Source organism: Ranitomeya imitator, chromosome 10 (assembly GCF_032444005.1).
Source record: "Ranitomeya imitator isolate aRanImi1 chromosome 10, aRanImi1.pri, whole genome shotgun sequence".
NCBI classification, from domain to species: domain Eukaryota; kingdom Metazoa; phylum Chordata; class Amphibia; order Anura; family Dendrobatidae; genus Ranitomeya; species Ranitomeya imitator.
In genome coordinates this window covers 6,365,081-6,589,432 of record NC_091291.1, presented here as the reverse complement: position 1 = coordinate 6,589,432, position 224,352 = coordinate 6,365,081, and the positions used below count along the sequence as shown (strand labels likewise).

Below are 224,352 nucleotides of genomic sequence, written 5' to 3'. Positions count from 1 at the left end.
TGTCAGGAGGTGGAGGAGCGATGCTCTGCAGAGAGGTCAGTGGTGTAATAATCTGCAGGATATATCACTATGTATCTGTCAGGAGGTGGAGGAGCAATGGTCTGCAGAGAGGTCAGTGGTGTAATAATCTGCAGGATATATCACTATGTATCTATCAGGAGGTGGAGGAGTGATGCTCTGCAGAGGTCAGTGGTGTAATAATCTGCAGGATGTCGCTATGTATCTGTCAGGAGGTGGAGGAGCGATGCTCTGCAGAGAGGTCAGCGGTGTAACAATCTGCAGGATATATCACTGTGTATCTGTCAGGAGGTGGAGGAGCGATGCTCTGCAGGGAGGTCAGCGGTGTAATAATCTGCAGGATATATCACTAATTCACTATGTATCCGTCAGGAGGTGGAGGAGCGATGCTCTGCAGAGGTCAGTGGTGTAATAATCTGCAGGATATATCACTATGTATCTGTCAGGAGGTGGAGGAACGATGCTCTGCAGAGAGGTCAGTGGTGTAATAATCTGCAGAATATATCACTGTGTATCTGTCAGGAGGTGGAAGAGCGATGCTCTGCAGAGAGGTCAGTGGTGTAATAATCTGCAGGATATATCACTATGTATCTGTCAGTAGGTGGAGGAGCGATGCTCTGCAGAGAGGTCAGTGGTGTAATAATCTGCAGGATATATCGCTGTGTATCTGTCAGGAGGTGGAGGAGTGATGCTCTGCAGAGAGGTCAGTGGTGTAATAATCTGCAGGATATATCACTGTATCTGTCAGGAGGTGGAGGAGCGATGCTCTGCAGAGAGGTCAGTGGAGTAATAATCTGCAGGATATATCACTGTATCTGTCAGGAGGTGGAGGAGCGATGCTCTGCAGAGAGGTCAGTGGTGTAATAATCTGCAGGATATATCACTGTATCTGTCAGGAGGTGGAGGAGCGATGCTCTGCAGAGAGGTCAGTGGAGTAATAATCTGCAGGATATATCACTGTATCTGTCAGGAGGTGGAGGAGTGATGCTCTGCAGAGAGGTCAGTGGTGTAATAATCTGCAGGATATATCACTGTGTACCTGTCAGGAGGTGGAGGAGCGATGCTCTGCAGAGGTCAGTGGTGTAATAATCTGCAGGATATATCACTATGTATCTGTCAGGAGGTGGAGGAGCGACGCTCTGCAGAGGTCAGTGGTGTAATAATCTGCAGGATATATCACTATGTATCTGTCAGGAGGTGGAGGAGTGATGCTCTGCAGAGAGGTCGGTGGTGTAATAATCTGCAGGATATATCACTATGTATCTGTCAGGTGGAGGAGCGATGCTCCGCAAAGAGGTCAGTGGTGTAATAATCTGCAGGATATATCACTGTGTATCTGTCAGGAGGTGGAAGAGTGATGCTCTGCAGAGAGGTCAGTGGTGTAATAATCTGCAGGATATATCACTGTGTATCTGTCAGGAGGTGGAGGAGTGATGCTCTGCAGAGAGGTCGGTGGTGTAATAATCTGCAGGATATATCACTATGTATCTGTCAGGAGGTGGAGGAGCGATGCTCCGCAAAGAGGTCAGTGGTGTAATAATCTGCAGGATATATCACTGTGTATCTGTCAGGAGGTGGAGGAGCGATGCTCTGCAGAGAGGTCAGTGGAGTAATAATCTGCAGGAATTATCACTGTATCTGTCAGGAGGTGGAGGAGCGATGCTCTGCAGAGAGGTCAGTGGTGTAATAATCTGCAGGAATTATCACTATGTATCTGTCAGGAGGTGGAGGAGCGATGCTCTGCAGAGAGGTCAGTGGTGTAATAATCTGCAGGAATTATCACTATGTATCTGTCAGGAGGTGGAGGAGCGATGCTCTGCAGAGAGGTCAGTGGAGTAATAATCTGCAGGAATTATCACTATGTATCTGTCAGGAAGTGGAGGAGCGATACTCTGCAGAGAGGTCAGTGGTGTAATAATCTGCAGGATATCTCACTATGTATCTGTCAGGAGGTGGAAGAGCGATGCTCTGCAGAGAGGTCAGTGGTGTAATAATCTGCAGGATATATCACTGTATCTGTCAGGAGGTGGAGGAGCGATGCTCTGCAGAGAGGTCAGCGGTGTAATAATCTGCAGGATATATCACTATGTATCTATCAGGAGGTGGTGGAGCGATGCTCTGCAGAGGTCAGTGGTGTAATAATCTGCAGGATGTCGCTATGTATCTGTCAGGAGGTGGAGGAGCGATGCTCTGCAGAGAGGTCAGCGGTGTAATAATCTGCAGGATATATCACTGTGTATCTGTCAGGAGGTGGAGGAGCGATGCTCTGCAGAGAGGTCAGCAGTGTAATAATCTGCAGGATATATCACTAATTCACTATGTATCCGTCAGGAGGTGGAGGAGCGATGCTCTGCAGAGAGGTCAGTGGTGTAATAATCTGCAGGATATATTACTATGTACCTGTCAGGAGGTGGAAGAGCGATGCTCTGCAGAGAGGGCAGTGGTGTAATAATCTGCAGGATATGTCACTATGTACCTGTCAGGAGGTGGAGGAGCGATGCTCTGCAGAGAGGTCAATGGTGTAATAATCTGCAGGATATATCACTATGTATCTGTCAGGAGGTGGAGGAGCGATGCTCTGCAGAGAGGGCAGTGGTGTAATAATCTGCAGGATATATCACTATGTACCTGTCAGGAGGTGGAGGAGCGATGCTCTGCAGAGAGGGCAGTGGTGTAATAATCTGCAGGATATGTCACTATGTACCTGTCAGGAGGTGGAGGAGCGATGCTCTGCAGAGAGGTCAGTGGTGTAATAATCTGCAGGATATATCACTATGTATGTCAGGAGGTGGAGGAGCGATGCTCTGCAGAGAGGGCAGTGGTGTAATAATCTGCAGGATATGTCACTATGTACGTGTCAGGAGGTGGAGGAGCGATGCTCTGCAGAGAGGTCAGTGGTGTAATAATCTGCAGGATATATCACTATGTACCTGTCAGGAGGTGGAAGAGCGATGCTCTGCAGAGGTCAGTGGTGTAATAATCTGCAGGATATATCACTATGTATCTGTCAGGAGGTGGAGGAGCGATGCTCTGCAGAGAGGTCAGTGGTGTAATAATCTGCAGGATATATCACTATGTACCTGTCAGGAGGTGGAAGAGCGATGCTCTGCAGAGGTCAGTGGTGTAATAATCTGCAGGATATATCACTATGTATCTGTCAGGAGGTGGAGGAGCGATGCTCTGCAGAGAAGTCAGTGGTGTAATAATCTGCAGGATGTATCACTATGTATCTGTCAGGAGGTGGAGGAGCAATGCTCTGCAGAGAGGTCAGTGGTGTAATAATCTGCAGGATATATCACTGTGTATCTGTCAGGAGGTGGAGGAGCGATGTTCTGCAAAGAGGTCAGTGGTGTAATAATCTGCAGGAATTATCACTATGTATCTATCAGGAGGTGGAGGAGTGATGCTCTGCAGAGGTCAGTGGTGTAATAATCTGCAGGATATATCACTGTATCTGTCAGGAGGTGGAGGAGCGATGCTCTGCAGAGAGGTCAGTGGTGTAATAATCTGCAGGATATATCACTATGTATCTATCAGGAGGTGGAGGAGTGATGCTCTGCAGAGGTCAGTGGTGTAATAATCTGCAGGATGTCGCTATGTATCTGTCAGGAGGTGGAGGAGCGATGCTCTGCAGGGAGGTCAGCGGTGTAATCTGCAGGATATATCACTAATTCACTATGTATCCGTCAGGAGGTGGAGGAGCGATGCTCTGCAGAGAGGTCAGTGGTGTAATAATCTGCAGGATATATCACTATGTATCTGTCAGGAGGTGGAGGAGCGATGCTCTGCAGAGAGGGCAGTGGTGTAATAATCTGCAGGATGTCACTATGTACCTGTCAGGAGGTGGAGGAGCGATGCTCTGCAGAGAGGTCAGTGGTGTAATAATCTGCAGAATATGTCGCTATGTATGTCAGGAGGTGGAGGAGCGATGCTCTGCAGAGAGGTCAGTGGTGTAATAATCTGCAGGATATATCACTGTATATGTCAGGAGGTGGAGGAGCAACGCTCTGCAGAGGTCAGTGGTGTAATAATCTGCAGGATGTCGCTATGTATCTGTCAGGAGATGGAGGAGCGATGCTCTGCAGAGAGGTCAGTGGTGTAATAATCTGCAGGATATATCACTATGTATCTGTCAGGAGGTGGAGGAGCGATGCTCTGCAGAGGTCAGTGGTGTAATAATCTGCAGGATATATCACTATGTATCTGTCAGGAGGTGGAGGAGCGACGCTCTGCAGAGGTCAGTGGTGTAATAATCTGCAGGATATATCACTATGTATCTGTCAGGAGGTGGAGGAGTGATGCTCTGCAGAGGTCGGTGGTGTAATAATCTGCAGGATATATCACTATGTATCTGTCAGGAGGTGGAGGAGCGATGCTCCGCAAAGAGGTCAGTGGTGTAATAATCTGCAGGATATATCACTATGTATCTGTCAGGAGGTGGAGGAGTGATGCTCTGCAGAGAGGTCAGTGGTGTAATAATCTGCAGGATATATCACTATGTATCTGTCAGGAGGTGGTGGAGCGATGCTCTGCAGAGAGGTCAGTGGAGTAATAATCTGCAGGAATTATCACTATGTATCTGTCAGGAGGTGGAGGAGCGATGCTCTGCAGAGGTCAGTGGTGTAATAATCTGCAGGAATTATCACTATGTATCTGTCAGGAAGTGGAGGAGCGATGCTCTGCAGAGAGGTCAGTGGTGTAATAATCTGCAGGATATATCACTGTATATGTCAGGAGGTGGAGGAGCGACGCTCTGCAGAGGTCAGTGGTGTAATAATCTGCAGGATATGTCGCTATGTATCTGTCAGGAGGTGGAGGAGCGATGCTCTGCAGAGAGGTCAGTGGTGTAATAATCTGCAGGATATATCACTGTATCTGTCAGGAGGTGGAGGAGCGATGCTCTGCAGAGAGGTCAGCGGTGTAATAATCTGCAGGATATATCACTAATTCACTATGTATCCGTCAGGAGGTGGAGGAGCGATGCTCTGCAGAGAGGGCAGTGGTGTAATAATCTGCAGGATATATCACTATGTACCTGTCAGGAGGTGGAGGAGCGATGCTCTGCAGAGAGGGCAGTGGTGTAATAATCTGCAGGATATGTCACTATGTACCTGTCAGGAGGTGGAGGAGCGATGCTCTGCAGAGAGGTCAGTGGTGTAATAATCTGCAGGATATATCACTATGTATCTGTCAGGAGGTGGAGGAGCGACGCTCTGCAGAGGTCAGTGGTGTAATAATCTGCAGGATATATCACTATGTATCTGTCAGGAGGTGGAGGAGCGATGCTCCGCAAAGAGGTCAGTGGTGTAATAATCTGCAGAATATGTCGCTATGTATGTCAGGAGGTGGAGGAGCGATGCTCTGCAGAGAGGGCAGTGGTGTAATAATCTGCAGGATATATCACTATGTACCTGTCAGGAGGTGGAGGAGCGATGCTCTGCAGAGAGGGCAGTGGTGTAATAATCTGCAGGATATATCACTATGTATCTGTCAGGAGGTGGAGGAGCGATGCTCTGCAGAGAGGTCAGTGGTGTAATAATCTGCAGGAATTATCACTATGTATCTGTCAGGAGGTGGAGGAGCGATGCTCTGCAGAGAGGTCAGTGGTGTAATAATCTGCAGGATATATCACTGTGTATCTGTCAGGAGGTGGAGGAGCGATGCTCCGCAAAGAGGTCAGTGGTGTAATAATCTGCAGAATATGTCGCTATGTATGTCAGGAGGTGGAGGAGCGATGCTCTGCAGGGAGGGCAGTGGTGTAATAATCTGCAGGATATGTCACTATGTACCTGTCAGGAGGTGGAGGAGCGATGCTCTGCAGAGAGGTCAGTGGTGTAATAATCTGCAGGAATTATCACTATGTATCTGTCAGGAGGTGGAGGAGCGATGCTCTGCAGAGAGGTCAGTGGAATAATAATCTGCAGGAATTATCACTATGTATCTGTCAGGAGGTGGAAGAGCGATGCTCTGCAGAGAGGTCAGTGGTGTAATAATCTGCAGGATATATCACTGTATATGTCAGGAGGTGGAGGAGCGATGCTCTGCAGAGAGGTCAGTGGTGTAATAATCTGCAGGGTATGTCGCTATGTATCTGTCAGGAGGTGGAGGAGCGATGCTCTGCAGAGAGGTCAGTGGTGTAATCTGCAGGATATGTCGCTATGTATCTGTCAGGAGGTGGAGGAGCGATGCTCTGCAGAGAGGTCAGTGGAATAATAATCTGCAGGAATTATCACTATGTATCTGTCAGGAGGTGGAAGAGCGATGCTCTGCAGAGAGGTCAGTGGTGTAATAATCTGCAGGATATATCACTGTATATGTCAGGAGGTGGAGGAGCGACGCTCTGCAGAGGTCAGTGGTGTAATAATCTGCAGGGTATGTCGCTATGTATCTGTCAGGAGGTGGAGGAGCGATGCTCTGCAGAGAGGTCAGTGGTGTAATAATCTGCAGAATATATCACTATGTATCCGTCAGGAGGAGCGATGCTCTGCAGAGAGGTCAGTGGTGTAATAATCTGCAGGATATATCACTATGTACCTGTCAGGAGGTGGAAGAGCGATGCTCTGCAGAGGTCAGTGGTGTAATAATCTGCAGGATATATCACTATGTATCTGTCAGGAGGTGGAGGAGCGATGCTCTGCAGAGAGGACAGTGGTGTAATAATCTGCAGGATATATCACTATGTATCCGTCAGGAGGAGCGATGCTCTGCAGTTGCCCCTCTCCCCTTGGCTGGACTTTTCCTTTAAGGAATCAGTGATCTCAGACTCGGCGACATTTCAGATTAAATCTTTATTTCTCCAAATTGTGGAGACAGAAAATATAAAACAAATGAGAACAGCGAAGTCCGGTGCGGGGTCCGTAGGCTCGAGTGCGGGGTCCGGAGGCTCGAGTGCGGGGTCCGGACGTCCGACTGGCAGCGCGGGGTCACTGATCCTGCAACGAGAGCACTAGTGGGGTCAGCAGCAGTCGGAGGGGCCAGCGCCATGGGAGGGCCGCCTAGGACACGGGACAATCCACACAGTGAGGATTCTGCGGGGGTCTCAGAGGGCCCCTTTAAGCGTCCCGGGTGGGTCGGGGGTCCCGATTCCCAGGCTCCTCTGCTCTAATAGTTTCCACACTGTTCCCCGGCAGCGATTAGATAATTAGGCCGTTAGCGGAGCTCGCGCCATTAACCACCACCACACATTTGGAGGTAATTAGGGAGTTAACTGTTCCGGGACCCCGCGTGTTCGGATGGGGGTCTCGCTCCCAAGTGTTCCAGTGCTCAGAAATCTGCAATAAGCCCCCAAACCCAGCGCTCAATGCGAACAGTCAGGTTGTAGAACAAAAAACATCTTTCTTTTGCCGTTTTTGGCACTTCTGGTTTCTGATGCCCTGTATTATGTGTGAGTGAAGCCCCCCGGGGTCAGAGGTCAGACGGGGAGCTCTCCCCCCCCCACACTCACTTTGACGAACTTGCCGTGGAGAAGGTACGGAGACTGGAAGTCGTTCTGGCAGTTGGAGTACGCCATTCCCAAGCCGATCCCGGAGGAGAACACGATGGGCCACGTCTTTCCTGGAAGCAGAGGGGTCTGCGGGTTACTTGGGTGGTCACGTGCAGACAATTAACCCCCGAGGTACAGCGCGTTAATGAGAACTTTTATGGAAAGCTACGATCATAAAACACAACGACGGCGATGGAGGCGAAACGCGCTTTAGAGCTCATTATACGACGGCGATTCGGTGGTCTGCGGCCAGAAGGCCCCTCATTGCAGAGAATCAGAGCGCGTCCCCCCACACCCCGCCCCCGATAAATCTGACCGAGTCATGATCGGACAAATAAAATAAGAATTTCTGGGTATAAAAATGTTAAAAAAATAAATAAATAAAATAACCCACAACCTAAAAACTTCTCTGTACGCTGCCCTGTGGAATTCCTCTGTGCTCCCTCACTGCCGCCATGATGGCGGGGTGATGACGGCTATGTGTACACGCCATCAGCTTGTGAGCAGCGGGGATCCAACCTTTGGGACCCCTAACTATCCTGGGAATGAAGGGGCCACAGCAGGACGCTATTTAAGGGAAAGGCTCTGGATATGCAATGTGGGGGTCCCGTGCTGCATCCCTCAAAGTGGCAGCCATGACTGAACCCATCACCCTGATTGGTCTGTGCTGCAAGTCCCAGAGAAATGATAATATTGTGCCACCACCAGGGGGAGCTCCGGAGCGGCCTGTATACAGGACACTGCACAGTGTGCAGCTGCTCCTCAGCTCCCCCGGTGGTGACTGTAGACAGGACGCACAGAGTGCAGAGCCGAATACCAACATGTTCTCTACTGGATCAGGACTAGAGCTGGGACTTACTCTTAAAGAAGACGACGGAAAATACAATCCCCAGTCCCAGGCCGGCACCTGAGGAAGACAAAATGGGAGATTTTAGAATAATAATTAAAAAAAAAAAAAATATAACATCCATGTACAGACAGAAGAATGACCCATCCAGGTCCACACAGCGGGCAGGAGGCGGCTGCGGGCAGGAGGCGGCTGCGGGCAGGAGGCGGCTGCGGGCAGGAGGCGGCTGCGGGCAGGAGGCGGCTGCGGGCAGGAGGCGGCTGCGGGCAGGAGGCGGCTGCGGGCAGGAGGCGGCTGCGGGCAGGAGGCGGCTGCGGGCAGGAGGCGGCTGCGGGCAGGAGGCGGCTGCGGGCAGGAGGCGGCACCGTCCACCCACAATCAGGGGGATCCCAGTTCCGGCCGAGGACGATGCGTCTTAGAACACAGATACAGGACGATCCTAATATGCTCCAGTCACATCCAGAGCTGCACACCTGCGGATTCCAGGTTAACAGCCCTGCACGCCAGCTGTGGGGAAACTACAACTTCCAGCATTCCCTGATAGACACAGGCTAAGAAGGCATGTTGGGAGTTGTAGTTTCACAATAGGTGAAGTTTTGCAGGTCTAGAGGCGACTAGATATAGTAGAAACGAGCACAAGGTAAGTATTTAGATAATGGACGGCAGAATTGTGACTACAGCTCTGGAGTAGGCGACTAGATATAGTAGAAATGAGCACAAGGTGAGCGATTTATAGTTATAGTGTACAGAAGAATGGTGATTGCAGCTCTAGAGGCGAAGATATAGTAGAAATGAGCACAAGGTAAGTATTTAGATAATGGACGGCAGAATTGTGACTACAGCTCTGGAGTAGGCGACTAGATATAGTAGAAATGAGCACAAGGTGAGCGATTTATAGTTATAGTGTACAGAAGAATGGTGATTGCAGCTCTGGAGGCAACTAGATATAGTAGAAACAAGCACAAGGTAAGTATTTACTGTAGATCCTGGACAGCAGAATTGTGAATTCAGCTCTGGAGGTGACTAGATATAGTAGAAATAAGCACAAGGTAAGTATATAGATACAGGACAGCAGAATTGTGAATTCAGCTCTGGAGGCGACTAGATATAGTAGAAATAAGCACAAGGTAAGTATATAGATACAGGACAGCAGAATTGTGAATTCAGCTCTGGAGGCGACTAGATATAGTAGAAATAAGCACAAGGTAAGTATTTAGATACTGGACAGCAGAATTGTGACTACAGCTCTGGAGGTGAGTAGATATAGTCGAAATAAGCACAAGGTAAGTATATAGATACAGGACAGCAGAATTGTGAATTCAGCTCTGGAGGCGACTAGATATAGTAGAAATAAGCACAAGGTAAGTATTTAGATACTGGACAGCAGAATTGTGACTACAGCTCTGGAGGTGAGTAGATATAGTAGAAATAAGCACAAGGTAAGTATTTAGATACAGGACAGCAGAATTGTGAATTCAGCTCTGGAGGCGACTAGATATAGTAGAAATAAGCACAAGGTAAGTATATAGATACTGGACAGCAGAATAGTGCACGCAGCTCTGGAGGGGAGTGGAGTACAATGCTAGCTATAGGACAGTGAACCAAGCAGCAGATATTCGGGGAGAGGGGCGCCTCTGGTGGCACAAGGGTTAAGCAGCAGCCATGGTGCGGGGCCGCTGGCACCTGATCCCACCGCAGCTGTTTCCACTAGAAGTGGCACCTCCAGGACCGCCGCACTCATAACAATAAAACATGAAAGGCTTATCTTCTAATAAAAGTGGAGCGAGAGGCCTAACAGGAGAGACTTTCCAGAGAGGCCCACGGGCGCAGGGGCGGGGGGCACCACAACTGCGCCATTTACACCTTCTCTGTGACCGCTTCAAACGCTTAATTGAAAAAACAGGCTGGCGCTGCCTCATTTACTTCTCGCCATTAACCAGCCACATGCCAGGCGCCCCCTTGCCAATGAGATTAATGCTGGACCTGATGGGGCAGGATGGAATTTCCGCGCTCGCATGTGGTGGACGCGGGCGGGTGGGAGAGGGGGCGACGCCTCATTTCAGGCTGTTAAAGTCTAAACCCCTCGCACGAGAAGTCCGCCAGATCAATCCCGCAGCCCATCAATCTCCACGACTGATGAGCGCAAGAAGCGGCGGCCACTGGTAACTGACGTGGCAGCCGCTGACATCTACCACCGCAGCGCCCGCAGGGGTTGTCCGCCAGATGTCACTCTGAACGGTGAAGTGGGGACAGGGACACGGGCGGCAAAAACCTCAAACAAGTGTGGGGACAAGGGTGTCGAAAAATCGTAAACTAGTATGGGGACAAGCGTGGTGAAAAGTCAGACGAGTGTGGGGACAGGGACACGGGCGGCAAAAACTCAAACAAGTGTGGGGACAAGGACACGGGCGGCGAAAAATCATAAACGAGTGTGGGGACAAGGGTGGCGAAAAATCAGAATCAAATGAGTGTGGGGGCAGGGAGAACGGCAGCGAAAAATCAAATGAGTGTGGGGACAAGGGCGGCGAAAAATCATAAACGAGTGTGGGGACAAGGGCGGTGAAAAGTCATAGATGAGAGTGGGGACAAGGACACCGGTAGCAAAAAGTCATAGATGAGAGTGGGGACAAGGACACGGACGGCAAAAAGTCAGATAAGAGGGAGGACAAGGACACGGGCGGCAAAAAGTCAGATGAGAGGGAGGACAAGGACACGGGCGGCAAAAAGTCAGATGAGAGGGAGGACAAGGACACGGGCGGCAAAAAGTCAGATGAGAGGGAGGACAAGGACACGGGCGGCGAAAAGTCATAGATGAGAGTGGGGACAAGGGCAGTGAAAAGTCATAGATGAGAGTGGGGACAAGGGCAGTGAAAAGTCATAGATGAGAGTGGGGACAAGGGCAGTGAAAAGTCAGATGAGAGTGGGGACAAGGGCAGTGAAAAGTCATAGATGAGAGTGGGGACAAGGACACCGGTAGCAAAAAGTCATAGATGAGAGTGGGGACAAGGACACGGACGGCAAAAAGTCAGATAAGAGGGAGGACAAGGACACGGGCGGCAAAAAGTCAGATGAGAGGGAGGACAAGGACACGGGCGGCGAAAAGTCATAGATGAGAGTGGGGACAAGGACACCGGTAGCAAAAAGTCATAGATGAGAGTGGGGACAAGGACACGGGCAGCAAAAAGTCATAGATGAGAGTGGGGACAAGGACACGGGCAGCAAAAAGTCTAGATGAGATTGGGGACAAGAACACAGGCGGCGAAAAGTCATAGATGAGAATGGGGACAAGGGCAGTGAAAAGTCAGATGAGAGTGGGGACAAGGGCAGTGAAAAGTCATAGATGAGAGTGGGGACAAGGACACGGGCGGCGAAAAGTCATAGATGAGAGTGGGGACAAGGACACCGGTAGCAAAAAGTCATAGATGAGAGTGGGGACAAGGACACGGGCAGCAAAAAGTCATAGATGAGAGTGGGGACAAGGACACGGGCAGCAAAAAGTCATAGATGAGAGTGGGGACAAGGACACGGGCAGCAAAAAGTCATAGATGAGATTGGGGACAAGAACACAGGCGGCGAAAAGTCATAGATGAGAGTGGGGACAAGGACACGGGCAGCAAAAAGTCATAGATGAGAGTGGGGACAAGGACACGGGCAGCAAAAAATTAGATGTGTGTGGGGACAAAGACGGCGAAAAATCAGATGTGTGTGGGGACAGGGACACGGGCGGCGAAAAACAGACATGTGGGGAGAAACCGTACCTGTCTGGTCCGATGCCACAGAGGAGCGAATGTGCTCCCAAATTACTGATAACGTTATTGGCGACTCAGGGGAACGTTGTTAAAACTTGTCGCACATTCAAGACCGTCAGGGGCCACGATGACCCCCGTCCACCCTGGAAAGTGCCTACAATGGGCATGAGAGCATCGGAACTGGACCACGGGGCGATGGAAGATGGCGGCCTGGTCGGGCATGACGTCATCTACCTGCGGTAGAGATGGCAGCAGGGAGCACGAGGACGAGACAACCTACGAGAGAACACCCATGGGATGAAGACGCTTTGGGCCACCTCCCCTCACTCCATAAGAGCAGGGCGACTCCATGTCCTGGGGGGGGGGGAGGGGGGGACACATACTGCACCGATCACATGGACCCCAGAGATAAAACCTATTTCTATAGGAGTCCTGCTCCGCGCAGCGAATGATCTGTCCTCCGCCGTGGCCCCATTTGCCAAATAAAGAGCAATAGTGTCTCATATTTTCCGGTTTCTAGGGTGTTGCTGCTATCTGCCCGTCCTATCATGTCCTCGCTAATGTGCAACTCGACACGAGCTCCACAAATATCGCCGCTCGGCTTCTAGCAACAAGCACAGTCCCATCCGAGAAATGAGAAGCGCAGCCCCCCCGGGACGTCCTAACAGCCGGCGGTGCGTTCCACGCTGCAGGCAGGTCTATGGGGGTCTTGGGATGCAGAAATCCAAGTCCCGTGTATGTGGGATGGAGAGCAGGGTCCGGATAGACCACAGGGCATAAGCAACAGGAGTGGAGGAACCACAAGTCTCAGCCTGCACATGGAGCTCAGCTGCATGCCGTGCTGTGGATTACGGCTGCAGCTCACTGCAATGTCCGTCCGTGTCCGCAGCACATTTGCAAACAGTCATGGTGCTTTTCGGAGACGTTGCGGCGCCGCCTGGTGCCTCTTCTGAGTTGCGCTGGCACGTTGTGGGTAAGACGTCTCGCTGTCCGTGTGTTATAATCCACCACCCGATTTACGAAAAAGCAAGCGAGGCGGCAGGGTCACATTAGCCGAGTGTCCACAACACGCAGCAAGAACAGAGCGAGCCAGCCGACGTTCCGCGCAGAACGTTCTGCTCCGCCGGACCTGCCAGGATCACCAGGGATGTTTATTTGCCTTAGCGGCGAACACTTCAGAAATCATCGTGCGGTTCCAAGAGCGAGACGGTCTGCCAGCTCGCCGGGGCTCACGACTACAGGACGGCTTCAGCAGGGGCTGCGGCGAAACACCAGAGCCGATGCGAAGCTGGGGAAATAGGTCAGGCCACTCAGGGAGAAAAAGGGTCAATATCCCAAATAACGGGGCCAGTAACCAAACATGGCCAACATCCAGCTTTACCAGAGTCCAGACTGGCAAAACGTCTCACAAATCTCTCTTAGGAAACGGTTTATATGGCAATCGCCTGAACATTGGGGAATTGCACATTTAGGCATTTCCCTCACATAGAAGGATATAGAGGGCCTCCTATAGGTGACGGAGCCCCTTCCATTCCTCTCTGACCAGGATTTTGGGGTCTTGCAGAGGTTAATAGAAAGAAATGTGGAGCCGTGATGTCCGTGGTCAGGGTCTCCATCACCCCCTGCCTGCGGAGGATTAAACACGCGGCCTTGTCCCCATCAGTCTTTCGCCAAACTTCAAACGCCGATCCTGCAGAGAATTAGATAAACTATGTGAACAGCTTGCTCCATCCTGTCCGCGCCGCCGCACCTTTACACAACGCAGGGGGAAATATTGTGAAACCCACAAAAATGAGAACACGGCAGCAAAGAATCTGCGCGGCGGCGCTGCGCAGACCGGTCAGAGACGAGATGAGCGGTCGCCAGGACAGCACGTCGCGGCAACGGTTGGGGGACAACTTTTGGGATCTCCGCGATCCGGGGCTGCAGTACTGATTCAGAGCTGCGCTCCCTGCACCGCCGCAGGAAGATGGCGCAAAACCTCACTAACGTGAGGTAGGAGGTAGAAAAAGTGACAACCCAATGGGCGCTATTGGGTCACTCCCAAAATTTATTGATAGTCCCCATCCACTTTTCTCATTAGTGAGGGTCCGACTGCAGAGCCCCCACTGATTCCAACAGTTTATTATCCATGTGGACATTGCCAAGCGCTGTCCTTCGCCATCTCCGGCTCGCACGACCGTCGCTGATATCACAGGGCCCCCCCTTCTTGGGAACAGAGGGGATCTCAGTAGTCGGACCCCCCATCATTCAGAAACGTATTCCCTGTTCTGTGGGGGGTGCCATCCTTCAATGCTATGAATAACCCTTGGGCATAAGCTGCCAAACAAAGGTCTCCATGTCATGAACAAGGTGGATCTGGATGATCAACTCAGTCCGGCCTCTCCCATCTGTACATGTAATCTCTGAATCCTTCCGGAAGAGATTAACAGCCACCGTAATAATCAATTATGAGGGGGAAATTGTAAAAAAAAGCGCATTCAAGAAATATGTGGGGCTGTGAAAGCTCAAAAAGTGCCACGCCGCCCATAAAGCATGGTGGTGGAGGCGGCGAAGTACCAGAGGAGGTGGAGGGGAAAGGAAATGCAGCAAAGAAAACCTGCTGCAGTCCACAAGAGCACGGATATGTCGCCGAGGAACGTCCAGGTCCGGAGCTGCAGCCGACCGCAGGGAGCCGGACCTGTTGCAGGGCTCCGTTATTGTCACCACTTGTCGGGGGGGGGGGGGGGGGGGTTGATCAGTTTTGCAAATCCGACATAGACCTCTCTACAGACAAGGGGTGTGAATAGTTAACTACATGGAGCCTTTCTACGCTCGATGACCCAATACAGGACTCTTCTGTCCGCATTCCCTGACCATGAATCCGAGCCGCTGGCGATCCAGCGAGCGATTAAGTCTCGGCGCAGAGATTTAATAATGATTAGCAGGATCCGCTAATCCCATTTTCGCTCTCGTGTACACAGATCTGGAGCCGGTCCCGGAAAACAATGGTAAACAGAGGCCGGGCCGGCTGCAGCTGCCGCACTCCGTGACAATGGCGCCGTGTTCTGGGCCAAACACATGGAGGTCACCGGGCTGAACCTGCTGAGAAAGTGCAGACCCCACTGACGGGACGTACGTGGTCGTCCGCGGCCTCCGGCTGCAGCATCTGGGTTTTATGGGATGAGAGGAGAATTCAAAGCATGGCGGCCACATGTGGTGTGCGAACCTGGTACACGAGGGAACAGCAGACATCGCCGTGTACCCTGCGGCCCCCCGGGACAGCCGAGCAGCACTAAATGGGTTAAAGTCCCATCGCTCGTCTGCTGCAGCACCTCTCTGGAATAACGTGCATGAACGCAGCAATGAAGACCGTAAAGGTTACTGGAGGCTATCGGCCCCGTACAAACGACACGACCAAACTCAACGCGGACCGATTTATTCCGACGGAAACGGTCAGCTACAAACGTCGCCACTTCTCATTCAGCTCAGAGAATGTGGAAAATTCCTCTAATCTGGCATCAATGGGAACGGAAGGCGCCAAATCACTATCAGCATCGCGGCCATGAAAAGCTTTGCTTGGTTTAGTTGTATGTGCCAGATTATCAGACGTGCCAGATTACAGGAATCCCACAGCATCATCATCAGAATAAGCCATCACATACGAGTGGTCCCGGCACAGGCAGCATAGTGCAGACCTGAAGTGCCGGCTGTACGCGGGCAGGGGGAGCCGCCGGCCGTACGCGGGGAGAGGAGCCGCCGGCCGTACGCGGGGAGAGGAGCCGCCGGCCGTACGCGGGGAGAGGAGCCGCCGGCCGTACGCGGGGAGAGGAGCCGCCGGCCGTACGCGGGGAGAGGAGCCGCCGGCCGTACGCGGGGAGAGGAGCCGCCGGCCGTACGCGGGGAGAGGAGCCGCCGGCCGTACGCGGGGAGAGGAGCCGCCGGCCGTACGCGGGGAGAGGAGCCGCCGGCCGTACGCGGGGAGAGGAGCCGCCGGCCGTACGCGGGGAGAGGAGCCGCCGGCCGTACGCGGGGAGAGGAGCCGCCGGCCGTACGCGGGGAGAGGAGCCGCCGGCCGTACGCAGGGAGAGGAGCCGCCGGCAGTACGCAGGGAGAGGAGCCGCCGGCAGTAAACAGGTAGAGGAGCCGCCGGCCGTACGCAGGGAGTGGAGCCGCCGGCCGTACGCAGGGAGAGGAGCCGCCGGCCGTACGCAGGGAGAGGAGCCGCCGGCCGTACGCAGCTAGAGGAGCCGCCGGCCGTACGCGGGGAGAGGAGCCGCCGGCCGTACGCAGGGAGAGGAGCCGCCGGCCGTACGCGGGGAGAGGAGCCGCCGGCAGTAAACAGGTAGAGGAGCCGCCGGCCGTACGCGGGCAGAGGAGCCGCCGGTCGTACGCAGGCAGAGGAGCCACCAGCAGTAAACAGGTAGAGGAGCCGCCGGCCGTACGCAGGGAGAGGAGCCGCCGGCCGTACGCGGGCAGAGGAGCCGCCGGTCGTACGCGGGTAGAGGAGCCGCCGGCCGTACGCAGGGAGAGGAGCCGCCGGCCGTACGCAGGGAGAGGAGCCGCCGGCCGTACGCAGGGAGAGGAGCCGCCGGCCGTACGCAGGGAGAGGAGCCGCCGGCCGTACGCAGGGAGAGGAGCCGCCGGCCGTACGCAGGGAGAGGAGCCGCCGGCCGTACGCAGGGAGAGGAGCCGCCGGCCGTACGCAGGGAGAGGAGCCGCCGGCCGTACGCAGGGAGAGGAGCCGCCGGCCGTACGCAGAGAGAGGAGCCGCCGGCCGTACGCAGGGAGAGGAGCCGCCGGCCGTACGCAGGGAGAGGAGCCGCCGGCCGTACGCAGGGAGAGGAGCCGCCGGCCGTACGCAGGGAGAGGAGCCGCCGGCCGTACGCAGGGAGAGGAGCCGCCGGCCGTACGCAGGCAGAGGAGCCGCCGGCCGTACGCAGGGAGAGGAGCCGCCGGCCGTACGCAGGGAGAGGAGCCAGCGGCAGTAAACAGGTAGAGGAGCCGCCGGCCGTACGCAGGGAGAGGAGCCGCCGGACGTACGCGGGCAGAGGAGCCGCCGGTCGTACGCAGGCAGAGGAGCCACCGGCAGTAAACAGGCAGAGGAGCCGCCGGCCGTACGCAGGGAGAGGAGCCGCCGGCCGTACGCAGGGAGAGGAGCCGCCGGCCGTACGCAGGGAGAGGAGCCGCCGGCCGTACGCAGGGAGAGGAGCCGCCGGCCGTACGCAGGGAGAGGAGCCGCCGGCCGTACGCAGGGAGAGGAGCCGCCGGCCGTACGCAGGGAGAGGAGCCGCCGGCCGTACGCAGGGAGAGGAGCCGCCGGCCGTACGCAGGGAGAGGAGCCGCCGGCCGTACGCAGGGAGAGGAGCCGCCGGCCGTACGCAGGGAGAGGAGCCGCCGGCCGTACGCAGGGAGAGGAGCTGCCGGCCGTACGCAGGGAGAGGAGCCGCCGGTCGTACGCAGGTAGAGGTCATCTGCACAAATAGTAAAAATAAAAAAATATATTTTATGGGTGCAAGGCGAGTGAAGGAAACCAGCGGCGGTGCCAATCCCCCACAGCCCCACACCGGAGACGCCCAGCGCTTGTCGGGAAAAGGGTTTAATCTGAGTCAAGAAACTATTACACAGCACGAAGGCTGCGAACACTTTGTTCATTGCCCCGGGAGAGTGACAGCAGCGGCTGCGACCGCCAGGTGACAGCGCTCCCCGCTACACCCCTTCACTGCCAGGGAAGACACTGAGTGCACCGCCCCTTTAAGAGAACATGACTGCCCCGGGCTCTTCTCAGGCGTTGTGTTACAGAGCGGAGCAGACAACTTGGCAGAACACAAAGTAACGACGATATCGAAGAATAAAAAAGTAAGAAAACTGTCCGGATTCTGAGCCAGGAAAGCTTAAGGGGCTGCACAGATTAGAGGGGGCACAACCACTGGGGACCCCCACAAGTCCAGGAAATGCCCCCTCAGAACAGTGCTGATACCAGTGACTGGAGTGTGGGGCACAATCCATTCTTAAGATCACTGGGGGTCTGACAGCGGGGGCCCGGGGTTACATCTGGTAATGTTGGGAATATCCCTTTAAGTTCATCCTTTTTCTTTCCCATTCCTGACTTTGGTTCAAAAACCGGCACCAAAAGCTACAGTGGAGTTTTTCCAAAAAGCACAGAGCGTGTGAAGCCGCCCTAACGGGATTTCTGGCCCGTCCAGAGCACCGGAGACTGTTGTTTCGTGGTCGGAGGAGTCACCCGCAGCCGGGCGTGGAGAGCGGCAGGGAATGTGCACGTATCAGGCTCAGATTAACACCTATCAGCGAGCGCAGCCTGCCAGGAAAAGGCCGGGGCGAGGCGACGAGCGATTTATCCCACAGTATTCCACATTATCAGCGAAAGATAGTCTTGGAAACCGTCCACGGATCTGCCCAGACATGATAGTTATGAGAAGTATTCTATGAGGAATATTGAGATGAAAACCCATTATACTGAGGGGTCCTGACAATCCCCACCGAGGAGCAGCCCGAACACAGGGGAAAATACCTTATACCCTTATATATCTCTGTATACAGGGAGCTCCCCCTAGTGGTGACTGCAGACAGGATCTGATCATGTATCTCTGTATACAGGGAGCTCCCCCTAGTGGTGGCTGCAGACAGGATCTTATCATGTATCTCTATATACAGGGAGCTCCCCCTAGTGGTGTCTGCAGACAGGATCTTATCATGTATCTCTGTATACAGTGAGCTCCCCCTAGTGGTGACTGCAGACAGGATCTTATCATGTATCTCTATATACAGGAAGCTCCCCCTAGTGGTGGCTGCAGACAGGATCTTATCATATATCTCTGTATACAGGGAGCTCCCCCTAGTGGTGGCTGCAGACAGGATCTTATGTATCTCTGTATACAGGGAGCTCCCCCTAGTGGTGGCTGCAGACAGGATCTTATCATGTATCTCTGTATACAGGGAGCTCCCCCTAGTGGTGGCTGCAGACAGGATCTTATCATGTATCTCTGTATACAGGGAGCTCCCCCTAGTGGTGACTGCAGACAGGATCTTATCATATATCTCTGTATACAGGGAGCTCCCCCTAGTGGTGGCTGCAGACAGGATCTTATGTATCTCCGTATACAGGGAGCTCCCCCTAGTGGTGACTGCAGACAGGATCTTATCATGTATCTCTGTATACAGGAAGCTCCCCCTAGTGGTGACTGCAGACAGGATCTTATCATGTATCTCTGTATACAGGGAGCTCCCCCTAGTGGGGTCTGCAGACAGGATCTTATGTATCTCCGTATACAGGGAGCTCCCCCTAGTGGTGACTGCAGACAGGATCTTATGTATCTGTATACAGGGAGCTCCCCCTAGTGGTGGTTGCAGACAGGATCTTGTCATGTATCTCTGTATACAGGGAGGTCCCCCTAGTGGTGGCTGCAGACAGGATCTTATGTATCTCTGTATACAGGGAGCTCCCCCTAGTGGTGACTGCAGACAGGATCTTATTATGTATCTCTATACAGGGAGCTCCCCCTAGTGGTGGCTGCAGACAGGATCTTGTCATGTATCTCTGTATACAGGGAACTCCCCCTAGTGGTGGCTGCAGACAGGATCTTATCATGTATCTTTGTATACAGGGAGCTCCCCCTAGTGGTGGCTGCAGACAGGATCTTATCATGTATCTCTGTATACAGGGAGCTCCCCCTAGTGGTGGCTGCAGACAGGATCTTATCATGTATCTCTGTATACAGGGAGCTCCCCCTAGTGGTGGCTGCAGACAGGATCTCATCATGTATCTCTGTATACAGGGAGCTCCCCCTAGTGGTGGCTGCAGACAGGATCTTATCATGTATCTCTATATATAGGGAGCTCCCCCTAGTGGTGACTGCAGACAGGATCTCATCATGTATCTCTGTATACAGGGAGCTCCCCCTAGTGGTGGCTGCAGACAGGATCTTATCATGTATCTCTGTATACAGGGAGCTCCCCCTAGTGGTGACTGCAGACAGGATCTTATCATGTATCTCTGTATACAGGGAGCTCCCCCTAGTGGTGACTGCAGACAGGATCTTATCATATATCTCTGTATACAGGGAGCTCCCCCTAGTGGTGACTGCAGACAGGATCTTATCATGTATCTCTGTATACAGGGAGCTCCCCCTAGTGGTGGCTGCAGACAGGATCTTATCATGTATCTCTGTATACAGGGAGCTCCCCCTAGTGGTGGCTGCAGACAGGCTCTTATCATGTATCTCTGTATACAGGGAGCTCCCCCTAGTGGCGGCTGCAGACAGGATCTTATCATGTATCTCTGTATACAGGGAGCTCCCCCTAGTGGTGGCTGCAGACAGGATCTTATCATGTATCTCTGTATATAGGGAGCTACCTCTAGTGGTGACTGCAGACAGGATCTGATCATGTATCTCTGTATACAGGGAGCTCCCCCTAGTGGAGGCTGCAGACAGGATCTTATCATGTATCTCTGTATACAGGGAGCTCCCCCTAGTGGTGGCTGCAGACAGGATCTTATCATGTATCTCTGTATACAGGGAGCTCCCCCTAGTGGTGGCTGCAGACAGGATCTTATCATGTATATCTGTATACAGGGAGCTCCCCCTAGTGGTGACTGCAGACAGGATCTTATCATGTATCTCTATATACAGGGAGCTCCCCCTAGTGGTGTCTGCAGACAGGATCTTATCATGTATCTCTGTATACAGGGAGCTCCCCCTAGTGGTGACTGCAGACAGGATCTTATCATGTATCTCTGTATACAGGAAGCTCCCCCTAGTGGTGACTGCAGACAGGATCTTATCATGTATCTCTGTATATAGGGAGCTCCCCCTAGTGGTGGCTGCAGACAGGCAGAATCTGGAAAGGACCAGCAGAACAGAGTTGGAGGTGGTTGGTGGGAACTCAAGAGCATGTTCTCTTCTCTTGGATATCCCTGTAAACCACCTTGATTTATTTGGACTGATCCATAGTAATGTCTCTAGTCGTATCAAGAGCTGCATACACAATTCTGCTGCTTGCTGCACGGGAGTCATCGGTCCAGAATACACTTAACTCCCGATGTGCCATCTGTTTGTGCAAAACCAGACTCCATACAGATAGAGTGACGCAGTGGCAGTTTTGACTGCTGCTTTGGAGGTGACTGGAGTAAGAGGCCCGCAGCCAGCTGCTCTCGTGTCAGCTTACTCCAAGATAATTCAGAGGATTGGAATAAAATAAAAAAAAAAAAAAAAAAAAAGAAGAGAAAGGCTTTTAATGTTCTGGGAAATGGAAAAAATACTACAATACTCCAGCACATTGGCACGCCGGCACAAAACTGCCCACTCTGTGCCAAGCTCTATTTTTCCATTTAATAAGTTTCATCTCACCTCCGAGGGCTTCCTGTGCCGGGCCGGCTGGCGGGGGTCTGTTCACTGTTCTGTAACGCACGGGCACGGATTTGCGCCATATGGGGAGGGAGGCCCTTAGGGCTTTGGGTCTGTGTGTGGGCGCCATGTGCGGGGCACACAACCCCTGGCATACTATATAGTGTAGATCCTCCCCAGCTCATGTGCGCCCCCTAGTGCTGGTGCAAAAGATGCACTACAGGTGAAAGATCAGCAAAAAAGTCAGCAAATTATATAGAAAGATGACAGCGAGGAGTAAACGTGACTCCAATATTAGGAAGCTGCACGGAATCGGGACCCCCAGAGTCACAACCAAGGACTGCGAGGGCTCGAAGGTGGCGAACGAGCGGCAGCTGCACTGCTGGAAAATGGAGGGGGAAATAATGGTGACTCACGAGAAGTAATAAAAGGGAGGATGTCACGAATAGACAGCGATAGATCACAGTAAACAGGACGTCTCCTTGTGGTTTGTGGGAATCCGCGATCTGCAAACAGTCACAATTATGTTGTTCATGCGGTGGGTGGGGGGGTCGGCCGGGGCGAAGCGAGGAGCCCTGAGAACAGCATGGAGGGGGAGGATTGAGCTTATCACACGGAGCAATGATGCTGGAGATTTAACCCTGTGCATTACATTCAGAAAGCGACAGCCGTGGCCGAGTGTGCGAAACTCTGCAGTCAGTAATGTGGCTGCTCCGTTACCTGCAGAGTCGCAGCGCTGCGATATCTGGAAAGTCCTGCGCACACAAGACGACCTAGATTAGTATTGATTCCTGGAGAAGGAACCTGCATCAATCGGACATTTATGGGAATAACCCTGTGAGAAGGGATTTTATTATATCATTCCAGTAAATAGGGAGGAGCGGGAAAGTGACCGACCGACAGAGGAGCACAAGAAAGGTCCACTGCGCCAGGAAGTTCATTTCTTGCCTTTTATACGGTGTCAGAAGTAGAGACCTTTGAAAGCCGCGGGTCCACAGGTCGAAAAGTTTTCGGAGTTATTAAGCTGCCAATTCTGTCAAATTCCATGCAGCTGTTTTTCCGGAATCAACGCACAAAGAAAGGTCTTAATTCTGGCAAAACTGTCCGCTCTTCATGACCGTTTATTTCCAAAAATAGGGAAACAGATTTAATGAAACTTTGGAAAATAAATTAGACCTGGAAACACTACAAAGTCTCCCGGAGTCATCCGGATCTGAGCTCTTCCCTGTCACAAGTTACAGAACACAGAAAGAAAAAGGAAAAATAAAGCAGATCGCTTCCAGAAATCACACATAATAAGAAAACGGCACAAAGTCATCAGCGCGAGGAAAAGCGAAGACCTCAGAATACTGCTCCTATTTACAAGAATATAACTACTATAATACTGCCCCTATGTACAAGAATATAACTGCTATAATACTGCCCCTATGTACAAGAATATAACTACTATAATACTGCCCCTATGTACAAGAATATAACTACTATAATACTGCCCCCTATGTACAAGAATATAACTACTATAATACTGCCCCTATGTACAAGAATATAACTACTATAATACTGCTCCTATGTACAAGAATATAACTACTATAATACTGCTCCTATGTACAAGAATATAACTACTATAATACTGCCCCTATGTACAAGAATATAACTACTATAATACTGCTCCTATGTACAAGAATATAACTACTATAATACTGCTCCTATGTACAAGAATATAACTACTATAATACTGCCCCTATGTACAAGAATATAACTACTATAATACTGCTCCTATGTACAAGAATATAACTACTATAATACTGCTCCTATGTACAAGAACATAACTACTATAATACTGCTCCTATGTACAAGAATATAACTACTATAATACTGCTCCTATGTACAAGAATATAACTACTATAATACTGCCCCTATGTACAAGAATATAACTACTATAATACTGCCCCTATGTACAAGAATATAACTACTATAATACTGCCCCTATGTACAAGAATATAACTACTATAATACTGCTCCTATGTACAAGAATATAACTACTATAATACTGCCCCTATGTACAAGAATATAACTACTATAATACTGCTCCTATGTACAAGAATATAACTACTATAATATTGCTCCTATGTACAAGAATATAACTGCTATAATACTGCTCCTATGTACAAGAATATAACTACTATAATACTGCTCCTATGTACAAGAATATAACTGCTATAATACTGCCCCTACGTACAAGAATATAACTACTATAATACTGCTCCTATGTACAAGAATATAACTACTATAATACTGCTCCTATGTACAAGAATATAACTACTATAATACTGCTCCTATGTACAAGAATATAACTACTATAATACTGCTCCTATGTACAAGAATATAACTACTATAATACTGCTCCTATGTGCAAGAATATAACTACTATAATACTGCCCCTATGTACAGGAAAATAACTGCTATAATACTGCTCCTATGTACAAGAATATAACTACTATAATACCGCATGATTTCTGACTTTCACACTACATGTAGGATGGACAGAGCCATTATCGCCCTCTGCTCACATCTTTGCCAGGTGACAGGGGCGCACATGGTGGCCTCAATCCTTCCCAAAACTAAATCATCTTATGGAAGGTGTTTCATTCTTTCCGGACCAATAAAGAGGACAGGTCGGAGCTCGGCTGGATTCCTCCCATGGAGCAGGATGTGTCCTGAGCATCTGGGGTAATAAGAGGATCTGGGCGCTCGGGTTTGTATTAAAGACATAAAATCTGATCTATCCGTCTTGTGTTTTGTCACATGTATGAGGACACCACATGTATGAGGTCACCACACCGTACCGGACACCACATGTATGAGGACACCACACCGTACCGGACACCACATGTATGAGGGCACCACACCGTACCGGACACCACATGTATGAGGTCACCACACCGTACCGGACACCACATGTATGAGGTCACCACACCGTACCGGACACCACATGTATGAGGTCACCACACCGTACCGGACACCACATGTATGAGGTCACCACACCGTACCGGACGCCACATGTATGAGGTCACCACACCGTACCGGACGCCACATGTATGAGGGCACCACACCGTACCGGACGCCACATGTATGAGGACACCACACCACACCGGACGCCACATGTATGAGGTCACCACACCGTACCGGACGCCACATGTATGAGGGCACCACACCGTACCGGACACCACATGTATGAGGTCACCACACCGTACCGGACACCACATGTATGAGGTCACCACACCGTACCGGACACCACATGTATGAGGTCACCACACCGTACCGGACACCACATGTATGAGGTCACCACACCGTACCGGACACCACATGTATGAGGTCACCACACCGTACCGGACACCACATGTATGAGGTCACCACAACGTACCGGACACCACATGTATGAGGTCACCACACCGTACCGGACGCCACATGTATGAGGTCACCACACCGTACCGGACGCCACATGTATGAGGTCACCACACCGTACCGGACGCCACATGTATGAGGTCACCACACCGTACCGGACGCCACATGTATGAGGTCACCACACCGTACCGGACGCCACATGTATGAGGTCACCACACCGTACCGGACGCCACATGTATGAGGACACCACACCGTACCGGACGCCACATGTATGAGGTCACCACACCGTACCGGACGCCACATGTATGAGGTCACCACACCGTACCGGACGCCACATGTATGAGGTCACCACACCGTACCGGACGCCACATGTATGAGGTCACCACACCGTACCGGACGCCACATGTATGAGGGCACCACACCGTACCGGACGCCACATGTATGAGGGCACCACACCGTACCGGACGCCACATGTATGAGGTCACCACACCGTACCGGACGCCACATGTATGAGGACACCACACCGTACCGGACACCACATGTATGAGGGCACCACACCGTACCGGACACCACATGTATGAGGTCACCACACCGTACCGGATGCCACATGTATGAGGTCACCACACCGTACCGGACGCCACATGTATGAGGTCACCACACCGTACCGGACGCCACATGTATGAGGGCACCACACCGTACCGGACCCCACATGTATGAGGTCACCACACCGTACCGGACGCCACATGTATGAGGGCACCACACCGTACCGGACCCCACATGTATGAGGTCACCACACCGTACTGGACGTCACATGTTTAAGGACAACTCAATGCTGTGTACACAGAGCAGGTTGTGCCTCATCTAGTGCTCCAGTCACTTCCAGAGCTGCACTCACAGTGCTGCTTTTGCCCTAGAAAGGATCTCTAAGACACACCACAGTGGAAGCATGGAATGGACGGATGCTGAGGAATCTGGGATAAACTGGGAAAGAAGAACGAATAAACCAAGGAGAATTGTGAATGCAGCTCTGGAATATAATTCTACAAAGCCAAGACTGCGCCTTGTGTAAATGGCTCCAGTGGGGGCTTGCTCCAACAAGCGGTGACCCCAATCCGGACGCACCACAATCCGTTGTCATCGGGCCGCTGTGTATTAGACGCAGCCATTAATCCATATGGAGATCGTGAGGCCGGCGCTCGCTATGGCCTCTACTAGCAGCAGTGAGTGGACAGTCGGGTGACCTCACTCCCTCCTCTGCATTTACAGGGGCGGTGAACATTTTAGGTATATGCCCAAATCATCCGGACGTGAGTCACTCCATTTATTACAGGGCCGGCTCCAGAACGCGACTTTGTACTCCGTCCAGTACCTGCGGACATCCACCAACCCCGCTGACATTTATTTTAAAGCCTGGCTCCAATAAAAAAACAGATCGCCTTCACATAAAATGCTGAATTCACCTGCAGAGCTGTCATTCACTCCAATAGTATCCAGAGCTGCATTCACAATTCTGCTGGCTGCCGCTAACAATCACTCCCCTTACCAACCAGAATGTCTGGGATCGTACCTTGGTTGGCCGCCATAATCACATTTACCAACCACCTAAATATCTAATGTCCACGGGGAAGGGGCTTTATACAGAGTAGGGGGTCGGCCCGCGACCAAGCGCAACCTAGAATCGCTTCCCATCCTGTGTTCACAGAAAACCTTGATCACTAATAACCCTGCAGTGACTCATCCCACAGAAAAGGCTCAGATCTCTCTGCAATCAGCGAGGAAGGGGACGGCTTGGCCACTTCTCCAACATTAATTCAATTTGCCCTCACATGGTAAATGTTCTTTCTGCAGCAGATACTCCTCAGCGAGAACAAAGCAAGGACGAGAGGCGGAGGGTTAGATTAAAACCAAACTTTTCTAGTTTCCCTCAGTGATTCATCCAAACAAATGCAAAAAATATCAAAAATCTTGTATAATCCACATCAGTCCGAGGAGGAAGAAAGCCGAAATCCAGGACCTCCGCGACAGAAAACACAGAACGTGGCTGGGAAAATGCTGAAAATATATTCTAAGAATATAACTACTATAATACCGCCCCTATGTACAAGAATATAACTACTATAATACTGCTCCTATGTACAAGAATATAACTACTATAATACTGCTCCTATGTACAAGAATATAACTACTATAATACCGCCCCTATGTACAAGAATATAACTACTATAATACCGCCCCTATATACAAGAATATAACTACTATAATACTGCCCCTATGTACAAGAATATAACTACTATAATACTGCCCCTATGTAGAAGAATATAACTACTATAATACTGCCCCTATGTACAAGAATATAACTACTATAATACTGCTCCTATGTACAAGAATATAACTACTATAATACTGCCCCTATGTACAAGAATATAACTACTATAATACTGTCCCTATGTACAAGAATATAACTACTATAATACTGCCCCTATGTAGAAGAATATAACTACTATAATACTGCCCCTATGTACAAGAATATAACTACTATAATACTGCTCCTATGTACAAGAATATAACTACTATAATACTGCCCCTATGTACAAGAATATAACTACTATAATACTGTCCCTATGTACAAGAATATAACTACTATAATACTGCCCCTATGTACAAGAATATAACTACTATAATACCGCCCCTATGTACAAGAATATAACTACTATAATACCGCCCCTATGTACAAGAATATAACTACTATAATACCGCTCCTATGTACAAGAATATAACTACTATAATACTGCTCCTATGTAGAAGAATATAACTACTATAATACTGCCCCTATGTACAAGAATATAACTACTATAATACTGTCCCTATGTACAAGAATATAACTACTATAATACTGCCCCTATGTAGAAGAATATAACTACTATAATACTGTCCCTATGTACAAGTATATAACTACTATAATACTGCTCCTATGTACAAGAATATAACTACTATAATACTGCTCCTATGTACAAGAATATAACTACTATAATACTGCTCCTATGTGCAAGAATATAACTACTATAATACTGCTCCTATGTACAAGTATATAACTACTATAATACTGCTCCTATGTACAAGAATATAACTACTATAATACTGCCCCTATGTACAAGAATATAACTACTATAATACTGCCCCTATGTACAAGAATATAACTACTATAATACTGCCCCTATGTACAAGAATATAACTACTATAATACTGCCCCTATGTACAAGAATATAACTACTATAATACTGCCCCTATGTACAAGTATATAACTACTATAATACTGCTCCTATGTACAAGAATATAACTACTATAATACTGCTCCTATGTACAAGAATATAACTACTATAATACTGCCCCTATGTACAAGAATATAACTACTATAATACTGCCCCTATGTACAAGAATATAACTACTATAATACTGCCCCTATGTACAAGAATATAACTACTATAATACTGCCCCTATGTACAAGTATATAACTACTATAATACTGCTCCTATGTACAAGAATATAACTACTATAATACTGCTCCTATGTGCAAGAATATAACTACTATAATACTGCTCCTATGTACAAGTATATAACTACTATAATACTGCTCCTATGTACAAGAATATAACTACTATAATACTGCTCCTATGTGCAAGAATATAACTACTATAATACTGCTCCTATGTACAAGTATATAACTACTATAATACTGCTCCTATGTGCAAGAATATAACTACTATAATACTGCCCCTATGTACAAGTATATAACTACTATAATACTGCCCCCTATGTACAGGAATATAACTGCTATAATACTGCCCCCTATGTACAGGAATATAACTGCTATAATACTGCCCCCTATGTACAGGAATATAACTGCTATAATACTGCCTCCTTAGCTTTGACCTTGAAGTCATTGGCCAGGATGTCGCCTCTCGTTAGGATGAGGACAGCGGACACCCCGGCGACGGTCGGTACAATCACGCAGGATCCGCTGTTCTTGGTCTCTGCAGTAATCAGGGTTATAATGAAGCAGTAATTGTTATTCACTTGTCAGCGAGGTGCAGCTGTTTGGCAGTGCACAGAGGAGCAGTTATATTTGGATTATTCTACACAAAAATAGCTGAGGAATGAGAGTGCTCATTTACCCCTTCATGACCTGGATGGAGAAAACCATTTACCGGTAAACCAGCTGCACAGCGCAGACCAGGTCGAAAGGGTTAAGAAACACAAAGCTGTGGAGGAAAAAAAAAGCAAAAACATCTGGAGAAGCACAAACAAGTGGAGGCGCAAGAAGTATGGCTGCCCATAGAGGGGCAACAAGAGAAATGAGTCCCCTGCGGAGAAAGAGGCCGCTGACCGGTCAGGACAGTAGTTGGGAGCGCACGGTGACCGTCCTCTGCGCTTCTTTTTATAAAATTGGAAAAATCTGAGTAAGTCAGATAACGTTGCATCCCTGCTTCCTCCAGGTGGAGATGAGGATTGTGACACGTTTCTGTCACTGTGAGAAACTAATGTAGAGACCGAATACTTATCACAGCTGAGTGTTTGCTACCATTGTGTCACGTCCGCACAGGACAGATTTGTGCTCACGGAGGACTGACATCCGCAGCACCCGGCAGCCCGCAAGCGCTCAGCAAGCACCCGGCAGTCAGCAAGCGCCCGGCAGCCCGCAAGCACTCAGGAAGCGCCCGGCAGCCCGCACGCACCCGGCAGCCCGCAGAGCCCGGCAGTCAGCAAGCGCCCGGCAGTCAGCAAGCGCCCGGCAGTCAGCAAGCGCCCGGCAGCCCGCAAGCGCCCGGCAGCCCGCAAGCACTCAGCAAGCGCCCGGCAGCCCGCAAGCACTCAGGAAGCGCCCGGCAGCCCGCACGCACCCGGCAGCCCGCAGAGCCCGGCAGTCAGCAAGCGCCCGGCAGTCAGCAAGCGCCCGGCAGCCCGTAAGCACTCAGCAAGCGCCCGGCAGCCCGCAAGCACTCAGCAAGCGCCCGGCAGCCCGCACGCACCCGGCAGCCCGCACGCACCCGGCAGCCCGCACGCACGCACCCGGCAGCCCGCACGCACGCACCCGGCAGCCCGCACGCATGCACCCGGCAGCCCGCAGAGCCCGGCAGTCAGCAAGCGCCCGGCAGCCCGCACGCACCCGGCAGCCCGCACGCACGCACCCGGCAGCCCGCACGCACGCACCCGGCAGCCCGCACGCACGCACCCGGCAGCCCGCAGAGCCCGGCAGCCCGCACGCACCCGGCAGCCCGCACGCACCAGGCAGCCCGCACGCATCAGACAGCCCGCACGCACCAGGCAGCCCGCACGCACCAGGCAGCCCGCACGCACCAGGCAGCCCGCACGCACCAGGCAGCCCGCACGCACCAGTCAGCAAGCGCCCGGCAGTCAGCAAGCGCCCGGCAGCCCGTAAGCACTCAGCAAGCGCCCGGCAGCCCGCAAGCACTCAGCAAGCGCCCGGCAGCCCGCAAGCACTCAGCAAGCGCCCGGCAGCCCGCACGCACCCGGCAGCCCGCACGCACCCGGCAGCCCGCACGCACGCACCCGGCAGCCCGCACGCACGCACCCGGCAGCCCGCACGCACGCACCCGGCAGCCCGCAGAGCCCGGCAGCCCGCACGCACCCGGCAGCCCGCACGCACCAGGCAGGCCGCACGCACCAGGCAGCCCGCACGCACCAGGCAGCCCGCACGCACCCGGCAGCCCGCACGCACCAGGCAGCCCGCACGCACCCGGCAGCCCGCACGCACCCGGCAGCCCGCACGCACCCGGCAGCCCGCAGAGCCCGGCAGTCAGCAAGCGCCCGGCAGCCCGCACGCACCCGGCAGCCCGCACGCACCAGGCAGGCCGCACGCACCAGGCAGCCCGCACGCACCAGGCAGCCCGCACGCACCAGGCAGCCCGCACGCACCAGGCAGCCCGCACGCACCCGGCAGCCCGCACGCACCAGGCAGCCCGCACGCACCAGGCAGCCCGCACGCACCAGGCAGCCCGCACGCACCAGGCAGCCCGCACGCACCCGGCAGCCCGCACGCACCCGGCAGCCCGCACGCACCCGGCAGCCCGCACGCACCAGGCAGCCCGCACGCACCAGGCAGCCCGCACGCACCAGGCAGCCCGCACGCACCCGGCAGCCCGCATGCACCCGGCAGCCCGCACGCACCCGGCAGCCCGCACGCACCAGGCAGCCCGCACGCACCAGGCAGCCCGCACGCACCAGGCAGCCCGCACGCACCCGGCAGCCCGCACGCACCAGGCAGCCCGCACGCACCAGGCAGCCCGCACGCACCCGGCAGCCCGCACGCACCCGGCAGCCCGCAGAGCCCGGCAGTCAGCAAGCGCCCGGCAGCCCGCACGCACCAGGCAGCCCGCACGCACCCGGCAGCCCGCACGCACCCGGCAGCCCGCACGCACCCGGCAGCCCGCAGAGCCCGGCAGTCAGCAAGCGCCCGGCAGCCCGCACGCACCAGGCAGCCCGCACGCACCAGGCAGCCCGCACGCACCAGGCAGCCCGCATGCACTCGGCAGTCCGCAAGCACCCCGCAGTCCGCAAGCACCCCGCAGTCCGCAAGCACTCGGCAGTCTGAGGCATCCGGCAGTCCGCAAGCACTCAGAAGTCCGCAGCGCCCAGCAGTCAGCAAGCACCCAGCAGCCCGCAAGCACCCGGCAAAGTTTTCTTGGGATCTCCCCCCAGGAATGGTGTCCTCTGCTCCACTCTATTAAGAACATGGGACTAAAACTTTCTAACAATCAGAAATCTGCAACAAAACTCGCATTGTGCAAAACTGACGGCAGAAATAGGTATCTCTGAAATGTGCCCTGAAAACAAGGCTTGTACTGCGCTCCTGTATACAGGTCAGCCGCCCTCTCTGGTTAGCTCTCACTAGTCAGAATCCTGTGCAGATCCCCTCCAGTCACGTACATTGGAGGCCAGGAAATTGGACGTATGGAAAAGCTGACGACGTCTATCAGTAAGAATGTGACGGGATCAGGAGACATCAGTGCAGAGCAATGTGCTCCAGCAATTACAGCCGGCACGCAATCACCTACAGGGTTTACAGTCCGGGGGTTTCACAACTTCTGTTCCCTCACCTACATCATCCACGCCCGATGCTTCCCATACAAGGATGTAGTACTAAGGGTACGTTCACACTAGCGTTGCGCCGCCCTGCGTCGGCGACGCGACGCATCGAAAAACGCGCGCAAACGCGCGCAAAAACGCGCGCGTTTTGCGACGCGTGCGTCGTTTTTGACCAAAATCGGACGCACAGAAAATGCAACTTGTAGCGTTTTCGTGCGTCCGACGCCAGCGTCGGAAACGACGCACACGGCGAAAAACGCAAACAAAAAGACGCACGCGTCCCCTATGTTAAACATAGAGGCGCGTCGCCGCTGCGTCGCCGACGCAACAGCGGCGCAACGCTAATGTGAACTTAGCCTTAAAGGGAAAGAGCATTATTATAAGACCTGATCAGCTAATAAGAGATGCATTAGTTTTATATTAAGCGGATCAACAAATAGATTTAAGGATGACAAGAAAAATGGGGGGACCACCTTTAGTATTACACTACTGATCATGAGTTACCCCCAGAGCTGCGCTCACTATTCTGCTGGTGCAGTCACTGTGTACATACATTACACTACTGATCCCGAGTTACATCCTGTATTATACCCCAGAGCTGCACTCACTATTCTGCTGGTGCAGTCACTGTGTACATACATTACATTACTGATCCTGAGTTACCTCCTGTATTATACTCCAGAGCTGCACTCACTATTCTGCTGGTGCAGTCACTGTGTACATACATTACATTACCGATCCTGAGTTACCTCCTGTATTATACCCCAGAGCTGCACTCACTATTCTGCTGGTGCAGTCACTGTGTACATACATTACATTACTGATCCTGAGTTACCTCCTGTATTATACTCCAGAGCTGCACTCACTATTCTGCTGGTGCAGTCACTGTGTACATACATTACATTACTGATCCTGAGTTACATCCTGTATTATAACCCAGAGCTGCACTCGCTATTCTGCTGCTGCAGTCACTGTGTACAAACATTACATTACTGATCCTGAGTTACATCCTGTATTATACCCCAGAGCTGCACTCACTATTCTGCTGGTGCAGTCACTGTGTACATACATTACATTACTGATCCTGAGTTACATCCTGTATTATACTCCAGAGCTGCACTCACTATTCTGCTGGTGCGGTCACTGTGTACATACATTACTGATCCTGAGTTACCTCCTGTATTATACCCCAGAGCTGCACTCACTATTCTGCTGGTGCAGTCACTGTGTACATACATTACATTACTGATCCTGAGTTACATCCTGTATTATACTCCAGAGCTGCACTCACTATTCTGCTGGTGCAGTCACTGTGTACATACATTACTGATCCTGAGTTACATCCTGTATTATACCCCAGAGCTGCACTCATTATTGTGCTGGAGCAGTCACTGTGTACATACATTACATTACTGATCCTGAGTTACGTCCTGTATTATACTCCAGAGCTGCACTCACTATTCTGCTGGTGCAGTCACTATGTACATACATTACATTACTGATCCTGAGTTACATCCTGTATTATACCCCAGAGCTGCACTCACTATTCTGCTGGTGCAGTCACTGTGTACATACATTACATTACTGATCCTGAGTTATATCCTGTATTATACCCCAGAGCTGCACTCATTATTCTGCTGGTGCAGTCACTGTGTACATACATTACATTACTGATCCTGAGTTATATCCTGTATTATACCCCAGAGCTGCACTCACTATTCTGCTGGTGCAGTCGCTGTGTACATACATTACATTACTGATCCTGAGTTATATCCTGTATTATACTCCAGAGCTGCACTCACTATTCTGCTGGTGCAGTCACTGTGTACATACATTACATTACTGATCCTGAGTTACATCCTGTATTATACCCCAGAGCTGCACTCACTATTCTGCTGGTGCAGTCACTGTGTACATACATTACATTACTGATCCTGAGTTATATCCTGTATTATACTCCAGAGCTGCACTCACTATTCTGCTGGTGCAGTCACTGTGTACATACATTACATTACTGATCCTGAGTTACATCCTGTATTATACTCCAGAGGTGCACTCACTATTCTGCTGGTGCAGTCACTGTGTACATACATTACATTACTGATCCTGAGTTACATCCTGTATTATACTCCAGAGCTGCACTCACTATTCTGCTGGTGCAGTCACTGTGTACATACATTACATTACTGATCCTGAGTTACATCCTGTATTATACTCCAGAGCTGCACTCACTATTCTGCTGGTGCAGTCACTGTGTACATACATTACATTACTGATCCTGAGTTACATCCTGTATTATACTCCAGAGCTGCACTCACTATTCTGCTGGTGCAGTCACTGTGTACATACATTACATTACTGATCCTGAGTTATATCCTGTATTATACTCCAGAGCTGCACTCACTATTCTGCTGGTGCAGTCGCTGTGTACATACATTACATTACTGATCCTGAGTTACCTCCTGTATTATACCACAGAGCTGCACTCACTATTCTGCTGGTGCAGTCACTGTGTACATACATTACATTACTGATCCTGAGTTACATCCTGTATTATACTCCAGAGCTGCACTCACTATTCTGCTGGTGCAGTCACTGTGTACATACATTACTGATCCTGAGTTACATCCTGTATTATACTCCAGAGCTGCACTCACTATTCTGCTGGTGCAGTCACTGTGTACATACATTACATTACTGATCCTGAGTTACATCCTGTATTATACTCCAGAGCTGCACTCACTATTCTGCTGGTGCAGTCACTGTGTACATACATTACTGATCCGGAGTTACATCCTGTATTGTACTCCAGAGCTGCACTCACTATTCTGCTGGTGCAGTCACTGTGTACATACATTACTTATGCTGAGTTACATTCTGTATTATACCCCAGAGCTGCACTCACTATTCTGCTGGTGCAGTCACTGTGCACATACATTACATTACTGATCCTGAGTTACCTCCTGTATTATACCCCAGAGCTGCACTCACTATTCTGCTGGTGCAGTCACTGTGTACATACATTACATTACTGATCCTGAGTTACCTCCTGTATTATACTCCAGAGCTGCACTCACTATTCTGCTGGTGCAGTCACTGTGTACATACATTACATTACTGATCCTGAGTTACATCCTGTATTATACTCCAGAGCTGCACTCACTATTCTGCTGGTGCAGTCACTGTGTACATACATTACATTACTGATCCTGAGTTACATCCTGTATTATACTCCAGAGCTGCACTCACTATTCTGCTGGTGCAGTCACTGTGTACACACCGCCCTGTGTAGTGTATATACCGGAGCAGACATGACAGGCCGGGCAGTGCTCGCACACAGGTCACAGTCGGTGTGGGCCTCTGGCCGCCATGTCCGCCCTCCTCCAAGCTGTACGTTACCGAATTTGACAGCCGCGTCCGCCAGACACCGGTCCCACTTCCTCCCGAGCTCTGACTCCGACATCGTGACCTAGCGTACAGGGCAGACAGCAGGAAGGCAACAAGTCTCGCGAGAACTCACGTGTGGCGCCCTAGTGAAAGACGGGGGATATCGCGAGATAAGACCTCGGCCGGTCGCTTCTTCCCGTAGTCAGGGTTACCCAGTGTCAGAGATACCACGTGCTCCTGACCTTGAACGTTGAAATGAATAACTTTATTGCTAGTCTCTCTGTGTGACACTGGGGTCTGTGGTCACGTGCTGCTCTTGGCGGTGTGGGACGGGGCACGGCCGTTTTCCCGGTATTTTCCTGCTCCCGGGCGCTTCCTTGTTTTTTGCTGGACGAGTTGTATTTTAGAACATCAGTCATTCTCCCACACAAAGTGTTTAAAAAAGGGAGGAAAATCAAACCGGGGTAAAATGTTGAAAATAAGGAAGTGACCTGCAGGAGCGTGTGACGTGTGGGGGTCATGACCTACGGGGTCTCGTGATGTGCGGGGTCATGACCTGAGGGAGCGCTTTACATGAGGGGACACATTACACAAGGGAGCACTTTACATGAGGGGACACATTACACGAGAGAGCGCTTTACATGAGGGGACACATTACACGAGAGAGCGCTTTACATGAGGGGACACATTACACGAGGGAGCGCTTTACATGAGGGGACTCATTACATGAGGGAGCGCTTTACATGAGGGGACTCATTACACGAGGGAGCGCTTTACATGAGGGGACACATTACACGAGGGAGCGCTTTACATGAGGGGACACATTACACGAGAGAGCGCTTTACATGAGGGGACACATTACACGAGAGAGCGCTTTACATGAGGGGACACATTACACGAGAGAGCGCTTTACATGAGGGGACACATTACACGGGGAGCGCTTTACATGAGGGGACACATTACACGAGGGAGCGCTTTACATGAGGGGACTCATTACACGAGGGAGCCCTTTACATGAGGGGACTCATTACACGAGGGAGCGCTTTACATGAGGGGACACATTACACGAGGGAGCGCTTTACATGAGGGGACGCATTACACGAGGGAGCGCTTTACATGAGGGGACGCATTACACGAGGGAGCGCTTTACATGAGGGGACGCATTACACGAGGGAGCGCTTTACATGAGGGGACTCATTACACGAGGGAGCCCTTTACATGAGGGGACACATTACACGAGGGAGCGCTTTACATGAGGGGACACATTACACGAGGGAGCGCTTTACATGAGGGGACACATTACACGAGGGAGCGCTTTACATGAGGGGACACATTACACGAGGGAGCGCTTTACATGAGGGGACACATTACACGAGGGAGCGCTTTACATGAGGGGACACATTACACGAGGGAGCGCTTTACATGAGGGGACACATTACACGAGGGAGCGCTTTACATGAGGGGACACATTACACGAGGGAGCGCTTTACATGAGGGGACACATTACACGAGAGAGCGCTTTACATGAGGGGACTCATTACACGAGGGAGCGCTTTACATGAGGGGACACATTACACGAGGGAGCGCTTTACATGAGGGGACTCATTACACGAGGGAGCGCTTTACATGAGGGGACTCATTACACGAGGGAGCCCTTTACATGAGGGGACTCATTACACGAGGGAGCGCTTTACATGAGGGGACACATTACACGAGGGAGCGCTTTACATGAGGGGACGCATTACACGAGGGAGCGCTTTACATGAGGGGACGCATTACACGAGGGAGCGCTTTACATGAGGGGACGCATTACACGAGGGAGCGCTTTACATGAGGGGACTCATTACACGAGGGAGCCCTTTACATGAGGGGACACATTACACGAGGGAGCGCTTTACATGAGGGGACACATTACACGAGGGAGCGCTTTACATGAGGGGACACATTACACGAGGGAGCGCTTTACATGAGGGGACACATTACACGAGGGAGCGCTTTACATGAGGGGACACATTACACGAGGGAGCGCTTTACATGAGGGGACACATTACACGAGGGAGCGCTTTACATGAGGGGACACATTACACGAGGGAGCGCTTTACATGAGGGGACACATTACACGAGGGAGCGCTTTACATGAGGGGACACATTACACGAGAGAGCGCTTTACATGAGGGGACTCATTACACGAGGGAGCGCTTTACATGAGGGGACACATTACACGAGGGAGCGCTTTACATGAGGGGACTCATTACACGAGGGAGCGCTTTACATGAGGGGACACATTACACGAGGGAGCGCTTTACATGAGGGGACACATTACACGAGGGAGCGCTTTACATGAGGGGACTCATTACACGAGGGAGCCCTTTACATGAGGGGACACATTACACGAGGGAGCGCTTTACATGAGGGGACACATTACACGAGGGAGCGCTTTACATGAGGGGACACATTACACGAGGGAGCGCTTTACATGAGGGGACACATTACACGAGGGAGCGCTTTACATGAGGGGACACATTACACGAGGGAGCGCTTTACATGAGGGGACACATTACACGAGGGAGCGCTTTACATGAGGGGACACATTACACGAGGGAGCGCTTTACATGAGGGGACACATTACACGAGGGAGCGCTTTACATGAGGGGACACATTACACGAGAGAGCGCTTTACATGAGGGGACTCATTACACGAGGGAGCGCTTTACATGAGGGGACACATTACACGAGGGAGCGCTTTACATGAGGGGACTCATTACACGAGGGAGCCCTTTACATGAGGGGACACATTACACGAGGGAGCGCTTTACATGAGGGGACACATTACACGAGGGAGCGCTTTACATGAGGGGACACATTACACGAGGGAGCGCTTTACATGAGGGGACACATTACACGAGGGAGCGCTTTACATGAGGGGACACATTACACGAGGGAGCGCTTTACATGAGGGGACTCATTACACGAGGGAGCGCTTTACATGAGGGGACACATTACACGAGGGAGCGCTTTACATGAGGGGACACATTACACGAGGGAGCGCTTTACATGAGGGGACACATTACACGAGGGAGCGCTTTACATGAGGGGACACATTACACGAGGGAGCGCTTTACATGAGGGGACACATTACACGAGGGAGCGCTTTACATGAGGGGACACATTACACGAGGGAGCGCTTTACATGAGGGGACTCATTACACGAGGGAGCCCTTTACATGAGGGGACACATTACACGAGGGAGCGCTTTACATGAGGGGACACATTACACGAGGGAGCGCTTTACATGAGGGGACACATTACACGAGGGAGCGCTTTACATGAGGGGACACATTACACGAGGGAGCGCTTTACATGAGGGGACACATTACACGAGGGAGCGCTTTACATGAGGGGACACATTACACGAGGGAGCGCTTTACATGAGGGGACACATTACACGAGGGAGCGCTTTACATGAGGGGACACATTACACGAGGGAGCGCTTTACATAAGGGGACACATTACACGAGGGAGCGCTTTACATGAGGGGACTCATTACACGAGGGAGCGCTTTACATGAGGGGACACATTACACGAGGGAGCGCTTTACATGAGGGGACTCATTACACGAGGGAGCCCTTTACATGAGGGGACACATTACACGAGGGAGCGCTTTACATGAGGGGACACATTACACGAGGGAGCGCTTTACATGAGGGGACACATTACACGAGGGAGCGCTTTACATGAGGGGACACATTACACGAGGGAGCGCTTTACATGAGGGGACTCATTACACGAGGGAGCGCTTTACATGAGGGGACACATTACACGAGGGAGCGCTTTACATGAGGGGACACATTACACGAGGGAGCGCTTTACATGAGGGGACACATTACACGAGGGAGCGCTTTACATGAGGGGACACATTACACGAGGGAGCGCTTTACATGAGGGGACACATTACACGAGGGAGCGCTTTACATGAGGGGACACATTACACGAGGGAGCGCTTTACATGAGGGGACACATTACACGAGGGAGCGCTTTACATGAGGGGACACATTACACGAGGGAGCGCTTTACATGAGGGGACACATTACACGAGGGAGCGCTTTACATGAGGGGACTCATTACACGAGGGAGCGCTTTACATGAGGGGACACATTACACGAGGGAGCGCTTTACCTGAGGGGACACATTACACGAGGGAGCGCTTTACATGAGGGGACTCATTACACGAGGGAGCGCTTTCCATGAGGGGACTCATTACACGAGAGAGCGCTTTACATGAGGGGACTCATTACACGAGAGAGCGCTTTACATGAGGGGACTCATTACACGAGAGAGCGCTTTACATGAGGGGACTCATTACACGAGAGAGCGCTTTACATGAGGGGACTCATTACACGAGAGAGCGCTTTACATGAGGGGACTCATTACACGAGGGAGCGCTTTACATGAGGGGACTCATTACACGAGGGAGCGCTTTACATGAGGGGACTCATTACACGAGGGAGCGCTTTACATGAGGGGACTCATTACACGAGGGAGCGCTTTACATGAGGGGACTCATTACACGAGGGAGCGCTTTACATGAGGGGACTCATTACACGAGGGAGCGCTTTACATGAGGGGACTCATTACATGATGGAGCGATTTACATGAGGGGACTCATTACACGAGGGAGAGCTTTACATGAGGGGACTCATTACACGAGGGAGCGCTTTACATGAGGGGACACATTACACGAGGGAGCGCTTTACATGAGGGGACTCATTACACGGGGGAGCGCTTTACATGAGGGGACTCATTACATGATGGAGCGATTTACATGAGGGGACTCATTACATGAGGGAGTGCTTTACATGAGGGGACACATTACACGAGGGAGCGCTTTACATGAGGGGACACATTACACGAGGGAGCGCTTTACATGAGGGGACTCATTACACAGGGGAGCGCTTTACATGAGGGGACTCATTACATGATGGAGCGATTTACATGAGGGGACTCATTACATGAGGGAGTGCTTTACATGAGGGGACACATTACACGAGGGAGCGCTTTACATGAGGGGACTCATTACATGATGGAGCGATTTACATGAGGGGACTCATTACATGAGGGAGCGCTTTACATGAGGGGACTCATTACCTGAGGGAGCGCTTTACATGAGGGGACTCATTAACTGAGGGAGCGCTTTACATGAGGGGACTCATTACATGAGTGAGCGCTTTACCTGAGGGGACTCATTACATGAGGGAGCGCTTTACATGAGGGGACTCATTACATGAGGGAGCGCTTTACATGAGGGGACTCATTACATGAGGGAGCGCTTTACATGAGGGGACTCATTACATGAGGGAGCGCTTTACATGAGGGGACGCATTACATGAGGGAGCGCTTTACATGAGGGGACTCATTACATGAGAGAGCGCTTTACATGAGGGGACTCATTACACGAGGGAGCGCTTTACATGAGGGGACTCATTACATGAGAGAGCGCTTTACATGAGGGGACTCATTACATGAGGGAGCGATTTACATGAGGGGACTCATTACATGAGGGGACTCATTACATGAGAGAGCGCTTTACATGAGGGGACTCATTGCATGAGGGAGCGATTTACATGAGGGGACTCATTACATGAGGGAGCGCTTTACATGAGGGGACGCATTACATGAGGGAGCGCTTTACATGAGGGGACTCATTACATGAGGGAGCGCTTTACATGAGGGGACTCATTACATGAGGGAGCGCTTTACATGAGGGGACGCATTACATGAGGGAGCGCTTTACATGAGGGGACTCATTACATGAGGGAGCGCTTTACATGAGGGGACTCATTACATGAGGGAGCGCTTTACATGAGGGGACTCATTACATCAGAGAGCGCTTTACATGAGGGGACTCATTACATGAGGGGACTCATTACATGAGGGAGCGCTTTACATGAGGGGACGCATTACATGAGGGAGCGCTTTACATGAGGGGACTCATTACATGAGGGAGCGCTTTACATGAGGGGACTCATTACATGAGGGAGCGCTTTACATGAGGGGACTCATTACATGAGAGAGCGCTTTACATGAGGGGACGCATTACATGAGGGAGCGCTTTACATCAGGGGACTCATTACATGAGGGAGCGCTTTACATGAGGGAGCGCTTTACATGAGGGGACGCATTACATGAGAGAGCGCTTTACATAAGGGGACTCATTACATGAGGGAGCGCTTTACATGAGGGGACGCATTACATGAGGGAGCGCTTTACATCAGGGGACTCATTACAAGAGGGAGCGCTTTACATGAGGGAGCGCTTTACATGAGGGAGCGCTTTACATGAGGGGACGCATTACATGAGAGAGCGCTTTACATGAGGGGACTCATTACATGAGGGAGCGCTTTACATGAGGGGACGCATTACATGAGGGAGCGCTTTACATGAGGGGACTCATTACATGAGGGAGCGCTTTACATGAGGGGACGCATTACATGAGAGAGCGCTTTACATGAGGGGACTAATTACATGAGGGAGCGCTTTACATGAGGGGACGCATTACATGAGGGAGCGCTTTACATGAGGGGACTCATTACATGAGGGAGCGCTTTACATGAGGGGACTCATTACATGAGGGAGCGCTTTACATGAGGGGACGCATTACATGAGAGAGCGCTTTACATGAGGGGACTCATTACATGAGGGAGCGCTTTACAAGAGGGGACGCATTACATGAGGGAGAGCTTTACATGAGGGGACACATTACATGAGGAAGCGCTTTACATGAGGGGACGCATTACATGAGGGAGCGCTTTACATGAGAGAGCGCTTTACATGAGGGAGCGCTTTACATGAGGGAGCGCTTTACATGAGGGGACGCATTACATGAGAGAGCGCTTTACATGAGGGGACTCATTACATGAGGGAGCGCTTTACATGAGGGGACGCATTACATGAGGGAGCGCTTTACATGAGGGGACTCATTACATAAGGGAGCGCTTTACATGAGGGGACGCATTTCATGAGGGAGCGCTTTACATGAGGGGACTCATTACATGAGGGAGCGCTTTACATGAGGGGACTCATTACATGAGGGAGCGCTTTACCTGAGGGGACTCATTACATGAGAGAGCTCTTTACATGAGGGGACGCATTACATGAGGGAGCGCTTTACATGAGGGGACTCATTACATGAGGGAGCGCTTTACATGAGGGGACGCATTACATGAGGGAGCGCTTTACATCAGGGGACTCATTACATGAGGGAGCGCTTTACATGAGGGAGCGCTTTACATGAGGGGACGCATTACATGAGAGAGCGCTTTACATGAGGGGACTCATTACATGAGGGAGCGCTTTACATAAGGGGACGCATTACATGAGGGAGCGCTTTACATCAGGGGACTCATTACATGAGGGAGCGCATTACATGAGGGAGCGCTTTACATGAGGGGACGCATTACATGAGAGAGCGCTTTACATGAGGGGACTCATTACATGAGGGAGCGCTTTACATGAGGGGACGCATTACATGAGGGAGCGCTTTACATGAGGGGACTCATTACACGAGGGAGCGCTTTACATGAGGGGACGCATTACATGAGGGAGCGCTTTACATGAGGGGACGCATTACATGAGAGAGCGCTTTACATGAGGGGACTCATTACACGAGGGAGCGCTTTACATGAGGGGACGCATTACATAAGAGAGCGCTTTACATGAGGGGACTCATTACATGAGGGAGCGCTTTACATGAGGGGACGCATTACATGAGGGAGCGCTTTACATGAGGGGACTCATTACATGAGGGAGCGCTTTACATGAGGGGACGCATTACATGAGAGAGCGCTTTACATGAGGGGACTCATTACATGAGGGAGCGCTTTACATGAGGGGACTCATTACATGAGGGAGCGCTTTACATGAGGGGACTCATTACATGATGGAGCGCTTTACATGAGGGGACTCATTACACGAGGGAGCGCTTTACATGAGGGGACTCATTACATGAGGGAGCGCTTTACATGAGGGGACTCATTACATGATGGAGCGCTTTACATGAGGGGACTCATTACACGAGGGAGCGCTTTACATGAGGGGACTCATTACACGAGGGAGCGCTTTACCTGAGGGGACTCATTACACAAGGGAGCGCTTTACCTGAGGGGACTCATTACACGAGGGAGCGCTTTACCTGAGGGGACTCATTACACGAGGGAGCGCTTTACCAGAGGGGACTCATTACACGGGGGAGCGCTTTACCTGAGGGGACTCATTACACGGGGGAGCGCTTTACCTGAGGGGACTCATTACACGAGGGAGCGCTTTACCTGAGGGGACTCATTACATGAGGGAGCGCTTTACCTGAGGGGACTCATTACATGAGGGAGCGCTTTACCTGAGGGGACTCATTACACGGGGAGCGCTTTACATGAGGGGACTCATTACACGAGGGAGCGCTTTACCTGAGGGGACTCATTACATGGGGGAGCGCTTTACCTGAGGGGACTCATTACACGAGAGAGCGCTTTACATGAGGGGACTCATTACACAAGGGAGCGCTTTACCTGAGGGGACACATTACACGAGGGAGCGCTTTACATGAGGGGACTCATTACACGAGGGAGAGCTTTACCTGAGGGGACTCAATACACGAGGGAGCGCTTTACATGAGGGGACTCATTACACGAGGGAGCGCTTTACATGAGGGGACTCATTACATATGGGAGCACTTTACATGAGGGGACACATTACATGAGGGAGCGCTTTACATGAGGGGACTCATTACAAGAGGGAGCGCTTTACATGAGGGGACTCATTAGATATGGGAGCACTTTACATGAGGGGACTCATTACACGAGGGAGCGCTTTACATGAGGGGACTCATTACATGAGGGAGCGCTTTACCTGAGGGGACTCATTACACGGGGGAGTGCTTTACATGAGGGGACTCATTACATATGGGAGCACTTTACATGAGGGGACACATTACATGAGGGAGCGCTTTACATGAGGGGAATCATTACATATGGGAGCGCTTTACCTGAGGGGACTCATTACACGAGGGAGCGCTTTACATGAGGGACTCATTACATGAGGGAGCGCTTTACATGAGGGACTCATTACATATGGGAGCGCTTTACCTGAGGGGACTCGTTACATGAGGGAGCGCTTTACATGAGGGGACTCATTACACGAGGGAGCGCTTTACATGAGGGGCCTCATTACATATGGGAGCACTTTACCTGAGGGGACTCATTACATTAGAGAGCGCTTTACATGAGGGGACTCATTACACGAGGGAGCGCTTTACATGAGGGGACTCATTACATGAGAGAGCGCTTTACCTGAGGGGACTCATTACACGAGGGAGCGCTTTACATGAGGGGACTCGTTACATGAGGGAGCGCTTTACATGAGGGGACGCATTACACGAGGGAGCGCTTTACCTGAGGGGACTCATTACACGGGGGAGTGCTTTACATGAGGGGACTCGTTACATGAGGGAGCGCTTTACATGAGGGAGCGCTTTACCTGAGGGGACTCATTACACGGGGGAGTGCTTTACATGAGGGGACTCATTACATATGGGAGCACTTTACATGAGGGGACTCATTACACGAGGGAGCGCTTTACATGAGGGGACTCATTACACGAGGGAGCGCTTTACATGAGGGGACTCATTACACGAGGGAGCGCTTTACATGAGGGGACTCATTACACGAGGGAGCGCTTTACATGAGGGGACTCATTACACGAGGGAGTGCTTTACATGAGGGGACTCATTACATGAGAGAGCGCTTTACATGAGGGGACTCATTACATGAGGGAGCGCTTTACATAAGGGGACTCATTACATGAGGGAGCGCTTTACATGAGGGGACTCATTACATGAGGGAGCGCTTTACATAAGGGGACTCATTACATGAGAGAGCGCTTTACATGAGGGGACTCATTACACGAGGGAGCGCTTTACATGAGGGGACTCATTACATGAGGGAGCGCTTTACATGAGGGGACTCATTACATGAGGGAGCGCTTTACATGAGGGGACACATTACATGAGGGAGCGCTTTACATAAGGGGACTCATTACATGAGGGAGCGCTTTACATAAGGGGACTCATTACATGAGGGAGCGCTTTACATGAGGGGACTCATTACATGAGGGAGCGCTTTACATGAGGGGACTCATTACACGAGGGAGCGCTTTACATGAGGGGACACATTACACGAGGGAGCGCTTTACATGAGGGGACTCATTACATGAGAGAGCGCTTTACATGAGGGGACTCATTACATGAGGGAGCGCTTTACATGAGGGGACTCATTACACGGGGGAGCGCTTTACATGAGGGGACACATTACACGAGGGAGCGCTTTACATGAGGGGACTCATTACATGAGGGAGAGCTTTACATGAGGGGACTCATTACATGAGGGAGTGCTTTACATAAGGGGACTCATTACATGAGGGAGAGCTTTACATGAGGGGACTCATTACACGAGGGAGCGCTTTACATGAGGGGACTCATTACACGAGGGAGCCCTTTACATGAGGGAGCGCTTTACATGAGGGAGCGCTTTACATGAGGGGACGCATTACATGAGAGAGCGCTTTACATGAGGGGACTCATTACACGGGGGAGTGCTTTACATGAGGGGACTCATTACATGAGGGAGAGCTTTACATGAGGGAGCGCTTTACATGAGGGAGTGCTTTACATGAGGGGACTCATTACATGAGGGAGCGCTTTACATGAGGGGACTCATTACATGAGGGAGTGCTTTACATGAGGGGACTCATTACATGAGGGAGCGCTTTACATGAGGGGACTCATTACATGAGGGAGTGCTTTACATGAGGGGACTCATTACATGAGGGAGCGCTTTACATGAGGGGACACATTACACGAGGGAACGCTTTACATGAGGGGACTCATTACATGAGGGAGCGCTTTACATGAGGGGACACATTACACGAGAGAGCGCTTTACATGAGGGGACTCATTACATGAGGGAGCGCTTTACATGAGGGGACTCATTACATGAGGGAGTGCTTTACATGAGGGGACTCATTACATGAGGGAGCGCTTTACATGAGGGGACGCATTACACGAGGGAGCGCTTTACATGAGGGGACGCATTACACGAGGGAGCGCTTTACATGAGGGGACTCATTACCTGAGGGAGCGCTTTACATGAGGGGACTCATTACATGAGAGAGCGCTTTACATGAGGGGACTCATTACATGAGGGAGTGCTTTACATGAGGGAGCGCTTTACATGAGGGGACTTATTACATGAGAGAGCGCTTTACATGAGGGGACTCATTACATGAGGGAGTGCTTTACATGAGGGGACTCATTACATGAGGGAGCGCTTTACATGAGGGGACTCATTACATGAGGGAGCGCTTTACATGAGGGGACTCATTACACGAGGGAGCGCTTTACATGAGGGGACACATTACACGAGGGAGCGCTTTACATGAGGGGACTCGTTACACGAGGGAGCGCTTTACATGAGGGGACTCATTACACGAGGGAGCGCTTTACATGAGGGGACTCATTACATGAGGGAGCGCTTTACATGAGGGGACTCATTACATGAGAGAGCGCTTTACATGAGGGGACTCGTTACACGAGGGAGCGCTTTACATGAGGGGACTCATTACACGAGGGAGCGCTTTACATGAGGGGACTCATTACATGAGGGAGCGCTTTACATGAGGGGACTCATTACATGAGAGAGCGCTTTACATGAGGGGACTCATTACATGAGAGAGCGCTTTACATGAGGGGACTCATTACACGAGGGAGCGCTTTACATGAGGGGACACATTACACGAGGGAGCGCTTTACATGAGGGGACTCATTACACGAGGGAGCGCTTTACATGAGGGGACGCATTACACGAGGGAGCGCTTTACATGAGGGGACTCATTACATGAGGGAGCGCTTTACATGAGGGGACTCATTACAAGAGGGAGCGCTTTACATGAGGGGACTCATTACACGAGGGAGCGCTTTACATGAGGGGACACATTACATGAGGGAGCGCTTTACATGAGGGGACTCATTACACGAGGGAGCGCTTTACCTGAGGGGACACATTACATGAGGGAGAGCTTTACATGAGGGGACTCATTACATGAGGGAGCACTTTACATGAGGGGACACATTACACGAGGGAGCGCTTTACATGAGGGGACTCATTACACGAGGGAGCGCTTTACATGAGGGGACTCATTACACGAGGGAGCGCTTTACCTGAGGGGACACATTACATGAGGGAGAGCTTTACATGAGGGGACTCATTACATGAGGGAGCACTTTACATGAGGGGACACATTACACGAGGGAGCGCTTTACATGAGGGGACTCATTACATGAGGGAGCGCTTTACATGAGGGGACTCATTACACGAGGGAGCGCTTTACATGAGGGGACTCATTACATGAGGGAGCGCTTTACATGAGGGGACTCATTACACGAGGGAGCGCTTTACATGAGGGGACTCATTACACGAGGGAGCGCTTTACATGAGGGGACTCATTACACGAGGGAGCGCTTTACATGAGGGGACTCATTACATGAGGGAGCGCTTTACATGAGGGGACGCATTACATGAGGGAGCGCTTTACATGAGGGGACTCATGACATGAGGGAGCGCTTTACATGAGGGGACTCATTACACGAGGGAGTGCTTTACATGAGGGGACGCATTACATGAGGGAGCGCTTTACATGAGGGGACTCATTACATGAGGGAGCGCTTTACATGAGGGGACTCATTACACGAGGGAGCGCTTTACCTGAGGGGACTCATTACACGAGGGAGCGCTTTACATGAGGGGACGCATTACACGAGGGAGCGCTTTACATGAGGGGACTCATTACACGAGGGAGCGCTTTACATGAGGGGACTCATTACACGAGGGAGCGCTTTACATGAGGGGACTCATTACATGAGAGAGCGCTTTACATGAGGGGACGCATTACATGAGGGAGCGCTTTACATGAGATTATCATAACGTTGCTATGGTGATTATTACTTACTATAGAGATTATCATTCCGTTGTTATGGTGATTATTATCTTTCTTCATTTCTCCTCCCAGGCTCCTCCTCCCTTATTATCATTAAAACATCTTGCCCCCCCCCCTCCCGCTAAGCCACAGGCTCCGCCTCACTGTCAGTGACGTCACGCTCTCCATACTTGGTGATTGCTGGGAGGAGAGGTTCTCATTGGCTGAAGGGTATTGGCAGTAGGCGTGTCCGGAGCTCGGTTGCTGCTGACCCGGATGTTCACTCCTAGGTCCTGAGGAAGTGGAGGCGCCGCCGGGCCTACGGTGCAGCGATACCGAACCGACACAGTACCGAAGAGCCCGGCCTCACCCACCGCAGCCATGGTAACGGCAGGAGACGCCCCCAGTGGGTGGCGGGTGGGGGTGACGCCCGCGGGTGGTAGTCGGGACCTGTCACAATGCGCCTGTGGCGTCACTCTGCGGGCACCATGACGACACGGGGAGACTGGAGCTGTATAGGCCCTGGGGCCTCCGGGTTACACCTCTGTATAACGCCCTGTCCTACATGGAGACTCCCCCAGTATAACACCCTGTACTCCGGCCTGTCCTGTATCGAGATCCCCCCTGTATAACACCCTGTACTCCGGCCTGTCCTATATAGAGATCCCCCCTGTATAACACCCTGTACTCCGGCCTGTCCTATATAGAGATCCCCCTGTATAACACCCTGTACTCCGGCCTGTCCTACATGGAGACTCCCCCAGTATAACACCCTGTACTCCGGCCTGTCCTATATAGAGACCCCCCCCCCTGTATAACACCCTGTACTCCGGCCTGTCCTATATAGAGATCCCCCCCCTCTGTATAACACCCTGTACTCCGGCCTGTCCTATATAGAGATCCCCCCTGTATAACACCCTGTACTCCGGCCTGTCCTATATAGAGATCCCCCTGTATAACACCCTGTACTCCGGCCTGTCCTATATAGAGATCCCCCTGTATAACACCCTGTACTCCGGCCTGTCCTATATAGAGATCCCCCTGTATAACACCCTGTACTCCGGCCTGTCCTATATATAGAGATCCCCCCCTGTATAACACCCTGTACTCCGTCCTGTCCTACATAGAGATCCCCCTGTATAACACCCTGTACTCCGGCCTGTCCTGTATCGAGATCCCCCCTGTATAACACCCTGTACTCCGGCCTGTCCTATATAGAGATCCCCCTGTATAACACCCTGTACTCCGGCCTGTCCTACATAGAGATCCCCCCTGTATAACACCCTGTACTCCGGCCTGTCCTATATAGAGATCCCCCCCTGTATAACACCCTGTACTCCGGCCTGTCCTACATAGAGATCCCCCTGTATAACACCCTGTACTCCGGCCTGTCCTATATAGAGATCCCCCCCTGTATAACACCCTGTACTCCGGCCTGTCCTACATGGAGACTCCCCCAGTATAACACCCTGTACTCCGGCCTGTCCTATATAGAGATCCCCCAGTATAACACCCTGTACTCCGGCCTGTCCTATATAGAGATCCCCCCTGTATAACACCCTGTACTCCGGCCTGTCCTATATAGAGATCCCCCTGTATAACACCCTGTACTCCGGCCTGTCCTATATAGAGATCCCCCTGTATAACACCCTGTACTGCGGCCTGTCCTATATAGAGACCCCCCCCCCTCTGTATAACACCCTGTACTCCGGCCTGTCCTATATAGAGATCCCCCCTGTATAACACCCTGTACTCCGGTCTGTCCTATATAGAGATCCCCCTGTATAACACCCTGTACTCCGGCCTGTCCTACATAGAGATCCCCCTGTATAACACCCTGTACTCCGGCCTGTCCTGTATCGAGATCCCCCCTGTATAACACCCTGTACTCCGGCCTGTCCTATATAGAGATCCCCCTGTATAACACCCTGTACTCCGGCCTGTCCTACATAGAGATCCCCCCTGTATAACACCCTGTACTCCGGCCTGTCCTATATAGAGATCCCCCCCTGTATAACACCCTGTACTCCGGCCTGTCCTACATAGAGATCCCCCTGTATAACACCCTGTACTCCGGCCTGTCCTATATAGAGATCCCCCCCTGTATAACACCCTGTACTCCGGCCTGTCCTACATGGAGACTCCCCCAGTATAACACCCTGTACTCCGGCCTGTCCTATATAGAGATCCCCCACTATAACACCCTGTACTCCGGCCTGTCCTATATAGAGATCCCCCCTGTATAACACCCTGTACTCCGGCCTGTCCTATATAGAGATCCCCCTGTATAACACCCTGTACTCCGGTCTGTCCTATATAGAGATCCCCCTGTATAACACCCTGTACTCCGTCCTGTCCTATATAGAGACTCCCCCTGTATAACACCCTGTACTCCGGTCTGCCCTATATAGAGATCCCCCTGTATAACACCCTGTACTCCGGTCTGTCCTATATAGAGATCCCCCTGTATAACACCCTGTACTCCGGTCTGTCCTATATAGAGATCCCCCTGTATAACACCCTGTACTCCGGCCTGTCCTATATAGAGATCCCCCTGTATAACACCCTGTACTCCGGTCTGTCCTATATAGAGATCCCCCTGTATAACACCCTGTACTCCGGCCTGTCCTATATAGAGATCCCCCTGTATAACACCCTGTACTCCGGTCTGTCCTGTATAGAGATTCCCCTGTATAACACCCTGTACTCCGGTCTGTCCTATATAGAGATCCCCCTGTATAACACCCTGTACTCCGGTCTGTCCTATATAGAGATCCCCCTGTATAACACCCTGTACTCCGGTCTGTCCTATATAGAGACTCCCCCTGTATAACACCCTGTACTCCGGCCTGTCCTATATAGAGATCCCCCTGTATAACACCCTGTACTCCGGCCTGTCCTATATAGAGATCCCCCTGTATAACACCCTGTACTCCGGCCTGTCCTATATAGAGATCCCCCTGTATAACACCCTGTACTCCGGCCTGTCCTATATAGAGATCCCCTCTGTATAACACCCTGTACTCCGTCCTGTCCTATATAGAGACCCCCTCTGTATAACACCCTGTACTCCGGCCTGTCCTATATAGAGATCCCCTTGTATAACACCCTGTACTCCGGTCTGTCCTATATAGAGACCCCCCCCCCCCCTCTGTATAACACCCTTTACTCCGGCCTGTCCTATATAGAGACCCCCCCCCCCCTCTGTATAACACCCTGTACTCCGGCCTGTCCTATATAGAGACCCCCCCCCTGTATAACACCCTGTACTCCGTCCTGTCCTATATAGAGATCCCCCTGTATAACACCCTGTACTCCGGACTGTCCTATATAGAGATCCCCTCTGTATAACACCCTGTACTCCGGCCTGTCCTATATAGAGATCCCCCCTGTATAACACCCTGTACTCCGGTCTGTCCTATATAGAGATCCCCTCTGTATAACACCCTGTACTCCGGCCTGTCCTATATAGAGATCCCCCCTGTATAACACCCTGTACTCCGGCCTGTCCTATATAGAGATCCCCCTGTATAACACCCTGTACTCCGGCCTGTCCTATATAGAGATCCCCCTGTATAACACCCTGTACTCCGGCCTGTCCTATATAGAGACCCCCCCCCCTGTATAACACCCTGTACTCCGGCCTGTCCTATATAGAGATCCCCCCCCCCCCCCCCCCGTATAACACCCTGTACTCCTGTCTGTCCTATATAGAGATCCCCCCTGTATAACATCCTGTACTCTGTCCTGTCCTATATAGAGATCCCCCCCCCCTCTGTATAACACCCTGTACTCCGGCCTGTCCTATATAGAGACCCCCCCCCCCCCCCTGTATAACACCCTGTACTCCGGTCTGTCCTATATAGAGATCCCCCCTGTATAACACCCTGTACTCCGGCCTGTCCTATATAGAGATCCCCCCTGTATAACACCCTGTACTCCGGCCTGTCCTATATAGAGATCCCCCCCCCCCCCCCCCTGTATAACACCCTGTACTCCGGCCTGTCCTATATAGAGATCCCCCCTGTATAACACCCTGTACTCCGGTCTGTCCTATATAGAGATCCCCCCTGTATAACACCCTGTACTCCGGCCTGTCCTATATAGAGATCCCCCTGTATAACACCCTGTACTCCGGCCTGTCCTATATAGAGATCCCCCCTGTATAACACCCTGTACTCTGGCCTGTCCTATATAGAGATCCCCCTGTATAACACCCTGTACTCCGGTCTGTCCTATATAGAGATCCCCCCTGTATAACACCCTGTACTCCGGCCTGTCCTATATAGAGATCCCCCCTGTATAACACCCTGTACTCCGGCCTGTCCTATATAGAGATCCCCCCTGTATAACACCCTGTACTCCGGTCTGTCCTATATATGGAGATCCCCCCTGTATAACACCCTGTACTCCGGCCTGTCCTATATAGAGATCCCCCTGTATAACACCCTGTACTCCGGCCTGTCCTATATAGAGATCCCCCTGTATAACACCCTGTACTCCGGCCTGTCCTATATAGAGATCCCCCCTGTATAACACCCTGTACTCCGGCCTGTCCTATATAGAGATCCCCCCTGTATAACACCCTGTACTCCGGCCTGTCCTATATAGAGATCCCCCTGTATAGCACCCTGTACTCTGTCCTGTCCTATATAGAGACCCCCCCCCCCCCCTGTATAACACCCTGTACTCCGGCCTGTCCTATATAGAGATCCCCCTGTATAACACCCTGTACTCTGTCCTGTCCTATATAGAGATCCCCCCCCTGTATAACACCCTGTACTCCGGCCTGTCCTATATAGAGATCCCCCTGTATAACACCCTGTACTCTGTCCTGTCCTATATAGAGACCCCCCCCCCCCCCTGTATAACACCCTGTACTCCGGCCTGTCCTATATAGAGATCTCTCTGTATAACCGCAGCTTTTGGCTGATGTCACCTTGGAGACTGCTGCGGTCACCGTGGTGACAGATTACAGTGTGATGTATGTAACGTGTGCGCTCTGTGTGTAGCGGTGTCATTGCTGGAATCCTCCCTTGTGCTCTGATACATTGTAACACTCCCTTCTCTTTGGTCTCTGTTCTCACTGGCAGTTTCTCAGTTTGCTCCGGATTTCCCGCCTGCTGTTGCTTTTTGCCTTTCTCTTCCACTTTGTGTCTTTCTGTGACGTCTCCACCAGTTCATGTTTGGTTTCTGTGACGTTCCCGATCTGCTCTGTGTCGCGTCTCCTTGGTTTTATATGTCTGGAACGTTTAGTAACTTTGTGATCCGCTCTGTGTTCCCTTTGTCAGAGCAGTTTTGAGCTTTGCGGTTAGTAAATGGAAACATTTTGTTACTGTCAGAAAGCTATTCGGACCAGTTACTTCTCACAGCTGAAGGTTTGTTACAGTTCAGGACATACATGGCGTTTGGCTCGCTTCTCGCCATGGTCTGCCCTCCTTGGCACTTCTGTACCCGTCTTCCTGCTGCAGCAAACATGGCGCTCGTCTTTACCTAAGTTTCCTGCCTAATTGTCATTTCTTCCAATGGCTGCATTATAATCCGTGCACATTGTAGCAGGAGGAGCCACGCCAGGCGCTGCAGCTAGTGTCCTGACCGCTGCTGACAGTCTGGGAATATCGCCCTCCTCTTTATTATATACTGTGTCCTGTCCGTTATATTACAGCTCCACATTCCAGCGCATTAGCGCTTTCACATCTGCTGTAACCATATACCCATCCGTCTCCGGGCAGCCACTTTCCATTCTGCCCGGCCAAAAATAGATCCGGCTCCGGAGCCGCAGCTCGGACGTGTGGGCACGGCGAAGTGCTGGGATCGTCACGTGCCACCCCCGGGCAGAAGACGAGCTGTATAACATGGCAGCTTGAGCTTTTCCCCTGGTTGGTGACAGCGTGGTCCTGGACGCTGGTCTGGTTGCTAGGTAACTGAACGATTTGTGGTTGCTACAACGTTTCCCTAGTAATCCCACAAGTCCGCCAGCTCTGTGCCGCTTCGGATGATCAGAATTTCCAGATTACCGGATGACGTCTTATTCTTAACCCTGTTGTGGTTTTCTACTCCATTCACCTCCAGAGCTGCGTTCACAGTCTCTGTCAGGAGTCCAAACTGTGAGCGAAAAAAAAAAGAAAAGAAAGACAAATTGGACATAACTTCACACAGAACCTAAAAAAAAGTGGGCAAAATTATTGGCACCTTTCCAAAATTGTTAGTAAACAACTTGGTTTTCAGGTTGTTCCAATACACGCAAAAAAAAAAAAAAAAAATAAACGCGTATAACAAAACTTGTGATGGCCGTAGTTTTCTGGAAGAAATACTTCATTTTCTGAAACAATTTCAAGGGTGAAAACAATTTCACCGTGACTGTATATCAGTACTGGAGCTGATGTCAGACACACATACAGTGGCATGTAAAAGTCTGGGCACCCCTGCTCAAAACTCCTGTTATTGGGAACAGTTGAAGATGAAATTATCTATAAAAGGCCTAAAGTTACAGATGACAAATTTCCTTAGTGATTTTGGCAGACCCTGCTTGACTGCAATAGACCTTCAGAAAGATTAATCAGGCTCTGGAGTTATGGTACATTATTCTACTGTTCAGAGACACCTGCACAAATATGGCATTCATGGAAGAGTCATCAGAAGAAAACCTCTCCTGCATCCTCACCATAAAATTCAGCATCAGAAGTAAAAGAAACAAGCCTGATGCATTTTGGAAACAAATCCTGTGGACCGATGAGGATAGAAAAGAACTCTGACCACAATGATCACACGTATGTGTGGAGTATAAAGACACAGAATTTCAGGAAAAGAACATCTCGCCCACCATTAAGCATGGGGGAGGATCAATCATGCTTTGCGGTTATATTGCTGTCAATGGCACGGGGAACATTTCACGGGTAGAGGGAAGGATGGATTCAATGAGATTTGAACAAATTCTTGATGCAAACATAAAACCATCTGTAATAAGCTGAAGGTGAAGAGAGGAAGAGGATCTCTGCTACAAATGGAGACTGACCCTAAACACACGTCACAATCCACAATAGACGACCTCAAAAGCCGCAAGCTGAAGGTTTTACAATGGCCCTCACAGTCCCCTGATCTGAACATCATTGACAATCTATGGCGAGACCTAAAAATAGCAGAGGATGGAAGACGGTCCAGGAATCTCATAGAACGGGAGGAATTCTCCAAGGAAGAACGGAGGAAAATCCCTCAAAGGGGGGCGCTACTGGGTACTAACCATGCAGGGTGCACAGACTTTTACATGCCAGTGTAATGTAATGTCTGGGGGTTATATCAGTACTCTGCATCGCAGGGTGGGTAAGGTTGATTATGTTGCAATCTGACAGGTGGCCGATGGGGGGCAGGTGGCCGGGGCTTGTGGGGGTGCAGGCGCACATGGCTTGTTGGACCAGTGGTCACAGCAGCATTTAGTTTTTTCTTAGCTCGTATGTCTGTGAATCTCGCCTGGTGGGCACCGTGCAGGGGACAACACTGAGCTTTGACACCTATGTGGGTGTGGAGATGCCTCTGTCCAGCGCTGACCATGATGGGCTCCATCGCTTCTCCGTCCACAGACCCCCCGGGGTGCTGAGATCCCAGGACCTCACATACCAGGAGCGGCCCCCTCTCCGCTTTCACCGCTGAGCGGTGGAGACAACCTTATACCTGAGCAGCTCGGCTATTCCGCCTGTCGGCACATTCCGCGGCCGGGAGGAGGCTGCCAGCCAGCTACATACATGATGGGCATGACTGAGCGCTGTCTGTGCAGCATTTATGGGGGCAGAGGTCTAAACTGGGACCCCCACGATCCAGAATGGGAGCGTTCTGTATATCAGGGCGTTCTGGGGACCCCTCTAAGTCGCCTCCTCGGGTTTACATGGGGAAGAGGTTTTGTTTGATGATGGAGACGATCTGACGCAGTCCCCTCTGGGGTTTTATAGGGATTCTCCACCGCACCATGTCCAGCTTAATGTGAGCTAGTGTTCTCTGCTATCAGCCAATCCAGAGCAGTTATAGCATGACAGTTATTTCCTTAAGCTGTGGCTTCCTGTCCTTAAACTGCGGCTTCCTGTCCTTAAGCTGTGGCTTCCGGTCCTTAAGCTGTGGCTTCCTGTCCTTTAAGCTGTGGCTTCCTGTCCTTAAGCTGTGGCTTCCTGTCCTTAAGCTGTGGCTTCCGGTCCTTAAGCTGTGGCTTCCGGTCCTTAAGCTGTGGCTTCCGGTCCTTAAGCTGTGGCTTCCGGTCCTTAAGCTGTGGCTTCCGGTCCTTAAGCTGTGGCTTCCGGTCCTTAAGCTGTGGCTTCCGGTCCTTAAACTGTGGCTTCCGGTCCTTAAGCTGTGGCTTCCGGTCCTTAAGCTGTGGCTTCCGGTCCTTAAGCTGTGGCTTCCGGTCCTTAAGCTGTGGCTTCCGGTCCTTAAGCTGTGGCTTCCGGTCCTTAAGCTGTGGCTTCCGGTCCTTAAGCTGTGGCTTCCGGTCCTTAAGCTGTGGCTTCCGGTCCTTAAGCTGTGGCTTCCGGTCCTTAAGCTGTGGCTTCCGGTCCTTAAGCTGTGGCTTCCGGTCCTTAAGCTGTGGCTTCCGGTCCTTAAGCTGTGGCTTCCGGTACAACTTCTTGTTAATGGTTTTAGCCACCAGTCTGCAACTTTCCAAAACCGGAAAGTACTCCAGTCACATCCAGAGCTGCATTTGCAACCCAGTGAGCAGTGCATTGTGGGAGCCTAGTTGTCAGTTGTCACCTGACATGAGCGACCTGGAAAAGTTTTTGAAGCAGCTTTGGATGTAACTGGAGAAAACGGCACACAATCACTCAAAATAAGGGAAAAAAGGCTTTTACAAATGGTCTTTTTTTTTTTTGTAGATTTTGTGTTGTTGATTGCAGCTCGTTACCGCAGGGCAGTCAGCGGGGGGCGCTGTATCTGTGCGTGACTATAGGTTGGCGTCAGTGCGGAATGGTTCCCATCTGCTGCCAGAGGAGAGCGCGTCCAGCCGCCATGCAGCAACCGCATTGCTCGCAGTGAGGCGTCCTGCCGACCTCAGCACGGATGGGAGCCTTGGCAGCGGATGAAAGGGAAGTCAGATTTCCTCGCTGCCTTTAACAAGGGGAGAAAAATGAAGCTTTAGACACATAAACATCCCATCAGCAGGATAAACACTGGCGCTGCAATCACTGCTGCACGTGGCCGAGGCTGGAGGGTCCGCAAAGCTCCCCCCGACGCTGCGACATAACCTGAGGCCGCGTGTGGGCATGGTGTCCGAGCCCAGAGGTCTGAAGATCTGCCCCCTGTGTGCGGCTGGGCCCCGCGTACCTGCCCCCTGTGTGCGGCTGGGCCCCGCGTACCTGCCCCCTGTGTGCGGCTGGGCCCGCGTACCTGCCCCCTGTGTGCGGCTGGGCCCCGCGTACCTGCCCCCTGTGTGCGGCTGGGCCCCGCGTACCTGCCCCCTGTGTGCGGCTGGGCCCCGCGTACCTGCCCCCTGTGTGCGGCTGGGCCCCGCGTACCTGCCCCCTGTGTGCGGCTGGGCCCCGCGTACCTGCCCCCTGTGTGCGGCTGGGCCCCGCGTACCTGCCCCCTGTGTGCGGCTGGGCCCCGCGTACCTGCCCCCTGTGTGCGGCTGGGCCCCGCGTACCTGCCCCCTGTGTGCGGCTGGGCCCCGCGTACCTGCCCCCTGTGTGCGGCTGGGCCCCGCGTACCTGCCCCCTGTGTGCGGCTGGGCCCCGCTTACCTGCCCCCTGTGTGCGGCTGGGCCCCGCGTACCTGCCCCCTGTGTGCGGCTGGGCCCCGCGTACCTGCCCCCTGTGTGCGGCTGGGCCCCGCGTACCTGCCCCCTGTGTGCGGCTGGGCCCCGCGTACCTGCCCCGTGTGTGCGGCTGGGCCCCGCGTACCTGCCCCGTGTGTGCGGCTGGGCCCCGCGTACCTGCCCCGTGTGTGCGGCTGGGCCCCGCGTACCTGCCCCGTGTGTGCGGCTGGGCCCCGCGTACCTGCCCCGTGTGTGCGGCTGGGCCCCGCGTACCTGCCCCGTGTGTGCGGCTGGGCCCCGCGTACCTGCCCCCTGTGTGCGGCTGGGCCCCGCGTACCTGCCCCCTGTGTGCGGCTGGGCCCCGCGTACCTGCCCCCTGTGTGCGGCTGGGCCCCGCGTACCTGCCCCCTGTGTGCGGCTGGGCCCCGCGTACCTGCCCCCTGTGTGCGGCTGGGCCCGCGTACCTGCCCCGTGTGTGCGGCTGGGCCCCGCGTACCTGCCCCGTGTGTGCGGCTGGGCCCCGCGTACCTGCCCCGTGTGTGCGGCTGGGCCCCGCGTACCTGCCCCCTGTGTGCGGCTGGGCCCCGCGTACCTGCCCCCTGTGTGCGGCTGGGCCCCGCGTACCTGCCCCCTGTGTGCGGCTGGGCCCCGCGTACCTGCCCCCTGTGTGCGGCTGGGCCCCGCGTACCTGCCCCCTGTGTGCGGCTGGGCCCCGCGTACCTGCCCCCTGTGTGCGGCTGGGCCCCGCGTACCTGCCCCCTGTGTGCGGCTGGGCCCCGCGTACCTGCCCCCTGTGTGCATGCATCCTGTCCTGTATATATAATTATACATTAGTGCCTCTTTTCTGATCTGTGCAGAGATTTTCGGTTCGTGTCGCTCCTGATATCCTCAGGGTGTGATATGTGCAGGTGTCGGGGGTCCCGGGTGTGACATGTGCAGGTGTCGGGGGTCCCGGGTGTGACATGTGCAGGTGTCGGGGGTCCCGGGTGTGACATGTGCAGGTGTCGGGGGTCCCGGGTGTGACATGTGCAGGTGTCGGGGGTCCCGGGTGTGACATGTGCAGGTGTCGGGGGTCCCGGGTGTGACATGTGCAGGTGTCGGGGGTCCCGGGTGTGACATGTGCAGGTGTCGGGGGTCCCGGGTGTGACATGTGCAGGTGTCGGGGGTCCCGGGTGTGACATGTGCAGGTGTCGGGGGTCCCGGGTGTGACATGTGCAGGTGTCGGGGGTCCCGGGTGTGACATGTGCAGGTGTCGGGGGTCCCGGGTGTGACATGTGCAGGTGTCGGGGGTCCCGGGTGTGACATGTGCAGGTGTCGGGGGTCCCGGGTGTGACATGTGCAGGTGTCGGGGGTCCCGGGTGTGACATGTGCAGGTGTCGGGGGTCCCGGGTGTGACATGTGCAGGTGTCGGGGGGTCCCGGGTGTGACATGTGCAGGTGTCGGGGGGGTCCCGGGTGTGACATGTGCAGGTTCTTCTCCGTTGAAGCGACAGTGTTGTGGGGTCACTGGCTGATAACTGCGAGGCTTCCCTGCCGGTCTTCTCTTTTCTCTGCAGTCGTTTCCTCTTTTTGTATCTTCTTACATTGATCTCTTGACTTTTCTTCCTGCTTCTTTTGACCTTTAGACTTTCTCTTCCTCTTTAGTGAAGTGCTGACTAATGTGACGTCCTATGCTCCACTCACATCCAGAGCTGCTGCACGTTTTTGCCGATTTCCACCACCTGTCAGGGAAAGCCCTGTTAGTAATTGTGGCTGCCCTGGTTCCGGGGAACCCTGCATTATAATCCATGGTGTGTGGGGCGCGAGGATGGTGGGCTCAGTACGTAGTGGGGGCTTTGTGCTCTGATTAGATCTGGGACCAGTTTCTTCGCCCCTCTAGTCCCTGAGGTTTATCTCCATTAGATTATAGAGGATGCTGGGCAGTGTTGTGTGCAGGTACCCCGGGAGCGCCCCCTGCAGGGCTGTGGGCGAACGTTGCCAGCGCCGGGCGTATCCACACACAGTGCTGACCCCAGACTCATCTGTGCTGCACCAAGGAGCCTGGCAGGAACCCAGCGCCACCTGCTGGAAGCCAATGCTACTAGCGCCCCCACCTGAGCTCCTACTGGACTGAGCTCCGAAACTCCAGTGTAAAACTGTCAGGAAGGGACAAGCGTCAGGAAACTGGTGCCAAGCCAGGACCTTAGGGATCACTGCCGCTCATGGTGCTGTCTGTTCTGTACTGGAGCATTCGCTGGGATTTATGTTAAGCGTCGGGCGTCTCATAATATAACTTATATTTCTGTACATTTTATCTTTCAGAGTGACCAGCAGTTGGACTGTGCCTTGGACTTGATGAGGCGTCTCCCTCCCCAACAGATTGAGAAGAACCTCAGTGACCTCATTGACTTGGTAAGAACCCGAACGTCTGACTTCTAACCCTCCTACTTCTGTTAGGTGCCCTCAGTTGCCTCCTATTCTAGGTCTGGTACGGGCCCTCTGTTTCCCCCATCCTAATTTGGTACTGGCCCTCTGCTTTTTAAACCCCTTCCTCGGTCTGGTACAGCCGGCCCTCTGCTCCCTTCCCCCTGTCCTAGGTCTGGTACGGGCCCTCTGCTCCCCCATCCTAGGTCAGATACGGGCCCTCTGCTCCGCCTTCCCTTCCCTAGGTCTGGTACCGGCCCTCTGCTCCCCCTCTCCCCCCGTCCTAGGTCTGGCACTGGCCCTCTGCTCCCCCTTCCCTGTCCTAGGTCTGGTACTGGCCCTCTGCTCCCCCATCCTAGGTCTGATACGGGCCCTCTGCTCCCCCCACCCTATCCTAGGTCTGGTACCGGCCCTCTGCTCCCCCCTCCCCCCGTCCTAGGTCTGGTGCCGGCCCTCTGCTCCCCCTTCCCTGCCCTAGGTCTGGTACTGGCCCTCTGCTTCCCCATCCTGTGGGTTTTCTAACGCTCTACATGTGGCAGGCTTCCCTCCTGTTCTTGGATCTTGCTCTCACATTGACTGTGCCTGCTGGGAGTGATGCTCCAGTTCCCGGCTCTTACATGATGAGGGTGCTCTCTCCCTGTTGGGCTGAGCCTTGTAGTGAGAGTACAGTGACCCGTGACTAGCTGCCTCCCCAGACTGTTTACCACCATTAGTGGAGCCTCCTGGCGCGTCACGTTCCCGGAGCTGATAATTAGATCACATTAGCCGCCCTGTCATTCAAACGTCTTGTGATCCAGATAAGCCGGGGTGAGAGCGCGAGGAGAGGAGCGAGACAGGCGGGACCTGGTCCAGAGCGCTCATCTATGTCTGATTAATGGAGCAGGGTCTGCGGCCTTTATGGGGGGAGTAAATAACCTCCAGGTAGAAGCAAGACCCTCAACCCAACAGCTCGGAGTCTGAAGCGCGAACCTGTCGTCCCGCCACCTGCCGGTCGTCCCGCCACCTGCCGGTCGTCCCGCCACCTGCCGGTCGTCCCGCCACCTGCCGGTCGTCCCGCCACCTGCCGGTCGTCCCGCCACCTGCCGGTCGTCCCGCCACCTGCCGGTCGTCCCGCCACCTGCCGGTCGTCCCGCCACCTGCCGGTCGTCCCGCCACCTGCCGGTCGTCCCGCCACCTGCCGGTCGTCCCGCCACCTGCCGGTCGTCCCGCCACCTGCCGGTCGTCCCGCCACCTGCCGGTCGTCCCGCCACCTGCCGGTCGTCCCGCCACCTGCCGGTCGTCCCGCCACCTGCCGGTCGTCCCGCCACCTGCCGGTCGTCCCGCCACCTGCCGGTCGTCCCGCCACCTGCCGGTCGTCCCGCCACCTGCCGGTCGTCCCGCCACCTGCCGGTCGTCCCGCCACCTGCCGGTCGTCCCGCCACCTGCCGGTCGTCCCGCCACCTGCCGGTCGTCCCGCCACCTGCCGGTCGTCCCGCCACCTGCCGGTCGTCCCGCCACCTGCCGGTCGTCCCGCCACCTGCCGGTCGTCCCGCCACCTGCCGGTCGTCCCGCCACCTGCCGGTCGTCCCGCCACCTGCCGGTCGTCCCGCCACCTGCCGGTCGTCCCGCCACCTGCCGGTCGTCCCGCCACCTGCCGGTCGTCCCGCCACCTGCCGGTCGTCCCGCCACCTGCCGGTCGTCCCGCCACCGCTCTTCCTTCTCTTGGAGGTCGCGGTTGTTCCCGGCTCCTGCATTCATCGTTGCGGCACATAAATGTTGTAGGAGGAGAGCGATTGTCGGAAACGTCCAGGCCCCATTGTGCGCAGATCTATGAAGCCGTGTCTGAGCCCCCCCCCCCCCCCCGTCCACTTCCCACCTGTCAGCCGGTCCCGCCTGGACGCTCACATTTCCCTCTTGGTCCATATCCCAGCTCGCCATCTCTGCAGAGATCTGGTTTCTGGCCAGGACAATGGCCGCAGTCTTGCACGATCAGTTTACAAGTGGTTAAGTTTAATTAAGTTTGTTCAGGTACCTGGCTGAGTGATTGGCGGAGGGGCCGCGGCCCCGGGGACGACAAGAGGAACCTTGTTCCACGCACGGTACAAGAATCTCATTAACATCTCTCAATTTGTCGTCTTTGTTTTCCTCCTCTTTGAATGTCCCCTGAAGACTTTCTGAAGTTTCATTCTTACCTCCACCCCCCGCGACATCCGGAGATTTCTGTACGCCGTACCACCCATCCTCTCACCGCTGATAGCCGATCTGTCCACACCGCACTCATACATGACCTGCGCGTGATCTCGGCCCACCCAAGTCTGCCACCTTCCCCCTCATCACAGAGCCAGGTGCATTACATCCAGTCCGTAGTGATAGCTGCCATTGTGCATGGTTCACTGACGTCATGTATAGCAGGTGAAATAAGGGTTAAAATACAAAGGTGCTGTTGACATGAAATTCTTATCAGATGTCGGTAACAATCCATCCAGTCCAGAGAGGAAAGAAATCCTCATAGATGTCCATAAACTGTAATAATGAGAAATGACACAGGCAAAAGTATTGAACACATGAAGAAAGAGTGGAGCGACAAGCCCTGGAAACTCATATAAGTCCTGATATCGGCTGAGATCTATCAGTAGTTAGAAAGCAATCCTGCCACTTAGTGACAAATATCAGCTGGTTCACCTGATGGCCTATAAGAAGGTGTCTCATAACTTAGGTGACACTCAAGAAATGTTTCACGATGGGTGAAACCAGTGAGCTGTCTCGAGACCTTCACAACCTTATTGTTGTAAAACATACTGATGACATTGGTGACAGGAGAATTTCTAAACTACTGAAGGTTCCATTGAGCGCTGCTGGGGCTATAATCCGGATGTGGAAAGAACATAATTTCACCATAAACTGGTCACGACCAGGTGCTCCTCACAAGATTTCACCATAAACCGGCCACGACCTGGTGCTACCCACAAGATTTCACCATAAACCGGCCACGACCAGGTGCTCCTCACAAGATTTCACCATAAACCGGCCACGACCTGGTGCTACCCACAGGATTTCATCATAAATCGGCCATGACAGGTGCTCCCCGCAAGATTTCACCATAAACCGGCCATGACAGGTGCTCCCCGCAAGATTTCACCATAAACCGGCCATGACAGGTGCTCCCCGCAAGATTTCACCATAAACCGGCCATGACAGGTGCTCCCCGCAAGATTTCACCATAAACCGGCCATGACAGGTGCTCCCCGCAAGATTTCACCATAAACCGGCCATGACAGGTGCTCCCCGGAAGATTTCAATCAGAGGAGTGAAAATAAGTAGCAGGAGAGTTGTCCTAGGACACCTGTGGAGACCTGCAGAAAGACCTGGAGTCGTCAGGCTCAATTATTTCAAAGAAAACTTTATGTAATGCACTCAACCTCCATGGGTGGCCTGTATAATAATAATAATAATAATAATCTTTATTTTTATATAGCGCTAACATATTCCGCAGCGCTTTACAGTTTGCACACATTATCGTCACTGTCCCCGTTGAAGCTCACAATCTAAATTCCCTATCCGTATGTCTTTGGAATGTGGGAGGAAACCGGAGAACCCGGAGGAAACCCACGCAAACACGGAGAGAACATGCAAACTCTTTGCAGATGTTGTCCTGGGTGGGATTAGAACCCAGGACTCCAGCGCTGCAAGGCTGCAGTGCTAACCACTGCGCCACCGTGCTGCCCTTGTATGCACGCTCCCCACGCAGCGTCTATGGCCTGTATGCACGCTCCCCACGCTGCCTCTATGGCCTGTATGCACGCTCCCCACGCTGCCTCTATGGCCTGTATGCACGCTGCCTCTATGGCCTGTATGCACGATCCCCACGCTGCCTACATGGCCTGTATGCAAGCTCCCCACGCTGCCTCTATGGCCTGCATGCACGCTCCCCACGCTGCCTCTATGGCCTGTATGCAAGCTCCCTACGCTGCCTCTATGGCCTGTATGCAAGCTCCCTACGCTGCCTCTATGGCCTGTATGCACGCTCCCCACGCTGCCTCTATGGCCTGTATGCACGCTCCCCACGCTGCCTCCATGACCTGTATGCACGATCCCCACGCTGCCTCTATGGCCTGTATGCACGCTCCCCACGCTGCCTCTATGGCCTGTATGCACGATCCCCACGCTGCCTCTATGGCCTGTATGCAAGCTCCCCACGCAGCCTCCATGGCCTGTATGCACGCTCCCCACGCAGCCTCCATGGCCTGTATGCACGCTCCCCACGCTGCCTCTATGGCCTGTATGCACGCTCCCCACGCTGCCTCTATGGCCTGTATGCAAGCTCCCCACGCTGCCTCCATGGCCTGTATGCACGATCCCCACGCTGCCTACATGGCCTGTATGCAAGCTCCCCACGCAGCCTCCATGGCCTGTAGGCACACTCACCATGCAACTTCCATGGCAAGACAAAGATCCCAAAACACACAGCCAAGGAAACTCGATGGTTTCAGAGAGAGAAAATAAAGCTCCTAGAATGTCCGTGCCGATCAACGGACCTGAATCCTATAGAAAATGTATGGAAGGGACTAAAGCTCAGAGTCCATAGAAGGAGCTCACAGAGGATTCAGGATGTAAAGTGTGTTTGTGTGGAAGAATGGGAGAAAATCACACCTGAGCAATGCCTGCTACTAGTTTCTCCATAACTAGATTCTTCATAACTTAAATTTATGGACATCTATGGTTTGATTTCTTTGCCTATGGGGATTGGATGGGTTGTTACAGACATCTGGTGAGAATTTCATGTCAATAACACCTTTACAAATGTATTTACTTGAAAAACTGGTGACAGGTTCAATAGTTATTTCACCTGCTGTTTGTATTCAACATGGCAGAGTCACTGTGTGCATACAAAGCTTATCCTTTTTTTATACTCCAGAGCTGCACTCACTATTCTGCTGGTGTAGTCACTGTGTACATACATTACATTACTGATCCTGAGCTACATCCTGTATTATACCCCAGAGCTGCACTCACTATTCTGCTGGTGCAGTCACTGTGTACATATATTACATTACTGATCCTGAGTTACCTCCTGTATTATACTCCAGAGCTGCACTCACTATTCTGCTGGTACAGGCACTGTGTACATACATTACATTACTGATCCTGAGTTACCTCCTGTATTATCCTCCAGAGCTGCACTCACTATTCTGCTGGTGCAGTCACTGTGTACATACATTACATTACTGATCCTGAGTTACATCCTGTATTATACCCCAGAGCTGCACTCACTATTCTGCTGGTGCAGTCACTGTGTACATACATTACATTACTGATCCTGAGTTACCTCCTGTATTATACTCCAGAGCTGCACTCACTATTCTGCTGGTGCAGTCACTGTGTACATACATTACATTACTGATCCTGAGTTACCTCCTGTATTATACTCCAGAGCTGCACTCACTATTCTGCTGGTGCAGTCACTGTGTACATACATTACTGATCCTGAGTTACATCCTGAATTATACTCCCGAGCTGCACTCACTATTCTGCTGGTGCAGTCACTGTGTACATACATTACTGATCCTGAGTTACATCCTGTATTATACTCCAGAGCTGCACCCACTATTCTGCTGGTGCAGTCACTGTGTACATACATTACATTACTGATCCTGAGTTACATCCTGTATTATTCTCCAGAGCTGCACTCACTATTCTGCTGGTGCAGTCACTGTGTACATACATTACTGATCCTGAGTTACATCCTGTATTATACTCCAGAGCTGCACTCACTATTCTGCTGGTGCAGTCACTGTGTACATACATTACATTACTGATCCTGAGTTACATCCTGTATTATACCCCAGAGCTGCACTCACGATTCTGCTGGTGACGCCTCATTGGTTGTCCCTCAGATTTCCTAGAGCCGTTTACCCTATAGAACTATAGATTATATTTTTTAGTATGTCATGGATTTCGTTTCTGAAATTTGTGGTTTTTGAAGAGTTAACTGCCCCCCCTCCCCGTTCCCGCCTTTCTCATCTTTTCTTCTAGACTAAGCTCATTAGGCCTCTGCCAGGACTGTACAAGGTGCAGGAATGTGACCGCTGCTCTGGGCGCACTAATCGCAGAGCATTCCTCTTTTATTGGGAGCTGGAGGCAGTCTGCAGGCAGAGGGTGGCCACAGCCTTTGATGTGTCTGCTCTGTTCATGTCTTTCTTCTCTTTTGCTGGTGTAATAGAATAAGCAGCGTTCATTTTAATGGAGTCCTCCTCCTTTTTCTGCTTTTCCTCATTCTCCTGTTTCTATTTTCCCTCTTTTCTTCCTCCTCTTCCTTTTCCCTGTCCTTTCCCCTTCTGTCTCCTCCTCTTCGCCCCTTCTGTCTCCTCCTCTTCGCCCCTTCTGTCTCCTCCTCTTCGCCCCTTCTGTCTCCTCCTCTTCGCCCCTTCTGTCTCCTCCTCTTCGCCCCTTCTGTCTCCTCCTCTTCGCCCCTTCTGTCTCCTCCTCTTCGCCCCTTCTGTCTCCTCCTCTTCGCCCCTTCTGTCTCCTCCTCTTCGCCCCTTCTGTCTCCTCCTCTTCGCCCCTTCTGTCTCCTCCTCTTCGCCCCTTCTGTCTCCTCCTCTTCGCCCCTTCTGTCTCCTCCTCTTCGCCCCTTCTGTCTCCTCCTCTTCGCCCCTTCTGTCTCCTCCTCTTCGCCCCTTCTGTCTCCTCCTCTTCGCCCCTTCTGTCTCCTCCTCTTCGCCCCTTCTGTCTCCTCCTCTTCGCCCCTTCTGTCTCCTCCTCTTCGCCCCTTCTGTCTCCTCCTCTTCGCCCCTTCTGTCTCCTCCTCTTCGCCCCTTCTGTCTCCTCCTCTTCGCCCCTTCTGTCTCCTCCTCTTCGCCCCTTCTGTCTCCTCCTCTTCGCCCCTTCTGTCTCCTCCTCTTCGCCCCTTCTGTCTCCTCCTCTTCGCCCCTTCTGTCTCCTCCTCTTCGCCCCTTCTGTCTCCTCCTCTTCGCCCCTTCTGTCTCCTCCTCTTCGCCCCTTCTGTCTCCTCCTCTTCGCCCCTTCTGTCTCCTCCTCTTCGCCCCCTCTGTCTCCTCCTCATCATCCTTTTCCTTCTCGCTGCTCCTCATCCTCCTCCTTGCTGCTGCTGCTGCTTCTCCTAGCTGCTGCTCCTCCTCGCTGCTGCTGCTCCTCCTCCTCCTCGCTGCAGCTCCTCTTCGTTGCTGCTCCTCCTCCTCCTCGTTGCTTCTCGTCCTCCTCCTTCTCGCTGCTGCTGCTCCTCCTCGCTGCTCCTCATCATCCTCCTCCTCCTCCTTGCTGCTCCTCATCATCCTCCTCGTTGCCCCTCCTCGCTGCTGCCCCTCCTCCTGGCTGCTGCCCCTCCTCCTGGCTGCTGCCCCTCCTCCTGGCTGCTGCCCCTCCTCCTGGCTGCTGCCCCTCCTCCTGGCTGCTGCCCCTCCTCCTGGCTGCTGCCCCTCCTCCTGGCTGCTGCCCCTCCTCCTGGCTGCTGCCCCTCGTCCTCCTCCTCGCTGCTCCTCGTCCTCCTCCTCGCTGCTCCTCGTCCTCCTCCTCGCTGCTCCTCGTCGTCCTCCTCGCTGCTCCTCGTCCTCCTCCTCGCTGCTCCTCGTCCTCCTCCTCGCTGCTCCTCGTCCTCCTCCTCGCTGCTCCTCGTCCTCCTCCTCGCTGCTCCTCGTCCTCCTCCTCGCTGCTCCTCGTCCTCCTCCTCGCTGCTCCTCGTCCTCCTCCTCGCTGCTCCTCGTCCTCCTCCTCGCTGCTCCTCGTCCTCCTCCTCGCTGCTCCTCGTCCTCCTCCTCGCTGCTCCTCGTCCTCCTCCTCGCTGCTCCTCGTCCTCCTCCTCGCTGCTCCTCGTCCTCCTCCTCGCTGCTCCTCGTCCTCCTCCTCGCTGCTCCTCGTCCTCCTCCTCGCTGCTCCTCGTCCTCCTCCTCGCTGCTCCTCGTCCTCCTCCTCGCTGCTCCTCGTCCTCCTCCTCGCTGCTCCTCGTCCTCCTCCTCGCTGCTCCTCGTCCTCCTCCTCGCTGCTCCTCGTCCTCCTCCTCCTCCTGGCTGCTGCCCCTCCTCCTGGCTGCTGCCCCTCCTCCTCCTCCTCGCTGCTCCTCGTCCTCCTCCTCGCTGCTCCTCGTCCTCCTCCTCGCTGCTCCTCGTCCTCCTCCTCGCTGCTTGTCGTCCTCCTCCTCGCTGCTCGTCGTCCTCCTCCTCGCTGCTCCTCGTCCTCCTCCTCGCTGCTCCTCGTCCTCCTCCTCGCTGCTCCTCGTCCTCCTCCTCCTCCTGGCTGCTGCCCCTCCTCCTGGCTGCTGCCCCTCCTCCTCCTCCTCGCTGCTCCTCGTCCTCCTCCTCGCTGCTCCTCGTCCTCCTCCTCGCTGCTCGTCGTCCTCCTCCTCGCTGCTCCTCGTCCTCCTCCTCCTCCTTGCTGCTGGTCCTCTGACTTGTCCAGAAGATCTAATTTGCATTCCGGTAACCTGGTGAGTTGGTCACCTGTCTTTCTCACTTTACTGCTTGCTGTAAAGTGTGGGGTTGTGTTGCAGGTCCCCAGTCTCTGTGAAGATCTCCTGTCCTCGGTGGATCAGCCCCTGAAGATCGCTCGGGACAAGGTGGTGGGCAAAGACTATCTGCTGTGCGACTACAACAGAGATGGCGACTCCTACAGGTAACCCCCGGTGCCGCAGGCTGCTCCGTGTGATCTGAGCCACCCCCGTGGAGCCCGCCCCTTTAATTCCCCCTCTCCTCTTCCTTACACGCAGGTCACCGTGGAGCAATAAGTACGACCCTCCCCTGGAAGATGGAGCCATGCCGTCCGCCCGTCTGCGCAAGCTGGAGGTGGAAGCCAACAACGCCTTCGACCAGTACCGCGACCTGTAGGTCATCTCTTGCCGGGGATGTGGGGGAAGGGCGCCGCTGCGTGGGACGATGATTGCATCCAGATTCATTTGTTTGGTAGTCGAGCACCAGGGCAACGCAGGAGCGGTGTCAGCGGCCCAGCGCAGGCGGCGTGATGTCATTATGAGGTCACCGTCGAGTGCGGTCTGCGCATCACAGCCGACAAGCGTTTCTCCAGCTGCCTGGCAGAGCGCGCGGCTGAGTGTCGGGGCCCGGGGGACCCGCAGCGCTGTGTATTCTACTATTCCTATGGAGATCTCAATACAAATCGGCCCCCGACTCCGGGAAATGCCCGGACCCCAAACATAGCAGTAAAATACACGCGATTCACACTGCCCGTACCTGCACCAGGCGGCATCGTATGGCTGACAACCCGGGGTACAACCCACTGCGACAAATCCTCACCGCTGACAGTACTGCAGCACCCACTATTCTGCAGGAAACAGTCAGCAAGCCTGTATAAAGACATCTCCTATACAGCGAGTGCAGCTCTGGAGTATAATACAGGATGTAACTCAGGATCAGTAATGTAATGTTTGTACACAGTGACTGCACCAGCAGAATAGTGAGTGCAGCTCTGGGGTATAATACAGGATGTAACTCAGGATCAGTAATGTATGTACACAGTGATTGCACCAGCAGAATAGTGAGTGCAGCTCTGGGGTATAATACAGGAGGTAACTCAGGATCAGTAATGTATGTACACAGTGACTGCACCAGCAGAATAGTGAGTGCAGCTCTGGAGTATAATACAGGATGTAACTCAGGATCAGTAATGTAATGTATGTACACAGTGACTGCACCAGCAGAATAGTGAGTGCAGCTCTGGAGTATAATACAGGATGTAACTCAGGATCAGTAATGTAATGTATGTACACAGTGACTGCACCAGCAGAATAGTAAGTGCAGCTCTGGGGTATAATACAGGATGTAACTCAGGATCAGTAATGTAATGTATGTACACAGTGACTGCACCAGCAGAATAGTGAGTGCGGCTCTGGGGTATAATACAGGATGTAACTCAGGATCAGTAATGTAATGTATGTACACAGTGACTGCACCAGCAGAATAGTGAGTGCAGCTCTGGGGTATAATACAGGATGTAACTCAGGATCAGTAATGTAATGTATGTACACAGTGATTGCACCAGCAGAATAGTGAGTGCAGCTCTGGGGTATAATACAGGATGTAACTCAGGATCAGTAATGTAATGTATGTACACAGTGACTGCACCAGCAGAATAGTGAGTGCAGCTCTGGGGTATAATACAGGATGTAACTCAGGATCAGTAATGTATGTACACAGTGATTGCACCAGCAGAATAGTGAGTGCAGCTCTGGGGTATAATACAGGAGGTAACTCAGGATCAGTAATGTGATGTATGTACACAGTGATTGCACCAGCAGAATAGTGAGTGCAGCTCTGGAGTATAATACAGGAGGTAACTCAGGATCAGTAATGTAATGTATGTACACAGTGACTGCACCAGCAGAATACTGAGTGCAGCTCTGGGGTATAATACAGGATGTAACTCAAGATCAGTAATGTATGTACACAGTGACTGCACCAGCAGAATAGTGAGCGCAGCTCTGGGGTGTAATACAGGATGTAACTCAGGATCAGTAATGTAATGTATGTACACAGTGACTGCACCAGCAGAATACTGAGTGCAGCTCTGGGGTATAATACAGGATGTAACTCAGGATCAGTAATGTGATGTATGTACACAGTGACTGCACCAGCAGAATACTGAGTGCAGCTCTGGGGTATAATACAGGAGGTAACTCAGGATCAGTAATGTAATGTATGTACACAGTGACTGCACCAGCAGAATAGTGAGTGCAGCTCTGGGGTATAATACAGGAGGTAACTCAGGATCAGTAATGTAATGTATGTACACAGTGACTGTACCAGCAGAATAGTGAGTGCAGCTCTGGAGTATAATACAGGAGGTAACTCAGGATCAGTAATGTAATGTATGTACACAGTGACTGCACCAGCAGAATAGTGAGCGCAGCTCTGGGGTATAATACAGGATGTAACTCAGGATCAGTAATGTAATGTATGTACACAGTGACTGCACCAGCAGAATAGTGAGTGCAGCTCTGGGGTATAATACAGGATGTAACTCAGGATCAGTAATGTATGTACACAGTGATTGCACCAGCAGAATAGTGAGTGCAGCTCTGGGGTATAATACAGGAGGTAACTCAGGATCAGTAATGTGATGTATGTACACAGTGATTGCACCAGCAGAATAGTGAGTGCAGCTCTGGAGTATAATACAGGAGGTAACTCAGGATCAGTAATGTATGTACACAGTGACTGCACCAGCAGAATACTGAGTGCAGCTCTGGGGTATAATACAGGATGTAACTCAAGATCAGTAATGTATGTACACAGTGACTGCACCAGCAGAATAGTGAGCGCAGCTCTGGGGTGTAATACAGGATGTAACTCAGGATCAGTAATGTAATGTATGTACACAGTGACTGCACCAGCAGAATACTGAGTGCAGCTCTGGGGTATAATACAGGATGTAACTCAGGATCAGTAATGTGATGTATGTACACAGTGACTGCACCAGCAGAATACTGAGTGCAGCTCTGGGATATAATACAGGATGTAACTCAGGATCAGTAATGTGATGTATGTACACAGTGACTGCACCAGCAGAATACTGAGTGCAGCTCTGGGGTATAATACAGGATGTAACTCAGGATCAGTAATGTAATGTATGTACACAGTGACTGCACCAGCAGAATAGTGAGTGCAGCTCTGGGGTATAATACAGGAGGTAACTCAGGATCAGTAATGTAATGTATGTACACAGTGACTGTACCAGCAGAATAGTGAGTGCAGCTCTGGAGTATAATACAGGATGTAACTCAGGATCAGTAATGTAATGTATGTACACAGTGACTGCACCAGCAGAATAGTGAGTGCAGCTCTGGGGTATAATACAGGATGTAACTCAGGATCAGTAATGTAATGTATGTACACAGTGACTGCACCAGCAGAATAGTGAGCGCAGCTCTGGAGTAGAATAGAATACAGGAGGAAACTCTGGAACTGCTTGGTGTATGGAGATGTCTCCCGGTGTGGACGTCAGCCGAGCATGCTGGGAATTGTAGTTTAATCTTAGCTGATGACCATCTGATTGACCCTCAGTCTTATGTTGATCCTGCAGTGTGATTTTGATATGTTGGTGTGGGGCCCACAAGACCAGTGCCCTCCTCATACTGGTCTGTACTGGTGAGCGCTCGGCTGGTGTGAGTCGGGGACACGGCCTCCTGCTCCGGTTTCAGCTCAGATGTGTAGATGTTCGTTGGCTCTGACTCCAGGGTCTTGGCATGTTGGCCGGGGGGCTGCACCTGTGCCTCCCTGATAGAATTTCACTGCTTATACCTGATCGGGTCGGCTGCCGTCATTTTGGGACGCGACAATCATTCTGCGGTCAGTAACAGATGCTGCTATTAGATGAGGACGAAGCAGAGATACAGCAGAATGCCAAGTGTTCAGCGGCATGGTGGAACGCCGACACTCGGGGTACGGGGTGATGACGCCGACACTCGGGGTACGGGGTGATGACGCCGACACTCGGGGTACGGGGTGATGACGCCGACACTCGGGGTACGGGGTGATGACGCCGACACTCGGGGTACGGGGTGATGACGCCGACACTCGGGGTACGGGGTGATGACGCCGACACTCGGGGTACGGGGTGATGACGCCGACACTCGGGGTACGGGGTGATGACGCCGACACTCGGGGTACGGGGTGATGACGCCGACACTCGGGGTACGGGGTGATGACGCCGACACTCGGGGTACGGGGTGATGACGCCGACACTCGGGGTACGGGGTGATGACGCCGACACTCGGGGTACGGGGTGATGACGCCGACACTCGGGGTACGGGGTGATGACGCCGACACTCGGGGTACGGGGTGATGACGCCGACACTCGGGGTACGGGGTGATGACGCCGACACTCGGGGTACGGGGTGATGACGCCGACACTCGGGGTACGGGGTGATGACGCCGACACTCGGGGTACGGGGTGATGACGCCGACACTCGGGGTACGGGGTGATGACGCCGACACTCGGGGTACGGGGTGATGACGCCGACACTCGGGGTACGGGGTGATGACGCCGACACTCGGGGTACGGGGTGATGACGCCGACACTCGGGGTACGGGGTGATGACGCCGACACTCGGGGTACGGGGTGATGACGCCGACACTCGGGGTACGGGGTGATGACGCCGACACTCGGGGTACGGGGTGATGACGCCGACACTCGGGGTACGGGGTGATGACGCCGACACTCGGGGTACGGGGTGATGACGCCGACACTCGGGGTAATGACGCTGAGTCTCTGAACAGGATTCTGACGCTGATTGTCAGGTTTCAGGATTACCGGGGACGATGTCGCCGACGCTCTGGGCATCGGGACGATGATCTGGGTATTGGGGGACCATGTGTTGGATCTTTACTTATTGGGGGTTTTCTCTTCCGTTGCTTGTGATGAGTTATTCTTTGTGTTAATGGGGCAGTTTTGCTCCTTTAACCCTTCGTTGGGCGCCCATGTGCCGCATGCCAGCAGTGTGGGTTGAGGCCGCGCAGGCTCGGCTCTACCATGTGGTTGCTGTTATGTCGGCTCGCTCGTCTCCGGGGGGATTTGTGCGGTTTCCAGACATCGCTTTAGCACATTCCTCAAATACCCACAAAAGCCGTTATGTAAAATCTCATCAGTGGCAACCACATCAAACCCCGCCGCCGGCATCGCCCCCATCCCCTGCTGCCTCGCCACCGCTGCTCCTTACGTGTTGTTACGAAGGGCTGAAGCGCTGTGACCGTGGGACGGCGTCCGCCTCATCTCCCGCTGAGATCTACGGGGCGCCGTCATCCCATTACTACGCGCTCAGGTCCGTCCGGCAGCTAAGGGCATTCAGGTGCTATGTAGTGATGGGTCCTGCGGATGTTGGGGGTTGTCTTCCACCTCGTCACATTGGCCCCATGTGATGATCCTTTTTCGGAGCCACTTATGATCCGGTATCTTGCTCCCACAGGTATTTTGAAGGTGGCGTCTCCTCCGTGTATCTCTGGGATCTGGACCACGGATTTGCCGGAGTGATCCTTATCAAGAAAGCTGGGGATGGTTCAAAGAAGATCAAAGGATGCTGGGACTCCATCCACGTAGTGGAAGTGCAGGTAACGGCGCCCCCTGTGGCCACCCGGGGCACGTCTGGGCACGAGGCTGATCCCGGCTCACGTCTCGTCCTTGTCTTGGCAGGAGAAGTCGAGCGGCCGCACCGCTCATTACAAGCTGACCTCCACTGTGATGCTCTGGCTGCAGACAAACAAGAGCGGCTCCGGGACCATGAACCTGGGCGGCAGCCTGACCCGGCAGGTAAGTGACCGCCCGCAGCGCCAGCCACGGGGCGCTCCAGCCACGGGTCACGCCACCGCAGGGTTAAAATAGCCAGATTGTTTGCTTCTGTTTTTCATCAGAAACTTCTTTCTTTTAGATGGAAAAGGATGAGACCGTGAGCGACTCCTCCCCGCACATAGCAAATATCGGGCGGCTGGTGGAGGTGAGAAGGGGGCAGCTTGTTACCCACCGCAGAAATACTGCACCACAAAGGGAGACTGGGGGTCCCGGCACATGGAGAGATGAGGGGAGGCGCGGTCCCCGTACATGGAGAGACGAGGGGCGTCGCGGTCCCCGTACATGGAGAGATGAGGGGAGGCGCGGTCCCCGTACATGGAGAGACGAGGGGTGGCGCGGTCCCCGTACATGGAGAGACGAGGGGCGTCGCGGTCCCCATACATGGAGAGACGAGGGGCGTCGCGGTCCCCATACCTGGAGAGACGAGGGGCGTCGCGGTCCCCGTACATGGAGAGACGAGGGGCGTCGCGGTCCCCGTACCTGAAGCAACGAGGGGCGTCGCGGTCCCCGTACATGGAGAGACGAGGGGCGTCGCGGTCCCCGTACATGGAGAGACGAGGGGCGTCACGGTCCCCGTAAATGGAGAGACGAGGGGTGTCGCGGTCCCCGTAAATGGAGAGACCAGGGGCCATCGCGGTCCCCGTACAGAGAGACTGGGAGAGTTTCCCACCCTGAAGTCATGATTGTGTATCTTGATATATTCGGCCCTGGCAGCTCCTGTCAGTTTCGGACCCTCGCGCCTGCAGACGTCTTTCTTTTGGGTTTTGTCTCCTTTTCTTCTTTTGTTCAATAATCTTTGGGTTTTTTTCCTCTCAGGATATGGAGAACAAAATCAGGAGCACCCTCAACGAGATTTATTTCGGGAAAACCAAGGACATAGTCAACGGGCTCAGGTACCTTACCGCACCCCATGTGGTCACTTACTCCCCGGCCGCAGGATGATCCTCGCAACCATTAACTGTGTCCTGCAGTCACTGCCATCATTGTGGCTGTTCCCTCCGCAGTCATATCCATGCTTCTTCCGTCTTCTTTGTGTCCGTTCCCTCTTCTCCTCCACCTGTGTTTTCCTGCAGCTCTGTCCTCCTCCTCCCTGTTTTTCTCGCAGTCTCATGCCGCTTCTTCTCTCTCCTCCTCTTCCTCGCGTCCCTCGTCCTCTGCTCCCCTCTTTCCCTCGTGTTTGCTTGCAGTCTCATGCTGCTTCTTCTCTTTCCTTCTCTTCCTCGCGTCCCTCGTCCTCTGCTCCCCTCTCTCCCTTATGTTTGCTTGCAGTCTCATGCCGCTTCTTCTCTTCTCTTCCTCGCGTCCCTCGTCCTCTGCTCCCCTCTCTCCCTCGTGTTTGCTCGCAGTCTCATGCCGCTTCTTCTCTCCTCTTCCTTGCGTCCCTCGTCCTCTGCTTCCCTCTCTCCCTCGTGTTTGCTCGCAGTCTCTTGCCGCTTCTTCTCTCTCCTCCTCTTCCTTGCGTCCCTCGTCCTCTTCTCCCCTCTCTCCCTCGTGTTTGCTCGCAGTCTCATGCCGCTTCTTCTCTCCTCTTCCTCGCGTCCCTCGTCCTCTTCTCCCCTCTCTCCCTCGTGTTTGCTCGCAGTCTCATGCCGCTTCTTCTCTCCTCTTCCTTGCGTCCCTCGTCCTCTGCTTCCCTCTCTCCCTCGTGTTTGCTCGCAGTCTCATGCCGCTTCTTCTCTCCTCTTCCTTGCGTCCCTCGTCCTCTGCTTCCCTCTCTCCCTCGTATTTGCTCGCAGTCTCTTGCCGCTTCTTCTCTCTCCTCCTCTTCCTTGCGTCCCTCGTCCTCTGCTCCCCTCTCTCCCTCGTGTTTGCTCGCAGTCTCATGCCGCTTCTTCTCTCCTCTTCCTCGCGTCCCTCGTCCTCTGCTCCCCTCTCTCCCTCGTGTTTGCTCGCAGTCTCATGCCGCTTCTTCTCTCCTCTTCCTTGCGTCCCTCGTCCTCTGCTCCCCTCTCTCCCTCGTGTTTGCTCGCAGTCTCATGCCGTTTCTTCTCTCCTCTTCCTCCAGTCCCTCGTCCTCTGCTCCCCTCTCTCCCTCGTGTTTGCTCGCAGTCTCATGCCGCTTCTTCTCTCTCCTCCGCCGAACGCTGTAGATCTATAGACGCAATCCCCGACAACGTTAAGTTTAGGCAACTCCAGCGGGAGCTGTCTCAGGTGCTGACACAACGCCAGATCCTCCTGCAGCCCGATAACTAGTCCAGGTACCCGCTGCCCGTTGTCTGCCGACACCGCTCCCCTGACGCAGACCGGCGGTGTCCGCATGGTGTGCCCTGGGGGTGACATCACATTCTGCATGGCCGTGGGCGGCTCGCGTATCACCAGTGTTGTGCATGGCAGGATCGGACGAGCGCAGCGCGGACCCACCTGCGCTTGGGCACAGGCTTCTTAAAGGGATAGCGCTAGTATTCTCAGCTTCTCGCGCCCGCTGTGCATAGATGTGGGGGCACTTCTGGGGACGGCGTCTGCACGGAGTGACTAATCCCAGTGTGGCGTTTACGCATGAAATCTAACGCCATGTAGTGTGGGGAATGGGCTGCGGATATCACCGGGGGAGGGGATTGTTCCTATTCTAGGTACATTGATATGTCGAGGGATGGCGTATGATACAGAGAGCCCCTCGTAGTACAGTAGACGCTGATGGGGCCCGGCCCCCTATTAGTCAGAGCAGTGATTGGTTTCAGTGGCTGTCAGGTGACGCTTTACGTCACTGCTGCGAGAGAGCCGAGCTCCGCACTGATTACGGGGCATTTTCTGCTGCCGGCCTTGTACATTAGGCCTTTCTGGACCTTTCCGGTGTTTCCGTCCCGCGCTGTTTTCAAGATCTCAGCTCGCTCTTGGCAAATGGAAATGCTAAGTGTTCACGTCCCGAAGCCAAACACGCGTTCAGAACTAGTCCTTCCCGCAGCTGAGGGTTTGTTACCGTTGTATCTGTGAGCGAAGGGCTGAATCAGACGATTGTCCTGTCTGGGTGGAATTGTAACAAACCTGCAGCCGAGAGAATATAAATAAATATACAAGGGATCATTCCCTTCCCTGACGGTAAGCATTAGAAGGTGGGAAAGTGATCATATAATGACAGATGTCCTGACAGTGGGACGGACCGGATTTACCCCCAAATATGCCGCCAGTCACACACTGCCCCTGCCGGCCGCCATTAGAGGACAGATGAGTCCTTGCTCCTGTATGAATGATGAGTGGCCTCTTCTCTCTGGGGTGCGGTGACTGGTGGGTAACTCACAGCGCCCCCCGGAGGATGAGGCAGACCACAGAGGACTGTGATAACCAAAGAACCTGTATGAGAGAGGTCCGTCTGTGAGCACAGCGTCCGGCAGGTGAAGCCAGCGGAATAATGATTTCATAAAGGAAAATGACGTAAATGCTGCGAGTTCTGGAGGTGAATTGTCGTCACATTTCTATACTTTCCCTGATTGACCTTGGACACAAACAATTTAGTCTGTGACTCGTCAGGTGAGGTGGGGACGTGGTGGCGTGACCTAATGGGGGAGAAGAGGCAGCGTGACCCGACAGTGGAGGGGAGGAGATGACGTGACCCATCGGGCGAGGGAAGGAGGCGGTGTGACCCGACAGTGGAAGGGAGGAGATGGCGTGACCCATCGGGCGAGGGAAGGAAGCGGCGTGACCCGACAGTGGAGGGGATGAGATGGCGTGACCCATCGGGCGAGGGGAGGAGGCGGCGTGACCCAATGGGGGAGGGAAGGAGGTGGCGTGACTGTCAGAGGAGGAGGCGGCGTGAGTTGTCGGGCGAGGGAAGGAGGCGGTGTGACCCGACAGTGGAGGGGAGGAGATGGCGTGACCCATCGGGCGAGGGGAGGAGGTGGCTTGACCTGATGGGGGGAGAAGAGGAGGCAGCGTGACCCGTCGGGCGAGGGAAGGAGGCGGTGTGACCCGACAGTGGAGGGGAGGAGATGGCATGACCCATCGGGCGAGGGGAGGAGGCGGCGTGACTGTCAGGGGAGGAGGTGGCGTGAGTTGTCGGGCGAGGTGAGGAGGCGGTGTGACCCGACAGTGGAGGGGAGGAGATGGCGTGACCCATCGGGCGAGGGGAGGAGGTGGCTTGACCTGATGGGGGGAGAAGAGGAGGCAGCGTGACCCGTCGGGCGAGGGAAGGAGGCGGTGTGACCCGACAGTGGAGGGGAGGAGATGGCATGACCCATCGGGCGAGGGGAGGAGGCGGCGTGACCCAATGGGGGAGGGAAGGAGGTGGCGTGACTGTCAGGGGAGGAGGTGGCGTGAGTTGTCGGGCGAGGTGAGGAGGCGGCGTGACCCAATGGGGGAGGGAAGGAGGTGGCGTGACTGTCAGGGGAGGAGGCGGCGTGAGTTGTCGGGCGAGGGGAGGAGGCGGCGTGACCCAATGGGGGAGGGAAGGAGGTGGCGTGACTGTCAGAGGAGGAGGCGGCGTGAGTTGTCGGGCGAGGGAAGGAGGCGGTGTGACCCGACAGTGGAGGGGAGGAGATGGCGTGACCCATCGGGCGAGGGGAGGAGGCGGCGTGACCCAATGGGGGAGGGAAGGAGGTGGCGTGACTGTCAGGGGAGGAGGCGGCGTGAGTTGTCGGGCGAGGGGAGGAGGCGGCGTGACCCAATGGGGGAGGGAAGGAGGTGGCGTGACTGTCAGGGGAGGAGGCGGCGTGAGTTGTCGGGCGAGGGGAGGAGGCGGCGTGAGTTGTCGGGCGAGGGGAGGAGGCGGCGTGAGTTGTCGGGCGAGGGGAGGAGGCGGCGTGAGTTGTCAGGCGAGGGGAGGAGGCGGCGTGAGTTGTCGGGCGAGGGGAGGAGGCGGCGTGAGTTGTCGGGCGAGGGGAGGAGGCGGCGCGAGTTGTCGGGCGAGGGGAGGAGGCGGCGCGAGTTGTCGGGCGAGGGGAGGAGGCGGCGCGAGTTGTCGGGCGAGGGGAGGAGGCGGCGTGAGTTGTCGGGCGAGGGGAGGAGGCGGCGTGAGTTATCGGGCGAGGGGAGGAGGCGGCGTGAGTTGTCGGGCGAGGGGAGGAGGCGGCGTGAGTTGTCGGGCGAGGGGAGGAGGCGGCGTGAGTTGTCGGGCGAGGGGAGGAGGCCGTGTGTTGTCGGGCGAGGGGAGGAGGCGGTGTGTGTTGTTGGGCGAGGGGAGGAGGCGGTGTGTTGTCGGGCGAGGGGAGGAGGCGGCGTGAGTTGTCGGGCGAGGGGAGGAGGCGGTGTGCTGTCGGGCGAGGGGAGGAGGCGGCGTGAGTTGTCGGGCGAGGGGAGGAGGCGGTGTGTTGTCGGGCGAGGGGAGGAGGCGGCGTGAGTTGTCGGGGGAGGAGGCGGTGTGTGTTGTCGGGCGAGGGGAGGAGGCGAGTGACCTCCTTGATACATGCGATAGGACGAATGTACAGCCTGGTACCAGCGATGCCCTCTGGGGGCCCAGTGGAGCAGCGGTTTGAGAGGCGGCGGCTCCGCCCGTTTTTCGCCGTCTTCCCTCATGCTGTGCCTCTCTCTCGCCCCCTGCAGGTCTGTCCAGACGTTAGCTGACAAATCTAAACAGGAGGCTTTGAAGAGCGACTTAGTGGAGGCTCTGAAGAGGAAGCAGCAATGTTAAATGTCCTCCCCTCATACCCCCCTTTCATTTCTTATGGTCCCCATCAGTCCCCTTCTTTCTGGTTATTTTTGCCCCCTCCTCGCCCGTCTGTCGCCCCGTCTGCATCACGTACATAGCCATTCAGCACCGTCTGCCCCTTTGAATAACGCTGTATGAACCCACCACCGTCTGAGGCTCGCCCCCCGCGTTACCCCGTTATATACTGCACACCCCTCTCCGCCCTCCGCAGCAATGGCTACCTCCTATCGGAGAATGGATGGATCTGTCCGGAGGGTGGAAGAAGAGACTTGATGTTTTCATCATGGGATCCGCGGCCCCGACTTCTGCTCCCGATACTCAGTTTTCCTGGTGACTGTCTGGGGAATGCGTAGGGTTTATTTTCCCCCATTTTTTTGTTTTTTTTTGTTATATATATATTTTTTGTAAAGCTTTAAGTCTTCTATGAGCCTTCCTGTACTAACAATAAAATGATTCTAAATATCCGTCTGACTCCGGAATATCAGTCACTGACAGGTGAAATCTACAGGAGCTGCAGTCGCCTCCTCCGGAGCTGCGCTCACAAGTCTGCTGCTTTCCTGTTGGCCACATCTCGCTGCTGCCACCTGCTGGTTACAAGGCTGCGGTGCGGAGCCTGGTGTCAACACCACTACTCCCATCACGATGCATCCACCAATTACAGGATCTCTGCTTGCTTTCAGCAAATAGAAACCTCCGGATATTAAATACTGGTTCCTCTGCACAAGTCGCAGCTATAGAAGAGACGATTAGTGACCATTATGGATGGCGTGCCACTGTCCTGTGGACCAAGGGGAGCAAAGTCTAAAGTCGCTTTGTATTTGGGGTCTTCTGTTCCAACAGCCAGAAATACGAGACCACCAGTCGGGTTGGGGCAGAATTAGAGAACGTCGGAGGAGGTTCTGCCCCCTGGTGGTCACTGGGAGCTACAGCTGCCAGATTACATCTAATACTGGACCCCAAAAATCTCTCATACCCCACAAGGTCTGGGACCAGATTGCACACTAATATATAATTTTATGTAGCACCTACATACTCGGCAGCACTTTACATTTATAAATATATTTACATCCACACACTTTTTGTTTTAATCACTTTTATTCCAAGGTGGAAAGAACAAAAAATATATATTTTTGGCATTGGCCCTTTTTTTTTTTTTCAATGGCTCAATACCGACGATTATCAAATCTGCCCGTTTATATCTTTCCAATATTACATAGATGTATCTTATTTTTCTTTTATAAATAGTTATTAAATTAACTTTTTTTTTTTTTTTTTTTTTGGTCCTTGCAGGGGACTGACCACCCAATTCGCTGACCACCCCTAGGCGGCCGGTCAGCGCCTCCGGCCTAATGACTGAGATGGACGTAAGTGCCGTCATCAGGCCTCCGGCTACCACTGCAGGCCATAAATACCCCAGTATGATGGCTGCTAATTGTGACCCCCCACCTCTAACCACATGGATGTGTGAGGGGGTCGCTGAATGTGACACAAGGGGTTAATCCTGCAACATTAAGATTTGCTGCTAAGTGCCAGACTATCAGATCTGCTGGTTTTCTGCTCCAGTTTTGTTCATGCAAATTCTGCCATTTTCAGATTATTGGATGCCGGATCACAGGAAATACAAAATAAATAGAACTGTTAACCCAACAGAAACCGAACGTAGCAGAGAGATTGTTTTCCTTTTAAAATAAGATTAAATCCCTTTTAACTGTATCACTTTCTGGTGCGGGGGTCCGGGAATCATTGTCCTGGTGCGAGGGTCCGGGAATCATTGTCCTGGTGCGGAGCAGCACAGAGCGGGGGTCCGGGAATCATTGTCCTGGTGCGGGGGTTCGGGAATCATTGTCCTGGTGCGGGGGTCCAGGAATCATTGTCCTGGTGCGGAGCAGCACAGAGCGGGGGTCCGGGAATCATTGTTCTGGTGCGGGGGTCCGGGAATCATTGTCCTGGTGCGGAGCAGCACAGAGCGGGGGTCCGGGAATCATTGTCCTGGTGCGGGGGTCCGGGAATCATTGTCCTGGTGCGGAGCAGCACAGAGCGGGGGTCCGGGAATCATTGTCCTGGTGCGGGGGTTCGGGAATCATTGTCCTGGTGCGGGGGTCCAGGAATCATTGTCCTGGTGCGGAGCAGCACCGGGAATCATTGTCCTGGTGCGGAGCAGCACAGAGCGGGGGTCCGGGAATCATTGTCCTGGTACAGAGCGGGGGTCCGGGAATTATTGTCCTAATGCGGCGCAGCACAGAGCGGAGTCCGGGAGTCATTGTCCTGGTGCGGAGCAGCACCGGGAATCATTGTCCTGGTGCGGAGCAGCACAGAGCGGGGGTCCGGGAATCATTGTTCTGGTGCGGGGGTCCGGGAATCATTGTCCTGGTGCGGAGCAGCACAGAGCGGGGGTCCGGGAATCATTGTCCTGGTGCGGGGGTTCGGGAATCATTGTCCTGGTGCGGGGGTCCAGGAGTCATTGTCCTGGTGCGGAGCAGCACCGGGAATCATTGTCCTGGTGCGGAGCAGCACAGAGCGGGGGTCCGGGAATCATTGTCCTGGTACAGAGCGGGGGTCCGGGAATCATTGTCCTGGTACAGAGCGGGGGTCCGGGAATTATTGTCCTAATGCGGCGCAGCACAGAGCGGGGTCCGGGAGTCATTGTCCTGGTGCGGAGCAGCACCGGGAATCATTGTCCTGGTGCGGAGCAGCACAGAGCGGGGGTCCGGGAATCATTGTCCTGGTACAGAGCGGGGGTCCGGGAATTATTGTCCTAATGCGGCGCAGCACAGAGCGGGGTCCGGGAGTCATTGTCCTGGTGCGGAGCAGCACCGGGAATCATTGTCCTGGTGCGGAGCAGCACAGAGCGGGGGTCCGGGAATCATTGCGTTTGGTCGTTTTATCCCTTCTGTATCTTCCCGAGCGAACGGCCGTAAAGCAGTTGTCGTCTAATCATGTCGAAATCTTAAATATTCCCTTGTGCGAAATTATAAAAAAAATATATATTTGTTACTAAATTTGTTAAGAAATGGTCCATAATAAAGTAAAAAAAAAAAAAAAAAAATCCCCCAAATGTTCCACTGGAGGATCCGATGCAAGTGACTGAAAGGATTAAATAATTTTAAAATGTCTATTAAAAAAAATAAAGTGGTAATGAAATCAGTGAGGAAGCCGGGGGCTGTAAACTCGTCCTCAGGTGGAGGAGCCCCGCTTGTCTGCCTGCAGGAGTGGTTCTCGTTCCCGTGTCGTTGATCCGTAAGAATTTTTCACCCCAAACACAAAGAATTGTGTAATTATCTGCTCAGAAGTCAAGAAAAACTTACCGTATATGTATATATATTTTTTTACAGTCATTTCTTAAGTTTATGAACTTATTTTGTTATATTATTTAACAGTTTGTTATTGCCACTAGAGGGCGCACTATTGGCTTCTGCTATATAAGGTCTCTGCATTCTGTCCCTGATCCTCGGGCAGGCGCCCGCCTCTGCATTCTGTCCCCGGCCCTCGGGCAGGCGCCCACCTCTGCATTCTGTCCCTGATCCTCGGGCAGGCGCCCACCTCTGCATTCTGTCCCTGATCCTCGGGCAGGCGCCCGCCTCTGCATTCTGTCCCTGATCCCCGGGCAGGCACCCACCTCTGCATTCTGTCCTCGGCCCTCGGGCAGGCGCCCACCTCTGCATTCTGTCCCTGATCCTCGGGCAGGCGCCCACCTCTGCATTCTGTCCCTGATCCTCGGGCAGGCGCCCGCCTCTGCATTCTGTCCCTGATCCCCGGGCATGCACCCACCTCTGCATTCTGTCCTCGGCCCTCGGGCATGCACCCACCTCTGCATTCTGTCCTCGGCCCTCGGGCAGGAGCCCGCCTCTGCATTCTGACCCCGGCCCTCGGGCAGGAGCCCGCCTCTGCATTCTGTCCCTGATCCTCGGGCAGGCGCCCGCCTCTGCATTCTGTCCCCGACCCTCGGGCAGGCGCCCGCCTCTGCATTCTGTCCCTGATCCCCGGGCAGGCACCCACCTCTGCATTCTGTCCCTGATCCTCGGGCAGGAGCCCGCCTCTGCATTCTGTCCCTGATCCTCGGGCAGGCGCCCGCCTCTGCATTCTGTCCCTGATCCCCGGGCAGGCACCCACCTCTGCATTCTGTCCTCGGCCCTCGGGCAGGAGCCCGCCTCTGCATTCTGACCCCGGCCCTCGGGCAGGAGCCCGCCTCTGCATTCTGTCCCTGATCCTCGGGCAGGCGCCCGCCTCTGCATTCTGTCCCTGATCCTCGGGCAGGCACCCGCCTCTGCATTCTGTCCCTGATCCTCGGGCAGGAGCCCGCCTCTGCATTCTGTCCCTGATCCTCGGGCAGGCGCCCGCCTCTGCATTCTGTCCCTGATCCTCGGGCAGGCACCCACCTCTGCATTCTGTCCTCGGCCCTCGGGCAGGCGCCCGCCTCTGCATTCTGTCCCTGATCCTCGGGCAGGAGCCCGCCTCTGCATTCTACCTCCCACTCAGCTGTACTCCGCACACACAGTAAAGGATACGATGACGTCCAGGCACATGACGCCCAGGCTCCCGATCAGCCACGACACGTGGTGCAGGATGTAGTTGGCCTCGGACTGGCCGTGGTCGGGGTTCTTCAGCAGGATGCTCAGGCCGTACGTCAGGTTGCCCACAATCACCATACAGAAGAGGGACAGCGCCAGCCCTTCAGTCGATCGTCTCCGGAACTACAAACACCAGAAAGACCAGGCTAACGCGCTGCTCTGCGTCTCCATAATAAACTTAAGTTTCACTTCTTTTCTGCTTCCAATATCCCTGCTTGCTGTCAGCGCACAGAACAGACTGAGGGCCAATCCTTGTAATTTTTGATACAGCTGAGGATTTGTTACATTGTATCAGTCTCGGCACAAACCTCAATCCTGTCCTAATTGTTACAATATATCAGCCTGGACGCAACTGTAGCAAACCTTCTGCTGTGAGGAGTATTCTATCAAAGATTTTGGGGACCTCTTGATGTAAAAGGGGGGGGGGGGGGAAATCATAGAAAAACCTATAAAATCCAACATTTATTTAAAAAAAAATATGCGAAGGTGGTAAAAGGTATATAAAAGAATGATTCAGCCATTCCTCCACTAGAGGGCGTCCCAGGTCTCTGCCTCACCACGTTTCGCCCTGCTGCTTCATCAGGGGCCCGATGTTCTGAGATCTTCATATCTGATGTTCCTCGGTGTCAGCTCATGTCTGTGTTGCTCCTACCCCGTCATTCCTTTATAAGCCCAAACCAGAGGTGTAGAGCGGCGATGTCAGTACCAGAAGCAGGGTCGGGTCAGTGCCAGAAGCAGGGTCGGGTCAGTGCCAGAAGCAGGATGGGGGCAGTGCCAGAAGCAGGGTCGGGGCAGTGCCAGAAGCAGGGTCGGGGCAGTGCCAGAAGCAGGGTCGGGGCAGTGCCAGAAGCAGGGTCGGGGCAGTGCCAGAAGCAGGGTCGGGGCAGTGCCAGAAGCAGGATCGTTGCAGTACCAGAAGCAGGGTCGGGGCAGTGCCAGAAGCAGGGTCGTTGCAGTACCAGAAGCAGGATCGGGTCAGTGCCAGAAGCAGGATCGTTGCAGTACCAGAAGCAGGGTCGGGGCAGTGCCAGAAGCAGGGTCGTTGCAGTACCAGAAGCAGGGTCGGGTCAGTGCCAGAAGCAGGATCGTTGCAGTACCAGAAGCAAGATCGGGGCAGTGCCAGAAGCAGGGTCGTTGCAGTACCAGAAGCAGGATCGGGTCAGTGCCAGAAGCAGGATCGGGTCAGTACCAGAAGCAGGGTCGGGGCAGTGCCAGAAGCAGGGTCGTTGCAGTACCAGAAGCAGGGTCGGGTCAATGCCAGAAGCAGGGTCGGGTCAATGCCAGAAGCAGGGTTGTTGCAGTACCAGAAGCAGGGTCGGGGCAGTGCCAGAAGCAGGGTCGGGGCAGTGCCAGAAGCAGGGTCGGGGCAGTGCCAGAAGCAGGGTCGGGGCAGTGCCAGAAGCAGGGTCGGGTCAGTGCCAGAAGCAGGGTCGGGTCAATGCCAGAAGCAGGGTCGTTGCAGTACCAGAAGCAGGGTCGGGTCAATGCCAGAAGCAGGGTCGGGTCAGTGCCAGAAGCAGGGTCGGGTCAGTGCCAGAAGCAGGGTCGGGTCAATGCCAGAAGCAGGGTCGTTGCAGTACCAGAAGCAGGGTCGGGTCAATGCCAGAAGCAGGGTCGGGTCAATGCCAGAAGCAGGGTCGGGGCAGTGCCAGAAGCAGGGTCGGGTCAATGCCAGAAGCAGGGTCGTTGCAGTACCAGAAGCAGGGTCGGGTCAATGCCAGAAGCAGGGTCTGGTCAATGCCAGAAGCAGGGTCGGGGCAGTGCCAGAAGCAGGGTCTGGTCAGTGCCAGAAGCAGGGTCTGGTCAGTGCCAGAAGCAGGGTCGGGTCAATGCCAGAAGCAGGGTCGGGTCAATGCCAGAAGCAGGGTCGGGGCAGTGCCAGAAGCAGGGTCGGGGCAGTGCCAGAAGCAGGGTCTGGTCAGTGCCAGAAGCAGGGTCGGGGCAGTGCCAGAAGCAGGGTCGGGGCAGTGCGTCCGGCAGGGTACAGCACCGATTAGAGGGTCCAGATATTGGGGTACATTGCTTCTGCACTGGTTTTTCTAGGATTCCCCACTGATTTAGACCTTACAAGTTGATTATTTTTCCACAATTTGCCTCTGAATATCCAGATCCGCTGACAACAAGCAGAGATCTTACAAATGTACAAAAGACTGTGTGCGAGCGGTGAGTTTCCCAGCATGCATCTGTAGCCCCCCGGCCACGAGCCCCTCACAGGACGGCCGGCTTACGTTGGTGACGATCTGCGGGACCCGGGAGCTGAGGTAAAACATGGAGGAGATGGATCCGATCACACATCCCACGATCTCCTGGGTGCTGAACGACTGAAATATAGAAATGGCGCCGGCGTTGAGCGAGGACAGCGGAGGAAGTCGCAAAGCTTTACAGAACGCCGTCCCTTTAAGGGAAACGTCCACCACTCACCTCTTCTCCCGCGTGGTCGGTGGACAGCAGGCGCCTGGCGCTCACTATGGCGGAGCCGTCCGCTGCAGCCGGAGGAGAGCCGCGCATCAGAGGCATCAGAGGCAGCAGAGCGGCAGAGCCGAGCAGAGCAAATCCGCAGACGGCATTTATCCGGAGCGACGCTGTGAAGGAGAGCGGGCAGCGTAATCAGGGGCCGCAGGGGCGGAGCTTAGCAATTACACAGAGACCCCCGACCCACTCACCGCTCGGCCCCCGGTTCCGGAGCTTGTAGTACACGTACAGAGAGAGCATGACGAGGTCGGCCATCACGTAATACACCGCCGTGTACGTCTGCGGAGGAGAGGAGAGGTGACGCCGGGGTCCGCTCACCGGGGGGTCCGCTCACCGGGGGGGCACACTCACCTGGATGGGCAGCTGATGGGACAGGAACGCCCCCACAAAGTTACAGCAGTCTCCGGCCAGCCACCCCAACAGGAACCAGATGGACAGCGCCTGGTCCATGTTCCCCGTCTTACAGGACTTGAAGTATTGTCTGGAAGAGAGAAGACACTGAGCGACTGGCGGCCATTACTGGGCGCACCGTGGAGTGGGGGTGGGTCACCCAACTTTCCAGAGACCCTGAATGTGCAGCGAAGCAAGCTGAAACACAACACTCTCTACCACACAGCAGGTATTCTAGTATTCTACTCAGGAACCAGGAGGCTCTGGATGAGCAGCAGTAGAAGCCGTGACATGACACGTTCTCCCTACTACTCGGGAACCAGGAGGCTCTGGATGAGCAGCAGTAGAAGCTGTGGCACTACCTCCCTACTACTCAGGAAACAGCAGGCGCTGGATGAGCAGCAGTAGAAGCCGTGACATGACGCGTTCTCCCTACCACTCGGGAACCAGGAGGCCCTGGATGAGCAGCCGTAGAAGCTGTGGCACGACCTCCCTACTACTCAGGAAACAGCAGGCTCTGGATGAGCAGCAGTAGAAGCTGTGGCATGACCTCCCTACTACTCAGGAAACAGCAGGCCCTGGATGAGCAGCAGTAGAAGCCGTGACACGACGCGTTCTCCCTATTACTCAGGAACCAGGAGGCACTGGATGAGCAGCAGTAGAAGTCGTGGCATGACACGTTCTCCCTACTACTCAGGAAACAGGAGGCCCTGGATGAGCAGCAGTAGAAGCCGTGACACGATACGTCCTCCCTATTACTCAGGAAACAGGCGGTCCTGGATGAGCAGCAGTAGAAGCCGTCACACGATACGTCCTCCCTATTTCTCAGGAAACAGGAGGCACTGGATGAGCAGCAGTAGAAGCCGTGACACGATACGTCCTCCCTATTACTCAGGAACCAGGAGGCCCTGGATGATCAGCAGTAGAAGCCATGACACGATACGTCCTCCCTATTACTCAGGAACCAGGAGGCTCTGGATGAGCCTCCGCTGCAGGGCAGGATATTGTGGTCAGACAGAGACATTGCTGGGTCAGCGTGCACGCGACACCCGTGGTCAGAGAAGCTCGGCGTCAGCTCCTGAGTCATCCATGTCGTCAGCACAAACCCAACATCCTGACTAATGGATATATATATATATATACTCACGGGAAGGAAGCCGCCATGAAGCACAAGATGGAGAAGAGGCCGAGGTAGATGCTGGCGAAGTCCCGGCCATCCGCCGCGCACTCGTGGAACACGCTCCACACCCACGCCGTGCCGTTCACACAGTCCGAGAAGTTCTGGGGTGGAGACGGATTCCCCAGCGCCCACATGCTGCACCCCTGTAAGAGAGCGGGGAGACGGGCCTCATACAAAGCTGCAGCTGCTCTACTCACACCCAGAGCTGCAAGCACAATCCTGCCGGTTCCCATCCAGCAGAATTCTGAGCGCAGCTCTGGAGGCAACTGCAGAATAAAGGCTGGAGCGTGCAGAGACGTCGTCCATGAGATGGCAGAGTGCAGCCCCCCGGTCCTGGACGGCAGCCACAGCTTTATAGTAAATGTCTCCACGGCGAACACGACAGCAGAATTATTGATGCAGCTTTGGATGTGACTGGAGTAAAAGTCTGCAGCAAAATGTGTGTAATATATGCGGAATATCGGCGCCGTATACGACAGATTCCAGGAGGGTCCACGGAGCTCATCCGTCCTGCACCCTACCCTACCCTACCCTACATGTGCTCCTCTGCGGCCCCCGATACTGCTCCTCTGTGGCCCCCGATACTGCTCCTCTGTGGCCCCCGATACTGCTCCTCTGTGGCCCCCGATACTGCTCCTCTGTGGCCCCCGATTCTGCTCCTCTGTGACCCCCGATTCTGCTCCTCTGTGGCCCCCGATACTGCTCCTCTGTGGCCCCCGATACTGCTCCTCTGTGGCCCCCGATACTGCTCCTCTGTGGCCCCCGATACTGCTCCTCTGTGACCCCCGATACTGCTCCTCTGTGGCCCCCGATACTGCTCCTCTGTGGCCCCCGATACTGCTCCTCTGTGACCCCCGATTCTGCTCCTCTGTGGCCCCCGATACTGCTCCTCTGTGGCCCCCGATACTGCTCCTCTGTGGCCCCCGATACTGCTCCTCTGTGGCCCCCGATACTGCTCCTCTGTGGCCCCCGATACTGCTCCTCTGTGGCCCCCGATACTGCTCCTCTGTGGCCCCCGATACTGCTCCTCTGTGGCCCCTGTATCTTTTCGCTGACATGATAATTATGATTCCAGTATCAGCCATCGGGGGGCGCTGGGATTCTATTGTGGAGCTAGAAAGTTTGTGAACCCTTCATAATTTTTCATTTCTTCATAAATTTGACCTAAAACTTCACACAAGTCCTAAAAGCTGATAAAGTCCGGTGAGTGCAACCAATGGGGCGACGCTCAGCGGTGAGCGGGCGACAGGTTATTTATAAAGAACAGAAATGATCGACATCTGAGCACAAACACATAAAGAGTCTGGACTCCGACAATCCAGATTCCTCCTGTGCAGAAATGGAGGAAACTGAAGAGCAGCTGGTCAAGAACACAGAACTCACAAAGGAACCCAAGGTCACGTCTCCGCAACTAAAGGCCTCGCTCACATCAGCTCATGTTACTGTTCACGCGTCCGCCGTCAGAGGAGCGTGGCAGGATCGCGGGAAGAAAGCCACTGCCACTACTAATGACCTTATAACGGACACTGAGTGCACAGTGGGGGGCACGCCGGACACCGAGCGCACGGGGGTAGGGGGACACCGGACACTGAGCCTCTGCGCTGTATATGGGGGGGTCTCTGTACCTCTGCGCTGTATATCGGGGTCTCTGTACCTCTGCGCTGTATATCGGGGTCTCTGTAGGTTCAAAGATTCAAAGAAGCTTTATTGGCAGGACCAAATACACATCAGTTTTGCCAAAGCAAGTGTATAGAGGCAATAGGGATAGGGACTGTGGGGATGTTGGGTAGGAGCTGTGGGGGAGGTGGATGGGGCAGATCCAGGTTGGGGGCTATAGTCCATGGCATCATAGTTCTCTTTCTCGCAGTCTATGACATTCGCTCACGTACCTCTGCGCTGTATATCGGGGGTCTCTGTACCTCTGCGCTGTATATCGGGGGTCTCTGTACCTCTGCGCTGTATATCGGGGGTCTCTGTACCTCTGCGCTGTATATCGGGGGTCTCTGTACCTCTGCGCTGTATATCGGGGGTCTCTGCACCTCTGCGCTGTATATCGGGGGTCTCTGCACCTCTGCGCTGTATATCGGGGGTCTCTGTACCTCTGCGCTGTATATCGGGGGTCTCTGTACCTCTGCGCTGTATATCGGGGGTCTCTGTACCTCTGCGCTGTATATCGGGGGTCTCTGTACCTCTGCGCTGTATATCGGGGGTCTCTGTACCTCTGCGCTGTATATCGGGGGTCTCTGTACCTCTGCGCTGTATATCGGGGGTCTCTGTACCTCTGCGCTGTATATCGGGGGGTCTCTGTACCTCTGCGCTGTATATCGGGGGTCTCTGTACCTCTGCGCTGTATATCGGGGGTCTCTGCACCTCTGCGCTGTATATCGGGGGTCTCTGCACCTCTGCGCTGTATATCGGGGGGTCTCTGTACCTCTGCGCTGTATATCGGGGGTCTCTGTACCTCTGCGCTGTATATCGGGGGTCTTGGTACCTCTGCGCTGTATATCGGGGGTCTCTGTACCTCTGCGCTGTATATCGGGGGTCTCTGTACCTCTGCGCTGTATATCGGGGGGTCTCTGTACCTCTGCGCTGTATATCGGGGGTCTCTGTACCTCTGCGCTGTATATCGGGGGTCTCTGCACCTCTGCGCTGTATATCGGGGGTCTCTGCACCTCTGCGCTGTATATCGGGGGGTCTCTGTACCTCTGCGCTGTATATCGGGGGTCTCTGTACCTCTGCGCTGTATATCGGGGGTCTCTGTACCTCTGCGCTGTATATTGGAGGGTCTCTGTACCTCTGCGCTGTATATCGGGGGGTCTCTGTACCTCTGCGCTGTATATCGGAGGGGGTCTCTGTACCTCTGCGCTGTATATCGGGGGTCTCTGTACCTCTGCGCTGTATATCGGAGGGTCTCTGTACCTCTGCGCTGTATATCGGGGGGTCTCTGTACCTCTGTGCTGTATATCAGGGGTCTCTGTACCTCTGCGCTGTATATCGGGGGTCTCTGCGCTGTATATCGGGGGGTCTCTGTACCTCTGCGCTGTATATCGGAGGGTCTCTGTACCTCTGCGCTGTATATCGGGGGGTCTCTGTACCTCTGCGCTGTATATCGGGGGTCTCTGTACCTCTGCGCTGTATATCGGGGGTCTCTGCGCTGTATATCGGGGGATCTCTGTACCTCTGCGCTGTATATCGGGGGTCTCTGTACCTCTGCGCTGTATATCGGGGGGTCTCTGTACCTCTGCGCTATATATCGGGGGTCTCTGTACCTCTGCGCTGTATATCGGGGGTCTCTGCGCTGTATATCGGGGGGTCTCTGTACCTCTGCGCTGTATATCGGGGGGGTCTCTGTACCTCTGCGCTGTATATCGGGGGTCTCTGTACCTCTGCGCTGTATATCGGGGGTCTCTGCACCTCTGCGCTGTATATCGGGGGTCTCTGTACCTCTGCGCTGTATATCGGGGGTCTCTGCGCTGTATATCGGGGGTGTCTGTACCTCTGCGCTGTATATTGGGGGTCTCTGCACCTTTGCACTGTATATCGGGGGTCTCTGCACCTCTGCGCTGTATATCGGGGGGGTCTCTGTACCTCTGCGCTTTATATCGGGGGGGTCTCTGTACCTCTGCGCTGTATATCGGGTGGTCTCTGTACCTCTGGCTGTATATCGGGGGTCTCTGTACCTCTGCGCTGTATATCGGGGGTCTCTGCGCTGTATATCGGGGGTCTCTGTACCTCTGCGCTGTATATCGGGGGTCTCTGCGCTGTATATCGGGGGTCTCTGTACCTCTGCGCTGTATATCGGGGGTCTCTGTACCTCTGCGCTGTATATCAGAGGGCTCTGTACCTCTGCGCTGTATATCGGGGGGGTCTCTGTGCTGTATATCGGGGGTCTCTGTACCTCTGCGCTGTATATCGGGGGTCTCTGTACCTCTGCGCTGTATATCGGGGGTCTCTGTACCTCTGCGCTGTATATCGGGGGTCTCTGTACCTCTGCGCTGTATATCGGGGGTCTCTGCACCTCTGCGCTGTATATCGGGGGTCTCTGCACCTCTGCGCTGTATATCGGGGGTCTCTGCACCTCTGCGCTGTATATCGGGGGTCTCTGCACCTCTGCGCTGTATATCGGGGGTCTCTGCACCTCTGCGCTGTATATCGGGGGTCTCTGCACCTCTGCGCTGTATATCGGGGGTCTCTGTACCTCTGCGCTGTATATCGGGGGGGTCTCTGTACCTCTACGCTGTATATCGGGGGTCTCTGTACCTCTGCGCTGTATATCGGGGGGGTCTCTGCACCTCTGCGCTGTATATCGGGGGTCTCTGCACCTCTGCGCTGTATATCGGGGGTCTCTGCACCTCTGCGCTGTATATCGGGGGTCTCTGTACCTCTGCGCTGTATATCGGGGGTCTCTGTACCTCTGCGCTGTATATCGGGGGGGTCTCTGTACCTCTGCGCTGTATATCGGGGGTCTCTGTACCTCTGCGCTGTATATCGGGGGTCTCTGTACCTCTGCGCTGTATATCGGGGGTCTCTGTACCTCTGCACTGTATATCAGAGGTCTCTGTACCTCTGCGCTGTATATCGGGGGGTCTCTGTACCTCTGCGCTGTATATCAGAGGTCTCTGCACCTCTGCGCTGTATATCGGGGGTCTCTGCACCTCTGCGCTGTATATCGGGGGTCTCTGCACCTCTGCGCTGTATATCGGGGGTCTCTGTACCTCTGCGCTGTATATCGGGGGTCTCTGTACCTCTGCGCTGTATATCGGGGGGGTCTCTGTACCTCTGCGCTGTATATCGGGGGGTCTCTGTACCTCTGCGCTGTATATCGGGGGTCTCTGTACCTCTGCGCTGTATATCGGGGGTCTCTGTACCTCTGCGCTGTATATCAGAGGTCTCTGTACCTCTGCGCTGTATATCGGGGGGTCTCTGTACCTCTGCGCTGTATATCAGAGGTCTCTGCACCTCTGCGCTGTATATCGGGGGGTCTCTGCACCTCTGCGCTGTATATCGGGGGTCTCTGCACCTCTGCGCTGTATATCGGGGGTCTCTGTACCTCTGCGCTGTATATCGGGGGTCTCTGCACCTCTGCGCTGTATATCGGGGGTCTCTGCACCTCTGCGCTGTATATCGGGGGTCTCTGCACCTCTGCGCTGTATATCGGGGGTCTCTGCACCTCTGCGCTGTATATCGGGGGTCTCTGCACCTCTGCGCTGTATATCGGGGGTCTCTGCACCTCTGCGCTGTATATCGGGGGTCTCTGCACCTCTGCGCTGTATATCGGGGGTCTCTGTACCTCTGCGCTGTATATCGGGGGTCTCTGTACCTCTGCGCTGTATATCGGGGGTCTCTGCACCTCTGCGCTGTATATCGGGGGTCTCTGCACCTCTGCGCTGTATATCGGGGGTCTCTGCACCTCTGCGCTGTATATCGGGGGTCTCTGCACCTCTGCGCTGTATATCGGGGGTCTCTGCACCTCTGCGCTGTATATCGGGGGTCTCTGCACCTCTGCGCTGTATATCGGGGGTCTCTGTACCTCTGCGCTGTATATCGGGGGTCTCTGCACCTCTGCGCTGTATATCGGGGGTCTCTGCACCTCTGCGCTGTATATCGGGGGTCTCTGTACCTCTGCGCTGTATATCGGGGGTCTCTGCACCTCTGCGCTGTATATCGGGGGTCTCTGCACCTCTGCGCTGTATATCGGGGGTCTCTGCACCTCTGCGCTGTATATCGGGGGTCTCTGTACCTCTGCGCTGTATATCGGGGGTCTCTGCACCTCTGCGCTGTATATCGGGGGTCTCTGCACCTCTGCGCTGTATATCGGGGGTCTCTGCACCTCTGCGCTGTATATCGGGGGTCTCTGCACCTCTGCGCTGTATATCGGGGGTCTCTGTACCTCTGCGCTGTTCCTCTCCTGCTCTGTCACTCGCCGGCTGTCTTTCTTCTTCTCTTTTGTTTTCCTCTTCACACGGTCACATGACCGCGGACGTCACATGACTCCAGCGCTAGCCCCGCCCCTCCAGCGGTGACCTCATCACTCGGGAATGCAGGGGGTGGTTAGCATTGTTTCCCTTTTCCTGTCACAGTCACATCAGCACTGCCCTCCCCGTTTTCTCACTTGGTTTCCCCCCCAACTCCTATAGAAGCTTCTGCCGTTGGGCTGATACCATAGACAGCAGAGGGGGGATGGTTACACACATTCGCCCCCTCCCCTCTACACATGGTCTCCTAGGTTACACACTTTAACTCTTTCCCTGTGGCCAAAAATCAGAAATATATATATTTTTAAAATGACTTTGTGACACTGTTTAATTTTTTTTTACTTTGCTGGCGACATAATTGAGGCTTTTTCCCTTGGTGGGGTGTAAGGGGGCGGCAGGGTTTCTATTTTCATTTTTTGCAGTTTTCTGTAGAATATTGTCATTGAGAACACCGGGGGGGTCACACAGATCCCACCGCTGCCGCTAATCATCAGGACAATTATGTAATTGAGTGATGGATGAGGCCGCGGCTTCCTCTGCTAGGCCGGATATTGGGGACAGTGAGCGTACGGTATATACACCTATAATGATATATATATATACTCCGGTACGGTCACTGCCAGCTCCATAATAACGAGGGAAGTACTAAACCTCACAGAAATGAGGGGAACTGAACACAGCACTAGGGAAGGGGAGACCCCTAGACAGATCTAACGTCACCTTTCTGCCCTATCATCCCTATATAGGCTCCGCACCTATCGCCGAGCAGGAACCTAACCTCTGCCTGACCCTGGCGATAAGCCCTACTTAGGGAATGACGAGGTGACACTAGTCGATCCTCACTACCACTAAAGACAGCTGGGATAGACGAACAAGGGGAACACTTAGCTTGAGGAGACTCAGGTAACACAGACGTCCTCCAGCAGCACCAAGGAGGAAGATAGCCGACTGCTATAGATCCAACCCTCAACACTGGGAATGGAAATCACCGGTGATTGCCAGCAGCAGGCAGGGAGATATATACACCCCGATCCTGGTGTGTCAAATAGAGCCGGGGGGGGAGGTTGCCACTCCTCGAGTCAAAAGGACACGGAAGACGCCTCCAAAGCCAATTGCAGAGATCTTCTGCATCCAGATGTGGTGTGACTGACTGCAGCCTCTGACACACCCGTGACAAGAACAATATGTCTTCCAGAACTGACAAAAGCCCAAACTCTGATTTAGCTCAATGCTACGCCCTCAAATCCCCCCTCGGTCAGCTTCTATGGGGAGAAGGTTCGGGTTATGGCCAGGGATGGGGTGAAGGTTCGGGTTATGGCCAGGGATGGGGAGAAGGTTCGGGTTATGGCCAGGGATGGGGTGAAGGTTTGGGTTATGGCCAGGGATGGGGGAGAAGGTTCGGATTATGGCCAGGGATGGGGAGAAGGTTCGGGTTATGGCCAGGGATGGGGAGAAGGTTCGGGTTATGGCCAGGGATGGGGAGAAGATTCGGGTTATGGCCAGGGATGGGGGGGGAAGGATCGGGTTATGGCCAGGGATGGGGTGGAGCTTCAGGTTATGGCCAGGGATGGGGTGGTTTGGGTTATGGCCAGGGATGGGGTGAAGGTTCGGGTTATGGCCAGGGATGGGGAGGTTTGGGTTATGGCCAGGGATGGGGAGAAGGTTCGGGTTATGGCCAGGGATGGGGAGAAGGTTCGGGTTATGGCCAGGGATGGGGGGAAGGTTCGGGTTATGGCCAGGGATGGGGAGAAGGTTCGGGTTATGGCCAGGGATGGGGAGAAGGTTCGGGTTATGGCCAGGGATAGGGGAGAAGGATCGGGTTATGGCCAGGGATGGGGTGGAGCTTCAGGTTATGGCCAGGGATGGGGTGGTTTGGGTTATGGCCAGGGATGGGGAGGTTTGGGTTATGGCCAGGGATGGGGGAGGTTTGGGTTATGGACAGGGATGGGGTGAAGGTTCGGGTTATGGCCAGGGATAGGGAGGTTTGGGTTATGGCCAGGGATGGGGGAGGTTTGGGTTATGGACAGGGATGGGGTGAAGGTTTGCGTTAGGGCCAGGGATGGGGTAAAGGTTCTGGTTATAACCAGGGATAAGGGAGGTTCGGGTTATGGCCAGGGATGGGGGGAAGGTTCACGTTATGGCCAGGGAAGAGGGAGAAGGTTCGGGTTATGACCAGGGATGGGGGGAGAAGGTTCGGGTTATGGCCAGAGATGGGGGGCAAGGTTCACGTTATGGCCAGGGATGGGGGGAAGGTTCAGGTTAGAGAGGGGGGAGCAGGAAAGAAAATAAAAAAGCCTCACATTATAATCAAGAATAACTTTTAGAACTTTTTAATTTTAAGCTTCCGGTGGGACTTTGGGGGGATCCTGGGCATGGACTGGCCTGACTGTAGGTTACGGACACTCCGCCACCGATCTTGTGCGCACGTCTTGCAGTTTATTGGCAGGGTCCTTGCTGCAGCTTTGGCTGTGACTGGAGCAGAGGTCGCAGCTCACTAATTATTAATCCACATCACTATTAATGAGCAGCCAGGGGTCATGTGATGGGACTGCCGCCGCGCATGCGCCTCCCTGCCATGCTGTCAGTGGCCCTCAGGTCGGCTCGGCGGTTGGTCTCGGTCGCTGTGCTCCGCTCTGCAGCCATGTCTCGGTCTCCACCCACCGCGCCTCCGCTCCCCAGCACCGTCCTGGGCACCATGGAGTTCGGGCGCCGCATGGACACCGCGGAGAGCGGGGCGGCGGTGCAGGAGTTCCTGAGCCGCGGCCACAACGAGCTGGACACCGCCTTCATGTACGCGGACGGGGAGACGGAGCGGGTGCTAGGGCAGCTCGGCCTCGGTGCGGGAGGTAAGAACAGACACTTCCGGGACTGCTGCGGGTCAAGCCTCAGCCTCATGCTAAAGGCAACCAATCAGTAACTGGAATGGGCGGGACTTGGCGTCAAAAAGAGGCTTGAGACGCACGTGGCTTGTGATTGACAGCTGGGGTTTAAAGTCCAGGCCCCATGTTTAGCTCATGTGATGGCGTATCAGGGGCCCTGAGCATTTGGTTACTGGACGTGACGTCACCAGCAATGTGTACAATACACGGATGTCACTGGTCACCGTTACCGGAAAAAATAAACTGCCGATGGTTTGCATGTAATTTACCACCGACTCCGATAATGCAGATGTGAACTGTAAAGACTGCAAGGTTACAACTGTCACAGACCCTCAGCTGTGGGAATGGTGGGATCCGTATCTAAGAATAAAGCGGTTTCCATTCAACGACAGCAAGCGGCGATGGTGACCCCGACCCTTGTGCTGCCTCCGACCCGTGCGCCGCCCCTCGAACCGTGTGCTGCCCTCCGACCCGTGTGCTGCCCCGACCCGAGCGCTGCCCCTCCGACCCGTGTGCTGACGCCCCCCAACCCGTGTGCTGCCCCTCGATCCGTGTGCTGCCCCCCCCGACCCGTGCGCTGCCCCTCGAACCGTGTACTGCCCTCCGACCCGTGCGCTGCCCCCCCAACCCATGTGCTGACCCTCGATCTGTGCGCTGCCCCCCAAACCGTGCCCTGACCCTCGATCTGTGCGCTGCCCCCGACCCGTTTGCTGCCCCCCGACCCGTGCGCTGCCCCCCCAACCCATGTGCTGACCCTCGATCTGTGCGCTGCCCCCCAAACCGTGCCCTGACCCTCGATCTGTGCGCTGCCCCCCGACCCGTGTGCTTTTCCCCAACCCGTTTGCTGCTCCCGACCCGTGCGCTGCCCCCCCGACCCGTGTGCTGCCCCTCGACCTGTGTGCTGCCCCCGACCCGTGTGCTGACCCCCACAACCCGTGTGCTGCCCCTCGATCTGTGCGCTGTCCCCCCGACCCGTGTGCTGACCTCCACAACCCGTGTGCTGCCCCTCGATCTGTGCGCTGTCCCCCCGACCCGTGTGCTGACCCCCACAACCCGTGTGCTGCCCCTCGATCTGTGCGCTGTCCCCCCAACCTGTGTGCTGACCCCCACAACCCGTGTGCTGCCCCCCCAACCCATGTGCTGACCCTCGATCTGTGCGCTGTCCCCCTGACCCGTGTGCTGACCCTCGATCTGTGCGCTGTCCCCCTGACCCATGTGCTGACCCTCGATCTGTGCGCTGCCCCACAACCCGTGTGCTGACCCCCACAACCCGTGTGCTGACCCCCACAACCCGTGTGCTGACCCTCGATCTGTGCGCTGCCCCACAACCCGTGTGCTGACCCCCACAACCCGTGTGCTGACCCTCGATCTGTGCGCTGTCCCCCTGACCCGTGTGCTGACCCTCGATCTGTGCGCTGCCCCACAACCCGTGTGCTGACCCCCACAACCCGTGTGCTGACCCCTGACCCGTGTCCTGACCCTCGATCTGTGCGCTGTCCCCCTGACCCATGTGCTGACCCTCGATCTGTGCGCTCCCCCACAACCCGTGTGCTGACCCCCACAACCCGTGTGCTGACCCTCGATCTGTGCGCTGCCCCACAACCCGTGTGCTGACCCCCACAACCCGTGTGCTGCCCCCCCAACCCATGTGCTGACCCTCGATCTGTGCGCTGTCCCCCCGACCCGTGTGCTGCCCCCCAACCCGTTTGCTGACCCCCGACCCGTGTGCTGACCCTCGATCTGTGCGCTATGCCTTTATACGGAGGCTCCCGCTGATGATGCCACTTTTCCTTCTGCAGTGAAGATGGCGACTAAGGCGAACCCCTGGGGAGAGAACACGCTGAGGGCGGAGAGCCTGCGGCGGCAGCTGGAGACCTCCCTGGAGCGGATGCACCTGCCCAGCGTCCAGCTCTTCTACCTCCATGCCCCCGACCACCAGACCCCGGTGGAGGAGACGCTGGCCGCCTGCCACCAGCTGCACCAGGAGGTAAGAGGGCCAGTGCCAGGAGAGGCTGCTGCCGTCCCCCATGCTTTATACTGTTACTTGTTATTCCTGACCCGGCAGGCGGAGTACAGAGGTGATAAGTGCGGTCAGGTCACATTGTGGGCAAACTGAGCAATATAAGACGCAGAATTACTCTCCGCAACATATTTATGATTACTACAATGTTTGCGCCACATTGAATCCATGATTGGGGCACAATGGGTTTTTTTTGTTTGTTTTTTATAGGGGAAGTTCAAGGAGCTGGGACTGTCCAACTACTCATCCTGGGAAGTGATGGAGATTTACTGCATCTGCAAACAGAGGAACTGGGTGCTGCCAACAGTGTACCAGGTGCTCGAGGGGTTAAATGTAAAAAGTCCGTGCAGATCCCTGATGGGAAGGTTAAAGCGATAGATATATAGCAAGAAAATATATTCACACAATGCAGAAAATTCTCCATAACTTAACATTCATCAGCATTATTATACCCCAGAGCTGCACTCACTATTCTGCTGGTGCAGTCACTGTGTAGATACATTACATTACTGATCCTGAGTTACATCCTGTATTATACTCCAGAGCTGCACTCACTATTCTGCTGGTGCAGTCACTGTGTAGATACATTACATTACTGATCCTGAGTTACAGGATGTAACTCAGGATCAGTAATGTAATGTATCTACACAGTGACTGCACCAGCAGAATAGTGAGTGCAGCTCTGGAGTATAATACAGGATGTATTATACTCCAGAGCTGCACTCACTATTCTGCTGGTGCAGTCTCTGTGTACATACATTACATTACTGATCCTGAGTTACATCCTGTATTATACCCCAGAGCTGCACTCACTATTCTGCTGGTGCAGTCACTGTGTAGATACATTACTGATCCTGAGTTACATCCTGTATTATACTCCAGAGCTGCACTCACTATTCTGCTGGTGCAGTCACTGTGTAGATACATTACATTACTGATCCTGAGTTACATCCTGTATTATACTCCAGAGCTGCACTCACTATTCTGCTGGTGCAGTCTCTGTGTACATACATTACATTACTGATCCTGAGTTACATCCTGTATTATACTCCAGAGCTGCACTCACTATTCTGCTGGTGCAGTCACTGTGTAGATACATTACATTACTGATCCCGAGTTTCATCCTGTATTATACTCCAGAGCTGCACTCACTATTCTGCTGGTGCAGTCACTGTGTACATACATTACATTACTGATCCTGAGTTACATCCTGTATTATACCCCAGAGCTGCACTCACTATTCTGCTGGTGCAGTCACTGTGTGCATACATTACATTACTGATCCTGAGTTACATCCTGTATTATACTCCAGAGCTGCACTCACTATTCTGCTAGTGCAGTCACTGTGTACATACATTACATTACTGATCCTGAGTTACATCCTGTATTATACCCCAGAGCTGCACTCACTATTCTGCTGGTGCAGTCACTGTGTACATACATTACTGATCCTGAGTTACATCCTGTATTATACTCCAGAGCTGCACTCACTATTCTGCTGGTGCAGTCACTGTGTACATACATTACATTACTGCTCCTGAGTTACCTCCTGTATTATACTCCAGAGCTGCACTCACTATTCTGCTGGTGCAGTCACTGTGTACATACATTACTGATCCTGAGTTACATCCTGTATTATACTCCAGAGCTGCACTCACTATTCTGCTGGTGCAGTCACTGTGTACATACATTACATTACTGATCCTCAGTTACATCCTGTATTATACTCCAGAGCTGCACTCACTATTCTGCTGGTGCAGTCACTGTGTACATACATTACTGATCCTGAGTTACATCCTGTATTATACCCCAGAGCTGCACTCACTATTCTGCTGGTGCAGTCACTGTGTACATACATTACATTACTGATCCTGAGTTACATCCTGTATTATACCCCAGAGCTGCACTCACTATTCTGCTGGTGCAGTCACTGTGTACATACATTACTGATCCTGAGTTACATCCTGTATTATACCCCAGAGCTGCACTCACTATTCTGCTGGTGCAGTCACTGTGTACATACATTACATTACTGATCCTGAGTTACATCCTGTATTATACTCCAGAGCTGCACTCACTATTCTGCTGGTGCAGTCACTGTGTACATACATTACTGATCCTGAGTTACATCCTGTATTATACCAGAGCTGCACTCATTGTTTGGCTATGCAGAATAGTGAGTGCAGCTCTAGAGTAAAGCCCAGGATGTAACTGTATAATGACCATTTCTCCCTCCAGGGAATGTATAACGCGACCACACGACAGGTAGAGACGGAGCTGCTTCCCTGCCTGCGACAGCTCGGTATCCGGTTCTACGCCTATAACCCGCTGGCGGGTGAGTGCCGGTCTCCGGTTTCGGCCGCTGTAGATATTCGGTGCCCAGATGTTTGACAGGCGCCTTGTCGGTGATGGGGGAGGCGGCTGATACTTGATGCGAGTTCTGCAGGACTGGGGTTGTTCTCTCTTACAGGGGGGCTTCTGACCGGCAAGTACAAGTATGAGGACAAGGACAATGAGCAGACGCCCTCCAGGTTTTTTGGGAACAATTGGGCTGAGATCTACAGGAACAGGTCAGTGCTGTACATATGGGGGGACGGGGCCGTTATTGCTGGACTGTCACTATTGGGGTCTCATCAGATACTGGAAGAAGCATCACTTTGAGGCTATAGACGTGGTGCAGACGGCGCTGCAGGAGGCGTACGGTGCGGAGAGACCCAGCCTGACGGCGGCTGCGCTCCGCTGGATGTACCACCACTCTAAACTACAGGTACGTGCACCTTTTGCAAGACAGGTTACTGCAGCACAGAGTGTTTAAGTGGCATACATAGGGCAGTCAAAATGAATGCAGATGGGACTTCAAGCAAAGTGTTACAGAGGAGTGTGATTTTTTTTTTCACAGCACAGAGTATTTTTTTTTTCTTCTCAGGGGAGTCGGGGTGATGCTGTGATCTTGGGGATGTCGAGCACGGCGCAGCTTGTGCAGAACTTGGACGGGGCCTCGGGCGGACCCCTGCTCCCACCTGTGGTCACCGCCTTTGATGAAGCCTGGAACCTGGTCGCCCACGACTGCCCAAACTATTTCCGCTAAACCACTTCAAAAGGACAAATCTTTTATACTGTGATTTCTACCTAATTGTTGCCTCATCTCCAGCTGCACCGCGGGCACCAACAGCCTGTAAATGATTTCGCAAATAAAGTCTGATCTTTGATTATTCACTAGTAGGGAAACCGCGCCACTTCTGTTCTGTAGGGATGTTAGATAACAGCGCGCTCCTGTAATGTACCCGATTTCCCCGGGACAGAATATTTTATTCATCCAAGTGGGAATTCTCTCCTTCCTTTACCCCACAATGGTTCATGTGTAAAACTGCACTGAAAGATCCCCGCGGCTCAGATCCTGAAAGGAGCGGAGGTGCACATGGATCGGCCTCCGCTCCATTGTCTATGGTTGAGTTCCTGAATTCCAGGCCTCCACCGACAAACCATGATTCCAGAAATTTCATATGGAATTATCAATAATGTGCAATACAAAGGAAACCATGATTTCGTGGTGGGGAGCATTGCCACAGAGCGGAGGCCATACATGCGCACCTGCATTCAGGACGGGGCGGGAGACCCCTGCAATCACTAGGCGATTCCCCAACTAGAACGTACAATCTTGGGAATAGCCCTTAAATTAAACCTGCACACAAAGTGTTAAATCCATGTAACCCAGTTTATTACAGTCCATGATTCAGAATGAAGTCTGTGCGGTGACTTCATACAGAGAGGAGCGTTTATCTGGTGGCATTCACTCTGTATATTTATCATGGCAGGAAATATTCGCAGAGAGTGAATATGGCGGAATCCGTAGACACCGGACTACCGATCACACAAGGCCAATGGTGTATGGAAGGTACAATGTCCGCTGGTAATCACTGCACATGGAGCGGTCCTACCTCCAGCATGGGGTCTGCTAAAACACAGTAACGCCTCCGTTCCCCTGGAACATTAAGTCTTTGCATTGGCGATTCATCTCTTCTTATACTGTAACTCGCCAGCACCGCGTACACAAGGCAACCATTACTCTGCTGCTTCTTGCTCGTCGTCGTCGTCGTCGTCATCTTCCTCCTCCATCTCGTCTCCCTCTGCAAATTGCTGGAATTCTCCGGTCTCTGACACCCACATGGATTTTATGGACACGTTAAATTCTGCCATTTGATACCCAAAGAGTTTCTACAAACAAAAAAGCAAAGTAAAGTACGGGGCCAATATGACCAACACTGATCACAATGTACGCTGCGTCGTGCACTCACCAGGATCCGCGCCTGCTCCGGTGTCAGGGTGTCGCCCTCCTTGCACACCTCGTAATCGGACAGAAGGGTCACCACTCCTAAAGGGGAAACGGACAAGCACAGATATAGGTCAGGTCAGCTCTTTCTGGTTGTTCCGGGGATTTCCAGGAACACCTGTGATCGGTACATGGTGAAGATCCCCTCTTTATGATCGATAAGGGGCCCCCCAGATACCTGCATGTGACCCGACAGGCAGACACTATGAACAGCCCGTATACAGCAGTATGGAGGGACGAGCACCGACCTTTCTTCAGCGCGGTGGGCAGGCCCAGCTGTCGTAACTGTGGCTCCATCGAATGGGTGAACTGTTCCAGGGGCCCCTCATCCAGGACCACTCCGTATGTGGCCTTGTTCCCGGCCCGAGCAAAATCCGTTTCTTTAAACTGATTAAACCATCTGTAAAAATGCATCTGTAGGTTAATAAACGCCTGCAAAGCAATACTTCCATCAATGCAGATAATCCACACATGTTCTGTATTTCACTGATTAGAGCTGCAGTTTGTGCTCAAGAGCTGCGCTCCGCACTGTACGGACTGCGCTATTCTCATCTCTCACACAGTTGTGACCCCGGAGCCTCCTAACAAACATCCACTTAACAGCCCACATATATCCAGGAACTAGTAACTACGCTGCATCCCTCAGGCACCTCTGGGGGGGGACATAATCATCCCTCTGACCCCAAAAGAATCCAAACTGAGCTTTATCTATGCTAATAACCTATTTTTCTCCCCTCATGGCGCTTCCAAAAGAGTGATCAGAGCTTAGCACTAGATGGCGCCATACACTGTGCAAAAAGGTGTACAGACAATAAAATCTATGTCCTGGCCGGCAGGGACTTCATTATCACAGGACAGTGACGGACAAGTCTGCAGAAATAACAGCGACAGACAAGACACCGGCTTACTCTCTGACTTCTTTCTCCGTGCGATTGGTGAACAGGATCCCGACTTCTCCTTTAAGAGATTTTCCCAACTGCAGAATGAGAGAATAATACAAGTATAATATTCCAGGTATCGAGCGGTAGATGGAGCAGATCTGTGCAGAAGCCTCCTACCTTGTGCAGATTGTCCTTGTACTCGTCACACGGATCCTTTCCCAGAGCCACAGTCATCACCTTGTTCTTACCAAAGAATAACCTGGAAGGTAGAAGAGGCGGAGGAGAGGCATCACTACTGTGCAGAGGAGAAGAGGAAGGACCACTGTGCAGAGAGGAGAAGGAGAAGAGGAAGGACCACTGTGCAGAGAGGAGGAGAAGAGGAAGGACTACTGTGCAGAGAGGAGGAGAAGAGGAAGGACTACTGTGCAGAGAGGAGGAGAAGAGGAAGGACTACTGTGCAGAGAGAAGAAGGAGTGGAAGGACTACTGTGCAGAGAAGAGGAAGGCCTACTGTGCAGAGAGGAGGAGAAGAGGAAGGCCTACTGTGCAGAGAGGAGGAGAAGAGGAAGGACTACTGTGCAGAGAGAAGAAGAAGGAGTGGAAGGACTACTGTGCAGAGAAGAGGAAGGCCTACTGTGCAGAGAGGAGGAGAAGAGGAAGGCCTACTGTCAGAGAGGAGGAGGAGAAGAGAAAGGCCTACTGTGCAGAGAGGAGAAGGAGAAGAGGAAGGACTACTGTGCAGAGAGGAGAAGGAGAAGAGGAAGGACTACTGTGCAGAGAAGAGGAGGAGGAGAGGAAGGACTACTGTGCAGAGAGGAGGAGGAGAAGAGAAAGGCCTACTGTGCAGAGAGGAGAAGGAGAAGAGGAAGGACTACTGTGCAGAGAGGAGGAGAAGAGGAAGGACTACTGTGCAGAGAGGAGGAGAAGAGGAAGGCCTACTGTGCAGAGAGGAGGAGAAGAGGAAGGACTACTGTGCAGAGAGAAGAAGGAGTGGAAGGACTACTGTGCAGAGAGAAGGAGAAGAGGAAGGACTACTGTGCAGAGAGGAGAAGAGGAAGGCCTACTGTGCAGAGAAGAGGAGGAGAGGAAGGCCTACTGTGCAGAGAGGAGGAGGAGAAGAGGAAGGACTACTGTGCAGAGAGGAGGAGAAGAGGAAGGCCTACTGTGCAGAGAGGAGGAGAAGAGGAAGGCCTACTGTGCAGAGAAGAGGAGGAGGAGAGGAAGGCCTACTGTGCAGAGAAGAGGAGGAGGAGAGGAAGGCCTACTGTGCAGAGAGGAGGAGGAGGAGAGGAAGGCCTACTGTGCAGAGAAGAGGAAGGACTACTGTGCAGAGAAGAGGAAGGACTACTGTGCAGAGAAGAGGAAGGACTACTGTGCAGAGAGGAGGAGAGGAGGAAGGACTACTGTGCAGAGAGGAGGAGAGGAGGAAGGACTACTGTGCAGAGAAGAGGAAGGACTACTGTGCAGAGAAGAGGAAGGACTACTGTGCAGAGAAGAGGAAGGACTACTGTGCAGAGAAGAGGAAGGACTACTGTGCAGAGAAGAGGAAGGACTACTGTGCAGAGAAGAGGAAGGACTACTGTGCAGAGAAGAGGAAGGACTACTGTGCAGAGAAGAGGAAGGACTACTGTGCAGAGAAGAGGAAGGACTACTGTGCAGAGAAGAGGAGAAGAGGAAGGACTACTGTGCAGAGAAGAGGAGAAGAGGAAGGACTACTGTGCAGAGAAGAGGAGAAGGAGAGGAAGGCCTACTGTGCAGAGAGGAGGAGGAGGAGAAGAGGAAGGACTACTGTGCAGAGAAGAGGAAGGACTACTGTGCAGAGAAGAGGAAGGACTACTGTGCAGAGAAGAGGAGAAGAGGAAGGACTACTGTGCAGAGAAGAGGAGAAGGAGAGGAAGGCCTACTGTGCAGAGAGGAGGAGGAGGAGAAGAGGAAGGACTACTGTGCAGAGAAGAGGAAGGACTACTGTGCAGAGAAGAGGAAGGACTACTGTGCAGAGAAGAGGAAGGACTACTGTGCAGAGAAGAGGAAGGACTACTGTGCAGAGAGGAGGAGAGGAGGAAGGACTACTGTGCAGAGAGGAGGAGAGGAGGAAGGACTACTGTGCAGAGAGGAGGAGAAGAGGAAGGCCTACTGTGCAGAGAGGAGGAGGAGGAGGAGAGGAAGGCCTACTGTGCAGAGAGGAGGAGGAGGAGAAGAGGAAGGACTACTGTGCAGAGAAGAGGAAGGACTACTGTGCAGAGAAGAGGAAGGACTACTGTGCAGAGAAGAGGAAGGACTACTGTGCAGAGAGGAGGAGAAGAGGAAGGCCTACTGTGCATAGAGGAGGAGGAGAAGAGGAAGGCCTACTGTGCATAGAGGAGAAGAGGAAGGCCTACTGTGCATAGAGGAGAAGAAGAGGAAGGACTACTGTGCATAGAGGAGAAGAAGAGGAAGGCCTACTGTGCATAGAGAAGAAGAGGAAGGCCTACTGTGCAGAGAGGAGGATGAGAAGAGGAAGGCCTACTGTGCATAGAGGAGAAGAGGAAGGCCTACTGTGCATAGAGGAGAAGAAGAGGAAGGACTACTGTGCATAGAGGAGAAGAAGAGGAAGGCCTACTGTGCATAGAGAAGAAGAGGAAGGCCTACTGTGCAGAGAGGAGGATGAGCAGAGGAAGGCCTACTGTGCAGAGAAGGAGGAGAGGAAGGATTACTGTGCAGAGAAGAGAAGAGGAATGCCTACTGTGCAGAGAGGAGGAGGAGAAGAGGAAGGCCTACTGTGCATAGAGGAGGAGGAGAAGAGGAAGGCCTACTGTGCATAGAGGAGGAGAAGAGGAAGGCCTACTGTGCAGAGAGGAGAAGAGGAAGGCCTACTGTGCAGAGAGAAGAAGGAGGAGAGGAAGGACTGCTGTGCAGTGAGAAGGAGAGGAAGGACTACTGTGCAGAGAGGAGGATGATGAGAAGAGGCATCATATGGAGGAAATGTGTGTCCTCTCCAATTCCGGGACTTCTCTGTCCTCCATACACATTAATACGGGGTCCTTTCCCGGCAGAGATGACGGTTCTGCTCTTCTGGGAAGGATTTCTACAAGATTTCAGAGGCGTCTGTGGGGATTTTTGCCCCATCTTCCAGAAGAATATTTGTGAGGTCAGACCCTGATGTTGGGGGTGGCTGGGGTCACTATCTCCATTCTGTGTGCGGACGCCCATGTTCTTCCCCCCATATCTGTATAGTGTCTTATGATAAATCATAGGGTGAGGACTGTGGTTTGGTCCCTTTAAGGGGTTATTCCCATCTTCAGATATGGATTTTTAGACGGTAAAAAAAGCAACTTGTTGTTTCTTAAACTTTACAGCCGCTCTCGTGATCGACACTTGTTTACAGCTCGTTGCCTAGGAGACCGACCACCGCCGCTGTCCTGCTTGTAAGCGTGCGCTCAATGTGGTTGGGATAAGGAGGTAACAATGTGCTCCAGCGATCCTGGCAGCCTCAGAGCAGAGCTTGAAAGTTCTACACAAAACCCATCTACAAGCACTGCACACAGGCTGGGCATCAGCGGCGGTCGGTCTCCAAGGCGACGATCTATAAACATAAGTGATATTATCTCCGAAGAACGGCTGAACGGTTTAATAGGAAATTGAGAAATGTCTTCCAGTTACAGCAGCCGCTGACAATATCCGTCTGTGAAGATGGGAATCGGCCTTTCCTATGGATTAACCCGTTGTGCCCTGGACGGTGTGAGAGCGGGGTACCGGCTGTGCTTCCAGGCGTTTCGCACGTCCTTCAGCTTGTTGTTCCTCATGTTCTCCACGGACAAAACAAACAGATACTTGTAGGTGTCCACACATTTCCGGAGCTGGGGAAAGAAAAAAATCCCAAAAATAAACATAAAGTGACCACAGCAGGAGCAGACGTATAACGCTCCAATCCTCATGTGATGGAAGAAGATCAGACCTAACACTTCTCACAGCTGAGGGTTTGTTACAATTGTATCCAGTCTGGAAGGTTCACCGATAACATTGTGACATGGGGGGAGATTGGGCTGGAGACAACTGTAACAAACCCTCAGCTCAACTATGGGTGGGCACCACCGCCGACCTGCAGTGTCTACACACTCACCTCCTGGATCAGGCCCTGCTTCACCTCCAGCCCTTTCCTGCTGGTCTTGGTCAGGGACACTGGGAATAAACAGCAGAGATCAGTCAGGAGGCCGCTCGGGCCCGGAGTCGCACAGCTGTGGCCCCCGGGGTCAGGCAGCTGTGGCCCCCGGAGTCAGGAGGCCGCTCGGGCCCGGAGTCAGGCAGCTGTGGCCCCCGGAGTCAGGCAGCTGTGGCCCCCGGAGTCAGGAGGCCGCTCGGGCCCGGAGTCGCGCAGCTGTGGCCCCCGGAGTCAGGAGGCCGCTCGGGCCCGGAGTCAGGCAGCTGTGGCCCCCGGAGTCAGGCAGCTGTGGCCCCCGGAGTCAGGCAGCTGTGGCCCCCGGAGTCAGGCAGCTGTGGCCCCCGGAGTCAGGCAGCTGTGGCCCCCGGAGTCAGGCAGCTGTGGCCCCCGGAGTCAGGCAGCTGTGGCCCCCGGAGTCAGGCAGCTGTGGCCCCCGGAGTCAGGCAGCTGTGGCCCCCGGAGTCAGGCAGCTGTGGCCCCCGGAGTCAGGCAGCTGTGGCCCCCGGAGTCAGGCAGCTGTGGCCCCCGGAGTCAGGCAGCTGTGGCCCCCGGAGTCAGGCAGCTGTGGCCCCCGGAGTCAGGCAGCTGTGGCCCCCGGAGTCAGGCAGCTGTGGCCCCCGGAGTCAGGCAGCTGTGGCCCCCGGAGTCAGGCAGCTGTGGCCCCCGGAGTCAGGCAGCTGTGGCCCCCGGAGTCAGGCAGCTGTGGCCCCCGGAGTCAGGCAGCTGTGGCCCCCGGAGTCAGGCAGCTGTGGCCCCCGGAGTCAGGCAGCTGTGGCCCCCGGAGTCAGGCAGCTGTGGCCCCCGGAGTCAGGCAGCTGTGGCCCCCGGAGTCAGGCAGCTGTGGCCCCCGGAGTCAGGCAGCTGTGGCCCCCGGAGTCAGGCAGCTGTGGCCCCCGGAGTCAGGCAGCTGTGGCCCCCGGAGTCAGGCAGCTGTGGCCCCCGGAGTCAGGCAGCTGTGGCCCCCGGAGTCAGGCAGCTGTGGCCCCCGGAGTCAGGCAGCTGTGGCCCCCGGAGTCAGGCAGCTGTGGCCCCCGGAGTCAGGCAGCTGTGGCCCCCGGAGTCAGGCAGCTGTGGCCCCCGGAGTCAGGCAGCTGTGGCCCCCGGAGTCAGGCAGCTGTGGCCCCCGGAGTCAGGCAGCTGTGGCCCCCGGAGTCAGGCAGCTGTGGCCCCCGGAGTCAGGCAGCTGTGGCCCCCGGAGTCAGGCAGCTGTGGCCCCCGGAGTCAGGCAGCTGTGGCCCCCGGAGTCAGGCAGCTGTGGCCCCCGGAGTCAGGCAGCTGTGGCCCCCGGAGTCAGGCAGCTGTGGCCCCCGGAGTCAGGCAGCTGTGGCCCCCGGAGTCAGGAGGCCGCTCGGCCCCCGGAGTCAGGCAGCTGTGGCCCCCGGAGTCAGGCAGCTGTGGCCCCCGGAGTCAGGCAGCTGTGGCCCCCGGAGTCAGGCAGCTGTGGCCCCCGGAGTCAGGCAGCTGTGGCCCCCGGAGTCAGGCAGCTGTGGCCCCCGGAGTCAGGCAGCTGTGGCCCCCGGAGTCAGGCAGCTGTGGCCCCCGGAGTCAGGCAGCTGTGGCCCCCGGAGTCAGGCAGCTGTGGCCCCTGGAGTCAGGAGGCCGCTCGGCCCCCGGAGTCAGGCAGCTGTGGCCCCCGGAGTCAGGCAGCTGTGGCCCCCGGAATCGCGCAGCTGTGGCCCCCGGAGTCAGGCAGTTGTGGCCCCCGGAGTCAGGAGGCCGCTCGGGCCCGGAGTCGCACAGCTGTGGCCCCCGGAGTCAGGCAGCTGTGGCCCCCGGAGTCAGGCAGCTGTGGCCCCCGGAGTCAGGCAGCTGTGGCCCCCGGAGTCAGGCAGCTGTGGCCCCCGGAGTCAGGCAGCTGTGGCCCCCGGAGTCAGGCAGCTGTGGCCCCCGGAGTCAGGCAGCTGTGGCCCCCGGAGTCAGGCAGCTGTGGCCCCCGGAGTCAGGCAGCTGTGGCCCCCGGAGTCAGGAGGCCGCTCGGGCCCGGAGTCGCACAGCTGTGGCCCCCGGGGCCTCTCACCTTTCTTGTCACGCTTGGACTTGGGCATCTTGCTGCTCTCAGTCACGTGGCGCTCTGCAGTCTGGCTGTGTGAGGCCCCCGGCGGCGCGCTGCATTCTGGGAAACAGGGCTGTCTTCTCACTGCCTGCTGACACTGACTGCCGCCGCTGCCGCGCTTTGTGCGGTCCCGGCCTCGTACACATAACAGTCACACACGGTTTCCAGGGAGAGTCGTTCTGTAACGGAGCAGAGATTTGTAGGCAGACAGGCGGCGGCAGGGAAACTCTATCCGGGCGGTGAGTGGAGCTTCCGGTCAGTCTCTATGGTGCTGCGCGGGCGCTCTGCTCACTGCCCACCGGGCTCTGTGGTAAATTGGAGGACTGGCCGGCTCTGCGCTGTCATGGCGGCCGTGGTGCGGCTCGGGCTGCTGCTGCTCTGCGCGAACGTTAGCGCCGCCGTGTACGAGGATCAAGTGGGCAAGTTTGACTGGTGAGTGCGAGAAGAGGGACGAGGAAAGCGGGGAAGGGAGACGGCAGCCACCGGGGGGAACCGACCACCGTGCGGAGCTGCTCAGGAGAGGTCCGCGGACATGTCCTTCCCCCGACATGTGAGCGAGCGCCCCCCAGAGGTGACAGAGCGGCCCCCCAGAGGTGACGGGAGGAGAGAGCGGCCCCCCAGAGGTGACAGGAGAGCGGCCCCCCAGAGGTGACGGGAGGAGAGAGCGGCCCCCCAGAGGTGACAGGAGAGCGGCCCCCCAGAGGTGACAGGAGGAGAGAGCGGCCCCCCAGAGGTGACGGGAGGAGAGAGCGGCCCCCCAGAGGTGACGGGAGGAGAGAGCGGCCCCCCAGAGGTGACGGGAGGAGAGAGCGGCCCCCCAGAGGTGACAGGAGGAGAGAGCGGCCCCCCAGAGGTGACAGGAGGAGAGAGCGGCCCCCCAGAGGTGACAGGAGGAGAGAGCGGCCCCCCCAGAGGTGACAGGAGAGCGGCCCCCCCAGAGGTGACGGGAGGAGAGAGCGGCCCCCCCAGAGGTGACAGGAGAGCGGCCCCCCCCAGAGGTGACGGGAGGAGAGAGCGGCCCCCCAGAGGTGACGGGAGGAGAGAGCGGCCCCCCCAGAGGTGACAGGAGAGCGGCCCCCCAGAGGTGACGGGAGGAGAGAGCGGCCCCCCAGAGGTGACAGGAGAGCGGCCCCCCAGAGGTGACAGGAGGAGAGAGCGGCCCCCCCAGAGGTGACAGGAGAGCGGCCCCCCAGAGGTGACGGGAGGAGAGAGCGGCCCCCCCAGAGGTGACAGGAGAGCGGCCCCCCAGAGGTGACAGGAGGAGAGAGCGGCCCCCCCAGAGGTGACAGGAGAGCGGCCCCCCAGAGGTGATATGAGGAGAGAGCGGCCCCCCAGAGGTGATATGAGGAGAGAGCGGCCCCCCAGAGGTGATATGAGGAGAGAGCGGCCCCCCAGAGGTGACAGGAGAGCGGCCCCCCAGAGGTGACAGGAGAGCGGCCCCCCAGAGGTGACAGGAGAGCGGCCCCCCGAGAGGTGATATGAGGAGAGAGCGGCCCCCCAGAGGTGACGGGAGGAGAGAGCGGCCCCCCAGAGGTGACGGGAGGAGAGAGCGGCCCCCCAGAGGTGACGGGAGGAGAGAGCGGCCCCCCCAGAGGTGACGGGAGGAGAGAACGGCCCCCCAGAGGTGTCAGGAGAAGAGAGCGGCCCCCCCAGAGGTGACAGGAGAGCGCCCCCCCCCCCCCCCCAGAGGTGTCAGGAGAAGAGAGCGCCCCCCCCCCCCCCAGAGGTGTCAGGAGGAGAGAACGGCCCCCCAGAGGTGACAGGAGAGCGCCCCCCACCCCCCCCCCAGAGGTGACAGGAGGAGAGAGCGCCCCCCCCAGAGGTGTCAGGAGGAGAGAGCGGCCCCCCCCCCCAGAGGTGTCAGGAGAAGAGAGCGGCCCCCCCAGAGGTGACGGGAGGAGAGAGCGGCCCCCCCCAGAGGTGACGGGAGGAGAGAGCGCCCCCCCCCCAGAGGTGTCAGGAGAAGAGAGCGGCCCCCCCAGAGGTGACGGGAGGAGAGAGCTGCCCCCCCAGAGGTGACGGGAGGAGAGAGCGGCCCCCCCAGAGGTGTCAGGAGGAGAGAGCGGCCCCCCCAGAGGTGTCGGGAGGAGAGAGCGGCCCCCCGAGAGGTGTCAGGAGGAGAGAGCGGCCCCCCGAGAGGTGTCAGGAGGAGAGAGCTGCCCCCGAGAGGTGTCAGGAGGAGAGAGCGGCCCCCGAGAGGTGTCGGGAGGAGAGAGCGGCCCCCCAGAGGTGACGGGAGGAGAGAGCGGCCCCCCCAGAGGTGACGGGAGGAGAGAGCGGCCCCCATTGTGACAGGTGTACGGTTTCCTCCTTGGTCCATTGTGGCAGGTGTACAGTTTCCTCCTTAGTCTGTGATAGGTGTACGGTTTCCTCTTTGGTCCATTGTTGCAGGTGTACGGATTCCTCCTTGGTCCATTGTGGCAGGTGTACAGTTTCCTCCTTAGTCTGTGATAGGTGTACGGTTTCCTCTTTGGTCCATTGTTGCAGGTGTACGGATTCTTCCGTGGTCCATTGTGGCAGGTGTATGGTTTCCTCCTTGGTCTGTGGTAGGTGTATGGATTCCTCCTTGGTCCATTGTGGCAGGTGTACGGTTTCCTCCTAGGTCCATTGTGGCAGGTGTACGGTTTCCTCCTTGGTCCATTGTGGCAGGTGTACGGTTTCCTCCTTGGTCCATTGTGGCAGGTGTACGGTTTCCTCTTTGGTCTGTGGTAGGTGTACGGATTCCTCCTTGGTCTGTGGTAGGTGTACGGATTCCTCCTTGGTCCATTGTGGCAGGTGTACGGTTTCCTCCTTGGTCTGTGGTAGGTGTACGGTTTCCTCCTTGGTCCATTGTGGTAGGTATACGGTTTCCTCCTTGGTCCATTGTGGCAGGTGTGCGGATTCCTCCTTGGTCCATTGTGACAGGTGTACGGATTCCTCCTTGGTCGATTGTGGCAGGTGTACGGTTTCCTCCTTGGTCCATTGTGGCAGGTGTACGGTTTCCTCCTTGGTCCATTGTGGCAGGTGTACGGTTTCCTCCTTGGTCCATTGTGGCAGGTGTACGGTTTCCTCCTTGGTCCATTGTGGCAGGTGTACGGTTTCCTCCTTGGTCCATTGTGGCAGGTGTACGGTTTCCTCCTTGGTCCATTGTGGCAGGTGTACGGTTTCCTCCTTGGTCCATTGTGGCAGGTGTACGGTTTCCTCCTTGGTCCATTGTGGCAGGTGTACGGTTTCCTCCTTGGTCCATTGTGGCAGGTGTACGGTTTCCGCCTTGGTCAATTGTGGCAGGTGTACGGTTTCCTTCTTGGTCCATTATGGCAGGTGTACGGTTTTCTCCTTGGTCCGTTGTGGCAGGTGTACGGTTTCCTCCTTGGTCCATTGTGGCAGGTGTACGGTTTCCTCCTTGGTCCATTGTGGCAGGTGTACGGTTTCCTCCTTGGTCCATTGTGGCAGGTGTACGGTTTCCTCCTTGGTCCATTGTGGCAGGTGTACGGTTTCCTCCTTGGTCCATTGTGGCAGGTGTACGGTTTCCTCCTTGGTCCATTGTGGCAGGTGTACGGTTTCCTCCTTGGTCCATTGTGGCAGGTGTACGGTTTCCTCCTTGGTCCATTGTGGCAGGTGTACGGTTTCCTCCTTGGTCCATTGTGGCAGGTGTACGGTTTCCTCCTTGGTCCATTGTGGCAGGTGTACGGTTTCCGCCTTGGTCAATTGTGGCAGGTGTACGGTTTCCTTCTTGGTCCATTATGGCAGGTGTACGGTTTTCTCCTTGGTCCGTTGTGGCAGGTGTACGGTTTCCTCCTTGGTCCATTGTGGCAGGTGTACGGTTTCCTCCTTGGTCCATTGTGGCAGGTGTACGGTTTCCTCCTTGGTCCATTGTGGCAGGTGTACGGTGCCCCCTGTGTGTAGGTATCTCCCTGTGATGGGGCGGTGTGCGCGGCTGATGATGGGATCCTTCCCTCCGTGTTGCAGGCGGCAGCAGTATGTCGGGCGGATGAAGTTTGCTGCAGTTGAGTCTGGACAAGGAGCCAAGAAACTGATCGCCGCCACCGAGAAGAACGTGATCGTGGCCTTGAACTCTCGCACGGGCGACATCTGTGAGTGTCTCTTCATTGTCTCGCTCTTCTGATCTCGCTGATCGGCCGCTGTCTCGGGTCACTGATCGCCGCTCTCTCTTGCAGTGTGGCGTCACATAGACAAGGACTCCGCGGAGGGCGCCGTGGATGCGCTGCTGATGTACGGGCAGGGTAAGTCTGTCTGAGCCAGTCAGGAATTCTCCGGATTAGTACTCTAAATTTTCCCTGCTTTACACTGCAGCTCTTCTTTGGAATTGCTGTTCTGCAGAGTGATGAATTTATTACGTTCCCAGCTGCAATAACTTCATGTTCCTTTATTACCGTACTTGACCCTGGTTAGAACGGCTCATATGCTGCTGACGGGTTCCCCTTATAATGACGCTTCCTTTGCTGCAGTACCGCTTCTCACCACCTCAATCATGACATTTTTCTCATAAACAACAATGCAACAGCGCCCCCATAGGTGATATAGCTGACACTATCAAATGCTTTTTTTTTTTTTTTTCAGATGCCATCACTATTTCGGGTGGTCGTGTTTTGCGCTCTTGGGAGGTTAACATTGGGGGTCTCAATTGGGAAGCTCTTCTAGAGCCCGGCAGGTAAGAGATTATGACACAAACAGAATGTTTTACTACACTATTAAACAGGACTGACCCTGTATAAATTGTGATGACCGACCTAACATGATCCGGTCACCTCCCAGCTCCCCTGCTGTGAGCTGGCCACGCTGCCCCCTGCTGGCTTTCTGCACGTGGTGATATTTTGTATTTCCTCAGTTTTCAGGCGGCCGGTTTTGCTGGAACTCAGGATTCGGCACGATACATTGCGGTGCTGAAGAACGCTGCTTTATCGCTTCACTATCTGTCCAATGGGCACATGAAGTGGTCCGAACCTCTGCCGGACAGGTACAGCCATAAGTGTTTGCCGGGCAGTTGTCCGCACTGTGTCTTCATTGCGATCTGTAGGTTTCATCGCTCTGAACCCAGGCTTGTTTATGAACAAAGTTGTTTCTGGAAAGAAAAAAAAAATTTTTTTCTTCTATTCCCAGTGGTGCCGTCCAATACCAACTGCTGCATTCATCCTACAAGGGGGTCGTTCATGTGGTGGGAATCGTCCCCGACGATCACATCCGGATCCTGACATTTAGTGTGGATGATGGATCGATCAGTCAGCAGGTTGGTGACCGTCTGCAGCCGCCAGTCGTACCGGTGGTCGCCTTGTGTCCTGACCACTGATCATTGGGTCTTTACAGGTTGAGGTGCCCACTCACTGGCTCCATACTCTACAAGGGACGTGTGGGATCGTCACGGAGGGCGTCCTGGTCTGTGCTGACACCGTCACTGCCTCCCTCCATACCTTGTCCTTGGTGACCGGGGAGGAGACCACCCAGCATCACCTGCAGGTCAGTTACATCCCCATCACCCCCCCACATCATCACACAGCAGGACCCTCATTGAAGAACTCTACAGTAAGATTTTTCTGAGGCTGAAGTGGCTGACAACAGAGAACAACAGAAAACTGTGCACAATGCAGAGTATGATGGGTGATTGTTTACATAGGATCATATGTATGATGTGTGGTGACTGCCGTGTTCTTATTTTAGGCCCTTGGTGTGGAAGCGATTGATGACATCACTGATCTCGGTGTTGTGACCGCACCACGCACAACCACGGGACCGGCACTGGCGCAGTTCTTCCTCCAGATATCTCCACATCGCTTCTTGCTGATGCAGTATCGAGATGGAATCCTCTCCCCTCTGCGAGACTTCTCTCACGTGAGTGTTTTCCTTTTAATTGGATTCCATTAAAGGGGTATTGATAAGTTTGGGAGTTATCCCTTATCCAAGTAAGGGGGAATGACTTCCCGATTGATCTCCAAGAAAGGGAGCAATGGTCGATCATGTGCTGAACCTGTCCCATCAAGAATGAGTGAAACTACTTACACGGGGCTTTTCAGAGTCACGGTTCTCACAACGGGTGGTGTTGGACCCACAGCGATCAGGACGTTATCCCCTATTCCATTCATAACTTCCAAACTAGAGAATACCAACTGTAATCTGACATTTTGTAACTGGTGCTTGATTCCTGTCATCTGCAGTACCGCTTTATACCAGCAGTACTGCATAGGCGCCAATGCAACAGCGCCCCCACTTGCAAAGTTGGAACTATCCCCAGTTTATTTCATTAGCAGATTCCTGTGCGATATTTGCATTCCAGGACTTCAATTTCCAGACACGTTTTGTAACTTTTTGCTTTATTTTAGACATATTCGGTCACTTTTGCTTCCACGGGTGACAAGACGGTGGCTGCAGTTCTGCAGTGCAAGACGGACGTGGTGAGTGCCCCATGTCTTATTAGCATTATTAATGTGGCTATATACCTCTGAGACCAGTAACTTGTTACAGACCGATTACTTCTTACACTGTATGCAAAGCGCTGCTAGTTCATGTTCGCTGCTTCTAGGTAAATCCGCATGTTTTCTGTGAACGGTGCAGATTTACCGCATCCAATACATTAAGTTGGTGAAATGTCAGTCTCCGCGTGTGATCCGCAGGCGACTATGCTGGCGTTCTGTACATGGGATTTCTAGCAATCCCATCCACTATGCTGCCATAGCTGGCCGGTGCGGATTTAACCCAGCAGTTCCTGATCATGGGCGAATTACCTTACAGCTGAAGGTTTGCTACAGTTGTAGAATCTGATGCTTCTTATGTATAATTTACATGTGGATCCGGTGTTTTTTATATATTTTTCCTTTTATAAAGCAGAAAATCCCAGAAGTGGAGATCCCGGCCGGACTGAGCTGCTCGCAGGTAACGCTGTCGTTATAACTCTCGGAGGATTGAGCCTCCATGTTTGATCCCGTCCTGTAACATCTCGTCTGTTCTGTGCAGGAGGCTTGGTCGTGTCCTGGACAGACCTATACGATCAGCCTGTACATGGCGGACAGCGGCCGTAGGCTCCTGGACACCACCATGACCTTCACGCTGGAGCAGAGCTGCGTGAAGCCTGACGATGTGAGTGTCGCCATTACTCCTCCGACTCTTAATCATTGTCACGCTTTCATCTTTCCTGACTTTCTTTGTGTTTTCCCAGTTGTACCTTCAGCTTTTCCTGAAGAAGGACGACTCTGTGGGTTATCGAGCGTTGGTGCAGACCGAGGACAACCAGCTCTTGTTCCTGCACCAGCCAGGTGACCCCCTGCTCCCCTTATGTCCTGTGAATCGCACGCTTGTGTAGGATTATGGCTGAAGATTGCAGATTATTGGCGCTCGGTTTTCCATTAGTAACTTTTTCTTGTGTATTATCGACAGGGAAGACCTTGTGGCTGCGAGAGGAGTCGCTGGCCGATGTCATCACTATGGAAATGGTCGATCTGCCGCTTACCGGGGCCCAGGCTGAGCTGGAAGGAGAATTTGGCAAGAAAGCAGGTACAGGGTTTGTCGGACACAAAGATGGAGTTATGGGGTTGTCGGAAGCCTCTCTGGGAGTGTTTTGCTTTCTGACCTTTCTTACTGTTTCTATTATAAGACATTTTCTTATTTTTTTTTATGCTGCCCTGGATCCAGCTCTTCAAGGTAACGCTGACCTGTATAAGCCCTTATTTATGTCATTGGTTGCTGTAAGCGGCGTCAGTGTTTGTCTGTGCAATGGCGTCCAGATTAGTATTATTATCCTGGAAAATCCAGTTGTGCAAAAATCTGAATAGGAAAAAAAAAAATATTAAAAATCATCTTTACTCTTCCGCGCCATTTGATCTTGCAGTAATATCAGGTGCATTATTCACTGCACGTGCCTGTCTGAATGATGCACGAGACGCCATCAATGCAGGACGGGCACAGACAACTGAAGCTGAGAAGTGTTTAATCTGCTGTTCCTCTCGCCCCTTGCAGACGGTCTCCTGGGGATGGTATTCAAGCGTCTCTCCTCCCAGTTGATTTTGCTGCAGTCGTGGAGCGCTCACTTATGGAAGATGTTCTGCGACGCACGGAAACCGCGCAGCCAGATCCGCAACGAGATCAACGTTGACACGCTGGCCAGAGACGACTTCAACCTGCAGAAGATGATGGTGATGGTGACGTCCTCCGGGAAGGTGAGCCATCCCGCTCCGCGCCATACATTACACCTTGCCACTGGTGTATAAGTGGCAATGTTATTTATCTGCCACCGATCGGTTTATTTCTGGGTGTCTGAGGTTGTTTTGGGTGTTTTATTTTCTATACATGCAGCTTTTTGGGATAGAGAGCAGCTCCGGCAGCATCCTGTGGAAGTTTTACCTGCCGGGAGTTAAGCCCGCCGCCTCCTTCAAGCTCATGGTGCAGAGGACGACGGCTCACTTCCCTCACCCTCCGCAGTGTACCCTGCTGGTGAAGGACAAGGTGAGAACATCTGTCTTTCATGGTCCAGAACATCATATGTAGCAGAGCTGAGACGATTCACAATCTGTATTATCAGTAAACCTGCTGCAGTGAAGAGGCGTTTCAGCAATTTCTGGAGCTTGTGTACACAACCACCTCTCCATTCCTGAGTCCGTGCTGGGACCCCTGAGCTTGAGATAGTGGAGACCCACATCTATCAGATATCTATGGTGTATCCTGAGTGGGGCATTACTTTTAATTTCTCAGAATCGAAGGGTTAATGTCGATCTCGGCTCTGCTACATCTGTGCAGACTCTCAGTGAGGATCGCATTTCTCTTCTCTTACCACTTTGACAATATCCGGGTTTCTTTTTCCAGGAGACGGCCGTCACTTCTATCTACGTTTTTAACCCCATCTTTGGAAAGCTGAGTCAGATGAGCCCTCCTCTCCTGCAGCGACCCATCCTCCAGTCCCTGCTGCTCCCTATAATGGACCACGACTACGCCAAAGTGCTGCTCCTGATGGACGATCAGCACAAGGTGAGAGCAGAACCATGTCGCCCCCCCCCCCCCTCCGTCGAGCCGCAAACCAATGGCCGCAGCTAACGTGGGAGTCAGCAGGTCTGCCTCGCTCTGTAGCTTTATGAGATACTGTTTTATCAGAACCCGAAGTAAACTGATTGACCACCATAATGGCCGCCGGTGAAGCTCTGAGTGCCGGACTGTGAGAATAACCAAGTGATATATTCCCCGATCCTTCCAGGTCATCCCCTTCCCATCCACAAAGTATGTTCTGCAGCAGTTGCAGGAATTGTCGTCGGCCGTCTTCTTCTACCTGGTGGACGCTGAGCGGGGAATACTCACCGGACTTCGTCTACACAAGGTATCCTGCTCTGTGGAGACACATTTGGGGGTTCGTCTCTGTCCTCCTAATTCTTCTAATTTTTTTCACTGTCTTCTTCTACCAGGATCTTTCCACAGAGGAGATTTGGGAAATCCTGCTCCCACCAGAGCTGCAGAAGATTACGGTGGTGAAGGGGAAGCGTTCCAATGAGCATGTTCACTCCCAGGGGCGCGTTATGGGCGACCGCAGTGTCCTGTACAAGGTAAGGAGAGCGGCTGTTGTTGCAGCTGAGCGTGCATCCCCACCAAACCATGAGAGCGCCCCCTATAGGACTTAATGCCCATCTCTGTGTTCCTATTTTGCAGTACTTGAACCCCAACTTGTTGTCGTTGATTACTGAGAGCACAGACACGCACCCCGACCGCTGCTTCATAGGAATCTACCTGATTGATGGTGTGACAGGACGTATTATCCACTCATCTGTGCAGAGGAAAGCCAAAGGTCCCGTCCACCTGGTGCACTCCGAGAACTGGATGGTGGTAAGATCCAGCTTCTGATGACTGTAAATCCCCTCTGTCTGCCCGGTCCAGTGCACATCTTCATGTCTCCCCATCCAGTACCAGTATTGGAACAGCAAAGCTCGCCGCAATGAGCTGAGTGTCCTGGAGCTGTACGAGGGGACTGAGCAGTATAACAGCACCAGCTTCAGCTCTCTGGACCGACCTCACCTCCCACATGTCCTGCAGCAATCCTACATCTTCCCCTCATCCATCCGTGCCATGCAAGCCACCATCACCGAACGTGGCATCACCAGCCGACACGTCCTCAGTAAGTACGGACAAACCCCCTACCCTCCCTGCCGACACGTCCTCTGTAAACACGGACCTCCCAGCCGACACGTCCTCGGTAAGTACGGACAACCACCCCCTCCCCCCCCCCCCCCACCCTCCCTGCCGACACGTCCTCAGTAAACACGGACCCCCCACCCTCCCAGCCTACACGTCCTCGGTAAGTACGGACAACCCACCCTCCCTGCCGACACGTCCTCAGTAAACACTGACCTCCCAGCCGACACGTCCTCGGTAAGTACGGACAACCACCCCCTCCCCCCCCCCCCCACCCTCCCTGCCGACACGTCCTCAGTAAGTACGGACCCCCCACCCTCCCAGCCTACACGTCCTCGGTAAGTACGGACAACCCCCCCCCCCACCCTCCCTGCCGACACGTCCTCAGTAAGTACGGACAACCCTCCCTGCCGACACGTCCTCAGTAAGTACGGACAACCCCCCCACCCTCCCAGCCGACACGTCCTCAGTAAGTAAGGACAACCCCTCAACATCCCAGCCGACACGTCCTCAGTAAGTATGGACAACCCTCCCAGCCGACACGTCCTCAGTAAGTATGGACAACCCTCCCAGCCGACACGTCCTCAGTAAGTATGGACAACCCTCCCAGCCGACACGTCCTCAGTAAGTACGGACAACCCTCCCAGCAGACACGTCCTCAGTAAGTACAGACAGCCCCCCCAGCCGACACATCTTCAGTAAGTACGGACAGCGCCCACCCTCCCAGCCGACACGTCCTCAGTAAGTACGGACAACCCTCCCAGCAGACACGTCCTCAGTAAGTACGGACAACCCTCCCAGCAGACACGTCCTCAGTAAGTACGGACAACCCTCCCAGCAGACACGTCCTCAGTAAGTACGGACAACCCTCCCAGCAGACACGTCCTCAGTAAGTACGGACAACCCTCCCAGCCGACACGTCCTCAGTACGGACAACCCTCCCAGCAGACACGTCCTCAGTAAGTATGGACAACCCTCCCAGCAGACACGTCCTCAGTAAGTATGGACAACCCTCCCAGCTGACACGTCCTCAGTAAGTACGGACAACCCTCCCAGCCGACACGTCCTCAGTAAGTACGGACAACCCTCCCAGCCGACACGTCCTCAGTAAGTACGGACAACCCTCCCAGCCGACACGTCCTCAGTAAGTACGGACAACCCTCCCAGCAGACACGTCCTCAGTAAGTACGGACAACCCTCCCAGCAGACACGTCCTCAGTAAGTACGGACAACCCTCCCAGCAGACACGTCCTCAGTAAGTACGGACAACCCTCCCAGCAGACACGTCCTCAGTAAGTACGGACAACCCTCCCAGCCGACACGTCCTCAGTACGGACAACCCTCCCAGCAGACACGTCCTCAGTAAGTATGGACAACCCTCCCAGCAGACACGTCCTCAGTAAGTATGGACAACCCTCCCAGCTGACACGTCCTCAGTAAGTACGGACAACCCTCCCAGCCGACACGTCCTCAGTAAGTACGGACAACCCTCCCAGCCGACACGTCCTCAGTAAGTACGGACAACCCTCCCAGCCGACACGTCCTCAGTAAGTACGGACAACCCTCCCAGCAGACACGTCCTCAGTAAGTACGGACAACCCTCCCAGCAGACACGTCCTCAGTAAGTACGGACAACCCTCCCAGCCGACACGTCCTCAGTAAGTACGGACAACCCTCCCAGCCGACACGTCCTCAGTAAGTACGGACAACCCTCCCAGCCGACACGTCCTCAGTAAGTACGGACAACCCTCCCAGCCGACACGTCCTCAGTAAGTACGGACAACCCTCCCAGCCGACACGTCCTCAGTAAGTACGGACAACCCTCCCAGCCGACACGTCCTCAGTAAGTACGGACAACCCTCCCAGCCGACACGTCCTCAGTAAGTACGGACAACCCTCCCAGCAGACACGTCCTCAGTAAGTACGGACAACCCTCCCAGCAGACACGTCCTCAGTAAGTATGGACAACCCTCCCAGCCGACACGTCCTCAGTAAGTATGGACAACCCTCCCAGCCGACACGTCCTCAGTAAGTACGGACAACCCTCCCAGCCGACACGTCCTCAGTAAGTACGGACAACCCTCCCAGCCGACACGTCCTCAGTAAGTACGGACAACCCTCCCAGCCGACACGTCCTCAGTAAGTACGGACAACCCTCCCAGCCGACACGTCCTCAGTAAGTACGGACAACCCTCCCAGCAGACACGTCCTCAGTAAGTACGGACAACCCTCCCAGCCGACACGTCCTCAGTAAGTACGGACAACCCTCCCAGCCGACACGTCCTCAGTAAGTACGGACAACCCTCCCAGCAGACACGTCCTCAGTAAGTACGGACAACCCTCCCAGCAGACACGTCCTCAGTAAGTACGGACAACCCTCCCAGCAGACACGTCCTCAGTAAGTACGGACAACCCTCCCAGCCGACACGTCCTCAGTAAGTACGGACAACCCTCCCAGCCGACACGTCCTCAGTAAGTATGGACAACCCTCCCAGCAGACACGTCCTCAGTAAGTACGGACAACCCTCCCAGCCGACACGTCCTCAGTAAGTATGGACAACCCTCCCAGCAGACACGTCCTCAGTAAGTACGGACAACCCTCCCAGCAGACACGTCCTCAGTAAGTATGGACAACCCTCCCAGCCGACACGTCCTCAGTAAGTACGGACAACCCTCCCAGCCGACACGTCCTCAGTAAGTACGGACAACCCTCCCAGCCGACACGTCCTCAGTAAGTACGGACAACCCTCCCAGCCGACATGTTCTCAGTAAGTACGGACCCCACCACCCTCCCAGCAGACACGTCCTCAGTAAGTACGGACCCCACCACCCTCCCAGCAGACACATCCTCAGTAAGTACGGTCAACCCTCCCAGCAGACACATCCTCAGTAAGTACGGACAACCCTCCCAGCAGACACATCCTCAGTAAGTACGGACAACCCTCCCAGCCGACACGTCCTCAGTAAGTACGAACAACCCTCCCAGCCGACATGTCCTCAGTAAGTACGGACCCCACCACCCTCCCAGCAGACATGTCCTCAGTAAGTACGGACCCCACCACCCTCCCAGCAGACACGTCCTCAGTAAGTACGGACAACCCTCCCAGCCGACATGTCCTCAGTAAGTACGGACCCCACCACCCTCCCAGCAGACATGTCCTCAGTAAGTACGGACCCCACCACCCTCCCAGCAGACACGTCCTCAGTAAGTATGGACAACCCTCCCAGCCGACATGTCCTCAGTAAGTACGGACCCCACCACCCTCCCAGCAGACATGTCCTCAGTAAGTACGGACAACCCTCCCAGCAGACACGTCCTCAGTAAGTTGTTTCCTCTCCTACATCCTCTCCCTTTGGCCCAGAACGCCCTTGTATATCCCGCCACAGCAGGAGCTGATGACAGCCGATCATGGGGGTGCCGGGAGTTGGACGACCACATAGGTCATCGATACATAAGCCCTGAATATCCCTCTTAAAGCTGCGATGCCCCGCCCCATAATGTCACCATGTGTCCTTCATAAAGTCATCCCCAAGTTCTTCCAAAAGTACTAATTCCCCTAGTAGAGCGCCCAAATTGTGTGCACATAATAAACCCTGTATTCACGGGCAGCAAGCAAAGATCTTGAAACGTATAAGGATTTGTATATTCCACTTTACAACGAGTGGACTGTCATCTGGGACAGGATCGCGATCAGTCTGGAGAAACTGAGGCCATTTTTGAGTCTGCACCTCTAAGTTTTGATGATGGGTGACACTTATCGCTCATCTCTTTGATCTCTGCAGTCGGACTCCCATCGGGGGCGATTCTCTCCCTTCCTAAGGCTTTACTGGACCCTCGACGACCAGAAATTCCCACAGAGTATACGAGGTGAGGCAGCGCCACGCGTCTCTAGTGATGGCCCCCTTATTGTCAGATGGGTGGGGGGGGTGCACCCCTGTACTCGGGGTCAGCGGGGTCTTGGTTGCCTCTTTCTGGTGGAGGTGTGGACTGTATAATCTATGGGAGATCTTTAGAAGTGCTCAATGGGGGTTGAATACTTTTCCCTGAAGCCCATGATAACACTTCCTGCCACTGATGAACTTTCTGCTTTCTTTGCAGAGAAGAGAACCTGATTCCCTACACACCGGACATTCAGATCCATGCCGAGCGCTTCATAAACTACAACCAGACCGTGTCCAGAATGAGGGGGATTTACACGGCGCCATCCGGCCTGGAGTCCACCTGTCTTGTAGGTTGGGGGCCGGGAATGGAGGGGTCTTTGTTTTTTTCCTGTGCAGAATCTGACGCTGTTTTCTTTCCTCCTGCAGGTTGTGGCTTACGGACTGGACATCTACCAGACCCGCGTCTACCCCTCCAAGCAGTTTGACGTGTTGAAGGACGACTACGACTACATCCTGATCAGCAGCGTGCTCATCGGCCTGGTGTTCGCCACTATGATCACCAAGAGACTGGCGCAAGTAAAACTCCTGAACCGTGCCTGGCGCTAAGCTGGGAGGACGGAGCGACCATCAGAATACCACCGGCGCCAGAGACTTACCTCCCCCCATCTCTGATGACTGAGGAGAGGAGATTGGGAAATGACTTGAATCTGTGACACCCCGGCCCGCCATCACGTCGCTGCCGCCCGGTGGCCGGGCCTGCACTGGAGTGAGTGATTGAATGAATGAGCGACATGAATGTTACCCAGGCGAATTCTGGGCTGGTGGGTAACCATAGTTCTGCCACACAAACCATTTTCAGGATCTCTGCTTGCTGATAATACTTATTAACAGTGACCGATCACCGCTGCAGTTTATCAGAGGTAGCCGGTCTCCTAGAGAAAGGATCACAGCACTTACAAGCTCTTTGCTCTACAGCCAGATCTCAGCTTTCAGCATTGGAAAGCGCACAGTTCGGACCAACGGTGCAAACTGCCCATCCTTATTGTGTGCTTTCAGGAGCATTTTCCCAATGAAAGCTTTTCCTTAAAGGGATTGTCCTGGATCAGAGAAAAGTGGCTGCTTTCCTGCAAAAAAAAAAAAAAAAAAAAGTGCATGCATATGCGATAGTGCAGCTCGGCTCCATAGACGTCAACGAGTCTCCACCTGCACTGATACATTGTAGCAAACTAGCAGTGAATGGTAACTAGTTTTTTTTACAGAAAGCAGAGATTTTGAAAATGCTCAAAAAAAAAATAAATCCAGAAACTTTTTGTAATGCAGAAATGAAAGTTTGGTTCCATCAAAGTGAAAAGCCCCTCGAAATGGCAGATGCTTTGTCTGCTGCGCTGCTAAGAGACCCTCCATGGGCGCGCTGGGAATAGCTGACCTGAGTGTGCAGCCGCCTCTCCGTCCCCGGGGGGCATAAGACGAGACCTGGTTCTCACAATGGGTTTGCACCATGTGCAGAATCTTAGTATACAGCATTTATAAAGGGACGGTCGTGACCAGGCTGTCACTTTAATTACCACTATTAAAGGGGCTGTTCAGCGCCACTCCCTTCTGCATCGCCAGTGGTATCAGGTGATCGGCTATCTGCCACCTTGTGTTTGTAAATGACCGGTATCTTGCTCATGTACATTGCCTGCTGCTCGCCTACCTGAGCCGGAAGCCCCCTTTATTGTGTTGTATAATACATCTATACTTCAGGCGGTGCCAGATTATCAGACATTCTGAACCACTGGATGTTACCCCCAGAATCACAGGGTGAGGCTGAGTTTAGGATTCCCGCCTGTACTCGTCAGCTCGCCCCCGGCGCTGTGTGCACGTGAAGTGTCAGGAGTCAGATTATCCGTGTCCTTAATTTATATCATTCTTGTTTCACCCCAGAATCTGATCTTTGAAAAGTTTTATGCAAAATTTCCAATTTTTTTTTTTATGTTGGGGAAAAGAATAAAATCTGATAACTCTGGAGCCGCTTCTGTCTGTGAAGTGGTCACTTTTGCACTGTGTCATTGCTCTCACCCCTAGATGTACTGTACAGTAGCATGAGGCGGTGTCTACAACCCACACACGTGCCGCAGGTAGTGCAGCTCATCCAGGATGGCACATCAATGCGAGCTGTGGCAAGAAGGTTTGCTGTGTCTCAGTGTAGAGGCTGGAGGCGCTACCAGGAGCCATGGAGGGGGCCGTAGGAGGGCAACAACCCAGCAGCAAGACCGCTACCTTAGCCTTTGTGCAAGGAGGAGCACTGCCAGAGCCCTGCAAAATGACCTCCAGCAGGCCACAAATGTGCATGTCTGTGCAAACGGTTAGAAACCGACTCCATGAGGATGGTCTGAGTGCCCGACATCCACAGATGGGGGTTGTGCTCACAGCCCAACACCGTGCAGGATGCTTGGCATTTGACATAGAACTCCAAGCTTGCCACAATCAACATTGGTGCCCTGTGCTCTTCACAGATGAAAGCAGGTTCACAGTGAACACTTGTGACAGACGTGACAGAGTCTGGAGACGCCGTGGAGAGTGATCAGTAATGGTGTGGGGTGGCATTTCTTTGGGGGGCCGCACAGCCCTCCATGTGCTCGCCAGAGATAGCCTGACTGCCATTAGGTACCGAGATGAGACCCTCAGACCCCTTGTGAGGCCATATGCTGGTGCGGTTGGCCCTGGGTTCCTCCTAATGCAGGACAATGCCAGACCTCATGTGGCTGGAGTGTGTCAGCAGTTCCTGCAAGATGAAGGCATTGAAGCTATGGACTGGCCGCCCGTTCCCCACACCCGAATCCGATTGAGCACATCTGGGACATCATGTCTCGCTCCATCGACCAACATCACGTTACACCACAGACTGTCCAGGAGTTGAAGGATGCTTTATTCCAGGTCTGGGAGGAGATCCCTCAGGAGACCATCCGCCGCCTCATCAGGAGCATGCCCAGGCGTTGTAGGGAGATCATACAGGCACGTGGAGGCCACACACACTACTGAGCATCATTTCTTTGTCTTGAGGCATTTCCACTGAAGTTGGATCAGTCTGTAACTTCATTTTCCACTTTGATTTTGAGCATCATTCCAACTCCAGACCTCCGTGGGATATTAGTTGTGATTTATGTTGGTCATTTTTAGGTTTTATTGTTCTCACCACATTCCACTATGTAATGAATAAAGATTTACACCTGGAATATTTCATTCGGTGATATCTAGGATGTGGGATTTTAGTGTTCCCTTTATTTTTTGGGCAGTGCAGTATTGTCATCATTGTGCATTGACACCTTCAGCAGTCTGTGTGTGGTGACCTGCAGTGGTCTGGATGTGCAATGATGGTCTGCAGTGGTCTGGGTATGGAATGATGGTCTGCAGTGGTCTGGGTGTACAGTGATGGTCTGCAGTGGTCTGGATGTGCTGTGATGGTCTGCAGTAGTCTGGGTATGTAGTGATGGTCTGCAGTGGTCTGATTGTGCAGTGATGATCTGCAGCAGTCTGTGCTGTGATGGTCCACAGCGGTCTGGGTGTACAGTGATGGTCCGCAGCAATCTGAATGTGCAGTGATGGTCCACAGCGGTCTGGGTGTACAGTGATGCTCCACAGCAATCTGGGTGTGCAGTGATGGTCCACAGCGGTCTGGGTAGGATGTTGGTCTGCAGCGGTCTGGGTGTACAGTAATGGTCCGCAGCAATCTGGGTGTGCAGTGATGGTCCACAGCAGTCTGGGTGGGATGTTGGTCTGCAGCGGTCTGGGTGTGCAGTGATGGTCCGCAGCGGTCTGGATGTGCAGTGATGGTCCACAATGGTCTGGGTGTTCAGCGATGATCCGCTGTGGTCTGTGTGTGCGGTTATGGTCAACAGCGGTCTTGGTGTACAGTGATGATCTGCAGGGTCTGGGTGTGCAGTGATGGTCTGGTGTGCTGTGATGGTCTGCAGCGATCTGGGTGTGCAGCGGTCTGTGCTGTGATGGTCTGCATTGGTCTGGGTGTGCAGTGATGGTCCGGTGTGGTCTGGGTGTGCAGTGATGGTGCGGTTGGTCCTGGGTGTGCAGTGATGGTCCGGGTGGTCTGGGTCTGCAGTGATAGTCCGCAGCGGTCTGGGTGTGCTGTGATGCTCCACAGCGATCTGGGTGTACAGTGATGGTCTGCAGCGGTCTGGGTGTGCTGTGATGCTCCACAGCGATCTGGGTGTACAGTGATGGTCTGCAGCGGTCTGGGTGTGCTGCATTCGTCCACTGTGATCTGGGTGTACAGTAATGGTCTGCAGCGGTCTGGGTGTGCTGCATTCGTCCACTGCGATCTGGGTGTACAGTGATGGTCTGCAGCGGTCTGGGTGTGCAGTGATAGTCTGCAGCAGTCTGGGTGTGCTGTGATGTTCCGCAGCGGTCTGGGTGTACAGTGATGGTCCACAGCAAACTCGGTGTGCTGTGTTTGTCCGCAGCGGTCTAGGTGTGCAGTGATGGTCCGGTGTGGTCTGGGTGTGCAGTGAAAGTCCGCAGCGGTCTGGGTGTGCTGAGATATTCTGCAGCGATCTGGATGTACAGTGATGGTCTGCAGCAGTCTGGGGGTGCTGTGATGGTCCGCTGTGATCTGGGTGTACAGTGATGGTCTGCAGCGGTCTGGATGTGCTGTGATGTTCTGCAGCAATCTGGATGTACAGTGATGGTCTGCAGCGGTCTGGGTGTGCAGTGATGGTCCGCAGCGATCTGGGTGTGCAGTGATGGTCCGCAGCGGTCTGGGTGTACTGTGTTCGTCTGCTGCGATCTGGGTGTACAGTGATGGTCTGCAGCGGTCTGTGTGTGCTGTGATGTTCCACAGCGATCTGGGTGTACAGTGATGATCCGGTGTGGTCTGGGTGTACAGTGATGGTCTGCAGCAGTCTGGTGTGCAGTGATAGTCCACAGCGGTCTGGGTGTGCTGTGATGTTCCGCAGCGATCTGGGTGTACAGTGATGGTCTGCAGCGGTCTGGGTGTGCATTGATGGTCCGCTGCAATCTGGGTGTACAGTGATGGTCTACAGCGGTTGGGTGTACAGTGATGGTCCGCAGCGGCCTGGGTGTGCAGTGATGGTCTGCAGCGGTCTGGGTGTGCAGTTATGGTCCGCAGTGATCTGGGTGTACAGTGATGGTTGGTAGCCATCTCGGTGTGCTGTGTTGGTCCGCAGCGGTCTGGGTGTGCAGTGACGGTCCGCAGCGATCTGGGTGTATAATGATGGTCTGCGTGTGCAGTGATGGTCTGCAGCGGTCTGGATGTGCTATGATGTTCCGCAGCGATCTGCGTGTGCTGTGTTCGTTCGCAGCCGTCTGGGTGTGCTATGATGTTCTGCAGCGGTCTGGGTGTGCAGTGATGGTTTGCAGCAGTCTGGGTGTGCAGTGATGGTCCGCAGCCGTCTGGGTGTGCAGTGATGGTCCGCAGCCGTCTGGGTGTGCAGTGATGGTCTGCAGCCGTCTGGGTGTGCAGCGATGGTCCGCAGCCGTCTGGGTGTGCAGCGATGGTCGGCAGCAGTCTGGGTGTGCAGTGATGGTCTGCAGCGGTCTGGGTGTGCTGTGTTCATCCGCAGCCATCTGGGTGTGCAGTGATGGTCTGCAGCGGTCTGGGTGTGCAGTGATGGTCCACAGCCGTCTGGGTGTGCAGTGATGGTCTGCAGCCGTATGGGTGTGCAGTGATGGTCTGCAGCGGTCTGGATGTGCTGTGTTCGTCCGCAGCGGTCTGGGTGTGCAGTGATGGTCGGCAGCGGTCTGGGTGTGCAGTGATGGTCGGTAGCGGTCTGGGTGTGCTGTGTTCGTCTGCAGCGGTCTGGGTGTGCAGTGATGGTTTGCAGAGGTCTGGGTGTGCAGTGATGGTCTGCAGCGGTCTGGGTGTGCAGTGATGGTCCGCGGCGGTCTGGGTGTGCAGTGATGGTCGGTAGCGGTCTGGGTGTGCTGTGTTCGTCTGCAGCGGTCTGGGTGTGCAGTGATGGTTTGCAGAGGTCTGGGTGTGCAGTGATGGTCCGCGGCGGTCTGGGTGTGCAGTGATGGTCAGCGGCGGTCTGGGTGTGCAGTGATGGTCCGCAGCGGTCTGGGTGTAAAGTGATGGTCCGCAGCGGTCTGGGTGTGCTGTGATGTTCCGCAGCGATCTGGGTGTATAATGATGGTCTGCAGCGGTCTGGGTGTGCAGTGATGGTCCGCAGCGGTCTGGGTGTGCAGTGATGGTCTGGGTGTGCTGTGTTCGTCTGCAGCGGTCTGGGTGTGCTGTGTTCGTCTGCAGCGGTCTGGGTGTGCTGTGATGTTCCGCAGCGATCTGGGTGTACAGTGATGGTCTGCAGCGGTCTTGTTGGGTGTGAAATTTCCCAATCCCAGGGCCCCCACCATTGTGTTGCACCAGCGTCTGCCCCACACACGATGGCGGTCGGAGCCGGATGTCACATGACCTCGCCTTGTGCGTAAAATCACGTCACTTCCGGTTGGTGCTCAGTCTCTGTCCGGGGGAAGATGGCGTCTGTCGGGGGCTGCTCGGGCCCCGGCTGGGAGGTGGCGGTGCGGCCGCTGCTCTCCGCTTCATACTCGGCTTTTGACATGAAGGAGCTGCCGCAGCTGCTGGCCTCCGTGATAGAGAGGTGAGGCGGCCGGGACCGGGGCGGCGGGGCCGGGACCAAGGGAGCTGTGTCACTGCGGCCATGACAGCTGGGGGGAGGCGGCCCTGACAACAGCCACTGAGGGGGAGGCGGCCCTGACAACAGCCGCTGAGGGGGAGGCGGCCCTGACAACAGCCACTGAGGGGGAGGCGGCCCTGACAACAGCCACTGAGGGGGAGGCGGCCCTGACAACAGCCACTGAGGGGGAGGCGGCCCTGACAACAGCCACTGAGGGGGAGGCGGCCCTGACAACCGCCACTGAGGGGGAGGCGGCCCTGACAACAGCCACTGAGGGGGAGGCGGCCCTGACAACCGCCACTGAGGGGGAGGCGGCCCTGACAACAGCCACTGAGGGGGAGGCGGCCCTGACAACAGCCACTGAGGGGGAGGCGGCCCTGACAACAGCCACTGAGGGGGAGGCGGCCCTGACAACAGCCACTGAGGGGGAGGCGGCCCTGACAACAGCCACTGAGGGGGAGGCGGCCCTGACAACAGCCACTGAGGGGGAGGCGGCCCTGACAACAGCCACTGAGGGGGAGGCGGCCCTGACAACAGCCACTGAGGGGGAGGCGGCCCTGACAACAGCCACTGAGGGGGAGGCGGCCCTGACAACAGCCACTGAGGGGGAGGCGGCCCTGACAACAGCCACTGAGGGGGAGGCGGCCCTGACAACAGCCACTGAGGGGGAGGCGGCCCTGACAACAGCCACTGAGGGGGAGGCGGCCCTGACAACAGCCACTGAGGGGGAGGCGGCCCTGACAACAGCCACTGAGGGGGAGGCGGCCCTGACAACAGCCACTGAGGGGGAGGCGGCCCTGACAACAGCCACTGAGGGGGAGGCGGCCCTGACAACAGCCACTGAGGGGGAGGCGGCCCTGACAACAGCCACTGAGGGGGAGGCGGCCCTGACAACAGCCACTGAGGGGGAGGCGGCCCTGACAACAGCTGACACCGGGGGCTGCAGCAGCCCTGACGCCCTCCTCATGGACAAACCGGGGCTGACAACCCGCTCCTCATAACTGACAATGTCACCCCAGTGCTGCCCGGACTACACGACACCCCCAGCACATCTGTGGCCGAGCCCAGGTATTACACCCTGACACCCCGAGTACTGTGTGTGTCCTGCTGGTCCCAGTGCTGCCCGGACTACACGGCGCCCCCAGCACATCTGTGGCCGAGCCCAGGTATTACACCCTGACACCCCGAGTACTGTGTGTGTCCTGCTGGTCCCAGTGCTGCCCGGACTACACGGCGCCCCCAGCACATCTGTGGCCGAGCCCAGGTATTACACCCTGACACCCCGAGTACTGTGTCCTGCTGGTCCCAGTGCTGCCCGGACTACACGGCGCCCCCAGCACATCTGTGGCCGAGCCCAGGTATTACACCTTGACAACCCGAGTACTGTGTCCTGCTGGTCCCAGTGCTGCCCGGACTACACGGCGCCCCCAGCACATCTGTGGCCGAGCCCAGGTATTACACCCTGACACCCCGAGTACTGTGTCCTGCTGGTCCCAGTGCTGCCCGGACTACACGGCGCCCCCAGCACATCTGTGGCCGAGCCCAGGTATTACACCCTGACACCCCGAGTACTGTGTCCTGCTGGTCCCAGTGCTGCCCGGACTACACGGCGCCCCCAGCACATCTGTGGCCGAGCCCAGGTATTACACCCTGACACCCCGAGTACTGTGTGTCCTGCTGGTCCTAGTGCTGCCCGGACTACACGGCGCCCCCAGCACATCTGTGGCCGAGCCCAGGTATTACACCTTGACAACCCGAGTACTGTGTCCTGCTGGTCCCAGTGCTGCCCGGACTACACGGCGCCCCCAGCACATCTGTGGCCGAGCCCAGGTATTACACCTTGACAACCCGAGTACTGTGTCCTGCTGGTCCCAGTGCTGCCCGGACTACACGGCGCCCCCAGCACATCTGTGGCCGAGCCCAGGTATTACACCCTGACACCCCGAGTACTGTGTCCTGCTGGTCCCAGTGCTGCCCGGACTACACGGCGCCCCCAGCACATCTGTGGCCGAGCCCAGGTATTACACCCTGACACCCCGAGTACTGTGTGTGTCCTGCTGGTCCCAGTGCTGCCCGGACTACACGGCGCCCCCAGCACATCTGTGGCCGAGCCCAGGTATTACACCCTGACACCCCGAGTACTGTGTGTCCTGCTGGTCCTAGTGCTGCCCGGACTACACGGCGCCCCCAGCACATCTGTGGCCGAGCCCAGGTATTACACCTTGACAACCCGAGTACTGTGTCCTGCTGGTCCCAGTGCTGCCCGGACTACACGGCGCCCCCAGCACATCTGTGGCCGAGCCCAGGTATTACACCCTGACAACCCGAGTACTGTGTGTGTCCTGCTGGTCCCAGTGCTGCCCGGACTACACGGCGCCCCCAGCACATCTGTGGCCGAGCCCAGGTATTACACCCTGACACCCCGAGTACTGTGTCCTGCTGGTCCCAGTGCTGCCCGGACTACACGGCGCCCCCAGCACATCTGTGGCCGAGCCCAGGTATTACACCCTGACACCCCGAGTACTGTGTGTGTCCTGCTGGTCCCAGTGCTGCCCGGACTACACGGCGCCCCCAGCACATCTGTGGCCGAGCCCAGGTATTACACCCTGACACCCCGAGTACTGTGTGTCCTGCTGGTCCTAGTGCTGCCCGGACTACACGGCGCCCCCAGCACATCTGTGGCCGAGCCCAGGTATTACACCTTGACAACCCGAGTACTGTGTCCTGCTGGTCCCAGTGCTGCCCGGACTACACGGCGCCCCCAGCACATCTGTGGCCGAGCCCAGGTATTACACCCTGACACCCCGAGTACTGTGTCCTGCTGGTCCCAGTGCTGCCCGGACTACACGGCGCCCCCAGCACATCTGTGGCCGAGCCCAGGTATTACACCCTGACACCCCGAGTACTGTGTGTGTCCTGCTGGTCCCAGTGCTGCCCGGACTACACGGCGCCCCCAGCACATCTGTGGCCGAGCCCAGGTATTACACCCTGACACCCCGAGTACTGTGTGTGTCCTGCTGGTCCCAGTGCTGCCCGGACTACACGGCGCCCCCAGCACATCTGTGGCCGAGCCCAGGTATTACACCCTGACACCCCGAGTACTGTGTCCTGCTGGTCCCAGTGCTGCCCGGACTACACGGCGCCCCCAGCACATCTGTGGCCGAGCCCAGGTATTACACCCTGACACCCCGAGTACTGTGTGTGTCCTGCTGGTCCCAGTGCTGCCCGGACTACACGGCGCCCCCAGCACATCTGTGGCCGAGCCCAGGTATTACACCCTGACACCCCGAGTACTGTGTGTGTCCTGCTGGTCCCAGTGCTGCCCGGACTACACGGCGCCCCCAGCACATCTGTGGCCGAGCCCAGGTATTACACCCTGACACCCCGAGTACTGTGTGTCCTGCTGGTCCTAGTGCTGCCCGGACTACACGGCGCCCCCAGCACATCTGTGGCCGAGCCCAGGTATTACACCTTGACAACCCGAGTACTGTGTCCTGCTGGTCCCAGTGCTGCCCGGACTACACGGCGCCCCCAGCACATCTGTGGCCGAGCCCAGGTATTACACCCTGACAACCCGAGTACTGTGTGTGTCCTGCTGGTCCCAGTGCTGCCCGGACTACACGGCGCCCCCAGCACATCTGTGGCCGAGCCCAGGTATTACACCCTGACACCCCGAGTACTGTGTCCTGCTGGTCCCAGTGCTGCCCGGACTACACGGCGCCCCCAGCACATCTGTGGCCGAGCCCAGGTATTACACCCTGACACCCCGAGTACTGTGTGTGTCCTGCTGGTCCCAGTGCTGCCCGGACTACACGGCGCCCCCAGCACATCTGTGGCCGAGCCCAGGTATTACACCCTGACACCCCGAGTACTGTGTGTCCTGCTGGTCCTAGTGCTGCCCGGACTACACGGCGCCCCCAGCACATCTGTGGCCGAGCCCAGGTATTACACCTTGACAACCCGAGTACTGTGTCCTGCTGGTCCCAGTGCTGCCCGGACTACACGGCGCCCCCAGCACATCTGTGGCCGAGCCCAGGTATTACACCCTGACACCCCGAGTACTGTGTCCTGCTGGTCCCAGTGCTGCCCGGACTACACGGCGCCCCCAGCACATCTGTGGCCGAGCCCAGGTATTACACCCTGACACCCCGAGTACTGTGTGTGTCCTGCTGGTCCCAGTGCTGCCCGGACTACACGGCGCCCCCAGCACATCTGTGGCCGAGCCCAGGTATTACACCCTGACACCCCGAGTACTGTGTCCTGCTGGTCCCAGTGCTGCCCGGACTACACGGCGCCCCCAGCACATCTGTGGCCGAGCCCAGGTATTACACCCTGACACCCCGAGTACTGTGTGTGTCCTGCTGGTCCCAGTGCTGCCCGGACTACACGGCGCCCCCAGCACATCTGTGGCCGAGCCCAGGTATTACACCCTGACACCCCGAGTACTGTGTCCTGCTGGTCCCAGTGCTGCCCGGACTACACGGCGCCCCCAGCACATCTGTGGCCGAGCCCAGGTATTACACCCTGACACCCCGAGTACTGTGTGTGTCCTGCTGGTCCCAGTGCTGCCCGGACTACACGGCGCCCCCAGCACATCTGTGGCCGAGCCCAGGTATTACACCCTGACACCCCGAGTACTGTGTGTCCTGCTGGTCCTAGTGCTGCCCGGACTACACGGCGCCCCCAGCACATCTGTGGCCGAGCCCAGGTATTACACCTTGACAACCCGAGTACTGTGTCCTGCTGGTCCCAGTGCTGCCCGGACTACACGGCGCCCCCAGCACATCTGTGGCCGAGCCCAGGTATTACACCCTGACAACCCGAGTACTGTGTGTGTCCTGCTGGTCCCAGTGCTGCCCGGACTACACGGCGCCCCCAGCACATCTGTGGCCGAGCCCAGGTATTACACCCTGACAACCCGAGTACTGTGTCCTGCTGGTCCTAGTGCTGCCCGGACTACACGGCGCCCCCAGCACATCTGTGGCCGAGCCCAGGTATTACACCCTGACAACCCGAGCACTGTGTCCTGCTGGTCCTAGTGCTGCCCGGACTACACGGCGCCCCCAGCACATCTGTGGCCGAGCCCAGGTATTACACCCTGACAACCCGAGTACTGTGTCCTGCTGGTCCCAGTGCTGCCCGGACTACACGGCGCCCCCAGCACATCTGTGGCCGAGCCCAGGTATTACACCCTGACAACCCGAGCACTGTGTCCTGCTGGTCCTAGTGCTGCCCGGACTACACGGCGCCCCCAGCACATCTGTGGCCGAGCCCAGGTATTACACCCTGACAACCCGAGTACTGTGTGTCCTGCTGGTCCCAGTGCTGCCCGGACTACACGGCGCCCCCAGCACATCTGTGGCTGAGCCCAGGTATTACACCCTGACAACCCGAGTACTGTGTGTCCTGCTGGTCCTAGTGCTGCCCGGACTACACGGCGCCCCCAGCACATCTGTGGCCGAGCCCAGGTATTACACCCTGACAACCCGAGCACTGTGTCCTGCTGGTCCTAGTGCTGCCCGGACTACACGGCGCCCCCAGCACATCTGTGGCTGAGCCCAGGTATTACACCCTGACAACCCGAGCACTGTGTCCTGCTGGTCCCAGTGCTGCCCGGACTACACGGCGCCCCCACCACATCTGTGGCCGAGCCCAGGTATTACACCCTGACACCCCGAGTACTGTGTCCTGCTGGTCCCAGTGCTGCCCGGACTACACGGCGCCCCCAGCACATCTGTGGCCGAGCCCAGGTATTACACCCTGACAACCCGAGTACTGTGTGTGTCCTGCTGGTCCTAGTGCTGCCCGGACTACACGGCGCCCCCACCACATCTGTGGCTGAGCCCAGGTATTACACCCTGACACCCCGAGTACTGTGTCCTGCTGGTCCCAGTGCTGCCCGGACTACACGGCGCCCCCAGCACATCTGTGGCCGAGCCCAGGTATTACACCCTGACAACCCGAGTACTGTGTGTGTCCTGCTGGTCCCAGTGCTGCCCGGACTACACGGCGCCCCCACCACATCTGTGGCCGAGCCCAGGTATTACACCCTGACAACCCGAGTACTGTGTGCTGGTCCTAGTGCTGCCCGGACTACACGGCGCCCCCAGCACATCTGTGGCCGAGCCCAGGTATTACACCCTGACACCCCGAGTACTGTGTCCTGCTGGTCCCAGTGCTGCCCGGACTACACGGCGCCCCCAGCACATCTGTGGCCGAGGCCAGGTATTACACCCTGACACCCCGAGTACTGTGTGTCCTGCTGGTCCCAGTGCTGCCCGGACTACACGGCGCCCGCAGCACATCTGTGGCCGAGCCCAGGTATTACACCCTGACAACCCGAGTACTGTGTCCTGCTGGTCCTAGTGCTGCCCGGTCTACACGGTGCCCCCAGCACATCTGTGGCTGAGCCCAGGTATTACACTCTGACAACCCGAGTAATGTGTGTCCTGCTGGTCCTAGTGCTGCCTGACACTGCCGTGCCCCCCGATCCATGTGACAGACCACATACCGCAGGATCCCCGACACCCCCACTACAATCCCTCCCCGGCTGTGGCATCACCTGTCAGGAATCCCACACACCGATTTGTCATGACCCGGGGTTGTTTGCCCCTGGATCTTTCTGAAGGGGATTTATCTAGATCCCACTTCCCAGTACCAGCTTGGAACTTGCAGCTCTCTGGCGCCCCCTTACCCTCTGGTCAGTCAGGGTACTGCACCTAGGATGCAGCCAGAAAGGCTGCCTGCTATGTACTGGCTATTGGGCACGCTGCAGCGAGGACGATATAACTACTCCCACTCAGGCGAGAACAATAATTATCAACACCGCCGTCGCTACAAAGCCTCCCAAACGCACAGGACAAATCCGCTGCCACCAGCTCCGATTTCTGAATTAACGGGTCCGGAGCCAACCCAGATTAGTAGCGTAATTCACTTCAGAGGACATGACCGTACGTTATAGAGCAAGGAGAGACAAGCTAGTAATTTTATATTTTACTCCAAAAAAATGTAGGCAGTGTTTACACAGGTATAAAAGATATTATAAAGAAGACAATTATCGTATGTACAATTACAAATAAAAGCATTAAAGTTGAAAAGAACACTTACATTTCATTGTCATCTTATCTCATGGCTGACCGTGTGCTGTGGGGGATGGTCGAGCATATATCCAGATGCACCACCCCTGTATAGCAGCTAGACCCCGAACAGACACATGCAGACTGCTGCTTCACTATTATTTCCTAACCTAAAACCAAAGCACTCCGCCTGTGGTGACCTCACTTAGAGGCTGAAGCCTCCCCTTTTATTTGGTGTTATGACAACCATTTTTCTACCTAGCTCGCTGCATGAACCTTGTATATGAAAGACACAATGATCTGGCCGATTCTTTTAAGTGTAAACACTGCGTAGTTACATGACCCGCTTACAGAGAAACCCGCACTTGTTGGATTTAGCTTCTAGCGATTTCAGGGAGTTATAGATCCCTCGATGGACATCCGGAATATATAATTCTTATATCTTTAGCCCTGATCGGTGCCAATATATGTAACCTTGAAAGAACAATAGAAGCTCAGGCTTTCTATATCAGTTTTAACTAGTACCAGGTGGGAGGGGGGAATGAGTAGGGTAGGGAGACCTGCTTGCAGCTCAAGCCATAAAAATTCTCGAGGGAAGAGGGAAATGAGGGGTTTTGGATTACACAGGCAGTGTCTGAAAGCCATGGAACTTTTAGGTAGATGCTCAAACATGGCATATTCCAATTATCGTGACATCACCTCTGACAGATCAGATTGTGTCCGCAATCCCAACTTCTCAGACTTCCCAAATGTTAACATCTCCCCCCATCTACACTTACTCCTGCTCCCCTGAAGGCTGCTGTACCCCCCACAAGATCCCTGGAGACCTCCTCTATCCTGACCTCTGCACACGCCAGTTATGTACCTGTAGCGGTAAACTGTTGTCACCTGGCGAACCCTCTTGGCTGGGGGGGGCCTGGCGCCACGGACCCTCTTGGCTGGGGGGGGCCTGGCGCTGCGGACCCTCTTGGCTGGGGGGGGGGGGCCTGGCGCCGCGGACCCTCTTGGCTTGGGGGGGGGGGCCTAGCGCCGCCGACCCTCTTGGCTGGGGGGGGCCTGGCGCTGCTGACCCTCTTGGCTGGGGGGGGGGCCTGGCACCGCGGACCCTCTTGGCTGGGGGGGGGCCTGGCGCTGCTGACCCTCTTGGCTGGGGGGGGGCCTGGCACCGCGGACTCTCTTGGCTGGGGGGGGGGCCTGGCACCGCGGACTCTCTTGGCTGGGCTGGGGGGGCCTGGCGTCGCAGACCCTCTTGGCTGGGGGGGCCTGGCGTCGCAGACCCTCTTGGCTGGGGGGGCCTGGCGTCGCAGACCCTCTTTGTTGGGGGCGGCCTGGCGCCGCGGACCCTCCTCAGTAATCCACTGAATTATGTGCAGTCTTGCCTGTGTCCCTATATCACCTGGCAGGTGAGCAGCCGCTTGCCTATATTTATTTTTAACCCTTCGGCCGTCTAGGCTCCGCTCCGCCTGATAATTACTACTTTGTTGGGTAGACTGGTTCCTGGCGCAGAACCGGGCAGTGAAGAAGCCGATATATCAGCGCCGGTCTGACTTGTGCTGCACCATGGAGGGGACTGTAAGGAGCCACAGTCAGCGCTGCAGATACATTGTACCAATCTATTAGATACTTGTTGCTGGGCTCAGATTGTCTAGAACAGTGATGGAGAACCTTTTAGAGACCAAGTGCCAAAACTCAAAACCCACTTATTTATCAGAAAGTGTCAATACGGCAACTTAACATCACAGAAGACTTGCAAACTACTCCCCCTTATAGAGACACAGACACACAGCCCCTCTGCACAGTATACATTCAAATACACTGGAACATCGGATGGGAGCGGAGTGTGTGCGGCGGCGGCGGCGGGCCTGCGTGCCCCAGGATCTCCATCACCGGTCTAGACTAAGTATAATTGTAGCAAACCCTCAGCAGTGAGATGGTGACGTCACAGCTGGCATGCAGATCAGGCTGTGCCAAAAACTGTTAGTGCGAGATTGGCGCGGCCCCCATGGTGCAGCCACAGACCCCCGACCTGACGGCTGGACCAGGGTTCTCCAGATCGTTTCACTCTTTAGTAAATCCGGTTTCCTTCTACTGACAGCAAGCAGAGGTCTTAACATGGGGAGGGAATGAAACGCGTTGGCCCCAATTCATTCTTGTTTCTGTCTAATTGTTTGTCGCCATTAGACTTAGCATGAAACACTTTAGTGGCTGTTTGACCTTTTACGCTAAAAAGTCGCAAAATCTGTTATAGACGGTGATCATGTTCACTGATTGCCTGCAGCGCTCTCTCCGTGACGTCAGAGGTGGAGACTCTGCGTTGGACCCGGGGAGGGGAGTACAGCACAGGCTGTCTTCATAAAAGAAACTGCAGCTGAGCGATGGATTTTTTGAAGCCCCTTAAATCCTGGTATTATGTCAGGATCCCACTTTGTCAATAGCTGAACATCTTTTCGTGTGCGTTCACACCACGGTCCATGTCCGGGCTCAGACCATCTGTCCTCGTGGCCGTTACCCGTGGGGTCTCGTCAGTCCTGTGATCAGGACCAGTTCAGGATGAGTCTTTTTGTCTTTGCAGTGAATCCGAGATTCTTCACCACGACAAACAGTACGAACCTTTCTACTCGTCTTTTGTGGCGCTGTCCACACATTACATCACCACCGTGTGCAACCAGAGTAAGTATCTCCGCACAAAGGAGGGCATGCTGGTGCTTGTAGTTCTTCCCTTGTCATGTGACTTGACCTGGACTTTTGATTGTCTTTGCCCGCAGTTCCCAGGAACCAGTTACAATCTGTGGCTGCTGCTTGTAAAGTTCTGCTGGAGTTCTCGCTGCTGCGGCTGGAGAGTCCGGATGAGGCATGCGCTGTGTCCCAGGTGGGTGCAGGATCCCTACAGCGGAGCACGGACCGTGCGATATGGGTGGGCTGTAATTCTGATTATGTCTCCTATATATCCTGCAGAAGCATCTGATCCTGCTGATCAAGGGTCTGTGCACCGGCACCAGCCGCCTGGATCGCACCGAGATAATCACCTTTACTGCAATGATGAAATCTTCTAAATTGCCACAAACTGTACAGACTCTCTCTGATGGTGAGCGGGAAGATTTACTGTCCGAGCCTCCTATGCATGAAAAGCATGCAATTTACCTACTGATCCTGAGTCACCTCCTGTGTTATATCCCAGAGCTGCGCTCACTATTCTGCTGGTGGAATTTTCTTACATCATCTTTTTTTTTTCTTCTGCCCACAGTGGAGGATCAGAAGGAGACCACCGTTCTCCTCAGTCCTGAATTGCGCCAGAAAGAGGTCAAAATGAACTTTCTTAACCAACTGACGTCAGTGTTTAACCCCCGAGGCTCTGCAACATCCTCTTCATCACACATGCAGGTCAGTAATGTTCTAGAAGCCTCCACATTGGCTTTCTTTTTTTTTTCTTTTATGTCCTTCCGACCCTGCAACTATTCTGGAAGAAAAAAAATGAAATCACTAAATCAGAAATTAGGGGGGGAGGGGGGGACAAGAGCGATTCATCGGTGACTAGTATATCTCCTGTACAGCTGAACATGTCGCCCATTTCCTCCAGTGGATAGAATCGCTGTCCAGTTTTCGTTCCTCTGTTCCCATATTTCCTTCTCCTAAAATTGTAATTATTTTTTTGTTAATTTTTGTTTTATGTTACTAGGTGGAAACCGAAGTGGACGACACAACATCAGATCCGGCGTCAGCAGCGAAAACGAAGACCATCTTCATAGCGCAGAACGTGGCCAGTCTCCAGGAGCTGGGTAAGCCCGCGTCCTCTGTGGCCCCCCGCGTCCTCTGTGGCCCCCCCGCGTCCTCTGTGGCCCCCCCGCGTCCTCTGTGGCCCCCCCGCGTCCTCTGTGGCCCCCCCGCGTCCTCTGTGGCCCCCCCGCGTCCTCTGTGGCCCCCCCGCGTCCTCTGTGGCCCCCCCGCGTCCTCTGTGGCCCCCCCGCGTCCTCTGTGGCCCCCCGCGTCCTCTGTGGCCCCCGCTGTGCCCAGTGATTCCTCCTTTCGTTCTCCACATGCAGAGGGGTCACCGCCTTCTTAATTCACTGACCCCCGATATCTTTGGACGTGTAGCGCAAGCCTTCGCCTTCTTGTAACCGCTCCTCGTATCTTAGCTTTGCTTTTTGTTCTCTGCAGGTGGGTCGGAGAAGCTGCTCAGAGTCTGCTTGAACCTGCCGTACTTCTTGAGATACATTAACCGCTTCCAGGATGCAGTTTCCGCCAATTCCTTCTTCATTATGCCGGCGACGGTTGGAGATGCCACAGCTGTCCGCAACGGGTAAGAACGCTGCTGTTATTGGGGTCATCTGGTGCCGCTCACTTCCACATCAGCAGTAAGTGGCGTTAATGACATTGCTCGTACCTGCCGCAATCGCGCACGCATCCTAACAAACGTGATGTCCTCACCGCCACTCACCCGGAAGCGATGCCACACATCCCCTTTAAGTTTCACATACTTTTCTCAGCTGCTCTATATACTGGTGGTGATCCATCCAGTGTGTACTGCACAGCTCGCTCCTTGGGGCACCAGGTTCTGCATTCAGGAAGGTTTAACCCTTTGTCCTGACACTTTACAGGTTTCACTCGCTTGTCATTGATGTGACCATGGCCCTGGACACGCTCTCTCTGCCCGTCATGGAGCCATTGACCCCTCCTCGACTGAAGGACGTCACCCTCCTGGCCCTGAGCTGTTTGTATGCGGGTAAATGTCGCTTCTGTTCCCTTATTTCCTCTTTCTCCGTGTTCCTTACACAGCCATGACCTCTTCTCTTCCCCTATGTGAAGGTGTAAGCGTGGCTACATGCATGGCGATCCTCCATGTCGGGGGCACCCAGCAGGTGCGGACTGGGTCTACAAGCTGCAAAGAGGAGGACTATGAAAACGACGCAGCCACCATCGTGCAGAAATGTGTACGTTTGTTTTTCTGCTGCCGGCATCTGCGCCTGTCACATGATTAAATCGCACTAATTAACTTGTGTTTTTGATAGCTGGAAATCTACGAGATGATTGGACAAGCGATAAGCAGCTCCAGGAGAGCGGGCGGAGAGGTAGGAGGACTGGATTCTTCATTGCTGGTCATCTGTGCTGGATTCCAGCCCTCTGTATCATGGCGTCGTCACTTCTGGCGTGTTCAGGGTCTGTGGGTTTTGTTTTGTAGCATTATCAGAACTTCCAGCTCCTTGGGGCCTGGTGTCTGGTGAACAGTCTGTACCTGATCCTCAATCTCAGCTCCACTGCCCTGGCAGACAAGGGCAAGGAGAAAGATCCGCTGGCAGCGCTCCGAGTCAAAGACATTGCCCGGACAAAGGAAGGAGTGGGCTCCCCAAAACTGGGCCCGGGCAAAGGGTACGTTGGCACATGGCAGAGATGCGCGCTCATCAAAGGAAACGTTAAGGTTCTATCATGTGATAAAGCTCTATCTCTCATAAGACTGCAATGATCTGTTTCTCCTACAGGCACCAAGGATTTGGAGTCCTGTCTGTTGTCCTCGCTAACCACGCGATCAAGCTGCTCACGTCCCTCTTCCAAGATCTGCAAGTTGAGACTTTGCACAAGGTGATGAATGTCTGCCACTTCATTATACTGGAGCCCGGCGCAGTCATCGCCGTTTTATATATTCGTTCTTTTCTGTACTGTTCTTCCCTTCCTATTCTTTCCTCCCTATCTACAGTGGGTAATTTCTGCCCTCCCTGACAACACAGATGCATACTGCCCTCTCTCCATACTGCCCTCTCTCCATACTGCCCTCTCTCCATACTGCCCTCTCTCCATACTTTAATCAGTTGTCACCTGGTCTCAATAACTCCGATGAAGTAAATAATCAATTAAAAAAAAATTTGTACAAAGGTGTAAAAGCTTGTAAGTTTTGCAGCCAAGGACTCATCAAGACAATTTGTGACCTCTGGATCAGTAAAACTTTCTTTTGAGTTGCTGACTTCAATGATAGTAACTGAAGAACCTGCAAAAACCCTAAATCTCATTTACAACTCAACTTTGCATTTCTTTAATTTTGCTTTTTAATGTTCTTTCTATACAGCAAATCTGGGACACAGACGGCCCCCTGGCTGAGCTCAGCATCGCGGCCCAGAGCACGTCCATCCAGAGAATACAGAGACTCATCGATTCTGTTCCTCTGACAAATCTGCTTTTCACGGTTTTATCTACATCTTACCGAAAGGTGACGGGGTTTCTGAGTTCATTGAGTTTTTTATTTTTTTATTTCTGTGAAGTCACATTTTGGTGTTACATAGTTGTAGACCGTGAGGTTTGTTTTTGGCACAGACTCTTTAATTACATATTAACATTTTTTTTCCTCTTGTGCTCACAGGCCTGTGTGTTACAACGACAGAGGAAAGGCTCCATGAGCAGCGACGCCAGTGCATCCACAGATTCCAACACTTACTATGAAGACGACTTCAGCAGCACAGAGGAAGACAGCAGCCAAGGTAGCGTGCACAACTGTGCTGCTTATTACCGGCATAGGATAGGGGAAGACTCCAAGTCTTGGTGCAAACTCATCAGTGAGACTTTTTAGGCAATAGAGGCAAGTGGATATAGTCGTAGGACCTGGTCCGGCAACCTGGATGGGAGCCATGAGAACCACCTCCTGCCAGGTGGCATTTCCCGCTGTTAAGAGGACAGCGGTTAATCAGAAGAGGAGCCAGGGATGCCGGCTTATAGAAGGTGGTTCTCAGGGCTCCTGTCCTCCGGTTACGGGATTGTGACCAGGCTTCTGCCCCATGGTTATACCAATTTATTTGCTCAGCTCTACTAAAATATATATTTATTTTGGTTCACACCCTGAACTGCTTGCAAAAGTTCTCCCATCAAGTTTGTAAGCCGGTCTGTCAGTCACGTGACTTATTCTGATACTTGATGCGTTCATACAGATGACGACAGCGAGCCCATCCTAGGCCAGTGGTTTGAAGAGACAATCTCTCCAAGTAAAGAAAAGGTGCCACCGCCGCCCCCACCGCCGCCGCCTCTCGAGAGCTCCCCCAGAGCCAAAAGTCCAAGCAAGCAGAACCCTGCAGGAAATGGCAACATCCTGGCCAGCCGCAAGGATCCAGAGCTGGTATGAATCGCGACCTGGCAGTGTTTATAACCTTCCCTTGGAGCCTCTTATTCGATAACGTGACCTCCGTCTTCCTCCAGTTCCTCAGCCTCGCCTCCAACACCCTGAACTTCATCACCAGCTGCATGCTGAACTCCCGCAGCAACTTCATCCGCAACTACCTGAGCGTGTCGCTGACCGAGCAGCACATGTCCACCCTGGCTTGTATCATCAAGGACGTGGACAAGGATGGACTGAAAGGTGCCGAGTCTTTGGATAAGGATGCTGTTACTTTGCTGGGAAGAAGTAGTACTTCACAATTTTTTATTTTTTTCCCATTTTCTAGGCTCATCTGATGAGGATTTTGCTGTGGCTTTGTACCAGTTTAATCATTGCTTGGTGACGTCTGACCTCCAGTCTCCAACACTGCAGGTAGTTGCACTTTTTTTATTTTTTTAAAGGGAACCTGTCAAGTCCCCCATGCCCTCCAACCAGCAGCACTCACTTATTTATAAATTCCCTGCCTAGCCAGCTCTGTATAATATTTTTCTGTAAAAATTATGTTTATATTGTCCCCTTTTCGTATGCTAGTTATGGCTTTGACTAGTTGATGGGGTGTTTCTTGACCCAGACTAGTCAGCCGTCTTTCCATGTTATCACGCCCTGTGGGTGTGATAACATTTGCTGTCGGCATCTCTAGCCCCTGCAAATCTCGCACGCCGAACATTTTGGCAGCGTCCCTGCACCTCTGCGGCTGGGTGTACGCTTCCCGGCTTCAGAGGCGCACTGCGCATGACCGGATGTTCAGAAGATGGCTTCCGGTCATGGCCAGTGCCTGTGAAGCGTATTCCTGGCTGCAATGATGATGCCCAAATGTAGGTGAGATTTGCAGGATCTGGTGAGAACGACCACTCATGCAAATTAGCACGCCCACAGGAGTGTGATAACATGGAACGAGGGCTGACTAGTCTGGGGCAACTAACGCCCCATTAACTAGTTAAAGCCGTAATTGGTGTAGAAAACAGGGACAATATAAAAGCTTTGTTAAAAAAAAGTTATGCAGGGAATTTACTCTTTAGTGAATGCTGCTGGGTTGGAGGGCCTGGGGGACCTGACAAGTTCCCTTTAAATGTTGGTTCGGTTTGTCTAAATTTCTTTAAGAGTGTTATTTTTGTAATTTTATTTTTTCTCCTGCCTTTTTCTTTTAACCCTTTTATTGGCAGAGCGCTCTTCTCCAGCACCTTGGCATTGCTCCACTCAGCGAGGGTCCTTGGCCCCTGTACATCCATCCCCAGAGTCTGTCTGTCCTGTCGCGTCTCCTGCTGCTGTGGCAGCACAAGGCGAGCGTGCAGGGAGAACCAGACGTACCTGAATGCCTCCGTGTGTGGGAGAGGTGAGCTCAGGATATGCTTCAGTTTATACGCTCAGGGCCATACACTATACCAGACTGGCTTCTGTAGTGTTAGAGGGGCTGGTCACTACTGGACCCCGGCTCTTAAATGCCTCAGGAGACTGGCGGTCGGGCCAGACACGAATATGTTCTCCATCTTACTTAATCTTCTTTTTTTATTTCAGGTTCGTTGGGACCCTGAAGCAGAGCGCCCTCCAGGGAGTGGTCCCGGGCGACATAGAAGATGTCAACGTGGATCATCTCCAGCTGCTGCTTCTCATCTTTCACAATTTATCAGACGGGGGACGGCAGGGTATCCTGTTGCTCTGTATACAGACGCTGCAGGACTTGGCCAGTAACCTGGATTCCCAGTTGCCGGCGGTTCCCCTCCTCCTTGCGAGATTGCTCCTAGTATTTGACTATCTCTTACACCAGTACTCCAAGCCGCCGCTCTACCTCTTCGAGCAGGTGAAGTTTGGGATGATTTCTTACGGCTGGTGTGTGCCTTGGGTTCTTTGCTTTTGCTCTTTATGTGGATTGTTTTGCAATGTTTCTTTCTGTGCCGTAGGTGCAGTACAATCTGCTAACCCCTCCGCTTGGTTCTGGGGCGTCACATGAGGGGTCCGGCCGCTCTTCAGCTTTGTATTACGGATTTAAAGAAGTGGAAGAAAATTGGACAAAACACTGCACAACAGGTGAGACTATGGGTACCTGTGTCCTTAATACTAAATCGCCCATCTCGGAGGTAACGATAGGGGTAGCCTCATAATTCGGAGGACATGCTTTTTGACATGTAATATTGGGTCACAGATGCCGCTCCTCAGCCCCGATTCTACAGCATCCTCACCCAGGAAGCCTCCGAGGACGACCTGCACCGTCTTGATGCTGAGGTAGGTCCTTATCTCCGGTGTCCACGGAAGTGCCTGTGATCTACCCAGTGTGACCCATTTTTTATCTTTCTGCAGGTGTGTGAAGTCCTCTTCTCTCGAGTGCTGAAATATGACGACTTGTACACCTCCCTGATTTCCTTACTGGCCGCTGGATCCCAGCTCGACACCGTCCGGAGGAATGAGAACAAAAGCATCAGCGCCCTGGTGAGCGCGTCATCTGCCGTGGGGGGCGCAGAGCAGCGGGCTCGTCATTTTCGGTCTCGTGACGTGTTTTTGTCCTCATCAGGAGGCTTGTGCCCTGCAGTATCATTTCCTGATCCTGTGGAAGATCCTGGGAATTTTACCACCCTCCGTGCACTACATGAAGCAGCTGTCGCAGAGCGTCTCTGGACCGAGTGAATGTGAGATTCTTCACACCTTGCGCTGGGCGTCTCGACTCCGAGTGCCGTCATATCAGCTCTGGATAAAGGTACTGAGCAAAAATGCCCTGCAAATCTTAATTATTGGAAGTAGACATGAGGGTGAACGTTTATAGGATCATCGTCTTGTGTTTAGGATCACATGGTGACGCAAGGATTGAAACCAGAACAAGCCGCGTCAATGACGGAGCAAACGTCAGCCAAGTGCAACTTGATTAAATATGACGTAGAAGTCGCCGAAGAGTATATCACCCGGCAGGTGCGCTCAATTGCTGCGTCTTTTCATTTACTGCTTTGTGCCGTGAAATTGGTGCCAAATTATTGGCTTTTCCATTTTTTTTATATCCTAGATCTCGACATATTGCAGCTCTAATGGATACACATTCGAACAGCTCCGTAAAGGGCCTAACCTGCAGTGTATCTACACGCTGGATGCGATGATCTGCAAGGTGCAAGTGTCTCTGGATGAACATTTCTCTAAATTATCAGCTGAGACCGACCCTCACAAGTCCTCACAAGTGGCGAAGAACCTCCTGCCGGCTGCGTTACAGCTCCTAGACATGTACGCCTCTCTCACCCGCTGTTACTTGCTGCGGAGCCTTCCAGAGGAGGGGATAGAGGAGAAGAAGCTGCAGGGTTATGCAGCCGTGCTTGCAATTGGGTCTTCTCGATGCAAAGCCAACACCCTTGGTAAGTAGCTTTCTAAAAAAAAAAAAAAAAAAAGCTTAAATGGTTAATCCCCCCCCTCCATAGACTAATACAATTTAGCATTTTCCTATTTCTTAAAATCTGCCATTCTTACGATATTAACACGTTTGTTGCCATGGAGTTCGACCACCGTCCTTGCACGCGGTCTAGCAGCAGTGGCCGGTCTCCATGAGCTGCAAACAAATGTCAGTTTGTAAAGAAAGGCTGAGCGCTGTGATGAGCAGTAAATTGCACCGTTGCTTGTATTTACCAGCACCGTCCCTTCATGAAGATGGGACTATCCCTTTAGATACTTAATTTACTTATTAATCTCTCCCCAGGCCCCGTCTTGATCCAGAACCTCCCTACTTCTGTGCAGACCCTATGTGAGTCATGGAACAACATTCACACCAATGAGTTCCCCAGTATCGGTTCCTGGGTAAGTGACTTGTATACTGTGTGTGTGATTGGTGCACGTTTTGCGGTGCGATGCATTAACCCTGTCCTGGCTTATGTTGTAGCGCAATGCCTTCGCCAATGATACCATTCCTTCAGAAAGCTACATCGGGGCCGTGCAGGCCGCCCACCTGGGCACCTTGTGCAGCCCCAGCCTGTCCCTGGCCGCATCTCTGAAGCACGTTCTCCTGTCGCTGGTCCGGCTGACGGGCGACCTCATCGTGTAAGTTCTTCAGTTCTCAAGGTGCATTTGTTTCATCCTGTTGCTGGATTTTTACCCTGGATCGTTGCCATTTAGATGGTGCCCGGAAGATCTGAATTCTCAGCAGCTAATCCAGTCGCTGCTTCCTCTTCTGCTGGAGAGCAGCACGGAGAGCGTGGCCGAGCTGTGCAGCACGTCGCTGGAACGAGTGCTCGGACCGGCCGAGTCTGACGAGTTCTTGTCCCGGATGTATGAGAAGCTGATCACCGGTTGTTACAACATCCTTGCTCACCACTCCGATCCCACCAGGTAAGTGTCCTTATAAGAGAACGAGGTCTTATAATAACCCTGGTCCTCATTCACCATGCCGTCTTCCCTAGTGGCCTGGACGAGTCCATCCTCGAGGAGTGTCTACAGTTCCTGGAGAAACAGCTGGAGAGTAGCCTGGCTCGGAAAGCCATGGAAGAGTTCTTTACTGAGAAGTAAGAGCCGAGATACCGCAGATGTATACGGAGAGTGGAGCCGGGGTGTATACAGCTGACTGTGCTTCTCTTACAGAGGAGAGCTGGTGCAGATAATGATGGCGACTGCAAACGAGGCGCTCTCCGCCAAGTTCTGCAACAGAGTCCTGAAGTTGTTCACAAAACTATTCCAGCTCAGTAAGTAATGTCCTCTCTGGTAAGGAATGCGCAAATGCAGATATTGGTGGTCTCCGGTGATGGCCGGAGCGGGGAAAGGGAAATATTGATGGTTTCCGGTGGTGGCCGGGTTGGTGGGAGGCAAGTAAATAATAATCTTAATAATAATCTTTATTTTTATATAGCGCTAACATATTCCGCAGCGCTTTACAGGTTGCACACATTATCATGACTGTCCCCGTTGGGGCTCACAATCTAAATATTAATTTTCTCCGGCGATGGGTGGGGAGAGGCAAATATTGATGGTCTCTGATGATGATTGGAGAGAGGCAATTATTATTCGTCTCTGGTGATGGCAGGGGTGGGCAGAGGCAAATATTGATGGTCTATGGTGATGGCCGGGGGGGGGGGGTATAGGCAAATATTATTCATCTCTGGTGATGGCTGGGGGAGACATTACTGCGGGATCTATAAGCCTCCGGGCACGTCAATGAGCCTTTCAGGGCTTCTCTAAAAGGATTTCTTGGTGTGCACCTTCAAACTTGCCCTGATCTATGCCATTGGGTAGACACGGGGATGTACGTCCTCCATCTGACTATGTTTGTAAGCCATAGTATATCAGATGACCTCTATGCAGGAGTTTACGGTCAGTAGCTCTCCAGACAGTTAAGAAAAAAAAGTTACGGCAGTGTCTGCAATCCACCGGTGCTGTGCAGGTCATAAGACGCTCTTTTGTAGCCCTATACATGCAGTCTGGGACGTTTAAATTGCTCTCAGGACCGTGGATCAATATACGCAAAACAGAACTGTAAAAGCTTTAATTTTCATCAGTACGACTTTATCCCCCAGAATTACACCCTGCCTGCTCCATGGATCAACAAGTGTGAGACCTAGTAGACGAGCAAACATTTGTCGATCCGGATCAGCTTGTCGCTAATTTATTGCTTTCACTTCACAGCCGAGAAGAATCCCAGCCCCAGTCTGCTGCGCCTCTGCGGCACCTTGGCACAACTCGCCTGCGTGGAGCCATTGCAGCTGCAATCTTGGCTTGTCCGTATGACAACGCCGCCTCCCAAGGACTCCGACCAGACGGAGATAGTCCAGGAAAACCGTCAGCTGCTGCAGCTGCTCACGGCGTACATTGTCCGGGAGAACAGGTGCGTCTCATTCCTCGCAGCGTCCAACCGGTGTTATTTCCGATCATTGAGTTTTTCTTGTGTCTTGCAGCCAAGTTGGGGAAGGTGTGTGCACCGTGCTGCTCAGCACCCTCATCCCGATGGCTACTGATCTCTTGGCTAACGGGGACGGCTCTGGGTTTCCTGAACTCATGGTGGTGATGGCCACTCTGGCCAGCTCCGGACAGGGCGCTGGTCATCTCCAGCTGCACCGCGCGGCAATGGACTGGCTGGCAAGATGGTGAGTAAAATTCTTTGTTCTGCAAGACTGGCACAAATGCCAAGCAAGTAATGAACCGTCCGTCTCTTCCAGTAAGAAATATCTATCCCAGAAAAATGTTGTGGAAAAGCTGAACAACAATGTGATGCAAGGGAAGGTGAGCGCCGCTGCAGCGTCTGTCGGCGTGCACAGCTAGTGTCTTATTATGCAGAATGCACCGTTACTCTTCATCCTTTCTGGTTCTTAAGCATGTGACTATCCTGGAGTGCACGTGCCATATAGTGTCGTACCTGGCGGATGTCACCAACGCATTGAGTCTCGGCGTAGGGCAAGGTCACTGCCACCTTCCCATGGACGGAGAAGAGCGAGCCATAGAGGTGGACTCGGACTGGGTGGAAGAGCTGGGTGTGGAAGAGGACGATTCTCAGGCCGAAGATTCGGTAAGACCCCGGTGAATAGGTGATGACTGGAGGTCTGACTGATCCATAGAAGGGGGAACATTATCCCCTTAAAATGAAGTGGCCGTACATGTCCCGACCATTCTTTATTGGCCCTTTCTGGCAGCCCTTAGAGAATGAATGGAGCTGTGGGGTTTTTTTGCAACTTAATCCAATATTTGATACAACAAAAAACTTAAATACTATAAAAATGGTTCAAAATGTTCCTGGAGGAAGCCATGGGGTTCAAACAATAAGACTCTGCAGCACAGTCCCGCACTCCGCTCCAGTGCTGCCGAGGCGCGTACAATAACGCCAGTGACATGACCGCTGCAGGGTTCATAGTGATGATTCTAATCAGCAGTCTGGTCACTGGTGGTCTGTCGTCACCCATCCCATCTCTGCAGAGACCAACTGGGTGGCAGCGGTGGAGCAGAGGCGAGGGTGCCATATTTTACGGTGTCAACTTTATAGCTGCCCCCAGAAATATGCGCCTATTGATGGGAGAAGCCCTGTAGTGAGGTCCATCGTTCTGTGTGATGCCTCTGACACATGGATGCATATCTTCATTCTAGGATGAAGATTCGCTCTGTAACAAGCTCTGTACATTCACAATCACCCAGAAAGAATTCATGAATCAGCACTGGTGAGTCTGACGTTACCGACGCGCTTTTATCCGTGAAATGTACGGTGACCGTGAGACGCACGCACATTACGTCTGTCGTCAGCCGCTGTATTAATGCAGGTTACACACTTCACAGGTATCACTGTCACACCTGTAAGATGGTGGATGGGGTCGGGGTGTGCACAGTCTGCGCCAAGGTCTGCCACAAAGACCACGAAATTTCCTACGCAAAGTACGGTTCGTTTTTCTGTGACTGTGGAGCCAAGGAAGATGGCAGCTGCATGGTGGGTCGTCGTCTCTACCATCCACCGCTCGATCAAGGTGCCGTTCACATAAAACTAAGCACGACTTCTTCCCTTAGGCTTTAGTTAAAAGAACCCCGAGCAGCGGTATGGGATCCACTATGAAAGAATCTGCCTTCCAGAGCGAACCTCGTCTTCCAGAAAGCGCCATCCGGCACCCCGGCTCTGCCCTCACAGACAAGGGAAAAGTGACCATCAGCGACGGCAAAGGAGACGACGAGAAGCCAAAGAGGAGCAGCTTGTGCCGTAACATCGAGGGCTGCCGCGAGGAGCTGCTGTGCCAGGTGTGTGCCGCATGGCGTGACGGGTGCTGTCTGGTGCAATGTTGCCGTTAAGATCCCTCATTCAAATTCATGTCTTGGTCTTCCATGAAATTCTCTTTCTTGCAGACCAATGTTTCTTTTGCACCGTTGATTTTGGATATGTTGAACTTCCTGATGAGCCCCGTACGGAGTAACTTCCAGCAGGCTTCTGCGGTTGGGAGTAGTAGTCGTGCTCAGCAAGCTCTGGACCAGCTGCACACTCTGGAGAAAAGCGTGGAAATGACGGACCAGCTGATGGTGAGGAACACAGAATTGGATGACCAGCACCCCATAGAGAGGTGGACAGACCTGTAATATTAGTGACTTTCAGGTCCCGACTTTGGGCTCGCAGGAAGGAGCATTCGAGAACGTGAGGATGAATTACAGCGGCGATCAGGGCCAGACCATCCGACAGCTGATCAGCGCTCATGTATTGCGCAGAGTCGCCATGTGCGTCCTGTCGTCTCCCCACGGCAGGAGGCAACACTTAGCCGTCAGTCACGAGAAGGGAAAGGTGAGCGTGGAACTAATGTTATGTAACACACATTCTGGCAGTCACTTATAAGCAGCCATCGTTGACTCTGAGGCTGGGGAGAGTGACTCTCGTGTGTGGTTATTGTGCGTATTTGCTATAATTGTGAAGCCGTTCATTGCCTTGTGATCGGATCCTCCTTCAGAGACTTTCATAGACTTATTACTATTTCTTTCCTCAGATTACAGTATTGCAGCTTTCAGCGCTGCTGAAACAGGCCGATTCCAGCAAGAGGAAGCTCACCCTGACGCGTCTGGCCTCGGCTCCGGTCCCGTTCACTGTCCTCAGCCTCACTGGCAACCCATGCAAAGAGGATTACCTGGCTGTGTGCGGGCTGAAGGTTCGCTTTCTTGAGCTGATTTATTCTTTTCACAGTAATTCCACACTAGGTTTTGGTCCTGATCGATCGTTTTGTTTCTCTCAACCTCCTAGGACTGTCATGTGCTGACGTTCAGCGGCTCAGGGTCAGTTTCCGATCACTTGGTCCTTCATCCCCAACTTGCCACTGGCAACTTCATCATTAAAGCAGTCTGGCTGCCCGGCTCCCAGACCGAGCTGGCCATCGTCACTGCTGACTTTGTTAAGGTTGGTAAAACCATTCGGAGAGCGTATAAAATGTGTCCGTGCGGAGGATCTAGTAATGAACGTTGTGACGGTGCGGCCATTTATCTTCCAGGTCTACGATCTGTCGTCCGACGCTCTAAGCCCGACCTTCTACTTCTTGCTGCCGAGCTCCAAGATCCGAGACGTCACCTTCCTGTTCAATGAAGAAGGGAAGAACATCATCGTGATCATGTCTTCTGCCGGCTACGTGTACACTCAGCTGATGGAGGAGTCCAGCAGTGCTGTGCACGGCCCGTTTTATGTCACCAACGTTCTGGAAGTCTCTCACGAAGATCTGAAGGTTTGTGAATCGCGGTGTTCAGTATTCAATCCTAAGCGTTTCTTACAAAGCTTCCGTTTCTGACTGTTCTGCTTTTCCATCTGTTACAGGACAGTAACGGTCAGGTCGCAGGCGGCGGCGTGTCTGTGTATTATTCACACGTTCTCCAGATGCTTTTCTTCAGTTATTGCCAAGGGAAATCCTTTGCTGCCACCATAAACCGATCTTCGCTGGAGATAGTCTTGCTCTTCCCCATCAATATAAAGAGGTGAGATGACTCTGCCCCTTATTCCTTGGCCGTGCGGAGCCTCTGTCATCAGTTGTCAGAGATATGTGCATGACCCGTTGTCAGTCATTTGTGCAGAATTTGGTGCTACTGATTACTCAAAAGCTTTTAATTTTGTTCTTTCCACATCATTTCATTATACAGTTCCAATGGAGGAAGCAAGACCTCCCCCGCTCTCTGCCAGTGGTCCGAAGTCATGAACCACCCTGGTCTAGTGTGTTGTGTTCAGCAGACCACAGGGGTCCCATTGGTGGTCATGGTCAAACCCGACAGTTTCCTCATCCAGGAAATAAAGACGCTGCCAGCAAAAGCCAAGGTAAGTATAGAGCAGGTCGGCCGTCGTGCACAACGTAGCGTCCGTGCTGTTGAGTCTTACCTGCATTCTCCTTGTAGATTCAGGACATGGTAGCCATCCGGCACACGGCCAGCAACGACCAGCAGAGGACGACCATGATTCTTCTGTGTGAGGATGGCAGCCTGCGTATTTACATGGCCAATGTGGAGAACACGTCATACTGGCTCCAGCCGTCCTTGCAGCCCAGCAGCAGCATCAGCATCATGAAACCTGTGCGGAAACGCAAGCCGGCCGCCGTCAGTGAGTAGCAATTAATGCCGCCTCCGTATGGCAGCGTGTGTCGGGTGCGGCAGGTCTTTAAGGGTAATGCAGTGATTTCTCTTTCTGAAGTGACACGGGCGTCGAGTCAAGTCACCTTTCCCATCGATTTCTTTGAGCACAACCAGCAGCTCACAGACGTGGAGTTTGGCGGGAACGACCTGCTCCAGCTATACAACGCCCAGCAGATAAAGCATCGCCTGAACTCTACCGGGATGTACGTGGCCAACACGAAGGTACGCAGAGCGAAACACAGCGCCGGGGTCACCTCTACAGCCGCATGGCTAATTATTGATTGTCCCCTCTGACAGCCCGGAGGATTTACTGTGGAAGTCACCAACAACAACAGCACCATGGTGATGACGGGGATACGGCTTCAGATCGGCACCCAGGCCATCGAGCGGGCACCTTCCTATATCGAGATGTTTGGTCGCACAATGCAGCTCAATCTCAGCCGAGCGCGATGGTTCGACTTTCCGTTTACCCGAGAGGAAGCATTACAAGCTGATAAGAAACTCGCCATATTCAGTAAGTGCTTTCTGCCCCCTGTAATAAACTGTTCTTGTTGGGGTCCCTGTGTCAGCGCAGAGTCTCCCATTGTCATCACATTTACAGAGCTGCAGCCGAACTGTGAGCTCTGCCCGACTGGAGCCATTCACAGCCGGTGAGCTCACTGATTGGCAGCAGTGCTGTAGATAAAACATCGGGAGCAGCGGCAGAGACTGGACCAAGGGAGGGTGAGAAAAGCATATAAAAAAGCTGGAAGCAGTGGCTTAAAACCCCTTTAAAAATTATCAAAAGTTAACGTGTGATGAGAAGCCCCTCCTACATTTGCTTTGTAGGCTTATTACATATTGGGGGCTTGATGCCGCAATCCTTAGGGACTGGTTGAAAGACTTGTTTCCTCATTTGCTTGTGGTTTAATATTGTGGCCTTTATTTCCTTGGTTTTGCTTCTTTCAGTCGGGGCCTCCGTGGACCCAGCCGGGGTCACAATGATTGACGCCATTAAAATATATGGAAAAACAAAGGAACAGTTTGGCTGGCCGGATGAGCCCCCTGAGGAGTTCCCCTCTGCCTCAGTAAGCAGCGTTTGCCCCCCGAACCTAAATCAAAACAATGGATCCACAGATGGCGAGACCGCTGCACCGCCCTCGTGTAATGGCACAGTCATTGAAAGGTGAGCAGCGGTTCGGCCGGCACATCCGATGTTTCCCCTGAGCAGGGTCGGCACCGGCTAATCATGTGTTCACACTCTGGGGTTCCTCCTGAGTTTGGGCCCCATTTTCTCTCTCGGCTTCACATGTTTTTTTTATTTTTTTTTGTTTTTATTTTATTTTTTTCTTTGCTCCTCAAAAGTTCTGACCCCGAACCTTTAACGATCTTGGACCGGTTAGTACGTCTTCCTTACTCTGCACGAGTGAGTGTGCGCACCGTCCCCGCTGGTGTACTACCTCCTGCGCTTGTTTGAGTTTTTGGCCCCGAGTGCATGGCGGTGTCTGGGTATCTCAGTGGTTGTCGGCGAGTCCCGCCAGCCATTGTAGATGATGGTGTATGGCGGATAATGACCGCGGAGCTTTGGGCATGACCAGTTTAGGATCAAAAAGGTCCGTCATTAAGTAAAAGCTCCTATGAAACCACCGGAACGACACGGGACACCACAAAACGTAGTCTGATGTTGGCACAGGCCTGTGGCTTTGAGCGGCTTGGCTTGCACCCAGGCACCTTTTCTTGCATTAACCCTTCACCTTTGTGACTTCCGACCTTTTTACCTGATAAGCCTTAACACAATGAAGCCGTAGTCCTTGTCGTAGGCTGTAAGCGTAGAAGCTTAAGATATGGCAGAGCTGCTGTTCTAGAGAAGTCCCTGACCTGCTGCGACTTGTTCTCTGTACAGGTTGGTGGGAAGTTCCCTCGAAGCTTTGGAAAGCTGTTTTGCCTTCGGACCGCTGCCGGAGAAGGTAGGTGCTTTTTCTTGGCTTATATCTGCCTTCCATCAGTCGCACACTAATTATTCTGATTATTTGGCTTAGGAGAAGAACAAAGCGTCGGCTCTGGAGTTGGCGACCGTCCTGCTCTCCATGCCTACGCCATCCAGCGTCCAGCTCCAGACCAAGAGTCTGCTGGCCAGTCTGCACACGAGCCGCTCTGCGTACCACAACCACAAGGTAAGAACCTGAATGTATGAGGGGGGGGTCCTGCAGCTCTCCACTCACGGCACTGGGGTCATGACGGTCTGGTCCCTCCTGTGCAGGATCAGGCTCTGCTGAGCCACGCCGTACAGTGTCTCAACTCCTGCACGCACGATGGAAAGGACTTGGACCCAGAAGTGTTCCAGAGACTGGTGATCACCGCCCGCTCCATCGCCATCATGCGCCCAAACAACCTCGTTCACTACACCGATTCCAAGTTACTTTCTGCAGAGACCGGTGAGTGCACGGCCGATGTCTGTAGGTCACTGACAAACTGACTTACTTTGGAAAATACGTTAAAAAAAAATCATTTTTTTTTTTTTTTTTTTCTCTTTTAGATATCGATGAAAGTAAAGATGTCGTGAAGACCGGAGAAGGAGAAGACGGGTATGCCTTCATTACACAACTGGTCAACCAGTTCTGGAAACTACATGCATCCAAACCCAAGAATGCCTTCCTGGCCCCGGCGTGTCTACCAGGTGTGTGGCTCACGGGTCTCCCTCCTTGTGACATTAGTCTCCAGCATATATCAATCCTGTTCTGTTTTCTGCAGGTCTTACCCACGTGGAGGCGACAGTCAATGCCTTAGTGGACATCATACACGGATACTGCACATGTGAACTGGACTGCATTAACCTGGCCTCTAAAATCTACATGCAGATGTTGCTGTGCCCGGTGAGAGCCCGCTCCAGAGGACTAATGGATGGAGGTGTTGGGAACGTGTTATCTGTAGAAAAAAATGCGCCTCCACCCAGTCTCTCTCTCCGGTGCTGCCGCCCCCTGTCTCTCCTGTTTGGCCCCCGATCTGACCTCTCCTAGGTGCAGGGTGTCTGGGGCTGCATCAGGTCCTCATTTTCTTGCTCTATTTCCAGGATCCATCTGTAAGCTTCTCCTGCAAACAGGCTCTAATTCGGGTGCTCCGTCCTCGGAATAAACGCCGTCATGTGACTCTTCCGTCCTCACCGCGCAGCAACACGCCCGTGGGTAAGAGCGGCCTTCTATCGACAGGAGCCGTCGAGTCCTGAGCCAGGTTTCCCTCTTGTGATGTGTGACTAGATGATTGAACCCTCTCGGTGTCACAGCAGCGAGTTTTTCCTCTGACATGACGTCCGTGTTATTCCGGCTGAGATACCCACCTCCTCCTTTTTACCCCCAAAGACTGGAGCTTCTCGCCGGACACCCGTACATCATCCTTTCAATTCCCTCTAGGTTGGAGAGCTTGGTTTCCTTCAGGTGTGGCTGTCATTAGGATGCCTCCGCCATACAAGGACCTCTTTAACCGTGAGCACTTGGGTTTCTATCACCCTTGGCTAGGAAGGGTCTCCTTTCATTGTGGTGGTTATAGTGGTGTCACATGCAGGCAGCCATGTTGTTTAGTTGGTTGCGAGCGAATGAGGTTTTTTTTGATCATCTGTTTCTGGCCCAGGGGACAAGGACGACGACGATGATGACGAAGCAGAAGACAAAATCCAGACTTCAGGGATGGCAAATGGAGAACACATCCGACAGCAGAGCCAAGAGCAGAACGAGGTCGACCACGGAGACTTTGAGATGGTGGTGAGAATTGTGTGTACTGACTGAGCGTCTCTTGTAACTTTACTTTTCACCACTTTGCGTAGTTTGATAGGAAAATCTAAACACCGTTGCCTTTTATTTTATTAGTCTGAGTCCATGGTCCTGGAGAGCGCCGATAGCGTCAACAATGGCAACCCATCACCTTTAGAGGCTCTGCTGGCTGGAGCCGAAGGATTCCCCCCAATGCTGGACATCCCACCGGATGCGGATGATGAGACCATGGTGGAGTTGGCCATCGCTCTGAGTCTGCAGCAAGATCAGCAGGGTAGGTTAGCGATTACTGCCATCTGTCATGCCGGGATAACCCCGGGTCTGCCGACCAACACGCTGACCGTCCTCTCTGACACATCAGGAAGCAGCAGCAGCGCGCTGGGTCTGCAGAGTCTGGGATTATCTGGACAAGCACCGAGCTCCTCGTCGCTGGATGCTGGGACCTTGTCAGACACCACTGCATCAGGTAACGGTAGTGCATGCAAGCTGCACCGAAACATGACGCTGCATGCAAAAAAAGAACTCTGCTGCCAGGGATTCCAGCAGACGCTTGGGGAAATGGCACCGCTTTGCCTTAGAGTTGCCCTGTCGCTTGTGGTGTGGGGGGTCGATGTCTCGCTGGCTCGGTAGTTAGAGACTGTGTTTTTACCTGTAACAGCTCTCCTCATGCTTATAGCTCCAGCATCGGATGATGAAGGCAGCACGGCCGCAACCGATGGTTCCACACTGCGCACCTCCCCAGCAGACCACGGAGGGAGCGTGGGCTCAGAGAGTGGTGGCAGTGCCGTGGATTCGGTGGCTGGTGAGCATAGTGGTACGTCTGTCCCCATTTAGTATGAGGAGTTGGACTGACGAGGAGGTTATAGCGTGGCACGATACGAGGGTAATGCCGTTCAGCCCCCCACTCCAAAGTGATGGAGGCAATGTTCGCCTGTATCCCTGGCATTTACCTGGGGGAGTTCTTAGGTCACTCAATCTTCCACTGTCGTGGTGAAATCTGTGGTTTTTCGTGTCTGTTTCACCCAGTCGTCGTTAGATCACGATCTTTCCAATATTCATACGTGTCTCTTCTCTTCCAGTATCTGGTCGGAGCAGTGCCTACGGGGACACGGCAGTCGAGGGTCACCCCACAGGACCGGGCAGTATAAGTTCTAGCACCGGAGCCATCAGCACTGCAACTGGACAGCATGAAGGTGAAGGCTCTGAGGGTGAAGGAGAGACGGAGGGCGACGCACATACCAGCAACAGGTCTGTACGGCTTTATAGTGCAATACCACGAATAGCCGGCGGTCTGTAATCACGCCCTAAGCTGAATGCATGCATGTGTTCCTCCACTAGACTCCACATGGTGCGTTTAATGCTTCTGGAGCGCCTCCTTCAGTCCATTCCAAGCCTCCGTAATGTTGGAGGAGTCCGGGCCATTCCCTACATGCAGGTACAAGTCACTGACCATCTAGTGGCATCCTTTCTGGTGGCTCGTCTTGGTGCATCTTAACAATCGGCGTGGGTTTTCTCCTCCAGGTGGTGCTGATGCTGACTGCCGACCTGGATGGAGAAGACGAGAAGGATAAAGGAGCCTTGGATAACCTCTTGGCCCAACTCATTGCAGAACTGGGGTTAGATAAAAAGGTAACGGATGAATGCGCAGGTGGATGGATACGATGTGATTCTGGACTGGTATTTGTAACGTTCCTCTCCTCATCCGGTCCAGGATGTCTCTAAGAAGAACGAGCGCACCCACCTGAACGAGGTCCATCTGGTGGTCATGAGGCTGCTGAGCGTCTTCATGTCAAGGACAAAGTCTGGGTCCAAATCCTCCATCTGTGAGGTATGTGGCGTGTAGAGACTTGACCCCTGCGGACAGTCTGTTGCCCCCAGCTCCTCTTCTGATTTCCGGACCTGGTCGGGCGTCATCGTTGTGGTGTGACACTCATGACATGGCATCGGCTTACTAATAAAGAGGCGCCAGCAGGTGAGGGGTATGGTCATCACTTGTGTGAATCCCTCACTTCTTTTTTTTTTTCTTCTTCCTTCCCAGTCGTCCTCCCTGATTTCCAGTGCAACAGCGACCGCTCTTCTCAGCTCGGGGGCCGTGGATTACTGTCTCCACGTCCTGAAGTCTCTCCTGGACTACTGGAAGAGCCAGCAGAGCGACGAGGAGCCGGTGGCTACCAGCCAGCTCCTGAAGCCTCACACCACCTCGTCTCCACCTGATATGAGCCCCTTCTTCCTCCGCCAGTATGTGAAGGTAAGGAGATTGACTTTACTTTCTGCTTGCAGACTTTTCTGAGGCATTTGATGCGACTCCGGCTTGTTTCCTCAGGGTCACGCTGCAGACGTCTTCCAGGCCTACACTCAGCTGCTGACCGAAATGGTTCTCCGACTACCTTACCAGATTAAAAAGATAGCCGACACCAATTCTCGCATCCCTCCGCCTGTGTTTGATCATTCTTGGTTTTACTTCCTGTCTGAGGTTTGTATATCGAGGCGCAGCACCCAGATAAAAACATTCAGTCCATCTTTCTCTTACATATGTTTGATTTTCCGCTCATTTCTTTAATTTTTGCTCAGTACCTGATGATTCAGCAGACGCCATTCGTGCGCCGTCAAGTGCGGAAACTTCTTCTGTTCATCTGTGGCTCAAAGGAAAAATACCGCCAGCTCCGTGACCTTCACACGCTCGATTCCCACGTCCGGGGTATCAAGAAGTTGCTGGAGGAGCACGGGATTTTCTTGCGTGCAAGCGTAGTGACGGCGAGCTCCGGATCTGCACTGCAGTATGACACGCTGATCAATCTGGTAAGAAGCGAAAAGTCCCACGTGTTCCTCTAGGTCTGTAATGCAAAACCGGTACGGCAAGGTCTGAACGCTGCCCTGTGTTTCAGATGGAGCATCTAAAAGCCTGCGCTGAAATCGCATCCCAGAGAACCGTGAACTGGCAGAAGTTCTGCATCAAGGATGACTGTAAGCTGCTGCTCGAGTTATTGCTGCTTTATGGGCGATGTGTGGCGGGCGTAATGCATCGAGTGAAAAATAGCCGTAAAATTAATGCATCCTCATGATGGCGTGCCAAAAGATTCATGTCTGCAGTTTAAGGCTCCTGAGCCCCCTTATTCTTCACTGCATTACCCCATTGAGGGGGAGATGTATTGGGGCATCTAAATGTCATTTATGGGAATGGCCCTTCAATATTGGCCCTTTAAAGGGGTTGTCCAGTTATGGGATATTAATGATCAGAGTGGTCCGATGCCTGGAGCCACCACCGGTCGGCTATTATTTATCCTGGCAGAGGCCTCTAGATCTGTCGGGTCTATGTATTTAGCAGTTGGGTGGGGATGCTGGATGTTATGATCTGTGATTGGTGACTTATCTCTTTTTCATGACCACTGGGCACTTGATGTTCTTCGCCTTTACAACCTTTTGTCGCCCTTTTATCCTCCCTTTCCCCAGCGGTCCTGTACTTCCTGCTCCAGGTCAGCTTCTTGGTGGATGAAGGAGTGTCTCCCGTGCTGCTGCAGCTCCTCTCCTGCGCTCTCTGCGGCAGCAAAGTCCTTTCCACGGCATCAGGCTCCTCCGCTGCACCCTCGTCCAGCTCTGGGCAGTCAGGATCTCAGAGCAAGTCCTCCACCAAGAAGAGCAAAAAGGAAGAGAAAGACAAGGACAAGGAAGGTAGGAGTCCTGTAGCCGTACCGCTGCGGCCGTATCCTCCGGTTGTCGCTGCAGCCGTCGGTGTAATCTGTTGATCTGTTCCAGGTGATGGGTCAAGTCAAGAAGAGCAGCTCTGCACCGCGCTCGTCAACCAGCTGAATAAGTTTGCAGACAAGGAGACGCTGATCCAGTTCCTTCGCTGCTTCTTGCTGGAGTCCAACGCGTCGTCTGTCCGCTGGCAGGCTCATTGCTTAGCGCTGCACATCTACAGGTGAGAATCGCGACCAGACGTTGGTGAGCCGCTGCCAAGGCCTCCTCTTTATATATGTAATGGCTAACGATGCGCATAGACCTGTGGGTTGGACCCGTCGGACATATTGTGATGCCGGAAATCCCAGATCATGTGCAGTTCACACTTTCTGACGTCCTTGCCAGTTATTGTGGTACCTGACAGCGTCCATGGAATCGATTTTAAATCCCATTTATATTAAGTACGATTTCTTTTCTTCTCAGGAACTCCAACAAGGCCCAGCAGGAGCTTCTCCTCGACCTCATGTGGTCCATTTGGCCAGAACTCCCGGCCTATGGACGCAAAGCTGCTCAGTTTGTCGATCTCCTCGGATACTTCTCCCTGAAGACTCCTCAGACAGAGAAGAAGGTGAGCGCACTCAGACCCTGGTTCATTAACGATTTTGCTATTAACAGAGTGATTAAATATGTTGTCACTTGTTCCTTAGTTCAAGGAATATTCCCAAAAGGCTGTTGAGATCCTGAGAACCCAAAATCACATCCTGACCAATCACCCGAACTCCAATATCTACAAGTAAGACCTGACAAGAGGTCGGACCCTCCGATCCTGCTGATAACCCACCTCGGCTGCATAGTTACCTCCATTTTTCTCCGATTTTCCAGCACACTCTCCGGTCTGGTGGAGTTTGATGGATATTATCTGGAGAGTGACCCGTGTCTCGTCTGCAACAACCCTGAAGTCCCGTTGTGTGTACGTCCCGGGCTGAACGGTCTCTTCCCGTGGTGAAATCTCTTCTATGATTCATTGATTTTTTTTTTTTCCCTCTTCTTTTTGGACAGAACATCAAACTTTCCTCCATTAAAGTGGACACTCGTTACACCACTACCCAACAGGTGGTGAAACTTATCGGAAGCCACACCATCAGCAAAGTGACCGTGAAGATCGGAGACTTGAAACGCACCAAGATGGTCCGAACCATTAACCTGTACTACAACAATCGCACCGTGCAAGCCATCGTGGAGCTGAAGAACAAGTGAGTGCCACTGACCGAGGGCAGGTATCCTGGTAATCTGGAATAATGGAACATTGAGGTGCCAGATTATCAGAAATCCCAATCTATGCCGCCATTAGCGCTCAGCATTATTTGCGCTTTTTCTCCATGACCCCACATTTAGGCACGTCTGCTTTCCATAGGTCTCCCATTACTGAAAGGGAAGATTTTATTATATTAACCCTTCCCTCTCACGTTCCTCTCTAGACCTGCCCGCTGGCACAAAGCCAAAAAGGTGCAGCTGACCCCAGGGCAAACGGAGGTGAAGATTGACCTCCCGCTTCCCATCGTCGCCTCCAACCTAATGATCGAGTTTGCCGACTTCTATGAAAACTACCAGGCTTCCTCTGAAACTCTGCAGTGTCCTCGCTGTAGCGCCTCCGTTCCTGCCAACCCCGGTGTATGCGGGAACTGCGGTGAAAATGTCTACCAGTGTCACAAGTGCAGGTCAGCCCACCATCGGGGTTACACCAGCCCTGCAGGTGTTTGTTTTTTATTTGCAGTTTATATTATGCTTTTTTTTATCCTTAGATCCATTAACTATGATGAAAAGGACCCGTTCCTGTGCAATGCTTGCGGATTTTGCAAATATGCCCGCTTTGATTTCATGCTGTATGCAAGACCTTGCTGCGCTGTCGATCCCATTGAGAATGAGGAGGATCGAAAAAAGGTGAGGTGGCCGACGGGGTTTATCTAGTTGTATGTAGTCTGAGGCTTAAGGTACCGTCACATTTAGCGACGCTGCAGCGATATAGACAACGATGCCGATCGCTGCAGCGTCGCTGTTTAGATCGTTGTGTGGTCGCTGGAGAGCTGTCACACAGACAGCTCTCCTGCGACCAACGATGCCGAAGTCTCCGGGTAACCAGGGTAAACATCGGGTTACTAAGCGCAGGGCCGCGCTTAGTAACCCGATGTTTACCCTGGTTACCATTGTAAAAGTTAAAAAAAAAAAAACAATACGTACTTACATTCCGGTGTCTGTCCCCCGGCGTCAGCTTCCCTGCACTGTCAGCTTTACGGCCGGCCAGCGCTGACACAGTGCAGGGAAGCTGACGCCGGGGGACAGACACCGGAATGTAAGTATGTACTGTTTGGTTTTTTTTTTTTTAACTTTTACAATGGTAACCAGGGTAAACATCGGGTTACTAAGCGCGGCCCAGCGCTTAGTAACCCGATGTTTCCCCTGGTTACCAGTAAACACATCGCTGGATCGGCGTCACACACGCCAATTCAGCGATGTCAGCGGGTGATCAGCGACCAAAAAAAAGTCCTGATCATTCCCAGCGACCAATGATCTCCCTGCAGGGGCCTGATCATTGGTCGCTGTCACGCATAACGATTTCGTTAACAATATCGTTGCTACGTCACAAAGCAACGATATCGTTAACGAAATTGTTGTGTGAAGGTACCTTTATTTGATGCTTTATCAACATTTCCCGACTTCTGGTGCACGTTTGTGTTTTAATTAAGAGATGAGCAAATCAATTCCATGGCCGCCAAATAGGAGTCCTGTAAAACGTCTCCTACCTGCCATATCCTCGGCGCGGTTTCTGGTCACTGGGCCTAGAAGTCAGAGGAGGAAACTGCAGAGCTCCTGTCCGGCAGCCATTGACTCCCGATGTAGATTCTAGACGAGGATCCTGTGAATCGAATTTGCTCATCGCTAGTTTTAATTCACTACCGTTACACTCGTCTCTGCTTGATGTCAGTGAACGGAACACCTCTGCACCAGTCCTGTTCACACAGCTGGTACCTACTGCCATCTTGTGTGTTCATGGTGTATCCACTGGCTGTACCCCATTGGTCTGACAAATGCAGGTCCCACCTGTCGAACCGCAGCTTTCTTGAGAACAGGGCCCTGGAGTTGGAGAGGTGGCGACACGTGCGACTTTCTCTCTCGTTCTTTTATTCTCTGGGAGTTGTGGAAATTGCCCAACGTGTTTGTTCGATGCCTCCTCTATCGAGACATTTATGGCATTTTCTGTCCATACGTTTCATTTACAGGCCGTCACCAACATCAACACGCTGCTGGACAAGGCGGACAGAGTCTATCACCAGCTCATGGGCCACCGACCACAACTAGAAAACCTTCTGTGCAAAGTGAACGAAGCCGCCCCCGAGAAACCACAGGTAAGCGCCATGTCTGACATCTCCCACCCCCCTCCCGAGTAATCTTGCTAGTAGCTCATCTGCTGTCACATTGCTCCGCTCCTGATGTCTCCCACATATAGGATGATTCTGCCAATGCCGGAGGGATCGCCTCCACCTCGGCCAGCGTGAATCGGTACATCCTGCAGCTGGCGCAGGAATACTGCGGGGACTGCAAGAACTCTTTTGATGAACTTTCCAAGATCATCCAGGTAATATCGCTGATCTGAAGACCATCAGTGATGTGTTAGGAGACGCCGCCAGATTATTACTCCTGGGCACCTTTCTGATGGCTGAAATCTATTTTCTCAGAAAGTATTTGCCTCCCGTAAGGAGCTTTTGGAGTACGATCTGCAGCAGAGGGAAGCCGCCACCAGGTCCTCCCGCACCACGGTGCAGCCCACGTTCACCGCTAGTCAGTACAGAGCCTTATCAGTGCTCGGATGTGGCCATACATCCTCCACCAAGTGCTACGGGTGTGCCTCCGCCGTGACCGAGCACTGTATCACTCTACTACGTGCCCTGGCTACCAACAGCACCATACGGCACATCCTGGTGACACAGGGGCTCATCCGGGAACTGTTCGATTACAACCTGCGCCGTGGTCCTGCATCCATGCGTGACGAAGTGCGACAGGTCATGTGCTTGCTCACCAGGTAGGACTAGGCCATGTGCGGCTTTCCTTTCTTTTCTTTTTTTGCATTGCATCTTATTTTGATTTATTATCCAGGGACAATCCAGAAGCCACTCAGCAAATGAACGACCTAATTATTGGGAAAGTGTCTACGGCCCTTAAAGGGCACTGGGCAAATCCTGACTTGGTAAGTCTGATGTATCTGAACCGTGGTCCGGGTGGGTGCTCCACGCTCCGTGGTCCGGGTGGGTGCTCCACGCTCCGTGGTCCGGGTGGGTGCTCCACGCTCCGTGGTCCGGGTGGGTGCTCCACTCTCCGTGGTCCGGGTGGGTGCTCCACTCTCCGTGGTCTGGGTGGGTGCGCCACTTCCCGGCACCATGCAGAGAATAATGAATGTCCGAGTTTCTGCTCCAATACAGAGGATGTGTTTTATCAAAGATAAATTTAATCTACATTATTACATCTCACCTGGTAGTAACTTTGTAGATTCACATTGAGATATTTCATCCTCCAGATTATTTAATCTACTAAATTCGGCTGTTGTAATCTGACATATTAGTGGAGTTGTCAAACGTCTACAGCCTTCTTGTGATGGTTTCCAATGATATAAATCTCTTCCAGGCCAGCAGTCTGCAGTATGAGATGCTGCTGCTCACCGACTCAATATCCAAGGAGGACAACTGCTGGGAGCTGCGCCTGCGCTGCGGTACGTAACTACACCGGGTGTTTGGTTGCCGCCACATTCATGCAGAAGTTTTGGAAAGATGCAGTGAAGTCCTCTGCGACATGCGATCTTCTACGTATTGTCACCCGGCTGTGTTTCTTGCAGCGCTCAGTCTCTTCCTGATGGCTGTGAACATCAAGACCCCGGTGGTGGTGGAGAACATCACCTTAATGTGCCTGAGAATCTTGCAGAAGCTCATTAAGCCCCCGACGCCGACCAGCAAGAAGAACAAGGCGAGTCCGACTCCTGCGCACGTCTCCGCTCCTCCTAGCGGAGGCTCTGCAGACACATATAATGATCTCCGCTTTCTTTGTGTCTTTGCTTCAGGATGTTCCCATGGAGGGATTAACCACAGTGAAACCGTACAGCAACGAAATCCACGCTCAGGCGCAGCTCTGGCTAAAGAGGGATCACAAGGCATCGTACGAGGCCTGGAAGAAGTGTCTGCCGGCCCGAGGTGAGACGCTGTGCGGCCGGATTCACACGCAGCGCGCCCGCTGCAGAATCCACAGCGTAAAAGTGTAAAATCTACAATGGATTTGGTGTTACAAAATCATGAAATTGCAGCTTTTTACTTCACGCCTGTGTGCACATGTACCACAGGAGGATTTAGATGCAGTTTTTTTTTGCTGTGTCCAGCACAGGGGTTTTCCGAATTTGTCACGAGTTTGGAAACTGCTCAGAAGTAAACCTGCAAATTACAAACCTTGGCTGCATGCTGTATTAAATATGGCGCACAGATATATATAGGTCACTGCACTAAGCGTCTGTAAGACTCCTGCTTCTAAAAGGCAGAATTCCTGCAGCGGTTAACCCCTTCACGACCTTGGACTTACAGGTATATCCAAGGTTGTTTCCCAGCGTTTGTTGGGGGCTCGGCGCAAAAAAACAGAAAATCACAATGTGATGAAGGGGTTAAAGTGTGGAGCAGTTTACTGATCATTGATTTTAATTTTTCACTTTTTTTTATTTTTCGCCTCTTCTTTCCCGTTCTTTTAACCTTAGGTATAGATAACAGTGGGAACTCGCCAAGCAAAGCCGAGCTCCGGCAAATGTACCTGCAAGAGAAGTACGTATGGAAATGGAAGCAATTCATGAGCAAGAAAGGCAAGAGGACGACGCCACTGGATCTGAAACTGGGACATAACAACTGGCTGCGACAGGTGAGGGGCCGCACCACGGCAGGCGAGGGGCCGCCCCACGGCAGGCGAGGGGCCGCACCACGGCAGGCGAGGGGCCGCACCACGGCAGGCGAGGGGCCGCACCACGGCAGGCGAGGGGACGCGCTCACACCCTTGCCATCACTTTGAATTGCACCTGTCAGTATATGGTCTTCAGCCTCTGGCTTTCCACTCGCAGGTGTTGTTCACCCCGGCCACACAAGCCGCTCGCCAGGCAGCGTGCACCATCGTTGAGGCGTTGGCCACCATTCCCAGCCGCAAGCAGCAGGTCCTGGATCTTCTCACCAGGTGGGTGTTATGGGCTTTACCCTCGGGGTGTCCTATCTGAGGGGTGACCGACCTGACGTGCGGTTTCCTTCTCGCAGCTATTTGGATGAGCTGAGTGTTGCTGGGGAGTGTGCGGCGGAGTACCTCGCCTTGTATCAGAAGCTCATCAAGCCCGCTCACTGGAAGATCTACCTGGCAGCACGGGGCGTGCTACCTTATGTTGGAAATCTCATCACAAAGGTAACAGATCCAGCCCGGCCAAAGTGCAATGTTGCGGGAGACATCCCTGCTATCTGGACAGCCGCTAGTTATATGCAGTAGTGCCCCATAGAATAAAATAATCCTTACACATTCCTTCCATCCCAGCTATATCTACACTGGGTCTGCCGGTGCTCGCATGACTTAGTCAGTGAGTGCTGCAGCCAGTCAATGGCAGCTGATGGGCTGCAGCGATCTCACTTCCACCGGATGTCAGAGCTTTGACCAAGGGAAGTGCGAGCGCCTTAACCGCTTTTACAGGATGTCACGCGAGTGACAAGCGATGCTGTCATTGAAATCGCTGACCGGGAGGGGAGTGTGAGCGTTTTATTTTCTATGGGGCGTTACTTCAGACTTGTGCAGGTAGTGGACGACTCCCTGAGACAGAAACAACAAATTTGTTTTCAGTCCTTCACTTTCAGCCTTTTTAGAAGTTCTCCCTTGACGTGGAGATGTCGAGGATTCTGACGATTGTGTTGAATCTCCTTTAGGAAATCGCCCGTCTGCTGGCGTTAGAAGAGGCGACTCTCAGCACAGATCTGCAGCAGGGCTACGCTCTGAAGAGCCTGACAGGTACGACCCTGTCTCACCCGGCCACCATCTCTATATCCAGAGGACGGCGCCGTGGTTTTATACTGCCCGTGTCCTGCGAGCGGCTGCTACAGGATCTTTACAGAGTGACCGGCTGATTTACAGGGCTGGGATCTGTTCGTCGCTGATCTCTGCAGCCGTCCAGCTTCATCCCAGTACAACCAGTGCCCTTGTATGTAATGATATCATCTGATATGTGACCCCTCCTGTCTCCCAATCCTCAGGTCTCCTCTCTTCCTTCGTGGAGGTGGAATCGATCAAGCGTCACTTCAAGAGCCGCCTGGTGGGCACCGTCCTCAATGGTTACCTCTGCCTCCGAAAGCTGGTAGTGCAGAGAACCAAGCTGATAGATGAGACCCAGGACATGTTACTGGAGATGCTGGAGGACATGACCACTGGTAACCGCTCCTCTTATCCTGTGTCCGCTTGGACATCTTTGTGACTGATGGTTTTGCAGGTTCATTATTTGACGCCTGTAGATGTCGCCATTTTCTCAGTATGACGCCTCTGTGGATGTTCGGGTACATCGTCCACATTTACCTAAAGCAACTTGTTCTTTCCACAGGAACGGAGTCAGAAACCAAGGCCTTCATGGCGGTGTGCATCGAGACAGCCAAGCGGTACAGTCTGGACGATTACCGAACGCCTGTGTTTATATTTGAGCGGCTCTGCAGCATCATATACCCGGTGAGTGGCGGTAGCTAGTTGGTAATATGTCCGCTGAAATGAGAGCCTCCTAGTTCCCAGCATTCGCAGCTTTTCTTATAATTAGCCGGATTGGCACAACGTCGTGTGGCGATGTCACGCCAGGCCAGGTGATCAAAGGGGGATCAGGGATGCCGGCACGTAAGAGGCTGTGCTCCCGGGGCTTAGCGACAGATTACCAATGTGGCAGCAGTTACATGGTCGCCTGTGCGTTCCCTTCCAGTAAGAGTTACTTAGGTACAGGTTCAGTCCAGGGTCTGTGAATTTCTCCGAGTTCTCTGTCCCACAGATTTAGGTGGGCTGCTCATGTATTGTCAGTGGTGCTGGAGCGGCGCTCGTGGGTCAAAAGTATAAGTGAAGTCCCGGCCCTGCCGTTATTTTTTTGCTCCTGAGTGTTATAACAGCGTCTCATCGTACGTGTAGTTATCATAAATTGTCTTTTCTTCAGGAGGAGAATGAAGTCACCGAGTTCTTTGTGACCCTCGAAAAAGACCCCCAGCAAGAAGACTTCCTCCAGGGCCGAATGCCTGGAAACCCGTACAGCAGCAACGAGCCAGGAATCGGCCCCCTCATGAGAGACATCAAGAACAAGATCTGCCAGGACTGCGACCTCGTGGCCCTGCTGGAGGACGACAGCGGCATGGAGGTGAGACGTCGGCGGTATTATATGTAGATTGTCGGAGATCCGGAGTGGCGGGAGTAGGAGTGTTCGGCAGTATCGTTATTAATGACTGCGTGTCTTTCCAGCTTCTGGTTAATAACAAGATAATCAGCCTGGACCTGCCGGTGGCCGAGGTGTACAAGAAGGTGTGGTGCCCGACTAATGAGGTGCGGCTCGTTCTCCTCGTTCATTAGAACAGGACGTTGTTAGGTTTTGTTACAGTCCTTAAACCCTACGATTTTTTTATTTTGCGTCTTATTAGTCGTCCACTTTTGCTGGGATCTTTGTCTGGAATTGCAGCTGAGCTCCATTGCAGAACATGGGGTTGAGCTGTAATAGCGCACGGCCTGTTTAAAAGGGCTCTCGACGGACCCCGTTATCACTTGCTCTGCTGCACCTTTCATCCTGGAGCAAGTTTCTGTGGATTTTATTTTTTTATATCCCTCCTCGGCCTCCCGCTTTCCATCTGTAGCAAAACTACAACTCCCAGCATGCCCTGGCAGACACAGACTTATGTATTGTGTGCTCTAATTTCAGGGGGAACCAATGAGAATAATTTACAGAATGAGGGGTCTTCTGGGGGACGCAACAGAAGAATTCATTGAGTCTTTGGACTCCACCACAGGTGACCCTTATAGGGGGACGGTTAGGGAAGGGTTTATACAGCAGTTAGCGTTTTGCCCACTGTTATTTCTTGTGCATTTATTAGATGAGGAAGAGGATGAGGAGGAAGTGTACAAGATGGCGGGGGTGATGGCGCAGTGCGGAGGACTGGAGTGCATGCTGAATCGTCTGGCCGGTATCAAGGACTTCAAGCAGGGACGCCATCTCCTTACGGTGAGTCGGAGCCATTGGATTTGATCTGGCGCTTGTCGTTATTTACATGGGGCTGCCAGTTACACTTGTTGTCGTCCTCTGCAGGTTCTTCTAAAGCTTTTCAGCTACTGCGTCAAGGTGAAGGTGAATCGTCAGCAGCTGGTGAAGCCCGAAATGAACACTCTGAATGTGATGCTGGGGACCCTGAACCTGGTAAGTCCAGAGTATAGCCCCCCAATACATGAGACTGTCTGCCAATCCTGATATTGAGGCGCTTGGCAGACCTCTGTGTATGGGGGTCCGCGGACCTCTCCTGTCGGAGGAAAAGGATCGTGCACTCCTGTGCATGGAGAGAGCTGAATGAGCAGCTGAACCATTGCTCGGCCCACCGCCTTCTTGTTTGTGGGGTCTTATATCTGGTCTCTTCTTCAGGCGCTGGTGGCAGAACAGGAGAGCAAAGATAGTGGCGGGGCCGCTGTAGCCGAGCAGGTCCTGAGTATCATGGAGATCATCCTGGACGAGTCCAATGCTGAGCCGCTAAGCGAGGACAAGGTGACGCCGCACAGTGTAGCCCCCCACAATTAATTCTTACCCCCGTTTCTTGCCTTTGTTGGGATATACCATCGGTCTGATCCATTGTGGGAAGGAACTGCTAAAATCCAAGCTAAAGATGAGGTTGATCTCCTTGTAGTGCTGGTGTGGAGCCACTAGGGGGCACTGCCATCACTGACACTGTGGAGGTCTGCGGCAGCCTCGTCGCCCTCTTGTGGTGCAGGGGGTGTATGACGGCAGTGATGGGAGCACTTGCCCTATTCTGTAGCAGGTGTAATGTTATGTCCTCCATCTTCTCTGCAGGGGAACCTTCTACTGACCGGGGATAAGGACCAGCTGGTCATGCTCCTCGATCAGATCAACAGCACGTTCGTCCGCTCCAACCCCAGCGTGCTGCAGGGCCTGCTGCGCATCATCCCATACCTGTCGTTTGGAGAGATGGAGAAGATGCAGATCCTGGTGGATCGCTTCAAGCCGTACTGCACTTTTGAGAAGTAAGCCTCGATGACTGGACCCCGTCCTCACTTATGGGGCGGGGGGGGGGCTCATCCTGCAAAATTGTCCTCTAAAAAAAAAAATCTAAAGTTTTACTTTCTCTGACATCTGAATATGTACAGTCTAGTGTTCTCTGTTATCAGCCTTGTGCAGTCTTTTCCCACATTAGATGCGACCCCCAGTGCTGGGAGTAACCCCGTCCTCTCTTCCAGGTATGACGACGAGCATTGCACCGATGACAAGGTGTTCCTGGACTGTTTCTGTAAGATCGCCGCCGGCATTAAGAATAACAGCAATGGCCACCAGCTGAAGGACCTCATCCTGCAGAAGGGGATCACGCAGAACGCCCTGGACTACATGAAGAAACACATCCCCAGTGCCAAGAAGTAAGACCCCCATCCTCCCTCCGATCAGCCACAGACATCTCAGCCCCTTCTCATAAACATGGGGGTCCCAGTCCTGCGTTCAGACAGGACTCCACAGTCTTGTTTTAGGAGAGACCGAAAACTTCCCGCAGCTGAAGGTTTGCTGCAATGTGTCCAGTTAGTCATCCATTGATTTGATACATTGTATCAGGCAGACGGTTCATCTTACCGGTGAATACATTGTAACGATCCCTCAGCTGTGGGACATCCAGGATGTTGTAAAGGAGAGAGGGTTTTGGTCCGTGTGCATTGTTGGGTTCTCGCTGAAGTCTCTTCACCCCTGTGCTTCCCCGCAGCTTGGACGCGGATATCTGGAAGAAGTTCCTCTCGCGGCCCGCTCTTCCCTTTATTTTGCGGTTACTAAGAGGATTGGCCACACAGCATCTCCCCACACAGGTGAGAACTCCGACCCTCCACGACTGCACGCAGGGTCCGGCCCGGCCATCCTCACCACTGCCGGATTATCCATCCATAAGTGTACCGATGATGAGGGTTATCCCCTCAAGGCAAAAAGCGGTCTGCAAACATTCACAAAGGGAGAGGATCAAACAAAAAACCACCGCATGTAGTGCACAGCAGCACAGAGGATTTCAGGAGAGCGGCAGTCGAGGGGGATCATAGATCGAATTGTGTAATAAAAGGGCTGGGATCCTCAGCAGCACAGAGTATCTCAGGAGTAGGATATGCTGATCTTGTGGGGGGTCACGTATTCCGCAGCACAGAGTATGTCCGGAGCGGATGGTTCTGTGTCTTCTGTCCGCCTTTCACTCCTCATCCTCTCCATTATCCAGCAGGCGCTCATCGGCACAGACTCCATCACGAACCTTCACAAGCTGGAGCAGGTGTCCAGCGACGAGGGGATCGGGACCCTCGCAGAAAACCTGCTAGAAGCCCTGCGAGAGCACCCCGACGTCAACAAGAAGATCGACGCAGCCCGGAAGGAGACTCGGGCCGAGAAGAAGCGTATGGCCATGGCCATGAGGCAGAAGGCGCTGGGGACCCTGGGCATGACTGTAAGCGGGTGATGGGGGTGCCATTCACACAGTCCGTCCTTCATATAGCTGATGTACAATCCTGCTGGTCCTTATTGGAAACAGTCAGCAAGGCTGTGGACAGGCCGCTTCCCTGACAGCGTAACGGAGCTCCTGTAATGGAGGAGCGGGTATTTCTTAAAGGGGTTGTCTAGGCAAAACAAAAACCTTGGTCTGCACAGGGACAGAAAGTGGAGACATCACCATTTTTTCAGCTGCTGGACCGCTGCGAACTTGGATCGGTAGCAGCGGTCAGGTGACTTAAAGCAGGACATGAGTGGAGGTTTCCTGATTCCTGGTGCTGTGGCCTACATTGAGTCGGCAGGCTCTTCACCAAGATTTCACTTTGCGTGAACAGCCCCATTAAATGCCTTTCAGAATGTGAAACTTCAGTGCAGGGAATGCTGGGGGATGTCCGCTCTGCAGAGAAGTGAATGCTGCTCCGATGCTTGTACATAAGATTGTTCCTTTCTCCTCCAGACCAATGAGAAGGGTCAGGTGGTGACGAAGACGGCTCTTCTGAAGCAGATGGAAGAACTGATCGAGGAGCCCGGACTGACCTGCTGCATCTGCAGAGAGGGGTACAAGTTCCAGGTACTAGAGACCGCCATCTGTCCATGCCCTAGTGGGGCCCCATGATCTGAGGTTGTCCCTGCCCCTTTAAGACTTGTCTAGGAAACCCTTTTACGATCTGAGATTCAGAAAATCTTTTTTTTTTTTTTTTTTTTTCTCAGCCAACCAAAGTGCTTGGAATCTACACGTTTACCAAGAGGGTGTCGCTGGAGGAAGCGGAGAATAAGCCCCGCAAGCAGCAGGGGTACAGCACAGTCTCCCACTTCAACATCGTTCACTACGACTGTCACCTGGCAGCAGTGAGGTAGCGTCATCCTCCCGTCACGGGGTGGTATGGGGGTGAACGTCGTCCTGAATGTAAGGATATTGGGGTTCTCCCTCTGCAGATTAGCTCGTGGTCGGGAGGAATGGGAGAGCGCTGCTCTGCAGAACGCCAATACGAAGTGTAACGGCCTGCTGCCTGTCTGGGGCCCCCACGTGCCGGAGTCTGCGTTTGCCACGTGTTTGGCGAGGTGAGATATCCACGTGTCTGCAGCCACTGATAACAAGTGATGACCCCACACAATCTAACTCTGCACAACGGCACCTCCTTCTCCCCCGCAGGCACAATACTTACCTCCAGGAGTGTACGGGGCAGCGGGAGCCCACCTACCAACTCAACATCCACGACCTGAAGTTGCTGTTCCTGAGATTTGCCAACGAGCAATCATTCAGTTCTGATACCGGGGGAGGGGGAAGGGAGAGCAACATCCATCTCATCCCCTACATCATCCACACCGTGCTGTATGTGCTGAACACGTACGTATCCCAGCTGCACACGCAGCGCCATGTGGGGTTGGTGGAGAAATGGTACAATGAAGTAGCGAGGCGCCATACTGGGGCTGGTAGGGAGGTAGTAAAAGCATACAGTGAGGCACCATACTGGGGCTGGTAGGGAGGTAGTAAAAGCATGCAGTGAGGCGCCATACTGGGGCTGGTAAGGAGGTAGTAAAAGCATGTAGTGAGGTGCCATACTGGGGCTGGTAGGGAGGTAGTAAAAGCATGCAGTGAGGTGCCATACTGGGGCTGGTAGGGAGGTAGTAAAAGCATGTAGTGAGGCGCCATACTGGATCTGGTAGGGAGGTAGTAAAAGCATGTAGTGAGGTGCCATACTGGGGCTGGTAGGGAGGTAGTAAAAGCATGTAGTGAGGCGCCATACTGGGGCTGGTAGGGAGGTAGTAAAAGCATGCAGTGAGGCGCCATACTGGGGCTGGTAGGGAGGTAGTAAAAGCATGCAGTGAGGTGCCATACTGGGGCTGGTAGGGAGGTAGTAAAAGCACGCAGTGAGGCGCCATACTGGGGCTGGTAGGGAGGTAGTAAAAGCATGCAGTGAGGTGCCATACTGGGGCTGGTAGGGAGGTAGTAAAAGCACGCAGTGAGGCGCCATACTGGGGCTGGTAGGGAGGTAGTAAAAGCACGCAGTGAGGCGCCATACTGGGGCTGGTAGGAAGGTAGTGAAAGCATGCAGTGAGGTGCTATACTGGGGCTGGTAAGGAGGTAGTAAAAGCATGCAGTGAGGTGCCATACTGGAGCTGGTAAGGAGGTAGTAAAAGCATGCAGTGAGGTGCCATACTGGGGCTGGAAGGGAGGTAGTAAAAGCATGCAGTGAGGTGCCATACTGGGGCTGGTAGGGAGGTAGTGAAAGCATGCAGTGAGGCACCATACTGAGGCTGGCAGGGGGATAGTGTGAGCGTGCAGTGAGGTGCCATGCCGGGGCTGGTAGGGAGGTAGTAAAACCGTTCAGTGAGGTGCCATACTGGGGCTGGTAGGGAGGTAGTGAAAGCATGCAGTGAGGCGCCGTACTGGGGCTGGTAGGGATGTAGTAAAAGCATGCAGTGAGGCACCATACTGAGGCTGGCAGGGGGATAGTGTGAGCGTGCAGTGAGGTGCCATGCCGGGGCTGGTAGGGAGGTAGTAAAACCGTTCAGTGAGGTGCCATACTGGGGCTGGTAGGGAGGTAGTAAAAGCATGCAGTGAGACGCCATACTGGGGCTAGGAGGGAGGTAGTAAAATCATGCAGTGAGGTGCCATACTGGGGCTGGTAGGGAGGTAGTAAAACCATGCAGTGAGGCGCCATACTGAGGCTGGCAGGGGGATAGTGTGAGCGTGCAGCGTGGTGCCATACTGAGGCTGGCAGGGGGGATAGTGTGAGCGTGCTGTGAGGTGCCATACTGGGGCTGGCTGAGGGATAGTGTGAGCGTGCAGCGTGGTGCCATACTGAGGCTGGCAGGGGGGATAGTGTGAGCGTGCTGCGAATTGCCATACTGGGGTTTGCAGGGGGATAGTGTGAGCGTGCAGTGAGGTGCCATACTGGGGCTTGCGGGGGGATAGTGTGAGCATGCTGTGAGGTGCCATACTGGGGCTGGCTTGGGTATAGGGTGAGCGTGCAGCAAATTACCATACTGAGGCTGGCAGGGGGATAGTGTGAGAGTGCTGTGAGGCGCCATACTGGGGCTTGCAGGGGGATAGTGTGAGCGTGCAGTGAGGTGCCATGTCGGGGCTGGCTGGGGGATATGGGAGCATGCAGCAAGTTGATAGTCCAGGATATAACACAATCTCTAACACCTTGTAGCAAACCCTCAGCTGTGTTCGCAGGCAGAATTTCCAGTATCTTGTGTAAAGCGGAATCTTCCATTCCCTGAAGTTGCAGACACCGCTCATTAACCACTTCATGTCGTTTACTTGGGTGTTTCAGAACCCGGGCCATATCCCGCGAGGAGAAAAATGTCCAGAATTTCCTAGAACAGCCCAAAGAGAAGTGGGTGGAAAGTGCCTTGGAGGTGGACGGGCCCCATTACTTCACGGTGCTCGCGCTGCACCTGCTTCCTACAGAGAAGTGGAAAAGCATCCGCATAGAAGTGCTGCGCAGGCTGCTGGTCATCAGCCACGTGCGGGCGGTGCCACCCAGCGGAGCAAACAGGTACAGGAGTGGGGTCATCAGGATGTACCACGGATACTGCACCGATCCTAGGGGGCTGATGGAAGAGCAGCACTTTAAAGCTGTGATCTCAGCTCTGGACTGTAGGGCACGGCTCTGTAACCTGCCAATCATCGGGGCCATGCCCGGAGCACGTTGCAGTCACTACCAAGGTCACAGCACAGCGTCCAGTGCATCCACTGTCTGCGGCTCTTCACCCCCAGAGCCGGGCATGGCGTAATATGTGTACAAGAGGCGCCTGCCTGTGATCGGCTCGCACGCTGCCTGTTGACATTGAGCTTACATGACGTCTCAGGACTGAGGCATGTCCCCGAGGGCCGAGTTAGTGCTGCACAGAGGCCGCAGCAGGCACCCATGAGAAATGTGGTTATACTGGAGCGCGGGCCGGCCCAGGAGCAGCGACATGGCTGGGATTCCAGCACTGGGCGAGTCCGTGCCGGGCCGACGTCTCGCTCTGTAGTCACACATCAGACAGGGAAGGTGACTGTTAATGACTCTCTGCAATTAATAAAGCAGCTAGACGCTTGGGCTGCAGTGCACGATTCCGGGAGTTGTCCGTAGGTCTCGTCCATTATGTATTTGGGACATATCAGTTTGGGGGGCCGGGATGCTGCTTGTTAAAGGCCATGTAGAGCAACATATTAGTTTGCAGATGTATGGGCACCGCTGATCAGAGCCGGAGGATCAGCGTCACTTTCTCTGTTGTCCCTCCATAGATTAACAGACAAATCGGTGAAGGAGTACCCCGTGTATCGCTCCAGCCTCCTCTTCTGGGCCCTGGTGGACCTAATCTACAACATGTTCAAGGTAACACTACAAGACGCAGACACATACATGTGGATGTACAGAGCCCCTTTAAGTGACACCTGTCCCAGACGGCTTCTTTAAAGGGGGTGAAGACCTGATGGGGCTCTGACTCCTTGCTGCTGACCAGCAGAACGTAGTGTCCCTTTATGTTGGTGCTGTACGTATGGTTTTGGATCAGCTCCACTGTAAACACTATGGTCGGCTCGCACGCTGCCTGCTGACATTGAGCTTACCAGACATCTCAAGACTTTAAAGCATCTCCCCGAGGGCTCGTCTTAGTGCTGCCCTGTAATTTCCACACACCACAGCATTCGCCCCAGGAGATCTTGTGAAATATTTTCAAAATGTGTCTGTAGTGAACGGGAGGGATCTGCAGTACCTGGCACAGCCACAAGCAGCCGTAGGGCGCTGTCCTTAGGTAGACAATTAAAGGGCCCCTCCATTCATCTGAATGGCCAGGGTGTCCGGAGTCGGGCACTTACTGATTAGTGGATAATCCATCACGATTACAAGTCACAAGCTTCGTCTCCAAGAAACTTCCAGGGAGGATCTTCCACTCTTAAAGGGATTGTCCTGCGGTTCGCTGCATCATCTCTTGCGTTTTTGTCTCGCAGAAGGTACCAAACAGTAACACGGAGGGCGGCTGGTCCTACTCCCTGGCAGATTACATCCGGCTCAATGACATGCCCATCTATGAGGCGGCAGACCGGGCGCTGAAGACCTTCCAAGACGAGTTCATGCCCGTGGAGTCCTTCTCCGAGTTCATGGACGTCGCTGGTGAGTAACTGCGCTCCGTGTCCAATCCTAATGGTGGTCCTCGCCACTTCCAAGATCTCTGCTTGCTGTAATTATCCTGAGAGTGAAGTGTACGGCGGTGCCAATCCTAAACCTATACACAGCGCAGACCTCGCTTGTCCTGATGCTTTGTTACAATGTGTCAGTCCGCAGTCCTGCTCGTGTAGCAGAGGATCGTCTAGACTGGATACAATGTAACAAACCCTCAGCTGCGAGGAGCATTAGATAATAAGTTTTAGACATCTGGATATTAAGGAGCTGAACCACAAAGTACAGTAGAAAGTTGTGGAACTTTTTAATTTTACTTCTGAATTTGTTTTTTCCTTTTTCTCAGGGCTTTTATCAGAAGTCGACGACCCTGAGCAGTTCCTGAAGGATCTCCTGAACTCTGTTCCCTGACCCCTCAGCTCTTGGTGTGGGGGCGCTCCACGTTCCTCCCCGGCTCTTGCAGTAATGTGTGGTTTTCCTCCATCTTGTATTTCTGGTGTTTCTAGGGAGGGGAAAGGCTTGAAGCGCGCTTATCCCGTCACCATCGGCCGTTGCCGCACATTTCTCTGGTCATATATATATATACACTTTTATATCTTGAGTTTTAGAATCGGCTGCTATTTTTGTGTGGGTTTTTTTTTTTTCCTTTTGTTTTGGGTGCGTTTTTGTGGATTTGGGACACTAATGCCGACGAAAATCTCAGGAGGAACTGGACCGTCCCTTCCCCCCCCCGAATGCATGAAATTTACAGCCCACCAAAGACAAAACTGCATGCGGAAAAAAGCCCAGCGTCTCCCATCACGTGACAACCACAAGGCGGCCTCGTGTGTAGCTCCAAGGGTGTCAGCGGAGACCCCAATCATTTCCACTTGTGACAATCTGAATCCGGCGGAGAGCGTCAGTCAGTGTCGTGCTGGAGCGCAGGCTCGGCACTTCGATCAGGGCAGATCACCTCCTCGGCCAACAATATAATATGTAACTAGTCGTTGTCTGCTTGATAAAATAATAAAATCTCGTCATAAATCTTCTGTTTTGCCTGCACTGATACACTGTAGCAAACTGAGCAGAGAGGGATCTGCGCTGCTGACAGATGATTGTCCAGACTTGGTACATTGTAACAAAGCGGAGAATCTGGTCAGCAAGAGATGACGGGTCCATTGTTCCTACTGACAGCAAGCAGAGATCTTGGTAACGCTGAGGAGTTGGGATACAAAGTGGGTTAGAAATTTGCAAAACTTCTTATTGGTTCGGATTTGGAAGTGATTAGTGGATGGCAGCGGAGCTGTCCGGGTGCGGAGCCGACGGGCAGGAGTGTTCCTGAATCTGCTTCACCGCTGTGGGCGGCATCGGGCGCGTCCTCTGCCAGGATAAACCCTCATTAGTCAGATCTGATGCCGCCTATATGCCAAATAATCTGTGAAGGACGCAGCCCATCTGTTCCTGGGAAAGCTGGGTGACTACCAGCATGACCGTGCCAGCAGTTGTCACCCAGCTTTCTCGTACGCATCACATCATGAAAAACCTGAACCTCCTCTCTGTGTCTTATGATCTGCGGCCAAAAGACGTGTGCAGACAGCGAGGACCCTGGAGACCGCCTCGGGGTGGCCAAAGCCCACACATAATCCAGACACTGGCTGCTTGTTCTGTAATGAAAGTGCCACATCTAAGTGCACCCCTGGGGGGTTCAGACTTTCTGCAAAAAGCACCCAAGAAAACATCTCGTATCTAGCACGAAAAAAATATCTGCTCCCTCCTTACGACAGCCTGTCGCTTTAATGAGCTGCAATACCAGACACGACCTGTAGACGGGGGTGGCGCTGTCAAGTCCTGAATAACCCAATTGTCTCAGCTTGAGTTATCTGAGATAATTTGGTTGTTACAATGTAACCAGATTATTAGACCGAACTTGGGTTTATGGCAGAGAAGAGAAGCAGCAGCTGCGGTATCGGGCGGCCACTCCAGCTGCTGACCTCATGTTAGGAGACGTGAATGATGGAACAATGTGACATATGTCTACATAGATTCGCTCTCAGCCCAAAACGTCCAAAAACAACAGACGCTCCACCCGGCGTTTCTCAATGTCTCAAAATAAATGCTGATGACAGTGGCAAAATCTGCGACCTGCAGGCAACTCCACCTGATGAAATCACCCTCTGTCACTGAGGGAGCTGAGACGTCCTCAGCTGGACATCGGTGAGTCACTGACCCAACTGACAGGTCCGAGCGTTAATTATCACGTGTGCTACTGCTTTATGGGATGTGTCATCCGCTACATTGTGTCTCTGCTCATCATATATTTACACTTATAAATGCTGGAGGATCCTGTGTGATAAAGGAGCGACAGTAATGCCTGCTACCTCTGACACCATGGGCACTGCAGGCGACTGATGGTACAGGGTCGTCCCAGACTACCGGGGATAGAGATGCCAACTCTCGTTACATCATGTACTGTATGGGGTTCCTGTACAGTATGGTGGTCATGTACTTAATGTGGGTCCTCTACTGTATGGATGTGCTGTATTGTAGGTGGGTCATGTACTGTATGGAGGTCCTGTACTGTATGTGGGTCCTGTACTGCATGGCTGTCCTGTACTGTATGGATGTGCTGTATTGTAGGTGGGTCATGTACTGTATGGATATCCTGTAATGTAGGGGAGTCCTGTACTGTATGGATGTCCTGTATGGCTGTCGTGTACTGTATGTGGGTCTTGTACGGCTGTCCTGTACTGTATATGGGTCCTGTACTGTGTGGCTGTCCTGTACTGTATGGCTGTCCTGTACTGTATGGAGGTACTGTATGTGGGTCCTGTATGGATGTCCTGTACTGTATGGAGGTACTGTATGTGGGTCCTGTACTTTATGGATGTCCTGTACTGTATGTGGGTCCTGTATGGATGTCCTGTTCTGTATGTGGGTCCTGTACTGTGTGGCTGTCATGTACTGTATGTGGGTACTGTATGGCTGTCATGTACTGTATGTGGGTCCTGTACTGTATGGCTGTAATGTACTGTATGTGGGCCCTGTATAGTATGGCTGTCATGTACTGTATGGCTGTCATGTACTGTATGATGTGGGCCCTGTAGTGTATGGATGTCATGTACTGTATGTGGGTCCTGTAGTGTATGGATGTCATGTACTGTATGTGGGCCCTGTAGTGTATGGCTGTCATGTACTGTATGTGGGCCCAGTAGTGTATGGATGTCCTGTACTGTATGTGGGTCCTGTAGTGTATGGCTGTCATGTACTGTATGTGGGCCCTGTAGTGTATGGCTGTCATGTACTGTATGTGGGCCCAGTAGTGTATGCATGTCCTGTACTGTATGTGGGTCCTGTACTGTATGGCTGTCATGTACTGTATGTGGGCCCTGTAGTGTATGGATGTCATGTACTGTATGTGGGTCCTGTACTGTATGGCTGTCATGTACTGTATGGCTGTCATGTACTGTATGTGGGTCCTGTACTGTATGGATGTCATGTACTGTATGTGGGCCCTGTACTGTATGGCTGTCATGTACTGTATGTGGGCCCTGTACTGTATGGATGTCCTGTACTGTATGTGGGTCCTGTACTGTATGGCTGTCGTACTGTATGTGGGCCCTGTACTGTATGGCTGTCATGTACTGTATGTGGGCCCTGTACTGTATGGCTGTCATGTACTGTATGTGGGCCCTGTACTGTATGGCTGTCATGTACTGTATGTGGGCCCTGTACTGTATGGCTGTCATGTACTGTATGTGGGCCCTGTACTGTATGGCTGTCATGTACTGTATGTGGGCCCTGTACTGTATGGCTGTCATGTACTGTATGTGGGCCCTGTACTGTATGGCTGTCATGTACTGTATGTGGGCCCTGTACTGTATGGCTGTCATGTACTGTATGTGGGCCCTGTACTGTATGGCTGTCATGTACTGTATGTGGGTCCTGTACTGTATGGCTGTCATGTACTGTATGTGGGTCCTGTACTGTGTGTGGGCCCTGTACTGTATGGCTGTCATGTACTGTATGGATGTCATGTACTGTGTGTGGGCCCTGTACTGTATGGATGTCATGTACTGTATGGATGTCATGTACTGTGTGTGGGCCCTGTACTGTATGGATGTCATGTACTGTATGGCTGTCATGTACTGTGTGTGGGTCCTGTACTGTATGGCTGTCATGTACTGTATGGATGTCATGTACTGTGTGTGGGCCCTGTACTGTATGGCTGTCATGTACTGTATGGATGTCATGTACTGTGTGTGGGCCCTGTACTGTATGGCTGTCATGTACTGTATGGATGTCATGTACTGTGTGTGGGCCCTGTACTGTATGGCTGTCATGTACTGTATGGATGTCATGTACTGTGTGTGGGTCATGTACTGTGTGTGGGTCCTGTACTGTATGGCTGTCATGTACTGTATGGATGTCATGTACTGTGTGTGGGCCCTGTACTGTATGGCTGTCATGTACTGTATGGATGTCATGTACTGTTGGGCAGCACGGTGGCGCAGTGGTTAGCACAGCAGTCTTGCAGCGCTGGGGTCCTGGGTTCTAATCCCACCCAGGACAACATCTGCAAAGAGTTTGTATGTTCTCTCCGTGTTTGCGTGGGTTTCCTCCGGGCACTCCGGTTTCCTCCCACATTCCAAAGACATACTGATAGGGATTCTAGATTGTGAGCCCCATCAGGGACAGTGATGATAATGTGTGCAAACTGTAAAGCGCTGCGGAATATGTTAGCGCTATATAAAAATAAAGATTATTATTACTGTATGGCTGTCATGTACTGTGTGTGGGCCCTGTACTGTATGGCTGTCATGTACTGTATGTGGGTCCTGTACTGTATGGCGGGTCATGTACTGTATGGCTGTCATGTACTGTATGGATGTCATGTACTGTGTGTGGGTCCTGTACTGTATGGCTGTCATGTACTGTGTGTGGGTCATGTACTGTATGGCTGTCATGTACTGTATGTGGGTCCTGTACTGTATGGCTGTCATGTACTGAGTGTGGGTCCTGTACTGTATGGCTGTCATGTACTGTATGTGGGTCCTGTACTGTATGGCTGTCATGTACTGTATGTGGGCCCTGTACTGTATGGCTGTCATGTACTGTATGGATGTCATGTACTGTATGTGGGTCCATCAGTGTCACTGACCTAGTTGTACTGCACGGATGGGGAACCTCATGATTTTTCTGCAGACCCCTGGCAGATTCTCGGGGTTCACAGTGCTTGGGTAAATCCGGAGTTACATTTAAGTTTTTTCTTTTTTGTTGAGTTTTTGGTGTTTTGGACGGGGTTTTATGGTTTCCACATCATTTCGGCTGATTCATAGTTTGAGACCTTTCAAAAGTAAAAAGCTTTCAAAGTTTTTCACAAATGTTCTCAGTTCTCCCCCTGACTTGATTTTATGCATTTCTCTTTTTTTTTCCGCCATTTTTCTACATTTAGCTGAACGTGCGACACTTTGCTCTAAAAAGCTGCAAAACAGATTAAATATACAAATAAAGAGCTTTGTTTTATTGTGCACAGCTTCCATGGACGGTGGGAACTATTTTGAGGCGTTTGGTGCAGAGAAAAAAAGTTAGTGAACATGAAACAAAAAGAAAAGCGATAATAAATAATCGTCCACAGCCCTGACATTGGTTCTATTATGCCGGCATTCTGACCTGTCGCCGGTGCGATGATAGAAGATGCCGATCGGTTCATGTATAATAACGATAACATCCCGAGTCCTGAGAAAAGAGCGGAGCGCGAAGTCTGCACACGTCCTGAGCCTGCGCTGCGAGCCATGAGCTTTTCCTTGTGTTTCTCCATGTTCTGCATGCCGCGCCTCAGGTGTGTCCCCCGCATCTGGTGCCAGCCGCGGCCCCGGCAAATCCCTGGCATCAACAGTGAATAATTAATAATCTCATTAAAGTATTAACGCGGCGCAACGTGATCTAGAAATCCTGCACACGATGCAGCCGACAAAACAAACCGCAGGTGCAGGCGCTACAGGGACTGTACAGCTGCAGCCCGACAAATCCCACCATGCTGCTATAACCCGGGCATCTCCTGTATATAATGATATATGTACAGCTGCTATAACCCGGGCATCTCCTGTATATAATTATATATGTACAGCCGGTATAACCTGGGCATCTCCTGTATATAATTATATATGTACAGCCGGTATAACCTGGGCATCTCCTGTATATAATTATATATGTACAGCTGCTATAACCCGGGCATCTCCTGTATATAATGATATATGTACAGCCGGTATAACCCGGGCATCTCCTGTATATAATGATATATGTACAGCTGCTATAACCCGGGCATCTCCTGTATATAATGATATATGTACAGCTGGTATAACCTGGGCATCTCCTGTATATAATGATATATGTACAGCTGGTATAACCTGGGCATCTCCTGTATATAATGATATATGTACAGCTGCTATAACCCGGGCATCTCCTGTATATAATGATATATGTACAGCTGCTATAACCCGGGCATCTCCTGTATATAATGATATATGTACAGCCGGTATAACCCGGGCATCTCCTGTATATAATGATATATGTACAGCCGGTATAACCTGGGCATCTCCTGTATATAATTATATATGTACAGCCGGTATAACCCGGGCATCTCCTGTATATAATTATATATGTACAGCCGGTATAACCTGGGCATCTCCTGTGTATAATGATATATGTACAGCTGGTATAACCTGGGCATCTCCTGTATATAATGATATATGTACAGCTGGTATAACCTGGGCATCTCCTGTATATAATGATATATGTACAGCTGATATAACATGGGCATCTCCTCTATACAATTATATATGTACAGCCGGTATAACCTGGGCATCTCCTGTATATAATTATATATGTACAGCCGGTATAACCCGGGCATCTCCTGTATATAATGATATATGTACAGCTGGTATAACCTGGACATCTCCTGTATATAATTATATATGTACAGCTGCTATAACCCGGGCATCTCCTGTATATAATGATATATGTACAGCTGGTATAACCTGGGCATCTCCTGTATATAATGATATATGTACAGCCGGTATAACCCGGGCATCTCCTGTATATAATGATATATGTACAGCCGGTATAACCTGGGCATCTCCTGTATATAATGATATATGTACAGCCGGTATAACCTGGGTATCTCCTGTATATAATGATATATGTACAGCCGGTATAACCTGGGCATCTCCTATATATAATGATATATGTACAGCCGGTATAACCTGGGCATCTCCTGTATATAATGATATATGTACAGCCGGTATAACCTGGGCATCTCCTGTATATAATGATATATGTACAGCTGCTATAACCCGGGCATCTCCTGTATATAATTATATATGTACAGCCGGTATAACCCAGGCATCTCCTGTATATAATTATATATGTACAGCCGGTATAACCTGGGCATCTCCTGTATATAATTATATATGTACAGCCGGTATAACCTGGGCATCTCCTGTATATAATTATATATGTACAGCCGGTATAACCTGGGCATCTCCTGTGTATAATTATATATGTACAGCCGGTATAACCTGGGCATCTCCTGTATATAATTATATATGTACAGCTGGTATAACCTGGGCATCTCCTGTGTATAATTATATATGTACAGCCGGTATAACCTGGGCATCTCCTGTATATAATTATATATGTACAGCCGGTATAACCTGGGCATCTCCTGTATATAATTATATATGTACAGCCGGTATAACCTGGGCATCTCCTGTATATAATGATATATGTACAGCTGGTATAACCTGGGCATCTCCTGTATATAATTATATATGTACAGCTGGTATAACCTGGGCATCTCCTGTATATAATTATATATGTACAGCCAGTATAACCTGGGCATCTCCTGTATATAATTATATATGTACAGCCGGTATAACCTGGGCATCTCCTGTATATAATTATATATGTACAGCCGTTATAACCCGGGCATCTCCTGTATATAATGATATATGTACAGCTGGTATAACCTGGGCATCTCCTGTATATAATGATATATGTACAGCCGGTATAACCTGGGTATCTCCTGTATATAATGATATATGTACAGCCGGTATAACCTGGGTATCTCCTGTATATAATGATATATGTACAGCCGGTATAACCTGGGCATCTCCTGTACAGGTCCTTCTCAAAAAATTAGCATATAGTGTTAAATTTCATTATTTACCATAATGTAATGATTACAATTAAACTTTCATATATTATAGATTCATTATCCACCAACTGAAATTTGTCAGGTCTTTTATTGTTTTAATACTGATGATTTTGGCATACAACTCCTGATAACCCAAAAAACCTGTCTCAATAAATTAGCATATCAAGAAAAGGTTCTCTAAACGACCTATTACCCTAATCTTCTGAATCAACTAATTAACTCTAAACACATGCAAAAGATACCTGAGGCTTTTATAAACTCCCTGCCTGGTTCATTACTCAAAACCCCCATCATGGGTAAGACTAGCGACCTGACAGATGTCAAGAAGGCCATCATTGACACCCTCAAGCAAGAGGGTAAGACCCAGAAAGAAATTTCTCAACAAATAGGCTGTTCCCAGAGTGCTGTATCAAGGCACCTCAATGGTAAGTCTGTTGGAAGGAAACAATGTGGCAGAAAACGCTGTACAACGAGAAGAGGAGACCGGACCCTGAGGAAGATTGTGGAGAAGGACCGATTCCAGACCTTGGGGAACCTGAGGAAGCAGTGGACTGAGTCTGGTGTGGAAACATCCAGAGCCACCGTGCACAGGCGTGTGCAGGAAATGGGCTACAGGTGCCGCATTCCCCAGGTAAAGCCACTTTTGAACCATAAACAGCGGCAGAGGCGCCTGACCTGGGCTACAGAGAAGCAGCACTGGACTGTTGCTAAGTGGTCCCAAGTACTTTTTTCTGATGAAAGCAAATTTTCCATGTCATTCGGAAATCAAGGTGCCAGAGTCTGGAGGAAGACTGGGGAGAAGGAAATGCCAAAATGCCTGAAGTCCAGTGTCAAGTACCCACAGTCAGTGATGGTGTGGGGTGCCATGTCAGCTGCTGGTGTTGGTCCACTGTGTTTCATCAAGGGCAGGGTCAATGCAGCTAGCTATCAGGAGATTTTGGAGCACTTCATGCTTCCATCGGCTGAAATGCTTTATGGAGATGAAGATTTCATTTTTCAGCACGACCTGGCACCTGCTCACAGTGCCAAAACCACTGGTAAATGGTTTACTGACCATGGTATTACTGTGCTCAATTGGCCTGCCAACTCTCCTGACCTGAACCCCATAGAGAATCTGTGGGATATTGTGAAGAGAAAGTTGAGAGACGCAAGACCCAACACTCTGGATGAGCTTAAGGCCGCTATTGAAGCATCCTGGGCCTCCATAACATCTCAGCAGTGTCACAGGCTGATTGCCTCCATGCCACGCCGCATTGAAGCAGTCATTTCTGCCAAAGGATTCCCCACCAAGTATTGAGTGCATAACTGAACATTATTATTTGTTGGTTTTTTTGTTTGTTATTAAAAAACACTTTTATTTGATTGGATGGGTGAAATATGCTAATTTATTGAGACAGGTTTTTTGGGTTATCAGGAGTTGTATGCCAAAATCATCAGTATTAAAACAATAAAAGACCTGACAAATTTCAGTTGGTGGATAATGAATCTATAATATATGAAAGTTTAATTGTAATCATTACATTATGGTAAATAATGAATCTTAACACTATATGCTAATTTTTTGAGAAGGACCTGTATATAATGATATATGTACAGCCGGTATAACCTGGGCATCTCCTGTATATAATGATATATGTACAGCTGCTATAACCCGGGCATCTCCTGTATATAATGATATATGTACAGCTGGTATAACCTGGGCATCTCCTGTATATAATTATATATGTACAGCCGGTATAACCTGGGCATCTCCTGTATATAATTATATATGTACAGCCGGTATAACCCGGGCATCTCCTGTATATAATGATATATGTACAGCTGGTATAACCTGGGCATCTCCTGTATATAATTATATATGTACAGCCGGTATAACCCGGGCATCTCCTGTATATAATTATATATGTACAGCCGGTATAACCTGGGCATCTCCTGTATATAATTATATATGTACAGCTGCTATAACCCGGGCATCTCCTGTATATAATTATATATGTACAGCCGGTATAACCCAGGCATCTCCTGTATATAATTATATATGTACAGCCGGTATAACCCGGGCATCTCCTGTATATAATTATATATGTACAGCTGCTATAACCCGGGCATCTCCTGTATATAATTATATATGTACAGCCGGTATAACCCGGGCATCTCCTGTATATAATTATATATGTACAGCTGGTATAACCTGGGCATCTCCTGTATATAATTATATATGTACAGCCGGTATAACCTAGGCATCTCCTGTATATAATTATATATGTACAGCCGGTATCACCTGGGCATCTCCTGTATATAATTATATATGTACAGCCGGTATAACCTGGGCATCTCCTGTATATAATTATATATGTACAGCCGGTATAACCTGGGCATCTCCTGTATATAATTATATATGTACAGCCGGTATAACCTGGGCATCTCCTGTATATAATTATATATGTACAGCCGGTATAACCTGGGCATCTCCTGTATATAATTATATATGTACAGCCGGTATAACCTGGGCATCTCCTGTATATAATTATATATGTACAGCCGGTATAACCTGGGCATCTCCTGTATATAATTATATATGTACAGCCGGTATAACCTGGGCATCTCCTGTATATATGTTCTCTACAGAAGCCTCGGGCCGCCCTGGCCGGGTCTAATGGGCCCGACAATGATCAACGGCCGAGTCTGTGCTTACTGACAGTGAGTCGCCCCAGACTTATAAACCCAGGAATAATAATTATGTCCATGAAATGCTCACACGCCGCACGTAAAGGTCCGGAGTTACAATTGGTGGCCAATCACCAGACACTGAAAAATTTAAAAAAAAAACATGGCAGAATAAATAATCGGGGTGAAAAAACTCTTCCTCTGATTAGAAATGGGGTGTGTATTTCTCATGGAGAAAAAAATATAGCCTGAAAACCACATTAAAAGTGCATTTTTTAAATGTATTTTCTGTGATTTTTTTTTGTTTTGTTTTTTTTTATTGAAAAAATTGACAAACTGCAACTTTGTTTAAAAAAAAAAAACAAGAAAAAAAAGCACTGTGTAAATGAGGCTTTAGCAATCTCTCAGCCCGATTATCACACCAAGATATAATTTTTACAGGAGTTTTTTTTTTTTTTTTTTTTTTTATACAAAAGGGAACAAGCCCTTAATAGGGTGTGCGATCTGTAACGTTACACACAGTACATCTGTATGGTGGTGGGAGTATTTGGGCACGGTATGGTGGTGGTGTTTGAGCACTCTATGGAGGGTGCTTTTTGGGCATGGTGTGGTGGTGTTTGAGCACTGTACGTTATTTGAGTACTATATAGTAGTGTTGTGTGAGCACTGTACAGTGTTATTTGAGCACTGTATAGTAGTTTATTGGGGGGTATGGTTTGGTGTTAGAGTACTATATAATAGTGTTATGTTATTCGCACACTGTACGGAGGTGTTATTTGGGCCCTGTACAGTGGTGTAATTTGAGTACTGTATAGTAGTGTTATTTGGGCACTGTATGGTGGTGCTTGAGCTCTGGACAGTAGTTTTTTGGGGTATGGTTTGGTGTTATTTGAGCATTGTACGGTGGTGTTATTTGAGTACTATATAGTAGTTATTTGAGCATTGTACGGTGGTGTTATTTGAGTACTATATAGTAGTTATTTGAGCATTGTACGGTGGTGTTATTTGAGTACTACATAGTAGAATTATTTGAGCATTGTACGGTGGTGTTATTTGAGTACTACATAGTAGAGTTATTTGAGCATTGTACGGTGGTGTTATTTGAGTACTATATAGTAGAGTTATTTGAGCACTGTACGGTGGTGTTATTTGAGTACTATATAGTAGAGTTATTTGAGCACTGTACGGTGGTGTTATTTGAGTACTACATAGTAGAGTTATTTGAGCACTGTACGGTGGTGTTATTTGAGTACTATATAGTAGAGTTATTTGAGCATTGTACGGTGGTGTTATTTGAGTACTATATAGTAGTTATTTGAGCATTGTACGGTGGTGTTATTTGAGTACTATATAGTAGTTATTTGAGCATTGTACGGTGGTGTTATTTGAGTACTACATAGTAGAATTATTTGAGCATTGTACGGTGGTGTTATTTGAGTACTACATAGTAGAGTTATTTGAGCATTGTACGGTGGTGTTATTTGAGTACTATATAGTAGAGTTATTTGAGCATTGTATGGTGGTGTTATTTGAGTACTATATAGTAGAGTTATTTGAGCATTGTACGGTGGTGTTATTTGAGTACTATATAGTAGAGTTATTTGAGCATTGTACGGTGGTGTTATTTGAGTACTATATAGTAGAGTTATTTGAGCATTGTACGGTGGTGTTATTTGAGTACTATATAGTAGAGTTATTTGAGCATTGTATGGTGGTGTTATTTGAGTACTATATAGTAGAGTTATTTGAGCATTGTATGATGGTGTTATTTGAGTACTATATAGTAGAGTCATTTGAGCATTGTACGGAGGTGTTAATTGAGTACTATATAGTAGAGTTATTTGAGCATTGTATGGTGGTGTTATTTGAGTACTATATAGTAGAGTCATTTGAGCATTGTACGGAGGTGTTAATTGAGTACTATATAGTAGAGTCATTTGAGCATTGTATGGAGGTGTTAATTGAGTACTATATAGTAGTGTTGTGTGAGCATTGTACGGTGGTGTTATTTGGACACTGAACAGTATTTTTTTGGGTATGGTTTGAAGTTATTTGAGTACTGCATAATAGTGTTATGTGAGCTCTATGCGGTGGTGGTATTTGGGCACCGTATATTGGTGTTATCTGAATACTGTACAGTAGTTTTTTTGGGGGGGTATAGTTTGGTATTGTTGGAGTACAGTATAAAGATGATTTTATTTCAGCTCTGTATGACAGTGATTTTAGTGCACTGTATGTTGGTGTCTTTTAGCACTACATGGTATTATTTTAATACTGTATGGTAGTATTATTTAAGTTCTGCTTGATTTTGTTTGACCACTGTATAGTGCTATTATTACAAAGCAGCACAGTGGGGTTATATGAGCATTATATAGAGTTGTTATTGGTCACTGTATGGTGGTATTATTTTAGCGCTGTCAGGCAATATTTTAACACTGCCTGATGGCATTAGATGAAACAAAAGTATGATGGTATTATTTCAGAACTGAATTGAATTGGTATTTAGGTAACTGTATGGAAGTGTTATTTAGGCAATTCATGGCACCATTTCATACTACACTTAGGATTTCTATGGTCTTTTGTACATAATGGCAGGGGTGCATCTTACCATCCAACGTGAGGCCACTGATTGTTTTCCTTATTGATCTTTTATCTTTGGCTAAGAATTCTCCGTCTTCCTTAGAAGGCGATGTTCCCATCACGTGGCGGCCGCCGCCTGTTGCAGATGTAGCGATGATTCTGTACAGTACAAGTAATTATATTTTGATTAGACGCTCCTGCATTACATAAAGAGGGGACGCAGCCAATAATATCGCCCCGGGATATAAACTTAGGTAATAAAACAATCAAAGATTTCCCAACTTAATTAAAGTGATTAAAAATAAAATCCATTCATCCAGGAGGATACAGCAAGTAACCGCAGCTACCAGAGCAACAATGGTGCAGTCCACAGCTAATGATACAAGCCCAGATTATAGCGGCGATGTCACCACACAGGGGCGGGGCTGACAACCGCTCGCACGGGACATACAGACCGGTTGTCAGGACCAGGAATCAGATGAGAATAGTAGGGTCATGTATTTTGGTCAGTGGTCTCGGGACTATTAATCTTAGTGGATGACGGACACCTCTCTTAATTATTAGATGAGGTTCTTCTTATAATTACACTTGTGGTTTTTCTCCGCGGCCTCTGTGGAGCGCTGTCATGGATGCAATTAACCTCCGATTTGCAATGTGTTTTATGGACACTTGAAAAATGAAAATCACAAGGCCAAAAGTCTGCAACTTGCAGTAAAGCCAAACGCTGATTGTTGCGCTTTTTTTCAAGGTAGAACAAAAAAAAGATTTGTTGTTGCATTCACCAGCTGAAAAAGGTTACGGTAAAAAATGCGCGGCGCATGATTTACTTATCACTGCAAGCCAGGATTTACAACGGCTGCGGCAATTTTGGAGAGATTTTAAAGGCTATGTGCACACGTTGCGGAATCTGACGCAGATTTTTCAGTGCAGATTCCTAAGAATCGAATTTATTCCGGAATTACTGCGGTTTTTGTGCGGTTTTCAACAGTTGTTTTACACCTGCGGATTCCTATTATGGAGCAGGTGTAAGACGCTGTGGAATCCGCACAAAGAATTGACATGCTGCGGAAAAAAACGCAGCGTTTCCGCGCGGTATTTTCCGCAGCATGTGCACTGCAGATTTTGTTTGCCATATGTTTACATGGTGCTACTGTACAACGCATGGAAAACTGCTGCAGATCCACAGCAAAATCCGCAACGTGTGCACATAGCTTTATTGTCTTGTGCACTCTTTTTTTTTTTTTTTTATTTAGGTTTTACATCATCAAAACTGAAGTAAGGCTACTTTCACACTAGCGTCGGAATCTCCCCGTCGCAATGCGTCGGGCAGAGATTCCGACGCTAGCGTTTAACGCACTGCACAACGGAGGCAGCGGATGCATTTCTCCGGCGCATCCGCTGCCCCATTGTGAGGTGCGGGGAGGTGGGGCGGAGTTACGGCCTCGCATGCGCGGTCGGAAAAAGCGGTCCGTCAGGAGCAAAAAACGTTACATGTAGCGTTTTTTGCTCCCGACGGTCCGCCAAAGCACGATGCATCCATCGCGTGACGGATGCGACATGTGGCAATCCGTCGCAATGCGTCGTCAATACAAGTCTATGGGGAAAAAACGCATCCTGCAAGCACTTTTGCAGGATGCGTTTTTTCTGCAAAACGACGCATTGTGACGGATTGCAGTTAACGCTAGTGTGAAAGTAGCCTAAGAGTGCCGGACCGTTATTATAAATGTTGTCGCCATTGGACAACAGGTGCCATAAAAACAACTAAAGTTATCAGGGAAATTTACAGTAGGGGTCATTTTTTTGTGAGTTAAGATACATTTATATGGTACATTGTGAGTCAAAAATTACATTAAAAAAAGAAAAAAAAAACAGCAATGAATGTAAACATGGAGGCCTATAATCCACTACTAGGCTTCAATTATCAGAACTGTCCTTGTTGTCCATAGCAACCAATCAGAACTCAGCTTTCATTTCTCAGGCTGCTCTTGTAAAATGAAAGATGCGACGTGATTGGTTGCTATGGGCAACAAGGCCAGTTTCCATCAGTTCGGCCTACCATTCAGGCTTCTCCACTACTTTTTACAGTCAGGACTAGGAGAAGGTTTTGCGCTGTTCCTCAGCGTCAGTTACTTCTTCCTCATTCACACGACAGCCATTTTTAGCCAAAGCTAGAGATAAATCCCACAGAGAGTGACATAATGTGGAGATGTGCGGGTGTGGTGTGCTTTGGACGCCCTCTTGGTTTTGGCAGCGCATACACAGCAGTACAGGCGGTGAATGAAGCCCATGCTGCTGCCGAGGAGCTGACAATTATCACAGAGAACAGAGCGCGTTGTTGTCCTGGCTTCTCGCTGTTGTCAGTGACTGCAGACGCTGGGACGAACGCCAACTGCTGGGACTGGAGCCCGCGGCGGTACCATGTCCAGGCCCCATTTAGGGTAATGATTTACCAGTCGCATGAATAATCGGCTTTCTTCTCACACCTCATGCGTTACAATGTGTCAGTCAGGGCGGTGCTCATACCTGAGCTATAACATCACCTGCACCCGCCACTTATGCCGCCCTGCACCTGTGTACATTGTGCAAGGAACGTACCGGATAGTAATGGCAGCCGGAGTCGCCATAGCCGCACATGCCGGGGTTACAGTGTGCACGGATGTATAGAAATAACGCGTCATCTCCATCTTCCTAATACACCATGGTCCAAATCATCACCTGCAAAAAAAAACTGCAAAGTCGCTTTTATTTCTTTGTCTTGTGCTTTCATTGATATTTTTTTTTCGCACCAAATTCTTCAAAATGGTTCGTAAATATTGCGCCAAATAGCAAATAGCCTTTATTTAGTCATAAATTCTGCAAAAAAAAAAAAATAGGCGCAGATAAAATCACTCCCAGGAAGGTCTGCAGCACTTTTGTGTTAAAAAAAAAATAAATTTGCAACTTGATGAATCGGCCAAAAACATCGGGAAACCCCAAACCTGACACACAACGGCAAACGTAGAAACATCATTAACATATATAAAAAGGACTTAAAAGAAAAGGCGCAAATGAAAAACAGGAAAAATACCAAAAAAAGCAGAAATGGAATGATGTCTCCAGACCCTTTGTGTTTCATCTCCTAATCATTTGTAAGATCTCTGCTTGCTGTCAGCAAATAGGCGCATTGACATTTACTCCCAGAGGCTGATACCCTGGCCCGACCTCGTACTTTTCACAGCTGAGGAGTTGTTACTTTGAGATGAGCGAAAATAGTTTTGGGCTTCGGTTTGTCCTAATCGGCCCCAAAAAATGTAATTTGGACTGTATAAAAAAATGACCTGAAAATATATTTATCATGCACTGAGGTCTGGCGATTCACCAAATCATCATAAAGGGACTGAGGGGAAGGAGGTAAAAAACAATAAAAAAAAATTCCTCTGGCTTGTCCTGCCACCATGGATCCTTGCCCACTCCTCCGATCCTCCAGCATTGACTAGGTCTCACATGGAAAACCCAAGTGATCCTATGAGGCACCGAAAAAAGCAAAGACCGGAAAGCTGAACGAGAAGCAACGGAAGGACGTGTAAGTGTCATTTTTTTATCTATTTTTTTTCTTTCATCCCTTTTTGAGTGCCCATTAGAATCCAATAAAATAGTGGCTGGAGAATTTGTGAAAACTGAATCGCCAAAAATTCTGGTGAATCTGAATTTTTCATTAAATTTTGGAAAAATTTGGTTTGATACAAATTGATTTGCTCATGTCTTGTTGTTCCAATTGGACTTTAGTCTGATACATTGTAGCAAACTACGAGAACGGAACGGACATTGGTAGAGGATTGCTTAGAGGAGATACATTGTAGCAAACCCTGCACTGTGAGAACAATGGTGGCTGATGATTTGCTACAATGTAGCAGGCAGTTTAGCTCACAGATGATTGTAAGCGCAGTCATGAGGCTTAGTACCTACGGTCACCATTTGTTGTTGGCATCATACTGCGTGGGGTCTCTGGGTGCATTATACTGTGTGTGGGGGCAATGTGGGTGTAGTGGGTACCACTAATGTTTACATTTAGCAATATTTCTCTATGGATGCCTATAAAGGACTGGGAGAGGTTAGGGAAGTTGCTTAGTATAAAATAATAATTGCTGCACTGTATTTGCACCACTGGCCGAACTTTCAAAGTTGGGAGGTATGAGTAACATCACTGTGGGAGTGGGATGACACATAATTCCGCATAGGAGCTGCATACATCACAGTAGGACTTTTCACAAAAGTTACATCTTTGATACATTGGAGAAATAAAAAGATGGTTGTATAAGTCTATACACCATCCAGGTGCAGTGAATTGTGTATAAGGCAGTCTGCTCTAATGCAGGTACCAAATAATGCAGATGGACAGAAGGTAAAAGGCTGTGCCCCCCATATACTGCTCTCCTGGTCTAGGCTCATGTCATGTATACCTGTGTCCAGTATATCCGGTGTCTAGTCTGCATTCCATTGCTGGTTACATAATGTCAGATACCACAGAAAACAATAAAGGAGACAGGGCCCCTGCTGAATATTAGTGTCTACCATCATATGATACGGACACTGGGCCCCAGATCAACTATCATTTCTGTAAACCAATCTTCTCCATTGTGAAGACGTTTCCTATTAGGAGTCAAAGGAACAGAGGAAAGTATCTGAACTCCTGTCACCAGAACCGAACAGAGTCACAAAATATGTGTTTGTACATAGAGGCAGTATTGTAGTAGTTATATTCTTGTACATAGGGGCAGTATTATAGTAGTTATATTCTTGTACATAGGGGCAGTATTATAGTAGTTATATTCTTGTACATAGGGGGCAGTATTATAGTAGTTATACTCTTGTACATAGGAGCAGTATTATAGTAGTTATATTCTTGTACATAGGAGCAGTATTATAGTAGTTATACTCTTGTACATAGGAGCAGTATTATAGTAGTTATATTCTTGTACATAGGAGCAGTATTATAGTAGTTATATTCTTGTACATAGGGGGCAGTATTATAGTAGTTATATTCTTGTACATAGGAAGCAGTATTATAGTAGTTATATTCTTGTATATAGGAGCAGTATTATAGTAGTTATACTCTTGTACATAGTAGCAGTATTATAGTGGTAATATTCTTGTACATCGGGGCAGTATTATAGTAGTTATATTCTTGTACATAAGAGCAGTATTATAGTAGTTATATTCTTGTACATAGGAGCAGTATTATAGTAGTTATATTCGTGTACATAGAGCAGTATTATAGTAGTTATACTCTTGTACATAGAGGCAGTATTATAGTAGTTATATTCTTGTACATAGGGGGCAGTATTATAGTAGTTATATTCTTGTACATAGGAGCAGTATTATAGTAGTTATATTCTTGTACATAGGGGCAGTATTATAGTAGTTATATTCTTATACATAGGGGGCAGTATTATAGTAGTTATATTCTTGTACATAGGAGCAGTATTATAGTAGTTATATTCTTGTACATAGGAGCAGTATTATAGTAGTTATATTCGTGTACATAGAGCAGTATTATAGTAGTTATATTCTTGTACATAGGGGCAGTATTATAGTAGTTATATTCTTGTACATAGGGGCAGTATTATAGTAGTTATACTCTTGTACATAGAGGCAGTATTATAGTAGTTATATTCTTGTACATAGGGGCAGTATTATAGTAGTTATATTCTTGTACATAGGGGCAGTATTATAGTAGTTATATTCTTGTACATAGAGGCAGTATTATAGTAGTTATATTCGTGTACATAGAGCAGTATTATAGTAGTTATAATCTTGTACATAGTAGCAGTATTATAGTAGTAATATTCTTGTACATCGGGGCAGTATTATAGTAGTTATATTCTTGTACATAGGAGCAGTATTATAGTAGTTATATTCTTGTACATAGGGGCAGTATTATAGTAGTTATACTCTTGTACATAGAGGCAGTATTATAGTAGTTATATTCTTGTACATAGGAGCAGTATTATAGTAGTTATATTCTTGTACATAGGAGCAGTATTATAGTAACATAGTAACATAGTAACATAGTAACATAGTTAGTAAGGCCGAAAAAAGACATTTGTCCATCCAGTTCAGCCTATATTCCATCATAATAAATCCCCAGATCTACGTCCTTCTACAGAACCTAATAATTGTATGATACAATATTGTTCTGCTCCAGGAAGACATCCAGGCCTCTCTTGAACCCCTCGACTGAGTTCGCCATCACCACCTCCTCAGGCAAGCAATTCCAGATTCTCACTGCCCTAACAGTAAAGAATCCTCTTCTATGTTGGTGGAAAAACCTTCTCTCTTCCAGACGCAAAGAATGCCCCCTTGTGCCCGTCACCTTCCTTGGTATAAACAGATCCTCAGCGAGATATTTGTATTGTCCCCTTATATACTTATACATGGTTATTAGATCGCCCCTCAGTCGTCTTTTTTCTAGACTAAATAATCCTAATTTCGCTAATCTATCTGGGTATTGTAGTTCTCCCATCCCCTTTATTAATTTTGTTGCCCTCCTTTGTACTCTCTCTAGTTCCATTATATCCTTCCTGAGCACCGGTGCCCAAAACTGGACACAGTACTCCATGTGCGGTCTAACTAGGGATTTGTACAGAGGCAGTATAATGCTCTCATCATGTGTATCCAGACCTCTTTTAATGCACCCCATGATCCTGTTTGCCTTGGCAGCTGCTGCCTGGCACTGGCTGCTCCAGGTAAGTTTATCATTAACTAGGATCCCCAAGTCCTTCTCCCTGTCAGATTTACCCAGTGGTTTCCCGTTCAGTGTGTAATGGTGATATTGATTCCCTCTTCCCATGTGTATAACCTTACATTTATCATTGTTAAACCTCATCTGCCACCTTTCAGCCCAAGTTTCCAACTTATCCAGATCCATCTGTAGCAGAATACTATCTTCTCTTGTATTAACTGCTTTACATAGTTTTGTATCATCTGCAAATATCGATATTTTACTGTGTAAACCTTCTACCAGATCATTAATGAATATGTTGAAGAGAACAGGTCCCAATACTGACCCCTGCGGTACCCCACTGGTCACAGCGACCCAGTTAGAGACTATACCATTTATAACCACCCTCTGCTTTCTATCACTAAGCCAGTTACTAACCCATTTACACACATTTTCCCCCAGACCAAGCATTCTCATTTTGTGTACCAACCTCTTGTGCGGCACGGTATCAAACGCTTTGGAAAAATCGAGATATACCACGTCCAATGACTCACCGTGGTCCAGCCTATAGCTTACCTCTTCATAAAACTGATTAGATTGGTTTGACAGGAGCGATTTCTCATAAACCCATGCTGATATGGAGTTAAACAGTTATTCTCATTGAGATAATCCAGAATAACATCCCTCAGAAACCCTTCAAATATTTTACCAACAATAGAGGTTAGACTTACTGGCCTATAATTTCCAGGTTCACTTTTAGAGCCCTTTTTGAATATTGGCACCACATTTGCTATGCGCCAGTCCTGCGGAACAGACCCTGTCGCTATAGAGTCACTAAAAATAAGATATAGTAACATATAGTAAGTATATAATAAGAATAGTAGTTATATTCTTGTACATAGGGGCAGTATTATAGTAGTTATATTCTTGTACATAGGAGCAGTATTATAGTAGTTATATTCTTGTACATAGGAGCAGTATTATAGTAGTTATATTCTTGTACATAGGAGCAGTATTATAGTAGTTATATTCTTGTACATAGGAGCAGTATTATAGTAGTTATATTCTTGTACATAGGGGCAGTATTATAGTAGTTATATTCTTGTACATAGAGGCAGTATTATAGTAGTTATATTCTTGTACATAGGAGCAGTATTATAGTAGTTATATTCTTGTACATAGGAGCAGTATTATAGTAGTTATATTCTTGTACATAGGAGCAGTATTATAGTAGTTATATTCTTGTACATAGGAGCAGTATTATAGTAGTTATATTCTTGTACATAGGGGCAGTATTATAGTAGTTATATTCTTGTACATAGGGGCAGTATTATAGTAGTTATATTCTTGTACATAGGAGCAGTATTATAGTAGTTATATTCTTGTACATAGAGGCAGTATTATAGTAGTTATATTCGTGTACATAGAGCAGTATTATAGTAGTTATAATCTTGTACATAGTAGCAGTATTATAGTAGTAATATTCTTGTACATCGGGGCAGTATTATAGTAGTTATATTCTTGTACATAGGGGCAGTATTATAGTAGTTATACTCTTGTACATAGGAGCAGTATTATAGTAGTTATATTCTTGTACATAGGGGCAATATTATAGTAGTTATATTCTTGTACATAGGGGGCAATATTATAGTAGTTATATTCTTGTACATAGGGGGCAATATTATAGTAGTTATATTCTTGTACATAGGGGCAATATTATAGTAGTTATATTCTTGTACATAGGGGGCAATATTATAGTAGTTATATTCTTGTACATAGGAGCAGTATTATAGTAGTTATATTCTTGTACATAGGGGCAGTATTATAGTAGTTATATTCTTGTACATAGGGGCAATATTATAGTAGTTATATTCTTGTACATAAGGGCAGTATTATAGTAGTTATATTCTTGTACATAGGAGCAGTATTATAGTAGTTATATTCTTGTACATAGGGGCAGTATTATAGTAGCTATATTATTGTACATAGGAGCAGTATTATAGTAGTTATATTCTTGTACATAGGGGGCAGTATTATAGTAGTTATATTCTTGTACATAAGGGCAGTATTATAGTAGTTATATTCTTGTACATAGGAGCAGTATTATAGTAGTTATATTCTTGTACATAGGAGCAGTATTATAGTAGTTATATTCTTGTACATAGGAGCAGTATTATAGTAGTTATATTCTTGTACATAGGGGCAGTATTATAGTAGCTATATTATTGTACATAGGAGCAGTATTATAGTAGTTATATTCTTGTACATAGGGGGCAGTATTATAGTAGTTATATTCTTGTACATAAGGGCAGTATTATAGTAGTTATATTCTTGTACATAGGAGCAGTATTATAGTAGTTATATTCTTGTACATAGGAGCAGTATTATAGTAGTTATATTCTTGTACATAGGAGCAGTATTATAGTAGTTATATTCTTGTACATAGGGGGCAGTATTATAGTAGTTATATTCTTGTACATAGGGAGCAGTATTATAGTAGTTATATTCTTGTACATAGGAGCAGTATTATAGTAGCTATATTATTGTACATAGGAGCAGTATTATAGTAGTTATATTCTTGTACATAGGGAGCAGTATTATAGTAGTTATATTCTTGTACATAGGAGCAGTATTATAGTAGTTATATTCCTGTACATAGGAGCAGTATTATAGTAGTTATATTCTTGTACATAGGGGCAGTATTATAGTAGTTATATTCGTGTATATAGGGGCAGTATTATAGTAGTTATATTCTTGTACATAGGAGCAGTATTATAGTAGTTATATTCTTGTACATAGGGGCAGTATTATAGTAGTTATATTCTTGTACATAGGAGCAGTATTATAGTAGTTATATTCTTGTACATAGGGGCAGTATTATAGTAGTTATATTATTGTACATAGGAGCAGTATTATAGATGTTAGTGTTAACATATGTTTGTTAGGACAGATGAATTAACTTGACTAGAGATAGAGAGATTTGCCCTTTTGTGTCAGGCACAGATTTGGGCACCACTTGTCTTTGCTGACAATTTTATCTTTTGTCCCCTCAGTAAACACTTTTCTTTTTACAACTTTCCCAGGTGAAGTCATTTGTTTATTGAGCACGGGGAGAACCTGCTCCTTTTATCCGGCAGCCTCCATTCAGTAGACTGTTCCCTGCCAGTATGAGTTGCTGCCCACGCTCTCTCCATACAGACCACACATAGGATTATACCTATTTTTTCAGCCCTTGAATATTAATATTAATGTTTTCATTCACTGACAGCAATCAAAATTCTTGAGAATAACGTCTCCATACAGATACAATTTAGTAGTTGCAAAGTGAGGAACAATTATTATTATTATTATTATACATTTTTATAGCGCCATTTATTCCCTGGCGCTTTACATGTGAATGCGGGGCAAATATAGACAAATACATTAAGCATGAGCAAAAAACAAGGCACACGAGTACATAAGGAGGGAGGACCCTGCCCGCGAGGGCTCACAGTCTGCCTGGGATGGGTGATGAAACACTAGGAGAGGGTAGGGCAGGTTGTGCGGCGGTTCAGTAACTTCAGGATCACTGCAGGCTGTAGGCTATTACTATTATATTTTGTGCTTTTAATCACACAACTTATCGCAAAACAGTGTCCCAGGTTTTGGCGACTTGTCGCCACTGTTGCGTTTGTTCCCAGGTTTTGGCGCCTCATCGCCACGTTTGCGTTCATTCCCAGGTTTTTTTGGCCACGTTTGCGTTCGTTCCCAGGTTTGGGGGCCATGTTTCTGTTCGTTCCCAGGTTTTGGGGCCACGTTAGCATTTGTTCCCAGGTTTTGGCACCTCGTCGCCATGTTTGCGTTTATTCCCAGGTTTTTGGTCCATGTTTAATAATAATAATAATCTTTATTTTTATATAGCGCTAACATATTCCGCAGCGCTTTACAGGTTGCACACATTATCGTCGCTGTCCCCATTGGGGCTCACAATCTAAATTCCCTATCAGTATGTCTTTGGAATGTGGGAGGAAACCCACGCAAACACGGAGAGAACATACAAACTCTTTGCAGATGTTGTCCTGGGTGGGATTAGAACCCAGGACTCCAGCGCTGCAAGGCTGCTGTGCTAACCACTGAGCCACCGTGCTGCCCATGTTTACGTTCGTTCCCAGGTTTTGGGGCCTCGTCGCCATGTTTGCGTTTATTCCCAGGTTTTGGGGCCTCGTCGCCATGTTTGCATTCGATCCCAGGTTTTGGCGCCTCGTCGCCATGTTTGCATTCGTTCCCAGGTTTTGGCGCCTAGTCACAATGTTAGCGTTTATTCCCAGGTTTTGGGGCCATGTTTACGTTCGTTCCCAGGTTTTCGGGCCTCGTCACAATGTTAGCGTTTATTCCCAGGTTTTGGGGCCATGTTTACGTTCGTTCCCAGGTTTTCGGGCCTCGTCACCATGTTAGCGTTTATTCCCAGGTTTTGGGGCCATGTTTGCGTTCATTCCCAGGTTTTGGGGCCATGTTTACGTTCGTTCCCAGGTTTCGCCACCTCGTCGTCATGTTTGCATTTATTCCCAGATTTTGGGGACATGTTTACGTTCGTTCCCAGGTTTTGGGGCCTCGTCACCATGTTAGCGTTCATTCCCAGGTTTTGGGGCCATGTTTACGTTCGTTCCCAGGTTTTGGCGCCTCGTCGCCATGTTTGCATTTATTCCCAGGTTTTGGGGCCATGTTTACGTTCGTTCCCTGGTTTTGGCGCCTCGTCGACATGTTTGCGTTTATTCCCAGGTTTTGGGGCCATGTTTACGTTCGTTCCCAGGTTTTGGCGCCTCGTCACCATGTTTGCGTTTATTCCCAGGTTTTGGGGCCATGTTTACGTTCGTTCCCAGGTTTCGGCACCTCGTCGCCATGTTTGCGTTTATTCCCAGGTTTTGGGGCCTCGTCGCCATGTTTGCATTCGATCCCAGGTTTTGGCGCCTCGTCGCCATGTTTGCATTCGTTCCCAGGTTTTGGCGCCTAGTCACAATGTTAGCGTTTATTCCCAGGTTTTGGGGCCATGTTTACGTTCGTTCCCAGGTTTTCGGGCCTCGTCACAATGTTAGCGTTTATTCCCAGGTTTTGGGGCCATGTTTACGTTCGTTCCCAGGTTTTCGGGCCTCGTCACCATGTTAGCGTTTATTCCCAGGTTTTGGGGCCATGTTTGCGTTCATTCCCAGGTTTTGGGGCCATGTTTACGTTCGTTCCCAGGTTTCGCCACCTCGTCGTCATGTTTGCATTTATTCCCAGATTTTGGGGACATGTTTACGTTCGTTCCCAGGTTTTGGGGCCTCGTCACCATGTTAGCGTTCATTCCCAGGTTTTGGGGCCATGTTTACGTTCGTTCCCAGGTTTTGGCGCCTCGTCGCCATGTTTGCATTTATTCCCAGGTTTTGGGGCCATGTTTACGTTCGTTCCCTGGTTTTGGCGCCTCGTCGACATGTTTGCGTTTATTCCCAGGTTTTGGGGCCATGTTTACGTTCGTTCCCAGGTTTTGGCGCCTCGTCACCATGTTTGCGTTTATTCCCAGGTTTTGGGGCCATGTTTACGTTCGTTCCCAGGTTTTGGCACCTCGTCGCCATGTTTGCGTTTATTCCCAGGTTTTGGGGCCATGTTTACGTTCGTTCCCAGGTTTTGGCGCCTCGTCGCCATGTTTGCGTTCATGCCCAGGTTTTGGGGCCATGTTTACGTTCGTTCCCAGGTTTTGGCACCTCGTCGCCATGTTTGCGTTCATTCCCAGGTTTTGGGGCCATGTTTACGTTCGTTCCCAGGTTTTGGCACCTCGTCGCCATGTTTGCGTTTATTCCCAGGTTTTGGGGCCATGTTTACGTTCGTTCCCAGGTTTTGGCGCCTCATCGCCATGTTTGCGTTCATTCCCAGGTTTTTGGGGCCTTGTTTACGTTCGTTCCCAGGTTTTGGCGCCTCGTCGCCACGTTTGCCTTCGTACTAGGTGAACGCTGAATGAAGAACATTATGCACCAGAGAACTCGATGCTCCGGCTTAATTAATTGGGTTGTACAGTCATGTCCTCTCAATAATGAACCCACCAAGCCCAGATTGTGGGGAGAGGCCGGGGGGCGCTGAATGGTCTCATTGTGCTCCCAGACACTGTTCTGTGTGTGATAAACAGACGGACCCTCGGCTGAAAGACCCAAACAGCGACAATCACTTTTCTTTGGATTTTGGCCACCGACAGTTTGTAAACATGCTCGGCCATCTTTCTTCTTTCTTCTTTGTTACATTGCTACAAAGTTTCTGAGGCGGAACGATCTCTCCAGACTCAGTTACTAAACCCAAAACATGTAATAGCCGGAGCCCCCCACATACAGCAGCCTTCCCATCATCGCTTTGCTCCTTTTCTGGTGGAAATATGGTCCTAACAATGACTTTTATTTGGGCTTTATTCATTATTTTGTTTGCACTTTTTTTTTTTGTAACTTTACATGTTTTTGTTGTTGTTTGCACTGAAATATAAGCTCAGTTTCCTTTATCCAGATGTTTTAGTCTACTTCATCACTTGTGCCTTTTCTGTGCATCTGTAGACGAACACGCAACGTTTTAAAGATTCTTGAAAAGTTCGAGGATCTTTTTTACTGCAAAAAGTCGCAGGAAGGCAACTAAGTAAAAAAATAATGAAACATTGTGTTCCCATTTTAATGAATTTAGGGCAAAAAAAAATCAACATAAGACAATACCAAATGATGAATCGGAGACCCCCCGGTGACTTGATGGGTTGTTACATTGTGTCGGTGCAGTCCAGGATGTTTATCCAACAGGATACAATTGTAACAATCAGACATGAGAAGTATTGGGTTGGTTAAAACTCATGTGATGATCTATTCACTAGCAACAAGCAGAGATCTTAAAAGTGGCCATGAGCTGAGATAGGATGTATATTGGGAAGTTTAGACCACGTAATGAAAGGGGTTATGTGAAACGTCACAGAGGGGGCTTGTAGGGGTATTGGGGGTCCATCACGTATCCAGCCTGGTGCGCTGTTGGTAGCTCCTTCTTGGGTGTCCCTTCCATGATTCATGTTTCTTAAGGAGTTTATTTCTGTTGAGCGTCTCGTCTCCTCTCCGCCTTTTTGCGCCGTAATTTATGTTAATCTGTTGTTGCGTCCTCTGCTGGAAAACGCCCAATAAGTGCTTTCCGACAGGCGAGGATGGGAAGAGTTGTTGTTACGGATGCTGAGATTTGGGCGTTGTGTATCGGATAATGGGAGGCGAGATTATAACCAGCAGCTGAATATTAAGGGCTCGTTCAGACGTCGGTGATTTTTCATCATTGTTTGGACGCCAAATACCAGGAGTGGAACATACAGAGGAAAACTAGAATCGGAAGATTGACACCTGTTCAGTGTTTTGGAGACACTCCTGGTTTTAGGAAACAAATAGCGATGAAAACTCAGTTCTGAGGCCTAAGGAGCGACTCCCCCCGCAGTGGAGAAAATGCACTGACGTTATTCCTCAGTAATCGCCCCAACCAGCATGGCTGCTTCTGCCAGATGTTATCCTATTGTCAGCAGCCTCTACAAGTCTCTAGGCCCCTTTCACACATCAGTCACAATCCGGTGAATTTTGAAAAAAAAAAACGGATCTGGCCACAGTTGCCTCCAGATCCGTTTTTTTCTCATAGACTTGTATTAGCGACGGATGGCCTCACCTTTCATCCGTCGTTTGCCGGATCCGTCAAAAATTGTCAGTCCGGCGGCCGGAGAAAACAGAAATAGCGACGTTTTTTGAGTCCGTCAAATAAACAGACAGCGACAGATCCGGCGCCATCCGTCGTTTGTTAGAATGGAAGCCTATGGCGCCGGATTCCGTTTTTTTAAACTGAGCATGCTCCAATTTATTTAGGATACAATTAGCCAGATCAGCTAGTCGGATCCGTCGCATCAGTTTTTCACAATCTGCGACGGATCAGTTTTTTTTGAACATTTGACAGATTGCGACTGATGGCAAAAAACTGATGTTTGAAAGCGTATGTGCAAACTGAGGAGTTTTTGGAGCAAAAACTTAGCACAAACTCTTCAGATCCTCAGAAATGCAAAACTCCAAACACTTGTAGCCTTCTCCATTTCAGCTCCAAAACTCAGCAAATCGACTCCTGAGCACATACCCTGGGGCCGTTTGTTATATTACTGGTCTCGTGAACTCGGAGACCTCATAGAAGAGACAAGCAAACTGGAGTCACCGTGCCCTGATGGAGCAGAGATGTAGTGTAAAGCATGACATCATAACCACAGTCCCCATTGGGGCTCACAATCTACGTTCCCTATTAAGATGTTGGAGGAAACTTGCGCAAACACAGGAAACTCCTTGCAGATGTTGTCCATGGTGGGATTTGAACCCAGGACCCCAAGGCTGCAGTGCTAACCACTGAGCCATCCTGCATCAGTGGGCATCCCCTGCACCCTTCCTATGAATGATGGAGGTGCAGTGGTGACCTGGCGGCGTCTGCTCTGTGCACGATGATGGGAGGATTCCTTCCTACATTGCAGATGACAGATTTATTGCCGCTGAACATCAGATATCCTGTAGTGTGATAACAGATGAGATGAGGCAGTAACATAATATTATGTCACCGTCCTGACACAGCTACATCCACTCTCTAGGATTTGCGCAGTTACTAATACATTAGATGGCCCGATTGCCCCCAATAATGGGACCTTTCCCCATGCCCGGCAGATGGGGAATATGCCGTACGACGCAGGGTTTAGTATCGGCGGCCATAGGTAAATTTATATACAGGATGGAAGGGAAGAGACCTGGGGACCCACAGAGGATTGTATGGACTGGAAACATTGTGACAACCCCTCAGCTGTGTGTGCAGGACTAAGTCAGGACAGGTTTTAAGCTTCTGGGTGGTTAAGCTTTATTTGCATGATGAAGTTTCAATTCACTTTTTCTACGTTCTCTGCTAGCAGTCACTGACTAAGATCACTCTCGTTTGTGTACATAGGCTGCAATCCTACAATTTATCGTAACTGGTCAACTCCAGTCTGATCCATTGTAGCAAACTACCCGTGACATTCGGCAGGAGGTTTAGAGCAGAACGCGTTGTCTACAGTGTACACAATTGTTTCTTATCGGAAAATGACAACGAATTGAAGGCCAAGGGCCCTGAATCATCAGTTGTCGAGTTTTTAAGTGACTTTTCATAGAATCGTACAATGTCAGAGTTGGAAAGGACTCCTGAGGTCACCGTGTCCAACCCCCTGCTCTATATAGGATTCACTAAACCATCTCAGACAGATGTCTGTCCAACCTCTGTGTGAAGCCTTCCATTGAAGGAGAACTCACCACTTCTCATGGCCCCCTGTTCCACTCATTGATCACCCTCACTGTCAAAATGTTTTTATTCTAATATCTAATCTGTATCTTCTCCCTTTCAGTTTCATCCCATTGCTTCTTGTGATTCCATGTACAAATGAGAATAATGATGATCCCTCTACACTGTGACAGCCATTCAGATATTTGTAGACCGCTATTAAGTCTCCTCTCAGTCCTCCTCTTTGCAAGCTAAACATTCCCAGATCCTTTAACCGTTTGTGTGCAGTCCGCTCACCATTCTGGTCGTTTTTCTCTGAACTTGCTCCACTTTTTCAATATCTTTTTTACAACGCGGAGCCCAGAACTGGACCCAGTATCCAGATGGGGCATGACCGAGGAGGAGTAGAGGGAAAATTACTGCACGTGATCTGGACTCTGTGCTTCTCTTATACATCGTAGAACTGTGTTTACCTTTTTTGCTGCTGCATCACACTGTTGACTCCTGTGCAGGCTGTGATCTATTAGTATATCCAAGTCTTTTTCACACGTGCTGTTGCTTAGTTCTATTCCTTTCATTCTGTAGATGTAATTTTCATTTTTCTTACCCAGATGTAGAATTTTGCATTTCTCGCTGTTAAATACCATTCTATTAGTCGTTGCCCATTGTGCAAGCTTATCTAGATCCTTCTAAATCCTTTCTCTGTCTTCTCTAGTGTTATCTATCCCTCCTAGCTTTACATCATCTGCAAATTTGATTAGTTTACCTTCTGCCCCTCTATCTAGATCATTTATAAAGAAAAATGTTGAACACTGGGGCCAGGACAGAGCAATGTGGTCCCACTCCACTTTAAACACTCTTACAAGGGATGTGCAGCCATTTATCTTCCAGTTATGAATCCACCTAACCATAGCCTTGTCAATCCCATTCTTGGTCATTGTTTCAATAAGGATAGTATGAGATACTTAAAAAAAAAATGCTTTGTTGAAGTTGAGATTTACTATATCTACCATATTTCCCTGATCCACCCAGTCAGTGATTCCATCATAAAAGGTAATTTGATTAGTCTGGTGTGACTTGTTTGCTACAAACCCATGCTGGCTCTGGTTTATTACTGTATTCTTATCCAAGTACTAGCATCCATGCTGTGTAATAATGTGTTCACGGATCTTTCCTGGTATACAAGTAAGGCTCACTTGCCTGTCATTTCCTGGCTCCATCTTCTTTCCCTTTTGAAGATAGGAACATTTGTCCTTCTCCAATCTTCTGGGACTTCTGTTCTCTAGGATTTTTCTGAGATTTTGGCTAGTGGTTCTGCTATTTCCTCTGCTATCTCTTTCAGTATCCTAGGATGTAATTCATCTGGACAAGGAGATGCAAATTCATGTAAATTAGCAAAGTGTTCCCACCATCTCTCTGTTTATGGATAGTGTGGATTCTTTAATTAATTTGATGGCACCATGAAGATCAGTTGATGTTACATTTGCTTTCTTATAGAACGTAAAAGATCGGCTTCTCAGCATAATTTCTGATCTCTTCACCCTTTTTTGATCCTGTAAAAATCCTATATTGTCTTTGACTTTTCTTTTGCTTTTGACATACCCCCAAAATCCTTTTTTACTGCTTTTGATCTCCCCTTGCAAGCTTCACTTCATTACTGGCTTTAGCTCTTCTAACTCTTGCCCTGTACTCCCTGCAGAAAGCATTATATTCTTCTTTAGGATATAATGCTCCTGTCCACACTTAGTGTTCCCCTGTCCACACTGACATCAGCCCACATCTTTCCTGAAATACTCTGTTCTGCATCGGATTAGCACTCTCCTCTCCTGTAACACTCTGTGCTGCTGGGGACACTTCTCCTTCCGCCATGTAACCTTGTAGGTGATCCCGCATAAGATCAACACACGGCACTACTGACATACTCTGTGCTGCTGGGGGACTCTGCTCCTTCTCCTATGTACCTTTCAGTCTGTAACCAACCTCCAGGTCAGTGCTCTCCTCTCCTGAAATACTCTGTGCTGCTATGGACCCTCAGCCTTCTACTATACAACTCTAAGTCTGTAACCCACCACAGGATCAACACATTGCATATTTTAAATACTCTGTGCTGCTGTGGACACTGTGTAACTCTCAGTCTGCGTCCTCGCACATGATCTGCACAATCCTCTCCTGAAATACTCTGTGCTGCTTTTGATCCTGCCTCTACCACTATGTAACTTTTCCTATAAGTTCCCCTCTGCCAAGATCTACCACTCATGCCTTGTCATTTCCAGTCTGCTCCACTGACATGCTCTGTGCTGCTGTGAATATTCCTACGTCCTGAGTGGCAGGTTTATATAATCTCGCGTTCGTTGGTCAGATGATGTTTGATGACATGACGGTATCTGCTGATCCTGAGGAGGACAGTAAATGTCAGCTGATGAGTGACAGTCCTCCGGGGGCCGAGCCGGATCCAGAGATCAGTAGCACATGACAGGATCCTCTTGTGATTTGGTTTATCCTGGGTCCGCTCCCGCTATCCTATCCTCATGAAAAATCTGATTAATGAGATGGGGAAAGCTGTGGAGAGACTGACACGTGTGCAGGTTTCGGACTGGCCCTCGGGCATGCAGGTCAATCCTCCGGTGGGCCCCATTGCTTGAGTAACTGGCACTCGGCTGTATACACTCGATTCACTACGTACAGACAAAGGCGACATTTCATCATTTAGGCTACGTTCACATTAGCGTTGCGCGCCGCTGCGTCGGCGACGCAACGCACGACGCACAAAAAAACGCGCGCAAACGCACGCAAAAACGCTGCGTTTTGCGACGCGTGCGTCGTTTTTTGACGAAAATCGGACGCACGAAAAATGCAACTTGTTGCATTTTCTTGCGTCCGACGCTAGCGTCGGAAACGACGCACGTGTCGGAAAACGCAACAACAAAAACGCACGCGTCCCCCATGTTAAACATAGGGGCGCGTCGCCGCTGCGTCGCCGACGCAACAGCGACGCACATTAGCGGAACGCTAATGTGAACGTAGCCTTATTGAACAAACTTATAATGTAATATTTGCATGTAGCTGAACAGTGGCCCCCCAGAGGTGATGTTACTGGTGGGCCCTTGGCATCCTAATCTGAGACTGCGCGTGTGCATTTCTGTACAGCGCTGCGGAGTATGTTGGTGCTATAATAGATTGTCCCATAAAGCTTCCTCTGCCCTGAGTCTTCTGAGACAGACTGCTAGGAACCCTGTGCGTGACACAATGTATCTCTGCCCACCACGCAGGACTCGTCCAGCGCCGATTGTCTCTGTCCCACCCGCAGTCAATGGCGCCAGTCCTAATCCCAGGCTCAGATGTTTGTAGAGAAATTCTCGTGACGTTCCCCCATATAGAGAGGTGAGAAGAATAGGATTGTAGGAAATGTGGAAAACCTACTGAATATGGTCGTTCAGTGGGATCGTTGCGTCCCGTCCGACTGGTTAGTAGCGGTACATTGTACAGTGCTGCGGAATATGATGGCGCTATATAAGAAAGCATAATAAATAGTAATGAGTTATTTGGCCGGAGTGTGCGCCATGTTACGCCTCTGCTCTGGTATCTCCTGATCGGGCACCTTTGTGTGTGAAGTCAACAGGAAATAATTATGATAAATGAACGGGACGTTACATAATTATTGATGAGATTCCCTCATTATACAGCGAACAGTTTATATAGACGCCTCATTAACACAAAGCAATGTAGGCGGGTGCCAGCGGATCCCTGTACCCACCTAGGACTGGCACAAGGTACATTCTGTCCAAATATTCGCCAGCCCTTCCCCCTCCCGGGCTGGTGCCATCATCATTGCAGAAGCTACCAGTGCTTGCTGTCAGTAAATGGAGACATTCCTGACCTAAAACTGCTCACAGCTGAGGGTTTGTTACCATCTTGTCCTGACAGTTTGGTGCTTTGTGGTCTGTACAGATGAACTCGATCAGTCTGTGGTCTCTTTTCTGGGAGTGTGATCACCTCCATTGGCATTTTTTTGCTGAGATTTGGGAGAGTTTTGTGACTTTTCTTGCTTTGGTGGAAGGATTTGTCTGTTCGGGTTTTCTATGATGTCCTAGGAATTTAGCTCATAGAGGATTGTCTAGACTGTATGCAACTGTAACAAACCCTCTGCTGTGAAAATTAATAGATCAGGGGAGATCTTCAGCCTCTGGGGGTGGAAATGAATGTTTGCAATCGCAGAAAACAAGCAGAGATATTGAAAATGGTGAAGAAATGAACTAGATAATATCATAAAATGGCAGAACCGCTAAGGGTATGTGCACACGTTGCAGATTTCCTGCAGATTTGCAGCTTTTTTTTTTCCGGGCAGAAACGCTGCAGATCTGCCAGTGATTTACAGTACAATGTAAACCAATGGCAAAAAAAAATGCTGTGCTGATGGTGCGGAAAAATCTGCACAGGAAACGCAGCAGATTCAAAAAAGGACCATGTCACTTCTCTGTGCAGATCTGCTGCGTTCCTGCACCCATTCCATAATAGAAATCTGCAGGGGTAAAAAAAAGGAAGAAATCTGCACAAAAATCTGCAACGTGTGCACAGACCAAAAAAAGGCGCAGATTATGACTTTCATTTTCTGCCAAGAAATGCAGAATCTGCACAGAAAATTCCACAGTCAAATCTGCAACGTGTGCACATAGCCTTACAATCACAGGGTGGAACGTTTACATTGACTCATATGGGGCATAATACTTAAACCAGTATTACATTGTACAGCACAGCCCCCTATAGATCACACATTGTACAGCGTGGTCTCCTATAGATCACACATTATACAGTGCAGCCCCCTATAGATCACACATTGTACAGCGCAGCCCCCTATAGATCACACATTGTACAGCGCAGCCCCCTATAGATCACACATTGTACAGTGTGGTCTCCTATAGATCACACATTGTACAGTGTGGTCTCCTATAGATCACACATTGTACAGTGTGGTCTCCTATAGATCACACATTGTACAGTGCAGCCCCCTATAGATCACACATTGTACAGCGCAGCCCCCTATAGATCACACATTATACAGTGCAGCCCCCTATAGATCACACATTGTACAGCGCAGCCCCCTATAGATCACACATTGTACAGCGCAGCCCCCTATAGATCACACATTGTACAGTGTGGTCTCCTATAGATCACACATTGTACAGTGTGGTCTCCTATAGATCACACATTATACAGTGCAGCCCCCTATAGATCACACATTGTACAGTGCAGCCCCCTATAGATCACACATTGTACAGCGCAGCCCCCTATAGATCACACATTGTACAGCGCAGCCCCCTATAGATCACACATTGTACAGCGCAGCCCCCTATAGATCACACATTGTACAGCGCAGCCCCCTATAGATCACACATTGTACAGCACAGCCCCCTGTAGATCACACATTGTACAGCGCAGCCCCCTGTAGATCACACATTGTACAGTGCAGTCTCCTATAGATCACATTGTACAGTGCAGTCTCCTATAGATCACACATTGTACAGTGCAGCCCCCTATAGATCACACATTGTACAGCGCAGCCCCCTATAGATCACACATTGTACAGCGCAGCCCCCTATAGATCACACATTGTACAGTGTGGTCTCCTATAGATCACACATTGTACAGTGTGGTCTCCTATAGATCACACATTGTACAGTGCAGCCCCCTATAGATCACACATTGTACAGCGCAGCCCCCTATAGATCACACATTATACAGTGCAGCCCCCTATAGATCACACATTGTACAGCGCAGCCCCCTATAGATCACACATTGTACAGCGCAGCCCCCTATAGATCACACATTGTACAGTGTGGTCTCCTATAGATCACACATTGTACAGTGTGGTCTCCTATAGATCACACATTATACAGTGCAGCCCCCTATAGATCACACATTGTACAGTGCAGCCCCCTATAGATCACACATTGTACAGCGCAGCCCCCTATAGATCACACATTGTACAGCGCAGCCCCCTATAGATCACACATTGTACAGCGCAGCCCCCTATAGATCACACATTGTACAGCACAGCCCCCTGTAGATCACACATTGTACAGCGCAGCCCCCTGTAGATCACACATTGTACAGTGCAGTCTCCTATAGATCACATTGTACAGTGCAGTCTCCTATAGATCACACATTGTACAGTGCAGTCTCCTATAGATCACACATTGTACAGTGCAGTCTCCTATAGATCACACATTGTACAGTGCAGTCTCCTATAGATCACACATTGTACAGTGCAGTCTCCTATAGATCACACATTGTACAGTGCAGTCTCCTATAGATCACACATTGTGCAGTGCAGTCTCCTATAGATCACACATTGTACAGTGCAGTCTCCTATAGATCACACATTGTACAGCACAGTCTCCTATAGATCATGCATTGTACAGTGTCGTCTCCTATAGATCACACATTGTACAGTGCATCCCCCTATAGATCACACATTGTACAGTGCAGTCTAATATAGATCACACATTGTACAGTGCAGTCTAATATAGATCACACATTGTACAGCACAGTCTCCTATAGATCATGCATTGTACAGTGTCGTCTCCTATAGATCACACATTGTACAGTGCATCCCCCTATAGATCACACATTGTACAGTGCAGTCTAATATAGATCACACATTGTACAGTGCAGTCTAATATAGATCACACATTGTACAGCGCAGCCCCCTATAGATCACACATTGTACAGTGCAGTCTCCTATAGATCACACATTGTACAGTGCAGTCTCCTGTAGATCACACATTGTACAGTGCATCCCCCTATAGATCACACATTGTACAGTGCATCCCCCTATAGATCACACATTGTACAGTGCAGTCTCCTATAGATCACACATTGTACAGTGCAGCCCCCTATAGATCACACATTGTACAGTGGTCTCTTATAGATCACACATTGTACAGAGCAGTCTCCTATAGATCACACATTGTACAGTGCAGTCTCCTTTAGATCACAAATTGTACAGCACAGACCCCTATAGATCACACATTGTACAGTGCAGTCTCCTATTGATCACACATTGTACAGTGCAGCCCCTATAGATCACACATTGTACAGCACAGCCACTGTAGATCACACATTGTACAGCGCAGCCCCATATAGATCACACATTGTACAGCACAGCCCCATATAGATAATAATAATCTTTATTTCACACATTGTACAGTGCAGCCCCATATAGATAATAATAATCTTTATTTCACACATTGTACAGTGCAGCCCCATATAGATCACACATTGTACAGCGCAGCCCCATGTAGATCACACATTGTACAGTGCAGCCCCCTATATATCACACATTGTACAGCACAGCCCCTATAGATCACACATTGTACAGCACAGCCCCCTATAGATAACACATTGTACAGCACAGCCCCATATAGATCACATATTGCACAGCACAGCCCCCTATAGATCACACATTGTACAGTGCAGCCCCTCTATAGATCACACATTGTACATCGCAGTATCCTATAGATCACACATTGTACAGCACAGCCCCTATAGATCACACATTGTACAGCGCAGCCCCATATAGATCACACATTGCCCAGTCCCCTATAGATCACACATTGTACAGTGCAGACCTTCTATAGATCACACATTGTACAGTGCAGTGTCCTATAGATCACACATTGTACAGTGCAGCCCCATATAGATCACACACTGTACAGTGCCGTCTCCTATAGATCACGCAGTGTACAGTGTATATTATGCTTTCGCCTATATATTATGTAATGCATTCTCCCTACAGATTATATGCTGCAGTCTACTATATATTATATCCCCTATACATCCTACACTGTATACTGTATTTTTTAATACATTATATAGTGTAGTTCCCTGTCATATACTGTATAATACAATCTCATATTATACATTCCCCTATAGATAATACCCCCTATATATCCCATACTGTATATTGCAGTCCCATGTACATTCTATACTTTAGAATAGTTTGCTATATATTATATGCGGTATTTCCTTGTACATCTTATACTATATCTTTCAGTCCCCCTACAGATGATAGTCCTCTATATGATACATTTAGATTGAATTACCTATACTGTATGTTGCAGTCCCCTATAGATTATATCATCCTATAAATCCCATACTGTATGCTGCAGTCCCCTGTACATCCTATATTGTATAACACTATGCTATAGATTATAGGAGGTATTCCCCTGCACATCCTATACAGCATTTCTCTATACATTGTATTCCCATATATAATATACCCCTGTATGGCATATGATAAACATCAGTTACCTTTATATTATATTCCCATATACTAGTAATCAGAAATGGAACAAATTGTATCGAAAAAATAAAGGTTAAGAAAAAAAATTGAATTGGGATCATATAAAAAGAAAATTGTTAACAAAAAAGACCAGTACATATAAAATATAAAAATATTTTTATTGAATAATTAATAATAAAAGATAATAAATACAGCTGAATCAGATAAAGGCACACATCTTTTCTAAATAGCGCAAAGTAATAAGCCTCTAAAAGGTAAAAAAAAAAAATATTCCAAAAAAATACCCAAATAAAAAAACACACCTTCGTAATCTATATACATAATTGTCTAAGGGGTACTTACATCCCCTATATGGTATATTACAATCCCCTATAGATTACATCCTATATACTGTAACTTGCATCCCCATAGATGATACCATATACTGTATATGTTGCAGCGACTATAGATTACATCCCATATACTGTATCATGCAGTCTCCTGTAGATTGCCGCCCCATAGATGATATTCACATATACTGTGTATTCTGCAGCCCCTATAGATTACACTCCCATACTGTGTTGCAGCCCCCTGTAGATGACATCTTCCTATACTTTGTTACAGCACCTGTAGATACTGCAGCCCCTATACTGTATTTTACACCCCCATACTGTATTCTGCAGCCCCCTATAGGTTCCTCCCATACTGTATGTTGCAGCCCCTATAGATCCCCACACTGTATGTTGCAGCTAATATAGATCCCCACACTGTATGTTGCACCCCCTATAGATCCACATACTATATGTTGCAGCCCCTATAGCTACCCATACTGTGTTGCAGCCCCTATAGATTACAGCCCATATATTGTATGTTACAGACCCTATAGATTCCCCCAAAATGTATTTTGCAGCCCCTGTAGATTACACTCCCATACTGTATGTTGCAGCCCCCTATAGATACCCACACTGTATGTTGCAGCTCCTATAGATCCCCACACTGTATGTTGCAGCCCCTATAGATCCACATAATATATGTTGCAGCCCATATAGATACCCATACTGTATGTTGCAGCCCCTATAGATTACAGCCCATATATTGTATGTTACAGACCCTATAGATTCCCCCATAATGTATTTTGCAGCCCCTGTAGATTACACTCCCATACGGTATGTTGCAGCCCCTATAGATTACAGTCCATATATTGCATGTTGCAGCCCCTATAGATTCCCCCATACTGTATCTTGCAGCCCCCTATAGATCCCCCATACTGTATTATGCAGCCCTTATAGGTTCCCCCCATACTATATGTTGCAGACCCTGTAGATTACACTCCCATACTGTGTTGCAGCCCCCTATAGATTACATCTTCCTATACTTTGTTACAGCCCCTGTAGATGCTGCAGCCCCCTATAGACCCCCCATTACTGTATGTTGCAACCCCTATAGATTGCCTCATAATGTATCTTGCAGCCCCTATAGATTACAGCCCATATACTGTATGTTGCAGCCCCCTATAGATCCCCCATACTGGATGTTGCAGCCCCCTATAGATTACAGTCCATATACTGTATGTTGCAGCCCCCTATAGACCCCCCATACTGTATTCTGCAGCCCCCTATGGATTCCCTCATACTGTATCTTGCAGCCCCCTATAGATGACATCTTCCTATACTTTGTTACAGCCCCTGTAGATAATGCAGCCCCCTATACTGTATGTTGCAGCCCCTATATATTACAGTCCATATATTGCATGGTGCAGCCCCCTATAGATTCCCCCATACTGTATATTGCAGGCCCCTATAGATCCCCCATACTGTATCTTGCAGCCCCCTATAGATCCCCATACTGTATTATGCAGCCCTCTATAGGTTCCCCCCATACTATATGTTGCAGCCCCTGTAGATTACACTCCCATACTGTGTTGCAGCCCCCTATAGATTACATCTTCCTATACTCTGTTACAGCCCCTGTAGATACTGTAGCCCCTATAGACCCCCACACTGTATGTTGCAGCCCCCATACTGTATGTTGCAGCCCCTATAGATGACATCTTCCTATACTTTGTTACAGCCCCTGTAGATGCTGCAGCCCCCTATAGACCCCCATACTGTATGTTGCAGCCCCATATAGATTACAGCCCATATACTGTATGTTGCAGCCCCATATAGATTACAGCCCATATACTGTATTTTGCAGCCCCCTATAGATCCCCCATACTGTATGTTGCAGCCCCCTATAGATTCCCTCATACTGTATGTTGCAGCCCCCTATAGATGACATCTTCCTATAATTTGTTACAGCCCCTGTAGACCCCCATACTGTATGTTGCAGCCCCCTATACTGTATGTTGCAGCCCCCTATAGATGACATCTTCCTATACTTTGTTACAGCCCCTGTAGACCCCCATACTGTATGTTGCAGCCCCCTATAGATTACAGCCCATATACTGTATGTTGCAGCCCCCTATAGACCCCCCATACTGTATGTTGCAGCCCCCTGTAGACCCCCTATACTGTATGTTGCAGCCCCCTATAGACCCCCCATACTGTATGTTGCAGCCCCCTGTAGACCCCCTATACTGTATGTTGCAGCCCCCTATAGACCCCCCATACTGTATGTTGCAGCCCCCTGTAGACCCCCTATACTGTATGTTGCAGCCCCCTATAGATGACAAGAAGCAAGAAGACCATGGAGAAATCACCAACCACACAACTGAAGAACCGATATCAAATCTTTGTAGAGGATGAAGATTGCACACCTAAGGATGAAGCAATACCAGCAAGCAAAAAAGAAAAGGGCACACAGCAACAACTGACAGCAAAAAGTACAGCCAAGAAGCAACGAAGAGTGGTGGTGGTGGGAGACTCACTACTGAGAGGCACAGAAGCAGCCATCTGCAGACCGGACATAACTGCAAGAGAAGTATGCTGCCTTCCAGGTGCGATGATCAAGGATGTGACCGATAGGATACCAAAGCTCTTCAACTCCAAGGACGTCCACCCATTTCTTCTGATACATGTTGGCACCAATGACACGGCAAGGAAGGACCTACCGACAATCTGCAAAGACTTTGAAGAGTTGGGGAAGAAAGTAAAGGAACTGGATGCACAGGTAGTTTTTTCTTCTATCCTTCCAGTAGACGGGCATGGCACCAGGAGATGGAACAGGATCCTTGATGCAAACAACTGGCTAAGACGATGGTGCAGACAACAAGGATTCGGATTCCTGGACCACGGTGTGAATTACTGGTACGATGGACTCCTCGCCAGAGACGGACTACACCTCAACAAACCTGGGAAACACACATTCGCCAGAAGACTCGCTACACTCATCAGGAGGGCGTTAAACTAGAAGAAGAGGGGACGGGAAGAAAAACATTAGACTTGAACAAAGAAGACCCAGGAAAACATACTCAGAAGGGAGGTAAGAACATTTCTAAAACAATCCACAGCGAGGAGATTGGAACAAAACAAAATCCTCTAAACTGCATGCTCGCAAACGCCAGAAGCCTGACAAACAAGATGGAAGAACTAGAAGCAGAAATATCTACAGGTAACTTTGACATAGTGGGAATAACCGAGACATGGTTAGATGAAAGCTATGACTGGGCAGTTAACTTACAGGGTTACAGTCTGTTTAGAAGGGATCGTAAAAATCGGAGAGGAGGAGGGGTTTGTCTCTATGTAAAGTCTTGTCTAAAGTCCACTTTAAGGGAGGATATTAGCGAAGGAAATGAGGATGTCGAGTCCATATGGGTCGAAATTCATGGAGGGAAAAATGGTAACAAAATTCTCATTGGGGTCTGTTACAAACCCCCAAATATAACAGAAACCATGGAAAGTCTACTTCTAAAGCAGATAGATGAAGCTGCAACCCATAATGAGGTCCTGGTTATGGGGGACTTTAACTACCCGGATATTAACTGGGAAACAGAAACCTGTGAAACCCATAAAGGCAACAGGTTTCTGCTAATAACCAAGAAAAATTATCTTTCACAATTGGTGCAGAATCCAACCAGAGGAGCAGCACTTTTAGACCTAATACTATCTAATAGACCTGACAGAATAACAAATCTGCAGGTGGTCGGGCATCTAGGAAATAGCGACCACAATATTGTGCAGTTTCACCTGTCTTTCACTAGGGGGACTTGTCAGGGAGTCACAAAAACATTGAACTTTAGGAAGGCAAAGTTTGAACAGCTTAGAGATGCCCTTAATCTGGTAGACTGGGACAATATCCTCAGAAATAATAATACAGATAATAAATGGGAAATGTTTAAGAACATCCTAAATAGGCAGTGTAAGCGGTTTATACCTTGTGGGAATAAAAGGACTAGAAATAGGAAAAACCCAATGTGGCTAAACAAAGAAGTAAGACAGGCAATTAACAGTAAAAAGAAAGCATTTGCACTACTAAAGCAGGATGGCACCATTGAAGCTCTAAAAAACTATAGGGAGAAAAATACTTTATCTAAAAAACTAATTAAAGCTGCCAAAAAGGAAACAGAGAAGCACATTGCTAAGGAGAGTAAAACTAATCCCAAACTGTTCTTCAACTATATCAATAGTAAAAGAATAAAAACTGAAAATGTAGGCCCCTTAAAAAATAGTGAGGAAAGAATGGTTGTAGATGACGAGGAAAAAGCTAACATATTAAACACCTTCTTCTCCACGGTATTCACGGTGGAAAATGAAATGCTAGGTGAAATCCCAAGAAACAATGAAAACCCTATATTAAGGGTCACCAATCTAACCCAAGAAGAGGTGCGAAACCGGCTAAATAAGATTAAAATAGATAAATCTCCGGGTCCGGATGGCATACACCCACGAGTACTAAGAGAACTAAGTAATGTAATAGATAAACCATTATTTCTTATTTTTAGTGACTCTATAGCGACAGGGTCTGTTCCGCAGGATTGGCGCATAGCAAATGTGGTGCCAATATTCAAAAAGGGCTCTAAAAGTGAACCTGGAAATTATAGGCCAGTAAGTCTAACCTCTATTGTTGGTAAAATATTTGAAGGGTTTCTGAGGGATGTTATTCTGGATTATCTCAATGAGAATAACTGTTTAACTCCATATCAGCATGGGTTTATGAGAAATCGCTCCTGTCAAACCAATCTAATCAGTTTTTATGAAGAGGTAAGCTATAGGCTGGACCACGGTGAGTCATTGGACGTGGTAGATCTCGATTTTTCCAAAGCGTTTGATACCGTGCCGCACAAGAGGTTGGTACACAAAATGAGAATGCTTGGTCTGGGGGAAAATGTGTGTAAATGGGTTAGTAACTGGCTTAGTGATAGAAAGCAGAGGGTGGTTATAAATGGTATAGTCTCTAACTGGGTCGCTGTGACCAGTGGGGTACCGCAGGGGTCAGTATTGGGACCTGTTCTCTTCAACATATTCATTAATGATCTGGTAGAAGGTTTACACAGTAAAATATCGATATTTGCAGATGATACAAAACTATGTAAAGCAGTTAATACAAGAGAAGATAGTATTCTGCTACAGATGGATCTGGATAAGTTGGAAACTTGGGCTGAAAGGTGGCAGATGAGGTTTAACAATGATAAATGTAAGGTTATACACATGGGAAGAGGGAATCAATATCACCATTACACACTGAACGGGAAACCACTGGGTAAATCTGACAGGGAGAAGGACTTGGGGATCCTAGTTAATGATAAACTTACCTGGAGCAGCCAGTGCCAGGCAGCAGCTGCCAAGGCAAACAGGATCATGGGGTGCATTAAAAGAGGTCTGGATACACATGATGAGAGCATTATACTGCCTCTGTACAAATCCCTAGTTAGACCGCACATGGAGTACTGTGTCCAGTTTTGGGCACCGGTGCTCAGGAAGGATATAATGGAACTAGAGAGAGTACAAAGGAGGGCAACAAAATTAATAAAGGGGATGGGAGAACTACAATACCCAGATAGATTAGCGAAATTAGGATTATTTCGTCTAGAAAAAAGACGACTGAGGGGCGATCTAATAACCATGTATAAGTATATAAGGGGACAATACAAATATCTCGCTGAGGATCTGTTTATACCAAGGAAGGTGACGGGCACAAGGGGGCATTCTTTGCGTCTGGAGGAGAGAAGGTTTGTCCACCAACATAGAAGAGGATTCTTTACTGTTAGGGCAGTGAGAATCTGGAATTGCTTGCCTGAGGAGGTGGTGATGGCGAACTCAGTCGAGGGGTTCAAGAGAGGCCTGGATGTCTTCCTGGA

At 51.7% G+C, this 224,352-nt stretch overlaps 7 protein-coding genes and 1 long non-coding RNA gene across 25 annotated transcripts; 4 read left to right on the top strand and 4 right to left on the bottom strand.

The window, feature by feature from the left end:
• Positions 1 to 6,787: 6,787 nt before the first annotated feature.
• MICOS10 (mitochondrial contact site and cristae organizing system subunit 10) lies at positions 6,788 to 35,498 on the bottom strand. The gene is made up of 4 exons (XM_069742096.1): positions 35,350 to 35,498; positions 8,361 to 8,408; positions 7,463 to 7,572; positions 6,788 to 6,950 (listed from the first exon to the last, which is right to left on the bottom strand). The coding sequence occupies exons 1-4, from the start codon at positions 35,411 to 35,413 to the stop codon at positions 6,942 to 6,944; spliced, it is 231 nt and encodes a 76-aa protein (XP_069598197.1). The 5' UTR covers positions 35,414 to 35,498; the 3' UTR covers positions 6,788 to 6,941.
• Positions 35,499 to 48,602: 13,104 nt separating this feature from the next.
• CAPZB (capping actin protein of muscle Z-line subunit beta) lies at positions 48,603 to 80,820 on the top strand. Of its 2 annotated transcripts, XM_069741885.1 has the most exons (10): positions 48,603 to 48,741; positions 60,391 to 60,480; positions 68,975 to 69,096; positions 69,191 to 69,304; positions 74,399 to 74,540; positions 74,623 to 74,739; positions 74,858 to 74,923; positions 75,595 to 75,671; positions 76,869 to 76,976; positions 80,251 to 80,820. In XM_069741885.1, the coding sequence occupies exons 1-9, from the start codon at positions 48,739 to 48,741 to the stop codon at positions 76,969 to 76,971; spliced, it is 834 nt and encodes a 277-aa protein (XP_069597986.1). In that variant the 5' UTR covers positions 48,603 to 48,738; the 3' UTR covers positions 76,972 to 76,976; positions 80,251 to 80,820. The 2 variants fall into 2 exon arrangements, with proteins under 2 accessions (XP_069597986.1, XP_069597987.1); XM_069741886.1 differs by lacking the exon at positions 76,869 to 76,976.
• A 612-nt stretch (positions 80,821 to 81,432) lies between these two features.
• Positions 81,433 to 96,303, bottom strand: SLC66A1 (solute carrier family 66 member 1). 3 transcript variants are annotated; one of them, XM_069742687.1, is made up of 8 exons: positions 94,857 to 96,303; positions 88,934 to 89,109; positions 87,748 to 87,877; positions 87,588 to 87,675; positions 87,346 to 87,506; positions 87,153 to 87,245; positions 84,862 to 85,047; positions 81,433 to 83,635 (listed from the first exon to the last, which is right to left on the bottom strand). In XM_069742687.1, the coding sequence occupies exons 2-8, from the start codon at positions 89,098 to 89,100 to the stop codon at positions 83,531 to 83,533; spliced, it is 930 nt and encodes a 309-aa protein (XP_069598788.1). In that variant the 5' UTR covers positions 89,101 to 89,109; positions 94,857 to 96,303; the 3' UTR covers positions 81,433 to 83,530. The 3 variants fall into 3 exon arrangements, with proteins under 3 accessions (XP_069598788.1, XP_069598789.1, XP_069598787.1); XM_069742688.1 differs by lacking the exon at positions 94,857 to 96,303 and adding an exon at positions 90,976 to 91,017; XM_069742686.1 differs by lacking the exon at positions 94,857 to 96,303 and having other exon boundaries at positions 88,934 to 90,595.
• A 1,183-nt stretch (positions 96,304 to 97,486) lies between these two features.
• Positions 97,487 to 103,059, top strand: LOC138650895 (aflatoxin B1 aldehyde reductase member 2-like). Its single transcript, XM_069740753.1, has 7 exons — positions 97,487 to 97,787; positions 99,620 to 99,807; positions 100,051 to 100,155; positions 102,079 to 102,175; positions 102,311 to 102,410; positions 102,478 to 102,607; positions 102,767 to 103,059. The coding sequence occupies exons 1-7, from the start codon at positions 97,502 to 97,504 to the stop codon at positions 102,926 to 102,928; spliced, it is 1,068 nt and encodes a 355-aa protein (XP_069596854.1). The 5' UTR covers positions 97,487 to 97,501; the 3' UTR covers positions 102,929 to 103,059.
• Positions 103,060 to 103,541: 482 nt separating this feature from the next.
• On the bottom strand, positions 103,542 to 111,321 carry MRTO4 (MRT4 homolog, ribosome maturation factor). Its single transcript, XM_069740754.1, has 8 exons — positions 111,206 to 111,321; positions 109,150 to 109,208; positions 108,783 to 108,886; positions 105,229 to 105,310; positions 105,079 to 105,146; positions 104,419 to 104,570; positions 104,136 to 104,212; positions 103,542 to 104,055 (listed from the first exon to the last, which is right to left on the bottom strand). Exons 1-8 carry the CDS (start codon positions 111,231 to 111,233, stop codon positions 103,903 to 103,905), a joined length of 723 nt encoding a protein of 240 aa, XP_069596855.1. The 5' UTR covers positions 111,234 to 111,321; the 3' UTR covers positions 103,542 to 103,902.
• A 190-nt stretch (positions 111,322 to 111,511) lies between these two features.
• Positions 111,512 to 127,231, top strand: EMC1 (ER membrane protein complex subunit 1). Of its 2 annotated transcripts, none has more exons than XM_069740752.1 (23): positions 111,512 to 111,673; positions 115,190 to 115,314; positions 115,399 to 115,464; positions 115,802 to 115,892; positions 116,070 to 116,198; positions 116,342 to 116,468; positions 116,546 to 116,695; positions 116,897 to 117,067; positions 117,556 to 117,627; positions 118,061 to 118,105; positions 118,187 to 118,309; positions 118,389 to 118,485; positions 118,607 to 118,723; positions 119,186 to 119,385; positions 119,522 to 119,671; positions 120,029 to 120,190; positions 120,414 to 120,533; positions 120,619 to 120,756; positions 120,860 to 121,033; positions 121,112 to 121,322; positions 125,123 to 125,207; positions 125,439 to 125,568; positions 125,648 to 127,231. In XM_069740752.1, exons 1-23 carry the CDS (start codon positions 111,585 to 111,587, stop codon positions 125,825 to 125,827), a joined length of 2,952 nt encoding a protein of 983 aa, XP_069596853.1. In that variant the 5' UTR covers positions 111,512 to 111,584; the 3' UTR covers positions 125,828 to 127,231. The 2 variants fall into 2 exon arrangements, with proteins under 2 accessions (XP_069596853.1, XP_069596852.1); XM_069740751.1 differs by having other exon boundaries at positions 118,058 to 118,105.
• A 4,456-nt stretch (positions 127,232 to 131,687) lies between these two features.
• Positions 131,688 to 181,441, top strand: UBR4 (ubiquitin protein ligase E3 component n-recognin 4). 14 transcript variants are annotated; one of them, XM_069742010.1, is made up of 107 exons: positions 131,688 to 131,835; positions 141,520 to 141,617; positions 141,713 to 141,816; positions 141,903 to 142,032; positions 142,192 to 142,328; positions 142,624 to 142,723; positions 143,103 to 143,244; positions 143,543 to 143,667; positions 143,751 to 143,875; positions 143,954 to 144,013; positions 144,124 to 144,311; positions 144,422 to 144,521; positions 145,003 to 145,143; positions 145,294 to 145,411; positions 145,856 to 146,040; positions 146,121 to 146,280; positions 146,366 to 146,451; positions 147,243 to 147,412; positions 147,595 to 147,877; positions 147,978 to 148,104; positions 148,220 to 148,299; positions 148,375 to 148,503; positions 148,586 to 148,768; positions 148,855 to 148,977; positions 149,069 to 149,408; positions 149,747 to 149,844; positions 149,927 to 150,084; positions 150,160 to 150,372; positions 150,444 to 150,545; positions 150,622 to 150,722; positions 151,660 to 151,858; positions 151,929 to 152,117; positions 152,190 to 152,253; positions 152,345 to 152,536; positions 153,109 to 153,179; positions 153,295 to 153,442; positions 153,520 to 153,744; positions 153,850 to 154,020; positions 154,094 to 154,276; positions 154,476 to 154,634; positions 154,727 to 154,879; positions 154,971 to 155,198; positions 155,288 to 155,445; positions 155,608 to 155,779; positions 155,857 to 156,058; positions 156,149 to 156,312; positions 156,388 to 156,604; positions 157,039 to 157,255; positions 157,435 to 157,467; positions 157,973 to 158,036; positions 158,109 to 158,243; positions 158,330 to 158,504; positions 158,606 to 158,746; positions 158,821 to 158,942; positions 159,140 to 159,251; positions 159,477 to 159,548; positions 159,694 to 159,833; positions 159,930 to 160,107; positions 160,195 to 160,299; positions 160,492 to 160,647; positions 160,913 to 161,081; positions 161,172 to 161,268; positions 161,355 to 161,462; positions 161,545 to 161,661; positions 161,872 to 162,081; positions 162,157 to 162,306; positions 162,405 to 162,632; positions 162,719 to 162,797; positions 163,284 to 163,502; positions 163,587 to 163,752; positions 163,995 to 164,139; positions 164,219 to 164,304; positions 164,394 to 164,481; positions 164,571 to 164,764; positions 164,990 to 165,229; positions 165,314 to 165,452; positions 166,790 to 166,915; positions 167,017 to 167,145; positions 167,246 to 167,589; positions 167,664 to 167,754; positions 168,189 to 168,273; positions 168,397 to 168,524; positions 168,619 to 168,748; positions 169,297 to 169,454; positions 169,651 to 169,760; positions 169,838 to 169,979; positions 170,489 to 170,570; positions 170,813 to 170,986; positions 171,154 to 171,275; positions 171,742 to 171,939; positions 172,041 to 172,121; positions 172,492 to 172,579; positions 172,664 to 172,791; positions 172,876 to 172,983; positions 173,203 to 173,322; positions 173,626 to 173,816; positions 174,030 to 174,203; positions 174,539 to 174,638; positions 175,034 to 175,255; positions 175,754 to 175,867; positions 176,008 to 176,150; positions 176,233 to 176,358; positions 176,450 to 176,644; positions 178,581 to 178,805; positions 179,540 to 179,630; positions 180,245 to 180,407; positions 180,760 to 181,441. In XM_069742010.1, exons 1-107 carry the CDS (start codon positions 131,711 to 131,713, stop codon positions 180,822 to 180,824), a joined length of 15,564 nt encoding a protein of 5,187 aa, XP_069598111.1. In that variant the 5' UTR covers positions 131,688 to 131,710; the 3' UTR covers positions 180,825 to 181,441. The 14 variants fall into 14 exon arrangements, with proteins under 14 accessions (XP_069598111.1, XP_069598108.1, XP_069598112.1 ...); XM_069742007.1 differs by having other exon boundaries at positions 156,131 to 156,312; positions 159,694 to 159,824; XM_069742011.1 differs by having other exon boundaries at positions 156,131 to 156,312; positions 160,516 to 160,647.
• Positions 181,442 to 185,892: 4,451 nt separating this feature from the next.
• Positions 185,893 to 196,640, bottom strand: LOC138651470 (uncharacterized). The gene is made up of 3 exons (XR_011315496.1): positions 196,450 to 196,640; positions 193,883 to 194,013; positions 185,893 to 186,275 (listed from the first exon to the last, which is right to left on the bottom strand). It is a non-coding gene; the product is annotated as an uncharacterized lncRNA (long non-coding RNA).
• Between the last annotated feature and the right edge of the window lie 27,712 nt (positions 196,641 to 224,352).

Bases quoted from the DNA above. Each gene is read 5' to 3' on its own strand.
- MICOS10 (XM_069742096.1), bottom strand. From the start codon at position 35,413: ATGTCGGAGTCAGAGCTCGGGAGGAAGTGGGACCGGTGTCTGGCGGAC. The intron at 8,409-35,349 runs GTAACGTACAGC...TGTCTTCCTCAG, and splicing joins GGACGCGGCTGTCAAATTCG to GTGCCGGCCTGGGACTGGGG. The intron at 7,573-8,360 runs GTAAGTCCCAGC...CTCTGCTTCCAG, and splicing joins TTCCGTCGTCTTCTTTAAGA to GAAAGACGTGGCCCATCGTG.
- CAPZB (XM_069741885.1), top strand. The intron at 69,097-69,190 runs GTAACCCCCGGT...CCTTACACGCAG, and splicing joins AGAGATGGCGACTCCTACAG to GTCACCGTGGAGCAATAAGT. The intron at 69,305-74,398 runs GTAGGTCATCTC...TTGCTCCCACAG, and splicing joins TTCGACCAGTACCGCGACCT to GTATTTTGAAGGTGGCGTCT.
- SLC66A1 (XM_069742686.1), bottom strand. From the start codon at position 89,199: ATGGGAACCGGCAGGATTGTGCTTGCAGCTCTGGGTGTGAGTAGAGCA. The intron at 87,878-88,933 runs GTGAGTATATAT...TCTCTCTTCCAG, and splicing joins TTCATGGCGGCTTCCTTCCC to ACAATACTTCAAGTCCTGTA. The intron at 83,636-84,861 runs GTATCCTTTACT...ACTTCTGAGCAG, and splicing joins TCATGTGCCTGGACGTCATC to ATAATTACACAATTCTTTGT.
- LOC138650895 (XM_069740753.1), top strand. From the start codon at position 97,502: ATGCGCCTCCCTGCCATGCTGTCAGTGGCCCTCAGGTCGGCTCGGCGG. The intron at 99,808-100,050 runs GTAAGAGGGCCA...TGTTTTTTATAG, and splicing joins GCCACCAGCTGCACCAGGAG to GGGAAGTTCAAGGAGCTGGG. The intron at 100,156-102,078 runs GTGCTCGAGGGG...TTCTCCCTCCAG, and splicing joins TGCTGCCAACAGTGTACCAG to GGAATGTATAACGCGACCAC.
- MRTO4 (XM_069740754.1), bottom strand. From the start codon at position 111,233: ATGCCCAAGTCCAAGCGTGACAAGAAAG. The intron at 105,311-108,782 runs GTACCCCGCTCT...TCTACCTTCCAG, and splicing joins AACGCCTGGAAGCACAGCCG to GTTATTCTTTGGTAAGAACA. The intron at 105,147-105,228 runs GTAGGAGGCTTC...CTCATTCTGCAG, and splicing joins ACAAGGACAATCTGCACAAG to TTGGGAAAATCTCTTAAAGG.
- EMC1 (XM_069740751.1), top strand. From the start codon at position 111,585: ATGGCGGCCGTGGTGCGGCTCGGGCTGCTGCTGCTCTGCGCGAACGTT. The intron at 111,674-115,189 runs GTGAGTGCGAGA...TCCGTGTTGCAG, and splicing joins CAAGTGGGCAAGTTTGACTG to GCGGCAGCAGTATGTCGGGC. The intron at 118,486-118,606 runs GTGACCCCCTGC...TATTATCGACAG, and splicing joins CTTGTTCCTGCACCAGCCAG to GGAAGACCTTGTGGCTGCGA.
- UBR4 (XM_069742005.1), top strand. From the start codon at position 131,711: ATGGCGTCTGTCGGGGGCTGCTCGGGCCCCGGCTGGGAGGTGGCGGTG. The intron at 145,412-145,855 runs GTAGCGTGCACA...GCGTTCATACAG, and splicing joins AGAGGAAGACAGCAGCCAAG to ATGACGACAGCGAGCCCATC. The intron at 148,978-149,068 runs GTGCGCTCAATT...TTTATATCCTAG, and splicing joins AAGAGTATATCACCCGGCAG to ATCTCGACATATTGCAGCTC.